General features: G+C 39.6%; 1 protein-coding gene and 1 long non-coding RNA gene across 13 annotated transcripts; both read left to right on the top strand.

Annotated features, from left to right (window-relative positions):
* Positions 1–54,129: 54,129 nt before the first annotated feature.
* GRAMD2B (GRAM domain containing 2B) lies at positions 54,130–183,920 on the top strand. Of its 12 annotated transcripts, none has more exons than XM_005557647.5 (15): positions 115,933–116,164; positions 154,680–154,799; positions 155,533–155,575; positions 158,925–159,036; positions 161,460–161,526; positions 162,468–162,571; positions 167,171–167,266; positions 169,959–170,030; positions 170,130–170,210; positions 173,241–173,352; positions 174,234–174,359; positions 175,520–175,607; positions 176,692–176,796; positions 178,613–178,706; positions 182,699–183,920. In XM_005557647.5, the coding sequence occupies exons 1-15, from the start codon at positions 116,101–116,103 to the stop codon at positions 182,738–182,740; spliced, it is 1,326 nt and encodes a 441-aa protein (XP_005557704.2). In that variant the 5' UTR covers positions 115,933–116,100; the 3' UTR covers positions 182,741–183,920. The 12 variants fall into 12 exon arrangements, with proteins under 12 accessions (XP_045250113.2, XP_045250114.2, XP_065402770.1 ...); XM_005557648.5 differs by having other exon boundaries at positions 174,237–174,359; XM_045394178.3 differs by lacking the exons at positions 115,933–116,164; positions 155,533–155,575 and adding an exon at positions 54,130–54,290.
* LOC141407055 (uncharacterized) lies at positions 140,432–141,554 on the top strand. The gene is made up of 2 exons (XR_012414042.1): positions 140,432–140,806; positions 141,118–141,554. It is a non-coding gene; the product is annotated as an uncharacterized lncRNA (long non-coding RNA).
* Positions 183,921–228,367: the final 44,447 nt, after the last annotated feature.

The raw sequence follows: 228,367 nt of genomic DNA on the forward strand, positions 1-228,367 counted from the left end.
GGCATCTTGTGATTTATGTATTTGTGATCAAAATAAAGACAGCCTGATGCATTTGCTATGGGAGAAATTTGCATTACATTTTATGTGCTATTCAAATGTTAGGTATACAACTGAGTTAGAGCAATAAAGAAAACAGTAATAGTAGGTCTTAGGACTAGAATGTACCTGGTTTTGTAGGATCTAAAAAGTGAGTCATTTGGCTGGCCACACAGTTCTATTGGGATCCACTTGATAATTTCTATCTTAGCAGTTTTTCCACTCCAACCCAGTCTCCCAGTAGACTGGGTTACTTGAGGGCAGGAAATAGTCCTTTTAGGCATTATTTTCCATCTTCAGTGCATGATGTGCTCCTGGGCCCATTGTTGGAATACAATAACTACAATTCGAATGATTGACTGATACCTCCTAAGCTGATAGCAATTTTAGAAGAGAGAGCCCTTCCTGGAATTACTAAAGAGATAAGGATAGAGTATCCTTGATTCCCAGTATTTATAAGCACACATTTATTAAGACAGCCTCTTAAGGGCATTTCTTTCCTCTTTGAAGAACACTTGGAACCACCATGATCAAATCAGCTCCATCCCTAGGATGCAAGTCTGGTTCAACAAACACAAATCAATAAACATAACTCATCACATAAAAAGAGCTAATGACAAAAACCACATGATTACTTCAATAGATGCGGGAAAGGCCTTCAATAAAATTCAACATCCCTTCATGTTAAAACCTCTCCATAAACTAGGTATTGAAGTAACATATCTCAAAATAAAAGCCATTTATGACAAACCCACAGACAATATCACACTGAATGGGAAAAAGCTGGAAGCATTCCCCTTGAAAATCAGCACAAGACAAGGATGCCCTCTCTCACCACTCCTATTCAACATAGTATTGAAAGTTCTGGCCAGGGAAATCGAGCAAGAGAAAGAAATAAAGGGTATTTGAATAGGAAGAGAGGAAGTCAAATTGTCCTTGTTTGTAGATAAAATGATCCTATATCTAGAAAACCCTATCATCTCAGCCTGGAAGCTTCTTAAGCTGATAAGCAACTTCAGCAAAGTCTCAGGATACAAAAATCAATGCAAAAATCACAAGCATTCCTGTACACCAACAACAGACAAGCACAGAGCCAAATCATGAACTCCCATTTGCAATTGTCACAAAGAGAATAAAATACCTAGGAATACAGCTAACAAGGAAAGTGAAGGAACTTTTCGAGAACTACAAACTACCACTCAAGGAAATAAGAGAGGATACAAACAAATAGAAAAACATTCCTTGCTCATGGATAGGAAAAATCAATATTGTGAAAATGGCCATACTGCCCAAAGTAATTTATAGATTCAATGCTATTCCCATTAAACTACCACTGACATTCTTCACAGAATTAGAAAAAAAACTATTCTAAAATTCATGTGGAACCAAAATACAGTCCATATAGCCAAGACAACCCTAAGCAAAAACAAAGCTGGAGGCATCACACTACTTGACTTCAAACTATACTGCAAGGCTACAATAACCAAAACAGCATGGTACTGGTACAAAAACAGGCACATAGACCAATGCAACAGAATGGAGAACTCATAAACAAGACCACACACCTACAACCATCTGATCTTTAACAAACTTGACAAAACAACCAATGGGGAAAGGATTCCCTATTTAATAAATGGTGCTGGGAGAACTATCTAGCCATATGCAGAAATTGAAACTGGACCCCTTCCTTATACCTTATACAAAAATTAACTCATGATGGATTAAACACTGAAATGTAAAACCCAAAACTATAAAAATCATAGAAGAAAATCTAGGCAATACTATTCATGACATAGGCACAGGCAAAGATTTCATGACAAAAACATCAAAACCAATTGCAATATTAGCAAAAATTGACAAATAAGATCTAATTAAACTAAGAGCTTCTGCACAGCAAAAGAAACTATCAGAGTGAACAACCACCTACAACAGAACGGGAAAAAATTTTTGTAATCTATCCATCTGGCAAAGGTCTAACATCCAGAGTACAAGAAAAGAAAAAAAAGTTAAAAAGTAGGTGGAGGACATGAACAGACACTTCTCCAAAGACGACTTACATGTGGCCAACGAACACGAAGAAAAGCTCAATAACACTGATCATTACAGAAATACAAATCAAAACCACAATGAGACGCCATCTCATGCCACTCAGAATGGCTGTTACTAAAAAGTCAAAAACCAACAGATGCTGATGAGGCTGTGGAGAAATAGGAATGCTTTTGCACAGTTGGTAAGAATGTAAATTAGTTCAACCATTATAGAAGTCAAGTGTGGCAATTCCTCAAAGACCTAGAACCAGGAATACCATTCAACCAAGCAATCCCATTACTGGGTACATACCCAAGGGAATATAAATCATTCTATTATAAAGATATATGCATACATATGTTCATTACAGCACTATTCACAATAGCAAAGACATGGAATCAACCCAAATGTCCATCGATGATAGACCAGATTTTAAAAATGTAGTACATGGATACCATGGAATATTATGCAGCCATATAAAGGAACAAGATCATGTCCTTTGCAGACACATGGATGGAGCTAGAAGCCATTATCCTAAGCTAACTAACACAGGAACAGAAAACCAAACCCCGCATGTTCTCACTCATAAGTGGGAGCTAAACAATGAGAACACATGGACACAGGGAGGGAAACAACACATGCTGGGGCCTGTTGTGGGGTTGAGGAGGGAGAGCACCAGGATAAACAGCTAATGCATGCTGGGCTTAACACCTAGGTGATCGATTGATCTGTGCAGCAAACCACCATGGCACCTGTTTACCTATGTAACAAACCGGCACATCCTTAACAAAAAATCTGCACAGAACTTAACAAAAAAGAAAATTTCTTGGTAAGTGTTTGAAAACTCACTTGGCACCTGTTACAATTAGTATTTACTTGAAGGAATGCTTTTAAATTCTTTCAGACTTATTTCATGTTCTATTTTTTCTGCTTATTGTGTTCTCTTACTTCTAAAAAAATTTTTAAAACACTCACACTTCAACATTTCTAAACTGTACTAAATTAACCAGCCCTTCACCTTGACTTTAAAGTCTCCCATTTTACCCTTTTTATCTGTTTCTACAATTATTTGTTCCAGCCAAATCACCCGAGTTCTGTAATCCCTACACACAATTAATGTTTCCTTACCTCTATTTTGTCTTGCTGTTCCCTATACCTGGAACATCTCCCTACATCCTTTGCTTGTCATGATTCTACTCATCTTTGAGGACGCTCCCAAATGTTTCAACATCTATGATCTTCATATGAGCTCTTCTACCTTAAACTTCTGATGTTTAGCAAGGCTTTCTAGGTTTCTTATCTGACTTACTATATGAAATGTTGAGGTATTCTTTAAATAGTTTCAGCTGCCTGCTGTATTGAAAAAGCACACACCAAACCAGAAATCAAAACAAGAGGAATTTTGGAAATTATCTAAGCACAAGGAAATTAAGTAATATGTTTCTAAATGAGCAGTGGGTCAATGAAGAAATTAAGAAATTGAAAATTTTCTTAAAACAAATAATGGAAACACATTATATCAAAACCTATGGGATACAAGGAAAGCAGTACTAAGAGGGAAACTTATAGCTCTAAGTGCTATATCAAGAAGAAGAAAAGCCTCAAATATATAACCTAATGATGCATCTTGAAGAACTAGAAAAGCAAGAGAAAACCAAAACTAGAAGAAAGGAAATAAAGATCAGAGCAGAAATAAATGCAATAGAAAAGAAAACAGTGCAAAAGTTCAACTAAACAAAAAATTGGTTTTTTGAAAACAGAATTAACATTTAGCCAGACTAAGAAAAAAAAGGGGAAAACTCAAAATCAGAGATGGAAACAGCGATGTTACAATTGATACCATAGAAATGTAAAGGGTCATTAGTGGCTACTATGAGCAACTATATGCCAATGCATTGGAAAGTATGGAAAGTATAGAAGAAATGAACAAATTCCTAGACACATACAATCTACCAAGATTGAACCACGAAGAAATCCAAAACCTGAACCGACTAGTAACAACTAACGAGATCAAAGCTGTAATAAGAAGTCTACCAGTAAAGAAAACCTGGAACCCAACGGTTTCACTACTAAATTCTACCAAACATTTAAAGAGCTGGTATCAATCCTACTCAAACTATTCTGAAAGATAGAAGGGGAAGGGGGGCCCAGACCCTCAGCCAGACTGACAGGCAAGATATCTGTCAGTGTACATTATTCATCAGTCGTTAGGTCAGGGTCTGCAGGACAGCCCCCACAGGGTGTGAGCTGGATAAAGCCTCCCCTACATCTAGCCCTATTCTCAGCCTCTAACTGGAGGCATCTTCTCCCTGAACTTAGGTTGTCATCTCTCAGAAGCCTAACAGCCAAGTTTTGAGAACTTTGATGGGAAAGTGAGTACCAGCTAGATATCTCTATTCTCACGTCCCACAGGCAAAGCAGAACATTATCTAGGTCTTTACAGGGTTGTGAGAAGCTGGAGAGATACATCTTACCCAATACCCTGATTGACCAGGTCACCCAACCCCTTCAGACACATCAAGGGAAAGTCTGACTTCTCCAGAAACCCTGACTACTCCAGACAAACTCATAGACCCAATGCCAAAAATTCTATACATCCAGACAAGTCCAAACATCAGCCATTTGGTATTCTAGAGAAACAGATTATCCCCCAAAAGCATGCTGGATACACACCTCATGCAGAAGCAAGTTGACAAGGAGCCTCTAGTCTAATGAGACTGTTTCCTCAAGTTCAGTGGGTGGGATTATAATGCAATTACTGAGGCTCCGTAGTTCTCAACACTCTGATATTAGAATCACCGGTGAAGATTTTAAACCTGCAGCTGACCTGACCCTGCCCCACACCAATTAAACCAGAGTGTCCAAAGTAAGGCCCAGGTGAATCTAATGTTCAACCAGGACTAAAAATTGTTCTAACACAGTGAGCCTCAAGGTACTGCTCCTGGAGCAGCATCACTGGCAGTTTGTTTTTATGCTAACAGAAAAAATTATGTTAGTGGATAAAATTAACTGTTTCCCTTGATTTCCACAGTAACAACAGAAGTGTCTCATAGACATTTTCTATAATAAATGGTGCTGAGAAAACCAGAAGAATGAAACTAGACCATTATCTTTTGTCATATATAAAAGTCAAATCAAAATGGGTTAAAGACTTGAATCTATGATCCTAACCTATGAAACTACTGCAAGAAAACATCAAGGAAACTCTCCAGGACATTGGAGAGTTTCCCAGCCTCCCAGAAGTGGGATTTGGGAAAGAAAAATTTAACATAGTATGTATATGGAGCATGCTTAATTAAAATAGACGTATGACTGTGTGATACTTGTGCCACAGGACCATCTCTACCTATCTCCATGGTTCTGCATTGGACATAGCTTGATCTTCCTTGGCTTGCTAGCATTTTCTCTAAATTTGGGAGTCTTTTGAATGCACACTCTCAGGTCTCAAATTTAGCTTTGCACTTTCATATGGAGAGCTGCCTCTGAGCTGTACTGCATGTCAACACCCAGTCCTTAAATGTTTTTATCTCGCAGACAAGTGAGAGTCTGCAGATTGTACATATCTGCTGGCCATCCCAGAACCATCTGGGTCTTTAGTTAAGCATCAGCCTTCTGCTTACATAACTTGGACCCAGAAAGCTGCTGTAAATTTCAGGATATTGCTTAGCTAATTCCAAATAATTTATAGAAAAAAAATATTATTGAAACGAGATACTGTGAAAATGTTGTGGTCTGAGTTTTCTAACATTTACTTTTAAAAATTTTCTTGATCACAGTAATTATTTTTCTAACATTACATTAAAAGTGACAGCTGAAAATGTTAGACAGGAAGGAGATGTAATTTAATGAAAAGGCATCTTTCTCCACATTGACACGGATGTTAAATCTTTTTTTCTTAAGGTTCTAATGTGGTCTAATTACTTTAATTTAAAATTCTGGATATGCATGTTTTATTCATGATTTTCTACATGATTGAGAAAGTTTTTGCAGTTCCTTTGAAGCTCTAACTTTGGAAATATAACAAATAATGAAGCCATCATGTTTTCAAAATGCTCAGATAGAGGAGACTTTTGAAAGACAGTATAATTATGAATCAAAGCTTAATCAGCTGCTGTGAAATGAGTTTTTAATTATTACATTGCCCCTGATATGCTAGAGTTCGCCAAGGTTAAGAGAGTGACCTCACATTCCTTCTGAAAGGGTAGAATTTTCTTTCCTTTGCAGCATATCACCTTGAATATTCAGAAACTAAGTTGTTCTGCTTCCCATGAAACCACTCCTCAGAAGCCATTTTTCACACTGACTCTTGGTTAATCTCACATGAGAAATAGAAAGTGTCACTCATTTTTCTCCTACTAAAATGCATTTCTGCAGCAGGAATAATGGCTTCTGAATCAGTACTCACCTATTCCCACTGAAAAATTCACATTTTTCAAGGTAGTTTGCAAGTTTATTAAAAAGATGTTCAAAGTATCAACCTTTAGATTTTAGAAATCTAGGTCAAAATAACCAGTTTTATTTCAAGTGGCCAAAGATGATACAGAGTTTCCAAACTCAGGAAGAGTGTGTTTGCACAAAGAGGCTTTCTAGGCAGACAATACCGGATTTCTTTTGTTGTAAAGTTCAACTCATATTTCCTTTAGTAAATAGTAATTTGCTCCAGTTGAGAGCAGAAGAGACATGGTGTGAGTAACTCAACTTTCTGCTTCAAATGTAGACATACCCATGTATACACTAGTTTCTGGTATCTAAATAAAACTGGCAGGTTAAAACTTAAATATTTTGAAGCTCACTAAAAACCTAAGAAAAATATTTCATGACTATATGTCCAAAACAAAATCAAAATACTTTTGGTTTAAACTATCACAATATTTTTCCTCTAATACAAAATTTCACCAAATGAAATTCCGGGTCTAGCTTAGAAATTGGCACTAACATCTTGACCTCATCTAAATTGCTCTTTACAAATAAGTTTGAACTGTTATTTCAATGTCATTTAAGGAGGAGCACTTAATTCATTTATTTACAACTCAAAATCTCTCTGGTTCTTTAACATATGTGTGTGTGTGTATATTGTGAACCCACAAGTATCTGAGACAAGTCTCAATTTAGAAAGTTTGTCAAGGTTAAGGATGTGCACGTGACAAAGCCTCAGGAGGTCTTGATGATATGTGCCCAAGGTGGTCAGTGTATAGCTTGCTTGTATATATTTTAGGGAGACATAATACATCAGTGAAGGTGAGATTTACGTTGGTTCCAACTGGAAGGGTGGATGGGACAACTTGAAGTGGGGACTTCCAAATTATAGGTAGATTTAAAATTTTTCTGATTGGCAATTGGTTGAAAGTTATTGTCAACAGAAAGAAATGTCTGGGTTATGAGAAGGGGTCGTGGAGACCAAGGTTTTACCCTGCAGATGAAGCCTCCAGGTAGCATGCTTCAGAGAGAATAGATTATGTTTCCTAACAGACTGACGGTTTGTGTTGATGTTAGTGCTGGTCAGCTTTCCTGAATTCCAAAAGGGAGGAGAGTATAATGAAGTATGTCCAACCCCTGCCTTCCCGTCATGGCCTGAACTGCTTTTTCAGGTTAACTTTGGAATGCCCTTGGCTGAGAAGACAGGGGCCATTCCAGTGGTTGGAGGGTCTTAGAATTTTATTTTTGGCTTAGAAGATATTTATGTATTTGCTATTCAAATGTAAATCACAGAAAGATGTATAGATATATGAAACCTGACTTGGAGTTCCTATTAACAGGTTTTTTTTAGGGATAGCAATAAAACTTGGGTTCATTTAATGAGCATAAGTTGGATACTGAAATAAATGTTACTTGTAGGAGAGTTGTCATTAAAATGCTGCTCCAGGAATTTGATTTGCATAAGATCTGATTACATTTAGTAGCTCTTCACATGTCTATGCTGAATCAATGTCATTTCATCAACATACAGGTTATCTTTTCTGCTCACATTAGAATGGGCTCAACTTCTAGTTGAGAAATACAGTATTGCACACCCAGCCTATCCCTCTGTCACATGCTTTGTTCCCTCCAGTTCTCAGCTGAAAAGAGTGATCAGTCAAGTCTTATGCAGCATTTCTAAGGCTGAGCCAACCTTATGAACTTATCTCTTGAAAATGTTATCTACAAGAGTATTTGACATCTCTACCATTGGAGATAAATGGCATAAGAGCCAGTAGGCTTACCAGAAGTAAATAATAATAGCTAACATTTATTGAGCAATTATGAACTGCTATATCCTAAACTAAGTGCTGCTCAAGCATTTTAATCTATCCTTTAACCTTCAGGCAGCCTGATGAGGCAGCTACCATTATTAATTACTCTCATGTTTGTAAGTGAGGAAGCCAAGCCTTACTGAGGTTATTTAACTTGCCCAGTATCAGAGGCTCCTCATTGGTGGAAACGAGACTTAAACTTTGAAGTGCATGTTCTTAGACATTCATTTCCCAGAATCTGAATAATCAACATTCTAAAATTATGCAGATCCAAACAAAGTACAATCAAAACCCTGCACTTAGTGACACTGTTGAAATGGAAACCTCAGAAGCAAGTCCAACTCATTGGGACAAAAGTCATTCAGAGGTGTCATCAGAATGCACTGAGCTCTCATGACTCTAAGCTCAGAATAGTACCTGAGTGCCTCCCCCAACAACTACATGCTGGTTGTTTACATTCCAGGCACTACCTTTAGGAATTAACCTCTAATCAGAAGGAAGGAAAATGGACAAAGTCTAAGTGATGCTTTTTGTAATGTATCAAGCTCATTTTGTGCTCAGAATTTCTATTGTGGACACTGAAATTATGGTTAGGAATTGATGGTAATACTGTAAGCTAGTAATGATGAAACTAGAGACATCCCCAAATTATTAAACCATATTGACTACCTGTGCAATTATACAGGTAGTGCTAAACACATCTTACCATACATATAGATATAGTTGTGTATATTATCACTAAGCTAATAAAGAGCTTCACAATTAGAAATCAACCAATGTGCACATAGAGGGCTTCTGCTGAATGTGGCTACGGTCCCAGTTCTACCCGCCCTCTTTTGGAATATAAGCAAGGCATTTGTGTACATTATCCTTCTCTAAGAAGGATTTTAAACTCAAAACACTGTCAGCTCCAGCCCTTGTCAGAATGATGAGACTTCCTCTGCCACAAATACTGAATATGGTAGTAATTTAAATTGCTAAATGCTGTGCCCTGCTGAAGCACACCTGTTAAAATAACAAAAAATACAGATTAAAACAAGAGATCATTATGCAATTAAGAGATTTGTGTAGCTGAATAAGAAACATGTCAGTTCACAAATAATGTATTCTACGCTGAACACTATTGCTTCTGGATATACTTATCAAGCGTCACCAATTCAATCAATAAATATTTATTGAGCACCTACTATTAGCAAAGTACAAGGATAGACACTAAGATATACAAAATGATTAAGACTTCTCCCCTATTCTGAGGGAAGTTACTATCTAGAAGACATCTCATGTAGAAAATATTACTGGACTTGCTCTTAAACCTCAGCTGAACTATTCACTAATCCATCTAAATCCCTGAGAGAAATAATTTGGAATTAAGATTTCCAGATTTTTCTGTCTCATGTATTTTTCACTAAATTGCCAAAATTCATAGAAAAGTTCTGTTTTAAAAAAATGTAGTTTTCTTATATTGTGACCTGAAATAGCTGAACTCCAAATTAGTTCCTCAGACATTTGAAGCATGTTTGTCTTTTCTGTGTAGCTCTGTTAACACTCCTGCCTGAAGAGAAGTCACTAATACATTTTATTCTTGCATTGGGGACCAACATTTGATTTGCTTTGGCCTGAAGAAGGGAAGCATTTGAGTAATGTTCAGATCACTTTCAGGCACTGATTAAAGAACAGAATGTTTCCATGACTGTCAGAATAAGAGCTTAATGAGTGTAGACTGGGTGGGATTGGAGAGACTTCTTACCTCTGTGCTACACCTGGTGTTAAGTAAGCTTCTCCTTTGCCTCAGCAACTCATTCTTTCATGCCCCAAAATATGAAACACATCCCTTTTTTCTCTCAGCAATATTTGAGATGGATTTGAGGCAGATGTAGCTAACTGTCCTTCATTCCCAAAGTCTAAACACACCTTGTTTCTGCTTGTGTCAGTTATTTTATATACACCTTTAACCTGGTGCCTAGTCCCTGGCCTTTGCCGCTGAAAGTTGCCCTCCATCACCACCAGATTAAGCTTCTCCCCAAAATAATTTCAGCCTCCAATTACTCACCACTGCTGGCAGAGTGAAATATACAAAACTTTAATATGGCGTGCAAGACCCTCCACTTCCAGGCCCTGAGGATCTCAATGCCAATAATAACCCCCTTCTGGATCAGTGACAACTGAAGGCATGCTTCCATATTTCCAAAAACGCTTAGGGAGACTGTGTCCCCAGGCAGACACAGACAAGCCCTAATGTCACTCTGTAGCAATGCACATGAGCAGATCTGTTGTGGTCAAAGGCTGGGTCTCTTCTGACCCAGTTTATGCTTTTCGAGGTGCATCGCACCTAATGAAGGCAATGAGACTCATTCTCAGTCAAAAACATTTTCCCAAGACACATAAATTAACAGGAAAACACGTTAGCCTTAAAAAAACTGAAAAATGTTCAGAATAACACAGGTTTCCCTAAATTGCAAAAAGTTATACAGAAGAGAATTCTCATGGAAAACAGGCATTATCGGTCCCATTTCTCCCAAAGCCAACCTAGGAATCATCATTCTGTAAAAATATCAATAGAACAAACCCTGACTCTACCTTCCCCAGACTAAGTTGGATGAGTATTTCTTCCTATTCTGTTTATATATTTTGTATCTTATTTGTTTCCCAGATTTTGCTGAAGTTTGAGAATATTTTGGATTTGGTGTTTTTGAAAACATTTTCTGGAAAACAATGGGATACGATGTGCCAAACTTGGAACACCTTGAGAGTAAGGGCTGTTTTCATTTGTAGCTTTGTTGTGTAGCCTGTTATCTGGGATTAAGGTAAGAACAGAAAGCATGCTGTAGAAGACCGAGATTCTAGCACCTATCATCTGTCACCGACAGACAATATGGCGTGGAGCAAAACCCTTAACCTATCTCAGTCTGAGTTTTCTCAACTGTAACTACAGATAATAATACAACCTACTTCACAGGACTTAAAAAGATAGAGGTCATAGAAGTCAGAATGGTGATTACATTTTGGGGAATGTAATAACTAGGCAAAGCAATGACTCACCTGATCATCCTCTGTAAAGTTGACCACAGCATTTAGCATAGGGAGGAAGCAGGTGGAACTATAGAGAAGTACCCCCACCTGACTCTACCTCCTCATCACACCATGGAGGCCACTGGCAAATTTCCAAGAGCATCAGCTCAATCTACAGCCTCCCCAGTTGGGAAGACAAAAGCAAGAAAAATCAACTGTCCAATAGCTGCTGGACAGTTCAGATAAAAACCTTTAGAAATCTTCTGATTCCTACAACTTTTGTATTTAAACAGTAGGGGAAAAAATAAACAATCTAAACCAAATAGAGTATTTTTAATGTCAACTAAAAGAATCTGTCCACCCCAGCTCCACCTTCATATTCAGAAAAGTGAATGAAATTGCCTGATACACATAAAAGTATTGATTTTGGAACAATAATTAAAATCTAATGGAGTTAATCAGTTTCATACAAAACTATAAATTTCATCCAAAGACATGATAAACTGTTGCATATCTGACTGCTCATCTACTCAACATTTTAAAATTCAGATTTCAGGTCCTGACAATGTTATTCACTTTAACTGAGAAACAGTCACACTATCTAAAGTCCTGGACATTTTATTCTAAGAAGGGGAGGGAAAAGAGAATCATTTTGGTTCTTTATGGGGGTCAAATTATACATCAAACAAAGTATGCAGTTCCTTCGCCAGATACATTTCATAAAGTTAAATGGCTCTTTCAGGATTATGCTGACAATAGAATCTTCAGTCTTTGTTATAATATAGTCTACGACCTCACTAATAAGGATAATAATGTATCATCAAAAAATGCTGTTAATTGAAAACTGTAAGTCTAATTAACCAGGGATGTGACCATGCATAACATATTATTAATAGAATGAAAAGATTGCATTACACCAACTGATACCAGAAAAAAAACTACAAGGACAGTCCAACAGTTCAAAGACTCTTCACATCCATTTTGGCAAAAGTTACTGATGATATTTTCCTTTCATTAAACTGTAGACTTCATAGCAAAATGACTTAAAACCAGAAGAAGAAAGTACAGCCAGATTTAAAAGATGGGTCAAAGGGCAGCTGCTAGAGATATAATCTATAAAGGGCCCTTAAACACGGCTGGAAGACATCAGAAATATGGTGCCAATTAACTCATGTTTCCACATGAAACTCTTTACGTAATGGGTAAAATGTAAATCGGTCCCACTCCCAGCGAATTAGACAGTTCTAATGAAAAATATAAATACTTTGTCCTAGTGCTCACCTCTTTCCATTGAATACTTTGTGATGTACATATGCACGGTCAGGAAGCTTGGGGGCCACTACAAGTCCTTGCACCAAACCTGAAAACAGCCAGCCGATTGTCACCTGAAGTTAGCAGTTATGGCCAATCAAAATTTCAACACTAAAAGAACATATGGTGCACAACTGTCTATAGAAAAATTGAAATTATCTACATTTAAAATTCTATGCCTCTTAAGAAGTTGATTATAAAAGTGGGGGAAAGCCTTTTTAAAAATCTAACAAGTAAACTGCATTACCGGAAAGTAGAATGCATTTTACCAGCATTGAGACTATCCAGGTCAAGATGGCATATTGAGAGCATGTGAAAACCTCCCCTTTCCAGCAGCTGGCACTTAAAATGATAGATTAAATACAATGGATATAGTTATAGATGTAGAATGTATGTATAGGTATAGATGTATAAACATACATGTGTAGTTGAAGACAAGAAAAAATCTCCATGGATTAGAAATAGAAAGGAACTCAGTAATATGAATACTTAAGTCTCATGGCTCAAAGGAATTTGGGTCTAGCTATGGGATGTTGAGACCAGGGCCTTAATCATCTGATGGGATTGCTATCAAACCTACCTGACACAAGTCACATGGCTCAAAATCAGGCTCTGCAATTAAAGCTAGGAGCCAGATATGAGCTGCTTATCCAAAAATAATTCTGCCTGTCTGTAGTTATAGCTGGGGAAGAAGCAGAATTTCCTGCAGGACACAGAGCTCAGGTCTATCCCCTGTAAAGTTCACACCAGCAGCACAAAGCAAGATCCCACAATAAGCAACCAACAGAAGAGCCATCCCATGTGACTGGGATGAAAGGGGTTTAGGGCACTTACATCCAAGGTGGTTCTGTCCATTGAGCTAGAACTAATTGATTTTTTTAAACAAACAATTTTAAGAAGTTGAAGAATGAGACAAAGTTTCAGAACATGAGGAAACCAAAAGATTCATGTAAAAGTAATTTGGTTGTCCTTTATTCTTTTTTTAACTTTTAAGTTTGGGAGTAAATGTGAAGGTTTGTTACATAAACATACTCTAGTCACAAGAGTTTGTTGTACAGATTATTTCATCACAAGTATTAAGCCAAGTACCCAATAGTTACTTCTTCTGCTCCTCTCCCTCATCCAACATCAAATAGACTCAAGTGTCTGTTATTCCCTTCTTTGTGTTCATGAGTTCATCCCACTTATAGGTGAGAACATGTGGTATTTGGTTTTCTGTTCCTGCATTAGTTTGCTGAGGATAATGGCCTCCAGCTCCATCCATGGTCCCGCAAAAGACATGATCTCATTCTTTATGGTTGCATAGTATTCAATGGTGTGTATGTGCCACATTTTCTTTATCCAGTCTGTCACTGATGGACATTTAGGTTGATTCCATGTCTTTGCTATTGTTAATAGTGCTGCAATGAATATTCACATGCATGTGTCTTTTTGGTAGAATGATTTCTATTCCTCCTGGTATATATCCAATAATGGGATGGCTGGGTTGAATGGCAGCTCTGCAATTAGCTCTTTGAGGAATCGCCACACTGCTTTCCACAATAGCTGAACTAATTTGCACTCCCAACAACAATGTGTAAGTGTTCCCTTTTCTCCGTAACCTTGCCAGCATCTGTTATTTTTTGACTTTTTAATAGTCATTCTGACTGGTGTGAGATGGTATCTCATGGTTTTGACTTGCATTTCTCTAATGATCAGTGATACTGAGTTTTCATATGCTTGTTGGACGCATGTATGTCTTTTTTGGAGAAGTGTCTGTGTCCTTTACCCACTTTTTAATGGAGTTCTCTTGTAAATTTATGTTCCTTATAGATGCTCAATATTAGATCTTTGTCAGATGCATAGTCTGCAAATATTTTCTCCCATTCTGTAGGTTGTCTCCTTACTCTGTCAACAGTTTTTGGTGTGTAGAAGCTCTTAAGTTTAACTAGATCTCATTTGTCAATTTTTGCTTTTGTTGTGATTGCTTTTAGTGTCTTTGTCGTGAAGTCTTTGCCCACTCCTATGTCCAAGATGGTATTGCCTAGGTTATCTTCCAGGGTTTTTATAGTTTTGGGTTTTACGTTTAAGTTTTTTATCCATCTTGAGTTGATTTTTGTAGGTGGTATAAGGAGGGGAAACAGCTTCAATCTTCTGCATATGGCTAGCCAGTTATTCCAGCACCATTTATGGAATGGGACTCTTTTCCCCACTGCTTGCTTTTGTCAGCTTTGATGAAGATCAGTTGATCCTAGATATGTGACCTTGTTTCTGGGCCTCTATTCTATTCCATTGGTCGATGTGCCTATTTTTGTCAAAGTACCATGCTGTTTTGGTTGCTGTAGCCATGTAGTATAGTTTGAAGTTGGGTAACATGATGGCTCCAGCTTTGTTCTTTCTGCTTAGGATTGCCTTGGCTATTCAGGCTCTTTTTTGGTTCCATGTGAATTTTAAAATATTTTTTTCTAGTTCTGTGAAGAATGTTGTCGGTGGTTTGATAGAACAGCATTCAATCTGTAAATTGTTTTTGGAAGTATGGCCATTTTAATGATATTGATTCTTCAACATGGGATGCTTTTCCCATTTGTTTGTGTCATCTGATTTCTTTGAGCAGTGTTTTGTAATTCTCATTGTAGAGATCTTTCACCTACCTGGTTAGCAGTATTCCTAGGAATTTTATCATTTGTGGCAATTGTGAATGGGGTTGCCTTCCTCATTTGGCGCTCAGCTTGGCTGTTGGTGTATAGGAATGGTAGTGGTTTTTGTACATTTGAGGACCTTGAACACACTTAAAGTTATTTTCAGTACATCACCAACTACTATCTCTATTTTACCTTAATAGGAGGGAATGTTTTGCCTCAAATAAATCTCTCCCATTGGCTGAGCAAAATAACACATTAAGAAGTAGATTATTTCAGAAGCTCTTTGATCAAACTGTTAAAGGATTGAAGCCTCCCAACTCTTCCCATACATTTTCCTTGTGGGAAGAAAATAGATGTAACACTATGCTACTCAGTTATGTGTAATTTCAGTCATGATTGAAAGGCGGTTCTAAAATGAGTTAAAATATTATATTTAGTCCACATACTACCAAATCTCTTATTTTCAATATATGGAAATTATACAACTTTTAATAAAATGCAATTTGTTGATATTCATAATGAAGAATACTAGGGTACCCTGGGCACCAGATATATCCCTGGCTAACAATTTTATTCTTCTTGTTTTGATCCACTTATCTCTGCTAAGATGCAGAAGAAAAACACAATTCTTCTCTTTAAATTGTCCATTGAAATTGTTTTGTTTAGTATCATGAATTGAGACTGATTTTGGGTAAAATCCCCTTTATAAAATGCGTAATAAATTTGCATATTAGATTGCAGCCACAGAAAACAAAAATCGTACCTGATGAAGTTCAAACTTCCTCAATTAGCAATGCCAAGATTTTGTCAAGATTATTATTGTCCTACTACTTAAAATGTAAAACCACTGTTGCTTAATCTGTCTTCACCACTGTTCTCAAATCCTATCCCTCTTAATTACTAAAATTGTTAATTTCCAGGTCAGAGTACCTGAAGATGAACTGCATTAAAGTATAACTACTATTTCCACATGTGAACTGTCATATGTAAGAAGAACTGAACACTGTTTCAAGTCATGAATATTATCATTCTTTGTGAAAAATTCTTCCCTGGGATGAATTTTTCTACTCCACAAAACAGATTCGGATACAAAGAATAAAATTAATTTCCTCTAATTGTACCATGAGGTAGCAGTGAAACAAATACATATAAAAACTGAAATCTTTTGCACAATAATTGTCTTGGTAAGTTAGACACTATTAGTACAGAGATTTTAATGTCCTATAGAATACAGAGGACATATTTTAAACTAAACAAAAAAATCCAAAAAATGAAGAGGCTTTCCAATTTCTTATGTAAAACAACATCAGTGGAAGAGCCCAGCAAAAAACAGTTTTCTGTATCATGAAGAAAAAGGTTGTAATTACATTTTTACTTTTGAATAAGCTCTTCTGCCTGTGTTGTGTCTGTGCTTCAGTCTAATCGAAAATGAAAAATCTCCAACGTGAAGAAACACAGTGACATCCAGAGCCTAAGGCTTGATTCACAAAGTAACTCCACCAGTAATATTTTTGTGGTTTCAGAAAGTGGAAAAACATTTTGGCTTGCAGTATTAAATTTAATTCATGAAGTTCAGTAGCAATACTTCTGAGGACAGAGAAAAGCCAGTTTTCAATATAACTAGTCCAGAAAAAAAAAATACATTGTCAAAATTTCAAAATATGGGTTTTAGGGTTCTGAAACAGAGGAAGATATAAATGGTTTATTATATATCACAGATTGCAAAAAGATCATAAAGGTTTCCTAGGGTTGATACAGCTATCCAAAAAACAAGGAACAAAACAACAGAACAAAATACCAAAGGTGTTTTCCATTTTTGTTCTCTTGACTTTTATAATAGGATTCTAGTTTTCTAGTTGTCCAACAGTATGACATACATTTAAAAACTTAGAAATTAGGCTGTTTTCCACAGAATTTTTTGTTTTTGTTTGCTTGTTTGTTTGTTTGTTTTTGAGACAGAGTCTTGCTCTATCACCCAGGCTACAGTCCAGTGGCACAATCTGGGCTCACTGCAACCTCTGCCTCCCAGGTTCAAGTGATTCTCCTGCCTCAGCCTCCCGAGTAGCTGGGATTACAGGCGCCCACCACCGCGCCCAGATAATTTTTGTATTTTTAGTAGAGATGGGGTTTCACCATCTTGGCCAGGCTGGTCTCAAACTCCTGACCTCATGATCCACCCACCTTGGCCTCCCAAAGTGCCGGGATTACAGGCGTGAGCTACCGCACCCAGACAGAAATGACATTTTTAAGACAATGAAAGAGAAGGAAAAGTCTTGGTTTGTGAGTATATACTTATATATGATTTGGGCGAGGGGGGTGGACATCAGGTATAACACAAACCACTTACAAAGATCAAGCCACATTTTTCACTGGTATCTGGCCATGTGTCAGAGTACTGGCCTATTTGAGACTCTTATGCCCATTGAGTATAGACACAAAGTTCCCAAAAAGAAAATATTAAATGCACCATGTTTCTTTTAGCATTGTATTCATAGTAGAAGAAAAAACATTAGAAACGTTAGAAAGTTGAATATTCAAGTGAGGACTTCAAAGAATTTGTAGAGTTTGCATTACAAAATCTAATACTTGTAATAAAATAATATGCTTTAATTGTATGTTTAAGAACATAATCATAATTTAAATAAAATTCTCCAGTTATTTTTAAAATAGTATAATTTCCCCCTTTGAATATCTGATTCCAAAACCTAGCTTACCTTAGTTATAAATCAAGAAAGGCTATCCCTTTTTATCTTGTTGAATATAAACATTGTTCTACATTCTCAAAAGCACAGAAAACATTTCCATTTATTAATTCTTTCTAATTTTCAATCAATGGAAATAGCACCTGTCAGAAAGCTCTCTTGCTGCCACTATCATACCCAAATTCCTTATTTTTTCTGGTTCCCTCAATAAACTGCAAGATTTGCTATACAGCAGTTACTGGCAATTTAATTCTATTACATAATCAATGTTAAAAATATGATGTTTCATCACATAAGTTTGCAATGGCAGAAACCTTATTAAAGCATATATTTTATTACACAAATAGACAGAAATTTAAACACTGGAAAACTGGAAGAAGTTTTAAAAGAGATAGCCAACCATAGTTTGTTTCATGTTAAATTTTTTCAAACCTTTAAAATTTTAATCTATTTATACATTTCCAGGTCAAAAGAAAACTCAAATGAACATAAGAATGATATAAAACTTAATACAGCATAAAAATAAACTATAATTGTTTTATGACTTTATATGCACCGAGGCTAAATATTAGCATATAGACCCAAGGAGTTTTACTAAAAGAATATTATGCCATGACCAAATAAGTTTCTTATCAGGAATAAAAGGATATTGAATATTAGAAGACTATTAAAGGCAGTATTTGTTTGTAGAAGGTATGATTGTATATGTGAAAATGCAGATATTCTTTTCAAAAGCTGCATATTAAAATATGAAACTAAGCTGATTACAAAAATCACATAAAAAGCATGTTTTCTAGTAGAAAAAGTAAGATGTAATAGAAAAAGGACTTTAAGAAAGAAAAAACAGGTATAAGTGGGTAGGAACTGTATTTTTAAAAAAGGTTTGACTGGGAGTGAGGGCACATAAAAGAAGTCTTACATGGAAAGACTTATTTTTAGGAGGGATTAAGGGATTAGGAAATCTGAAATTAATCTAAGATTCAATGTAATATAACCAAAATCCTGGAGATGTTGTTTTCTTTTCTTCCTGCCTTTCTACTTTTTATTTCATTTTTCAACTTCATGAGAATATCATCCTCAAGTTTGCTTGAAAAACTAAAGATTTAAAAATGGCCAGGAAAAAAGACTAATGTATAATGTATGTATAATGTAAACTATGACTAATGACAAGGAATTAGCCTTGCCAAATATACATACATAAAACTACAGTAAATAAAATATGACATTCCACAAGAATAGAAAGATGGAGCCATGAAACAGAATTTGAAAAAGACCCCGGTATGACTGTTCCTTCATTATCTGATAAAAGATATGTTTCCTTTACAGAAGACTAGACCACAAATAGTGTTAAGATAACTTACTTGAAAGGGAAAAAAATTGTAAGCTAGACAGCTATCTCGCTATTTACTTTAAGATAATTCCAAATAGATCACACACTTGAGATGTTCTTAAAAAACAGAAATAGCAAGGTAGATGCCACAATACACTGTCTTATTTTCATGTCACACACTGACATTTCTGCCATATTCTAGAAGCAAATCACTAAGTCTAGCCCATACTCAAGGGAAAATAAATTCGGCTCCACCTTTTGAAAAAAATACGTCGAAGAATTTGCAGACATTTTTAAGTCACTACAGGAAAAGCTTAAGTATTTATTAACAAAGGACTGGTTAAAGTTTAGCAATTGTCTCTAAACATTTTTCATAGCATACCCTTCAGCTAAAAAAAAAAAATTAAACTGAAACATGGAAAATATAAACATTTTTAATTATATACCCATGCACTTGACTAATATAATGTTATAAAACATACAAATTTTTAAAGTTTTAAATGAGATAAAAAATAAACATAAGTAGAAGATCTATATTTTCTTCTCACACCCTAATGAATCATCTAAAGATCCCTGAGGTGAGTATACTCAGTTAAGAGATTACTGAAATATATGCAGACATTAAAAAAGCAAAATACTGAACAATATATGTAAGCATATCTCATCTCTGTAAATAAAATATACATATATGCTTTTACACGCCCATAAAATTTATATTCTACTATAAAAGAAATGCTTAGGCATAGTTATCTTAGGGAAAGGGTCAAGCTGGTGATGAGAAAAAGCAAAATTTTATATATCTTTTTATTCCCTTCTATAACTTGAATTTCATATGCATGTTTTCATTTTTATAATCACATATTTTCTTTTGTTCAAAGAAAAAAAAGCAACAATACAAAAATAAAAACAATCCAATAGAAAATGAGCAAAGAATATGGAAAGATAGTTCTCAGAAAAAGTGAGTAAAAATACTTCATAAACATTTAAAATATTCAACCTCACAAGAGTAATGTATATTAAAACTAGGTAGAGATACCATTTTTAATTTATCAAATTGGCAAATACCCTGAAGTTTGACAACACACTGTCTTTGCAGGAGGAAATGTCACTTTCCTTCACTGCTGTTAGGATGGCAAACGGATACAACCTTTGTGGAAGGCCATTTGGCAGTATCTACCAAATTAAAAATGTATGTGCTCTTTGACCCAGCAATTCCACTTCTAGAAATTTATCCTACAGATATATGCAAATAACATATGGTCAGGGTTATTTATGGCAGTATAGTAAATAATAGTGGAAATTGGTGTCAACCTAAATGTCCTTTAATAGGAGTCAAGTAAAATAAATTATGGTAAATCTGGTCCATTTAGTATGTTACAGCTATTAAAGTAAATAAGAGCCTCTTTACATGCATGTTTATGAGTTCAAAGACATATTATTAAACTTTAAAAAGCAAGGGCAGAACACCGCATAGTATGCTACCGCTGGATTAAAAAGGAGGAGGATATATTTATATTTGCTTGTGTGTACATAAAATTACTAAAAGGAGAGAGAAGAATATGACTGCTAGTGGAAGGCAAAACCGGATGTCTGGGACAGACTGGGTGGTGGACGTTTCACTATGTATACTTCTGTAACTTTTGACATTCGACCTATGTTAATGTATTACTTAAATTAGATAGTATAAAATAATGATACTGGCTAATACTTAAGAATAACTTGCCCTGTGCTAGACACTCTACTCCTTTACATATTATTTAATTCATACATTTTACAGATGAGGACACTGAGACCCAGGAAGGCTAAGAACCAGCTGAAGTCCTCCCAGAAGCAAGGGGTGGAACTGAAATATTACCCCAGGTGGTCCAGGTCAGACGCATTGCCACCTGGCAACTAAACATTAATAATGCCACTTGTTACGAGATGCAGTTGGGATTATTCACTGTTCATTGACAGTCAAAATAATTATAACAAAAGTAATTTTTCCAGTGATATTATCTTATAAGACTTTACAGATGACATTCAAATGGAACCACCAGAGATGTATTAGATCAGTAATCAGGAGATATGGATGTTAACCAGCTCTACGTTTTATTTTGAAATCCAAACCTATCACATAACTTAAGTTGCCTGGATTATCACAAGTCCTCCAGCATTTTGGGGTCACCCTTTTCTTTAAAACCAAGTCAAATTGTTTGCGTATCCACCTCAAATCACAACAGTGTCTCACTCACTTTTCCCCATTCCAAAGGCCATATTTCTAATGCATTTAGGACAGCAAGGGTTGTTTCCCATCTGCTCCTAAATCAGGCCACCAGAAAGCCACTTTTGGACTGTTGCCATACATCTACACATGCTGTGTTCTCAGCCTTCATCCCTTACTGATGGTCACTGCCATGAGCTTGGGAACCGGCCCCCTCTTCCCTTTTCCTACCCAAGCACCATGAACACTGTAACAGACCATTTCAGGTACTGTCAAGAATATATAAAACAAGACAGAAAGGACTTCAAGTCAACGAGGGTAGGCCTTATTTTCTATACAATATTTGAATTTTGCTTTGCCACATTGTGGGGGTGGGGGGCAATGCCTCTGTCTAACAAGAGGCATTGTTCCACCTTTTCCAAATCCACTGCTAACAATAAAACTCCCTTTGTGAAAGATAGAGAAATTTGTAGTTATAGGAGAGGTTTAAGCCATATTAGTTTTTGTTCAGTCTCAGAAGGTATTTCTCTATAGGCTCCAAATAGTTGAATATTCAAGAAGTTGACTATCTGGGAGAGTTCACGAACCTTCTTTTATTCAATCACCAATGCTAAAAGTCATAAGCTCAATAAAGAAGAAAACAGAAAACAGCTTCTGTTTTTCCTAATTGAAACATCTCTGTAATAGCTGAAAGCAAAGCCTTCAAGTTTCCATATGATTTCAAATTCTTTTATCAACAATGTGACAAGGAACAAGAAAATTTATACATCCCAGGGGCAAGACACTGAAAATATGTTTCAATACTGACCTGTACACACAGCTACAAATTGTTGGTGATTTTTAAGAACAGATTTAGAAATAAATCTGAAATTGGCCAAATCAGTTCGTAAATGTTAACAGGGCAGAGTGGATATCTTTTCCAGAATTAAAACTGTCTCAAGTCCTGTGTTAACAATGGTAGGAACACTTTTATTGTATCAGGACAATCTATAGTTTGTCTCTCAAAATCATTTTTAAAAACCACAGGGGAGGTTAAAGGGCAAAACAGTTGCCTACATGATCTTCCCTGATATTAGCAGTCCCTGGGATTACCTCCAGCACTCTCTACTCTTCCCCATTACCTCTCCAGATAACTCTAATGGCAAGTAATCTAAATGCTAGTACTGCACTGTTGGCATTTGTACCCACCATTCCTTGGAAGCTGGCATTCTCCATGACTTGAACAGATGAAAAGAGAGTTATGTCAAGAAAACTGCTGGCTCTGTTTTTCCTATTTCAGGGATTCAAAGTACCTATCTTTCCGGGCTCATCACCCCAGCTACCCTCCAAGTGGAAATGCTTAGTGATAGTTCTCAGAATCCATGGGGCTTTCCTGATGGCTTTCAGATGGTTTTAACCCAAACTTGGGTACAAAGTTCAGCATCCTAGCAAAGATGGGCAAGGGCAAGGTCACTTGGAGTCAAGTGTGGGTTAAGATAAAGCCATTGCTTCATCAGCAATAGGAGGCAGTCAGTAAGTTGTCGGTTAAGGGTCAGGATGCTGTGACTGAGAAGGCAGGGGCTGGCCTCTCTGGCCACAGAGTGCGTAACTGAGGCAATCAGAAAGGTTTTGGAAGAACAAAAGGTAGAACAGTGTCAGGGTTAGACACTAGACCAACAGACTGCTTCAGTTAGTTACCTGCCAGCTGTGCAGACTTTGTGCTCACCGTTTTCTCAATTAAAGGAGAAGAGTACCGAACTCATGAGTTCTTTTTGAGCACTAAATGAGTTCATACATTTAAGTACTTAGAAGAGTGCCTAACATAAAGCAACTACTCAATAAATGTGTTAAGTGTAATTAGCTATCATTACATTACTCTTGCTTCTTTAGATGTCCAGGGCCACACCACGGGACACATTTCCTGGCTCGCATTGACATTCTAAGGGACGAATGCCAGGAGGTCTCTAAGATGGTATGGTCCCTAGCTTGGGGATCTCATGAAAGAGGCAGCAGGTATATGGCTAGGCAGTCAAAGTAGCCAACCCAATAGGTCAGGTAAGATACAACATGGAATTTCCTCCTTAGTAACTTCTCTAATTCCATCCTAGATGGTTTTCTAAGAATGAGGAGATTCACCAGTTTTCTAACTGTGGTTGCCACTCTCTTCTCTTTGACCTCATTATCTAGATAAGCAGCTTGGATCGATGGGATAAAAACGGCATGCACTCTTCATTAAGTCAGCTCATGATGCAAGTAGCTTCCCTCCTTCAGTGAATTTCAGTGTTCATTTCCGAAGCCTGGCTGAGCAGCAGTGTCAACGCCCCTTCTTAATAGGTATTGGAGAGGCTGAGTCTGGTTATTCCTTGCCACTCTAGCTCATGGAGCACTCAGTGCCAACTGTCCTCAGGGTTTTTAGACCAAAATTATAAGACAATAGGAAATGTCCATTTAACATCCTTGCTTCCATTCATGTTTGTTTGGGCCTGGTGACTTCTTACCTGGGAATGCATTTGGAAACTTCAAGTTACCTGCAAAATGTCAGTAAAACTACACACAATGAAAGAAAGAACCTTGAAGAGTCCATTTTGGTGTCAGACAGCAAGGGAAATTGTATAGTATTGAGTCTTAACAATGGCCATTGATATAATTTAACCAAAGGCAAGTTGTCTTGACTCAGAACTTTCCAGAAAGAGAAATAAAATCGACTTAATTCATTTGGGTAGCAAACAGACTTTGGTTTATTTTCTTCATATCCTAAAGAATATTTTTTAAGCCAAAAAAAGATAGATGAAAGGAATAGGGCTAATACAAGTCAATTTTAAATAAATTCTGTTTTGTCCAAAAGCAGTGCCAAGTTCACATCAGGCACAAGAAAACCAGAGTAAACACCAGAGAGTTGAAAGTGTGATTGTCCCCTGCCCTTCAAGGCCACATGGTACTGAGTAGCAGCCGTAAGAGCTTTGTGAAAAGTGAATCCAGTCAGAATGCAGACACCCCCTCCTCTAATGGAGACAGACCAACGAGAGATGGAGGATTTGCTTTTGACTTGGGATAGAATTTTTATTCTACCACACACAAGGCAATAAGACAGTGATCAAGGCTGCCTCCTCCCTTAGGATTTTAAAATATACCCAAGCCCAAGAGGTGACAGGGGTTGGGGGAAAGCAAGGGAAGGAATGAGAAGATGTTTGTCAAAGGGTACAAAGTTTCAGACCCACAGGAGCAGTAATTTTGAGATTTGTTGCACTGCAGGATGACTATCGTCAAGTGGCAGTAAAGAACTTGCTCACACACATGAACTTTCAAGCTAGACATTGGGTTTTTTGGAACAATTTCTTTCCTTGCCAGGTCAATATCCTTATATAAGTTATTTAAACATCGCTAAGCCTCTATAAAAGGGGTTAATAATAATCCTCCTGCATAGAGTTGTGAGGATTAAATGTCTTCACGCATGGGAAACATTTAAAATGTCTATTTCAACAGAATAGATAGTAGACATTGGAGACTCCAATAGGTTGGGGAGTAGTCAGGGATGAAATACTATCTATTGTGTAGGGTCCAATGTACACTGTTCAGGTGATGGGTACACTCAAAGCCCAGACTTCACCACTATGCAATATGTCCATGTAACAACTGTGCTTGTACCCCAAGTCTACAAAAGTGAGAAATAAAATGTATATTTCCAGATAAGAATTTCAAATGTCTTACCATAAAAAATGATAAATTAGCAAGGTGATAGATATGTTAATTAGCTTGATTTAATCATTCTATACGTGTGTATATATGTATATGTGTGTATATATATGTATATATGTATATATATACACACGTGTGTGTGTGTGTGTGTGTATACTTTTTTTTTTTTTTTTTTTTTTGAGACAGAGTCTCATGCTGTTACCCTGGCTGGAGTGTAGTGGCACTATCTCAGCTTACTGCAACCTCCACCTCCCGGGCTCAAGCGATTCTCCTGCCTCGGCCTCCCGAGTAGGTGAAATTACAGGTGTGCACCACCACACCCAACTAATTTCTGTATTTTTAGTAGGGACAGGGTTTCACCATGTTAGTCAGGCTGGTCTCAAAACTGACTTCAAATGATCTGCCCATCTCAGCCTCCCAAAGTGCTGGGATTATAGGCGTGAGCCACCACACCAGCCTTAATCATTCTGTATTATATATATAACATCACACTGTACCCCATAATTGCATACAATTATGATTTGTCAATTAAAGATAATTTAAGAGAGATCAGAGTAAAACGTACACCCAAGCTCAATAAGAAGTTATCAACTATTAATCTAGAAAATGTCTTATATCTTGATTTGAAGTATATACATTTATTATTTCCCACACCAGATACACTGATAACTTTCAGTCCTATGGATAATTAAAAGGAATTATGATTGTCTTATATATATAGCATAATAATCACTTACTTTACAATACATAATTTGCCATCCACACATTACCATTTTATCTGGCCATTTAACTACAGGTAATGATCCTTTATGAATCAAGCCCACGACCTGGAGATTTTCTATCTCATGTTCCTTTGGACCATTGCAAAAACAATATAGAATGCCTGCAGTGGAAAATTAGGCCTAAACTTAATTATCTTGCAGCCTATTTCCTGAGTTTAATTAACTTTTCTGAGTGATTTCTACTGCAATGAGGACTAGGCCCATTTTGTATTATTTAGTGTCATAATTTCTCTTCTCCCTCAGTTCCAAGGACACCACAAGCTCCCTCTAGTCCTAATTGCCATGGCAAATGCAGAGAAGAGAACTGAAAAACAGCTATAACCAAAATTAAGAATGTGCGGCTGTGCATACTAACATAGGGTCGGAAATACTATGAGTATGCTATCTATAATTTCTGCTAACCTCTAAATGAACTGACTTTAAATATTTTATTATCTTGTTAAGTAAACTCATATTATAGATTCAAGTTCATGTCATTACCGATCAGGCTGTTTAAGGAATATGAATTCAGCCCAGCCAACAGCCTTTCATATGCTAGAATATGACACACAGTTTGTAGTTTAAAGTGTCTTCCTTCTCCATATTTATGCATAAAGCTACTCTAAGAAGACTAGATGCAGAAAGATAACCTGCCTCTAGAAAGCATCTGAACCTCTTCCCCATAGTAGTGGAATGAATGTGGCCTTTGGAGCCCAGCAGATTGAAATCAATCCAGGCTTCAGACAAAGGTAACTGCCCCATTGAGCAGTTGAGATAATTAAATAAGATAACCAATCACCTCCCTTGCCTTTCCCTTTCATGATATAAAATGTTTTAGGGAACAAAACAGTTATTTCCAGGGAAAGTATTGCTTGGCTTTCAACATGCCAGTGTGTTTTGTGAATGGCTAAAAGGGCATGTGAGGAGGAAAACAGACAAAGAATGAGGGGGCCGGGCACGGTGACTCACGCCTGTAATCCCAGCACTTTGGGAGGCCGAGGCAAGTGGATCACGAGGTCAGGAGTTCGAGACCAGCCTGAACAATATAGTGAAACCCCGTCTCTACTAAAAATACAAAAATTAGCCAGTCATGGTGGCATGCGCCTGTAATCCCAGCTACTCAGGAGATTGAGGCAGGAGAATCGCTTGAATCCAAGAAGTGGAGGTTGCAGTGAACCGAGATCACACCACTATACTCCAACCTGGAAGAGGGGACCTTCTGCTGAGACGGGTAAGAATGAAACAAAATAGAGAAAAGTTTGTGAAGAATGTTGTTTGTAAGAAAAAAATAGAAAAAGCCATGGAGAAAAGATGGAAGAGAAAGAATACAAAGTATTCAGGACATGTCGACGTAAAGCAAAAACGAGCCACAGCTTCTAGGAGAGTCTATGACAAGAAAACAAGAACTCCAAGAAAACAAAGTGCTCCCAGGTCACCTTCTAGCCTCCAGATCCTGCTTCCACTTTTATCCATGGCTTTGGTGCTATTCAAGCACAGAGCTTGGCTTCGCACCAGGTGGGCAGGGAGCTGATGAAGGTTGGTACTGAGAGGTGCTGTAAACATTCTGATCCCACCAGGTGCCTCATGCCTGTCTCGTCACTCATTCACACTGCTGGGCCAGTCATATGGTTGAGATTTTTCTTGCTTTAAAGCAAAATTATCATCCTTAGTTCTGCAATGGGGAAGGTAAGGGATGAGGGATGATCTCACCACCGAGGGACATTTTGACTGGCTCCATCCTGTCCCTCTTTGGTCCCCGCCCCGCTTAGCTAGCCATGGAGATTTTCCCTGCCATGCCAACATCTATCTTTGAGCTGTCCAGGATCCTATTTCTCACCCAGGTATAAAGGGAGGTAGAATGAGGAGTGCTTACGATGGTGCTGAGCCATGGAAAGGGGCATCTCCACTCCAGGAACATCAGTTGGGGGCACAGATTGATGCCAGTACTGGAGGGCAGGCTGCTGTCCACATGAAGTCCTCTCCCGAGAGCAAAGAGAATAACGCAGATCTTTGGCTCAGGTTATGTGTGATGCCACAGCTTTAGCTGACACCAGTGATAATGGCTGATACTTGCAGTGTTCTTTCCTAGGCTTACCAAGGTGGTTGTCCAGACTCAAACACAAGCAGCTCTGGAAATATTCTGTTCTGTTATTAAGTGTCCCATAGCTGAGGTGTCAGGATTGAACCACCCAATCCTTATGTAACTAGGGCAGTGACATGTGCTGAGGTCCTGACATTCTTGTTGCTACTGTGACCGCACTCACATCATCTCTAGACTTGGAAAAATTCCCCTCCACACATTCATCTTCTTGCTTTCATTCAGAATTCTCAAATCTACCTTGTTTAGAGAAATAATTCTCAAGAATTAGCCCAATATTTGATTCTATTTTTCAAAGACAAAAAATAGACTCCGGCATAATAGAGAACTTATTTCTCTCATATTTAGTCCATAGTCTTGGCCATCACAGGCTCTTACAATCCATGTACTGGTCCTTATTTTAAATTAAAATTTTTAAGACTTATCCCTGAGATTACACTGAGCCGTAATGGGCTTTGTACCTGAATATCTTCTGCCTAGGTCTCTCCCCAGCCGCCCACACACTCCACTGCACAGGCCTTAAATCATCCCTACACACCCTGCTCTTGTACCTGCCAACATCATCCACTGTCTAAATGCAGCTAGCAGCTGTTTATTTACAATTAGATCTGCCAGCTGGAAAGCAAACATTCTACGTTACCGAATCAATCAATGTTTCAGGGAGCAGGAAAAAAAAGTCAGGTACAGCATGAAATGGAAGACAGGAACATTACGTTATATTGCAGCTGTCCTTGTCCAATGCCATTAGACAGTCTCAGCAGTAAGAATTAATATAACTACAGCCTATGATCAGCTGTCTTCTAGTCACAGATTTGACATCTAAGAAATACAACCTACTAGAGGTAAGGATTTGGGTTATAGAAGGCCATAGCCTGATGACATGAACAATTCTGTCCTAAGGGATGGTTCTCTGTAATAGAATCAGGTTTTCTACTCAATACTATGTTTCTCATTTTTTTTTCTAAGTAGTGAATTCAAGTAGTGATTAGAGCTGAATCATACACATTGATATTCAAAATGATATATTACCATGTACATGTTACTTGGGAGTATTTTATATGTATTTGGGTGCACTCTCTCATTTCGGAAATATCAAATGATTAAATCCTCATAAAGTGGCCCTTGACAAGTAATCCTTCAGTTTTTATTGACTTACATATTTACTGGCGTTCTTGACCTTGATTTCACTGCTCATTCATATAGCACAAGTTAAAACATGTTTGCCTGATTTGTTCCTCAAATTAGTAAAGCAAAGGAGAGTAACAATTTAATAGGAATACAGCAGCAAAAGTCTAACGGTGTGGTTTGGGCTTAGAAATTAATGCTCAAATTGGTGAGGCTTTTAAATCAGATCTGTTTGAGTTTTCTTCTAATTTTTGTTTTTTTGGTGGTGATCAATGGGAGTTATAATGGAGAAAGGTGACTAGTTATAAAATTGAAGAGTCACTAACCATGAGATTTTAGTATACAACCTAATATTTTTGGCCCATGAAAATTCCATATGAATGCATTCATACTTGTCAATGTCCTCTAAAACTCCCTGCAGTTTAATTGAGTAGCCTTTCAAAGAAACTCTAGAAATGTCCTTCTCTAGCCCTGGTGTGCTATGAATTTGAAAGTCTCCACTGTGTGTGCTGGCTCCTAATAGGCAACAGTATTGTGCAAACGTAGAAACATCTGCTGCAGCCACTAACAGCTTATTGAAAATGTCTAGCCAATCCTGCAGCAGATCCCCTCTGCCCCCATTAGAAAATATGCTGGCAGTCAACAGAAACACAGCAAAACTTGGAGAGCTTCAGAAAGCAGGAAAAGACAGTGAAGGGCTTTGGGAGAATAAATAAAACCCTCTCAGCCAAGTTGTAGGATTGGCCATTTGTGGTTGCAGAGCCTTCATTAAGAGGTTTCCATTTTCTATAGCCAGTTGTTTCCCCTCCCCAACCTTACAGGTTCAGACTCCACCCTTTCACCACCAAACTACCTCAACCTCAAGAGGAGTGATCCACTTTCATACTACCTGTTCACCTCACTATTCAAAGTAGCCTTATAAATACTCAGTTTCCCAGAGTACATGGGAGAGGGTATGGTTTAAAATTACAAGCAAATGCTGGGAAATAGTTAAGTTGGTGCTGTGAGTAGGCAAACTTAGAGAAAGCTCAGACTGAAAGGCAGGCAATCAGACCATTCATTGCAGGACCTCCACAGGCACAAGGGGATAGTCTCAAGCTAAATAAAGGTCAATAAAAATTGAAAGAATGTTCCCAGGGGTGGGAGACTGTGTTGAAAACAGAGAGCTAAGTGTGGGGCAGTCATTTGCTTCCGGTTCCTTGGGAAAAACAAACATCATGGACCTTGCGATGATGCCTTTTCCTTTCTCACAACAGCTCACTGAGTACAAATCAATTGGATATGACCTACTCAAAGTCATTGTGTTATTAGAGCTTTTCATTCTTTTTGTTTTGCTCCTGGACGATCCCTCCTTTCTCCTTCACCTTATGTTCTCATTCCCATCCCTCATGGCATTCAAGTAACATCATATTGGTTTCGATTATTTGATTGAACGCAACATAAATGAGTTCTAACTTTAGCAAAAGAAAAAGAAAAAAGAAAAAAAAACCAGGCAGCTGGAAATGGAGAAATATATCAACTGGAAAGGTAACCTGAGTAGCCAGGTATAAGGAAAGAAGAAAACCAGGGTAACACTAGAGAAGTAATGGACAGCCTCTTCAGAATCACCAAAGGATGAGTCAGATCCAATCATTTGGAGTCTTATTGATGTTATTCAGGATTCAAATTCCTAGGTAGGGTTATGTGCCTACCCTTGGGCAGGCTAGGGCTGGGCCCCCAGATTGAGATTCCCATGGAGGCTGTGTGGAGTTGGCGAGGGGAAGGTCCACAGTGCTGGTGGCAAAAGGTAGGCTGGGTGCTGGGCAGGCACTGCCCTCAACCATCCCCCACAACCACATCCAGCATGTACATGAAGCAATGGGATGAAGCTCAGAGAAACTACATGTCAGGTTCAGCTCCTAAAATACAAGTTTATCCAACTGCTCTTCACTTTATTGCTAAATACATCCTCTTCTAACACTGCATTTGATACATTTCATTCCTTCCTTTAACACAGAAATTTCTCATTTCAGTATTTAGCTTTCACAGTGAACTGTCACCAGGCTTTAATTCCTGCCATGGTCTGAACATTTGTGTCTCTCCAAAGTTCATATGTTAAACAAATCCCCACTGTCATGGTATTCAGAGGTAGGGCCTTTGGGAAGTGATTAGATCGTCAGGGCAGAACCTTCCTGAATGAGATTAGTGCCCTTATAACAGAGGCCCCAGGGAACCACCATGTGAGGACACAATGACAAGTCAGCAGTCTGCAACGCACAAGAGGGCCCTCACCAGAACCCAACCATGCAGCGACCCTAATGTTAGACTTCCCAGTGTCCAGAACTGACAAATAGGTTTCTTTTGTTGATAAGTTCCCATTTATAGTACTTTATAGCCCAAATTAGTCTTCTAAGGCGAATCTCCACTCTTGCCCATTAAATAATTCCGATTAATTTTATCATAAAGACCAAGACATAGCTATAAAAAATATCTCCCAAAAAAAGTCATTTTCAATCACATTAGTGCTGTCCAGTAGAATTTCCTGCAATAGTAGAAATGTTCTATGTCTGGGCCATCCAATGTGGTAGTCACTAGCCATGTGTGGCTAGTGCAACTGAGGAAATGAATTTATTTAACTTCAGCTAATCTACATACAAGTTCAAATAGCCAAACGTCAGCAGTAGCTACCATCTTGGACAGTGCAGAAGAGATATAATATCCTAGAAATTCTCTTGGGGAATCTGTATGGCTTCTACATACTACTACACTCATGTATTCCATCAATGCGGAGTGTTAAAAGCTAAACTAATATTTTTCTGAGAATGTTATTAGCACTCTGTACCAATTGTACAAATGTGGCTAATGAGAAACCTTGTAGATAGTTGACTTGCATTAGGTCACCCAAAATCTAAACCATGCCAGAGCAAATACACAAAGCTCCAGGAAGTCCCAAGCTTTAGCTCTGCTTTCCACAGGTGTGTGACCTTTGGCAAATCCAGTTTTCTACTACTTGAAAAGGAGGAGGCTAGGCTGCATGCCCTGGGGTTCTCTCTTCCAACTCTAACTGCTACAATTTTAATTTTTCTCCCATTAAAATCTAGAAGCTATGAGACAGGGGTTGCAAATATAAATGGCTACAGTGTCCAGTCTGGCAAATGAAACTTGCCAGGTGAGGACAGGAACAAAATGGAAAATGCATGCCCTAGGCAATTATACAGCTGGGAACATCAGTTCATTTCATATTCTCATTTTCAAAGAGACCTCAGAAATTTTTAATTGAGATTTGAAGCAATTTGTAAGGAAACTTGTGAGCTAACCAAAACTCACCCAGGGTATGACATGGATTGCTTCAGATAGATTATAGCTCTGTCCTCCAAGTGGTCTCCCTCCCAACCACCACCACCATCACATTCAGAATTGTCTGATTTCTCCCACACTCCCGTATTGTCCTCAGTTGAAATTATTATTTCTAAAGTTTCCTTCTTGGGCTCCAAACATGATTTATATTAAAATGTTGTCTGTTAGATCAACCCACAACACCTCGATTGGGAAGGTGGCTTTGTTTCTAATTAAGAGACAAAAATTATCAGAATGTAGCCAACATCGACAGATGCCCCAATCTCTCCCTTATTATTCGTGATGATACGAAGGAAATGTGAGCATAAAGGGAATCCAAGCCTTCTATGATTCATTGAAGTTTGTGTTTTGAACAAGTTACATTCAACTTAGTTTCAGATAAAATTGCAAATAGCTGCTGCCCAGAAAATTCTAACTTTTCACTGAAGCATTACTTGTCAACTACACAATCTTACTGCAGTAAAAGGACATAACCACCAGGTGGCAGCATTATATCATTGAAGAAGCTCAGACCTTGAACTTGAGGTGTATTTATAAAAATTGTCTTGGCATAGTCTAGTCAATCTACATGTCTTCTAGATTTCTTTCTTATTTTCTATCAGTTATTAATATTATTTGAAATTATTGTGGCTTAAGCCATTCACCCTGAAATCAGCTTTAAATTCTTAAAATGTTCAGAGTTACCAATACCTTGCTGATGATTAACCTGTTTGTCTTATATGCTCCTGGGACTAACGGATGTTGCATTTTTTAAGAGAAACCCTAAATGGTAAGATTTGTGTTCTGGAATCTCAGGAGTACTGTATATGTATACTAGCTCAGGAGGCAACCTAGATAATAAGCAGAGAATCTTTTGGAATGCAGGAAGTGCACTTCTGTGTACTCTGCAAATGAAACCTAAATTCAGATCTCAACTATAATGAGTAACAACTGGTCCCCAGCCAACTAAGAATCAGTTTCTTCTCTCATCCTCACTTTCACCCACTCACACATCAACTTTGTCTTTAGTCAGCCATGGGTAACTGCCATCTCCTCGCAATTCAAGGCAAAGCAAAATGTATTTTACCACTGAATATACATGTATACACACAAACACACACACACACACACATCCATAATATCATTTTCTACCTAAAAAGAAATAACTTTAGTATCACCATATATTCAGAAAGGGTTCTAATTTTCCATTGTCTCAAACGTTGTCTTAGTCCAAGCCTATCGCTATAAACAAATTTGTTCTTTATAAATTACCCACCGTAGCCAGGCGCAGTGGCTCACGCCTGCCATCCCAGCACTTTGGGAGGCCAAGGAAGGTGGATCACCTGAGGTCGGGAGTTCGAGACCAGCCTGACCAACATGTAGAAATCCCGTCTCTACTTAAAAAAAAAAAAAAAATTAGCCAGGCGTGGTGGCACATGCCTGTAATCCCAGCTACTTGGGAGGCTGAGGCAGGAGAATCGCTTGAACCTGGGAGGCAGAGGTTGCAGTGAGCCAAGATTGCGCCATTGCACTCCAGCCTGGGCAACAACAGCGGAACTCTATTTCAAAAAATAATAATAATTAAAAATAAAATAAATTACCCAGCCTAACAAAATACCTTAGGCTGGGTAATTTATAAAGAACAAATTTGTGTCTCATTTCTAGAGGCTGAAGTCCAAGATAAAGGCACTGGCAGGTCTGGTGAATACCACCCTCCACTTCCAAGACGGCACCTCTTAGTGCATCCTCGCATGGATGAAGTGCAAACAGCGTCCTCACACCTCTTATATAAGGATGCTAGAACCATTCACAACGGGCCCAACCTCATGACTTAATAACTTCCTAACATTAATACTATCACATTGGTGATTAAGTTTCAACATATGAATTTTGACAGGACACACTGACCACAGCAAATGTCCTCATTTAAGGAAACAGAAGTTTCCATACCTTTTACTCTTCCTGGCCCCTCCCTGCTTATACAATTAATTTGGCAGAAGTTCACATTTGGACTTGGAAATCCATCACTGGTAGAGGGTAGAGCAGCGCTGAAGCCTGGGGGCTGGGGATTTTGACCTCACTGACCCTTACGGCTCATCCTCACAGTAACCCCTCCCAAAATGGAGGGCAAATCTGCCCCATCTCCATTCTCAGAGGTGGCACGGAAGCAAATTTCTGGCAATATCAGAATAGCCATTTTTATCTGATTCCAGCAAACACGAGCTCAGAAATAAAGCCAGTTCTCAGAGAATCTAATATAAGCTTAGTAATATTAATTGTTTAAAAAAAAGTTATTTTTTTAATTTAATGAGACAAGAAGCAGATTCAGTGGATCATTCAGGTTCTTAGGGATGCCTATCTGCCCTACCCACCCTTAGAAAATCTAAAAGAGGTTATGGACACTCTCTGCACCTAAAAGAAAAAAGTCACCTGCACTGTCAAAGAGTACACGTTTTCAGAGGACTTGGGAACTGGGGACCCACACTTAGCTTCAAAGAGGAGAACCTTTGGCACCGTCAACCTGTTTCCTGTGAGGGCTGTGCTGTGCACATAGGACAGTGTAACAGCACATGAAGTCAAGCAGAATGTGACCTACAATCACTCTCTTCAACCTAAGTATCTACTTCCTAGCAAGTTGTTCATTTGTCGGTTTTGTATTATTTTGTTTTCTCCAGACCAGAGCATCTGAGAGATGAGCGAAAAACTATCTCCCGAAAAGCCAAGGGAAGGTGCCAGGCTCACAGGTTTTGGTGGTTGGTGAAAAGGGAGCAGACATTCTGCGGGCAGTTTGGTCATCTACCTGGAGGCTTCAAGTTCTGCATATGCCTTGACCGACCTTGGCAATCTTCCTTCTAGAAATGTATTCTAAAGAAATCATTGTGACTGCACCAGTGACGTAGCAAAGGACATTCACTACAGTGTTGTTTAAAATACTGACAGATTAGAAATAAGGTGTCTAACAATGCTGGCAATGTTAAATCAACTATGGTACATCCATTAAGGAAAATAATATGCAGCCTTTTATAACGGCTTGGTAAAGGTTATTGTACTGAAGTGTGTTTGATATATTACATGGAAAAAGTAGATTCTAGAATAGTATGTGCTGCACACAGACCATTATTTTGATTATATATCCTGGAATAATATCTATTTTGATTATATATCCTGGAATGATACATACCAAATGGCTAAGAGTGACACCTCTAGGTTATAGAATTAGGTTTAATTTTATATGTTCTCCCTTTCTTCTTTTGATTCTTTTTCACATGTATCTTTTTCTATAATAAGCGTACATTTATGTGTAATAAAAAAAAGTTAATGTCACCTCGAGGCATAAGTGCATTCTGAGAATCCTTGCTCACTAAGGTCGAGGCCAGAAGCAGCAGGAAATTTGGAAAGCCAGAGAGGTCAAAACTGAGCATCAACAACAAAATCAAGACATCAAGACAACATCTATTATGGCAAAGACTTTCGAGGAAAAGACCAATTCCAGGAAGGAGGAATCAGAGCCTTCAGTGGGGTGACGAGGCCATGACAGGGACTAGAAAAGCTGCTGATAGACAGGGGAGGTGGTGACTGATATTACACCTGCTCAGTCCCACATTTTCTCCTACTAAAGGGATTCTTTATATAAGAAACTTTTATATAAAGCTGATAATGAAATAAATCCAAGTCTCTATAGCTTCATAGAGTGGCTCCAAAAGTCTAGCCTATGGGTAAGATTTTATTTTCAAATGCATATCCCTGCCATAGTCCAGAAAAAAACTGCCATGTGTGGAAGAGAAAACTCAGCCCTTTCCTAGAAAAGATTAATAGCAGGTGCCAGCTTTCCTGTCAATTGTGCTTTCTACAAAGGGACTTTGTTTCATGTAAGAATATCTGAACTTCCTTTGTAAGTCTGAGCACATTTAACTCAGACACAAGTTTAAAATCAGAATAGCTTTCTTGGATTTGCAGTCTCCATTGATTTTTCTTCTATAAGCTGTGTTTCCAGGCTGTCTGCCTTTCCACAATAAGCTAAAGGGATCCAAGACTCGCAAAGCAGAACTCTGCAGGGATGACCCGCAAACCCCATCAATGAAACTCTTTTTAAAAATTTAATAATCCCCATTTGCATGACTTAAAGTCTATCCCTTATAACAACAGCTGTGGCCAACAACTTGGTGGGTCAAAGATAGGGCTACAGTAATCTGACTTATTTTTTGAGCTCCCATTTTACTAACGTACTTTATTTTAGTAGATTTGGATTTCCTTCTTTTTCATTGGTTACATCTAAGTTTGGGGGGGTTATATAAAGCCAAGACCTTATGAGGGAGTCCCCCTGGTTCTTGTGTCAGCGTTCATACAGGTGTCCCCCAGGCTGTACGCAGTTGCCCCAGGGCTAAGAGGATCCCACACTTCCATGTGTTGAGGCATGCCAAGAGAACCCTAATAAAATGAGTCAAATCTGGGAAGCTGAAACTTCAACTTTAGGCCAAACATTTTCTCCAAACCAAACATTAAGTGTTCTATCCAAGTCTAATAAATTCAGTAAGTGAAAGTCTCTGCCTAAGAAGGGAAAAATTATTTCATACATTCTGTAACTAGTTATTATTTCCCTTACCCAAGTGTTTTTCCCAGATCTTTGTGTACCTTTTAGCTCACTTTTATTCAACTGATAATGTTTTCTTTTACTTTTCAGTGATTCTAAATTATTCTGGAGTGTAATTAATGTATACTTAGCACGTATTTATCTTTAAGTCGCACTGGTATGTATGCCATTTTCCCACATGCATTATATCCCAGGGCTAACACTATGCTCTTTATAGGACATTTTTGTACCCCTTTTCTCCTTCCAACCACACTGTAACAGATGAATGATAAATACAGCCTTTCTATCTTTTCCTTGTGATGGTAGCAGCGCCAGAAAATGCCATCAGGGATGTGGGCCCTGCACTCTGGGGGCTGGGTTTGAATATCAGCTCAGCTACTAATGGGGTGACCCTTCCACAAATTATTTGTGTTCTCCATGCCTTAGTTTCCTCATCTGCAGGAAGGGATCATAGTAATACCTATCACACAAGGGTTGTTTAAAGGATTAAATGACAATGTATATTAAGCACATGGAGAAGTGTATGACACAAATATAGGCCACTTGTTGGAAACCCATGAACTCAAGTCATAAAGCAGACCATTCTAAAGTGAGTCATGTTTCCTCATACTCCTCTATAAGAATATCATATACTTATATAGTTATGTGCATAACTACATAAGTGTTTTGGGTTTGACCAGGGACTGATATCAAATCACTCATGGCTAGAATAGCAAAGTGCTATAGGAACAAAAGCAGGGCAGATGTAAACCTTTGTAATTAATCAAAATAGTAATATGCCTCAAATTCTATGTAACTACCCCAGGCAAACCCATTTCTGTAGGTAAGTAAGACTTCATTTAAGGAGATTTAACATCAATACACAACCTCTTTAGATGACAATGCCCATATATGCTTTCCCCTAAGAGTGTCTAAATCTAAAGACTCATGTAGAGGAAAAATCAAGTAATTCTGCATGCCTTCACTTGCATATATCCAAAGGGCAAGCCACATATTTTATAAAGAGTTTGTCAGGGTCGGGTGTGGTGGCTCATGCCTGTAATCCCAGCACTTTGGGAGGCCGAGGTGGGTGGATCATCTGAGGTCAGGAGTTCCAGATCAGCCCCACCAGTATGGTGAAACCCCATCTACTAAAAATACCGAAAAATTAGCCAGGCATGGTGGTACATGCCTATAGTCCCAGCTACTCAGGAGGCTGAGGTAGGAGAATCACTTGAACCCACAAGGTAGAGGCTGTGGTAAGCTGAGATCATGCCACTGCACTCCAGCCTGGTCAACAGAGCAAGACTCTGTCTCAAGAAGAAGAAAAAAAAGGCTGTCAGGCATATCAGGAGAGCTTACCCTTTTGACAAAGACCCTAAACAAGTATAATTTGCAAGATATAATCCTTTGGTATTCTGGATATTGACTCAGGTTTACAAGATAAAATGTTAAGTTTTCGTGGATTTGTTGTTTTGGTTTTGGTTTGTGAAACCTCCTATGAAAAAGTCAACAATCAGAGCTAACCAAGTGATCACAGCCTGGTAACTATGTGTGAATGATTTAAAATCCTTCAAAAGATAACTCCCTGTTGTAAAGAGGTCTTCTTAGCCGTGGGCATTTCATTCATCATCTTTAGCGTTTGCTGAAAAAACAGTTAACTGTTCACCTCTCTCTAAAGATTGAATCCACTGTGTTCAAAACAAACTGCTTTCCTCGGAGCTTTTAAAAAAATTGTTTACTTCTAAGTCCTAATGAAGATATATTAGTTCAAAAGCCATAGAATAGAGGTCCCAGATACAGCTTTTGAGTGAATCCTGAGAAAGGTCAGTAAGGTTGTAGATAAGAGCTTTCTGCTGCCTTGAATCAATCTTTTAGCGTGTTCCTCCAAGCTCTCTGCAGTCGGTGCTAACCAGCCTTGCTGGGTCGAGGAAGGGTTATCCATTGGAAATGACTTGCATCTGAGACAGCAACAGAACAGTCAAATAATTTTTCTTCCCTTAAAAGATGAGATTGTTCTACGCTCCTTTCATACAGTGTTTAGATGGGAAGACCAAAATGGCTGCAGGAAATACTTTCAACAGAAGATGTAACAACAACTGTCATTTACTCAAGCCCTTGGATGGCAAGTGGCTAAGAGTATTCTGCTGGACAAGAGATACTCAGAAACATCAAGGTCCAGAAGAGCTCAAACCTCTGCTAAATTAAGTACAAAGGAAGATACTGCTTTGGAGGACAGACACTAGTTCCCTCTTTTCTCAGAGTCTCAAAGTGGTGTACATCTCAGTCAGAGGTCTTCATTGCAGCTTTATGGAACAGTGAGGAGGAAATGATGCTTGGCACTCCTGAGAGATTTTCAGAAGACCATTCAACAAGACAGTGGCAAATGAGGAAAAAAAGTTTTCCCATTTATGATAGCTACATTTCATTTTCTCCATCACGGGAACTGATCCTGGGTGCCACTACCAGATGACAGAGCAACATAAATTTTTTTTTTTTAAGAAAACAATGTGAGAAAGCAAAATATCTTCACAACGGTCTTCATTGTCCTCAGGATACTCCAGGCCACACTAATCTCTTGGCTCTTGGAAGCAGATTCAAGTTGAGTAGTTTTCAAGCCTAGCTCCAGGGAACCCCTGTAGGGAATGAGAAGAGCCAGAAGGAACCCTGCTGTTCTACCCCAACTTCCCCAGAAGAGCTCTAAATGTATCTGCTTAAAGGGGCCCATGATTTTAATACACAGACATTTTTAAATGACCTAGGCTAATCCTAACCCTTTAAAAATGAAGAAACTGAAGGAAAGAGAAGTAACTGAAGAAGAGTACAGGTGAAACAATGCGGGTGGAAATCAACATATAAAGCAGGCAGCCAGAGGCCCAGGGTCTAAAGAGGAGGAGAAGTTTACCTAGGACCCAAAAGGATGGGTGCTTACAAGAGGTGGTTCCTCAAAAGCACATAATACAAACCTCTCAAGATGGACTTTAATATTGATTACCTCTTTGAAATGAACCTCATTTTCTCATGATAAGCAGTACAACTATTGATCTTTCATCATAAATACATTTATCTTCCTACGAATTAACTTTAGTCTTTCTTTTTCTTCTCTATCAATTCCAAACTCTTTTCCTTGGCTATCTCTTCAACCCTCAACCCTTCTATAGGATTTTATTCTGAATTGGTAGTCAGTTTGGTTCCACACAATTACATGTAAATTCCATTATCCAACAGTATCAGTTCAATCTTACATCTGTGGCCAGTGTTGTTTTATGAAACTGGAATGAAATACTTTATATATTAATATTTAAATATATATTTTAAGGAAAAAGTACTTGAAATACTACAAGAGATAAGACTTGGTTCCCTTCATATGCTGATTCAACGAAACCAGATGATCAAAGGAATAGTATCGTTGGGAGGGTCCTTTATAGGTCATGTAAGCCTCTACCACCTTCGTGGAGCAACGTTCTTAGACTCTGACAATGGGATCAACTTGAAAGGCATTCAGAGATAAGTTTTAAAACACCCTTAAAATTGTTCCCCAGCCATCTCTTCTCAGTTCAATAATTCAATTTCTACATTATCATACTTTTATTTTCCATTTATCTTTTGATTCTTTTCTATACTCCTTTTGATTCTGCATATCCCACTTACCTGAAGTGCCAGACTATTTACTAGGTTTTAAAAAGGGCCTGGATACAAAATACTTTTTCTAAGCCCTTACGTACTACTTTGAGACAGTCTACTCTGTTGCCCAGGCTGGAGTGCAGTGGCATGATCTCAGCTCACCGCAACCTCCGCCTCCCAGGCTCGAGCAATTCTCAGGCCTCAGCCTCACGAGTAGCTGGGACTACAGTTATGTGCCACCACACCTGGCTAATCTTTGCATTTTTAGTAGAGATGGGGTTTTGCCACATTGGCCAGGGTGGTCTCAAACTCTTGGCCTCAAGTGATCTGCCTGCCTCAGATTCCCAGAGTGCTGGGATTACAGGCGTGAGCCACCGCACCCAGCCCTATATTCTTAACAGGACATGTGAGTTGTTTTTCTCCAAAAATTACCCAAAAGTCTATTAGCAAATAAATATTACTATTAACATTTTAGTATACTACATATATTCTCAGTTTTTTCTGTGTAGATACAGATTTAGAATATTATTGCTCATGTTTTTGTAAACGTATTCAACAACATATTCTGGAAATCTTTCTGCATCATTAAAATGGGTCAACATTGTTTTCATGCTTTTATACTAACCCATTATATGCCTGCATTTAAATCCAAGATAGATTCTTCCTTCCAAGTTGTCCATCTTTAGCCTCATTCGGGGTGTTCTTGATTGTTCCAGTCATTCCCTAACCGATCTCCTTGTTTGCTTTTCCCTCTATAAGTCATTATCCAAATGGTTGCTGATCTTACCTTTCTAAAACACAGGGAGGATCCCACTTCTCCCTTTTCACAATTCTTCCACTGCTCTTTAGGTTAAGATCCAAATTCCTTTCCAGGGCATTCAACATCCTCCAAAATCTAACTCTAGCTTGGATTACAATAAGGTCTCACTCTGTCACTCAGGTTGAAAGTGCAGCGCCACAATCTCAGCTCACTGAGGCCTCAACTTCCCAGGCTCAAGCGATCTTCCCACCTCAGCCTCCCAAGTAGCTGGGACTACAAGTACATGCCACCATGCCCAACTAATTTTTTTATTTTTAGTAGAGATGGGGTTTCGCCATGTTGCCCAGACTGGTCTTGAACTCCTGGCCTTAAGCCATTTGCCTGCCTCAGCCTCCCAAATTGCTAGGATTAAAGGCATGAGCCACCACCGCTCCTGACCCAGCCTCCCCATCTTCTCTACATCCTAACATCCCAGAGTCCTCACCACTCTCTGGCCCCTCCATGGAAATCCACACTTCATGCCTCCCCTCTTGCTTTTCATACTTCCTGTAATGTCCTTTCCCCACATTGTCTGAAATTCTCACTCAGCTTTTAAGATTTTCTTCTCTGTAGGCTTCCCCGCCACCAGTAGGGTTGCTTTCTCTGTGTGTAACGCCATTTCTGTATTTTTATGCAATGACATTTACCATTGATTATAACTTTGTGTGCATTATTTGTCCCTCCCACAATTCTGGGAGACCCACACCTTTTCATCCCTAGTGTTTTGCATGGTGAATGGCACTCAATAAACGCTGAAGAGAATTCAATCTCTCAGCCCATGGACCAGATTAACAGCAAAATGAGATAAGGTATTTACGTCAGCTTAAATTTTGTGTCCCAAAGATGAACTCCATTTTCACCCATCACAATTGTGTGTCTGATAAGTCAGCAGAAATTGAAAATGCTAATCTTTCCTCCTCTAACTTCCAGATTGAGGGTAACATCCCAAATATGCAGGGAGTAGCCTAAGGATAGCATCAGTGACACTATTTCAACCCTTTCTACCGATAGAAGAGAATGATGATTTCAGGTATCATGTCCTACCTTCTATTACAGTCTACAAACCTCCTGCAGAGACACCAACTGTGAGAGCAGTCAGCGCTGCATGGAAGATAATAAGTCTATCCAAGGCAGCATCCTGGGCAGAGACAAATCCACTGGCTGTTTCAAGGCCACAAACATATAACATTTAAATGTGAATTTTGGCAAATATGAAATATTAATTTTTTTACCAGTCTATATGACTTCCATTTTCCCACTCCTTTTTTTTTTTTTTTTTTTTTTTTTTGAGACAGAGTCTCGCTCTGTCGCCCAGGCTGGAGTGCAGTGGTGCTATCTCGGCTCACTGCAAGCTCCGCCTCCCAGGGTCACGCCATTCTCCTGCCTCAGCCTCCCGAGTAGCTGGGACTACAGGCGCCCACTACCACGCCCGGCTAATTTTTTGTATTTTCAGTAGAGACAGGGTTTCACCGTGTTAGCCAGGATGGTCTCAATCTCCTGACCTCGTGATCTGCCCACCTCAGCCTCCCAAAGTGCTGGGATTACAGGCATGAGCCACCACGCCCGGCCTTTCCCACTCCCTTCTAAGAAATATGCAATTTTTCTGCTGAAAACTTTTCTCCAAGTGATACCTCGTGACATAATCCTAGATGGTATTTCCGGGGGAAAATAAAGAACATGTCTAGATAACATTGGCTTCAGTGATATCAATGTTTAGCTTTCACTTTCCTCTTAAGTTTTCTTGGAAACAACGCCTTATTACTGGCAGCTTTTTCTGGCTTAGTGGAGCATGATGATTCTTTCCTCAATCAAATGCAGTCCTATAGCACTGAAATGTTGATGGTATTTTGCTTTGCTGTTTGTTGTTTTTGTTCTGTTGCTGATTGCCACTGATCTGTTGGATGTTTGACCCCTTATTGGTTTATACGGAGACTGAAACCCAATAAAATCCAAATCAATGCTGCAATACAGTGGATGTGGGAGGAAAAAAAAAGTTGCCAGCCTAACAATTCTTTCCTTAACAAACCACTAGAGATAACCAGTCTCATATTTCACTTGAAAGTCAATGAGAAGAACCATTGACTGTATTGTCCTACTCCTTAACGAGCTGTAACAAAGTAGAGAAGTGCTCAAATCAGCGTACAGCTCAATAAACTTTCACAAAGCAGGCCTACCAAAGCAACCAGTGCTCAGACCATAGTCAGCACACAAAAGCCCCATTTGTGCTCGCTCCCCAACATACCCCCCACCCAAAACAACCTCTATCCTGCTTTAACTAGATATTAGTTTTGCCTGTTTTGAGCTTTACATAAATGGACTCATTCAGTGTATACTTTGATGTCTGATTTCTTTTCTGTACATTATATGTGTGAGATCCGTCTTTGTTTTTGCATGTGTCAATGATTTGTGCATTGTCATGGCTATATAGAATTTTTGTTGCAAGAGCATCTAAGCAAACAAGTGTTCTGAGGAAAACGCTTTGAGATACATGGATCCCAGTGTTAGAATATAAAAGCTTTAATCAAAGGAGCAGAAAGTAAATAAGACCACCTCTCGAAACAGCCAGAAGTTAATTGTTAAGCAGCAGCTGTTTCAGGAGAGTCGAATGGTAAAAAGCTCTATGGATATGTTAATTCGCCTGATTTGATCATTCTACAATGAATAAGCATATCAAAACATCACATTGTCCCCCATAAATATGTACAATTATTATTTATCAAAAATAAAACTAAAGAGAGCTCTCAGATAAATCAGAAAGGCCATCTTAGAAATACCCAGAACTGGCCAGGCACGGAAGCTCATGCCTGTAATCCCAGCACTTTGGAAGGCCGAGGCGGGCAGATCATGAGGTCAGGAGATGATCCACACCATCCTGGCTAACACGGTGAAACCCCATCTCTACTAAAAATACAAAAAATTAGCCGGGCGCGGTGGCGGCCGGGCGCGGTGGGACCTGTAGTCCCAGCTACTCGGGAGGCTGAGGCAGGAGAATGGCGTGAATCTGGGAGGCGGAGCTTGCAGTGAACCAAGATCATGCCACTGCACTCCAGCCTGGGTAACAAAGCGAGACTCCATCTCATTAAAAAAAAAAAAAAAAAAAACACATGATTTCTTCTATTAATATTATCAAAAGCCCTCCAGATTAAGGGTACCATCCCAAATATGCAGGGAATATCTTAAGGATAATATTGTAAGTTTGATACTTCAGTGCTGCCACTTTATGAAACTTTCTAAGTTACTATTGTTACTAACTAACTGATATTTAAGGCACTAACATTTTTACCAATATTTCATAATACTAGCACTTAAGACAAGTTTTTATCCTGTTATGAAGATGTTAATTAGAGCAATTATCAAAATGGTCCCATAAACATTGAAGCCATATTCTGAAAATATTACCCTTTATTCTCTTTTTTCTTCCTTGAAGAAAAAAAAGCCCAAATTTACAAAAAAACTTTAGTTTCGTAAAACTCATTTGAAGTACATTCAGTAGTTTTTTAAAAGTTATTAGTTTCAGTGGCTCTGGAAAATATTCCAAGAATCTAAGCTTTTTCCTACATTCTTCTACTTACATGAGATTAAGTCTATGATAGAGTTCAAGTGTCCTGGCTTCAAATATTTAACAGGAACAAGAGTAGGGGTGTTGGAATATTTACCAGGGTATTAGTAAGAGGAAGGAGTGGTTTGTCAGCACATGGTTATTTGAATTCTAGCTATGAATCCAAACCCAGATAAGAGGACACCAAAAGTTCGTCAGCTACCAAGATACACTGAAATAAATTTAAAGTGGTCATAAATTGTATTAGCTCCTCCCATCAAGAGATAGAGTGTTTCCCACCATGTGAATCTAAGTTGGATGACTCACGACTGCTTGGACTGACAGAATAAGTCAGAAGTGATGTGTGACTTTTGAGCTTGGGCTTCAAGAAGCTTGCAACTTTGCTCTTGCCTTCTGGACCTGAGGCCTCTGTGTGAGAAAAGTGAGCAAGGCCACCTCAGGGAGAGACCAGGCAGAACACACTCTGAAGGCCCCAACCAACCTGTCTTAGTCCATTTGTGCTGCTATCACAGAATACCCAGACTGAGTATGAAGAAGTGTCTCCGTTCTGGAGGCTGGGAAGACCAAGATCAAGGGGCCAGCAACTGATGAGGGCTGCTCACTGCTTCCAAGATGGTGCTTTGGATAATGCATCCCCAGAGAGGAGAAATGTTGTGTCCTCCCTTAGCAGAAGGACAAAGAGCCAATCTACTCCCACAAGCTCTTCCTATAACTGCGTTAATTCATCAGTGCTCTGACAAACACATCCCAAAAGCCCCACCTCCCAGCACTGTTGCACTGGGGGTTAAGTTTCTAACACATGAATTTTCGGGGACACATTCAGACCATAGCACAACCTCCTGATAACAGTTATTATTTGATTATACCCCCAGAAAGAGCAGCGACATTATTGTCTGAGCCCTGCCCAATTTTGTGAACAAATTGTCGATTTAAGCCACTACATTTGGGAGAGGTTTGTTATATAGCAAGAGATAACTGAGACAGAGCCCATTTCATTGGCTACCAAACACACCAACTCAGTAAGGGAAATGTACTAGTATAGTTGGGGTTTTACTATCAGGTCTCCACCTTCAAATTTCTACAGAACTGCTCTGCCTAGTTTGGTCCCAATTTATTTCCAGTCAAGACAACTGTAGTTAACTCCTGGTTATCTGTTCCTGCCCCTATTTACTTCCCACATCAATCTAACTTCCACGTTATTCAAGTGGCTAGATCCTAATTAACATTCTCCCTGCCGTCACTCTTCCGCTCAAGCACACTTCTGTACATGGGATAAAATCCTGGGCCCAGTATTCACGACCTTCATAATGAGGCTCTGCCTGACTTAGAGGTAGAGGAGTATTTAACCATTGGCCCCCATACCCCGCAGATCAAGGGTTGTTCCCTCCACCTTTGGGCATGCGCCATGGCCTAGAAAGTTCCTTACAGCACCAAAAATCTAATTTCTTTATATTTTCTTTAGATTAATAAATTAATCTAATACCTGAGGTATTAGATGAAGCACTTGAAGTGAGACAATGTCAGCTAGAAATAAGTGGAAGCCTGCAGAGAATTGTCCAGTATAGTCACAGCTGAAATCAGAGGGCCAGTCAAGCATTTGTGAATCCATGTGCCAGCTGTACCTGCTGCCCCCTGTCTGAGGTCATACATCAAGATTCATTTCCTTAGGAAGCCACAGAAAGTCTGATGTAAAAGGTCTCCTAGAAAGTACACGGATATCTCCTGGAGCTCCTAAGCTGTTTATGCAAACCCTGGATCTCCAAAAATCATCTTTTCAGACAATGTTATCTCAAATTTATCTGTGGACTGTGTCTTCCCAGGAAAAACTTACCACAAGACAATCAGAAACATCTCCTTAGAACCACCTGATATAGGATTATTTTGTAAGAGAACAACCCAAGGAGCCTCTATAACCCCAAGTGATCAAAATTTAAATCAATAAGAAATTGACATCACGTGCTTCTTGATCTGCTGCACTGAGAAGAACACAAAGACTATCCTTGTGGCAATCTTACCAAAGATACAAAAACTGAATTTAATCAGGAAGAAACATCAGAAAACCCAAATTGAGGAACATTCTAAAAAAAACTGTCCAATACTCCTCAAATTGACAGGAAAAAAAAAAAGACCAAGGAACCGTTTGATTGGAGAGACCAAGGAAACATGCTTATAAAATACAACATGGCCCCTGGGTTGGATTGCAGCCTAGAAAGACAGTTGAAAATTTTGAATAAGGTCTACGTATGAAGTAGTAGCATTGTGCCAGTTTTCTAATTTTGATAATTGTACTATAGTTGGATCTGGATGAAATGATGAAGTAACTCTTACAATATTTCAAAATGAGAAGTTAAAAAGCTTAAGTTGTTAAAATCAGTGGATAGCAGATAATGAGCAATTGGAAAATGATGCCTGAAATTAGGCAGATTACAAATGACGTTTGTCATATTTAGTTGGATATAGGTTGATTTGAGCACCGATTTGCAGCATGAGTTTGGGGCTATCCCACTACACCCCCAGTTCACATTCACCTATTTTTATTTGAATATGTCACTTAATTCTTAGAGAAACTTCAAAATAGTGTTGCTCACAGTTCTGATTTTACATGTAAAATATACTGTATAAATATTTTTACAGGGGAAAAAAAGAGGCTAACTTCCTACAAAGTTAGCCTACAAACAAAAGGCTAACTTCCAAAGAGACAGTTGAGTTTCACAATCAGTTAAAGCAGAATGACCTGGGAAGCTTGTTAAAAAAAAAAAAAAAAGAAAGAAAGAAAAACACTCTGATGCCCAAGTCTCACACCAAACCTATAAAATCAGAATGTATAGGTGTGGGGTATTTGTACAAGTTCTGTGCGATTGTGAGGCATACTAAGAAAGTTTGAGAACGACCATTTAATAAAATGACGGGTCTCTAAATTAGGATTCATTATCCACTAGATGGTGCCAAGAATTCAAAGATGGAACTTGGTGGTACAATATCTATTTTCCTTTAAGTATACAGTGTGTTCATTTTCCTTCTTACCCACTTTCTCTTCCACCTCTCCCCACCTTCTAGAAAAGGGTTACATCACACCAAAATAGATATTTTGTTCGGTATCAGTTTAGCAGCTTCTCCTTGGATTTTGGTTATAACAGACAGGCTCGTTCTGAAGGATCTTGAGAGGAGGTTGTGTCAGTACTCTTCCCTTAGCCTTTTACTTTCTCAGTGCAGATATTTAGAAGAGGAAAATCCACCGTAAGAGGTGGCCTCATTGGCAATGAGTGATTGGATAAGAAAGAATGGTCTGACCAGTTCCTAAAAGCCGTATTTAACCATTTGTGGTTTTGATCCCTGTCCTTTCCCGGAAACAGTGACTTTAAGAATGTACCAGAACTATTTGGTACATTATATCAGTTAAATAATAAATCATATTATTAAATAATATCAGATTACTCTTAAGCTACCACTGCCTCAATGGGAAAGCATTTGACAGTTTAACTGTTTTATCCTTTCTTTATCCTCAGGATTTTTGCACATTAAAAAATCCTGTGCAGATGATAATCTCATTTCAGTTTTTCTGAAGAGTTTATGTGTTTGGAATCTGCTCCAAGGCATTGTGTTTATCCTCATGAATGTTCATTTTTAGATGTGTATTGAATAGAAATGGCTAGAAAGCCAAGCAAGACATATAACATTTTATTAATCCTTGTCTTAGTCTCTTTGTGCTATTATAACGAATTACCTGAGGCTGGGTAATTCATGCAAAAAAACAAAAAATTTATTTTCTTACCACTCTGGAGGCTGAGAAAGATCAGGGTTCCGGCTTCTGATGTGGGTTTTTTGGCCACATCCTCACAAGGAAGGAAGAAGAGGGGCAAGCTAACTATGGTTCATGAAGCCTCTTTTATAAGGACCTTAATCCCACTAACAAGGAAGAAGCCCTCATGGCCTAATCACCTCTTAAAGGCTTCACCTGTTATCACACTGGCACTCTTTGAATTTTGGAAGGAACACATTCAAACCATAGCAATCCTACAAATATCTATTGAGCAACTACATGTACCAGGCACTGTGATACCCATTGGTGTAGGGATACAGGGTTGAACAAAGCAAAAAAATATATAGCTCTCATGAATTTGCATTCTACTGTGAGAAATGTACAGAGAAAAAAATAGCAAGATAATGATAGAGTGACAACTCTTTTACATAATAAAGCAGAGAGGTGTAAGAGTTTCTGCACACGTTGGGATTATTTTTGACATGGTAGTCACGGGAGGCTCCCTGAGAAGGTGACATTTGAGTTGAAGTTGAATGATGACAAGAAGAGCCAGAAAGCAAGCTATACAGTCAGTGGGCAGAGCAGGTGCAAACATCCAGGGGCAGAAACAAGCGTGGTATATTGCAGATTAGGAAGAAAGTCAACGCAAGGAAGCATGAGCTAAATGAGGGTGGAGATGTGGGCAAAGACCTGAGCAGGGCCAGAGGTTGCAATTTAGTGAAATAGAAAATTAGGAGGTTTTAAAGGGAAGAGTAACATGGTTTTTCTTTTTCTTATTTTTAAATTTTAAAATCATCCTGGATCCTAATTATAGAGGTGACACAAGTGGAAAGAGAGCATTTGGAATACTGCTGCAATAGTCTAGATAACAGACGGCAGATTGGACTAGTAATAAGAACACCAATGGAGAGGAGCAGTGAAATTCTGGGTATGTTCTGAAGGCAAAGCTGATAAGATTTGTTGATGAACTGCATGTGGGGAACAAGGGCACGAGAGAAATTAACAACACCTAAATTTCTGTTTGATCAACCAGGTGGATGAGGAAGACTTTTACTGGTCTGTCCTTACACTGTTGTTAAAGACATACCCGAGGCTGAGTATTTATAAAGGAAAGAGTTTTAATTGACTCACAGTTCCACATGACTGGGGATGCCTCACAATCACGGTGGAAGGCGAACGAGGAACAAAACGAAGTCTTACATGGTGGCAGGCAAGACAGCGTGTGCACGGGAACTCCCATTTATAAAGCCATCGGATCTCGCGAGACTTTTTCACTACCACGAGAACAGCATGAGTGAAATCGCCCCCAAGATTCACTTATCTCCACCTGGCCCTACCCTTTACATGTGGGGATTATTACAATTCAATGTGAGATTTGAGTGGAGACACAGGGAAACCATATCAGAATGGTAAAATGGTACAAGAAAAATTCTGGTGGAGAGCTGTGAATAAAAATTCTATTTTGGTCACAGTAAGTTTGAGATGTTTGTTTAATAGGGAGAAGTAAGAGGGGAATTAGAAGACTTGTGTATCATCAGCATATAAATAGCATTTAAAGTTGTAGGATGAATAATATCACTGAGAGAATGTGTCAATAGCGAAGAGTATCTAGGACTGATTCCACTGACTCTACACTGATGTTGTATTGTTACTCTCTCAATAAGCCTTCAGTGATTTTCCTTATTTCTTTCTTTCTTTGAGAAAGGGCTCACCCTATTGCCCAGCCTAGAGTACAATGGTGTAATCATAGCTCACTGCAGCCTTGAACTCCTGGGCTCAAGCAATCCTCCCACCTCAGCCTCCCAAGTAGCTGGGTCAGTGGTTATTTTTGTTTAAGTAATGTGGTTAAAATCAACATTGGTAAGGTGAGAATAATAATACTGCATACAGTTATTGCAATGAATAAATAAGGAATGTGTAAAATATCTAAGACATTGCCTGACGGAGTAGGAAATCAATAAAATATGACCTTTTTTCCCCTATTTCCTTCCTTGGTGAAAGTGGGCTCTGCAGTAAATTGCAGTAGAACTAAAATCTCTCTATTGGCTCAGATGTCTTTACAGCCAGAGAAAGTCTTAAGAATCATTGGCCTCTGCATTTCCAAAAGGAGATTCTTCCTATAGGATATTAACAGTTTTCCATTTCTATTTGATTGAGCCCGAGTTAATAAAGTCGAATAGATTTATTAAATGCAGACCTTCATATAGACCTCTAAGGGACAAAAATTGTGTGCCGTATTTGCCAACTTCCACACAGGCTAGAGAAATTGTCCACAGACCACAATTTAGGAAAGCATGGATTTACCCCAAGCCCCCATTTTACATATGGGAAAACTGAGGCCAAGGGAGATAAGGTAACTTGAGTAAAGTTCCACCACTAGTAAAGTATTCTGACACCAACCTTGGAGCTCTTTTTTTTCTAGAATATTCCATCACTATGATGTCACTTATTATTACTAACATTACCCCAACTTTCCCAACAGTCTTTCCCTCTGAGTAGCCTACTTCAGCTCTTCTCCTAAAAGCTGAGTTTATGAGGTGTCTATAGGGGGCTTTCGGGTAGATAAGATGCCTAGAGAAGGCAGTCAAGTGCCTCTGTTTTTCTGAAATAGAACCCCTGTGGTTTATGAAGAGTTGCCTACGTAAGAATGACTTTGTTACGTATTCATAATATGGAGTAAGAGGTAGAGTTTTTCCTTTTTTAAAAGAAAAAAAGCACAAACTGAGTAATCAAACTGTTACTGTATTTATTGCCTCATCTCCAATAATATGTGTGACGTTGGATCCATTCACCTGATGTAAAATCTCTGAACTTTCATTTGTCTGGCTGTTATTAAGAAAGGCAGTAAAATGGAAGTTAATATTTGCTAAACCTTTGACCTATAATGTAGTTTCTAAATCAGCAGAAAGTATCCTTGTAGAGTTAAGCAGGAAAGAGAAAAAACAGAGCTTTGTCAAGTGCCTTTTCTCATCACCATTTCACAGAGGAGAAAACTGGACTACACAGGCAGTAAACCCTTAGCATGTCCAAGGGCCCTTAACATGTTAGGCAAAAGGCAAGATTGGAAGCCAGGTTTGTCTCACATTAAAGGTATATTACCCCTTCAATGAAAAAACGTGAGTGCAGTTATTAGAAGGGTGAGAAGAAGGGCTTCCCATATACCTGAGAAGAGTTGGGTGGTGAGCACTACCCTAAACTTTGCCTGGTGACCACGGAGGGAAGTGGAAGTATGGAAGGGGAAGTGGGAGGTGAAGTGGGATTGTAGTGGCAACAGTTTGTAGGACTAACAAATACAATTTTCAGATCTTTAATAGATGTAATCTACCCTACCCTAAAGCTACCTTTCCTATTTCTCATGATAGCAGACCTCTAAATCATATCAGGCTTTGATTCCAGGAAGATCCATTGTATTGCCTAAGTTCCTCCTGCTGACCTACTGAACCTGAAGACCCTCTCAAAATTACCCTCATTTAGCTCAAGTGGTTGGCAACAGTTAAAATGTAATTGCCCCTGGAGCTATTATCACCTTACTGTATTAGTTATATGAATATACGATCTGAAGCAGTTAGCTATTGCTATGTAGAAATCCATCTCAAAACCTCAGTTTGAAACAATTTTTTATTGTTTTTTATGAATCTACAGGTGGTCAGGTAGTTCTGCTGATCTAGATCAGTTAGATTTTGGCTGGGCTCACTCCTGTGTCTGTGGGGACTTGGCAGGTCACTGGGGAGCTGGGTGGTCTATGACAGACGGAATGACTCAGCTCTGTGGTCTCATGTGGAGATGCCTCTAATTCAGTCGTGTAGTCATAGTGACCACAGGGAAGGAGTAGAAACCCACAAGGCTTCTTGAGGTCTAGACTCAAAACTGTCACAGTATCACTTCTGCCACATTTTATTAGCCAAAGCAAGTAACAAGACCAGCCCAAGTAAGAGTGGGCAGAAATTACAAAGCTATAAGGCAAAGGCTATGGATATATAGAGGCCATTGATGTAGCTGGGATTATCAATGCATTCAATCTACCACAACTTGAGGGCAAATTTTAATTGAAAGGATAGGAAAAGGGCTGGGTGCAGTGGTTCACACCTGTAATCCCCGCACTTTGGGAGGCTGAGGTGGGCCGATTGCTTGAGTTCAGGAGTTCGAGACCAGCCTAGCCAACATGGCAAAACCCCATCTCTACTAAAAATACAAAACTTTGCCAGGTGTGGTGGTCCATGCTGTAATTTCAACTACTCAGGAGGCTGAGGCAGAGGTTAAAGTGAGCCAAGATTGTGCCACTACACTCCAGCTAGGTGACAGAACAGGACTCGGTCTCAAAAAAAAAAAAAAAAAAAAAGGAAGGAAAGGAAAGGATAGAGAATATAAGTTGTTTGCATTCTAAATAATCTCTTGCATGGATATCTCTTGTTCTATTACCTAGTTTTGAACTCAAGCAAATTGTACTCTTCTTTCTCATTTGTAAATCTTTACCTTAGTATTTCCTATGCAAGTAAATCATCTCCAAATGTACACTTTGTTTTGCAATGGTCTTAGATTAAAGTGAATTAAGTACCTAAAACTATTTAATTATTTGAGTTCAGCCAATCAGATTTTTGTTTGAAACAGAGTAAATAAAAGAAAAACCTGAATGCCATTTCATTATTCTTCTAATTAATGAGCAACTTTGCTGTCTGCATTAGTGACATGGTAGAACAGCCAAAAAGAAGCAAGTTTGAGAAAGTTCAGCTTCTCTGTGAATTTGCTTTCCAGCACGACAGATTTATCATCAGTAAATATTCATTGAGTCCCCACAGTGAGAAAACAATCATGATGAATATAACACAAAACATACTCTAAAGAGAAATATATATTCTGATTACAGAATGCACATATGAGACACAGGTGATAAGACATTGATCATGCCATTCAATAGTGAATATCAAAGTTGCATTAGGTTTGTTTAATTTATGTAATGAATAGTCATGAACTTGTAGGACAACTGAGGACCATTTAGTGTGAATTGTGGTGGAGCCTTTGAGGTAACACACAATCACTGTCTTCTAAAGTGAAGAAAGGCATCAGGATTGGGGAAAGACATACGTCATCATGAGTAAAGGGTCAGTGATGTGACTCCAAGTCAACATCGAGATAAGATGAAGCTCTTAAGGCAAAGACTTAACATTATCTTAAAAGTCACATTGAATGTTTCCGTGGTCATTTGATGTCTCACACATGTGGGTTTCAAGTGCGGCTGGTCCCATCCCTCTGAGCAGACTCCGAAAGAGAAACCTTCCAAGATAGCACTTGCAAGCAAAGAGCAGGCCGACTGGCTCAAAGAGCTGTGGTTGGACAGATCTGGTGTAAATACAAAGTTCTTTCCTGATACTCCCCAGAGTTTCTTGAAGATCACCTGGCCTCTAGAAGATGACAAGGAGACAGCAAGTCCTACAAGCAAAAAGGAACATTCAGCAAACTTTCCAAGCACAGCTCATGCCCTGGAAGAGTGTGTTCCATGGGAGAGAAGTGAAGCCAGTGGGTCCAGACCTGGAACTGTAAGTGACAGGTCTCAGACCTGGAAAAACCATTTGGGAGTAGAGTGTGGCTTCTGCAGTGTAAAAGGCCTTTTTGGTATCTTAAGGACAGAGTGTCTCCACATGGAGAATGTCTTTGATTGCCCACTGGGGGAATGTTCCTTGTTTATCATCAGGATCTTGAACAAAAGCAAGAATGATTCCACATACTGCAATGTCCTCAGAAACCTCTGATACCAGTACATTTTGCTTATAGCTGTATTGCATAAAACTGGAAGTTTGAGATTTGTTATGTCACTCCAGCTGAAAAGGGGAATTCAAGTGGAGACCGCAATGAGCATTGCTAGGAGTGGCTTGAAAATACAGTTGCAATCTAAGACTCAGTGTGTTCGGGAGAACTTAGTATTTGCCATTTCAGCTCAGGAAAACTAGGATTGTACGATATTTGCATTAAGTCACACTTGCCCTGTCAACTGTCTACATTTTGGTTTTAGGTTCATTTTAATTTAGAAAGGTAGGTTTGGGTTTGGGTTAGGTTTTATGAGTTCCTTATAAGCAGGCGCTGTGGGTTAGATTTTTGATTTTCGGGGTTTTGCTTTGTTTTTTACTTTAAATTTTGTACAACTGCTAGCAGAGTAACAAGTACATGTAGAGATATTTAATTTGTTTTAAAATTCCTCTATTATTCTGACTATAATTGCTATAAAATCCCTCAAATAATCCTATCTCCAAAGAATAAATAATTGTATTGGAGGGTCGTTAGGCTTAGCCCAGAGCTGGGGCAATAAATAGAATGTCTTCAGAAGGACATGTGAAGGGTACACACAAACACTGTGAAGACAAACACTGTCGATGAGTCATGGTGGGAAGTGAAAACCCAACATAAAATATAAATGGGTGAGAAGATTAAGATCTCTAGTTTCCTTTCAGACTGGGCTTTGGATTCTACAAACCTGCATTTGAATCCCAGCTCTGCTGCCATTTAACTGAATGTGTCGACTAGGAAAAGAAACAGTTTCTCTTGAGTTTCAGTTTTCTTATTTCCAAAATGGTAAACAACAAACAAAAAAATCTGTTTCCTAGCGTTACTAAGAGGATTGAATAAGTTTCTATATGTAAAATGCCAGGCATATAAAAATTACACAATGAATAAATTCCCTCTGCTCCTCATCTTCCATTTCTGAAAATCTAACAAGAAACACGGAAATGTGGTATCTCATATAAACTGCCCAGGGCTCTGCAGTTCCCATGATGGCCCAGCCCAGTCACCAAACCCTACCTCACTCTATAGCGTTTTCACAGGTGCTTTGGGCAGAGGTCCCATTCTAACTCTAATTAACCAAAAATCTCAAAATGACGTCTTTCCTGTCTGGGTTAATTGCTCACTGTAGCTGTGGAGGAGTTGGTAAGCTTCTATATCTGTGTTTGAGTGTCACAAACTGTGGGACACAAGATCAGTTCAATAGGCACTCTGAGCCTCAGTTCTTCCTCTGCAAAATGAGTGTAATATCTACCTCCCAGAAGCATTCCCAGCATTGCACACAAGCATGTTAAGCCTATCACCATCACCCCAAATGTGGTGACATTTCAAAAACTCCTTGCCAGTTTGTTACCCAATTGGGTCTCCTCCTTTGTTTTTTAGTACTAGTAGAGGATATTTTTTCATTTGTTATTAGCCACATGCATTTCTTCAGCTATAAACTGCATGTTTATCACCTGACTTACATGTTAAAAGATTTTGTGAGCTCAGCTATTTTTTGATCGGGCAGCACCATTTCAGTCACCTCTTCTGAATTTGGCCTGGTCTTGCTACACTTCACTGTTTCAAAAAATAGCAGGATGAATGCTAAATTGAAGAAATATATATAATCAACAGCAACATAGATACAATCTATTATATAATAGTATATGAGCCTTTCACTTTACCTGTCTTTAAGTTCATGCTTTCTAAATGCCTTAACATTTTGTTGACAATCATCATTATCAGTGTTCTTTGTTATTGCCATTATTACAAACAGGTGAAGTAAACAACTACCTAGAAAATGATGATTTCAGGATTATCAGAAAGAATTAAGGAAAAGTACCAAAAGTCTTGGCCTTGGACTTATGCAGACCTACATAAAAAAGGATAAAAACACAAGATCTTCAAAAGGAACAGAGATAATCAAATTCATTAATTCTGAATACGTTTCTATGTATATTGTTTAAAATAGTTACCAAGAAATAAACACTAACTTTTTTTAATTTTTTTTTCTTTTTTATTATACTTTAAGTTCTAGGATACATGTGCATAACGTGCAGGTTTGTTACATATGTATACATGTGCCATGTTGGTGTGCTGCACCCATTAACTCGTCATTTACATTAGGTATATCTCCTAATGCTATCCCTCCCCCCTGTCCCCACCCCACGACAGGCCCTGGTGTGTGATGTTCCCCTTCCTGAGTCCAAGTGTTCTCATTGTGCAATTTCCACCTATGAGTGAGAGCATCCATGTTTGGTTTTCTGTTCTTACGATAGTTTGCTGAGAATGATGGCTTCCAGCTGCATCCATGTCCCTACAAAGGACATGAACTCATCCTTTTTTATGGCTGCATAGTATTCCATGGTGTATATGTGCCACATTTTCTTAATCCAATCTGTCACTGATGGACATTTGGGTTGGTTCCAAGTCTTTGCTATTGTGAATAGTGCCACAATAAGAATACATGTGCATGTAAACACTAACATTTATGGTTAATTAATTTTCGACAAAATGGGCAAGATAATCCCATGGGAAAATAATACCCTTTTCAACAATAGTGCCAGGACAATATTCTAAAGAATGAAGTTGGACCCCTACTAAGTAGATCAAAGACCTTATATAAGAGCTAAAACTATAAAAATCTTAATAAACATATGAGTAAATAATCATTGGGTTGGGCAATTATTTCTTAGGCCCAACACCAAAATCGCAAGTGATAAAAGAGAAGATTGATAAATTGGACTCTACCAAAATGGAAAACTTTCTTTGGTACTTCAAAGGATACCATGAAGAAAGTACAGAGACATCCTATGAAATGATAGAAAATACTTGCAAGTCACATTTTTTAAGGAACTTGTAGCCGCAATATATAAAGCATACAAGTCAATAATAAAAAGACAACCCAATTTTAAAATAGGGCAAAGGATTTGAATGGATTTTTCTCCAACAAGAATATACAAATGGCCAATAAGAACATGCAAAGAAATGCAAATCAAGACCACAATGCAATACCACTTCACACCCACTAGAATGGCCATATCAAAAAGAAAAACAAAAAGCAGTGTTGGCAAGCATGTGGAGAAACTGGAACTCTCATCCACTGCTGGTCAGAAATGTAAAATGTTACAACCATTTTGGAAAACAGTTTGTCAGTTCCTCAAAAAGTTAAATATAGCAATTTCACTCCTAGATATATAATCAAGGGAATTGAAAACATGTGTTTGCATAAAAACGTGTACACAAATATCCATAATAGCATTATTTTTAATAGCCAAAAAGTAGAAACAATCCAAATCTCCATCAACTAAATAATGGATACATACAATTGGTATATCCATACAATAGAATCTTTTTGGTCACAAAATGAGATGAACTTTGAAAACATCGTAGGTGAAAGAAGACAGTCACAAAAGATCACAGATAGTATGATTCCATCTATATATGAAATGTCCATAATAGGTACTTCTTCTATATGTATAGATGAGATATGAAATGTCTCATCTCTAAAGAGAGAAAGTAAATTAGTAGGTTAGTGGTTGCCTAGGGCAGAGTGGAAGAGGAAAATACGGAGGATGGGGAGGGACTGCTCTTGGGTACAAGGTTTCTTTTGAGTGATGAAAACATTCTAAAATTAGATGACGGTGATGGTTGCACAATTCTGTAAATGTACTAAAGCCACTGAATTATACACTTCGAACAAGTGAACTTTGTATTATGTAAATTATATCTTAATAAGTCTTTTTAAAAAACTCCAAAACGATAGTTACTTTGAATAAGACCTTATGATTTTATTATAAATATTGGTCAAAATAAATATAAAATTTGCTAAATCCTTATTATGTTCCAGGCAATATTTAAAATATTTACAAATATTAGCTAATGTACCTTCTTAACAAACCTATTCGGTAGGTACTATTATTCCCATTTTACAGATTAGGAAACTAAAATATAGAGATTTTCAAATCCTCCAGCTATTAAGTAGCACGGTAAGAATACAAACAGAGAGTCTGCATTTTTTAAAACAAAGTTATGTACTGAGTCTGGATCTAATTGCAAACTATGGGGAGGAAATTCCTGAAATTCAGAAAATTGTGGACATTTTGAAATATTATAATTAATGATGGAACCTAACACAGCTAATGCCTCAGAGTAAATATCTATGTAATTACTTCACACAATAGCAGTGCAAAAATGGAAGTGTAGGTTGTGGGATCACTTCCCTCTCTTGTCCTGTACAAAGACAATATTTAACACAGATGAGCTATTGCTGGTATGTTTTCATTCTCTCAAGAGTCACAACAGGGAGGAATTCTACAAAGCAGCATGGTGTAAGGAAGACCTACATTATCAGGTCAGGAGTGGAACATGAATCAGGAGGCAGCCCTAGCTCTGCCACCAGCTATTCTAGTGACCTATTCCCACTAGTGATAGATCTATAACAGGAAGTATTTTAAGTGCATGCATTCTAAAGTTCCTATTGGCTCTAAAACCTCATCCTCTATATCCTCTATCATCTAGTTTCTAGACTAATCTCAAAAACATCTTGGCCAGTGGTGTGTTTATTCCCAAACAATCTTTCTGAGATCTGTTTCATAGAATTCTCCAAACAGTCTTTGATTCTGTTTCCGCTACTCTGGCACCTGGTGCTCCAGTTGTGGGAGGGAACAGAGAACATGTGTCTGTTTCTCACTTTGAAGGGTAAGACCTCTTGAAAAGAAAGACTGTATTTAGTGAATATTGGATATACTTTCAGAATTACCAAATGATTTTCATAATCCTTTAGAGCAAAACATAAATTTTGATGATGATCAAGTGTTCATTGTGATTATCTCTGGTGGCTGAGGATTACAGATGATTTTTTTTCTTCTTTATATTTTGTTTATTTTCAAAATGTTTGTAATGAGTATACATTTTGTTTTGTAAACCAAAAAAAAAACCAGTATATTTTAAAAACCTTAGTGGTACAGAGTTGTGAATGTAGTTCATGCCACTGAACTATACACTTTAAAATGGTTAAAATAGGAAATTTATGTTATGTATCCCTTAGGCCAATAAAATTAATACAAAAAATAACCTTATAGGGGACACTAAGAATCATACTATCTTCAGAAGTATTCTCTGAAAATAATTATCAATTTGCATAAAATCAAACAAAGGCAGAATATACAATAACCACTATGCAATTTGACAGATGATAATGCTATTGAAATCAAGAATGCTGCTTTTTAAAATCTGAGTCAAATGTAAATATATACGTTTTATCAACCAACCAGATGTGAATGTTTAAATGTTTACAGCGGTGTAAGGGAGTCAGCTCATGCTTGCTCAACTGTCAGCTCATTACAGGCACAATTCCCAAAGTCACGTTCCATGTGTCATATCAGCAGCTTGAAGTCAGCTGTGGTGGGAGTATTGTGGAAATTGGCCAATGCTACAAATAAGAGCTTTTTTTTTTCCTGGAAAACTGGTTTACCAATACACCACTGTTTACATAATAAACATATCAATCAACAGAAATTTCTACAAACAAAATTTTTAAAATCAACTATCTCAATTCATTTTATAAATTTAAGCAAATACAGTTAAAAGCACTAAAAAGACTTACCCAAGCTGGTGGATAAACTAGAATAGGAACTTGGGTTTTCAAATTTCTTACCTTTATATCTTAAAACCTCAAATGCACACAAAAAAAGAAAGATTATCTTAAGTCCAATCTTGCCATGTTTACTTACTTGTTTACTGAAGCTGCAAGATCAATTTTCTAATCTTCTGGAGGCAAAACTCCCTCTAACGTCATGACCTACAACAAATAGTAATAGTTTTCTGACAAGGGGATAACATATGTCCTTTCTCTGCATCCTCTCAAAGGGTTCACAACTTGGGAGATAAATCAACCCCCTCCCTTCTTTATCATAAAAACATTAGAATAAAGAAGTTTGAAGGAGAAAGGAAGGGACTTAAGATATGCTTTAGCCCATGAATTAGACTGGAATATTCCAGGCTGCTTGGCAGGCCCATTATCACCAATGTCAACACTCCACGGGCCCAGACTGTGAACGCTTTCCCTCCCTCTAGGATTAGGTCTTCCACAAACCACGTACAAACACATAGCTGTTGTCCTATTGAGAAAAGCAAATCATATCTTTCACTTATATCATATGACTCCACTCAACATGAGTGAAGTATGACCAGCTCAAAGATCATAATCTTCACTGTTATTACCCTCAGTAATATTTTCTGAATGCTTACTATGTACAGGCTTCATACTTGAAGTTTACACATACTATATCAAGTCCTCCAAACAATTTTTTGAAATAGATATTATTATTATTCGCATTCTTACAAAAGCTCAGAGTAGTTAAGTCCATTTCTAAAGTAACACAGCAATGAAATAATCAAGCCACCCTTTTCCAGGCAACCTGATCCCTAAACTCACACTCTAAACCATTAAATCAAAAATCAAACAGCCAAACCCAGGAAAGTGGATATATTTACTTTACACCCACACACCGGTTTTCCATACATGGTTATTCCATGGTGATATCTGAAATTCAAGGTGATTTTACTAGACCAAATCTTTTTTTTTTTTTTTTTTTTTTTTTTTGACAGAGTCTTGCTCTGTCACCCAGGCTAGAGTGCAGTGGTGCTATCTCGGCTTACTGCAACCTCTGCCTTCCGGGTCCAGTCGATTCTCATGCCTCAGCCTCCAGAGTAGCTGGGATTACAGGCCATGCACCGCCACGCCCGGCTAATTTTTGTATTTTTAGTAGAGATGGGGTTTCACCATGTTGACCAGGCTGGTCTCGAACTCCTGACACCTCAGATGATCCACCTGCCTCGGCCTCGCAAAGTGCTGGGATTACAGGCATAAGCCACAGCACCTGGCCCAGACCAAGGCTTTTTTATCCAAATCACAGAACTATGTGTTTAGAGTATACAAGCTAATTGTATTAATAATGGCCTAAACACAGCATAATTTATCAAATAAATCTTAAGGCACAACTATTTCTAACTTTGCTTATTTGTAGAGAAAATCTCATTTATTTCTAAGTGTAAGTGAATATTCCATGGCTTTGGAAAACTCCATTTTGAAGCTCTGTTTAGCTGGTTGTTTTGGTTTGATCTTATGTCTCAATATCCAAATCCTACATCTGTAAAAACTGGAGGAGGAGGAGGAAGTAGAGGAAAAGGATTGAGAGGAGGAAAAGGGGAATATACAGGCATGAATTCCCCACCTTCCATCCATCAAGCCTAGCATCAGTAGGCATATTAGTTTCTTGTTTATGGAATCCAGAATGCTTGGATATAATAACCAAAGATTATTATCATCATTGCACAAGACTATATTCTTTGAATTATGGACCTTGTTTCATTGAAGAAAGAAAAAATTCTTATGGCCAAACTTTAATTTGTAGGGTTTAAGCAAAGAAAACTAGAGCTTGAGAAGACTTTCTTTTTCTTTCTTTCTTTCTTTTTTTTTTTTTTTTTTGAGACAGAGTCTGGCTCTGTCACCCAGGCTGGAGTGCAGTGGCCCGATCTCAGCTCACTGCGAGCTCCGCCTCCGGCGTTCGCGCCATTCTCCTGCCTCAGCCTCTCTAGTAGCTGGGACTACAGGCGCCCGCCACCACGCCCGGCTAATTGTATTTTTAGTAGAGACAGGGTTTCACCGTGTTAGCCAGGATGGTGTCAATCTCCTGACCTTGTGATCTGCCCGCGTCGGCCTCCCAAAGTGCTGGGATTACAGGCATGAGCCCCCGGCCCCGGCCAAGTAGACTTTCAACATTATTTCTCAATTCCCATGGAAGGACATAAAAGAGTCTCTGTGATTTTTATTTCAGTTGTATTTTATTTATTATCATATATTACGCATTTTGGCCACTGTGCATGTTCCTTTTGTAGTTATATTTACATAAACGTCCTATTCCACTTGTTTATCTTTGACCACCTGGTCTTTGTTTTAATTTGCACACACACAAATGAAAGCTGTGGCACAGGCTAGGAGTGCTTGGGCAGTTCCCATGTCTCAACAGTCAAAGGGCTCAGGCAGTGGCTGTGGATGGCTGCACAGCAGTCAACTGCCATTAATCCTGAAAATAAAGCTGTCAGAATTCACATTTTCTTTCAATGATCATGTACTATCAAAACCTTATTCCTATTTAAAAATAAAGTCCAGCTATAACTACTTGCACATTTTGTCAGATTTATCACAGGCAACTCATATCAAGAAGTGAAATTCACCCGGGGAAGCCCCAGCTGACTCCAGCCCTCAGACAGGTTTAGGATGCCTCCTCTCACCAGAACCTGTTGTGTTTAAAACTTGAATGCCCTGAGGGAGGCATAAGCATTCCTGTGTTTACCACTCTCTGCTGGGTTCTGTCCCTACCCCCAGAAACTTACCTTTCTGGTTCCTAAAGGCCCTTGAGTTTGTGACCCCTGCTCTAGACTTTCAGAAAATCTCACCTTTGACACCATTTCTTAAAATAAGGATTAACTCAACATCTTACATAAGAGTTCAGCCAATATTGTTTTAGCTACTTCAGTATGCTTCCCATAGGCTAGTAAATTGTTCCCTAACTGAAATAACCGTATCACCCGGCAGACTGCAATAAAGGGACCAGCTCATCTCATTCTGCTTCCAAAGCATCGTGCACATGGCCATCGAGCTCACCTTTCATCATTTTATTTCCATTACTTACAGGATAAGGTTTGAACTAACCACACTAGCATTCAGTATCCTTCATAATTCAGCCTCCAGATAAATGTTCACTATTCCTCTATTTCACTAACACACTCTCCACTCTCACACACATACCTGGTCCATACCCATTTATTTGTTCACGAGCACTACTTCTTTCCCTTTCTGCCTTTCCCATGTCACCACATTGAAACTCAAACCCCACATTTTCCATTAGACTTTTTCAAGTCATGCCAGTCTCAATTGATTTGCCTCCTTTTAACTGTAAATGCTCAATAAATACTTGTTGAATGAATGAATGAATGAACGAACGAATGAATTCCAGCATGACCACATGCTTACTATTTAATTATGGCCAAGTGGCTTAACCTTTTAAAGATACCGTTTTTTTAATCTATAAAAATGTAATTTGGGCAGCGATTAAATGAGATGTTACATATGAAATTATCTAGTAGAGATGTTATATTTACTCAAAAGATATTAGCTAGTACACACTCAATAAATATTAGCCTAATTCACTGCCTTTCTATCGCTTTTATTTTTAGTTAACTTTTCAGTTATGTGGATTGTTTTATCCTAGCTCCATTGTTGAAGCAAGAACCCATTTTCTTAAAACTTTTTATATCACTCACTGCAGCTAGCAAAGAGCTTTACTAATAAATATGTATTCGTTGATTGAGTATTGAATGAGTATGAGGAAAGCTTACCTATTGAAAAATAAGTTCAAAGACTGTTCACTGACACTGGAATTTCCTCCTTTAGAGACATTTTGTTCTAAGCTAAGAATTACCCCTGTGTCATCCAAACCTGCATGAGACAGAGAATAACAGACTATATTTCATTGACTATTAACATCTGTGCCAGCAAGAGTTGTTTTTTGTTTACAAGGAGCAGAAACTCTCAGGCAGGTTGTTGCTATTGTATGAGGAATGGTGACTGGTTTAATTCAGCGATTTAATATAACAGCTTATTTAATGTCTCCAATATGATTTCAACACACAATTTCAGCACAGAGATAAGAGAGGAAAAAGAAATATAGACCATGCTCTGTCGAGGAAGGACAGGGAGGAAAGCTGGGGGTGGTGCATCATCAGAACTGTAGCACGAGGGCACTCAGCAGTACTAGGGTGACCACCGGCCCCAGTTTGCCCAGCACTAAAGAGTTCCTGGAATTTAGGGCATTCAGGGCTAAAACCAAGAAAACCCAGCAGGAAAATATTGTCCAAAACAATGTAATATCACTGAAAGACTCACTTCAAAACTGTTCCTAGGGTCAGTACAGCACGTAGAGCAGCACAGACCTGTCCCTGCCAGGTTAGCAGTTGGTTAGAGCAAAATGCTAATGAGGCCAAGGCTAAAGGTTTGCTTTGATTTCCCAGGAAACTTTGCTCTCTTCCACAATCAGAAACTATGTACTTCTCTTAAGCCAGCCATTCTGCAATGTCACTGACTAATCACAAGTGGAACAAGGGGAGAGAACATAGCTACTGTGGAACAAATCCTTCCCTGGTGCTAGTAACGAAGGTGGAGGGACACTGATGTTTTCCTCGTGCATGAACATTTGTCGCATGAAGAAAGTCATTTTCTGAACTTATTTGTTAGCAAAATGCATATCTAGGTAACAATAATGACACATAATTGCAAATCTCTATTGCATACTCTCCTATGTATTTCATTCGAATCGTGTGAAATCAGCATAACAGATATCAAACAGAGCAGAGTTGGGATCACCTGTGGTTGCCCAGCCAGCAAGGAACAGAGACAAATTTGAACTCTCGCCTCCTACTGTTAGTTTGTATTTGTTGTTGTTGTTTGAGTACAAGTCACAGCCTCCTGTAACCCAGCAAAATATGTAACCTGAATGTTGAGACTCCCTTGACTTTGTGTATATCACTTCCATAAGAACTCCAGAACTCTTCGAGTCCCAAGGACCAAGGAATGCAGCCTTGACACTGCTGTGCATCTGCCAAACACTGGCTGCAACACACAGTGTGCTGGTTATTTCCTGTGTGAGTACAGGCATAAAGCACATCCACATTGCTCACCCTGTCGGTCAGGCTCAGGCGGTTAGAAAAAGCATCCTGCTTTTCATGTTTAGATGCTGCCAGTCTCTGCACCTCATTGTTTTGTTTAGGTGTTTGCTTTTCCATGCTTTTCTGACTAAATTCAGATTTAGTGGTGTTCATCTTAGTGAACTAAAAGTTGAATTTCCCAAACACATTTATTTCTTTAGAGCAAATATAGGTAGGATGAAAACCGCCCTGTGTCACACTGAGATGTTACTCATTAACTGACTGTAAAAAAAATAGCCTCAGCTACATTAAGAGTCACATGAAGAAAGAGCTTCCTGCAATGCAAGGACTGTGCAAAGCGGAAACACAGAGATTTTCATACTATTTGGGAGACTCAGAAATGAGCTTTTAAGGTTGTTCCTTGACTTGGGGATCCATAAGCGCACAATGGTGAAGAAAAGGCAGCCTTCTAGTGACACGATGTTCCAGTTTGAGACTCCGGGCAGCCCAAGGAAGGCCAACGTGGAGGCCCCACGCAGCTCCACAGACAGCCCCAGCTCGGTGTTCCTCAGGTGGGTACAGCCTGGGCCCGGCCATCCACATCTGTCCACCTGGTGGCCTCAGCTACCCAACTGGTGACCCTTGGAGAGCTCCCTTTTCATTCCCGGAGGTAGCGATCAGCCATGGGAAGAGAAGGTACAGCCTAGGCATCCTGACCAGTGGATTCGAAGGGGGTATATAATAAGGGATGTGCTCTTCTGAGCAAATAGAACTATTACTACTATTAAGGAAAAATAATTTTTAGTGCCTTCTGTAGTACTTTCTTAGTACTGGATAACTGGCCACTATGCAATTCCTCAATTCTTAACTTACTTTCAGGTTCATAGGAAGTGAAAACAAATCGTTTAACCCCAAATTGACTTTGGTATCAAAATTACCTGAACTATTATTAAAATAATAATTATTAAAATATTAAGATAATTGCCTTCTTTTTGCCTTTCCAATTTAAATTTAAAATAGTACCAACTGTGCTCTAGTTCAAGTATTTACTGAATAGTGATTTACAGCAGTTTTGGCCAATTTCAGAACATATTCATTTTAGCTATAAACCTCAATATCCAAATCAACACATTAATATCCACATCAACACCACTCTAATAATTACATATTTTTCATGAAAATTTATTTTTCAATGCTTTATTCATTTTATCTCATTATAATTATCTAGCAATTTATGGAATGTATAAACTAAGTATAAGTCAAAATCACATATTCAAAAGAAAGTTTTTTCATCCAACTTCCATGTAAACTTTAACATAATATTCATGTAAACTTCTCAGAATAACCCCCACACCCAAACTTTACTTTTTGACAGTACCATATCCAGAAATTCAAGAGTTAAGTATGATCCTTGTTTTCTTTTTAAAATTGTTTTAAATCATTTACACAAAAAGTACTTTAAATTATAGCTTTCAAAAATTTAATAGAAAACAAAGAAATTCCATTGTATTTAATTGCATTCACATATCAGAATGCCAGGTTATGAAAATAAATTAAATACTTTTAAAAAGAAGTTTTAGAGACTAAAAAAGTGAATGTGTGCAAATTGTTTCATAATATATCTATTTCCAAGTTACTTAATTTTTCTATCCATTATTAAAATGAATCTATCTTGCTTGCATTAGCAGTTGAGCAAGGGTATAATTCTGTGATTTAAAATGTAAAACTTAGGCGAACAAAGAACAAAGGGAATACATAAAAATAAAATAAAATGTAAAACTCATGCATTATTTCTATATTTCGCTGAGCTTCAAGTGCCTCTGGAATTGCTTTGTCTGTGGAATCCATCTCTTAAGTAGACTGTCATGCAAATTCTTCTTTGGAGCTCAAGCTCTAACCAGGAGAAATTAAATCAAATCAAATCAAATCAAAATGTATCAACGAACAAATAAATATTAAAACAAATATAAAATACATAAAGCATAATTGAAATAAAATAAATATGATTTTCATAATTATAGATAAATAGAATAAAAATAAAATAAAACCTTCATCCACCTAAATTCAAGCCTCTTGTAAAAAAAGCTCCAGCCTATGTCACCTGCATATTTGAGTGTTCAATATCAAATTTCTATGTTAGCATCTATAAGTGGATTTTTAAAATGTGTATTAGAATCAACCTAAAAAATTTTAATATATCTCTAAATAGGCATTGAAGGACTTTTAGTCTAGTTGAAAGATCTATTTAATGTATTGTGTAGAAAATCATTGAAAATACTTTATGGAAGCATTCAGGCACAAATTGGTTAAATCTTTGAGATAAAAAATAAGACCAGGTAAACACTTTCCTTTACCTTCTAAATAAGTATTGAGAATTTATGTGACTGTTTTAGTATCACATTATCCTTTCAATGAACTAGAGCTAATAAAATGTATTTGCAGATCAACAAGCCACTTCAAATAGGCACAGATACAATTTACACAGTGTTTTTATTCAATCACTCAATACAATAAACGTTTATTGAGTAACTATTATATGCCAGGCTATGTAGAAGGCACAGAGGTTACAATCATAAGTGAGATAGACTTAGTCCCTGCTCTCATGGAGATTATTAGTTTAATGTTTAAGACAGGCCAAAAAATGAATGAATGCATATGTGCATACATAAATACATAATTCAAAAATTAATATGTTTTATAGGAAACAAAGCTGAGGCAGAGAGTAAGATAGAGAAAACTAATTTAGATGGGGTGGTAACTAAAGGACTCTCCAAGGAAGTGATATTCAGGCTGACTTAGAACCAGTCATCAAAAGACTGAGAAGGAGCGTGATTGCCCTGCAGTAGGGAAGATAGGGAAGAAGTCTAGAGGAACCCGCGGAGAGTGACACCCATGAAATCAGAGAGATAAACAGATGATGAGGGGGGTTGGAGTTCTATTCTAATTGTGACAGGAAGCCACTGAGGGTTTAGAAGAGTGTCATAATGTGACGTTCACTTTAAAAGAGCACTCTGGCCCACTTGTGGGTTATTTCCAGTTGTCTGAGCATTCAAGCAATGCTACATCTTGCCTGTTTCCCCTGGTACACTGTGGAAGGGTGTCTTTAAGGCACCTACCTAGAGGAAATGCTCATCATAGATTATGAACATGATTAACTTTCTTTGCTAATGTCATTCTGTTTTCCAAAGTTCTGTGTCATTTACGCTGCCATCAGCAGTTATGCTGCTGCCTCAGCAACATTGGAATTGTCTGATTTTTTCCTTTTTTCAATCTGGAAGGTGTGAAATGGTAACTTAATGTGGGTTTAATATATGTTAAACTAAGAGGAGGGACATCTTTTCAACATGTTTAGTGGTCTTTTTTGTTTTCTCTTCTCTAAAATGCCTGCTTATGAATTGATATCCCTTTTGGGGGGAAGAGGTCACTATCTTTTTCTTCTTTTGAGATAGTTTTTAAAATACTCCAGACACTGATCTTTTGATATATGTGTTGCAAGTATTTTATTCCAACATATGACTTGTCTGTTTGCACTCTCTATTATGTCTGAGTTATTTTAATTTGTCAATTTATTAATTATTTTCTTTATGAATTGTTTATGACTTAAGAAATCCTTCCATACCCTGAGGTCATAAGAACATATGTATTTTCTGCTAGGAGTATGTTTTTCTTTCAATCTAGGGTTCGTACTGTGTTTGGAACGCATTTTCTTTTCTGGTATGAATTAGGGCATCATTCTAAGTTATTGCAGAGATAATAAATTGTCCCATATTATTTATTGAATAGACTGTCCTTTCATCACTAATCTGTAGTGTCAGCTCTGTCATACATCACTGTCTTAATTACTATCACTTTATAAAAAAAAAAAAAACCTGCTAAGACAAGACTCCTCACCCAGTTCAGAAGTGTTTCGTTACATTGACCCTTTGTTCTTCCAGTTAAATGTTAGAATTAGCTTATCAAGTAAAACTGTTTTTAATGAAATTACATTGAGCCTATTGTTCATTGTTGAGAAAATTCAACGTCTTTACAATGTTAAATCTACCAATTCATAAACATGGTATATCTTTCCAATTATTTAGGTTTCCTTTAATGTCCTTCAATACAGTTTTAGAATATTCTGCATAAAGATCTTACACATCATGTTACGTTTATTCCTAGATATTTTATACCTTTGTTGTTATTGTAAATATATTTTACATTGTATTTTCTTTTGTCAATGTACAGAAATATAATTAGATTTCTAAATTGATCTTATGTTCAACATCCTTGCTAAACTTTTAATAATAAATCTGTAGACTCTAAGAGATTTTCTTTGTAGACAATAATATTTGAAATAATAAAAATTTTATTTTTACCTTTCCAAAATTTCCTCCTTTAAATTTTTTTTGCTTTATTACACAAGCAAGGACACTAGTATAATGTTGAGTAGATGCAATAATTCTAGACATCCTTGTATTCCTAATTTTAAAGGGAATGCTTTTAATATTTCAGGATTTATCAGTTGTTTTCAGATTAAAAGTTTCCTTCTAGTTAAAGTTTTCCAAGACGTTATTAAAGTTATTCAGTGCTTTGCCAGCCTCCATTGAGTTAATCCCCATTTGAAAATCTTTGACATTCATAATGTGCACAGTACCTCAAAATTCAAAATTTGCAGAAATCATCATTTCTCAAAATATACAGAACATTAAGCTGACTTGGAAAAATATGAATTGCTGTAACCTCTATAGGTAGTTGACTGGGAAAGGCTTTGGAATTAAGAGTTCCATAAATTAGTCACTCAGGAAATTTAAAAACTCGAAAACCTCTATTGGATCAAGAAGCTTTTGGAGATTTATTATGCAAATTAGCCATTAGGCAAAAGTGAAAGTTGCCAGTGTGGTTAGTATGTAGAATAGGACACCGTGGCCTTTGGGAGTACAAACAAGGCCCAAGATGGGAACTGAAGAGGACAAAAATGAGGCAGAACTAATCGGAAATGTTAGGAGGGTGCTCAAAGTCCTTCTGTGTTCTGGGATGGGGACCACCCTAGGCTGCAGTCAACGAGAACCTTGGTGTCCAAGGCAGTCCCACAGTCACACTCATTATGCTTCCACTTAGTGGCTCCAATGCGTCTGTGTCTTCTCTATTCTAGCTGCCACCAGTGGGTAGGAGAGAAAATGTCTGCCCTTCTTTCCTTCTGCCCTCCTCTCTCAAGAGCTTTGTCTTTTCTTAGCCAACCCCACTTCTCCTGCTGTTACAAAAAGGACAGGAGCACTCTATGGTACCAGATGAACAGGAACACAGCAGACTCTGTGCCATGACCCATTTTCACTAGTCAACCCCATAGGCTCAGCCCCTGTTCACAAGAGTGGTATGTAGAGGCTGGAGTGGGGCCAAATCCTGGGAAATGAAGTTTCTTCTCCAAGAGCAGGGATGAGATGGAAGCATTCACAGGAAGCAGCACTGTTTTAAGGGGATATTTAATGGCATTAGTCTTCTGAGTGTGGAGCAGATATTTCAGCAAATGGGCGAGGTCGGGGCAGCAGGACCTGTGAACCCTGCAGAGCTTCACAGAGGAGAGTGAGGGGCAGGCTAAGACAGGAGGCAGAGAAAGAATAAATTGCACCAGGATGTAGTGAGACATGGCTATGGAAGTTAAAAATGAGGAGGTTAAGTCAGACGACTAGGCTTTCTTAGGAGAGTTAGAATTTTCCCAGCAGGAAAGAATAAAATTCCCCAGCAACTGTCACTGCAAGGAGCGAAAGAACTTCTTGTCTCTTTCCCAAACTTCACCAGATACTTCCCCACATTCAATATTTTCTCAATGCACATGTTCTATCTAGTTGCGAGGCTATTGAACATGCTGCAAGTCCTCTTTGATGGCCTCAAAAATTCCTATGCCCTTTCAAGATGCACATCCTGGAAGGTCTAGTTTAAGCTCCAGGTAACTTCCCTGTGCTGCCCACACCCCCACTCTCGTCCCTCAGAACTAGCAACCTTTTCTTAATTGTTGGCACTATATCCTGTATTAACCACTTATCAGAATGTATTGCTGTCAGGATGTATTTATTACAAAGCCAATGCAACTTAAGCTTCTACCCTCACTTATAAGACAGCTTCTACTGTCCAAGGACTTGGAGGGCCACTAGTAAGGTGCGCAGATAGTCCTACATTCTTGAAAAATTCGCAGATAGTATTTCAACTGCAATTACAATTTCTGTCTCTTTCCACTCCTATTTTTCCTCTTTCAAACTTTTCCTCCGGTCAGATATGTAGCCAAAGGCATTTTTGGCATTCTGAACTAAGGGGAAGTTGTTCAGAGATACATTTAGTTTGGTATTTGTGGAATCTATTCATGTGATTTGCCTTCATTTCTATGTGCACATAAGTTATCACTGGCTGTATGGTATTGGAATGGCTTCCAGGAATACTCCTACCACCCTCTAAGCCAATATACCCTGCTCTGGGGCATGGTGCAGAGCCAAAGATGGGATCATGATATGAACATGGTGCCATGCATCAGAAGTGTGTGGGTAGTGGAAAAGAAAATGAGTTTGAAATGTACAGAACCAGAAACTAGTTTCTGACAAATTTTTCCAATCATCAGATATATAAATCATCAGATATATAAATCAGCAGATATATAAATCATCAGATATATAAATATATAAAGTGGTAGATTCTATTCTTTTTATTGCCTAATCAACACAGTTCTCTCCTATTAGGACTATATAGTCTATAATGCAGCTGATATAATTATACCAACCTTATTCTTTTTCTTTCTTTTTTTGGTGGTAATTGTGCATAATAGACTTTATCAGAATTCTTGTGTTTATAAGGCACAAACCCAAAATAATACTAAAAACACCCACTGCATTTGTGTTTGTGTCACATAGTAGATTATCATGACATTATCAAAACTGGGTTTGAATTTGAAATAAATCTTTAACCTATCAATATAAAGGTAAGTATTTTTTCTAGAGAAAAAAACTAAACCACGTTCTTTTCTCTTTACTGAAAATATTACGAAGTTGGTGCCATATGAAGAGATCGATGAGTATCAGCTATAAATTACAAGAAAATATCACAGAGTATGTCAGACAGTTAATTCATAAGAGCACTATATTACTTTTCTGGATTTGGAGATGTTTATGGAATCTGTAAACTCCAATTCATAATTTGATGTTTTCCTCATTTAAATGTATAATCACTTTCATGCCTAATTTCTTGTTCATACTTTTCTTAAAGAAGACTCTAAAATTGTATAAGCTTCAGGCCCATAAAACCTGGATCTGCCCTCTGATTATAACTCCTTCTAAGCCCGTGGTCTCCAACAGATCTGTTTTTTCTATTTGTAGAACTTGATACACACTGTGTACTTTGCAGCACTGAGTGAAGGAATGGATGTGGTTCTCCCAGCTAGGGGAATGAACTCCCAAGGGGAAAGGATGTCGGCTTGTGACTGCCTGTTATCAGCCCCTCATTTTTGGACATTTTGAAAATATTGTAGGAAAACTAATTTTACACAAATGATTTTGAGTAGTTTTTACTTTGCCAATGTTTTCAGACCACCAAAAATTGTTATTTTAAAAAATACACACTATTCAATTACCTATTCTATAATATTTGACTCACTTTTTTTTTTTTTCCAATAGATTTTTGGGAAATGGGTAGTGTTTGGTTACAACGATAAGTTCCTTAGAGGTGATTTCTGAGATTTTGGTGCACCCATTACCCCAGCAGTGTGCACTGTACCCAATGTGTAGTCCTTTATCCCTCACCCCCGTCCCACCCTTTCCCCCAAGTCCCCAGAGTCCAACGTATCATTCTTAAGCCTTTCTGTCCTCATATCTTAGCTCCCACTTATAAGTCAGAACATACGATATTTGATTTTCCACTCCGAGTTATTTCACTTAGAATAATAGTCTCCAATTCCATCCAGGTTGCTGCAAACACCATTATTTCATTCCTTTTTGTGGCTGAGTAGTATCCCAAGGTAGATATATACTATATTTTCTGTATCCACTCATTGATTGATGGGCATTTGGGTTGGTTCCATATTTTTGCGATTGTGAATTGTGTTGCTATAAACATGTATGTGCAAGTATGTTTTTCATATAGTGACTTCCTAGTTCTTTAAGGAATCTCCACACTGTTTGCCATAGTGGTGGTACTAGTTTACATTCCCACCAACAGTGTAAAACTGTTCCCTTTTCACCACATCCACACCGACATCTATTATTTTTTGATTTTTTTGATTATGGCCATTCTTGCAGGAGTAAGATAGTATCACATTGTGGTTTTGATTCACATTTCCCTGATCGTTAGTAATGCTGAGCATTTTTCGTATGTTTGTTAACCATTTGTATATCTTCTTTTGAGACGTGTCTATTCATGTCCTTAGCCCACTTTTTGATGGGATTGTTTGGTTTTTTTCTTGCTTATTTGACTGATTTCCTTATACATTCTGGATATTATCCTTGGTCAGATGTATAGATTTTGAAGATTTTCTCCCACTGTGGGGTTGTCTGTTTACTCTGCTGATTATTTATTTTGCTTTTCAGAAGCTTTTTAGTTTACTTAAGTCCCACCTATTTATCTTTGTTTTTGTTGCATTGGCTTTTGGGTTCTTAGTCATGAAGCCTTTGCCTAAGCCAATGTCTGGAAGGGTTTTTCTGATGTTATATTCTAGAATGTTTATGGTGTCAGGTCTTAGAGTAAAGCCTTTGATCTATCTTGAGTAGATTTTTATATAAGGTGGGAGATGAGGATCCAATTTCATTCTTCTGCATGTGGCTTACCAATTATCCCAGCACCATTTGTTGAGTAGGGTGTCCTTTCCCTACTTTTTGTTTGCTTTGTCAAAGATCAGTTGGTTGTGAGCATTTGGCTTTATTTCCGCATTTTTTATTCTGTTCCATTGGTCTATGTGCCTGTTTTTATACCAGTACCATGGTATTTTAGTGACTATGGCCTTATAGTATAATTTGAAGTCAGGTTATGTGATGCCTCCAGAATTGTTCTTTTTGCTTAGTCTTGCTTTGGCTATGTGGGCTGGTTCCATATGAATTTTAGGGGGTTTTTTTCTAGTTCTGTGAAGAATGATAGTGATATTTTGATAGAAATTACATTGAATTTGTAAATTGCTTTTGGCAGTATGGTCATTTTCACAATATTGATTCTACCTATCCATGAGCATGGGATATATTTCCATTTGTTTGTGTTGTCTATGATTTTTTTCAGCAATGTTTTGTAGTTTTCCTTGTAGAGGTCTTTCACCTCCTTGGTTAGTTATATTCCTAAGTATTTTTTTTTTTTTTTTTGCAGCTATTGTAAAAGGGGTTGAGTTATTGATTTGATTCTCAGCTGGGTCACTGTTGGTGTATAGCAAAGCTACTGATTTGTGTACATTAATTTTGTATCTGGAAACTCTGCTGAATTCATTTATCTGTGTTAGGAGCTTTTTGGATGAGTTTTTAGGATTTTCTAGGCCTATGATCATATCACAGGCAAACAGTGACAGTTTGACTTCCTCTTTACCAATTGGGATGCTCTTTATTTCTTTCTATTTTCTGATTGCTCTGGCTGGGACTTTTAGCACTATGTTGAATAGAAGTAGTGAGAGTGGACATCCTTGTGCTGTCCCAGTTCTCAGGGAAATGCTTTCAACTTTTCACCATTCAGGATAATGTTGGCTAGGGTTTGTCATAGATGGCTTTTATTATCTTAAACTATGTCCCTTGTATGCCAATTTTGCTGAGAGTTTTAATCATAAAGGGATGCTAGATTTTGTCAAATACTTTTTCTTCATCTATAGAGATGATCATGTGATTTTTGTTTTTAATTCTGTTTATGTGGTATATCATATTTATTGACTTGTGGATGTTAAACCATCCTTGCATCCCTGGTATAAACCCACTTGATCATAGTAAATTATCTTTTTGATATACTGTTGGATTCAGTCAGCTAGTAATTTGTTGAGGATTTTCTCATCTATGTTCATCAGGGATATTGGTCTGTAGTTTTCTTTTTTGATATGTCCTTTCCTGGTTTTAGTATTGGGGTGGTATTTTCCTGTTCGACTACTCCTTTTATCATTGTGTAATGTCCGTCTTTGTCTCTTTTAACAGCTGTTGCTTTAAAGTTAGCTTTGTCTGATATAAGAATAGCTACTCCTGCTCACTTTTGGTGTCCATTTGCATGGAATATCTTTTTCCACCCCTTTACCTTGGGTTTATGTGAGTCCTTATGTGTTAGGTGAGTCTCTTAAAGACAGCGGATACTTGGTTGGTGACATCTTATCCATTCTGCCAATCTGTATATTTTAACTGGAGCATTTAGGCCATTTACATTCAACATTAGTATTGCGATGTGAGGTACTATTCTATTCGTTGTGCTATTCGTGGCCTGAATACCTTGGGCCATTGTGTTATTGTTTTATAGGTCCTGTGAGATTTATGTTTTAAAGAGGTTCTATTTTGGCATATTTTGAGGATTTGTTTCACTATTTAGAGCTCCTTTAGCTGCTCTTGTAGTGTTGGCTTGGTACTGGTGAATTCTCTCAGCATTTGTCTGAAAAAAGTATTTTTCCTTCATTTATGAATCTTAGTTTTGCTGGGTACAAAATTTTTGGCTGATAATTGTCTTGTTTAAGGATGCTAAAGATAAGACTCCCTTCTAGCTTGTAGGTTTTATGCTGAGAAATCTGCTGTTAATCTGAAAGATTTTCTTTTATTAGGTTACCTGATGCTTTTGACTCACAGCTCTTAAGATTCTTTCCTTCATCTTGAATTTAGATAATCTGATGACTATGTGCCTAATCAATTATATTTTTGTGATGAATTTCCCACATGTTCTTTGAGCTTCCTGTATTTGGGTGTCTAGACCTCTAGCAAGGCCAGGGAAGTTTTCCTCAGTTATTCCCTCAAATATATTTTCCAAACTTTTAGATTTCTCTTCTTCCTTGGGAACACAAATTATTGTTAGCTTTGGTTGTTTAACATAATCCCAAACTTCTGGGAGGCTTTGTTCACTTTTTAAATTCTTTTTTCTTTGTCTTTGTTGGATTGGGTTAATTCAAAAACTTGTCTTCAAGCTCTGAAGCTCTTTCTTCTACTTGTTTGATTCTATTGTTGAGACATTCCCGTGTATTTTGCGTTTCTCTAAGTGTGTCCTTCATTTCCAGAAGTTGTGATTGTTTTTTATTTAAGCTATCTGTTTCTCTGGAGATTTTTCTGACCATATCCTGTAACATTTCTTAAAGTTCTTTAAGTTGGTATTTACCTTTCTCTGGAGGCTCCTTGATTAGCTTAATAATCAACCTTCTGAATTCTTTTTCTGGCAATTCAGAGATTTCTTCTGGTTTGGATCCACTGCTAGTGAACCAGTATGATCTTTTGGGGGTGTTAAAAAATCTTGTTTTGTCATATTACCAGAATCGTTTTTCTGGTTCCTTCTCATTTGGGTAGACAATGTCAGAGGGAAGATCTGGGGCTCAAGGGCTGCTGTTCAGATTCTTTTGTCCCACCAGGTGATTCCTTCATGTGGTGCTCTCCCCCTTCCCCTAGGGATGGGGCTTCCTGAGAGTCAAACGGCAGTGACTATTATTTCTCTTCTGGGTGTAGCCACTCAGCAGAGCTACCAGGCTCTGGGCCGGTACTGAGGAATGTCTGCAAAGTGTCCTGTGTTGTGATCCGTCTTCAGGTCTCTCAGCCATGGATACCAGCACCTACTCTGGTGGCAGGGGAGCAAAGTAAACTCTGTGACTTACTTTTTAAATGAAGTTTTAAATTTCATGGAAATTTAATTTGGATGAATTCAGCTTAAAGTCCTCACTTTCATTAAAAGCTTTTGATTTTTTGAACAGATAAAAAGTTCAATCAGGTTCATTTATATGCTTTCACCTCTAAAGATATTTAGGCTTCATGTTTTATAAAAACAAAACCAGGCAAATGTAATTGAATTGAAGTTTCTAGTAGTTGCATCCTTGTGTAAATAGCACGGAGCCACATGGGGCAAATTGGGAAGCCCTGCCAAGAACCACGTAAGTGATGAATGAGTGCTGATATATAGCCCAGCAGTAACAACAATCATCTCTTCTATTTGCACAGTGCCTTACTCATGGGAACTTTTTATAGGCATTACTTTATAAACCTTGCTGGCCTTTGCTGTGATAGATGGATTACAGTTATTCTCTGCATTACTTAGATGAAGTAAGCAGGTAACAGAAAAAAAAAAAAAGTTTTCTGTTGTTGCTGTATGGCAAAACTATGCAAACAAATTAGTCCAGGTAGTACATATACAGCCAGATACATGACCAAAATAGCATTATCCAAGTTCATGGACCAATTTACTCACCCAGCTCGGCTTCAAATTATTTGGGCTATTTTCAAAAATCAAACCCACAGTCGAGGGTCATTTAATTCCATTTCTTTATCTCACTCAGGGTGACTTCTAGAGCGCCAGAGCGTACAAAGATTTCAGAAGTAGACCCGCTAACTCTTTGAAAGAGAAGGTCAGGGAGAACTACGTGAGATTCCTAATTCTACACTGACTCATTATATGCTTCTGTGGGCTTAAATGTTCTAATGCTAGTTGTGACTGTTACAGGACAACAAGGGAGATCCACAGAAAAAAAAATGGTATATTACTCATCACCCAGAGCTCCTAGAAGCTAGCAAATACATTCTTTCCTCTCTAGCCCTAATACCTAGCACATACAAAAAAACTACTTTACTAAAGCAGAATCTTGAGTGTATTCTTCAATAGATCTTAAATCTATTCTTCAAGAAGAATAGCTTCTTCTTGAGTAAATAAGGCTCAGATCCTGCTTCCAGGAGCTGAAATCTCTGTTGGTGACTGACACAGACCCAGGATACTATACAAGGCAGACAATGTATACACACTTTGAAAATTAAATTATGAGCCTAGCTCTCCAAACTATCACTTTCCACAACATGTTTCTTGCTCATCCTCATATTGCCATATTTAGATCTAGAAATAAACTGCACATTTCCAATGCTTAGTGCAACAAAATAAACATTACCTAATGTAAAAAACTAACAGCTGCCAGTATGATCCCAGAGAAAGGAAAGTTTCTATTTATTCCTTCAAATAGCCCCATAAGGGAAGGGTAATATTCCATGAGCAGGTCTCACTTCAAACATACTCCTGTGTGGAGGGAAAAGAAATCTGGAAGCAGGAATGGGGAAGTAGAACAGGTATCTTCAGTGATCTCACAGAGTTGTCCTTTGACCTCTTAAGGAGAATTATCTGTGACCCAGTCAGCTTCCCCAGTCATATCTGTTGCCCTTCCTTGTACTAAAGAAGTCCACACTCTATGCACGCAGTCTGGTTCAGGGCCTTTGCACCTTCTTTGCCTACAATACTCTGGCGGGGTAAATTCGGAGCTGTCCTTCAAACCTGGGCCAGGTATCACTGCCTTCAGAAAGCCTGCCCTGGCACCAATCTCCCTTTCTCTGTGCTCACATTGTGCCTTTTATTTATCTTCGGTGTAACATTCATTATACATTAAATTATACTTGTTATATTTGTCCTTCTTCCTCACTGTGCTGCCTTTTGTTTCTAACCAATCACTGAGCACAGTTCTTGGCATAAAGTAGACAACGATAAATATTAGACGGATGAATAAATTTCAGGTAGGTCATGGATGAATGAAGACCTCCCCTGGTTGACAAGCGAGGCTGACCCTTGCTGGGAGTGCTGCTGACTTCACTCCAGGAGGGCTGAAGCTCAGCAGAACATTCAGGGCACACAAGTCACTAATATGCTCAATATAGGGAGAACACAGCAAGTGGCAAATCAAATGATACCGCACACCTTCTGATTCATAGTCCAGGAACTTTCCACTACTCCACAGGGATTTATTAATCAATCTGAATTGGGATTTGACTCTCAGCAATCCCAAATATTTTATTCTTGCAACTGGGAAAAGAGAGGGGAAAATTACACAACATAAAGGACACCATGAGCAATATAGGCTGAAATTTTTACCTCCATAAATGTAAATGTAAATTAATTTGAGCTTAATTTCACATCGAATTCATTTAAGTTTAAAAATTAATTACAGTGAAGTTGAATTAAGTTACATATGAAAGAGATAAGCATTTACTTAAAGAAAACATCCATTTTTAATTTAATGTTCCCTTTCACATGCCGCACACTTTCATATCTTCATGCTTCTGCTCTTATTTTCTCTGCACCGGAAATAACATTTTCCTCAAACAATACTTAGTCAAAAAGTATTTATTGTGTAATTAGGTACTAGAGATCCGTTGGTTTTGTGTAAAACCAGTGTGGTAAGTTCTTATGTTGCTTGTAGTCAGAGGAAGACAGGCATTAAAGAGGATTCTGAGTGTCTTGCATACTGAGAAGGCAGAGTAGAAGGCAGAGTAGAAGGCAGAGTAGAAGGCAGAGTAGAAGGCAGAGTAGAAGGCAGAGTAGAAGGCAGAGGGAGCAATGTGGGGGCAACCCAGTCCATGGAGTCAAAAAGCAGCAGTCTCTGAGGAAATGAAACAGAACATGAGACTGGAACAGAGGAAGAGGGAGAGGTAGAGTCCCATTTGCAGAAATAGCATTTGCTATTCTCTGTGGAGGAGAAAATACATTTCAAGTTACTGAAAGAACACTGGGTCTCTGGAGCAGAGAGAGGGAGAGAGGGTTGGAGGAAATGAGGTAAATCGCAGACACACTTTCCTCAAAGAGTAAACATGAAACTCCAAAGAGTAATTATCCCAACTTGTAAACAAAATAAAACTCTCCAGGATTAATATCATCCTATTTGTTTTTCTTTTAGAGATTGTATTCAGTTGACATAGATGCTGAGTTAGTAGTGACTCTTGTAATACGTCATCTTTTGGGGAAAAAAAAAGATATTCATTTCTCTTGTGTACCTGTACATCACGATCACCACCCAGGATCTGTCTGCTGATCCTTGCGTGATTCCATGCTCTCCAATGTTCAAAGGCAAATCCAAATTCCAAATCGGTCATTGATATGAACATGAAATCCCCAAGGAGTGCTTCCCAAGCTGAGTAAGAATGATAAGGGTTAGATGAGTTGTCAATTGCTTCACAGTATATTATGCCAAATCTTAGTGTCTTAAACAATGAGTATGTGTTATCTTACACAGTATCTGTGGGTTCTGAATCTGGAAGTAAATTGGCTAGGTAACTCTGGCTCAGGGACTCTCATGAGGTGGACATTCCAAAGCTGAGAATACCAAGAAGGGCAATCACTGGGGACCATCTTGGAGGCTGGCCACCACAAAACTCTGAATATTTCTAATCTGAAAGGCAGTATTTGGTGAAAGGATATTAGTCTTGGAGTTACTTGGATCTGTATTTGAATCACAACTCTGCCACTTACTGCGCCACCTTAGCCCCGTTAACTAATCTTTCTAAATTCCAGCTTTCTCATTTGTCAGATGGGGCTAATAGCATCTAGCTTGTTGCACTATTGTGAGGATTAGGTATGGATAATTATGGAGGCTGGCAAGTTGGAGGCACTGAAGAATTGTTGTCATTATAGCTACAGCATAGGTGAATTGTTACTATAGAAACACAGTTGGAAGTCATTATCCACACAACCCTATGTCAAATTCTAAGGTTTTGTTTTACCTATTTGTTTTATCACCACCATACGTTCTTTTATAACCTAGTGAGAGACAAATAAAGGGAAAGAAAAGGTACATGAAGCTTTAAAAACGTATTTACTTTTGTGTATTTGAATACATGTAAAAACCATAAGAACTTTAAGGGTCAAACTTGAAGAGTCAAAAAACTGTCAAGCTATTTCAGTTCTCCCATATGACTGAAGTCCATATTTTGATGACCTTAAGTAAACATGGACATAAATAAATAATAATAAAGAAAATAGAAAGGGAAAGAAAAACCACCAATACTGAGCTAAGTGGGTTTCTCAAAATTTTAACTCTTCTGAAAAAAAAATGGACTATCTCTTTTTATAAAAAGACAAGTTCTGTCTCAAGTCAAAATAAAACTTTTTTCCCCAGCATTGCTACTGGTTTACAAGGCTAAACAAATGTTCTGTACTCAGGAATTTGAGAACTGTGCTTTGGCTTGGTTTTAAATATCTCTGGGCTTTGTTTGTTTTCTGGAAATATAAGAATAAAGACACTAAGAGAAGATGGTTCTCCATCTTCTCTTATATATATGGAGAAATTATATATATATAATATATAAAATATATATTATATATTATATATATATAATTTTGCCAAATTCATATGCTGAAAGTATAAGTGGAAAGGGCCCAGACCTGGCCCTGGCAGGCTTTTGTTTCCTATGGCAAAGCACTAAGTCTCTCTTTTTTCTCATCTCACAAATGGAGAACAAATTGTAAATAGAATTTTGCCAGACAATGGAGAAATAGAAAGAGAGAAAAAAATCAATGGAGATTATATACACACATAAATTTATAAGCTCCTTCTGGGGAAAAATGAAGAATTGTCTTCAGGGACTATTTCATTCTTTTGGCATTTAAAAAAAAAATTTATATAGTCACTATCTGAAGTGCTACATTTACCATGAAGCTAACGAAGCTGAAATTTCAGAGTTTGTCACTTGAATGAACTTCTAATTCAATATTCATTGTTTGCACCTAATTTTGTGGGGTTTTTTATTAAAGAAACCCCACATACTATATTAGCTTCAGGCCCTACAAAACTGAATCTGTCCCAGTTGCTGCCACTGTTAACTTAAAGATGCAATTTTCAGGCCGGGCACAGTGGCTCACGCCTATACTCTCAGCATTTTAGGAGGCCAAGGCGGGTGTATCACTTGAGCCCAGGAGTTTGAGACCAGCCTGACCAACATGGTAAAACCCCATCTCTACAAAAAATACAAAAATCAGCCGGGCGCGGTGGCTCAAGCCTGTAATCCCAGCACTTTGGGAGGCCGAGACGGGCGGATCACGAGGTCAGGAGATTGAGACCATCCTGGCTAATACGGTGAAACCCCGTCTCTACTAAAAATACAAAAAACTAGCCGGGCCAGGTGGCGGCCGCCTGTGGTCCCAGCTACTCAGGAGGCTGAGGCAGGAGAATGGCGGGAACCTGGGAGGCGGAGCTTGCAGTGAGCTGAGGTCCGGCCACTGCACTCCAGCCCGGGCGACAGAGCGAGACTCCGTCTCAAAAAAAAAAAAAAAAAAAAAAAAAAAAAATATATATATATATACAAAAATTCGCCAGGTGTGGTAGCTCCTGCCTGTGGTCCCAGCTGCTTAGGGAGTTAAGGCAGGAGTATCTCTTGAGCCCAGGAGATTGAGGCTGCAGTGGGCCATATTCATGCCACTGCACTCCAGCCTGGGTGACAAAGCGAGCTCTTATCTCAAAAAATAAACAAATAAATTAATTAAATAAAGATGATGTTTTCAACCAAGACAAATTTTCTAAATATTACAATGAAGATTTCATGCCAGTAAGTGAGGTTATTTACTAACATGTCATTTAACAAACCTATGCAAGAAGCTATCATGCTATGAAAGGTTTATACCATTTATTATTCCTGGAAAATATGAACATGAAATTTATTCCCTACACAAACATAACTGTTTTGGGAATATTCATCTTAATATAATGTAAGATGATCACATTGTATAAGCCATGTAATTCAGCACACTAGATTATACAACATATTTTTAATGTAGAATTTTATTTTCCAGTAAATTATGGATAAATGTGTATTTTCCTTGTTAAGAGAGAAAAAAAACCTATTGAATCCTTTATTTATCTATATTATTATATCCCACATTTGGGGGGTTTTGAAGAACTAAAGCTTCCAAAAATCCAAAAGTTACCCTAGAGGGTGGGGTTGGGGTGAGAATTGAAAAATTATCTATTAGGTACAATATTTACTATAAGGCTGATGGGCGTGCCAGAAGTCCAGACATCTCCACTTGGCAATATATGCATGTAAGAAACCTGACTGGTACCTCCTAAATAGATAAAAATTTAAAAATACAAAACAACCCGAAGTGACTTTACAATAATTCTTATTTGCATGGAGAAGTAGCATAGGATAGTAGCGAAGAGCCCCAACTTCTTAGCCAGACTGCCTGCGTTCTAATGTCATCTATGTTACTTATCATGTCGCACTTTAGTTTGTTCTCCTGTTAAAGGAAGGCTGAAAGCTTCCCCCTCACAGGGTTATTGTAAGGATTAAATGAATCACCTCATCTGTGAAGTGCTTAGAAAACTACCTAGCACATATGAGCACTATAAGTGTCACTTGGAATACCTTTGGCTGGTTTCTAACTTGGGCTGTCATCTCATATATTGCTTTATTAACCTGGATAATGATTTCGATCTTCTCTCCCACTGTCATTCTTCCATGAGCAGGGACACCTTGCTCCTAGTTCACCTCCTGAATTGCCACACTTGTACTGGAAGAAATTATATTGCTCATCCTTGTATCCTCCTAAAGTATTGCTTTTATAGTCTTCTATTCTTAGTAAGAGTCCCTAAATGTTTTTTTTTTAATTGCAAGTTAACACAGGAAAAACTAAAATAGAAAACTGTGTGCTTAAAATAAATGTTTCACAGCATAATATTATTATGTGTTTTTTCAAAAGATGTTTTAATATTTGTTAAATTGCGCTGGGTGCAGTGGCTCACACCTGTAATCCCAGCACTTTGGGAGGCTGAGGTGGGTGGATCACCTGAAGTCAGGAGTTCAAGACCAGACTGGCCAACATAGTAAAACCTCCTTCCTACTAAAAATACAAAAATTAGCTGGGTGTGGTGGTGCGCGCCTGTACTCCCAGCTACTTGGGAGGCTGAGGCAAGAGAATTGCTTGAACCTGGGAGGTGGAGGTTGCAGTAAGCCAAGATCATGCCACTGCACTCCAACCTGGGCAACAGAGTGAGACTCCATCTCAAAAAAAAAAAAAAGAAAGAAAGAAAATTGTTAAATTGTCCACATTGGGAAATATAACTGTGCCAATTGCTAACAAAGGGTTTTACTTTTGATGATGAATAAAGTAGTAAAATTTTAGGTTGAGTTGTTTATATAAAAATTACTGAAAGATGTCTTTAGAGTACATATAAATAAGCATATCTCTACTGGAAGGTGCCTCCTCATTTATTAGTCTACATGACACACAGGAATAGGCTGAACTGAGATGACTTGACTTTGAACTTTCACTGATATCTAGGTTTATAATAATAAAACAGAATGTGTTTATTGTGGCCCTAACCTGCTTCTGTACCCATTGACACCAAATGATTGAGACATGTATATAGAAGTTCTGAAGTCATGCTGTAAAGCAAGGTAAATATTTAACTAAAATATCAAGTGACTTTTCCTAAGGTCTTATATCCAACTGACGGGAAAGGAGTTTTGTTTGTTATTTTCTACATAGTTATATAAATGGCCATTAATTAATGATAAACAATAATAAGCGTCCAGCATGATGAAATGTACAGTTAGGCTGACACTACAGTTTTTTGGCCTAGGACTCTTCTTTAGACCCCAAAGAGGAATATCATTGTTGATTGCTGAAACCAGAAGAAATAAAATCATTCTGCTGTATATCTGTCAGGACTTTTTATGCTGCCAGAAAGTTATATAACCATAAGTAAAGTAATTTCAGCAGCCTTTCATAAATGCAGTTGGAAGAGTGATAACTTTAATTCTGCTAGGCAATTCTTGAGTTGGTCCAACTAGCTCCATAATCTCTTGATAAAATGATAACAACCTAACATTTACTCTCAGATGTCTTCTGTGTGCCAGACATCTCCTCCTAAACCCTTTTCACAAATTGGCTAATTTAAACTTCACAATAACCTTGTGAAATAGGAACTATTATTACTCCATTTTCCGTGTAAGAAACTGAGGCTTAAAAATATTCTGCCTAATTCCCATATTAAAAGAGTTGAACTCTATATGAAAATTCTAAATTCCATACTCTAGCCACTTTACTGTACTCCAACTCCTCTCACCTTTAATTTCCATCCATCATATAGTAGCAGATTGCACTTAAAGATGTAGACCTCCTAATGTTAGTGGGATGATTTAAAATCTGGTATAGGAGTTAGATGGGGCACCAAAAGCATGAGTGAAAAAAAAATGAATCAGTTGAGGTCAGGAGTTTGAGACCAGCCTGGCCAACATGGTAAAACCCCATTTCTACTAAAAATACAAAAATTAGCCAGGTGTAATGGCACACACCTGTAGTCCCAGCTACTCAGGAGGCTGAGGCAGGAGAATCACTTGAACACAGGAGGATCACATCACTGCACTCCAGCCTGGGCAAAAGTGGGAGACTCCATCTCAAAAAAAAACAAAAACAAAAACAAAAAAAAAAACCCTGTACATGGTTATTTGCCAGTTATAGCTCAACAAAGCTGAAATAAAACCTGTCCAAATAACAATAACACTTGTACATGGATGTTCATAGCAGTATTATTCATAATAGCCAAAAAATGGAAACAATTCAAATGTCATCTACTGATGAATAGATAAAATAAAATGTGGTAGGTCCATGCAATGGAATATTATTTGGCAATAAAAAGGAATGAAGTACTATTATATGCCACAACACAAATGAAAGAAGCTAGTCATAAAAGGCCACATGATTCCATTTATATGAAGAATAGGCAAATCCATAGAGATGGCAGGTCAATTAGTTCCCAGGGACTGCAGGGAAGGAATGATGGGGATTGATTACTAATGGGTACAGGGTTTTTCGGGGAGGGTGTTGAAAATGTTCTAAAATTGGTGGGGAAAGTTACACAATTCTGTTTGTGGTATAAAATCACCAAATTTTACCCTTCAAAAGGGTGAATTTTGTAGTATAGTGAATTATATCTCAATAAAACTATTATTTTTTAAAAGGTAAGAAAGATCCTTAAAAACCATTTCTTTCTTGGAAGTTCATATTCTGTAAGTACAAAGTAAGTAAATAATTTTTCCATGACTAAATTGGCTTGATGATTTTCAAAAAGATTGACACGCCTTTGCTAAACTATATCTTCTGGATCCATATTTTATTTGACATTTAACTTTTCAAAAACACTTCCCTTTTCTCTTTTCACTAAAATTGTGTAACACTACAAAAGGAATGTATCAGGATGAGTACTGCAAGAAAAGGGGCTGTGCTCCCCAAGACCACCCACACTCAGAGATTCACTAGAAGGACTCATAGAACCCAGTATCACTGGACTCATGGCTAAGATTTCTTACAGTGACATAGTAAGGTGGATCACAGGGGAAAGATACAAGTGGAGTCTGCAGGAATCCATGTACAGGCTTCCTTAGGCTCTTTCCCTCCCGTGATGGGGCACATTTTTGCACCAGCAACAAAAATGTAGCAATATGTGTGCAATATTTCTGCCTATTAGCAACTCAGAACCGAATGTTTTTATTGGAGGCTGGTCACACAGGCACTCTCTGTCCAATACATACCTCGAATTTGAACTCCCAGAATGAAAGCAGGGGTTCAACATAAATCCTATTATTTGCATAGTTTAGACAAGTGATCCTCAACCTTTTTGGCACCTGGGATTGGTTTTGGGGAAGACAATTTTTCTTCCACGAAATTAAAGTTCTTTTTCTTTTTTAAAATTATTTTTCTTTCACGGGAGGGTGAGGTGGGGGTGGGGGGTGCGGGATGGGAAACGATTTCAGGATAAAACTGTTCCACCTCAGATCATCAGGCATTAGTTAGATTCTCATAAGGAGCACTCACTCTAGATCTCTCACATGTGCAGTTCGCAATAGGGTTTGTGCTCCTATGAGAATCTAATGCCGCCACTGATCTGACGGGAAGCCACGCTCGGGCAGTAATGCTCGCTCACCCGCCACTCACCTCCTGCTGTGCCGCCGGGTCCTTACAGGACACAGACAGATACCCGTCTGTGACCTGAAGGTTGAGGACCCCTGAATTAGAATCTATTTGAAAAATAAAATGGAAAGTCATCTTTCTTCCCAGAACAATAAGTTTCTGTTTCATAGGAATTATTTAACTTCTGAACAGTTTGTTACAAAATACATAATTGCACCACAGGACTCAAAGTTCATGCAAGAAAATAGTTTAAGGACTGAGTAGCTACTTGGAATTTCTTAGACAACCTACCTTCACTACTTTTTCCCTTTTTTCTCACCTTCCTCTCTTTCCCTTCCCTGCTTTCACCCATCAGCTGCACCCTTTTCAGTTTCCCTTTTTCCATCATGACCATCTCCCCAATTACAAACTGACTGTAATTTCAAAACATTCAAATCAATGTAAAAATTATTTCCTTCTACAATTTTATTTCACAGGTTTTCCAGGTGTAAAATATTATCTCACTAATAGATGAATTCTCATGTTTACATGTTTGCATATACATGTATCTGCATCTTCCAAATTAATAGCTTGATTTAAAAATTATCTTCAGAAAATATCAAAGTTCATGGAAATAAATAAAATTTTTTTGCCAAATTGCAATTTCAGCCCTTCAAAAAAATATACAGTAAATTCTTATTTAGCAGCAGCATTTAAATACTACAACATTGCAAAATCTTCAGAGTTCCACCTTACCCATAAGGCATGCGGAAACCCAACTTCCCCAGAACCAGACTTGGTGGTCAATTATCTGGAATCTCCAAATAAGTCAACTTGGAAGCAAGACACAACATATGGAACCATTTGCAGACTATACCAGCCTCCAATAATGGGAGATAATTATCTCCCATTTCAATTGCCTTGCATTGAGGCAGGGTTCTATTAAGAGTAAAATGACCGAGACGGGCGGATCACGAGGTCAGGAGATCGAGACCATCCTGGCTAACACAGTGAAACCCCGTCTCTACTAAAAATACAAAAACTTAGCCGGGCGAGGTGGCAGGCGCCTGTAGTCCCAGCTACTCGGGAGGCTGAGGCAGGAGAATGGCGTGAACCCGGGAGGCGGAGCTTGCAGTGAGCTGAGATCCGGCCACTGCACTCCAGCCTGGGTGACAGAGCGAGACTCCGTCTCAAAAAAAAAAAAAAAAAAAAAAAGAGTAAAATGATTCTCCCTAAAGCACTGGAAAAAACAATGTTTCCTCAAAAAAACATGAAAAAGTTAATTTGATAGCAAAGAGCATGAACAGACTCTAGAAAGCATAAGATCATAATCCCATGCGGGCCAGGCCTTCCCTGAACCATCCTGAGTACCATGCAAAGGTGGCAATCTGTAATGTGCTCAGAAGGGAGCGTCTGAGAGTACCACAAGACACTCATACCTATGTCAGTTGTTAAAAAACTAGGGCTATTAGGCCGGGCGCGGTGGCTAACGCCTGTTATCCCAGCACTTTTGGAGGCCAAGGGGGCGGATCACAAGGTCGGGAGATCGAGACCATCCTGGCCAACACGGTGAAAGCCTGTCTCTACTAAAACTGCAAAAAAAAATTAGCCAGATGTGGTGGCAGGTGCCTGTAGTCCCAGCTACTTCGGAGGCTGAGGCAGGAGAATGGCGTGAATCCGGGAGGCGGAGTTTGTAGTGAGCCGAGATGGCACCACCGCACTCCAGCCTGGGCGACAGAGTAAGACTCCGTCTGAAAAAAAAAAAAGAAAAAAGAAAAACTAGGGATATTAGTCTGCAGAGGCAAAGCTCAGAGGTCAGGTAGAGAAAGTAGGGCATGAGTATCAGTTCAGGTATTTAAAGGTTTGTTATGTGGTAGAGCAAGTCTACATGGCCTGACGAGCTAAAACTGGAAGAAACAAGTGCGAAAAGATGACAGTCCAATCATTATAAAAAAGAACTCTCAGCAACCAGAACTGCCCAAGGATGGCCTGGCTGCTTTGAGCCATAATGAGCTGCCTGTAGCTAGAAGTGTTAAAGTTTTTGATTGATTCATTCAGTATTCTGCATTCCATTTCAATATTCTGCATTCCGTGCAATCTTTACTCTGGAGACTGGACATTGGCTCTACACACGTGAGTGAAATAGTCATGGTTCCTGCTCTCAACTAAGATTCTGATGGTGTGATTTCAGATCTTTAGAGGAAATTTAAATATACATACAGATAGGACCTGTGAAATGTTTTGTAACTCAAGAAACTGTAAATCTATGAAATAAAAGCCATGGGTTTTTCTACATTTGGAGTACCACAAATAGGTTTTTTTTATTTCCAAGAGTGAGCCAGCCAAACTAATAACACTTAGCTATGAAATACCCTTCAGCTAGCTCAGAGATTATTTGGGATACTATTGAAATTTGGGCATTAAAGTTGTAACTGTGGGTCTCCAAAGTATATTAATGAAGAAGACTCAAAACCATTCTCATAAAGTGAGCCAGTTATTGTCAGCCTTTTGTTTTTGGTTGCAGTTCTTATAAGTTAGAGTTACACATGTTTTTTGATTAGAAGATACTTTTCCTTCAGAAAAAAATAGAATAATAATGTTTTATAATTAGGAAAGAAACATAAGACTGGTTAAAAACACACGAAAAGGGATTTTTTAAATATGGTTAACATTTAGTCTCAGAATTAAATTAATACACAAAACTGCTTAAGTATAATCTATTCTTGCCTGTTAGTTATAATCAGTGAAGTTCATTTTTTAATCATCTCTTAATCAGCATATTTCAAGATGTGATCACTTTAATTTGAATTAAACAACTATGGTCTGAGGCTGAGCTCCCAGGCTGGTTTGGAATTCTGCTATCTTGCGGATGAAAGCCCTCATAGTTTGTCTGGTCTGACACAAGGCTGGGGAGAGAAGCAATGGGGAAATTCCAGAGGTGACTCTCACTGAACCTTCCAGCATGGCTCCAGGCAACACAGAATTCACAAACATGTCTTCATGAGAAATTGACTTGCACTAACAAACACTCACTTTATTTTTTATGCTTTTGGAAATTGCTAAGACTAATCCAAAAAAATCTATTAGTAAACTATGTATTATCAATTTTAGAATGCCAGAAGTTTAAAAGAGAAAAAGAACAAATGTTGGGGACTGAAAAGTCAAAAGCAGCAAGAGAGAGCCTGCTACTCAGTTTCCAGAACAAGAGGGAGGGAGTGTGTGTGTGTGTGTGTGTGTGTGTGTGTGTGTGTGTGTTTCAGCCTTATTGAGGTATAGTTGACAAATTAAATCGTATATGTATGTGTGTGTGTGTGTGTATATGGTGTACGATGTGATCTTTTGATATACACATACTTTGTGAAATGATTACCACGATTGAGCTAATTAACATATCCATTACCTCACATAGTTACCTTTGATTTGTGTGTGTGTGATAAGAACATTTAAGTCCACTGTCTTAGCAAATTTGAAGTATACAATATACCAACAGTGTACAAGGGTTCTCTTTTCTCCACATCCTCACCAACACTTACATTTTGACATTTTTATAAAAGCCATCCTAATAGGTGTTAGGTAATATCTCATCATGGTTGTATTTGCATTTCTTTGATGATTAGTGTTGTTGAGCAAACTTTCTTTCTTTTTTTAAATTTAACTTTTATTTTAAGTTCAGGGGTACGTGTGCAGGCTTGTTACCTAGGTAAACTTATGTCACGGGGGTTTGTTGTACGATTATGTTGTCACCCAAATATTAAGCCTAGTACTCATTAGTTATTTTTCCTGATCCTCTCCCTACTCCCACCTTCCACCCACCAATAAGCCCCAGTGTGTGTTGTTCCCCTCTATGTGTCCATGTGTTCTCATCACTTAGCTCCCACTTATAAGTAAGAAAATGGAGTATTTAGTTTTCTGTTCCTGTGTTAGTTTGCTAAGGATAATGGCCTCCAGTTCCATCCATGTTCCTGCAAAGGACATGATCTCATTCTTTTTTATTACTGCATAGTATTCCATGGTGCATATGTAGCACATTTTCTTTATGCAGTCTATCATTGAGGGGCATTTATGTTGATTCCATGTCTTTGCTATTGTGAAAAGTGCTGCAATGAACATGCATGTGCATGTATCTTTATAATAGAGTAATTTATATTCCTTTATATACCCAGTAATGGATTGGTAGGTCGAATGGTATTTCTGTCTTTAGGTCTTTGAGGAACTGCCACACCATCTTCCACAATAGTTGAACTAATTTACACTACCACCAACAATATAGAAGCATTCTTTTTTCTCAGCAAACTCACCAGCATCTGTTGTTTTTTGACTTTTTATAATAGCCATTGTGACTGGTATGAGATGGTATCTCATTGTGGTTTTGATTTGCATTTCTCTAATGATCAGTGATGCTGACCTTTTTTTCACATGATTCTTGGCTGTATGTCTTCTTTTGAAAAGTGTCAGTTCATGTCCTCTGCCCACTTTTTAATGGGGTTGTTTGTTCCTTGTAAATTTAAGTTCCTTGTAGGTGCTGGATATCAGACCTTCGTCAGATGCGTAGTTTGCAAAAATTTTCTCCCATTCTGTAGGTTGTCTGTTCATTCTGTTGATAGTTTCTTAAAGGGAAAGCTTCCAGTTTTTCCCCATTGTTTAGGATGTTAGCTGTGTGGTTTTCATATTGACCTTTATTTTATTTATTTATTTATTTTTGAGACAGAGTCTGGCTCTGTCATCCAGTCTGAAGCACAGTGGTGTAATCTTGGCTCACTGCAACCTTCACCTTCCAGGCTCAAGCCATGCTCCCATCTCAGCCTCTTGAGTAGCTGGGGCTACAGGCATGCACTACCATGCCTGGCTAACTTTTGTATTTTTTGTTGAAATGGAGTTTTTCCATGTTGCCCAGGCTGGTCTTCAACTCCTGAGCTCAATTAATCCACTCACCTCAGCCTCCCAAATTGCTGGGATTATAGGTGTGAGCCACACACCTGGCTTTGATCTTTATTTTCTTAAGTTCCTTCTGTATGTATTTTATTGACAGTTTTAATCATGAAAGGATGTTGAACTGTGTCAAATACTTTTTCTGTGCCTATTGAGATGATCATGTGGTTTTCTTCTTTCATTTTGTTAATATGTTGTATCACATTTATTGATGTGCATATGTTGAATTAACCTTGCATCCCAGGGATAAATCCCACTTAATCATGATATATGATCCTTTTAATGTACTATAAAATTTTGTTTGCTAGTTGAAAATTTTTGTATCTGTGTTCATCAAGAATGTTGGCCTGTAGGATTATTTTCATATAGTGTCATTATCTGGGTTTGGTATCAAGATGATGATGACCTCATAGAAAAAATTTGGAAGTGTTCCCTCTTCTATTTTTTTGGAGGAATTTAAGATGGACTGCTATTAAGTTTTCATTGAATATTCAGTAGAATTACCTATGAAGTCATTGGTCCTTGAATTTTTTTTCGTTGTTGGGAGTTTTTGTTTGTTTGTTTGTTTTGAGATGGGGTCTTGCTCTGTCACCCAGGATGGAGTGCGGTGGTATGATCATGGTTCACTGCAGCCTCAACCTTCCAGGCTCAAGTGATCTTCTCACCTCAGCCTTCCAAGTATCAGGGACCACAGGCATGCACCACCATGCCCAACTAATTTTTTTATTATTGTAGAGACAGGTCTCTCTATGTTGCCCAGGCTGGTCCTGAACTCCTGAGCTCAAGCAATCCTCCCATCTCAGCGGAAAATTTCTTAATACTGATTCAATCTCCTTATTTGTTAGTGGTATGCTCAGGTTTTCTCTATCTTCATGATTCAGTTATGGTAGATTGTATATTTCTAGGAATTTCTTCTAATTTACCCAGTTTTTTGGCATATAATTGTTCATAATAATCTTATATGGTCCCTATTATTTCTTAGGTATTTGTTGTAATGTCTGCTCTCCCAATTCTGATTTTCATTATTTGAGTCTTCTGTCTTTTTTTCTTGGTTACTCAACTTTGTCAATTTTGTTTAACTTTTTAAAAACCAACTCTTAGTTTCATTGATTTTCTTTCTTCTTTTAATTCTCTATTTGACTTAAATCAACTCAAATGTTTATGATTTCCTACCTTCTGCTAACTTTGGGCTTAATTAGTTGGGTTTTTTTTCTAGTTTCTTAAGGTATAAAGTTAGGTTGTTTATGCAAAATCTTTCTTCTTTAATGTAGGCATTCATCACTATAAACTTTCCTTTTAGAACTGTTTTTTCTGTATCTCATAGGTTTTGGTATGTTGTGTTTCATTTTCCTTTGTCTGGAGATACTTTTTAAGTTATCTTTTGAGTTTCTTTTACACTCAATGATTATTTAGGACTGTATAATTTAATTTCCACATATTTGTGAATTTTACAGTTTTCTTGCTGTTTCTTGCTCTAGTTTCATTCCATTGTAGTTGGAAAAGATTCTTGGAATGATTTTGACTTTATTGAATTTGTTAAGACTTACTTTGTGACCCAATATGTGATCTATCCTGGAGAATGTTCCATGTACACTTGTGAAAAATGAGTATTCTGGTGCTATTGAGTGGAAAATTCTATATAAGTCTGTTAGGTACATTTGGTCTACAGTATTTTTCAAGTCAGATGTTTCATTATGAATTTTCTGTTTGGGTGTTCTATCCATTAGTGTAAGTTGGGTATTGAAGTATCCTACTATTGCAATATTGCTGTTAATTTCTGTCTTTAGATCTGTCAATATTTGCTTTATATAATATATTTAGGTCCTCTGATGTTTTGTATATATGATATGGTTTGCCTCTGTGTCTCCATCCAAATCTCATCTCAAATTGTAATCCCCACATGTCAAGGGAGGCATCTAATGGGAGGTAATTGGATCATGGAGGCAGTTTCCTCCATGCTGCTCTTATAATAGTGTGTGAGTACTCACAAGTTTAAAAGTGTTTGGCAGTTCCTTTTGCTCACTCCTCCCACCATGTAAGACACACCTTCCTTCCCCTTCACCTTCCACCATGATTGTAAGTTGCCTGAGGCCTCCTCAGCCATAAAGAACTGTGAGTTAATTAAACCTCTTTTGTTTGTAAATTACCTAGTCTCAGGCAGTTCTTTATAGCAGTGTGAAAATGGACTAATACAATATATTTATAGTTGCTATATCTTTCTGTTGAATTGACCCTTTTAACATTATACAGTGGTCTTTCACTCTAGAGACAGTTTTAAATTTAAAATGTATTTTTTCTTCTATTGTCATTCCTGCTTGCTTTTGGTTACCATTTGCATGAAATATCTTTTTTTAGCCATTCACTTTCATGTGTGTCTTTAAATCTAAAGTGAGTCTCTTGTAAACAGAATATTACTGGATCCCATTTTCTTAATCCATTCAGTCACTCTATGTCTTTTTATTGATGAGTTTAATCCATTTACATTCATGGTAATTATCTATAATACAGGACTTATTATTGTCATTTTGTTAATTATTTTCTGTTTTATGGTTCCTTTGTTCCTTTCTTTGTAATTTGATTTTTTTTTTTTTTTGATAGTGGTATGCTTTGATTTCTCTCTCTTTATCTTGCATATGTCTACTACAGGTTTTTCTTAGATTTAAAGACACACATGAAAGTGAAAAGATAAAAAAAGATACTTCATGCAAATGATAACCAAAAGAAAGCAGGAGTGACTGTAGAAGAAAAAATAGATTTTAAATCTAAACTTCATTGTAGTCACAAGGAACATCTTATAATTATGTTACAACAGTTAGCTTATTTTAAGCTGATAATAACTTCAATTTCATACAAAAACTCTACACTTTTATTTCTAACATGTACAGTTTATGTTATTAATGTCAAATTATATCTATTAATATCATGTATCTATTAACAAATTATTATAGCTTTAGTTATTTTTAATACTTTTGTCTATTACCTTTTTATGCTAGAGTTAGAAGTGATGTGCACACTGCCAATTACAGGATTAGAGTATTCTGAATTTTACTATATACTTATCTTTACCAGTAAGTTACACATTTTTATATGTTTTCATGTTACTAATTAGCATCTTTCATTTCAACATGAAGAATGAATGCCCTTTACTTTTCTTATAAAGCAGGTCTAATGGTGATGAACTCCCACTTTTGTTTGTCTAGGAAAGTCTGTCTCTCCTTTATTTCTGAAGGACAGCTTTGTCAGATATGGTATTCTTGGTTGGCAGTTTTTTCTTTCAGCACTTTGAAAATATCATCCTACTATCTCCTGGCGTGCTAGTTTCTGCTGATAAATCTTCTGATAGTCTTATGTATATTCCCTTGTATGTGACAGGTAACTTTTCTCTTGCTGTATTCAAAACACTCTGTCATTGACTTCTGATCATAATGTGTCTCCATATAATCTTCTTCAGGTTGATCCTGTTTGCAAACTTCTCAGCTTCATGAACCTGATGTCTATATCCCTCCCCAAGATTTGGGAAGTTTTCAGCCAATTTTTTAAAAATAAGATTTCTTTCCATTTCTCTTTTCTTTCAGAGGCTCTCATAATGCATATAGGTTTGGTTGATGGTGTTTTATAAATCTCTTAGGCTTTCTTTATTTTTAAAATTCTTTTTTCTTTCTTTTTTCAATCTCCTTGGTTTGAAAAATAACATATGATGTGTCTTTGAGTTCACAGATTCTTTCTCATGCTTGATCAAGTTTGTTGCTTAAACTCTGTATTGAATTTTTCAGTCCAGTAATTGTGTTCAGCTCCAGAATTTGGTTCTTTTTTATTATTTCTATCTTGTTGTTAAACTTCTGATTTTGTTCATGTATTATTTTCCTGAGTCAGTAAGTTGTCTATCTGTGCTGGTTTATAGCTCACTGAGCTTTCCTAAAATAATTATTTTTAATTATTTGTCAGAAAGTTCATAGATCTCCATTTCTTTGGGTTCAGTTACTGGAATATTATTGTGTTCCTTTGGTGGAATCATGTTTCCTTGATTTTTTTTCATGTTCTTTGAAGTCTTTCATTGCTATCTTCACATTTGAAGAATCATTTAGCTCCTCCAGTCTTTACTGACTGGCTTCAAGAGAGAAAGATCTTTACCAATCATCCAAGCTAGAAATTTGCAGGGCCTCTTAAATCTTTTCTGTGGATGCACCTGCTCCACTTCTCTTGTTCCAACAAGGTGTGTTTTATGGAAACATCTGAAAATAGATCTGCTTTACCTAGCACTTAGAAAAGTTTACTACATATAGAAAAATGATAGCTTACATTATTATACAGTGTTTTGGGTAGACATTAAATACTGTATCTTGAGTAGACCATATCTACTCAGCTTAGTCAAGATATCATTACTGCTAATTGACTCAGACAATTAAATATTGAGGTAACCCTGTCATCCCAGGTCATATACAGGGGTCACTCTAATCCCAGCAAGTGACACAGCAAATTGGAAAGTGTCTGGTTCACTGGTAGGCTTTCAAGTTCTAACAAAACAAACTTACTGGTCATATATAGCTGAGAGTCTATTTTGTGACTGCTGAATTAGCCACAGGGAAAATCAAAAACCTAGGTAGGGAGGCCCAGCTGAATTGGTTTTCAGCCTCTGTCCTGTTCTAGTATCAGCACTCCCATCCAGTGCCTTCAATAGCATCCTTTCTTTTTATGTATTTGCAGGGCTTCTACCAGCATCCTCGCTGGGACTCCAGGCCATCACTGTGGTTTCCTGTCACCCCACCCTAAGTGGAAAAAGGAAAATTGAAAGAGTTTTCTCTCCAAGTGTAACCATTCTTTTAGCCAATGCAGAAAGCCTGGCTTACTAAGAAATAAGCCCACTAATAATAACACTTAGGGCTAATGAGCCCCAAGGGTTGGCTAACCTAGGAGGCAAATACTACCTTGGTAAATACCACCTTGAATTATAAACTGAGCCTTCATTCCAGGTACAGCACCAACCTCTTCAAAGAATGTAATTCTGCTCTATCTCTGAATAGGGTCCCTGCAGCTCAGAACTCAGTCTGAAGACTGGAACCACCTTTATAATTTTCTTCTTTGATACATTATCTCTTTGACAGGTCCACAATCCCTTACCCACAATTCTGAGATAGAAGGGATACTGAGCACCAAACAACTTTTATAATTTTACAAGCAGAACCTGAATTTATGTGATGTAAGGCTATAAACAGTATCTATTTATCTCACTTTGTGGAAATAGTCTTACATTTAGCCAAAGAAATATTATTGTGTTGAATTACAGGCCAAGGATATTATGTAATATACAGCATATGTGTCATATTACCTTTCTAAGATCCAAAAATATCTCTGAACTCCAAAACACATCTGTCCCCATGAGTTTTGGATAAAGGCCTAGGAATCTGTAGTAAATTCAGAATTTGTTCTAGAGTATTCCTTCTATTTTCCATAGGGGCTGAGGTAATTATGTAGGATATGTGGCTAAAAGGAGAAGGTCACATAAGGAATTAGAAATCTTCATAATGTAATGGGGAATTTAGTGGGAGGCAAGTATTTTTATAGAGCCAGGAGTTAGGATTAAGTCTTTCCAAAGCAATGAAGAAGACACCATTTCCTCCTTGGCAGCCAGTTCTCCATCTCTCTGAATACCATTGACTGATATTCACCAAGAAAGAAATCTATTTCTTAATTCAGTGTAGAGGTCACCTTGGGATAAGAAGTACCTTCTCCACATAAGCAAGTTTTTAAAAAATGATTTGATTCCCAGGCTAACCCAGAAAAGTTTGCTACTGGAGTAATTAAAACAGTAGAATTTGCAATATGTGATAAATTCATTGTATGAGCAAATCTAGGAATCTGAGTTCTTTTCACATTACTCTTTACGTAGGAAAATATATTTGGCATCCTAATAATGAATTACAAAATGCCATGTGGAACACAATGCACTTCTGCATTGGCTGTTGCCTGTGCTATCCAGAGTGTTTTTCTGATTAATTAAATCATCACTTATTACTCAGAAATATTTATTGAGCACTTGTAATAGATACTAGGAATAAAGGGCTCAACAGAAAAGAAAATGAAGCATGCTGTATGAAGTTTATGCTCTAGGGAAAAAAAGAACAGGGAAAAAAATTTAAACAGTTTAAAATAAACTCATCTTAATGTAAAATTAAGTATTTAATGAAGTTACATATTTTGTTGTAATTTTATTCAAAACCTTCCTATACTGAGTTTCCTCTTACTTAAGGCAACTTGTATCTCCACACACTGAAAGACTTACATAGAGGAACATAAAAGTCTCTAAACTTTCACAAAGGTCAGAAAGATTTTCTAAATACATATAATTATCCCCCAAGTTCTGCTAATAAGGAAGAGGCTATCTAGAATAAAACAACTTATGAAGTTCACGGGAATAATAGCATCATTTTTTCAAGCATTAGATGTTGAGCAGTATTTAAATCTTAAAATAATATAGATGAAATTTGTTGTTTTTAAAAAAATCTACCACTTTGCCAAAAGAGGATGGAATGCTAAAGTCTGATAACTATTGTCCACATTTTTAGAAAGTTTGTCACAAAATGCTACATACCATACTTTTGAAAACAATTGTGCTGCTATTGAAATGCTAATGTTAAATTCTCTGAGTGGAAATCAAAAGACAATAGCTACCTCCCCTGAAATCAGGAAATCCCAGGATTGTACAGTCTCAACCCTAGGAAATGAAACCTTTTTGTGATTCTAATATCTGGTAGAGAGGGAAAATGTCAAGGAAAGCAAAAAAAGTTAAGCCCCTTAGTTTTCTTTCTGGTAGCTAGTAGAGGGAGTTAAAAGTACCAAGATCAACAGAATGGGAAGCTGTGGGTAAAAAGCACATATTAGGATCACTTGTTACCTTAGACGAGTTTGCATCAAGAACATGATGCCAAGAATGGAAAGTCAGTCCATGCTTGATATTAACACCCTAAAGGAACAACAAAGAAATAACCAATTCCTAAGTGAAATCATGGGCATATGCAACTACTCCTATATTTTCAGATTCCTAAAAGAAATGAGGAATATAGGCAGAAAATGCCAGCCTGGAAATCAACATCAGGATCCTCAAGAGTGGCAGATTATGACAGGGGAGTCTTGGATTCCATACTTGATAGAGTTGTTAACTGGAAAAATTTGGAAAGTCATTAACTGGGAAAACCAAATTTATCCAATAGGACTTTGTTCCACGTCTAGAATGATTATGCATTGATCTTGGCACTAAGAGGAGGAGAGGAACAGGAGTGCATTACAAAGGTGTATAAGACACCATATCCGTGTCAACAGCTAGACAACACTGTACATATGTAACAATAAATCACAGAAGAAGAATTATACAACATAACAACAAAAAATAAATCATGAATACTCATAGGACACTTTCTACAGGTCATATCCCATTCTAAAGACTCTCTATGTTTTAATTATCACAACCACTCTTTCATTTTCTACACTGAGGAAACCAAAGCTCAGAGAGGTTAAGTTGCTTACTCAAGGTCACACAACTTATAAGTGGTAGATCATGGATTTAAACCCAGGTTCCAGAGGCTGCTTACTCTTAACCACCCAAAATGAGACACGCAAAAGATTTTAATCCTGACTGTGATTGGGGATGCAGAATAAGGTGAGGAGGTAGGAAGAGGAATAGAGGAAGCTTCTGGGAAGAACTGGTAGTTGAGTTCTATGTTGCCCATTTGGACCCAATATAACTTCCCTGGACCTGTCTATCTCCAAACAAATGGGATAGATGACATTATCTCTAAAACTCCAAACAAATGGGATAGATGACATTATCTCTAAAATCCCTTTGGCTCTTTTAATTACTTCTTAATTCATCTGTGACATCACCAGAGATAGTACATTGTGGGAAAGGAGCAACCTTTGAAAACCAACACAACTAAATTATTAGTTGTGTGATTTGGGTGAGTTATTTGCCATTCCTGAACCTAAACTTCCTCAATGGTACACTAAGACAATCCTCATAGAGTTGTAAAGATTAAATAATCTGTGCCAGACACAGTGCCTGGCACAGAGGAAGCACTCAATTGATTTCCCCACTCCCTTTCTTTTTCTTTAATTGCATATAATCTCAGTCCTTGAATTTACCTAAGTCTAGTGAACCAGATCATTATATGATTAGCTGCACATTATTAGAATACCCTTTGTCAGTAGATAGCAAAAGATAGTCTCCTTGAGGATACCCTTTTTTTTTTTTCAATCTAGAAAGTTCTAAGTTGCCATCCTGCTGTTTTATATTAAAACACCATTTGCTTTCCTTGGTTCTTTTGATTATACAACTCAACAAATTTAGTAAACAGTCACACAATAAGCTAGGAACCAAGTAGTAAAGATGCATACCATTCATAAACCATGACTGATATGGCCTAGGAGGTTTTCAATAGATATTACATAGATTACACAAAGCCAAAGAAAAGTATAGTTAAGAGTTTAAAATGTTCTAGTGTTACATACTGAAATAAATATTTGAATAAAAGTAGGCAGAAAAAGTCCTGCCTAAAATCTCATTTGTCATAATTTGAAGCTTTATTGTCAAAGACTAAGTAAAGGCAGAGAAAAGGAGGCATTTATCCACAGAAAAAAAGTAAATATAGAGACAAAGATCATATTTGTGTCTAAAAGAAAAAGGATATGTATGTTGTTGTTTAGACCTTCATTCTATTATTTTACTAATTCAGAATACATTTTTTACCAGCTCTGGCTAAAGAAGTTTGAGGCTTTTCTTTTCTTTTTACTTTTTAAAATTGAGATTTAACTTATATATATTAAAATGCACAAATCTCAAGCATACACTCAATTTTTATATATGCATATACCCATGTAACTAACCACCACCTAGATCAATATGTAGAACATTTCCAGTGCCCCTAAAAGTCCTCTACCCCCTTCTCAGTCTACAGCCCCAAGGCAATCACTATCTAAACTTTTAAACAGAGAAGATAACAAAAGTAGAAAATGAAAAAGAAATCCTAAATTTGATTTCATTATATTTTCTGTTGTGTACTATTTACAGAGCTTACTTATTGGAGGTTTAGTAACCCCTGGATACCCAAGGCTTTAAGGAATTAGTTCACTGGGTGATAAACTGAAAAATCATAGCCGGGGGCTTAAGAGAAGCAGCCTTTAGGTTTTTACTGTGGAAGAGTCAGATTACTGATGATTTCTTTCTTCTAGAGAAAAATAGGTAAAGAAAGCATCTGGAGAAATAAGCCAGATAGCTTACCACCTCACTGTCAACAGAAGTATGATTTTCAATGAAGTTTGAACACAAATTCTGTTTTGTGGTTCTAAAAGCCAAGATAAGTAATAACAATAACAAATTCTTTATTGGGTCATAAAGCTATCTGCTCTGTGCATAAAGAAATGCTTCTGATTTGACATCAGTGGAGCATGAGCTTGAGTGTTTTTCAAGTAATTGTGATCATTTTACATTCTTGCCACATTTGCTTTCACCCCACCTTTCTGATAAATTTCAAGCCATTTAATAGAAGTACAAAGTACAGTGAGTGACAGAGGTAAGTAGCCTACTTGGACAGCAAGGCAATCAGATCCAAGATTTTGGTTCATTAGGTGCATAGTCTCAACAACTGAGCTAATATGATATTTTAGTTAGGTCCCTACTATAGATTGGCTGTCAACAAATGTTACAGACAGGGATACCTGTTAAGATTGAAAAGAGTCTCTATTATAAACATGCCAGAACAGCAGAACTAAATCAACACTGTCCTAAGTAAACCAGGACATACAGTCACCCTAGCTATCATAAGCCTCTATTCCATTAGAGTTCATATTGGTTAACTCTTCATTCCAATGACTCTTTTACTACTTCAGGGTGGCAAAAGCATCTTCCTTTCCTTCCTCTCACAAGAGGAAGAAAAAACAAATAGACAAGAGAGATTATGGCTGAATATAGCAAGTTAAACATAAAAATGACTCTGATCTAAATATACAGTCTTAACTTCTGACAAGGATTCAGCATAAATAGGGTTGAGGATTCAAATGGGGACAGAGGTCACATCTCGTACATCTTTAGTAACTTCCTCTAGCACATGGCATAATACTTCACACACTGTGGATTGCCATTAAGAGGACTGGTGAACGGCCGGGCGCGGTGGCTCAAGCCTGTAATCCCAGCACTTTGGGAGGCCGAGACGGGCGGATCACAAGGTCAGGAGATCGAGACCATCCTGGCTAACACGGCGAAACCCCGTCTCTACTAAAAACACAAAAAATTAGCCGGGCGAGGTGGCGGCGCCTGTGGTCCCAGCTACTCGGGAGGCTGAGGCAGGAGAATGGCGGGAACCCGGGAGGCAGAGCTTGCAGTGAGCTGAGATCTGGCCACTGCACTCCAGCCTGGGCGACAGAGCGAGACTCCGTCTCAAAAAAAAAAAAAAAAAAAAAAAAAAAAAAAAAAAAAAAAGAGGACTGGTGAACTAAGGGAGGGCAATATTCTCAATTTGTAAAACTATTACTCTGGTTAATAATGACGTGATGGTGGTGATAATCAATAATGGATATGAATTGAGTGCTATGTGCCTAGTATAGTGTGCTAAGTCCTTTGTATATATTGTCTCTTTATATTCTTTAATGATGCTATATTATTTTTGGGTTTTTTAATGATTATCTTTCTATTTTTTTATAATTTCAACTTTTATTTTAGACTTGAGGTACATGTGCAGGCTTGTTACCTGCATATTGCCTGATGCAGAGGTTTGGGGTACGATTGATCTCATCACCCAGGTCCTGAGCATAGTACCCAGAGGTTTTTCAACCCTTGCTCCCCTCCTTCCCTGCTCTATTACTTCCCAGTGTCCACTGTTGCCATCTTTATGTCCATAAGTAACTGATGTTAAGCTCCCACGTATATGTGAAAACATGTGATATTTGGTTTTCTGTTCCTGTGTTAATTCACTTAGGATAACGACTTCAAGCTGCATTTGTGTTGCTGCAAAGGACATAATTTCATACTTTTTATGGCTGCATAGTATTCTATGGTATCTATGTGCCACATTTTCTTTATCTAGTCCACCATTGATGGGCATCTAGGTTGATTCCACGTCTTTGCTATTGTGAATAGTGCTGCAAGGAACATACAAGTGCATGTGTCTTTTTGGTAGAATGATTAATTTTCTGTTGGATATATACTCAGTAATGGGATTGCTGGGTCGATATGGTAGTTCCGTTTTAAGTTCTTTAAGAAATCTCCAAACTTCTTTCCACAGTGGCTGAACTAATTTACATTCCCACTAACAGTATAACAACTGTTGTTATTATACACAACATTCCCATTTCTCCACAGCCTCACCAGCATCTGTTGTTTTTTGACTTTTTCATAATAACCATTCCAACTGGTATATGGTATCTCCTTGTGGTTTTGATTTGCATTTCTCTGATGTCAGTGATGTGGAACGTTTTTCCCTGTGTATGTCTTCTTTTGAGAAGTATCTGGTCACATCTTTTGCTCATTTTTAAATAGGGTTATTTGCTTTTTGCCTGTTCAATTATGTAAGTTCCTTCTAGATTCTGCATATTAGATCTTTGTCAGATGCATAGTTTGTGAGCATTTTCTCCCATTCTGTAAGTTGTCTGTGTACTCTTGTTAATAGTTTGTATTGCTGTGCAGAGCTCTTTAATTAGGTCCCATTTGTCAGTTTTTGTTTGTGTTGCAGTTGCTTTTGAGGATAATCATAAATTCTTTCCCAAGGCCAATGTCCAAAATGGTGTTTCCTAGATTTTCTTCTAGATTCTTACAGTTTGAGGTCTTACATTAAAATATTTTATCCATCTTGAGTTAATTTGTGTATATGGTGAAAGACAGGGGTCCAGTTTCATTCTTCTACATATGGCTAGCCAGCTATCCTAGCACCATTTATTGAAAAGGGAGTCCTTTCCCCATTGCTTATTTTTGACAATTTTGTCAAAGATCAGATGATTGTAGGTGTGTGGCTTGATTTATGGGCTCTCTATTCTGTTCTACTGGTCTATGTGTCTGTTTCTGTACCAGTTCCATGCTGTTTCAGTTACTGTAGCATTATAGTACAGTTTGAAATTAGGTGATTTGATGTCTCCAGCTTTGTTCTTTTTGCTTACAATTTCCTTGGCTATTTAGGCTCTTTTTTGGTTCCATGTGAATTTTGGAGTATTTTTTTCTTATTCTGTTAAAAATGATGTTGATAGCTTGATAGGAATAGCATTGAATCTGTATATTCCTTTGGGTAGTATGACCATTTTAACAACATTGATTCTTCTAATCCATGAACATGGAGTGTTTTTCCATTTGTTTGTGTCATTTATGATTTCTTGCTGCAGTGTTTTATAGTTCTCCTTGTAGAGATCTTTCACCTCATTGGTTAGATGTATTTCTGGGGTGTGTGTGTGTGTGTGTGTGTGTGTGTGTCTATTTTAAATGGGATTGCATTCTTGATTTGGCTGTCAACTTGAACATTATCTGTGTATAGAAATGCTACTGATTTTTGTACATTGATTTTGTATGCTGAAACTTTACTAAGTCATTTATAAGTTCCAGGAGCCTTTAGGCAAAATCTTTAGGGTTTTCTAAGTATAGAATTATTTCATCAGCAAAGAGAGATAATTTGACTTCATCTTTTCCTATTTGGATGCCTTTTATATCTTTCTCTTGCCTGATTGCTCTGACGAGGACTTCCAGTACTATGTTGAATAGGAGTAGTGACACTCGGAATCCTTGTTTGTTCCAGTTCTCAAGGAAAATGCTTCCAGTTTTTGCCTGTTCAATCTGATGTTGGCTATGGCTTTGTCATAGATGGCTCTTATTATTTTGAGGTATGTTCCTTTGATGCCTAGTTTCTTAAGAGTTTTTATCATGAAAGAATGTTGGATTTTATCAAAAGCTTTTGCTGCATCTGTTAAGATAATCATATGGTTTTTGTTTTAAATTCTGTTTATGTGATGAACCACATTTATTGATTTGCATATAATGAAGGAAACTTGCATCCCAGGAATGAAGCCTATTTGTTTATGAAGAATTAACTTTTGGATATGCTGCTGGATTCAGTTTGCTAGTATTGTCTTAAAAATTTTTGCATCTATGTTCATCAGGGATATTGACCTATAGTTTTCTGTTTTTGTTATGTCTTTGCCAGGTTTTGGTATCAGGGTGATGCTGGCTTCATAGAACGAGTTAGGGAAGAGTCCTTTCTCCTTGATTTTTTGGAATAGTTTCAGTAGGATTGGTACCAGTTCTTCTTTGTACCTCTGGTAGAATTTGGCTATAACTCCATCTGATCCAGGGCTTTTTCTGGTTGGCAGGTTTTTTTATTGCTGATTTCAATTTCAGAACTTGATATTGGTCTATTCAGGGTTTCAATTTCTTCCTGATTCAATCTTGGGGACTATGTGTTTCCAGGAATTTAGCCATATCCTCTAGAGTTTTTTAGTTTATATGCATGGAGGTGTTTATCATAGTCTCTGAGGATCTTCCGCATTTCTGTGGGATAGACTGTAATGTCACCTTTGTCATTTCTGATTGTGCTTATTTAGATCTTCTCTCTTTTTTCTTTGTTAATCTAGCTAGCAGTTTGTTGATCTTGCTTATCCTTTCAAAAAGCCAACTTTTGGTTTCATTGATTCTTTGAATGGAATTCAGTCTCCATTTTGTTCAGTTCTTGTCTGATTTTAGTTATTTATTTTCTTCTACTAACTTAGGGGTTTGTTCTTGTTTTTCTAGTTTCCCTAGAGGTGATATTAGATCATGAATTTGAGCTCTAACTTTTTGAGATGGGCATTTAGCACTATAAACTTTCCTCTTAACATTGCTTTTGCTGCATCCCAGAGATTTGGTATGTTGTGTCTCTGTTTTCATTTCTTTCAAATAATTTTTTGATTTCTGCCTTAATTTTGTTGTTTATCCAAAAGTAATTCAGAAGCAAGTTTTTTAATTTCCATGTAATTGTGTAGTTTTGAGAGATTTTCTTGGAATTGATTTTCATTTTTATTCTACTGCATTCTGAGTATGGCGGGTATGGTTTCAATTTTTTTTAATTTATTGAGACTGAGCATGAGGTTGAGCATGGGATCAATCCTGGAGTATGTTCCATGTGCAGATGAGAATATATATTCTGTGGTAGATGGGTGGGGTGTTCTGTAGATGTCTTTTAGGTCCAATTAGTCAGGTGTTGAATTTAAGTCCAGAAATGTCTTTGTTAGTTTTCTGCCTTGATGATCTGTCTAAGGCTGTTAGTGGGATGTTGAAGTGCTCAACTACTGTCTACGTCTTTTTGTAGACCTGGAAGTACTTGTTTTATGAATCTGGTGGTGCTCCAATGCTGTGTGGGCATATATTTAGGATAGTTAAGATTTCTCATTGAATTGAACCTTTTATCCCTAATGATTCTATAAAACAGTTGCTACTACTATTCCAGTTTTTCCCCATAGATAAGAAAAATTGTGGCTTAGAGAAAGCAAGTCACTTGCCCAAGGTAGTAAAGTACATATTAGGATTCTCAGATTAATCCGACTCAACCATTCCCTTATTCTACCCCCCAGTCAGGACTCTCTTATCTCCAGGACAACTCCCTCAACTAGCTCAAACAAGGAGAGTTGTTTACTAAAAAAATACCAACACCAATCCCTTAGACATCCAGTGCAGAAAAGTAAATACTGTAGGACCACCTGGGAAATACAGCTAAGAAGCCAGAAATCAAGACTCTTCCCACCAGTTCTCATCACCTGATTCTTTGTAGTGTCTACTGCAAATTTATACAATATTTTTTCAAATTCTGGGGGCTTCAGATTCTATAAGACCAATGTCTGTCTATTTCCAGTGTCTGAATCACCCTCTGATAGGTGTCTTATTAGACAGCTTATTATATATGTAATATAGATATTATATATGTAATAAAGATAACTTTTTAATTTGATTTCCTCAACTACTAAAAATAAAAACTAAATTCTGATTTTAATTTGTCTGGGATCCTAACACACAGGGAAATGTTCTGTTTTCATCTGGTATTCTTGCATGTTGTTGTTGAGACAGGGTCTCACTCATCACCCAGGTTGCAGTGCAATGGCTCAGTCAGTCATGGCTCACTCCACCTTCGATCTTCTGGACTCAAGTGATCCTCCTGTCTCAGCCTCCCAAATAGCTGGGACTGTAGGCACATGCCACCATGCCTGGCTAATTGTTTTAATTTCTTTTTTTCTAGAGACAGTATCTCACTATGCTGCCCAGGCTGAGCTCAAACTCCGGGGCTCAAGCAATCTTCCTACCTCAGCCTCTCAAAGTGCTGGGATTAGAGGCATGAGCCACCATGCCCCACCTGGTATGCGTTTAAATGTAGAAGCTAATGCAAATGACAGAGCCCTATAGGAAGATGGTAAATGCACTTATCTTCTCAGGTGAATAGACTTCAATAACTACCCTCTCCTCATGAAAATGTTTTTAAGGTTTTGAAATTGGTTTATACAACATTTCTATGTAAAAAGTCTCCCCTACCCCATGCCTGTAGTTTGTCTATATAAAGACAGAAAGAAGAGATTCTGCTATAACTATGCAATCTAGGGCCCTTTCCTTTGGGCCAGTAGTTCTGTTACTTCAGCGCTGTATTCCATTAATAGAATCACATTCCAGTACAAAGCACAGAGCTTGGACTAGAGCCCAGTTCTCCTGACTTCCAGCCTAGAGCCTGTTCTAAAAGTTGTTCAGATGCATGGGGGATGCAGGGGGTGGACAACTAGGAACGAGTGGTTTGTGTGTGACCCAAAACAAAAGAACACAAAGCATCAAATGAGCAGCCCTTTTCCCGTCTCTCCATTTAACACCATGATGTTACACTAAGAGTCGGGTTGCAATATGGTTTCTGAGTAAGGTTCTGTGTGTGTATGTATGCTTTGTAAATATCTGTTTATTGATACATTTCTCCTACTGGACTGCAAACTCACTTATAGCAATAATGGTGCTTATTTATTTTTATATCTCTGTCACCCAGAATATGGGTTGACACGTACAAGGCATGCAAAATGTTTGTTGGAAGGAAGGAAGGGTGGGAGGGAGGGAAAGAAGGAGGGCTACACAATTTGCCTCAAATGAAGGTTCTATTTAAAAGATTCAACCAAAAAGTGAAAGTAAAGAAAATCTGTGGCTACTTGAGAAAAGTAGAAAAACTTCCTTATGTGCCTGAGGAGTAGAAGTCTTCTGCATTCCCTTCTGTCTTGTTCCCCCTTTCCTTCCTTGTTTCAAGTTATTTGTTTCGAATGATTTTTAAAAATGAATAGTGCTACATAGAGAAGAGACTGAAGAAAAGATAACAAAATGCTATAATTACAGAAATTGTCAAAAAAGAAAAAGAAAATATATTTTAAAAGACAAAAGTCAGAAGAAGCAATAAAAAGTATATAAGTGATAGAAAGAAAATGTGTAATGTATAGAACACTAACCATGATTAAATATTAACTACTTCAAAATGATCTGTCAGTTGCAATGCATGGATTGCATTGTTAAAACATTTCACACGGAGAAAAAGAACATGCCAACAGGAGGAAAGAGAAAGGCCAGGACTAATACTGATGGTGTGATCATCAGTTCCCAAAACAAGGCAAGGAAGTAGCTGTATGAATGTTTCTCTGAGAAAATATGAGAGATTCCATAACTCTAAATTGTTGCCTGTGGATTATAAACAGTGATTCTTGGACTTGCTCTGGGTCTAAACCATCTGAGAGTCATGGGACCTTTCTAATCTGGTAGAGGCACTTGCACTCCACTAGGAGTCATCTAGTAAGCAGTATGAACCAAATATTTTCCTTTTTGTTATGGGGAGGAAATTGTTATCATAGTTCTTTTTCACTTCTTTTCTTCCTGCAAAGTGAAAAAAGAGTAATTATTCAACATTAGAACATCTCAGGTCGGTAAGAGTTCCACAGGAGTATGGTTGAAATACAGTGGTTAGAAAAAAACCACTCAATGATTCATTCACTCAACAAATATTTATTGAGCATCTAACATGAACTAGGTACTGTGAACACAGGGGTAAACATGACCAACAAGGTTCTTGTCTTTGAGAAGATTCCATTCTTGTGGGAGAGGACAGATAATAAACCAAAGGACAGAAAACATATTTTCTGTGAGATGCCATCCTTCTCCCACCAACCTTCTCCTCCTCCTTTATACTCCAGGCACAGTGGAGAACACTGGCCTTCTTTCCATTCTTAAAATATGCCAAGCCCAGTCCTGGCTCAGGGTCTGTACCTTCACTCTTCCCTCTGGCTGGCAAGCTCTGCAACCAGACCTTCACGTTGCTTCCTCCTCACTGAAGGCTCAGCCAAGATGTCATCTCTCAAAGAAGCCTCCCTGATCATCCTGTAAAACAGGACTCCCTCAAGTTCTATCCTTTTCTATTTTATTTTCTTTATATCTCTTACCCATTGAAACTGTGTTATTTATGTACTGACTTGTTAAATTTTCAGTCTCTCCCACTAGAATGTAAGATCCACAACAGCATGGGTTTTGCCTATTTTGTTCACTTCTATATATCATGCATTTACAACAGTACTGTTAGAAATGTCCATTTACCCACATGCCTAATGACAAAGTATCTATAGTCAGAGGGTCTAATCTATTATCTGCACTGTGATATCTGGTCTCCCTAGATGGCCCCCAGTGAGCTGGTATTCACATCTTGTATAGTTCTCTCACCTTGAATCTGGGCTAGCCCTATGGCTCACCTTTGACTAAGAGAATGCAGCATAGGAAAAGCTGTATGACCTCCAACTGTCTCATAGGAAGCCTTGTAGATTCTACCTTGGTGTTATAGGACACATGGTCTGGAGGATGCCAGAGAACAAGTCAAAAAATCCAACTGTACTGAGATGGCCATGCTGTAAGGCAGCCAAAGCTAGTCACGTGGAGTGCTGCACAGACACTGAAATTCTCAGCTGGCCCTCAGCCCTTCCAGCCATCCCAGCTGAAGCACCAGACCTGGGAATGAAAATTCCATCTTGCACATCCAGCTTAGCTGAGTCTTCAAATGACTTTAAACCAGGCCTTTATCTGAGTGCAAATGCATGAGTGACCACAAGTGACAACCATTCAGCTGAGCCCAGTCAATCCACAGAACCACGAGAGGTAATAATAAATTATTGTTTTAAGCTACCAGGTTTTGAGGTGGTTAGTTATCCAGCAACAGATAACTGCAAAATGCAGCCACCAGAGAAAGCTCTAGATTCAAACATTTCTTTCCCCACAAACATTGTATTCACACCTGAAGGTCCTTGGGTTTTCTCTCCAACACACTCTCCTACAAGATGTGTGTCTTCACTACCAACAAAATTTGTTTTACACTGTTCACTCTCTTACAACCCTAAAAGCACGCCCCTGCAAGTCAGGAAAACTGGATCTTTGTTCTCATGAGACCACTGTAATTTTTCTCCAAGTCACTGAACTCTCTGAAAGCTTGGGCTTTGCTCTGAAAAATCATGGTGGAATTTTATTTTGAAATTGTGTTCAGTGTGCGGCAGGCCAAATAGAAAGTAAGAAAGAACACAAATATATTAAACAGATACAAGTAGAAGAGTCCTAATTGAAGCAGGAGAGACTGCATTGAAATAGTAGCAGGAAATAGGCCCAGGAGTCAGAATACCTAAGTTCAAGTGCTGGGTCCTCCCCTCACTAGACCAAAGAGCCCTGGCCTCTTGCAGAACCCAGCATGAAAACCACCGTGCCGGATGATGGCAGGGGCCCTCCCAATTCACACATGGTGATCTGTAATATTTGCCATATACAAAATGGGCATGTATTTTAAAACTTTGAGATAGATATTACTGTGTTGTTTCTGTGGCATCATTTATTTTAATTCTTAAAAAATAACATGAACTGGAAGAGTTTTTTACTGCTTCTGCTTTCTCAATGAACCAGATTTAAATTAGTGTTTCAAAACTACCCTCTGGTCCCTGGACCAGTAATCCCTTGCCATCTTGCCTATTCCTCTGAACATGAGTGCTAAGCATAGTGGTTGCTTCATCTGTAGGAAGAGAAATAGAAGATTTCAAATATCCCAATCTGCAGTATCACTTGGCTTTGGAAATATTGGCTTAAAACTACACTACTAAATTTTTTAATCTTATTTTCAAAGCCCTCCAGCATAGAAGATTCCATAATCTACTACAGAGTTCCATTCCAGTGTCTCATGGTTATATTCATTGGGGACCTTTTCTTCTATTGACATAAATCATTCAACAAAGGCACCCATTCAGATAATGCTTCTCAACTTTCATTCTTACAATTTTTTTGAAAGTCTTAGAATTAAGTTCTTCATTGTCACTGTGTGTTTCTCTTCTGAACTCTCTCCATTTTCCCCCCATTTTCTTCTTTAGATACTGGCTTTAATTGAAAACAGGAATGGTCTGAGAAGTGTTCCTGGAATCCTTTTACTTATAAAATATCATGCATAGTTAAGTTATTACAGAGCTTCCAGGTTTCATCTTGATAAGGTCACCAACATCTTCTAAAACCTATCATCAGACAATATGCAAAAAAGTGATGATACTTACCTATACTTATATTGGTTAATAAATACTCACCTCACCACATGTTTTAAGTTAGGTAACTATAATATTTGACCACGCATTGTGTATTAGTCCATTCTCACACTGCTATAAGGAATTACCTGAGATTGGGCAATTTATAAAGAAAAGAGGTTTAATCAACTCACCGTTCTGTGGACTGTGCAGACTTCTGCTTCTGGGAAGGCCTCAGGAAACTTACAATCATGGTGGAAGGCAAAGGGGAAGCAAGGCACCATCCTCACATAGTGAAGCGAGGAGCGGGGAGAGAGAGAGAGAGAGAGAGAGAGCAAAGGGGGAGGTGCTACACACTTTCAAACAACCAGATCTCATGAGAACTCTATCACAAGATAGCACTAGGAGGGTGGTGCTAAACCATTAGAAACCACCACCGTGATCCAATCACTTCCCACATCCAACACTCAGGATCCCAATTCAACATGAAATTTGGGTGGGGACACAGAGCCAAACCATATCAGCTTGCAACCAAATCTCCACTCAAGTCTCTAAACACATTATTTGTACTTTTTCCCCGAGACTATGAACAGATGCGCAGTGTATGTGCTCAATGTTAAGGAAGGCCAATATCTGACCAATATCAAACATCAAAGCTATTTGCATAGAAGCTCCCACCCACCAAAGGTGTTATGTCTGGCATCTTCTACCAAAGTGGTTTCAAAACTAGAAAAAGTATCAGCTAGAAATCTTCTTTGCTTTTGCCACGTGCGGTGACTCACGCCTGTAATCCCAGCACTTTGGGAGGCCAAGGTGGGTGGATCACCAGGTCAGGAATTTGAGACCAGCCTGGCCAATATGGTGAAACCTCGTCTCTACTATAAATACAAAAATTAGCCGGGCGTGGTGGTGTGTGCCTGTAGTACCAGCTACTAGAGAAGCTGAGGCAGGAGAATTGCTTGAACCTGGGAGGCGGAGGTTGCAGTGAGCTGAGATTGTGCCACTGCACTCCAGCCTGGGCAAAAGAGCAAGACTCTTTCTCAAAAACAAAAAAAAAAAGAAAGAAAGAAAAGAAAAGAAATCTGCTTTGCTTTTGAAAACAAGAATTTAGATTCCCAGAGACTTACGGGAAGAAAAATAATGTCTCTTATTGGTGCAATGTCAAAGGGCATCCTAAAACATATTTTAGGCATAATCTTTTTTTCTTGTCTCCTCTCTCACATGTCATAGGCATAATCTTATATCTCTATTTTGTCACATGGCAATGACATTTCCTTTATTGTTTATCTGCTGTGCCTCTTGAATACTATATTCCATATATTACTGTATAACAGCCCCAAGAATAAACAAATTAGGTAGTTGTTTAACAATGCCTTTTAAATGTAAGCAAACATCAGTATGTAAAATAATGTAGCTTACTTGCTCCTTTCTAAGTGTTCCACTCTAGGAAAAGACTGATATTTTCCCTACCTGCCCTGTCTTCCACTTCAACCTCAGCTGCTCCTTCTCCCTTAAAACCACACCATTGGAAGACCTCATACCATGTACTAAAGAACTTCCAACTATTTCAGGGTAACTGAGCGCTCTTTAACTGAGCCATAACCCACGCTAAGACTGCTTTGAATACTTGCCCTTACTCGTGCATTAAAAGAGGCCTGACCATGATTTCTCAAAAGGGTAAACATAGACTACCATATGACCCAGCAAGCTTACTCCTAGGTATATATCCAAAAGAAATGAAATCAGGGACTCAAACATTTGCACAGCCATGTTCATAGCAGCATCATTCACAATCAACAAAAGCTGGAAACAACCCAAGTATCCATCAACAGATAAATGGGCAACCCAAATGTGGTATATACATGCAATGGAATATCATTCCGCCACAAAAAAAACAAAATTCGGATATATGCTGTGACACGGATTGACCTTGAAAATATTACACTGAGTGAAATAAGTCAGACACAAAAGGAAAAATATTGTATGATTCCCCTTATATGAGGTAGCTAAAACAGACAAATTTATAGAGACAGAGAGTAAAATAGAGGCTACCAGAGGCTGGGAGGAGGTGGGAAAGACACAGTTATTGTTTAATGGGTTTAATGGGAGTTTATGCTACGGATGATAAAAAAAAGTTTTGGGTACAGATAAGTGGTGATAGTTAAATAACATTGTGAAAGTGTTGAATGCCACTGAATTATACACTTATTAAAATGATAAATAGTAATGTTATGTATATTTTACCACAATAAAAAAATTACGTAGGGGGGAAAAGTCAGTCTGATCTGAGCTCTGTAATGAGAACTTGGAGGGCACCTGAGATTTTAGAGTCCTCATCCAGAGTTTGGGAAATTGACAACCTCATCTCTATTCCAAACCTATCCCTATTCTGAGGAGGGTGGGGATCTCAAGCAAAGACCTAGAGGTGAAGGCATCAGGAATGTCCCCAGGAAGAGACAACTATGGGCACCAAGGAGACAGCCTTCAAGCTTTCAGGTCACCCAGAGCTTTCTCAGTCCCATCTAGCACAGCTCCTGCAGTCAGTGGTCAGGAAGAAAAAAGAGAGAGAGGCCTGACTAAGCCAACTCTTCTGGAATTTATGTAAGCTTTTTTCTTTTACTTATTTTTCAAATGTCACAAGAATCAATTTTGGAGCAAGCAGGCTATAAAAAGATGTTTTTGTTCTCTCAGCCTAATGATACATATGTAGAAAGAGAAGGAATAAGAAAACTTTGGACAGAACTTGCACCTCTAAAATGTTTGAAGTTATTTAGGTTAGGTGTTTTACAAACACACGTACACCCTACATACATACATACATACATGTACATACTATGGTTGCATAGTCTTTGTAATATTCTTAAATCTAAACTTTATTTTAAAAGAAAAATGAAGGACTTGCAGCCCCAGAACATAGTTAGTAGTTTTTTCCCAGGCATGTCATGCTCTACTGTTGCCACTTGTAATTGTTTTAAAGTCAAGTCAGGCTTCCAATAATAACGTTTTATATTAATTATTCTAATTATCAACTACTCCATAGCAAATTAGAAAACCACCAGCAAAAATGTTATTTGCTATAACAAATCAATGTTTATACAAGCTTGCCCAACCTGCAGCCCAGGACAGCTCTGAATACAGCCCAATACAAATTCATAAACTGTCTTACAACATTGTGACATGCATGCACGGATGTTTTTGTTTTTGTTTTTGTTTTTGTTTTTGTTTTTGAGATAGGGTCTCACTCTGTTGCCCACACTGGAGTGCAGTGGTGCATCCTGGCCCACCGCAACCTCCACCTCCCAGGCTCAAGCGATTCTCCTGCCTCAGCCTCCCAAACTGTTGGGATTACAGGCGCCTGTGCCATCTCACCCAGCTAATTTTTGTATTTTTAGTAGAGACGGGGTTTCACTATGTTGGCCATGCTGGTCTCGAACTCCTGACCTCAAATGATCCACCAGCCTCGACCTCCCAAACTGCTGGGATTTCAGGCATAAGCCACCGTGCCCGGCCCCTGCACGGACCTTTTTTAAAGCTCATCATCTATCCTTAGTGTTAGTGTATTTTATGTGTGGCCCAAGACACTTCATCTTCTTCCGGTGTGGCCCAGGGAAGCCAAAAGATTGGACACCCCTGGTTGAGAACAATGCCTGGAACTTGTTTGCTCTCAAAAGTTCGTTCAATGAATGAATGAACAGATGCTTCCAATGCAAAACCTTAGAACCAGCAAGTCAAAATGTCACCAAAAGGAGGGAGGAAGAGGCATTCACGGTACTGGTTGAGTGCATAGTAAATAAGGTACTTGCACAACTGTGGGCAACAAAGAGACGGCTTGGGAATTATCAAACACCAATTTTGATTTTGATGAGAACAGTCATAACCCAATATTTGAAGATTTTGATGGTTGCTTCTTCTTTTCCCCTCAAAGCCCCCCAGAGAACGATGAAGGGTTAACCAAAACACCACCAAAGGCAACCACTTATTACCTTTGTTATTCCCACATAAAAAATTGAGCAGAGCTATTGTTTAAGCAGAAGAGGCAGTCCCTCAATGAAGCAATATCCTGTTTGAATAATTTAGGATGGGGCATAGGCCAGCCCACACAGTGCATTTGTGTGACAGGGCGTCCCACTCAGACATCTCCATTTCCGGTATCTAGAGTCGGCTGCCCTCTTTAAAAATCCCCTTGTTACAGTCAGGATAGAAAACAAAAAGCCTAATTTACCAGGAGGCTACACAGATTGTGCTTTCTTAGGCAAATGTTCCACCTGCTTGGCCAATTAGCTTCCTCTCCCGAAAGACTCGTTCAACAGGTTTCTTTTTTCTCTTCTCTGCCTCCTGGGTTGGGGAATGAGGCTGTCACTTCGCTTCGACCCTCCCCTTCCCTCCCTCTGGGCTCTTCCACTCTGGGTCGGACCAATCGCGCCCGCTCCGACGTGTCCAGGTCCGCGGCCCCGAGAGCTTGGCGCGGCCCGGCCTGGATGCGCGGGGCAGAGGGTGCAGGGGAGGGCACGGCGCCGCTTGCTTGGCCTGCGCCCCGGGACCTAGAAGCCGGGACGAGCCGGGGAAGAGCCAGGCGCGCGGAAGTCTGAAGGTGCCCTCCAGACACGGCCCCGATGACTGAACTACAGCAAGATGTGGAAGACACAAAGCCTGCGAAAGTGCTCGGGAAAAGGGAGAGCAAAGTTGGCTCAGCCCAGTGAGTATTCTCAGCTGGGACCCATCCAGGGAGGTGGGAGGAGCGCAACCCAAACTTCTCTGCCCCGGGACGCGTTTTGGGTGGATGCGGATTTCTGGAGTTTCTACATGGACAATCTTGTGGCGCTCTCACTCGCTCGCGCTCTCTCTCTCTCTCTCTCTGTCTAGATACTCAGTTAAGGAGACGGTTTAGATTGATTGAAAAGTCTACTGTAGGTTTTAAACAAATTTTCTTAATTCAAAACTCACTGGATGTTGGGAAAATAATTTTGTAGAAAATAAGCCTAACCACATTGAAGCTCAAAGTCCCAACAGAGCCCTTCGTTTAGAATGACCGTTTTCACAAATTCATTTCAGTTCAGATAATTGAGTGTCTACTTGTTCGATAACGATGGGCAACACAAGGATAAATGTTATTTTGGATCTGCCCTTCTGGAACTTCAACAGCAGAGTGGGGATGGGGGAGGCACAAATGAATATTACTGTACTTCAAGGGACTTTGATGACCATTGCCACATTAAACACACAGACAAGGTATGATAAAGAGTTTAGCCTATAACTGAGTCTTCTTACTGTTAAAATATTTATCTATTTTGCAGGCTTTGGTAAAATTGGTTTGGGAGGAGGAGTTGTTTGTTTTTTCCTACAAAGTGGTATTTTCTAAGCCTACTGAAGTCACTTCTAATTCAGTCTATGATTTTAGACACTAACCCTTCTGAGCTCTAAAACTCTTGTTTTGGTATCAGGATAAGAGTAATTTAGGAAGGAGGACTATATATTATCATAAGGATATACTGATGTGATAATTCCACTTTGAAATCATTTTAAGTTGCCAAATTTTTGTGCTTAGAAACCCAGTCTAACTTCTGTTTTGAACTTCATAACTTAGATTGATTATCACTAAGCTCAAAGTCTTGTTGAAGTCTGGGTGTCCCAATGGATATTTCTTCTAAGAGGATTAGAATGACTTGCTCCTCGCAATTTCCCTGCGTCTGTAACTGCATACATGTAGGCCTCGTCACCTAGAGCCTTAGCCTCCTAAGTAATAGTAGCTGGCACTTACTGAGAATGCTTACTATGTGACAGGGAGTGTGCTCAACACTTTAAATGCATTCTCACAAAGAATGAGGCAGGTGCTATTATTTCCATGTTGCAGATAAAAGCACTGAAGCTCTGAGACTAGGCAGAGTCACACGGTTAATAAAAGAGCATCCAGGATTCAAGCCCAGGTCTCCTAACTTTACAGCATGAACTTACAACCACTATGCTGTGCACTGGTTCCTCTGTTCCAGAATCTATGATGGCCTTCCATGGCCTACTATTAAAAATGGGATCCTCTGCCAAGATTTTAAGATCCTTCATGATCTGGACCCACACAGACCATTGCAACCTCACTTCCTAATACTAGTCAGCATGCACATCTTTTATAGCCAAACAATCATACTAGCAGCCCTATACTTAAAGGGGTGATATGCAGCACTCCCGTGTTCATTGCAGATTACTCATAATAGCCAAGATATGAAATCAGCCTAAGTGTCCATCAACAGATGAATGGATAAGAAAATGTGCTATGTGTACACAAGATGCAAAATCAATCTAAGTTGTCTATCAATGGATAAATGGATAAGAAAATGTGGCATATATACACACTATTATTCAGCCCTTAAAAAGAAAGATCCTGTCATTTGTGACATGGATGAACCTAGAGGACATATGTTAGGCACAATAAGCCAGGAATAGAAAAACAAACACTGCATGATCTCACTTGTGTGTGACATCTAAAAAAGGTTGACTCAGGCCTGGGACTGTGGCTCATGCCCATAATCCCAACACTTTGGGAGGCCATGGCTGGAGGATCACTTGAGCCCAGGAATTTAAGACCAGCCTGGGCAACAAAGTGAGACCCTATCTCTACAAAAAAAAAAAGTTAAGCATGATGGCGCACACCTGTGGTCCCAGTTACTCGGGAGGCTGAGGTGGGAGAATCGCTTGAGCCCAGGTAGTTGAGGCTGCTGTGAGCCATGTTCATGCCACTGCACTCCAGCCTGGACGCAGAGTGAGACCCTGTCTCAAAACTATAATTTAATTTAAAAATAAATTTAAAAGTTGGATTCATAGAAACAGTAGAATGGTGGTTGCCAGGTGCTGGAAGGTGGAAAAGGTGGGGAAGGAGGGAATAGGGAGTTGATCAGAGGGTACAAAGTTTCAATCAGAAGGAGTAAGTTTTGAGATCTATTGCACAGCAAGGTGATTAGTGAATAACAATGTATTGTATATTTCAAAATAACTAAGAGTAAATTTCAAATGTCTCACCATAAAAATGATAGGTAAGCAAGACCATAGGTATGTTGCTTGATTTAATCATGCTACATTATATACATATACCAAAACATTATCTTGTACCCCATAAACATAAGCAATTATGATTTGTCAATTAAAAATAATATTAATTGTAAAATAATTTAAAAATATATTTCCTATAAAACTCAAAAAAAGAAGTGATATGCAGAAGGAATAAGGAACTGGTATGTCAAACATAGGACCCAATGAATCCCCTTCTGTCTTCACTTTTCCTTACCGCTGTTCCTTTCCCCTCTCTACTCTCTCTTCATTTACTTCTAGAAATCAACTCAAGTTTTCCTTCATGTGAAGCCTTCATTCATTACTGGCCATACTCATCTCTTCTTTACTAGTATTCACCTTGTACACATGTAGCTTCCGTCTCATAGAATTTAGCTGCTATTATGATGATTAATTAACAATTAATGTTTATTGACAGTTTAGTTTGTACAAAGTACTGTTTCAAGTTGTTAACATATATTAATTCACCCACTAATCCAGTTGTATTAGTTATCTTTCCTCTGAATAGGTTGCAGACTCGGATTACATTTTTCCTTATTGAATTTCTCAGAGGCCCAAGCAACAGTCACTTTCGATAACCATCTGTTGGCGAGCTGGGGAAGCTAAGACCCCAGACCCACTAATTAAGATATATACTGTAATATGCTTGTAGCTGACAATCAGCTTGACTATGTCGGGGAAATTCTATGTTTAAAATTTTTCTTAATCACATTTCCTATCAGTAGCAGTTAGAATTTCTAGGTACATTTACTTGCCCAAGAGCTATGGCTAATTTGTTCATCTTTCTGCTAGAAGAAGGTGAAGCTGCTGGTACACTCATCACCAAAGTGCATATTTGATGAAAAAATACAATGAACCCCTTTCTGACCAAGAATAAGTACTTTAGCTGTATATTTCCTTTTGAGATCCTAACTTTCTCTGCTTTTATTACCTTTTCTATTCTGAATTTTATGTTCCCAGTACTTGAAGAGTCGTAGCATAGCCTGACTTTTTTTGACACACATTTTTTTTTCCTTCAAGAGGCCAGAATACCCTTGCTCTAACTTTTGTTTGTTTGTGTGTTATTTAAGTTCTGGGGTACCTGTGCACAACGTGCAGGTTTGTTACACAGGTATACATGTGCCATGTTGGTTTGCTGCACCCAGCAACTCGTCATTTACATTAGGTATTTCTCCTAATGCTATCCCTCCCCCAAACCCCCACCGTTTTTACACATTTTATGAAACACACCTTTATTTCTTAAACTTCTTCTGGATCTCATTTAGTAATGTCCAGGTTACTTTTAATGAATTTCAACAAGTACCCAAAATGAATGCTGATATATTGATTCATGTTTCAAATAATGAATTAAATTACATGTAATAACATTCAAATTGCAATTTGAATTTTTAACATTTGAACTTTAATAACTTGAGGTGTAAGAATTTTAGAAATTTGTCCAACTCCATATGTAGGTAGGAAAAGGATAGATGTGGGCAACAAGAACATTTACCTTAAAAGGAAGCTCTCTGGTATTATCAATAAAGGTTGGTTATTTTTAGTATATATTTTTACTTAAAATAGTGAATTCAAGTAAAAATAAATGACCTGCAGTGGCAACATCTCTCATCTAAACGATCTGTCTTTGTGCATGGCATGTTGGAGTTCTTGACAAACAGAACACAGGTTGAAGTTAGGAACTGGTCTTGAATTAGAAACAAGAGAAATAAAGGCAAATATTTGTTGGGCCTAACTCAGTTTCTTAGTGCTTACTTAATTCCAAACTTTGAAAGCTCCCATTTAGCAAAAGAAGATTATCTCTCTATCTGTGTATGTGTGTGCATATAATTTTTTTTTTTTTTTTTTTTTCCAGGTCATCAGATCTGACAGGCTGGGTGTGGTAGCTCACTATAATCCCAGCATTTTGGGAGGCCGAGGCAGGTGGATCACTTGAGGCCAAGAGTTTGAGACCAGCCTGGCCAACATAGTGAAACCCCGTCTCTACTATAAATACAAAAATTAACCAGGCGTGATGGCTTATGCCTCTAATCCCAACTACTAGGGAGGCTGAGGCGAGAGGCCTGGGAGGCAGAGGTTGCAGTGAGCCAACATCGTGGATTGTGCTACTGCACTCCAGCCTGGGCAACATAGCAAGATCCAGTTCACTTTTCATTACAAACTTTGGTGTAGGAAAGAATAATGTATAACATGTTTTAACATATATTAATTCACCCACTAATCCATTAAATATGGGCCTTCAGTGTATGGAAACTCATATTTTAAAATGTCATACATAGCATATTATATTTATAAATTATATTAAACAAATTATATTAAAGTATAACACCCAATGGAGGAGTTTTAAAAAATGGAGAAAAATAAACAGTGTGCTCTGGTTTGAAAGGTTTTGAAAAATATATATAGTGAACCAAATCAGCTCTATGACTGGAGGTTAATATCACAGAAAATTGCTGATTTATCTGGGCAGTACATGAAGCAGTTAAGAATGCAGGCTATAGGAAACTAGTATTTGAATTCTGGCTTTCCGGCCTCCTACAGGTGTGACTCTGGCAAGTTACTCAGCACCTCTAAGTCTCTGTTTCATTATCTATAATGGGGAATACTTAAGTCAGCTGTTTGATACAGGCTTGCTTTGAAGTTTACATGGGAAACATAAGAACAGACACTTTTCAAAAGAAGACATATATACAGCCAACAATCATGAAAAAAGGCTCAACATCACTCATCGTTACAGAAATGCAAATCAAAACTACAATGAAATTCCATCTCACACCAGTCAGGATGGCAATTATTAAAAAGTCAAAAAATAACAGATGCTGGTGAGGTTGCAGAGAAAAAGGAATGCTTATACACTGTTGGTGGGGGTGTAAATTAGTTTGACCATTGTGGAAGGCAGTGTGGCAATTCCTCAAATACCCAAGGACAGAAATACCATTCAACTCAGCAATCCCTTTACTGGGTATATACCCAGAGAAATATAAATTGTTCTTTTATAAAGACACATGCATGTGTATGTTCATTGCTGCACTATTCACAATAGCAAAGACATGGAATCAACCTAAATGCCCATCAATGATAGACTGCATAAAGAAAATGTGGTACATATACACCATAGAATACTATCCAGCCATAAAAACCAGATCACGTCCTTTGCGTAAACATGAATGGAGCTGCAGGCCATTATCTTTAGCACACTAATGCAGGAACAGAAAACCAAATACCACATATTCTCACTTGTAAGTGGGAGCTAAATGATGAGAACACATGGACACATAGAGGGGAACAACACACACTGGGATCTATTGGAGGGTGGAGAGTGGGAGGAGGGAGAAAATCAGGAAAAATAACTAATGGGTACTAGGTTTAATACCTGAGTGACAAAATAATCTGTATAACAAACCCCCATGATACAAGTTTGCCTGTATGACACACCTGCATATGTACCCCTGAACTTAAAATCAATGTTAAAGAAAAAAGTAAAATAATAAAGAAATGTACTTCACCTAGTGCCTACATATTATCAGCTCTCCATAAACTATAGCTGTATTAGTCCTCATTTTTTAACATCTGGGATATGTTGTGGGGTGGGAGTGGGAGGATGACATAAAGTGTAATTAAACTAAATGGTCAAACTTCAAAGAGGTCAAATGCTTACAGTAGCCTGCAGTAATGTTCCGTAAAGTGACCCTGAGGACTCTTGTGACAGCACCTGAGCATTTCTTTGAATCTAACCAGGTGTGTTGGTTTTTACTTTATGCTAAAAGGATCTCATGCCATGAGTATTTTGTGACCTTCCAGCTAATTTAAATATTGCTTACTGATTTGGTGTTATACATTTGTTGTCCAATACTTCTATCCATCAACCACTGATTCCACATTCTGCTTCCTGGACCCTCAGCTTTAAACTGCATTTTTGTTTCCATTTGCTAAACTTCAACAGAACTGTCCTTTAACACCTTTCTAATTTCTAAAATGCTCAGCTTTAGCCACTTTGCACATTTTCAAATGTAATAGAGCAAAGATCCTTGAGAGGGATTCCTCCTCAGCCACCTTAATGACTGCTTCTTTATCCTTAAAGAGGAGTGTTTTATCCGAAGTTTGATTCGTCACCTTGAGAAGAGAAGCAGAACCAACTTAAACTACATTTCCTAAAGTAGAATAATTTACATTCCCTAAGATGGATATATGTAGCCGTCATTGGTCACTCCATGTGTGTCAAAGGTTTCTGTATTTATAATGGACATGATGTCCCAAGGTGCATAGTATTTGTAACAACTTTATTGAGATTTTACCTCATAAAATTTACCCATTTCCAGGTATAATTCCGTGACTCTTAGTAACATTACCAAGTGATGCACCATCACCATGACCCAGTTTAAGAACATTTTCATCCCTCCAATGAGGTCCCTCAGGTACATTAATTCTTAATCCTTATTTCAACTCCCAACCCCAGCTCTAGGCAATCACTATCTACTCCCTATCTCTATAAATCTGCCTTTTCTGGGCATTTCATAGAAATCTTTGTTCCATAGGCTTGATTTAAAGACAATTAGATTAAATCTTTTACTAAGCCTTTTACTTTATAAATATATGTCTTTTCACAAAAAAAAAAAAGGAAAGAAAGGGCTTTCATGTAGCAAGAGCAACAAGATGGGTCATAAAGACAGGTCAGTTCTTTATACTTTGTAACAATAAACATCCGTTGAATGTTGACTAAGTGACATTCATACTTAAGATTTTGAAAACTTCCCAAACCACAACATCAAAGATAACTCAGGCTGCGATATTTGGGTACTTTTTTTTAACGACCTCTTAAAATTTTGCATCTAATATTTATTACTGGTTTTTTTAAGTGACACCTGGAACATAATCTTCCCATATGTGTTGATGTTTTTTAAAGCAATACATGTAAAAAGTCAGAAAGCAAAACAATATAGATAGATACAAAATGAAAAATGGAGACCTTCATCCTGTCTCCTACCTTACAGTTCCTTGTCTCAAAGGTAACACTTTCCAACGTTTTGGTCTTTTTTCTTATGCTATTGTCATTTTAAGGCCAGAATCAAGTTTTTTGTTGATTAGTTTCCTTTTTTTTTAGACTATCCAACTTCCGGTATACCTATAAATGTGTTGAACTTGGCGACATGAAGCATCTCGTGAGATTGTTATGATTAAGTGTGATCACACAGTATCTGCACACCATAGGAGAGCTCAATAAGTGGCAGGCATTACTCTCAAATACTGTTTTTTCCAGGCTTCTGTGCAGAATAGTTATCCACCCATAAAATGAATTCATAGTTTGAACAGTAGTCAACAAACCCGTTAGAATACAATCTGATGGTGATGACCTTAGTAAGGTAGACCCCCAGTGTTAAACAGAGGAATTGTGACTGAGCCATCCTGCCAATTCATTTTCTTGATCTCTTCTGTTCCTCTCTTCTAGTCTGGATGATCCTACACAGACCCCCTAATTAGATGAGGTAGTGATATCTGGGCCACCCTCTGAACTATTAAATATGGGGCACAATGGTGATGAGACCTGTTTTAAAAAGGAAGAGACCAAGGTGAGAGAAATGGAAATGTGAAGTTGGAGAAAGTGAGTAAAGAGATGAGAAAATAGAAGAGAGTTGGGAGAAGAGAGGGGGAAATAATACTGAGTTATATTGAAAAGAGAAAGAAAAAATTGGCTAATTTACCATTAACCTACATAATCTTCCTGTTCTGCCCTGGAAGATATTCCTTCTCTTCTCTCTGTATTCTATTCTGTGTCTTGTCTCAGGCAATAAAATGGGGTATTGACAAGCCTCTTCTTCCCTAATGGAGATTTTTGTTTTGTTTTGTTTTTTGAGACAGGGTCTCATTCTGTCACCCAGGCTGGAGTCCAGTGACGTGATCACAGTTCACTGCAGTCTCAGCCTCTCGGCTCAGGTGGTCCTCCCACCTCAGCCTCTGGAGTAGCTGGGACTACAGGCATGCACCACCAGGCCTGGCTATTTTTCTTATTTTTTTGTTGAGACAGGGTTTCACCATGTTACCCAGACTGGTCTTGAACTCCTGGATTCAAGAGATTTGCCCACCTCAGCCTCCCAAGTGCTGGGATTATAGGCATGAGCCACCGTACCCAGCCCTAGTGGAGATGTTGATCTGTGTATACATGTTGGTGTTTTCTTAAAGTCCATATATATCAGGTGTGTGATTATATACATATTTGTTGTCTTTCACATTATGCCCAGCTTGTGCAGTGAGTTAAAAACTAGGAAAAACCTTGGAAAAACAGTATGCTAATTTTTGTGTCCTTTATAATAATTAATAATTAAGGATTATTTTCTGAAACAGTTGTGTTCCTACAAATGATTCTGAAACCTTTAGTGTGTATTGCTGTAAAATGTGTATTGTGAGTTGAATTGCTATATATCGATAGTGATGAAAAACTATCAATTCATCAGAACAACTTTTATTATCACTACATTTCTTTCTGTAATTCATTAAAAAATAACACCTCATTTGATCTATTTAATCCTTAAATATTATGCAGGATGCTCTGCGTACTATACGGTGTGGTCCCCAAAAAGCCTATGTTTATTGTTAAGAATATATTTCTTTTCCTCTGGCTCTCCCTTCTTTCCTTAATAACAAAGTTGCATAGTATATAAAGTTGGACCTGTCTTGATATGAAGTTGGTAGATTTCTTAGGTGTGTTCTTGATTTAATCAGGATCTTTTCTGAAAATTTTACAAAGAATCACAGCACCTTTTCTCAAATTCTAAAATCACAAAATATCAGACCTTGCATCAGAATAATAAAAAGCATATGAGCTAAGAGAAAAGCAGTATTTGACAGTTGATGATGACCAGAGAGACTTGATTGAGTACTCAACTGACATTTACTAAGTACTCCTGTGCCATAGGTACCATGCTAAGTGTCTTAAATATCACCAGGATGAAACATGTAAAGCCTTTGCCATAAGGAAAATGGAATAGAGAGGAAAGGAATATTTTGTTTTGAGATTCGATCTTCTTTCAAAGAAGAAACTAAGTAGCTCCAGAAAATATGTCAAAGCTTAGACAAGATGAAGTAATATCATTGCTATTCATTAGACACTATTCAAAGTGCTTTTACAGATATACATATAATAAGGTAGGTACTATTTTCATCACATTTTATATGTAGGAGAGACACAGTGACTTGCCCAAGTCATAACAACTGTTAAAGTGTTGAAGTCAAAATAGAAAGGCAGGCAGTCTAAACTGAACCAGCCTCCTAAAATCATTCATTATACAATCGCACTAGATTTAGGAAGGGCAAAGATGCAGAAGACAAAGTATCTCCTGTTAAAGTCTGTGCAACCCTGCCTAGCTCTCTTAACTTTTGTATGTGTGTTTTCTAATCTTTATAAAACAAACACTCATTTCCATTCTACAATTCTAACATTGAAAGAATTTATAATGCTCTGTAGAAGACAAGATTAGCTGTCAATTGAGCACTTGTGCTTTCTCTGTATTGTCAAACAGAGGTACCTCTTTGGATACTTGCATATTCATCTGTGCTCCAACCTAGCAGTAGAGAAGTTCATTTTTTCGGTTGAAGCTCTACATCGTAATTGGCACAGCAGTCCTTCATGGATTCCAATTTTTAAAAACCATAAAGGGGTTCTTCTTTGCACAAGTACAGAGTGTTTCTATAAAGTGATGTGACTGATGTGTTTTAAAAGCATGTGAATGTTGTATCTTTAAAAGTAGTCACCAAAGAAACCCAAGAACTTTTCCAACAATGCTGCAATTGCACAAAATCTTCTTGAAATTCTTCTTGTAGTGTTACTTTCAAAGCCTGGAGCCAATTCTTGCAATAGTCATAAGGTTGGCAAATCTTTCGAGAGGGAATTCAGGTTTTGAAAAACAACCTGGAGTTATTTGAAGCCAAATTTGGTGAATAAGAATAGTTTAAACATCTTTAAATCACTCTGTGGGCCGGGCGCGGTGGCTCAAGCCTGTAATCCCAGCACTTTGGGAGGCCGAGACGGGTGGATCACGAGGTCAGGAGATCGAGACCATCCTGGCTAATACGGTGAAACCCCGTCTCTACTAAAAAATACAAAAAACTAGCCGGGCGAGGTGGCGGGCGCCTGTAGTCCCAGCTACTCGGGAGGCTGAGGCAGGAGAATGGCGGGAACCCGGGAGGCGGAGCTTGCAGTGAGCTGAGATCCGGCCACTGCACTCCAGCCGGGGTGACAGAGCGAGACTCCGTCTCAAAAAAAAAAAAAAAAAAAAAAAATCACTCTGTGGATAAGATCATTTTTTATCAAAAACAAGATGTGACTATAAAATAAGACTAAATCCTTAACAAACTAATTTCTATACATCCAATTCAACATCTATTACTTTGTAACCATATTATGAAAATAGTAAAATTTTATAGTGATTATTCTTTTTCAGTGTTTATAATATACTCAGGTAGGTGTTGGTGTGTCATAAGTATTAAAAATTATTTTTAAATTAAAAATTATTTTTTAAAAATGTCCATGAGCTTAGGCAGTGAAAGTTCAGCTATCACAATCTTCTTGTACTAGCTTCTACTCTATTGCACATTATGGTAATTTGTGTAGAAATCACACTTTCTCAAACCCCCTGCCCATATTCCAAATGGCCTTTCTTTCACTGTCTATAAGACACTACCCCTGACTTTCCCACATGATAATTATCAATTTTTAGCATTAAGCTTTCCATTTTTGTCTGGCACCTGATAGTTAACCTCTGTTAGCTGACTGGTTTACTCCCTGAGACGTTCCTGAGCATACCGACGGACAAGCATATTCTCCTGTTCTTGACTTTGGGTCAGAATGGACTCATTAGCACAGCAGTGTTACACAACACTTTTGATCTAAGATCTAATTTTAACACTGTACTGTTCAGTAACTTTTAGGTGCTATGTCTTCACTCTTCTCTAATCCAAAATAAGTAATTCAGCAAGCAGTCACCTAGTGCTTACTCTGTGCAGGGAATACAAGGCTAAATGAGGTGTGTGTGATGCCCTTTAAGAGTGTCCAGTCTGGGGAAAGGGGAACGGGACGCATTCCCACATAACTAATACCACGTGATAAGAATTCCACAGTAATTAAATGTTGTGAGGACAGAGATGCAGGCAATTTGTGTTTCGTGGGGTGAGATAAGAGGTGCTGTTTGAAGTGAGGTTGAGGGACAAGGAAGAATGTGCCTTTAACTGGAGGGAGAAAATTATTTCAGGCAGAGGGAGGAACAAGGAAAGGATACTTGAAAGTTCGAATGCATGTTCTTGATGGGCACTTACGGGTCTCCTGTGGCGTGACTGGCTGGGGCTGGGAGGACTCGCAGTGAGAGCAGAAGAGGGAAGGACTCGGAGCCCCCGGTTAGGTGCCCCCTCTTGCTTTGCTCTTTCCTCCTTTTACAGCTTTGGCTCTACTACTGACTCTTTGAAACTTTAGGGAAGTCGTTCTCCTCTTTGGTCTTCAGTTTCCTTCTCTGTAAAGAGAGAGGGCTGAATGACCTGATTTGTTAGATCCCTTCCAACCTGAAGAGTCTTTAAAGAAACTGCCCTACTTCTCTGCGCACTTCTGTAGTTTTTGTATAAAGAATTCTATCGGACTGAACAAACGAAGGAAAGCCTTTTTAATATGAGTCCTTGCTTTCTTATGTGGTTTGTCCCCTTTATTTTTTTTATTTCCTTTTATTTCTTTCCCTAGGTAAACATATACCTGTTTAAGGCAGGACTGCCACTGGAACATACCTAAACTATCCTCTTACATGTTTATAGAGACATATCAGCATTCACATTGCATCAGACAACCCCACTTTCCCACAATGCCTTCTGGATTGGTTCATAACAGAGATGCCTAATGGGGTAACATAATTTAAACCTGTAACACAAATGGAGACCAAATTCATTATTGGCAGAGTTGCAAGCTTCTCTGATATACTTAATGTCTGAAAATAATCAAAGGTTGTACTTAAATAGAGAATACAATTTTAGGTTAAAAAGCCCTTTTCCTCAGAAATGAAATTGGGGAATACCTAAGAGATACCAGTTTCCCACTTGAACTTAATAATTATATTAGCATTTTAATTTACTTTATATTCATTTAAGTACTGATATTTCCACAATAATTGAATTTAATGCACACTTTTTGAGGACCTACTATTTTTAGACATTATACTGTGTTATAGATTATTAGGATGTATTAGGCATGAACTGTGTCCCCTAGAACATTAGGCCCAGTGCAGTGACTCACACCTATAATCCCAGCACTTTGGGAGGCCGAGATGGGAGGATCACTTGAGGCCAGGAGTTTGAGGTCAGCCTGGGCAACATAACAAGACCCTGCCTCTACCACAAATAATATAGAAATTAGACGGGTGCGGCGGTACAAGCCTATCGTTCCAGCTGCTTGGAAGGCTGAGGTGGGAGGATCGCTTGAGCCCAGGAGTTCAAAGCTGCAGTGAGCTCTTATCATGCCACTGCACTTCAGCCTGAGGACCCTGTCTCTTAATTAAAAAAAAAAAAAAAATCAGTTGGTCAGGTTCACTATAATTTGAGCAACATCTTGCTATTACATTAACTATGAATTTCAATCTACTGTGCTATGTACAGGCATTTTTAAGAGAATAGTGAGGAAGAAACTAGCCCAGCATGGGAATTCAATGAAGGCCTCCTGGAAGAAATGATGATATCTGAGAGAAGTTTTGAAGGAGGAATAGGAGTCAGTTGCCTACTCTGCCAAAAAGAGACAGAAATCATTCTAACTGGAAAAAGTAGCCTAAATTAAGACATAGTGATGTGAAACAGCCAGGTGACTATTAAGAATTAATATTACTAGAAGATAAAATGTATAAACTTGAAGGGCAGCACATCAGGCAGAAGCAGTAGGATGGAAGAAGGTCCCAGAGGACATGTTTTTGTGATGAGAAGGAGGTTTGGTTTATCTATAAGGCACAGGGGCCACTGACAGGGTTTACCCAGGGATGTGATATAGCCAGGTTTGAGTTTTTTCGAGATAATGCTAGTGACAGTTGAAGATAGATTTGTTGGAGAACAAAGCAGGAAGCAGGAATTAGCTGGCTATAAAACAATCCAGGTAAGATTATTCTGGTAGGGGAGGGGGAGAATGAGTTTGAGAAATTTTGAGGAAAAATTGGAAGGACCAGGTGATGGAATGGATTGATAGAGCAAGGAAGCCAGAATGACTTAGTTTTTCTCTTCAGAAAGGCTGTGTGGATTATGATGCCATTGCATTATGCCATGGAAGGAGATTTGGGGTATTAAAAAATGAATTCCCTTTTTTAATAGTTGTAGGATAGAGTTTAGAGCTAGCAGATAGATGTGGCAATTGTTGGCCTATAGGTGAGAGTTAAAATAATGAGAGTGGCTCCAATTTCCCAATAAGAAGAGTAGGAAACCAAAGACAGAACCTGGGAATGATTCTGTGTTAGGATGAAGGTCAAAAAAGGCCACAAAGGTGATGGGGAATAAACAGCACAGCAGAGAATAAAACAAAACAAAAACAACCAAACAAAACAAAACAGAGGAACAGAATCATGAAAAAACAAACAAGGAAAGGAGAATCCCAAAAGATAGTCACCAGTGGCAAGTACAACCAAGAGCAGCTACTAAACTGCCCTTGGCATTTGGAAATAGAGAAATCACCAGAGAATCTTTCCAAATAAATTTTAGTGGCACGATGGTCATGAGGGCCAGACTCTGTGGGTAGATGGGAAATGAGGAAGCCAACATAGCCTGTGTAGACTTTACTGCCATTTCACATAATCCCTCACTGTCAATGCCTGGCTTACGTCACGGCTCAGATTGGTGCATACTGGAATCTTCTTCGTCAATATGGCGTCTCTCGTGTCCCTGTATGTCTGCCTGTAATCTTCTATCCTTCCAGTTCTCATCCCTTGCCATTCTCACGACCTGTGCTTTTCAGCCTCAGAGAGAAACATAAGCTCTTGATGTTTCCATGTTCTCCTAGCCTATCAGCCCCTTCTGGACTTATTTCCTAGGTGGCTCAGGAAGCTATGTAGGCTTTAAGAAGTTTGTCTGAGAAGTGAAGAAAAGAGAGAAAGGTAACTGGAGGAGCAAAGTCAATGAAAGGTTTTGTTTTTTAGGTGAGAGAGAGCCTTGTGAGCCTGTACATAACCTCGGAGAAACAGCCTGCAGAGAGGGAGAATATGAAGGGGCACACCCGATAAGTGCTAGAACAAGCCCAGAGGTGTCAGAAATGGGCTTGAACATGAGTAAGAGGCCTTGCCTTCTCAAAGTGGAGGAATGAATAGATGCAGTCGATGCAGATATAAGTAGAGGTCTGGGGAAGAAATGTGGGTGCTCTCGTATAATGACTTCAAGTTTCAGTTTTCTTAGTGAAGTCATGACAAGGCCCCTTTCACCAAGAAGGATGAGATGTGTTTCCTCAGGGGCTTGAGGAACATGGAGAGTGTTTAAAATACGAGCTGATGAAATAAAACAGGATGTCCAGGCACCGTTGAGGGCCCAGCAAAGGGACTGATCTACAATAAAGATAAATAAAGATTTTTTCCCTACAATGTGCTCAGAATCTTAGTATTAGAAGTTTAAAAGGGTGATCTGGGGATTTTATCTGAGTGGCATGGCAGAACGATTAGCATGATTGGAAATTAAGGGTGAACAATCACATATATGGTCACATATATGGTCTGAGCTGCCTCAGGAAATAAGTCCAGAAGTGGTTGATTGATTGACAATGAGACTATGGAAACATCAATAGCCGATGCTTTTCTCTGAGGCTGAAACACACAGGTGGTGAGAATGGCAAGGGATGAGAATTGGAAGGATAGGAGATTACAGGTAGATATGGGGACATTAGAGATGACATATTGACAAAGAACATTCCTGTACACAGCAGTCTGAGCCATGATGCAAGCCCAGTGTTTGACCACAAGGGATTATGTGAAATGTCAGTAAAGGTTGTTGGTGATAAGGCCATTATTACTGGATGCCATCCACATGGACATTTAAGAGTCCATGTGCCAAAGTCCTCAAGAAAGAAGTATGTCAGAGGATGAATGCAATAGGAACACTAAAGACAGTGTATCAAAAGTAACCTGCAAGACGTTGGACTCTCCGTATGTTGAAATATATAGATATTTCATATATGTCTACTTGTTGAATACAGATAAAATTGATTGTTTCTTTGTTTTTGTTTTTGGTTTTGCTTTTTTTTTTTTTTTTATTTTTTTAGACAGAATCACTCTGTTGCCCAGGCTGAAGTGCAGTGGCACGATCTTGGCTCACTGCAACCTCCACCTCCTGGACTCAAGTGATTCTCGTGCATCAGCCACCCGAGTAGCTGGGATTACAGGCACATGCCACCATGCCCAGCTAATTTTTATATTTTTGTAGAGATAGGGTTTCACCCTGTTCACCGGGCTGATCTTGAACTCCTGACCTCAAGTGATCATCCTGCCTCAGTTCCCAAAGTGCTGGGATTACAGACACCACGCCTGGACAAAATTGATTGTATTTTTGAAACTCAAGTGAACAAACACAAAAGCAATTCGAAATAATAGTACTTAGTAAGCTGACTGATTATCAGAAAAATTATAAAAGTCAATGATATGGTTTGGCTGAGTCCCCACCCAAATCTCATCTTGACTGTAGCTCCCATAATCCCCACATGTCATGGGAGGGAGTCAGTGGGAGGTAGTTGAATCATGGGAGCAGGTTTTTCCCATACTATTTTCATGGTAGTGAATAAGGCTCATCAGAACTGATGGTTTTATAAAGGGCAGTTCCCCCTGCACACGCTTTCTGGTCTGCCACCATGTAAGATGTGCCTTTGCTCCTCCTTCACGTTCCACCGTGATTGTGAGGCCTCCCCAGTCATGTGGAACAGTGACTCCATTAAAACTCTTTTTTTTTTGTATAAATTACCCTGTCTTGGATGTTTCTTCATAGCAGTATGAAAATGGACTAATATAGTCAATTACCTTTCTTAACTACAATAAAAAGTTAATAAAATAAATTGGAGAAAGAGTTATAGACTAGCATCCAAAAATATAAAATACCCAGAAATCTATTTAATAAGACTTCAAGTAAAACAACACACCTACTAAAGGAGAAAACTTGAATAAATGGAGTTTACCTTCCTCAAAAGGAAAACTTATAAAGCATTTCTTAAATGTATAAGTTCACTGCAACTCCAAACAAAATCTCAGTGACTCTCTTGAGAAAACATTTCAGAATGATTCTAAAATTATTCCGAAAGACTGAAGCATTCAGAAATATCCAGGTCAAGTCTGAATAATAAAAAGATAGACCCACAGCTTATCATGATGAAGCTATCCTAATGAAGGTTCAGAAGGAAATCCAAATATATCTGGAGGTATTTTCAAATCCATGGGGAAAAGATGGAACAACTGGTTAGCCATTTGGGAAAAACTAGAGCTGGAAATCTTCTCCATTCCATAATTAAAATAAGCCCCTGATCTATCAAGTATTTAGACACAGAAAAAAAGAAACCACAAAAGTACTAGAAGAAAACAAGAACTACTATATAATATGGAAATAGGAAGTCTTACAATGCATGGAATTAAATTCAGAAGTTATAAAGGGGAAGATTGATAAATTTAACCAAAATGAAAAAATTATGTGAGATAATAAAATAAGGCATTACAAAGGACCATCAATTCTGTATTAGATTAATGAACTACACATTAACACAATGGTATATTTTGTAGCATTCATGAAAGTTGGCATTTATCTCTAATCATGGGGGTAGAATAGTCTCAGGACTATCTTCGACTTTTTTTTAATTGCATAAAACATGTATAAAATGATCCTATTATACAAAATTCTATATTGACATTTCTATTTATTGAAATAGGCCTGGAAAAATGTTCCCCAAAATGTTAAAAATGATGATATTCTCTAAATTATGTTTTCTTATTTTTTTTTTTCGTGGTGTTGGTAAGGTTTGAATTTTCTAGAATGAGTATGTATTATGGCAGAGGAAAAAATATTTAAAACATAATTATGTATATTTTTTTTCTTACAGTTAAGATCCCCTACTTTGCAGATGAGATAGATACCTTTTAGACATTAAAATACTGTTAGCTGGGCTTATCTGAAATGTAACAGCATGAAGACAGCTTTGTAATGTTGTAATCATTGTCCCTGAAATTAAGTCTAACTTCATACTGTGAAATTAGGTACACAGCCTACATAGGCTCTGGGCTATGGATTGCTCCAAACTACAGACTGGGCCCTCACTGGTGCTGCAGAGGAAAGCAGGCTGTTTGCAACCACTTTCAGGATTGACTCAGGGCCCCCCTCCTCTACTTTGTCACCTTCACACTGTTTCAATGTTTATCTTCCTAGCCTTTTATAGCCTGAAAACTATGCAGGTGCTCAAAGGACAATCAGTAGGCTCCCAGCCTTTCTCCTCTTCTTCCCATACTCGTTCTCTTTATTTAGGCCATTTGATCATGCCATACAAGGGAGAACTATAAATAATAATGCTAGCACACAGCAACATTTCACAATTACCATTGCAATGACTAGTCCTGATATAAGATTTTTTTTTTTTTTGCTAAAACAGATAATATGGTTTTAATTCTAATGAGCAGAGCTCCTCCAGTGAGGATTTTTTTTTTGGAATATAGGAACCAGCTCATTAGAAGTTCTTGATAAAATATACTTCTGAATTGCAGGCATTTCAGTGGTAAACAGGAGACAGAACCTACCTGATAGTTGTGACAGTCTTAGATGGTCACAGGATTATATCTGCTGAAATCTGTTTCCTCACACTAAACATTTTCAAATCAAATCAAAACACTTTTTTTCTGGCTAAAATAAATTTTTAAGCCTTGTTTTAGTGTATTTGTGCATACCTTTTTATGTAAAAAATCTATGAATGTTACTAAAGTCTCACAACATCCTAAGAAGGAATTATTATTCCTAATATGCCTATGAAGATAACTTCAACAAGAGGGCTAACTATCCCACTGAATACCAGACACAACAAAAGTAAAAACAGATAGGATTTGAATTCAGCACATTAACCCACTAACTCCTAATCTCATCTTCACGTTCTTCACCTGAATATTTACATCAGTCATGATTTTGAAGCAAACTCATTCAAACCCCTCCCTAAAATCCTAAAATGCTTTTTTTTTTTTTTTTTTTTTTTTTTTTTTTTTTTTTTTTTGAGATGGAGTCTCGCTCTGCCACCCAGGCTGGAGTATAATGGTGTGATCTCGGCTCACTGCAACCTCCGCCTCTCGGGTTCAAGCAATTCTCCTGCCTGAGCCTCCCTAGTAGCTGGGATTTCTGGCGCCCACCACCATGCCCAGCTAATTTTTGTATTTTTAGTAGAGCTGGGGTTTCACCATGTTGGCCAGGCTGGTCTCAAACTCCTGACCGCAAATGATCCACCCGCCTTGGCCTCCCAAAGTGCTGGGATTACAGGCATGAGCCTCTGCACCCGGCCTAAAATGCTTTTTCTAATGTGTATTGACATGTATGCATTATAAAACTTCTAGATTTTTCTGTGAGCTTCCTGCTTAAAATCCCTCTCTAAATATTTCCTTGAAATCTGGTCTAGTTTAAGATACCATGTACAATTGGTGTCTCAAAATTAAATATGGTCTCTATTACTTCCCTTCTTTAAAGATTTTTTTTTTAATCAAAATCTATGATTCTACAAAGCTCATTGTAGAAACCTTGACAAACACAGATCATAGCAAAAAATAAGATTAAAAAACACCAGTAATTGTATTTCCCAAAGAAAACTCAGATGTGGCTCATATTTTGATTTTGGATAATATATCTAACTAATCATCCAAAATCCAAAATTACTAAGTATTTGGAAACTTCTTTCCTGAAGTAGCATTACAGATTGATGGTTAATGGGGATTGTTTTTCCAGTAGTACTGAAAAACTTACCAGTCTCTCCCAGCCCTCCTTAGAAGATTGCTGGATGAAAGTAACAATAGTAATTGACTCGTTTCCCACTTAGCCCAGTAATCTTGGCTTGGTTGACACTCAGCTCAGTAGTTCCAAGATTTTGGTGGGTATAAGACTTAAGTTTTTAAAAGGTCTGAAGTAGACCTAAGAAGTGCGTTTTTACAAGGCCCGTACCTAAATGGTTCTGACATAGAAAGTTCTTAGGCCACAGTTTGAGAACCTCTCGTTGATGGAGTTCACAGACTGATCTTTCAGAAACTGTATGGCTCAGGCGTACCTGAAATGACTTTTAATGGAAGAGAGGAAAATTCGTCAGCTTTATTTATATTCTCACTCCTAGTTTTAGTAAGTGTTGTTTCAGTCTGTGTGTTTCTCTGCACAGCCAGGGTCCTATTAATTAGCTAAAATAAAACAGGGCCCCTGCAGGCAAAACCCTGAGGCTTCAGAGTCCTCTCACATCCTCTTTCACTATCTCCCTTCCCTTGTGTCTTCAAAGACATCTTTGCCCAGTCGCCGTCTGCTCTCCCCACAGAGATGCTGACATTGAACTTTCCTGCACAATAGTTTTCTGTCTTTTCTCAGTAAAACTGGCTTTCTCTCAGCTGTGATGGAAAGACTCCATCAGTGATTTCATGCGTGCATGTTGTTATATCCATAACAGGAAACAGTGAGCTGTAAAAGATAGAGAGGCCGGCCAGGCGCTGTAGCTCATGCCTGTAATCCCAACACTTTGGGAGGCTGAGGCAGGTGGATCACCTGAGGTCAGGAGTTCAAGACCAGCCTGGCCAACATAGTGAAATGCCGTCTCTACTAAAAATACAAAAAATTAGCTGGGCGTGGTGGCGGGCACCTGTAATCCGAGCTACTAGGGAGGCTGAGGCAGGAGAATCCCTTGAACCCAGGAGGCAGAGGTTGCAGTGAGCCAAGATTGCACCATCGCACTCTAGCCTGGGCAAAAAGAGCAAAACTCCATCTCAAAAAAAAAAAAAAAAAAAAAAGAGGACTTCCAGCACTCCACCACCACCAATCCTGGCCTACCTTTTCCAAAGAAGATTATTCCAAGAGAAAAATAGGTGGAGCACACTGGGGTAGGGGGCCAGGGTGGTGGTAAGGGAATTTATGGAATTTAAGGACAGGAGCCCTTCCCATTATCCCCCACTATTCTGTGCAGATGTCTGTCTGCCTTAAGAACAAGCTGGCCTTCTAGCTTAGAAAAGACATTTCTTCACTGCCCTCTCTAAGGTAACTTGCCTATTTGGTATCTGAAGCCATTCAAGGAGATGGTACGAATTATTGTTTTGTAAAAGCCGTTTTTTTATGAACCAAATTCTGTAGACTTTTTGTTCTAAGAGTTGGCAAGAACCTTTTGTAAGGATAAGGGGACAGGTGCCCTTTGAAGTATATGTTTATGATTGATCAATTCAGAGAATCTAATACTTTTGAGAGAGCTGATTTTTGCACCTAGAATTCCATTTTTTGTTTCAAACATACTGTTCATCTTTTAGATCTATACAGAATTGTTACAGACCTTGTAAATTATCCAAGATAAATGAGCATATTCACATGAAAACCCGGACAATCTTTTTTTCTTCTCCTCCTTCAACTTTTATTTTTAGTTCAAGGGTACATGTGCAGGATGTGCATGTTTGTTACATAGGTAGACCGGTGCCCTAGTGGCTTGCTGCACCGATCAACCCATCGCCTAGGTATTAAGCCCAGCATCCATTAGCTATTCTTCCTGGTGCTCTCCCTCCCACCTCTCCTGACAGGGCTTAGTGTGTGATGTTCTTCTCCCTGTGTCCATGTGTTCTCATCTTTCAGCCCCCACTTATGAGTGAGAACATGCAGTGTTTAATTTTCTTTTCCTGCATTAGTTGGCTGAGAATTGTGGCTTCCAGCTCCATCCATGTCCGTGCAAAGGACATGATCTCAGTCTTTTTTATGGCTGCATAGTATTCCATGGTGTATAATGTACCACATTTTCTTTATCCAGTCTATCATTGATGGGCATTTGGGTTGATTCCATGACTTTGCTATTGTAAATAGCGCTGCAGTGAACATACTTGTGCCTGTATCTTTATAATAGAATGATTTCTATTCCTTTGGGTACATACTCAGTAATGGGGTTACTGGATCAAATGGTGTTTCTGCTTCTAAGTCTTTGAGGAATCGCCATACTGTCTTCCACAATGATTGGACTAATTTACACTCCCACCAGCAGTGTAAAAGCATTCTTTTTTCTCTGCAGCCTTGCCAGCATCTGTTTTTTCTTCACTTTTTAATAATCGCCATTCTGACTGGTGTGAGATGGTATCTCGTTGTGGTTTTGATTTGTATTTCTCTAATGATCAGTGATGTTGAGCTTTTTTTCATATGAAAAACCCAGATAATCTTGAGGGCCAGCACAGCCTGAGGACTTGCTGACACAAAGTATTGATGGGCCAGAGGAAGTGGGCAGCCTGGCTGTCACATCACCCCCTGTGTCTGCTGCTGCTCACGTTTCTCTCACTGTCTCTTGGGTATGTGGTGGGGGGGTTGGGGGGGTGAGGAGGGGGTGGGAGGGCAGATTAAAGAGGAGCAGCTGCAGCCTGAGGCACAGACAGGATGCAGAGTGGCTCCATCATCCCACCTAGAGTCATGGACACATACCCACTTCGATACATTCTGTTCACAGCCATAATTCCTTTCATGCTGATTCGTGTCATTGGAAATCTCTCTTCTTCAGCTTCAAGCTGAATCCGACTTGGGTGTTGAGACTGGGGAATGGCATTTCCATTTTTTCCTCTCTTCAGGACAGCCAGAGCAGGAAGGGCAAGAAAAAAGGGATGCTGGTACCTGGTGATGTCAAAGTAGGTAGCTCCTAGTGCTGTGCTAGCAAGAGCCATGTGGGCTAGTGTGAGAACAGGAACTCTCCCAAGTCCCCCACTGGGTAACCAGATACCCAACAGTGTGCCTAGAGATGCTTTAGTCCACTCTAATCCTAAATACTACTATGTCGTGCTAATAGTTTCCCTGAAAAACAGCCATATTTCACTCATTTTTAAAAAATCAATTACAATTTTGTCTTAAGGTTTGATGTTGGTATTGTGTTTATTTTTTCAAAGTATCTTTATCTTCTAGAGTTATACACTGCAATAATTACAGATGAAAAGATAATACGGTCTGGGATTTGTCTCAAAACCAGTAGGAGGTAGGAGTGGTGGGCTACAGGTATAAAGATGAAACAAGATCGCCTTGTTTATACTATTCTGTCTACTTTGTACATGTTTTATGTGTTATAAAATGTTCATAGTAAGTGGTTTAAAACTTTAAAAATCATTTATGAAAATAAGTAGGTACCCTTATTCACTCAGCTGTGCTGTAAATTTCATATTAACCCCCCAAAACTAGACCAGTCTGAGTGTTTCTAATAAAATCCAGCAATAACCATGACTGATTTTAAAACATTCACTGCTTCTCTTATCAACAATGCCTAGCTTCATTGGTCATGTAGAAAATGCATACATTCCCCAAGCTTTTAAAAATTTAACAACAACAACAACAACAAAAAAAACTCTTGTGTGTTCTCAATTTGACTAAGGTGTGACAGAGAGCAGCTCTGTGACGCAGGCTGTGAGAGGAGGATCTGGTGTGGAGGCGAGGAAACCAGGGCCCTTACTAAGACACTGAAATATGATAAACATCCTTATGAAGATGCCACTCCCAGAAACTGGGACGTGAGCTACTCTTAGGAAGCCACAGACCATGGAGTACAGATTATTCTCCTGGAACCTTCTCCATTTTCAAGAAGGCATAAAACGAAGGAAAGCAATCCTGTTTTCTTTCCATTTCTTGGAATCTAATATCTAAGCATTGCCCTTTCAACTCTAGCAAAGTAAAGCAAACTCAGGCATGGTGGCCCCTCCCAGCAGTAATTATGAGATCATTTGGCCTCAGTAACCAGGCAGACTCCACTACCTTTCACCTAGTTTTGTGGGAAGAAATGATAAAGCTCCCTCGATGGAAATGTTCCTTCTTTAGCCATAACCTTCACAGGATCCATCTGTCTAATGTTTGTCTGAAGGTATTGGAAGGGCAGGCTGTTGCCTCACCAAAAGCATCCTCAGTAGTTTAGTCTACTGAACTATGGGGGGTTGTTCCAGAACAGGATCCAAACCCCAGCAGAAAACTCCTGGCCTTTCCCATGCCAGTTTTCCCAAACCCAGGAATTCCAAGTGAAGTACATCCATTCCTATTGCTATCTATACTGTCTGGTGTAGCCAAAATGGGCTCTGGGCTAGAAATCAGAAAGCCTGGCCTTTGGAGCTGGTTTAAGGAACATGAAGTCCTTAAGGTAAACGAATTGAACCCCTTTGTGGGGATACAGAGATGTGACAAGACCAGGATCCTGCCCTCCAGAGGCATATGGTCAAAGCAGGGCAAAGACAAGTAAACAGTAGCCCATTTATAATTTTTTTTTTTTTTTTTTTTTTTTTGAGACAGAGTCTCACTCTGTTGCCCAGGTTGGAATACAGTGTGGCATGATCTTGACTTACTGCAACCTCCGCCTCCCAGGTTCAAGCAATTCTTTGGGCTCAGCCTCTTGAGTAGTTGGGATTACAGGCATGCACCACCACACCCAGCTAATGTTTGTATTTTTAGTAGAGAGAGGGTTTCACTGACCAGGCTGGTCTCAAACTCCTAACCTCAAGTAACCCACCCGCCTCAGCCTTCCAAAGTGCTGGGATTACAGGTGTGAGCCACAGCACCTGACCCCATTTGTAATTTTTAAACAAACCATATACTAAAGTGATACAGTTTCCATGACAGTCACAGGGTACTGGAAAGGAGCACAAAGAAGAAGAGGTCAGTCCTTAGGACCCAGAGGGGGTTGGGGAAGTCGCCAGGTATGAGGTAACCCCAGCAAGAGCTATATCTTGAAAGATAAGCAGTGCGTGCAAGGGACCACAGAGAAGGCACGGCAGCTCAAGAGGAGGGTGCTTGGGGGCAGCATGACAAGAGGTTCAAAGCCAGAAAGGGAGGCTTCACATTGCAGAGGACCTGTTTGCTGTACTCATCTTCAGCTTTATCCTGTAGGCAACAGAGAGCCAAAGGGGTTTTAAAGGAAGAGAAGGAATGATGTGATCATATTTGGGCTTTGCAAAGATCACAGAGCAAAGTGATCTTCCATACAGATGGAAGGAGAAGAGGTCACATATAACTCAAATGAGGTAGGGAGGTATAGTGGTCCAGGCAGGAGGCATTGAGGACCCTAGCTAAGTCAACTAAATGAGGGAAAGAAAAAGAGGGGACTTAACTGGAAAATATTAAGAAGGTGCCGGGCGCGGTGGCTCAAGCCTGTAATCCCAGCACTTTGGGAGGCCGAGACGGGCGGATCACGAGGTCAGGAGATCGAGACCATCCTGGCTAACACATTGAAACCCCGTCTCTACTAAAAAATACAAAAAACTAGCCGGGCGAAGTGGCGGGCGCCTGTAGTCCCAGCTACTCGGGAGGCTGAGGCAGGAAAATGGCGTGAACCGGGGAGGCGGAGCTTGCAGTGAGCTGAGATCCGGCCACTGCACTCCAGCCTGGGCAAGAGAGCCAGACTCCGCCTCAAAAAAAAAAAAAAAAAATATTAAGAAGGTAAATCTACAGGTCTTGGTGTCTGGCCGGGCTTGGAAAGAGAAGGCTGGTCATAGTATGCGAGTAATAGAGGCTTCAGTCACCAAGACTGGAGTTGTGTGGGCCCTCAATGAACTCATTTTTGTTTCCCTATTTGTGAAATGTGGATAACACCTATCTTACATGCCTGCCTCAAACATCTGTCTAACATGCCTGCTTACATGCCCGCGTGAGGGTTAGTGTGGTATCGTGCTGTCATGGGTATGAATGCTCCTTGAATGGCAAAGCACCATGTAAATATAAAGTCATTCAGGAAATCCAGTAGAAAGGAGTGGCAAGGAAGAGGGAAGAGTCAGAGATGTGTTTTCCAAAGCAACACGTTTAAAGTGCAGATAGAGAAAATGCATATTTATGGTGGGAGAAATTAAGGACAGTAAATAAAGATGTCAAATATAAAATTAAAATCTTTTAGATCCACTGCTTATTTCCTTGAAAGAGGTACTAACTGTCATGTACAAATTAGATTCAATCTAATTATTCTATCCCATAAAAGTTAGCTATATTTAAGATATTGGGGTAAACATTTTAACAGCAGTGAAGAGTTATCACTAGTTCCACAATTATTTCCTATGTTGATACTTGTAATAATTAAAATCATGTATAATATATTTTTACATAACAATATGGAATAATTCTATATTGTTGACACTAACATGACAAACCACATGGATACATTCTAGGGAAAGCCAAATACAGATATGAGACATTTGCATTCTTGGTAGGTTAACACCTTTGAAACCTCGCAATCTGAAATAACTAAAACTACACTCTCTTTTATTTTTTGCCATGGGATATCGTGAACTTCTTTTTCCTTACGTGTGTCTCATTTGAGGGTGTTTGGGTTAAACCAAAGCCTTTTACATAAAACTGCTTTCACCAATATATAGATATATTCCACCTTTTTAAAGTGACAATGTCTTTCTTCTCTAGAAGTTGAGTCCCATTAATTTTTTATTAGAAAAAGAATCCTTCGCTTTCATAATACTTGGCATTTAAGCAAAGAGAATTTTCACATGTGCTGCTGACGCCCGTGTTGATTCACTTGGTGGGATATGGCCTGAGACCTGAACCTGGCCTCTGGGAAAGTCCTGTATGTCACATCCTGTGAACACCCTAGTCTGTCCTCATATGTGTGCGGCTCTGCACTGTAAGATCAGAACACAGGAGACTGAGGAAGTAGCAATGCGGAGTTTGAGTGAGGGAGAAACAAAGGCACAGGTTCTGGAACTATTTTGGACCCCCGTAGTAACTTTTAACTCTGCTACAACGCCCATGTACTTGGTCTTTTAAGCTCTCTCTGGCTTTTGATACCTTTTTTTTTTCCTCCTACATGAAACAGAAGACAGAGTTACAGGAAATGAAGGGTATAAGAGGAAAGAAAGAGCTATAGTCATCACAAATGCCAGGGTGGCAAGAGGCAGCTCTTCTTTCAGGGGCTTAGCTGAGGGCCAGAGGAGCACAGCTCGTCTCCACGGGGGTGGAGAGGGGTGTCTCAAAACAAAAGCAAACATTTCTCTCTTCTAAGTCGGCTTCTAATGGCCCTGGTTTTTGTCTGTTTTAACCTAAAATGTTATTGCACTATTAATAGGTAAAAAATTCTCTTCTGACCACATACATGTATTTCTAGCATAATATATTCTCTCTCTCTCTCTCTCTCTCTCTCTTTCTCTTTCTCTCTGGATAAAATTTATTAGCATATTAGCATAAATATAATTTTTGTAAGGTCAGACAAGAGATTTGAAGTGTAATTCAAGGGGAATTTGTATTAACATAACGAAACATTCTGCTGTGAAGTTGACTAGCAATGCCTCTCTGGGTTATCATTTCTGACTCATCCCATTTCCTTTCTCACCTATCACCTGGTCCTCATTCATTCTGTGTCCTAGAAGAGAACCTCTAAAACTAGTGTCAGTCCATTCAGCCTGCTGCAAAAAAAAAAAAAAAAAAAAAAAAATGTTGCTCCCTGTGTCCCGGCCAGTCTGGCTCTAGCCTCAGCTCAAAGGGACCCAGGTACAGCTCTGGCTACCACTCCATAGGGTGCAAGCTATAAGCCTTCACGGCTTCCATGTGGTGCTAATCCTGCAGGCACACAGAATGCAAGAGTGAAGAAGGCTTGACGACTTCCACCTAGATTTCAGAGGATATATCAGAAGGCCTACATGCCCAGGCAGAAGCCTATCATGCAGCGTAGCCAACACAAAAACTCTACAAGGGCAGTGCTGAGGGGAAATGTGGGGTTGTGCCCCCACACAGAGTGCCCACTGGGGCACTGCCTAGTGGAACTGTAGGAAGGGAGCCACTGTCCTCCAGACCCCGGAATGGTAGAGCCTCTGGCAGCTTGCACCCTATATCTGGTAAACCCACAGGCGCTCAACTCCAACCTGTGAGAGCAGCCAGAGAGGCTGCACCCTGCAAAGCTGCAGAGACAGAACTGCCCAAGGCCTTGGGAGCTCACTCCTTGCACCAGTGAGCTCCGTGACTTGGTCTTGAACTTCCAGCCTCCAAAACCATGAGAAAGAAATTTCTGTTGTTTACAAGTATGTTAGTCCATTTGCATTGCTATGAAAGAGTACCTGACACTGGGTAATTTATAAAGAAAAGAGCTTTAATTGGTTCATAGTTCTGCAGGCTATACAGGAAGCATAGTGTAAGCAATCTCAAAAGAGATCGTTTTGGAGCTTTAAGACTTAATGACTGCCTTGCTGGGTTTCAGACTTGTGTAGGGCCTACTTCCCCTTTCTTTTGGCTGACTTCTCCTTTCTGGAATGGGAATGTTTATCCAGTGCCTGTATCACCATTGTATCTTGGAAGTACATAACTTTTTTTATTTTACAGGCTCATCAGTGGTAGGAGATGAGTCTCATATGAGACTTAGGACTTTAGACTTGATGCTGGAACAAGTTAAGACTTTTGGGGACTTTGGGGAAAGTACGATTGTATTTTGCAATGTGAGGATGAGATGTGAGGGGCCAGGGGCAGAACGATATGGTTTGGATGTTTGTCCCCTCCAAATCTCATGTTCCAATGTGATTCCCAGTGTCAGAGGTGGGACCTGGTGGAAGATGATTGGATCACGGCAGTGGTTCCCTCACAAATGGGTTCACACCATCCCCTTGGTGATGAGTGAGTTCTCACTCAGTTCATATAAGATCTAGTTTTTTTGAAAGAGTCTTGGACTTCCCCTTCTCTCTGTTGCTCCCACTCTCACCATGGGATGTGCCTTCGCCTTCCACCACGATTGTAAGCTCCCTGAGGTCCTGACCAGAAGGAGATGCTGGCACTATGCTTCCTAGATAGCCTGCAGAACTGTGAACCAATTAAACCTCTTTTCTTTATAAATTACCCAGTCTTAGGTATTCCTCTATAGCAATGCAAATGGATTGACATTCTTGTAAACAACAGAAATTTATTTCTCATGGTTTTGGAGGCTGGAAGTTCAAGATGAAGTCATCAGCAAATTCAGTATCTGGTGAGGACATATTTGCTGTTTCAGGGATGGCTATATTTTGTTGGATCCTCATGTGGTGGAAGGGACTAATGAGCTCCTTACAAGGGCATTAATCCCATTCATGAGGGCTCTACCCTCATAATCTAATCACCTCCCCAAAGCCCCACATCCTAATGCCTTCACCTTAGGGGTTAGAATTTCAACATATCAATATTTGGTGGACACAAACATTCAGACCATAGCACCCGGTTTCCCTGACATTACTCTCTTGCAATACCCGTCTATCAAAAGATAGACAATAATTTTCTCATAAGTATCAGCTTCATAAACTGTCACATCTCAGGAAACCATGGCAGGGCCTGTTATTCCATCCTAAATTCAGAAGCACCATTATCCGTCCATCAGTAAGTCTAGCCCCTCAGCCACTCTATTCCTTATCATTCTACTCTCCTGGCAGTTCTCATGCTACAGATACCACTTCTCCTTGGCATTCCTGATATATAAGTCAGTTCTTTCCTTTCTCCTCCTTTGTATACTAGTAATAGAACCTTTTATGACTCTTGCTTGAAGTTCTCATCCTCATAGTTTTGTTCTCTTTGATCTTCTGTTCCTTTAAAGTGAGGTTCCAAATTGGTCTCCTTTATGATAGACCTCACTGAGTAATGAAAATTTTCATTTTCCCTAAATATGTTTTTCTGGACTTTAAAACTAATTTAAAACTAATTCTTTCCTAAACACAGTCTTCAGGACAAAAACCTTAATCAAATAGATGTCCTCTAATATATCTTAGGTATATTAAAGTGGTTCATTGTGACATCCAACTGCTACTGGAGAAGAGCTTCAAAAAGGAATGAAGATATGAGGCCAAGGTGGGCAGATCACCTGAGGTCAGGAGTTTGAGACCAGCCTGGCCAACATGGTGAAATTCTGTCTCTATTAAAAATACAAAAATTAACTGAGCATTGTGGCACACGCCTGTAATCCCAGCTATTGAGGAGGCTGAGACAGGAGAATTGTTTGAATCCAGGAGGTGGAGGTTGCAGTGAGCCAAGATCACACTACTGCACTCTAGCCTGGGCAACAGAGCAAGACTCCATCTTAAAAAAAAAAAAAAAAAAGGAATGAAGACAGAAATTCAAAAAAAAATGCTTAAAGTCTCTGCCCCTAAAAAGGTTATAGTCTAGTTTGGAGGAGATATATTCAGTATATGTTTTTAGAAAGTTCGGTAGTATTATGCAATGCAAAATAGCATTCATGTACTCAGGCTGTAAATAGCAAAAGAGAATTCACTATCAGCAGCATCAATCTTCCTTGGCTGGAAACTAGGAAAGTCCATTGCTACCTCCTTGCTGCATTTTATAATTTACTTTGTTATTTTCCAACTGTGCTTGGCCTCAAAATGCTACTGCTGTGAAGTCAGTTTGATGAAGACAGTCTTTTCAAGTTTCCATATGGTTTCAAATTATTGCTCATCTAACTAATAATCAGTTTGAAAAAAATAAGTTTGCACACAATGCCAATTCAGCAGTGGGGAAAATGAAAAGACTGACCTTTTTCTCTTGCTCCCACCTGCTCTTCCAAAACTTGTCAACCACACTTGGGAAGGAGTTCATGAGATAGGTTTTGAGATAAAATTTAAGCCCAAGCCCTTTTTAAAATGCTAATTGTTTTCCTGTATTGCAAATAGATGTCTAGGCAATAAGTATTAATTGCAGAATTTCTTATATTATTGATAATAAAGAGATGGAGGTCAGTATCAAAGTGGGGATGTAATTGGATTTGTTCAGAGTCTGGTATGATTGGTTCCTGTGTGTAGAGAGGAGGGAGCAGAGGACTGAGAATCAATGCATAGAGGAAGGACAGAACATGATATAAGTACAGCCAAGGTAAGAAGACCAACATGGCTGGAACAGAGAATTCCTTTTGAAAAGCAGAGGGAGATTGCAAAACTGGAGGGTCTTGGCTTGTGTCCAGATACCTCGATCTGGTGCTCAATAGAAAGCCATTGTTGACTCTGGAGCATGACATAATGGAGGCAGTGTCTCAGGAGGATGAATTGCACATTGATGTCCCAGAAGTCTTGGAGAGGAAGATCCTAGAGATCATTGCTGTGCATTCCAAGGGTGGAAGGGAAATCACTGCAGCTGCACCCACTCTCTACTGTTGACTTCATCTTAAAGCAGTGACAAAAACCCTTGGGGGCTGTTTGGTTACTTTTTTAAAAAAACATAAGCTAGTTTGAGTTGGGTTTCTGTCTCTCCAGAATCAGAATCTTAACAATTAATTGCTTTTTGGAGTTAAATGAGTTGCCTTAGGCTTTCAAAGAGACATAATGTTTTAGGAAAACAGAATTAGGAATAGACACAGAGGCAGGAATGAATCACACGATTGTTCATGGGACAATGACTTGTCCACTTTCATGAGAACAGAGGGGTCTTCTTTGAGACCATATTAAAGAGGGTACTGGAGCCAGATGGTGGCCTCTGCTAAACCATTTCTCTAGCACTGCTATTGCTGCTGGTGTTTAGGTATTCATTTTTGCTACAGCAGTGTGCTTGAGACTCAATGGAATTAGTTTCCAAATTGGCAGAACCCCTTCTCTGCAAAATCGGATATTCTTTTTATTGTTGACATATTTGGGGCTCTTTTGGTTTTTTTAGATACAGTTTTCTACCTGCTATCAATATAACATCTATTATGTCTAAAACTAAATTTACAAAATCCTTCCCACCAAACTACAATTTCTCTTGGGTTCTCTGTAACTGTTAGTGGCAATGCCATCCTCTCCATCCCCCAGATAATCTTGGTGTTCTCAGATGTTCCTCTCCATTGCATGCTCTCCCTAATCATTCCAATGTTATCTCTGGATTGTCCCTCCAATGCAGTGTCTGCTTCTTGCCTTCAGATTCACCTCCCTACCTGCCTTTCTGTTTTCTCTCGTCTCCAGCTTCCACCCTCCCTTGTTCTTGTACAAATAGGAATATAGTCCTCCAGAAGCCCATAGCTCATCAGGTCCATGATGTATAAAAGGTGGGCATTTAATATCTTGTCATTTCATTCCTTCTGTTTAAAAATCTTCAATTAATACCTGCCACCAGTCAAATGAAGTCTAAAAGTAGCCTTCTCTCGTTAGGAGTCAAACTTCACCACTTAATTTCTGCTTCTTCCTGCTGCCTGTACTTCAGGGAAAAAAAAAAAAAAAAACCTACTGGATTTCCTTGTGAGAGTGACTTTTCCTTGTCTGCATATTTTGCTTCTGCCTTTCCTTGTGTTTCTCGTGACCTTATGGCATCTCTATGAGTCCAAATTGTATGTATCCAGCTCAAATCTCAATCCTTCCACAATAATCATTGTATACCTACAGCATTTCTTCGGGCAGAGAGGTGGCACCGACGGCTGTGATGCAGTAATGAAAGTTTTGATGTCTCCAATCCAAAGGGCTGTTTTATTTTTACTGTTTTATACAACAAATAGAAATATAATTTACATTTCTCGTACTGAAATATATTTCTGACAGCTATAATATTTTTCTACTTAACTAGAAAAGACATGGTGCCCTCCCCACACACAAGGGTGTCATGCTTATTTCTTCCACACAACTTCTCTGAGTCTCCTCTTTACAATTAGAAGAGGTTTCTGAATTCCTTAGACACCTTCTTTATGACACAATATCCTTTACGACATGTTTTGTTCTTTTTTTATGTACTAAACTTAAGTTCCCAGTAAAGCCTAAGTCCTTTGAGAACATAAAATCTGCTATGAGGTTTTACACATAGTAAGAGTTCAAACATTTGAAGATAGTAAATCCACTGATTTTTATTATCCACTCTGTACCTTACATCTTTGCTACAAGGATATGAATAAAACTTTTAAAATTGTTTAAATGCTTACCAAAATACCATAACTCATTAAAACTGTATAATGATCTCAATCCCACCTCTCCCATCCCCTATCTGCCTCCTCAGTAGCTGCCATTTTTTGTTGTTGAGACAGGGTCTCACTCTGTCACCCAGGGTAAAGTGCGGTGGCACAATCACAAACCCCTGAGCTGTAATCCCAGCTACCCAGGAGGCTGAGACAGGAAAATCACTTGAACCTGGGAGGCAGAGGTTGCAGTGAGCTGAGATTGTGCTACTGTACTGCACTCCAGCCTGAGTGACAGCAAACCATTAGATAAATTGGCAAAATGTACATACAAACAACTAATTCACAAAACAAGAAAAATTTTAATAAGCGCTTAGATATATGGAAACACACTCAGCTTTACTCTTAAGAAGAAAATGCAAATGAAAACTGTAGTGGAATATTTTTTAGCCTTTTACATTTGCAAAGATCAAAAAGTTTAGCACTTGTCATGATTAAAATGATTATTGTTATTTTGTGTGCCAGCTATTAGGTACTTCAAAATATGTATATTTTTAAGGCTAACACTTTATTAGTGAGAAGACATAAACACTGTTGTATATTTGGGTGTGAATCACAAAATGTCTACTGAGGGCAATTTGGCAATAGCTGTAACGTTTTTTCTATCATATACCTTTTGATGCAGCAGTTCCATTTCCAGAAAATTATTCACACGTTATAAACATATAAGGACATTTGTGCAATGTTGTTAGTATTTGCAAAAGACTGGAATCCACCTACATGCCCCGTCAATAAGGAACTGGTAAAATAACGGTTCATCCTCACAATGGAACTTTATGCAGTCATTTAAAAAGTATGAGGAAGATCTATAGGTACTGACAGGGAAAGAGCACCAAGATACAATAAGTAAAAAAAAAAAAAAAAAAAGCAAGGCGTAGAATAGCATGCTATCTATCCTTTGTACTTCAAAAATGCACATGCTGATATGTGCACAGACTCTCCCAGGAAGGACACACAAGTTGCTGGGAAGAGCAGGTGCCTTTGTGGAGAGAAACTGAGTCACCATGAAACAGGGGTAAAAAGAAATTTGTTTTTCTATTTGTAACTTTTAAATTTTATACTTATGCTTATAGTGCCTATTCAGAAATAAATATGTAGATAGATAAATGAAATGTATGGTTGTCCAAACAAAAATATATGTATCAGAATTGTAAATGGAAGGTCATTCTTCTTGACTTATAAAAATCTAATTTGGGAGATTCCGAGTTTATGAAATTGGAGAAGCTAAAGGGTTTCCCAGCCATCCTGTCTCCATTGCTCACTCTTGTACTTCCACACTCCATTCTATTTCCCTCTTTTGGTCCCTGTGAGGCCTCTCTTTATTTGTACTATGGCTGCTGTCCAGCCCTCTTCCATCTCTATAGCCCAGCTCTTTGCTTTCCAAAGAGTGTCTGCCAGCCACGGAGCCACTGAGCAGGCAGCCCTCTGAAAACAAACGCCTATGAGGCCCCAGATCTTGGTGAATCCAGATGCCAACCTGGTTTTCACTACAGGGTTTCAGCAACACTCTACTTTCAGAGACCCACCCATGACCACAACAATCCCATTTCCAGGAATTTATTCTATGAAGACCCTCTGATGAAACATATCCTATCTTCAAGACTCTTCTAAACCTTTGTTGGTCAAGACTGTGGCTTTAAAATGATCAGAGACTTCTTAAAAAATAATGGTAGATATAAAACTACCTCTACTTCTGCTACCATAAGGAAGCTTAGTGACATCTTTTTATGCCTTTAGCTTAGATTAACATGTAAGTAGACTCAAACACAGGGACTCACCACTGTAAGTAGAAGGGAACATACCTTCTTGGACTGAACCACAGTGTAACACTTGTTTTCCTTCACCTGAGACACAGCTTAATCATAACTTCTGCCCTCAGCCACTTATTTACTTGGACTTGCATGTGATGGTGCCTGAATACAATACATTCCCAGCAGGAGGGGCAAAGGGCCAGTGATGTGACAAGAGAAAGGCATATTGAGTTTACCTGAAACTCACAGATACTATCTCCAGGAGGAATGATGGTTGCCTCCACATTAGAGTTCTAATTCTGAAAAATTGTGAAATCCAAATTTAAGTCGTCATCAAACTAATGAGGTCTGGGAAGTGACAAATATTAGATGATTGATAGGGATTGTACAACCTGTTTTTGTATTTATAAATTGTGTAACAGTGTGTGGCAGTGTTTTATTGAAACAAGGTTTTCCTAGCCAGTAATAAAAATGCTTTCCCTGGCCGGGCATGGTGGCTTATGCTTTGTAATCCCAGCACTTTGGGAGGCCGAAGCGGGCAAATCACTTGAGACCAGGAGTTCAAGACCAGCCTGGCCAACATGGTGAAACCCCATCTCTACTGCAAATACAAAAATTAGCCAGGCATGGTGGCAGGCACCTGTAATCCCAGCTACTCAGGAGGCTGAGGCAGGAGAATCACTTGAACCCAGGAGGTGGAGGTTGCAGTGAGCAGAGATCACGCCATTGCACTCCAGCCTGGATGACAAGAGTGAAATTCCATCTCAAAAAAATAAATAAATAAAAATAAAAATGCTGTCCCCTAATAGGTGAAGTCAGGTTTCGTTATTATAAGCATGACTATCTCACTGCTTTGAAATTTCTACTAAAAACTTTTCAGGCAGGGACCATAACTGATGCTCAAAGTGGGTTGGAGATGGGAGGAGAAATAACCTGCCAAGGTCAAGTGAAGGTTGGTCCTGTGTCTCCAGCATCTTCTACTCCTTCTATGGGTACTTAACAACTGCCAGCTCACTTACCTGTCTTACCTACAAAGCTCTGAGCACCCTGACAGCAGGGACCAGTCCAGTAAATATTTGTTGAAATAGGTGGATTGGTTTTTTTGGTTTGTTTTTTCAGTTGACTCTTTTAGTCAAAGTCCGTAACAGGGCTTTGTCTTCTGGTTAAAAAATAAATAAAACCTGATTTCCTTATTTTCATGATTTAAATGAAACCTGTTCAGCTTCATTGACCGTAACTTTACAGTTGCTGAGAGGCCTGATTCAGCTTCATGGACTTCAAAGTTTCCAAAAGGCCTTGAGGAAGCATTCCATTTCCCCTCCCACACTGCTCACTCAAACACACGCTAGCCTCTGCTGCTTGAATTCTACATAGTTTCAGTCTGCTGCTGACGAGACCTCCAAGGCAAGGGACGCTTGCAGGAATAATCTTGCCTGTGTGAGGAATTAACTTGCTTGAGCCTGTAGCATCTTTAAGTAAGCAAAAACCTAAGATCGAATTGACCCGTAGGTGAATTTCGCTTCCTCTTCGAGATACTACATAATTAATCCATATCATTCAACCTATAAATGACCACTGTGAGCAAATGCTGAGCTGAGTGCCGTGGAAAAAAAAAACAGACATTCCCTGCCTTTGAGGAACTGAGTCTAGTGCTGGATAACTAAGATTTTTGGGAGAAAAGGTACCAGTACAAGGTATGAATTAATTCGATGCCTAGTGAGTTATAAAATCAGCAGGCAGCATAGAGACTTTTAGGCAATGTGGAGGATGTGCCCCCTGGCTAGAACCTTCCAGGAGAGAACCAGTGCTGAAGACAAAACACAAGCTGAAGGAGAAATAAAGTGGAGAGTATGTAGAAAAAAGCTACTTTGAGTACAACTGTATGTTCCATCCTTGAAAGACATTGTTTGAGTAGGACAATCTAGAGGCATGCACTGTAATCTTTTCAGTGCTGAGCTGAGTCCCAAAACAGGACCACCTCATGTGGTTAAGCACTTAGTCACCTGCACTGCACACAAAAGCCTGACCAAGATGGGTCAGGGGCAAAGAGGGACTGAAATCCAGCCTCAGTTTTGCTGCCTTCTGACGTTGGTGCTGGGTCGTTTCTGCCCAGAGCAAGGAGCACCTTATCTCTGCCAGGAGCACCTTTTGTGGAGTGGCTCTCTGTACACAAAGATGCTGTACAGGACAGCTCTGGCTCTCCCTCTAAGTCTTCATCTGATCCTGCATAAAATCCAGTAAATATCTGAATAAATGTTGCGATGGATTATTGAAGTTCTATACCCAGTCTCTACTTAAAGAGGGCTTCTCAAGTAGATTTCTGCCTGAATCTGTTGAAGAAGAGAGATAATGTGTGTGTGTTTTGGGGGAAGAGAAAAAAGCCAGAGATGTGCTTTAAGGCCTCTTAACTATTCTAAAATTCTTTGAGTCCACAAATTAAACATGGTGTTGAGTTTAATAAAGTCCAATTATTATGTAAACCAAAACAGGGTTTTCCTAATAATATTTCAAGACCTTGGCCTTCCATGTACCTTTGTCACATAATGCAATTCTGTTATGGACTAAGCCCTTTTAATGTATGTAACTGTTTTAAGTACTTTGAGAAGAATTGAAGAAATAGAAGGTTGGGCCTCTGTCCTCAGATATGTATCTACTAGGAAAAAAGAAATGCTTACCACAGAATTAAGAGCATCAACCATATGGCCAGGCGCAGTGGCTCACGCCTGTAATCCCAGCACTTTGGGAGACCAAGGTGGGTGGATCACCTGAGGTCAGGAGTTCGAGACCAGCCTGGCCAACATGGCAAAACCCCGTCTCTACTAAAAATACAAATATTAGCCAGGCCTGGTGGCGTGCACCTGTAATCCCAGCTACTCAGGCAGGAGAATCACTTGAACCCGGGAGGCAGTGGTTGCAGTGAGTTGAGATGGTGCCACTGCACTCCAGCCTGGGCAACAAGAGTGAAACTCCATCTCAAAAAAAAAAAGTATCAACCATTTGTGGGGGTTATTAGTTAGATACCCTTGTCAGATATACTGGCCTTGATTCTGACACTACAATAGGACTCCTTGCCTAGGCTACAATTTTCATATGCTGTGAAAAGTGGTCAGCAAAGCAACCAGGCAGCTTAAACTATCCAGTGGCATTTCCTGCCTGCACAGTCATATCCAGGTGAGAATACCAAATAGGTGGTAAATGAAAATGAAGATTAGCTAATCTCTCATAGCAATGCAATCTTAACGTGTCTTTCTTTACGCTCAGTCTCCGTGGAGTCCTCACATCCTCAGAAGTATCGTTTGTGTTTTACTGAGCTGACGCACCAAAGAAGTTCTGATCCATAAAAAACATTTTGTATTTTTCCTTCAACATCCCTTCCTTTCCCACTTTCCCATTGGAAATGGTTTCTCCTGCTTCCCAAGAGATCTTCACCGGCCGACTGAGGGAGCCCACTTCTGCATCCCCCATGCTAGTTGTCCTCTGTTTGTTGGTTCTATGCACAAACCCTCTTGACTCACCTTCCCCTCTACTCCCCTCCACCTTCTCTTTTACCAAGGTCAGACCTAGTTTTTCCAAAGCCTATTGATCATGACTGTAGGTCAACACTATCCTAGACCCCGTGGTTAGGACAAAGATGAGTAAGATTCCCACCCCACCCTGGAGCTCTCACACTGAAGAGTTAGTTATGGGGATAAATGGATGAGTAGGTGGTTGGAGGGATGGATGGAGAGAGAGAACACAAAGGCTTTGCAGACAGACATACTGAGTTTGAATCTCAAGTAAGACAGATGCTAGCTCTCTGAACTTAGGCAAGATAGCAAGAGCCTCAGATTCCTCATCTATAAAATGGGGGTAGTAATTCCTACCTAGTCTAGGTGGTTGTAAAGATCAGAGACTGTAAATTGCTTAGGGAACTGCTTGGTTAAACAACATGTAAGTGACATAAGAGAAGTGCAAACAAAAGGGGTGGGGGTTCCCAGAGGGAAGGCTCACACCTGCAGGAGGCCACACATGAGCGTGTGTGCGTGTGTGTGTGCACATGTGCAGGGCCCTCCCAGCCTCCAGGTGATCTGACTTCCCCAGCACAGCCTATGCAGAGCAGCAGAGCTGGGCAGCACAGACTATGCAGAACAGAGCTGGGCAACGCAGACCTGGGAGCCAGCAAGTCCACACAGTCTGGCATTTACAAGTGAAACAGGTATGACCTGCAGCTACTGCCATTGGGGCACCAGGCAAGGGGTTAGAATGGAGATTGGGAAAGGGCCTAGCTGTCAAAGTTAACTAGCCTATCAGTGGGGAATGAAAATCATTCCACTCTCTAGAAAACCAGGTTACTTCATCATTTTCCTTCCAGCTACCTCTCTCTGAATGTCTAAGGTGAAGCATTTTCCTTTCTTCTTCAGCTCAGAGGCTGAGAATGGTGTGGAGGAGAAAAAGAAAGCCTGCAGGTCGCCAACAGCCCAATCCCCTACCCCATCTGTGGAGGCCGACTCCCCAGACCAGAAGAAAATCATTAGCCTACGGTGAGTCCTCCGTTGACTCTCTTTGTTCTCTTTCGTCTTTTGCGGAGAGGGTATTATGGGAGGAGCTGGGGTTTTTTGTTAGAGTAAGGATGTATTGATACTATAGACAAATAATACTCCTGAGAAAGAATGAGCATTTTTCCCCGATACCCAGGCAGCATCTTTTTCTCCCTCCTGCCCCAACCTTCAGCAGAGCATCTGCACCTTTCTGAAAGCGCTGATTTTGCTAAGTGATGAGGCCAGGGTGGCCCACTCTCAGGCATATGTTTAGAAAGCACCTGGGAAGGCTGGCCAGGTTGGAGTGTCTGCCCAGCCTCGGGTGTGCCCCAGCTGGTGTCTCATTTTCCTGGGGGCCATGAAAAAGCCAAGGAAAAGAATCGCCATCCCGGGGACCCCTCAGGCCACCAGTTTCCTGTGACAGACTAAAAGGGAGGGGCGGTTTGGTTGTGGGGCTGCAGGGGAGAGGTGGTTTTGAGATGTGTAGCTGTAGCTTCATCATTCTGAGAGGCACCAACTACCGTTTGGTAGAGACTAAAGTTGCTTTGGGGCACTCAAAAGATAGCAGTTAAACCAAGAGTGTGTGATGGGTGAGTGCAGTTTATCTAAACTGAGTAGAGAAATGATTGTTGTCCTTCACCATTATTAGAACTTTTAGAACTGCTACCTTCTACTTCTTTTGGTCTCTGCTGAAAGATTATTAACTCCACTTTTTGCTTCCTTCCTGGCTTATCAGCCCATGTCTTCTCTCCAAATCTATGCTTCATTCAGGACCAAGAGTAAGTCTTAACTCTTCCCCAAATTTTCCTCTTCTGACTCTAATTCCCAATTATCTCTCCGTCTTTCCTGCATGCTGTTTTGTGGCATCTCACTTTTTTTTTTTTTTCAGTCGGAGTCTCGCTCTGTCACCCAGGCTGGAGTGCAATGGCACATTAGCTCACAGCAACCTCCGCCTCCCAGGTTCAAGCGATTCTCCTCCCTCAGCCACCCCAGTAGCTGGGACCATAGGCGTGCACCACCATGCCCACCTAATTTTTGTGCTTTTAATAGAGACAGGGTTTCACCATGTTGACCAGGCTGGTCTTGAACTCCTGACTTCAGGTGATCTACTGGCCTCGGCCTCCCAAAGTCCTGGGATTACAGGCGTGAGCCACTGCACCTGGCCAGCATCTCAGTTTAACCATTTTTTTTCCTCTAGTTGTTTCCCCTCAAAGCCTCACCTAATGCTTCTCTTCACGAAGGCACAAGGCACGTTATTTCTCATGTCTTTCACCACTGTTGGCTGACTACAGCAGGCACCTTAAAAACACTGTTGGTTTTACTCCAACTTCCCCAGGCTTCAGTAATAATAATACACTCTCACAGGGCATGCTTGCTAAACTTCATGAGCATGTGGTCTGTGCAACTGGAAAGGGCCCACACTTGGTTTAATGCTCCCCTCTTGCTATCCAGAAATGCTTAATAATTTTTATGTAAGGGGGCCAGGCCTGGTGGCTCACACCTGTAATCCCAGCACTTCGAGAGGCTGAGGCAGGTGGATAACCTGAGGTCAGGAATTCAAGACCAGCCTGGCTATCATGGTGAAACCCCGTCTCTACTAAAAATACAAAAATTAGCCAGGTGTGGTGGTGCATGCACTCGGGAGGCTGAGGCAGGAGAATTGCTTGAACCCAGGAAGTGGAAGCTGCAGTAAGCCGAGATTGTGCCACTCCAGCCTCAGCAACAGTGTGAGACTTTGTCTCAAAAGATTAATTAATTAATTTTTATATAAGGGACCCCACATTTTCATTTTGCACTGGGCTTCTTGTCACCTGTAGGAAGTGAGAATAACAGGGTTGAAAAGACCCAAAGAAATCAATATTATATACATACATACCCTGTCCACAGGGGTCAGTGTCATGCAGATGAACCCCCTTATTGCTTCTGCCTTTTGAAATTATCAAGGGTAGAGCCACCCTACTTGTCATATTTGCTTGCAGGCCATGGATCTTCAAACAGTCTGATCATTTCCTTGCCCATTCCATTAACATTTATTAATTTGAATCAGTAGAGATGATGAATTCAAATCTGTGAATAGTATAAATAAAAGGTAAGTTGACATTTGTACAGATAGTTTTATTTTCAAATAGAGAACAAATGTTTTTCATAGCTTCCAAAAAAAAGTAATCCCTAGAATTCCCAGGGAATTTACATCTGTGAATAGCTTAAATGGCCTGTGTCTGAAATTAAATTCATTTGCCTTGAACAGCTGAGGGGTATTTGACCTGTGATTTGAGCACTGTGGAATCATACACTGTAGTGGCTAGAAGAAGCCTAGGACTTCATATAGTCCATCTTTTCACAGCTGAGAAAACCAGAGCATAATTCTCTAACTTCAGTCCTTTCTGTTTATCTGTGACACCCAGGTACCACCTGAATTACTTCAGATTGTTCTTAAATCCACTTTGAACCAATTTTTTTTTAACTGAACCTCATTTTAAGGAATAATATCGTGAAATCATGGATTTTATGTGCCATTTCCTCCCAGAAACATTAAAGCAACTTCACGATCGTAAAACTTATTCATATATATAACTCCAAAAATCATCCATGCATGCTACTTTGAAGCGACTGCTTTTAGCCGTAGGGTTGAAGCCACGTACAAATGCACACATCTACTAAAATGGAAAACCAGGACTAGAATCGCCTTAGAAAGAAACTCTGGAGCTCTGACCTCTGTCCTTAACAGGAAAAAGGAAGATTTGGCTTCACACATGTTTTTTGGTTTCATTTTTGTTTTATTCTGATTTCACTTGTATTGTATTTCCACTCCGGGATGTGTTGTGTCTTTTCCTCATACCCGATTCTTGCGTATCCTGTTAGGCCCAGCATTTCAAGCCCACATTATTCTCTTGTTTTCCTCTTCTCTTTATTTACTTTTTTAAATTTAACTTTTTTATCTTTTTGAGACAGAATCTTGCTCTCTCCCCGAGGCTAGAGTGCAGTGGCGCAATATCAGCTCACCGCAACCTCTGCCTCCCGGGTTCAAGCGATTCTCCCGCCTCAGCCTCCCGAGTAGCTGGGACTACCGGCGCGCACCACCATGCCCAGATAATTTTTGTACTTTTGGTAGAGATGGGATTTCACTATGTTGGCCAGGCTGGTCTCAAATGCCTGACCTCAGGTGGTCTGCTCACCTTGGCCTTCCAAAGTGCTGTGATTACAGGCATGAGCCACTGTGCCCAGCCTGTTTTCCTCTTCTCTCACCTCCTGTTAGACTTATTGGCTCCATACCTTCTCCTAACTGCTGTAATATTTTGTTTTTGTTTTTGTTTTTGTTTTGGTGCTAAATCATGTACTGCCTTTTTTAAAAAGTGTTTGATGCATGCGTACACAGGCGCCTTAAGGACAAAGACTGTGTTATGGGCCCCAAGACATTTAACACAATGCCCCACTCAATTAATACTTGTTAAATATTAGTGGAATTCTGAAACAAAAATATTCTTTGATTGAACTATAGCCACAATACTATTTAGTAGTTTGCCTCAAGTACTCCTTTTTACATACTGATTAAAATACTTTTAAAATGACATAATTATTTTCACAACTTGATCGTTATTTCACCCTCTATAAGTTACTATTTCTACAGTTTTTGATTACAGCCTGCTGAAATCCTTCCAGTGTCCTAAAGCATGTGCTGTGTAAATGCTCTCAGAGTATCATGAATGATTTTTGATATCCAGAAAAGAAAAACAAATGTCAGGTTTTCTTAGACGATAGTATAATAATCAAGATTTATTACAATAAATTAATGAAAAATGTATCTCATAGGCCAGGTGTGGTGACTCATGCCTATAATCCCAGCACTTTGGGAGGCCGAGGCGGGTAGATCACTTAAGTCCAGGAGTTCAAGACCAGCCTGGGCAACATGGTGAAACCCCATCTCTACAAAAAAATGAGCTGGGCATGGTGGCATGCACCTGTAGTCCCAGCTACTCGGGAGGCTGAGGTGGGAGGATCGCTTGAGTCCTGGACGGGGAGGTTGCAGTGAGCCGTGATCATGCTGCTACACTTCAGCCTGGGCAACAGAGCAAAACTGTCTCAAAAAAAAAAATTATCTTATAGACACCCTGGACTTTCTTTCTTTAGGTCAAAATCCAGTTTTGATGGTGCCTCTTTAGCAAGTGATAAGAACGACTGTAAAACAGAAAGCAAAAATGACCCTAAGACTGAAAGAAAAAAGTCTTCATCTTCCGGCCAGGTAATTTGAGAATGGAATTTGTGTTGTCTTAGGGGGTGACAAGACTATTGAAGCCAGTGACAAGAAGGAACTCAAGCATGCACCTTCCTGCTGGTCAAGACTAATATAGGCATAGAGTTTAGACAATTTAGAAGAACAAACAGTCCATTTTTTAATCACAACTCACTTTTCAGCACATTGCGTGGTGATGAGTTCCATGCTGTGGCCTCGAACTCTGACAAATACCCAGAGATCAGGGACCAACACAGAGTCATGTGCTTATCCAATAATTAGCAAGACAAGGGGAGTTGTGACATCCTTGTACTGAAATTGAAGAGTCTGATAAGGCATCTGCCTGAATAGTAGTAGGCCAGCCAACTGCACACAGAGGAGTAAGACCTTTGAACAGGGTCAGGATTATTCTCCAAACTGATTTTGGTTCTGCTCTAAAATACACCCAGATAGGAAACAAAACCCAGTTCTATGTCATCAGAGAGTGTGATGCATGTACTGGGGCCAGGAGTTTGGGTTTTTTTTTAATTCTTCACCCCTCTAAATACTTGAATGTGTGCCTCCTAAGAGCTAAACCAAAAACCATCGGCACACCCAAGAAATTTAAATATGAAATGTATTAAAATATTATTAATATAAAATCTACTTTTGAATTTCCATGGTAGTCCCGGTAATAAATATCCTTTATAAAGGTGTTTTTTTCCTCTCCAGGATCCAATCAAGAGTCACATACTGCATGTAGTTGCTATGTCTTTTCTTTTTTTTTTTTTTTTTCGAGACAGAGTCTTGCTCTGTTGCCCAGGCTGGAGTGCAATGCCATGATCTCGGCTCACTGCAACCTCCACCTCCCGGATTCAAATGATTCTCATGACTCAACCATCTGAGTAGCTGAGATTACAGATGTGCACCACCACACCCAGCTAATTTTTGTATTTTTAGTACAGACAGGGTGTTGCCGTGTTAGCCAGGCTCGACTCAAACTCCTGGCCTCAGGCGATCCACCCACCTCTGCATCCCGAAGTGCTGGGATTAGGAGCATGAGCCACTGCACTCAGCCTGCTATGTCCCTTTTAATTGAAATCAGCCCCACTACCTCTTTTGCCAATTTTTACGTTGACATTTTTGAAGAGTTTATGGCCTAGCATATTTTAAATCAAGCGTGCAACCATTGCTCACTGTAGCCATTGAAAACAAAAGCTCAGTGAAGCCATACAACACCCAGCTTTAATCAAGGTATCTTTCTACAAGGTGTTTATCTATAAAATAGCTGACTTGCAGGGACCATCTATCGTCTTGATGACCTGGTCTGTAGTTCTTTATGGTAAAACAGGGCCAGTTTTGCCATTGAGACCACTCTTGGTTTGGATAATAAGCCATCCAGGGCCTCCTACCCATTTTCTTTATAAGAATTTTTCTTCAGAAGTATCCTATGAGGCAGATTGATGCTGTGGAGAGAGGATCCAGTTATACCCCATAGCTCACTGCAGGCTTGAACTCCTGGGCTCAAGAGATCCTCCTGCCTCAGCCTCCCAAGTAGCTAGGACTACAGACACATGCCACCACATCCAGCTAACAGTTCTACCTCTTAATAGCTGTATGATGCAGATGAAAGTGTTTTACAGTCTGTAAATTGCTGGCTATCCATTGTTATTGTCACAGTTGTAAAAACAGATCCCTTGAAGATGAAGTGATTTGCAGCTTTCATAGTCTTGGGCTTTCTGCTGCCCTGGAGAGTGAAGTCTTTGAATGAAATCCTACTTGTCTTGACAGTAGCCTACTGCATCCTACTCCTGTCACTGGCTAAGGAAATGCCTTCACAATAATACAGTAGGAAGAGTGGCCATATGTTGCCTTAGACTATAGGTCCTTTATGTGTATTATCCCATTTAAGCCTTATGACATACCTTGAGGCAGGTACTGTTTTTGCCCTCTGGTACAGAAAAGGAAACCAAGGCCCAGGGAGATAAAGGGACTAAGCCATGGTCACATACCAAGAGCTAGAGCCACTACAGCCAAGACTTCAACTCAGGTTTACCTGACTACAAAGCTTTGAACCACTGTACTCTTCTGAGAGTACTCACTGGTACGTTTAGTACCTGGGATCCAGTACCCTCCCTAATGAGATTCCTTAAAATTTCATCCCCTTTCTGATTAGGGACATCCTTGTCTAGCCCTGTTTCCTCAGCAGTAGGCTGACGAGCAGCTGCATCATTATATCCAACCAGCAAAGCATTAAACTTGTTAGAAAATGAAACTTGTGTGCCCTGACTTTCACTGTGTTTTACTGAAGGCTTGTGTCAGAGACGTAAGATCAGTGAGAAGGAATTCCTAAAGATACTATTAAGGGAGGGAAAATTTGTTGTTGAAGTTGAATTTGTGATGTTTCACAAGAAAGTGAGAGTGGTAATGCTTGTATTTTGTTCTCATTGTAGTACAAGGCCAATATGCACTTTCACAAGTTGTTTCTTAGTGTTCCAACGGAGGAACCACTGAAGCAAAGTAAGTTCTGACCTGTTTGACTTTTTAAGCTACATATTTGAAAAGTTGATCATTAGTTTTGGGGAAGAAAGAGGGCCTAGTCTATGGACTGAGTCACCAAGGGGATCAGGTTTCTGAAAGTCATAACATAACAATAACACCAGCTTCAATCAGCTTTCACCAGGCAGCGTGAAAAGATCACAGAGGAGAAAAAGAAACAGTTCTCCATGGGGTATGGAGTCACCCAAGATGGTTCCATGATACCCTTCCCTTCTTTATTTATTGCTGAAATGCACATGGTTACATTGCTTTAAGATTTAGGATAACAAGCCTGGGGCAAGAGAGGCCACTAGAAGAAGACTAAAAGAAAACTTACATCCTTAGACATGGACAGACACGTGCTGATGCCACTATGAAGGGTGTGATGGTCACCTAAATATCTTGCCCAGCATGCTAGTTAAGCACGCCTACTGGGCTCTGCAGTGATTCATCAAGGGGCCCAAAGTTCCATTCTAGCCTCTCTTGATGTGCAAAAGTTGAGGCAAGATGCTGGGTTCCTGCCATGACCTTCAGACAGAAAGTGTGGGCTATGTGCTCTTCCTCTAGTGAGGCCATCTATTTCGAAAACAGTCATTAGTGAAAATACTGGGGAAAAGGGGAACAGGTGTACTAATACCAGCACATGATAGAGGAGACTTGTAAAACGCCATTCTTGGTCTCTCAGGTACAATAGTAGATTTGCCTTTTCATTCTGATATTTATACTGAAGTTGGTAAGACTTTGAATTTAAAAACAAACTGGTCGCCACAGCTTGCTTTCCATAAAGATGACAGAAGAAGAGGCAATAAAACTTTTGAGTATGAATGAATTCTCTGCCCATCCTTGAGTCACCAAAATATATACATGGTTTTTATTTTAAATGGAAATTCTAAATGATGCTGTACCTGTGTGTATTCTCCCAGGCTTTACCTGTGCTCTACAGAAAGAAATACTATACCAAGGAAAGCTCTTTGTATCAGAAAACTGGATTTGTTTTCATTCCAAGGTCTTTGGAAAAGACACAAAGGTTGGTATAATTAAAAAATAAATTTAAAAAAGCTAACCCCATACTTTATTGTATATGGCAAATATTAATCGTCTTAAATTTAGCTATATTTATAGATACTTATATTATGGTTAATCTTTTATGCCAAGTTTCCTTTGTTGTAATGCCAAATACTATAGGTTCTAAATGCCTCCAGATGACACTAACTTCCCTTTTTCCCTAAGCATTATTTTCTCACTCATTTCTTTACATACATATACCTCACATATACACATGTACCTCACCCATAGCCATACCCTAAATCCTTTTTACTCAGATGTCACCAGCGAACACTCAAAGTTGTTTATATGGAGGGTGTGCCATGATTTTCAAACACATACATTTAAACCAAAATCATTTCTTTTAAGAAACATCAATTTTTATACCATATTTATACCAGTTATCAGTGATGTCTAGGACAGCAGGCCAATAAATAAGGTACTTATTAGCACTCCCTTTGTACCCTCACCAGCACAAAATGAGCAGGAAGTGGAGCAGTTAAGGCCTAGCCTGGGGAAGTCAGACACCCTCGATCCCAAGTGTACTCTGATACTACATCTTTTCATTATTATTAAATACAGATTTGGGGGAGTAGAGACACATGACATCCTGAGACATTAAGCAGAACAGCCTAAAGGAATTGGCACTGCCCTCTAAACTGGGGACCGTGGGACCGTGGCCTATCAAGGAAAAGATAATTCTATCCCACTGACTTTTTTTTACCTTTGAGCTACAATGTCACATCACAGTTCATTCAGGCCTCCAGAATAACACCAGAGAAACACTTCTTGGGTTTGCATGACCTCAGTGAGTTTTCAATCATTCTGATTCATGAGTGTGAAGAAGCAACTCTCATAGTCATGAAGTAGCTGATGAAAACTTCTTTTTGTTTTGAGTGGTAGATGTGCCTTATTTAAATATTCTTTCCAAAACCACTGGCAATTGCATAAAGACCACTTAACAAATCTAATAGGAATATTTTCTTTTGTCAGTGTTGGAGCTGAAGACTAGCATACTATTCTTTAGGTAAAACATGTTCTTTTTATATTGATTTTTTATCATATAGAGCTATGTTTAGATAAGCATTATTTGATTGACAGTATTATCTGAATCAGTATAATACAAATCAATATGAAGCAGTATTTCATCTATTTCTACATTTCTGGATTAAAGGTCTTGTTCATGGAATGGGGAAGGGGATTGGGTAGTACTGATCAATGTGATATAGTTCTCAGGAATTCATATAGAGCCAACATGTCTGAGCAGAGCAGCAGGGACTGAAGACACTAATGAACAAAGCATTAGTCTTTGTTAAGCGACTGGGGGATCCACAAAGGCAGTCAGTGCACTTTCAAGCTGATATGATTCTAGCAATGATTTTAAAGTTCTACTTCTACCTAAGAACTGATAAAAAGAAGTTAGAAGAAGTGACCCTGGTTTTTTGAAGACATGGATATACTAAGATTGCTTTTGCAGTGTGTAACCTACAGAGGCAGGAGACTGAAAATTAGCAGGGCGTGGGAATAAGAACCATGATAGTGACTTCTATGTTCCATCCCTTCTAAGGATGGTGTCAAAGGAGATTTGGGCTTCAGAGATGTTGCAGAATTTCCTCACTGCCAATGGACCTCAGTCCAGCGTGATCCAGTATGAGCTGAAGGCACCCAAACAATTGCTCTACCGTGGGAACTTTCTAATCAAGTTCCCCTTCTAAAGCAGTTTACCCTGGAAAAATGTTACCATTACCCTGGAAAAATATTATCATTTACCCTGGAGAAATATTAATAAAGTGTAGCCTTAATTTAATCAGGACCTTTTTAGTCAGCCTGTTGGTATTTTCAGATGCTAGTAAAATTAGCATGCATGTATCACATTCTGTCTAGGCTCAAACTGAAAAGTGATTTAAGCTTTATTTTACAAATGTTATCTGGTTGTAATTTTATACTCATGAAGCAATTGATTGAAAACTTTCTTAAGGGTGTTCCATGCCTTAGATTATGAAAAATCTAAATTTATAGCCCTTTGCCACTGTGTGTTTGTATTGCTGCTCAGAAACAAAATTAGACTCATTTTTTTTAAATTATGATCTAAGTAGATCTCAAATTCTTTTTTTCCAAATTTATCCCAACTTGTAAGTTCTGAATTGCCTCCTGCCTTTGAAAAATATTGTGAGTGGAGTTCTTTGGCAAACAGTTTTTAGAAAATGTCTCAATTGGATTATCCCTTGTTCTTCCATAGTCTTCCTGCCTAGATCATTGAGGGCAATAAATAAGCCCATCTCATAAACCCAGATGTAAATGCAAATATTCAAAATTAAAAGCTCATTTTGTGGTCAGGCACGGTGGCTCACACCTGTGATCCCAGCACTTTGGGAGGCTGATGCGGGTGGATCGCCTGAGGTTGGGAGTTCAAGACCAGCCTGGCCAACATGGAGAAATCCCGTCTCTACTAAAAATACAAAATTAGCTGGGTGTGGCTGGGCGTGGTGGTTCACACCTGTAATCTCAGCACATTGGGAGGCTGAGGTGGGCAGATCACCTGAGGTCAGTAGTTTGAGACCAGCCTGACCAACATAGAGAAACCCCGTCTCTACTAAAAATACAAAATTAGCCAGGCATGGTGGCACATGCCTGTTATCCTAGCTACTCAGGAGGCTGAGGCAGGAGAATCCTTTGAACCTGGGAGGTTGAGGTTGCGGTGAGCCGCGATCGCACCACTGCGCTCCAGCCTGGGCAACAAGAACAAAACTCCCTCTCAAAAAAAAAAATTAGCCGGGCGTGGTGGCACATGCCTGTAATCCCAGCTTCTCAGGAGGCTGAGGCAGGAGAATCACTTGAACCTGGGAGAAGGAGGTTGCCGTGAGCTGAGATCGCACCACTGCACTCTAGCCTGGGCAACAAGAGCAAAACTCCATCTTAAAAAAAAAAAAAAAAAAAAAAGCTCATTGTGCTTGCTTCCTTCAAGCTGGCAGTACTTACATAAAGCCCATCTCTTCTCCACTTTTGAGAATATGTGAGGCATTTTCAAGAAGTAGATGTTCTGTTTTCAGGGATTAAAGTAATGGCGATCCATTTTCCTTTGAGATCAAATTTGGTTGGAGAGGTATAACATAAATTATCATGAACTTCTGTTCTTTGTGCCATTTGATACATTCTTATAGCACATTGTATTGAAAAGAACCCACATTTTGAATCAGACTGGCTTGAGTTCCATCTTTGTAACTTCTTATGTATGATATGCACCTCTCTAAATAAATTTCTTTATTTCTTAAAATATTGACTATGTAGGATCATCATAATTAAATTCTATCTGGTAAATAGGTATCAATAATCGTAGCTTCTATAGTTACTGTTGTTGTTATTCTTTGTTGAACCAGAAAAGTATTTAGTATTAAAAAATATTTTATTTCACCCATCCTGATTTCATAAACAAGTGAGGAGGTAAATGAAATTTTTATTCATCTCTGGGCATTTTGCATATATTATCTTACTTAATCCACAGAAAATCCTGAGAAGTAGATGAGACTATCTCCAATTTATAAATCAAGAAACTGAGGCCTAGAACAGATGGCTTACACGGGGGAGTAGGTCATGTAGATACAGGATGAGTATCCCCTATCCAAAATGCTTGGGACCAGAAGTGTTTTGGATTTCAGATTTTGCAATGTCTGCCAATATATAACTGGCTGAGCATTCCTAATCCAAAAATCCAAAATCTGAAATGCTCCAGTGAGCATTTCCTTTGACCATCAATATCAGCATTCAAAAACTTTTGGATTTTGGAATAGTTTAGATTTCTGATTTTCAGATTAAGGATGCTCAACCTGTAGTAACAGAACTAAGCCAAGTTGGGAGGCCGAGGTGGGCAGATCACAAGATCAGGAGTTCCAGACCATCCTGCCTAACACGGTGAAACCCCGTCTCTACAGAAAATATTTAAAAATTAGCCGGAGCATGGTGGTGGGCACCTATAGTCCCAGCTACTCGAGAGGCTGAGGCAGGAGAATGGCGTGAACCTGGGAGATGGAGCTTGCAGGTAGCTGAGATCGTGTCACTGAACTCCAGCCTGGGCGACAGAGCGAGACTCTGTCTCAAAAAAAAAAAAAAGAACTGAGCCAAGAATTCAGGTCCCAAGTTTTCTCTCCAGTGATGGTCCTATTATACCAGTGCTTTTTAACATTTTCCCCCCAACGTGCACCTAAAGACAGAGGAGAGTGGGGCATGTGGAAGTTAGCCCAAAGTGGATGACCAGAAGCTTGAAATTTCTTTAGAGCCTTGGGCTTATCTTTAAAATGAATATACATTTTGCATTCTATTTTCATGTCTGAAGATAAAGGTTTCCCACCAAGATCTTCAGTCCAATCGATGATTCAGATTTATCCTCCGGCTCAGTAAGCACCATTTTGAGGAGCTCAGTGACACATCCCTGCCACTCTGTAAGATTGACTTTTCTTCATGGAGGCTGGGGAGCTTGCTGCTGGTTTTGATTTCTGTTTACTTTTTTTTTTTCCCTTTAATGTGAAGATTCGAAGTGCTGTTCTGTCAAGTCTGAACTGGCATTAACTTGCTGATTCTGTTTCAGATCTCTATTCCAGCTTTCTCAGTAACCCTAATAAAGAAAACCAAAACTGCTCTTCTAGTGCCAAACGCCCTCATCATAGCGACGGTCACAGACAGGGTGAGTATGCAGCGGAGCGAGGGCACCTTCGCTCTGTCCTCCTGCTCTGGGCTCTGCTGCCTGAGGGCCCTCTTGCCAAGGACCAAGACTCCAAACCATAAATATCATCATCTCCTTTGGTGAATCAGGAAAATTCTATAAGACTAATTTTAAAAATTATAGCCTATAGACATTCATGTAGTGCTGTTTCCCTTCACAAGGTGATTTATTCTCATAGAAGTGTTGCCAATTTTGAATTTCCTGCTGACTTAATTATACTTGCCTGACCAAGGTCAAAAAAATAAAATGCTGTCTCAACTTCAGCTAGGTCAGGCTAACATCTGCTAGATCAGGCTAAACTGGTATATTCAGTTCCTTTAATAGTCTTAAAGAAGAAAAAAACTTAAAAAAAAAAAAAAAAAAAAAAAGGGAGGCCAGGCCTTTAATCCTAGCACTTTGGGAGGCTAAGGGCTGAGGTGAGAGAATTGCTTGAGCCCAGGAGTTGGGGACCAGCCTGGGCAACATGGTGAAACCCCATCTCTACAAAAAATATAAAAATTAGCCAGGTGTGGTGGTGTGTGCCTGTGATCCCAGCTACTTGGGAGGCTGAGGTAGGAGGATCACTTGAGCCCAAGAGGTAAAGGCTGCAGTGAGCCATGATTGTGCCACTGCCCTCCAGCCTGGGCAACAGAGCGAGACCCTGTCTCCAAGAAAAAGAACAAGAACAAGACCAGGCATAGTGGCTCACACCTGTAATCCCAGCACTTTGGGAGGCCCAAACAGGTGGATCGCTTGAGTCCAGGAGTTCAAGACCAGCCTGGGCAACATGGCGAAACCCTCTGTCTTCAAAAAAATACAAAAATTAGCTGGGTGTGGTGGCACACACCTGTGATCTCAGCTACTGGGGAGGCTGAGGTGGGAGGATTGTTTGAGACTAGGAGACAAAGGTTGCACTGAGCTGAGATCGAGCACCACTCACTCCAGCCTGGGTGACAGAGCGAGCCTGTCTCAAAACAGTAATAAATATATATAAAGAACAACAACAAAACACCACCTTACTGACAGGGTGAGGCAAGCAGGTTGATAGTGAGGAGTTCCTGGTGTGGGGGTGGCCAGCCTCCCCATAACCTCAGTCAATACCTCCCTAGAGCCATTCCAGATAAATAAAACTTGCACCTGCTCTGCAACTGCAGGTGCAGGATCAGTTTTTAGACCTGCTTTACTAACAGGTTGCCTGAACTACCTTCTACATAGAAATTCCAGAGCTGAATTGACTATTGTGCTACCCCAGACATGTGCGATCAGAAACATTTACATTAAAGTGGTGTTTATTTCAGCTTGGCAAGAAAGAGGGAGTGGAGTGGTTACTTTTCACATGAAATTTTTTTAATCTGTTACCTATTATTTCTATGAAAGCATAAAATCTACATTCTATAGATTTCATTTCTCCTTTTTCCTTTCTTCTTTTTTCTTTTTTTTTAATAGAGATGGGGTCTTGCTATGTTGCCAAGGGCTAGTCTCAAATTCCTGGGCTCAAGTGATCCCCGGCCTCAGCCTCCCAGAGTGTTGGGATTACAGGCATGAACCAACGTGACTGGCTATAGATTTCCTTTCTAACCATACTAGAAAACTTGTAGAGAGAAGAAGAAAGAAGGAAAGATAAAAGAGACCATTCTGATAAGCTAGAAGATATGTTAATATCTATTTGGGGATCTTTTAAAAATACTAATAGCCAACACTCATCAGTATTTCCTCCTTGTCAGGCCATACACTAATGCTTTTCTTATATTTTCTTGCTACCACCCTGTAATGGATAACTGTTATTAAGAAAACTGAAAGTTAGAGGGGTTAAGCAGTTTTCCCAATGTCACCCACTTAGTAAGTGTCAGAGCCAGAATTTGCAACTGGATCTGCCTGATGCCAGAACCCACAATATTAATTACTTTGGAATATAGTACTTGCTTGGAAATAATTCAAGTTCCCTCATTGGTAAATGAGAAGGATAATCGCAAACTCATGGAAAGGAGGTCTGAAAACATTCTATGACATAAATAGATGGGAAAAAAAGTAGATTTTTATATTTTCTGAACATATTGTTTATGGTAAAATCATTTTTCCTCATGTCATTTGTCTTCACATGATTCGTCTAGCTTCTATTTTACTTCTTTCCCATGGCTCACTTATAAGTCTCCACTCGAAAATCTCCATATTTGTACAAGGAAGAATCTGGAAGTGGCATGAAAGAGAGCTAGCCTATTAGAGCCACTGGGAAGTTTTCAGTGGAAATCTAGGTCAGAGCAGAGAAGGCGGACCCTCGGGAATTGTTAAATACCCTTAACAACAAAAACAGAGGGAGAGAGATTTTAAAGGGGATCTAGTGAATGTCACTAGCCTTTTTTTAATGTCCAGGCCTTTTCTTCTCTGGGCTTGTTTGTGGCACCAATGACAGGCTTTTGGAGCCTTCATTTTGCCCTACATGTATTGATTACTCTTAAATTGGGTTTGAAAATTTTGTTGTTTTTATGGGAGAATGTTTGCTTTATTCCAGAAATGGAATAAAAATGGAATATTTGGGTGAGAGGAGAATGTAGATCAAAGAGCGGTCCATGTTGTTTGAAAGTGAAAAAGCTGTATACAGATACTTTTCTGAACTCTCAACTCTCACTTCTCATCAGGTAATATCTATTCATAATTATCCTGTTTTGTTTTTCAGTACATGTTTGTCTCCTTACTCTCCAGAGATTCAACTTACAAACTACTAAAATCTGTGTGTGGACACTTAGAAGTGAGTATGATGTCCCTGAGCCTCAATTACTATCTCTCTTCTGTATTTCTTATGGTTTCATTGTTAATCTGGTTTTTCGCTTTGTTCCAATAATTTCAGAATACAAGTGTTGGTAACAGTCCCAATCCATCTTCTGCTGAAAACAGTTTCCGAGCAGACCGCCCGTCATCTCTGCCTCTGGTAAGTTGCCTACATAACTATCTAAATGCAAAAGAAAGGGAATATGTCCCACAGTTACACTTGTGCTTACACCATGACCAGGGTGTGGGAAGAGCTTAGGACCAAAATATTTGAGGTACAGTTGAAGAAACAGGGCATATCTGTCTTGAAGAAGAGGAAACCATAGTAGCCATAAACTTTTTCCAAGTAATTGAAGAGTTGTCCTGCAAAAAGAAGGAAACACCTAGTAGACTGTCTTGGTGAGTTACTGGTCAGTGAAGGCATTCATAAAGTCTTGCTCTGTTTGCCTGTCAATATTGGTTTAGAGGGATTCACACATCTATTTGAGGTAGGACTGAGTCATCCCACAAATCCTTAAATGTCTTCTGTGTTCAAGGCACCATGCTAGTGCACGCTGTAGGATACCAGGAAAAATTAAAACTAATTCATGCCTTCAGAGACTTCACAACTTAGAAGAGAAGACAAACATGCTCAGAATTAACTGTTAAAAAAAAAAAAAAAAGGCCGGGCGCGGTGGCTCAAGCCTGTAATCCCAGCACTTTGGGAGGCCGAGACAGGCGGATCACGAGGTCAGGAGATCGAGACCATCCTGGCTAACACGGTGAAACCCCATCTCTACTAAAAAATACAAAAAAACTAGCCGGGCGAAGTGGCGGGCGCCTGTGGTCCCAGCTACTCGGGAGGCTGAGGCAGGAGAATGGCGTAAACCCGGGAGGCGGAGCTTGCAGTGAGCTGAGATCTGGCCACTGCACTCCAGCCTGGGCGACAGAGCCAGACTCAGTCTAAAAAAAAAAAAAAAAAAAAAAAAAGAAAGAAAAGAAAAGAAAGCTATAAAGCCCAAGTGACAGGTAAAGATTGATTCATTCCCTTAGACTTTGTAAACTGTAGAGTAAATCTCCAGTGGGAAGTAGCTCCCTCTGTTTGTGTAAGATTTGTACCCATAATGGTTATAATGTTTTCCCAAGAGAGTTCCAGCCATATCATTCAAATGATTATAAATATTCAACATTAATGAAGCAATATGAGCCCATGGTTTCAACATCTCCCACAAATCTTTTTTTGAGAACAGTTTAAAAGTAATGGGACTGAAAGCGTATTCACACAAACACTTGTACAAGAATGTTAATAGCGTTATTCGTAATAGCCAAAAGGTGGGGAAAAGCCTAATGTCCATCAACTGATTAATAAATTTTTTAAATACCCATACAATGGGATATTATTCAACCATAAAAAGGAAATTAAGGGCTGGGCGTGGTGGCTCACGCCTGTAATCCCAGCACTTTGGGAGGCTGAGGTGGGCAGATCGTGAGGTCAGGAGTTCGAGACCAGCCTGGCCAACATAGTGAAACCCTGTCTCTACTAAAAAATACAAAAAATTAGCTGGGCCTAGTGGCGGGTGCCCATAATCCCAGCTACTCAGGAGACTGAGGCAGGAGAATTGCTTGAACCTGGAAGGCAGAGGTTGCAGTGGGCTGAGATCGCCCCATTGCACTCCAGCCTGGAGGATGGTGCAATGAGACTCCATCTAAAAAAAAAAGAGGGAAATGAAGTACTGATACCAGCAACAATATAGCAACATGGATGGACCTTGAAAGCAGCATGCTAAGTGAAAGAAGCCAGACTCAAAAAGGCCACATACTCTATGATTACCTTTATATGAAATATCTTGAACAGGCAAATCCATAGGGACAGAAAGTAAACTAGTGGTTGCCAGAGAATGGGGTGAGGGAGAAATTGAAAGTGACTGCTAATGGGTATGGGCTTTCTTTGGGGGGTGATGGAAATATTTCAGAACAAGATTGTAGCCATGGTTGTACAACATTGTGAATATTCTAAACACCACTAAATTGTATACTTTTAAATGGTGGATTTTATGTTACCTGAATTTTATCTCAATTTCTTAAAAATCTACCTTGAAAAACAGTAGTGGGAAGCAGCACAAAATATAATGTAACACATATGATTTGGAATCCAAGAAACCTGGTTTTAAATCTGGGCTCCACCCAGCTATGTTATATCATCAGGCAAGCTCTGTAACTGCTTTGACTCAGTTTCTTCATCCATTAAAATGCCAGCTTCATGATATGGCTGTGAAGATTAAATGCAATCATGTATGTAAGGAGCTTTGCATACTGCCTGATACAAGATAGGCATTCAAGAAATCATTAAATTGAAGAAATTTTCAATCTTCCTTCTCCTATAAATCCTTGTATGAAATCGAAATGAGTGTTGAGATGAACAAAAGACAGCTAGTTCAAGGTGAAAGGTTGGTAATTTGCTTACAAGATGAGTCTCTTCTTCATCTGGCAGCTGACTAAATTGTTAAAAGCTCAGCCTAATTGTACCTTTGCCAGGACATTTTAATGACACCATTTGTCTCTTCCGGTCTTAAGCACTTTGGGGAACCAATAGAATACAAAGTAGAACGCCTGTGCTTTTTCCCTTACTCCTCCATCATCTTTCTAAAATGTAAATGTACTAGCACTAACCCTGTTTTGATTTAGTTGAGGGAATAAAAAAAGCTTAAACTTTATTTTCAGGGCCTAATTTGCTAAAGCCATTTTTCCTTTTCTGTTTCCAATACTTTTTTAAAATAAAAAAAAAAAAAACTATAATCTAGTAGTATCTTTCTCTCTGTCTACATATTTGAACTTGGATTTAAAGCTTTCTATTTTTGCTCTTATATATGTGTATAGTAATCAGGTTTTCTCATTTCAAAGTGCTAATGAAACCTCTTCAGCTTCACACTGGATGCTTCTCAATTATTGGCATTCTGGGTGTTTTTCCAGACATTTGTTGTTTTAAACAAGTTGGCCACTGTTTGTTGACAGAATTTTAACTGCCTGAAAAATCTGTTTCAGTAACCAGACACTCGGTGATCTGTTGGGAAAATCCCAATCATATGGGGTAATCCTTCCTTCTGTTCTGTGTTTTATAGGTCAGGCCTAGGTGAAAGGGCTGGGAGGTACAAAGGCCTGCCTGTTTACTAAGGGAAAATCAGCCTGTCTTCATTTCACTGTTTCCTTTCAGGATTTCAATGATGAATTCTCAGATCTGGATGGAGTGTTTCAACAAAGAAGGCAAGACATGGAAGGATACAGCAGTTCTGGTTCTCAAACTCCTGAATCTGAGAACTCTCGAGGTTTGGGAAATTGTTGTATTTTGACTAAAATTTAATTCCCCGCAAAACATCCTCACCCAACCCCCTTAAAAAAAAAAAAGAATGAAAGAAAGAAAAGAAAAGAAAGAAAAAAAAAGCCACATTGTCTTCCTAGCTAAAAATCAGGAATGGAATCTGGAGAAAGGATGCCTTGAGAGTTTGAGGGAAAAGAATTGCCTATGTGGTAAAAATTCATTTCCTTTTATGCATATTTAACAGAGGTCTCTTAAATAGACCTAATATTGGGGTAGTTGAGAGAGAAAAACATAATATTTTCTTCCCTCTTTTTTTTGTTTTTGATTGTTTGTTTGAGACGGAGTCTTTCTCTGTTGCCCAGGCCTAAGTGCAATGGCACGATCTTGGCTCCTGCAACCTCCACCTCCCGGGTTCAACCGATTCTTCTGTCTCAGCCTCCCGAGTAGCTGGGATTACAGACATGTGCCACCAAGCCCGGCTAATTTTTGTATGTTTATAGTAGAGATGGGGTTTCACCATGTTCATCAGGCTGGTCTCGAACTCCTGACCTCGTGGTCCACCCACCTTGGCCTCCCAAAGTGCTGGGATTACAAGTGTGAGCCACCGCGCCTGGCCTATTTTCTTCCCTCTTATTTCAATAATATTTTTAATTGTTATAGCCAAATTATCTATGTGAGTTAGTTGGAAAATGAAAGACTATCCTTATATCACTTTATTACTTATTTGCTTAAGCATTCAGTTTCAGCCCCCAGCCACCACAACTAACTTGTGAGATGATCCATTCATGTTCTTGACCATCATGCATGTTGAGGGATTGATTTACTTGGTGATTAATCCTGTTTTAAATACATTGGAGAGAAAACTTACCCAGCTCCGTTTTGGCTTAGTAGATTTCCATGTGACAGAATCCCAAACAGTTCTGAATGTCTCCAAGGGAGAAGCAAAGCCAACTCGGGCAGATGCCCATGTGAACAGAGTACCTGAAGGAAAAGCCAAGAGTCTCCCTGCACAGGGTAAGGAATGGAGGTCTTGTGAGGGGGTTTTTTAGAAGGGTTGGAGACGTCTGGTTGTAACTTTTTTTCTTTTTTAGACAGCGTCTTGCTCTGTCACCGAGGCTGCTGTAGTGCAATGACACAATCTCGGCTCACTGCAACCTCTGACTCTTGGGTTCAAGTGATTCTCATGCCTCAGCCTCCTGAGCCGGCTAATGCCCCGCTAATTTTTGTATTTTTAGTAGAGACAGGGTTTCACCATGTTGGTCAGGCTAGTCTCGAACTCCTGACCTTGTGATCCACCCTCCTTGGCCTCCCAAAATGCTGGGATTACAGGCGTGAGCCACCACACCTGGCCTATTTGTAACTTTTAAAGGGTCCCCATGTTTCACCTTATGACTGCTCTTCATGTTCCCTTTCCTCCCTTTGTATTATAGGTCTTTGCATATTAATTCACTTATTCATTTAGCAACCAGTACCCAGTTCCATGATTACAGTGGGGGATACGAAAGTGAATAGCCTTCATGGAGGTCACTTCATGATTCTGAATACATGAGATTATGTTTCAAAAATTTCTGTTACTGTAACCCCAGCACTTTGGGAGGCTGAGGTGGGAGGATTGCTTGGGTCCAAGGAGTTCAAGACCAGCTTGGGCAACATAGTGAGACCCTATCTCTACAAAAAATTTAAAAATCAGTTGGGTGTGATACATGTTTGTAGTTCTAGCTACTTGGGAGGCTGAGGCAGGAGGATTGCTTGAGGCCAGGAGGTCAAGGCTGTAATGAGCTGTGATCACGCCACTGTCACCTGGGCAACAGAGTGAGACTGTCTCAAAAAACAAAAAATTTTCCAGTAAAACTTAAATTTCTTATTTACTTTTTATTCTAATAACTAGCTATACTGGTAAGAGAGCAAGGATATTGTTATATTGTTCACCATTGATTCCAGCACAATGCTTGACACAAAGAAGGCTGTGGATAGGTGTGTAAATCAATGAATTGTGTTGGAAGGAATTGTAACTACTGGTTAAAATGACAACTGGGAGGCTTCAGTGGATATTTTCTCTGATTTCTTTTACCTGGGAATAATTGCCTCTCTCAAGTACCCTATATAGGGATATTGCTGGATAAAAGAAGTGTGTTATGGTTTTAAACAGTTGTTTTTTGTTTTCCACCCAACAGGTCTGTCAGAAACTGTTGGAATCTTACATAAAGTCAAGTCTCAGAAATGTCCCATGCTTCACCATATTCTTATATTCTATGCAATTGTGTAAGTACATGAATTTACTGTGACTAAGAAAATGATTTCATTCGCTAAAGGAGTAATCTCTTCACATTGCCGAGACTGACTGTAAATCTCAATTGTCTGAAATGTGACCTACATCTTTACTTTGACAATTTCTGTCTCCTACTTCAGCTTTTTTTCCTTAGGCTTAGGTCACATTTTCGTGGTTGTGCCAAACCCTGCAGAGGACTAAGTTCTGAGTGGGTACCATTAGTTGGGAAATTGCTCTGTAAATTATGAAATATATTTACCCTTGTTATTGTTTTTATTTGACATATAATCATTGTACATATTTATGGAGTACATAGTGATGTTTTGATACATATAATGTATACTCATCAGATCCAGGTAATTAGCATATCCATCACCCTTATCATCTCTTTGTGTTGAGAACATTCAATATCCTCTTTTAGCTATTTGAAACTCTATCATTGTTAACTTTAGTCATTCTACAGTGGTATTCAACACTAGAACCTATTCCTTCTATCTAGCTGTAATTTTGTTTTGCCATCTGTCCCATGTCCCCTGAACAGGGGCCAACACAACTTGAAAATGTTATCCTCATCCCCTTTACCAAAAATGTAGGCATCGACTTTTTTAACTTCCAGTGTGTAACCGATTGTTCTTCTGAAAATAGCCTGACCCAGTTCTAGGCTGTTCCTCCCAACCAAGGAAAATATGCCCAGTCTAGTTTCCAGATAAAGGAGGGAGTCACCAGAGAACACGACTGGGACTGTCTGCCCAGGCTCTTCTAGCAGAGGACGGTAGTACCGCAGGGAGGAGGAACGCTGGCTCGCTACTCCAACTTGGGTCTGGCTCTGACCAATGCTATTAGAAGGGCCATTATTTGCAAATTGAGGGACTTGGGCTAGAGGATTTTAAGTCTCTTCTAGCTGTAAGTTTTATAACAAGCATCAGCCTGTTTAGAAAGGATGTTTTTAAAATCTCTTTACCAAGTTATTTTGGAAAATGCCTTGCCTCAAGTATATCACATTGGCACTGAGTTGTTTTATGAACATCAGATCCTGGCCATTAACCTAATGAAAGTTTCTCTTTCATCCCTTTCCAGTGTCTGTGCACTAATCATCTCGACCTTCTATATGAGATACAGAATTAATACTCTGGAGGAGCAGCTGGGGTTACTAACCTCCATTGTGGACACCCATAATACTGAGTAAGCTAATTGCCTCTAGTGCTGTCATCTGCTTGCCTTTCTGCTTAATGTAATAATTGACCAGAACTTAGCATCCTTCTTAGTAAACATTAATTGGAGATACATTCTGTATGAGATATTTTGTTAAGTGTATATGTGGAAAGTAAAAAGGTAGGAGGGTCTAGAAATGGATGACCTAACCCTGTACTATTTTAGAGTTGTTGTAATGTTGCTAGTAAGAAGGCAAGAAACAAGCCTCATTTTATATTATCTTGCTCTAATATGCTAAGATGCAGTTGTGACCTTGCCCCATTTCTTAAACTATGCAAGTTTACCTTAGTAAAATGGCAGTTAACCAAGACACTCAGAGAAAGAAGCAATTCAAGAAACTCGGCACATTTGATCATGTATAACTTTTTATATTAACTCACTTATTTACAAAACTCTTGACCACTGTCAAGATCAATGTGACTAGTAATTAGTTGAATGTGTCTGTGAAGATTTTCCATCAGTCTTTTTTTTAACATGCCTGGCCTAATTAAACCTTTTCAGACATAGAGCTCTTTTCTTTAAACCTATTTACATGAAGATTTTGACACGTTGCCTAAAAAGTGAAATAATTTATGCTATGTTAGAAAGTGTACATTTAGCCCAAGTTTTTGAAGTAGAGATATTTCCTGACAGAGTATCCACCACATGCTAAAGACTCTATTAGAATGAATACATACACATACAAATACAAATGATTTTTCCTCATTACATTTTCATCACAACTTTAGAATAGAGCTGTTATTCCCATTTTACAGATGAAGAAACTGAGACTCAGAGTAATAATTAGTTTAATGTCTTACAGTTTGCAGAATCAGCTGCAGGTGTATATAACTACAAAAACCATGGGCTCCTCAGTCTACCAGTGGCTCTCAAACTTTAATTTGCATCAGAATTATCTAGAATCGTTTAAACAGATTTCAGGGCTCATCTCCAGAGTGCCTGATATAGTAGGTCTGGCATGAGGCCTGAGAATTTGCATTTGCAGCAAGTTCCCAGGTCGTGCTGATGGCAATGGTCCGAGCTCTGTACTTTGAGAAATACTGTGTTATACCATTCTAGGACCTTTCTTTACTCTGTAGGAATTACCTTTATGTGGCTTACATGTATGCAGGTATACAGGTTATTTTTGAACCATAAATATACACTTGAACTAATAAAATACAAAAGCCTAATAAACAGTTTGGTATGGATTCATACTCTGCCCTTACTTTCTCCCATCTTGTTCAAAAAGTTAATGTACATAAAGACAAGAAGTGACTCCAGGCCAGGCACAGTGGCTCATGCCTGATTATAAGACAAGGACAATTATAGCTGTATGATAAATCTCAAAGAAGGAACTACAAAAGTCTCACATTTCAAGGGACATTTGATTAACTAAAGACATTCCTAAACTTTTAAAGTTCTAGTATAAATAGCTGAAAAGTGCAATCATTCTTGTAAGTTTATGCTCTGGTAGAGACAGAGAGGATATTAGGGGTTAATAAAAGGGTTCTAAGAAACCACATGCTTGAAAATAATTGCCTGATTTTTGTTTGGAAGCCGAAACACACCATATCCACTTAAAAATAGCTTAAGAGATTTCCAGCTGAGCCTTTAGGAATTAGTTCCCTAAACATCTAGCCTGGAGTTGCGGATTACTGCAGGGCTTTGTCTAATATTAACAAATGAAATGTTCACTCTCTTCTATTATAAACCAATTTTCTGTTCGAATCAATTTTAAATGTGTTCATTCCACTTCTTTCCTTGTCATCCCTGCCCTTAATAATTTTTCTCTTTTTTCTTACAGACAGGCAGCACCATCTGGCCTGGGATCACAAGTACAATTCAATGTGGAAGTTCTCTGTCAAGAGCTTACAGCTAACATAGTGAAATTAGAAAAGGTGACCTATTTCTTTCCTGTGTATGGGGGCAGTCACAGTAGTGCCTATTGATTGTCCTAGGTCAGGTCAGGGATTACACACTCAGACACCGTTAGTGTGCCGCAATAAACCTACATGATCAACCCGGGCAGGGGGCTTTTCATAGTAAATGTGAAAAATATTTTTTATTTCCACAAAAAAACAAGTTTTAATCTCATTTTCCCTGAAATACATAGTCTTGCGGGTCTTTTGTTTTTCCTCCTTGATTAGACATATTACTTAATAGCACAGGGCCCAATAGTAAGTGACCTCTGACATCAGAGCTCAGTGTAGGGACGTAGTAGGGAGTGAACTGGAGACCAACCACTGGCTTGGCCAGAAAGTACAGCCCCAACTCCACCCAGGCTGATCGCTCCCATACATAAAATATTGCATGTAAGCCCTATTAGAACCATGGAAGATAGGCGTCATTGTTCCCTATCTGATAGGAGAAGAATCAGAGTATCAAATTAGCTTGCTGAAAGTAACACACCTAGAAAGGCAGCAGACTTGAGTCTGCTGAGAGAACATTAGAAGAAAAATATGTAAATAAAGTCAGCAGATCTAGAACCTGAACCAGGCCTGTCTGACTGCAAAGTTGTGCTTAGAAGCTCTCTGCTTTACTGTTCCTCAGAATTCAGCTTTAGGCTTTGTTGATAAGGCCACAGATGTACCTTTATCTCAAAGTGTCTACAGTCCAAACAACGCTAGGGCAAATCTGTCCTTAGCTTGTGGCATTCTTAGAAGGCAGCAGGAGAGTGAGCTGGAGAAGAAGATAGGCATGCCAGAAATATCCCAGAAATAAACCTGATTTACATGTCTTATTTTCTTCTCCTTTATCTGATAACTACTTTGTTTTTACTCTAATCCTTCAGGAAAGGCTTAGAGAGAAGAATCCAGTGTTCAGTTAGAACTGCTGTCACAAATGCCCAGTATTTGGTAGCTTTACATCATAGTACAGTTATGCTTACTTGGGAAGATGTATTTCTTCATATTAAATACGAATTAGTAAAATTTCATATTAAATACAAATGAGTAAAATTATCTTTTTTTTTCTACACTCAATGTTAGTATTTAATAGCTAAAGTATTAAAAGCAAAGGAATTTCCAAACTTACGTTCTAAACCAAGTCAGGTCAGATAATTCATATTAAATCATTGTATTTATGGGCAAATGTGGAAAGTTCTTACATCGAGAATCAACCTAGAGAAGGTATGGGTTAGCTTTTTTTCCTTTTTAAACCATTAATTTCTGAGAATTGAAGAAAAATGATTTTTTTTAATGAAATGCTTACAAATGTTTGGCTTTCATGCAACCCAGAGAATGGAGTAGTATTCATTTTCAATTTTGTTCACTCTGACATACCAGTGATATTCTTTGGATTAGAAACACATGGGATCCTGCTGCCTTCTTTTGTGTTTCTTCCCACTCTCCCACCGGGCCCGGCCAGGACACCACGTTCTGTAATCAGGGAACTGAAAACAGAAGGGCTTGTTCACAGCAGGCCAGCAGCCTCGGGGCTTGTGCGGGGTTCAGACAGCCTAACAGGGAGGCCGGGGAGGTTTACAGGAGCACCGGTGGAGACCACCTTTGTCTCAAAGCAGAAACTGATTCAGTAAAAAGTGGATTTGGGGCCAAAATGCATGTGTTGATGTTCTAAAAAGTTAGAAGTTGCACACATTGCTCAAAAGAACCTAAGTATTAAAAAAGAGGTACCAGGCCACACCCGTGCTCTTTTTGACTCATCTGCACCTTTCCTCAGAGGCAGCTGGACGCTAGTGCAGCACAGCCTGCCGGTGAAATAGCAGCTCCACACCGTGGAGGTCTTATACTCCATACCAGCAATTCCTTCTTCTCGCCTTCGGGGGCCAGTGATGTCTAAGCCTCATGATCTTTCTGTGCTTATAACTTCCCTATTTCTGTTCATGGCATCACTGCTTTTCCAGTCATCCTCATTGGCGATCTAAGCATAATTTTTAACTCCCTCTTTTCACCTGCCACTGATTGACTAGTTGGCAAATCCCGTGAAGTCTGTCTTCAAATGTCTCCTCAAAGTTTCTTCCCGAAGTACCATCCTAGTCCATTCAGCCTTCCCACTACCAGTCAGATAGGGTGAAGCTGGATCTCATTGTGGTTTTCAATTGTATTTTCGTAATTATTACTGAGGCTGAACATCTCATATATTTATTGGCCATTTGGGTTTTCCTATGTAAATTGCTTATTTCCCTCCTTTGTTTTACTTTTGGGTTTTGTGTGTGTGTCATCATAGGTGTGTTTTGTGGATTTGGGATATCAGTTGTTTGTTTTATCCCTTTTTCTACCTCCCACTCCTGTTTTTCCATTTATCTTTCGTCCTGAGGGATACATGAGGAAGAAACAAAGCAGGAAAGTGGGGGGGAAAGGCAATGTCTTTTATGGGAACTGAAGTAAACACTTGTTTTCTTAGTTCTGGAAGTGGAATTAATGGTGGAACAGTATAGTAGAAAGAGCATAAATATTGGAGTCAGGCCTTTGTTCTTATCCCTGCTCCACCGCTTACTACCCACATAACTCATCCTGCTAGTTCGGCTCCCTGGCCCATGGTTTCATGTGTAAAGCCTGTCTTTGTGTGGTGTTGTGTGACTCAGGAGCAGGCATGCCTTTGCTGGCACTTACATATCAGGTCCCCTTCCTCCTCACTCACCTGAGAACACCCATAGGACATCACAGACTGTTCCTCTAATAAACAATATGTTCTTTCTTTTGATCTGCAAGGTTTCTACTCCCATCACAGGGCTGGTTGTTGAGAATTCCTTGCTCTGAATTCTTTTTTTTTTCCCCGCAAGACAGAGTCTTGCTCTTTCACCCAGCCTGGAGTGCAGTGCCACAATCTTGGCTCACTGCCAGCTCCACCTCCCAGGTTCAAGCAATTCTCCTGCCTCAGCCTCCTGGGAAGCTGGGATTACAGACGCCCGCCACCACACCCAGCTAATTTGTATATTTTTAGTAGAGACAGAGTTTCACCATGTTGGCCAGGCTGGTCTCGAACCCCTGACCTCGTGATCTACCCACCTTGGCCTCCCAAAGTGCTAGGATTACAGGCGTGAGCCACAGCACCCAGCCACTCTGAATTCTTACAAGTTTCTTTATTCAACAGTCATTTACTGAGAACATTTTTGATGTCCAGCATTGGACCTGTCTTAAGATCCAAACATCTGATGTGGTTGGTCTCTGTCCCTGTGAAATCCACAACCTTCTTGGAAATGTTAAATAATAATAGCTAATTGGAGTAACAGGAGTGTTAAACATTATTACGTGGCATTTGTCTGATTAAAACCATCAAATGGGTTGTGTAAAGACCAATTTCCTATTGTCTTCTAATGCATTTGGGTCACACTGGTGTTGCCAGTTCCTTGTTCTTTTTTTTCGTCTCATTTATCTCAGTCTCTACTGATATTTTCGTCTTTCTGCCATTCTCTCTTTTTTTTAAAAGCACTATATTCTCTCATTTTAAAGTAGATTGTAAGCTGGACATGGTAGCTCACACCTGTAATTTCAATACTTTGGGAGGCTGGGGCAGGAGGATCACTTGAGCCCAGGAGTTCTAGATCAGCCTGAGAAACATGATGAAACTCCGTCTATACAAAAAGTGCAAAAATTGGCCAGGCATGATGGTGCACACCTGAAGTCCCAGCTACTTGGGAGGCTGAGGTGGGAGGATCAGTTGAGCCTAGGAAGTCAGGGCTGTAGTGAACCATGATCACATCACTGCACTCCAGCCTGGGTGACAGAGTGAGACCATGCCCCAAAGAAAAAGTGGATTGCCAGAGTTCTAGTTTATGAAAAAGCATCTATTTGCCTCATCTAAATTTAACCCTTTTGTAGCTTTTTATTCAAAGTGGAATAATCTAGAACGCTATATAGACTATAGCAAATATGCCCTTAATATATTCCATTCTATTTAATAATAGGAGCTTCTTTTCTTTTATTTCAAGATACAAAATAACTTACAGAAGCTGCTTGAGAATGGTGACTGATCGACCAGATTGATTGGACCTTCGGAATACCTCATGTTTCCCTTTGAAGAAGGTGCTTCCCGGGGCGTTTTGTTTGAGTGCGCCCTGCTGGTCAGAGGCGCAAACAGATGAGAATCCAGACATTGCATGTGGCGGTCTCCAGCTCAGGAAAGTGGGGAGGGAAATAATTTTGGTTCTTGTGCAATAAAAGTTGACCTTGACTCTCTGAGGAAGATTTTGCCGCTGCTGCCTGAAAAAACAGACCCATCTCTGGAGGTCTCAGGAAGGGCCCAGCGGACACACTCTCTTGGATAATTACCATAATGGCATCAGCAAACACTCCACCCTGTGCCTTGTTCATCCTTCCCACCCTCCTGCCTCTCCCTTACACCCTTCTTAACGACTTTCAAACTAAAGGATACATCATATACCGACGAACTCAATGTGGTCCTTTCAAGAATTAGCCACAAGTCTGAAAAAGGCAATAAATGGCTCTAAGTGGACAGGTTTGCTTCAAACAAGTAACATCTACATTTTGTCTTTTTTTTTTTTTTTTTTTTAGTCCTCCTGTTATGTTCTGGTTTAAATCACCTGTGTATCTTAATTTCTCAATTCCTTTTTGGCAAGAATATCAAGCAAGGTGGATTTAACATTCTGTTTATGTTTTGTTTTGTTGCTGTAACTAATAGTTAATTGAACTGGTCAAGAATCTGTGAGGCATGTGACTGAAGTACTAAATTAAACTTATGTTGAAACCAAACCTAATTTTTAAGCCAAAAGGTATATAGTGATTTAATACAGGATGAAAAACACTGAATTTTTAAGACTGTTGGTGGACCATGATAGTAGTTTTGAAACAGGATGTCTGTATTCAGCATTCAATAATGCTAAAATCCATTTCAGCATGAAATTTGTATGTTTTTATCTTTTGCTGACTAAAATAAAATAACTGGTAGTATGCTATTTACCATATGGGTTGGCTGGTTTTTATTAATAATTGTTTAGGGTATCATAAGATCTGTAAGTATAAAGGATATTCTGTTTCTATCCGCAATGCATTTGATAATCATTTCTATGAAATGTATTTTATTTAATCAGATAAGCTAATAAGTGAATTGGTTACATCGTTTGTATCTGTTAGCCTAGTGGACAGCTGTGCCTGGTGCACCTCTGGCTTTTAATAAATACTCATTGGTTGAAACTCCCTGCTAACACTGTGTTTTGTCAGTTGGTAAATTCTTTTAACCAAGACTTACTATGCTTTCTAACTCGTTTTCCACCTGCCATCTACTGCTTCCAACTCACTTATACTTCCTTCCTCCCAAGTATTCATTTCAAAACTGATCAAGGAATTTAAGTTCTTGGGTTACAATGGTTTAAAGGAAAGAAAATGAACTTTGAAGTCAAAAAAAGGAAAAAAAAAAGACAGTGCTTGATTCCTCAGTCCACATTTCATGAGTTATGTGACCTTTAGCAAAATATTTGGCCATATCCCCCCATTTTATTGATGAGGTTGAAAGTACCAGTAAAAAGTTTCAGCGTGAGGATTAAATGTGATAATGTCAGCCAGGTGCAGTGGCTCATGCCTATAATCCCAGCATTCTGGGAGGCCAAGGCAGGAGGATTGCTTGAGCTCAGGAGTTTGAGATCGGCCTGGACAATGTAGCAAGATCCCATTTCTACTAAAAATAAAAATAAATTAGCCGGGTGTGGTGATGCATGCCTGTAGTCCCAGCTACTCAGGAGAATTGCTGAAGTCTGGGAGACTGAAGCTGCAGTGAGCCATGATCACACCATTGCACTCTAACCTGGGTGACAGAGCAAGACCTTGTCTCAGTCAATCAGTCAATGTGATGATGTCTCTAAAGCACATAGCCATGTCAGGCAAGTAGTATGCTTTCATAACAGCTACAATAGTCATTATTTTAAAAAATATTTTTATGCAACAGTAGTCCCAGCTACTTGGGAGGCTGAGGCAGGAGAATCACTTGAACCCAGGAGGTGGAGGTTTCAGTGAGCCTAGATCTTGCCACTGCCACTCCAGCCTGGGCAACAAAGCGAGACTCTGTCTCAAAAAAAAAAAAATCATGTCTGACATTACAGTTTTATTAAAGTTCAGTGTCAATGCTTTCTATTCAAAACCCATTAGTGATTCAAGAGTGGGTCAGCCACCTCTGGAGAACAACTTTATAACCATATCAAGAGCCTCAAAAAGGCTCAGATTTCACTGAGTTTTAGTAATCTGCCATCTAGGAATTTATCCTAAAGCAACAATTAGAGGTATAGTAGAGTTTATATGCAAGAATATTCTTTGAAAACTCTGACAGCAAAATATTAGAGAGTTGAAATATTCAGCAGAAGACAGTTAAATGATGTAGTTATTTAAAATTGCATTGTCAAAGAAAGGCATACAAAACATCAAAAATTGCATTAAAAGACATAAAACTATAGGGTATGATCCCAATTTTAGGAAGAAAACCCTAAATGTGTGTGTGTGTGTATATATATATATATATATATACACACATACATACATACACAGAAACCCATACACATTTTCTGTATCCTACAGATTTTGTATAATGAACAGTCATTACCTTTTTTTAATCAGATAAGTTAATTTAAAAGATTGGGTGACTCTCTGCAGGGAATCAGAACTCACAACTGCCACCCCCACAGCATGGCTGCTAGTTCTTTACCTGAAACTTTATTTCCCAACAACCACTACAGTTGACTCATCCAAAGCGAAAGAGAGCGCTGCCATTCCTAGGTTTAGTTATTGTTTCTGCTTTGCGGATTCTATTGTTTGTTTTGTTTCCCTTTACTAGCTTCCAAGTGAAAATCTGGTGCAGCTAGATCCGAATGGTGAAATCCAGGTTAAGCCTGCATACTAACGAGCATACCAAGCGAGGGAAAGCAAGCATCTGGGATTTTTACGCCTCTACCAACTAGGTTTTAAACATAGGGAATTCTAACATAGGGGTTTCAGATGCTGAATGGCCAAATAGCAAATGTCCACCATATGTTTTGCCCTTCAAAACTTGTGTAATCTTAAAAAGATTATCACTTGTAATACTATTTCTATGCACTCTAATATTTTAATCTATAATATAATTAAATACATACTATTTTGGTGAATAGAAATTACCAATCTTCCATAAGCTGGAAATGCTATTATTATTATTGTTGCCCTCTCAAGCTAAACATTTAAGATACCTTCCTATATATACTCCACAATACTCCAAAGCATTTCCCAGGTATTCATTTATGCAATTCCTTGAAACCAACCAAGAGACTTTTTTTTTTTTTCCCAGACAGGGTCTCACTCTATCATCACCCAGGCTGGGTGGCACAATCTTGGCTCACTGCAACCTCTACTTCCCAACCCATCCTCTCACCTCAGCCTCCCAAGTAGCTGGGACTACAGGTGCACACCACCACACCCAGCTAACTTTTTGTATTTTTAGTAGAGACAGGTTTTCGCCATGTTGCCCAGGCTGGTCTCGAACTCCTGGGCTCAAACAATCCACCTACAAATGTCAGCCACCTCGCCCAGCCCAGAGACATTTCTTAAATGCTTTTTCCTTGTCTTACACAAGTTCATAAATTCATGGAGTCAGGCCAAAAAAGAAAAAAAAATTCTGACTTAAATATGAGTTGTCTTATATGCTATTTTGATTTGTGTATCCTAACAATAGTAAAATGCAGGTGATGCTTTCTTACTTTTTTGTTTCTGGTGATCTAAAGGATATGGACACTAATATGTTATGGATAGCTCAGGTGATTTTACTCTCAAGCATTTTTTAAGTCAAAATGCTACACATCGGTAATAGTTATACTGCCATTTGAGGTCATAACCTGACCTACTGACAAGGGAGCCCAGTGATATAATATTATTTTAATATGCTTCTTTTACACCTCTCCCTGCTAATTACTATCAAGCTACCAGATTCTTGCCTAAAAAAAAAGTCATTACATGAAGCATCTTTGATCACTGAATTTCCAGCACTTCTTTGTTGTGTCTAGACGCTGAGTCCTTTTCTAATTTGAAAAAAAAAAAAAAAAAAAAAAAAAAAACCAGAGACCTGATTCTGTTTCTCTCTTGTAGTTTCTCTTATCTCTGTTTCTAGCCACTCTATGTAGTGCCTCTCTTTTTTTTTTTCTGTACACACACAAGGAGCATCCACAATACCAATAATCTCAGTAGTGGTAATGAAAAGTGGAAGGGGAAAATGGCCCTTGCTTCTCACAGACAAACTCACTAATGGATCATTTTTGTTGTTTTGTTTTGTTTTGTTTTGTTTCGTTTTGTTTTGTTTTGTTTTGTTTTTGAGACAGAGTCTCACTCTACTGCGCAGGCTGGAGTGCAGTGGTGCAACCTTAGCTCACTACAACCTCCACTGCCCGGGTTCAAGTGATTCTCCTGCCTCAGTCTCCTGAGCAGCCGGTTTATGGGCGCCTGCCACCATGCCTTGCTAATTTTGGGGGTTTTTTTTAGTACAGATGGGGCTTCACCATGTTGGCCAGGCTGGTCTCGAACTCCTGACCTCAAGTGATCTGCCCGCCTCAGCCTCCCAAAGTGCTGAAATTACAGGCATGAGCCACAGCGCCCTGCCTCAACGGATCTTGATGAGCTACACAACCCATTATTTTTATGTCTTTATGAATGCCACTAGAAAGTTTCATTTTGTTCTTTCTGAAAACAACTATGATTATAAAACCTCTTCTGATACACGGCAGTAAGAGAACATGTTATACAGAGAAGCCTGCGTCCCTCTGCCCTGCCACCACGGCACCTATGCTAAGCATATCATAGACAGAAGGACGTCCATCTGCCTATGTAAACTCTTGTCCGTTTATTCTCGGGCTCTGTCCAGTTAGTGACCCTATCACTCCTTTGCTCCTTCTTCATTTGAGGACTATGGCTGTGAACTCTATTTCTTCCTCTCTGCACATATATAGGCTACAGGAGGAAGTAACAAAAATCTTCCCCCACACCCAGAGCTAAATATTTTTTGCCCCAAGCTGAAAGTTCTCTAGTGAAAATGCAGTTCAAGGCCATGGATGCAGGAGAGAAGTAGATTTGTTGGCTGCTAAAAGGAACACCTGTACAGTTTTGTCTCACAGCACCATCCTAACAGCATTCTGATTTGTTTTATTCTCCATTTTTAACACCTTTGTTGATGTATAATTTACATACAGTAAACCACATACTTAATGTATACAATCTTATGTTTTTATGTACACGTGTACTCGAGAAACCATCACCACAATCAAGATAATAAACATCCATCACCCCTCAGAGAAACCACGTTACAATCCTTCTCTCGTGCCCCTACCTACATTCTCCATTCTAAGCAACTGCTGATCTGCTTTCTGTCTCTGTAGATTAGTTTGCATTTTCTAGAATTTCATATAAGTGGAGCCATATAACATGTACTCTTTTTTTGGTCTGGATTCTTTCTGTCAACATAATTATTTTGAGATTTATCCATTTTTTGCATGTTTCAATAGTTTATGCCTTTTTATTGCTCAACAGTATTCCATTGTATGTGTATAACACAGACTGTTTATCCATTTGCCTGTAGACGGATATTTGGGTTGTTTCTAGTTTTTTGTTGTTGTTCTTAATACCAATAAAGCTGCTGTGAACATCTGGCACCAGTCTTTGTAAGGATATGCACTTTCATTTCTCTTGGGAGTGGAGTTGCTGGGTCATATGATACGTGTATGTTTAACTTCAATGGTGGGCTCAGTGGCTTACATCTGTAATCCCAGGACTCTGGGCGGGCAGATTGCTTGAGGTCAGGAGTTTGAAACCAGCCTGGCCAACATGGCGAAACCCCATTTCTACTAAAAATATAAAAATTAGCAGGGCACGGTGGCACGCACCTGTACTCCCAGCCAGTTGGTAGGCTGAGGCACGAGAATCACTTGAACCTGGTTGCCAGAGGTTGCAGTGAGCCAAGAAATCATGCCACTGCACTCCAGCCTGGGCAACAGAGGGAGACTCAGTCTCAAAAACAGAAAAAGAAAAAAAAAAAAAAAAAAAAAAATATATATATATATATGTGTTTAACTTCAGAAAAAACTGCCAAATTGCTTCTTCAAAGTATAGCATTTAACATTTCCACAAGCAGGGTGAGAGCACCAGTTCCTCAAAACCCTCACCAACACGTGATATCAATCTTTTAAATTTTAGACATAATGATATAGGTGTGTTCTGGTATCTCATTGTAGTTTTAATTTGCATTTTTCTAAAGACTGTCGATGTTGAGCACTTCTTCATGGACTTATTTGCTATCTGTATATTTTCTTTAGTAAAGGTTCTGTTTAAATCTTTTGCCCATTTTTTACTGGATTGTTTTCTAATTATTGAGCTTTGAAAGTTCTTTATATATTTCGGACTAAAGTCCTTTATCAGATATTCAATTTGCAAATATTTTCTCCCAGACCTTGGCTTGTATCTTTATTCTCTTTATGTCTTTCGAAGAGAAGCTCTTTCTGATGCTCTATTATGCAAACTCCACCACCTGGCCAACTCCCAGCTCCATTTCTGGAGCTCAAGGAGATCCCTGGGCTCTGCCTGGGTTCCCCTCCCTACACTGCAGCCTGAAAACCCTCAATGCAGTAAGCCGGGCAATCAGAGGCTCATCTCCACTATTTCCCTTCTCTCAGACATCACTGTCCGTCACTAGTTAATTTCCAGTGTCCTGAACACCATTCGTTTCATATATTTTGTCTGGGTTTTTTGGTTGTTTCAGGTAAGTCAAATCTAGCACCTGTTACTCCATCTTGAGTGGCGATGGAAGTCCCACATCACAGAAAACTCAACATTCAGAATTGTGAACCAAGTAGAAAAAATTGTTAACTTGGTAACAGAAAAGGGAAACAGAACACTAAGAAAGCATGGAAGTGGCAAATCTAGGTTTGGGAGAACAAAAGAGAAGTGGCTGAAACTATGTTTGGAATTGGTGGTTCTTGGTCTCACTGACTTCAAGAATAAAGTCGCGGACCCTCACGGTGAGTGTTACAGTTCTTAAAGATGGTGTGTCCCGAGTTTGTTCCTTCTGGTGGGTTCATGATCTTGGTGACTTCAGGAGTGAAGCTACAGATCTTTGCGGTGAGTGTTACAGCTCATACACACAGCGCGGACCCAAAAAGTGAGCAGCAGCAAAATTTATTCTGAAGAGTGAAAAAGCCAAGCTTCCACAAGATGGAATGGGACCCAAGTAGGTTGCCACTGCTGGTTGGGGCAGCCTGCTTTTATTCCCTTATCTGACCCCACCCCCACCCCCACCCCCACCCACATCCTGCTGATTGGTCTATTTTACAGAGAGCTGATTGGCCCATTTTACAGAGAGCAGATTGCTCCATTTTGACAGGGTGCTGATTGGTGCATTTATAAACCTTGAGCTAGACACAGAGTGCTGATTGGTGCATTTACAATCCTTTAGCTACACACAAAAGGTCTCCAAGTCCCCACTAGATTAGCTAGACACAGAGCACTGATTGGTGGGTTTACAGATCTTGAGCTAGACACAGAGTGCTGATTGGTGCATTTACAAACCTTGAGCTAGACACAAAGTGCTGCTTGATGCATTTGCAATCCTCCAGCTAGATATAAAAGTTCTCCAAGTCCCCACGGGACTCAGGAGCCCAGCTGGCTTTGCCTAGTGGATCCCGTGCTGGGGCCGTGGGTGGAGCTGCCCGCCAATTCCCCGCTGCATGCCCGCACTCCTCAGCTCTTGGGCAGTCAGTGAGACCTGGCGCCACGTAGCATGGGGTGGCGCCCCTCAGGGAGGCTCAGGCTGCACGGGAGCCCACGGGGGTGGGGGTGGGGGGGTGGGGGCAGGGGGCTCAGCTCCGGCATGGCAGGCTGCAGGTCCTGAACCCTGCCCCATGGGGAGGCGGCTGAGGCGCAGGGAGAATTCAAGCACGGCACAGGCAGGCCGGCAGTGCTTAGGGGACCCTGCGCACCCTGCACAGCTGCTGGCCCGGGTGCTAAGCTCCTCACTGCCCAGGGCCAGCAGTGCCGGCTGGTCACTCTGAGTATGGGGCCTGCCCGCCCACGCTGGCCCGCGGGCACCCGGCACAGCCCCACTTCCCACGGACGCCCCTCCCTCCACACCTCCCCGCAAGCAGAGGGAGCCAGCTCCGGCCTCGGCCAGCCCAGAGAGGGGTTCCCACAGTGCAACGGAGGGCTGAAGGGCTCCTCAAGCACGGCCAGAGTGGACGCCGAGGCCGAGGAGGTGACGAGAGCGAACGAGGGCTGCTAGCACGTTGTCACCTCTCAAAACTACAACAGTTTAGAAGCTCAGCAGAGGGGCTTCCTGCAGCTGAAGCTCAAACCTCTGAAGAAGGGGCACAGCCAGGTAGTGTTAAAGTCGCAGAGGAGGCATAATGAGGCTGGTTCTGCTAATGTTGGGGAGACTGCAAACTGGATTCAGCTTACAGAAATAAGCTGCCTTTGTCAGGGTGACAAACTCACCAGAACGGGAAGAAGTCAAAAAGTTCTTAGGGAGAGAACAAAAAAGAGCAACCCCTTCTTGCCCTCCAGCCTCACAGGTGCCAGCCATCTCTCTCTCTCTAGTGCGCCCTATTGGCAGAATCTAACAGAGCTACTAGCAAAATGAAAATACAGTTTCAAGATTCAGCGTTAGCATCACAAAGCAGAATGTAAGAAAGCCGGGCTTCAAACAGAGATAATAACAGCTTAGTTAACTGGCTATTACTCACCCCTTTGGCTATTCAGCATCCACACACACACACTCTTCTACAAATATTTGAACTCTCATGCAACAAGAAACACAACTCTGGCCCAGTGGCTGACGCGTGTAATCCCAACACTTTGGGAGGCTGAGGTGGGCAAGTCATCTGAAGTCAGGAGTTTGAGACCAGCCTGGCCAACATGGTAAAAAACCTGTCTCTACTAAAAATCAAAAAGAAAAAAAATAGCTGGGTGTGGTGGTGGGAACCTGTAATCCCAGCTACTCAGGAGGCCGAGGCAGGAGAATCACTTGAACCCAGGAGGCGGAGGTTGCAGTAAACCAAGATCGCGCCACTGCACTGCAGCCTGGGCAGCAGAGCAAGAGAAAGATAAGAGAAGGAGGAAGACTCTATATTTCTTACAAGATGTAATTATCCTTCATACAAAGGAAGACATTCTCACATTTTCCTCAAGAAGAGATACAAATTCCCAACATTCATTGTATGCATCTCTGGAAGGCAGTCACATCATTCATCTGTCAGCTATATTAGTTGTTCTTCAAATTTGGTATAATGCCATCTGAATATTCTGTAGTCTAATGACTAGATTGTAAAGTTAGCCATCGACAAAACTTGTATAAAACACTAAAGGGAAGGAAAAGAGAAAAGAAGAAAATAGCTAACATACATTCATTGAGAATCTATATACCGTACATACACATGCTTGTGCACACATGTGCGCGCGCACACACACACACACACACAAAGGAAGAGAAGAAAATATGCATAGCTGCTATAATTCTCCTTTCCGTAACTCATCACAAAATATGTTTCTTCTTCCATCTTTATTCTCCCATTACTCATTTCATCTTTTCTTTGCCCTCAGACAGAAACTCAGCTTGTCACAATACTTTACCTGTTAAGGATGACCCAAATCTTTATTCCTGAAGGGTATGGATTCTCAGTGGTCATGTCTTTTTCTTTCCTTCTCTATTTTTTCTTCCTTCTCCTTCCTTCTTCTCCTTCCTTCCTTCTCCTCCTTCTCCTCCTTCTCCTCCTTCTCCTTCTCCTTCTCCTTCTTCTTTTTCTTATTTTGGTTCAAGAGCATAAGTAGACCAAAATGGATATTTGGAAGTCTCAGCTTCCAATTCAGTGGAAACATTTATGTCCCCTCATGGAAGCATTCTTCCCTTGGAAATGAAAACCTCCAAACCAGCAGAACTCAGAACTGTACAGATGGGAAGCCAGAATTCTGCAAATGGGTTTTTAGTTGTAATAGTGAAACAGGGAATCTTCCCTGACTCTTTTGCAGGCCTCACGACAGGAGTGACAGGAGTGCCTCGCTTACTCCGCCCACAGTTCTCAACCGCTCGTGGGAGAGGAAGCATACAGGTGAATGGGTGCAGGAGCCAGAGCGAGTGCTTCTGGGTGTTGATGGGAGCAAAACTCCATGGGGGCCCAAGGCAATGACTAGTGGGGGAGTATCTGCAACCCCCAAAGCCCCAGAGGGCATGCATTACAGTGGGTCATTCAGCTTTGCTGTCTGCAGATGACCTAGGTGTTAAACAGCTCAGTGGGCCCTCTGCCTTTTCATGAGGTGGTTGCTCTCCACCTGCGAGGACAGAGGGTCCGTGTGACAGCCTTTAGCGTCTGCACTTGTGGCACCCGAGCTCTTGTTCAGTGTCCAGGAAAAATCAGGTCACACAAATTGAAGGGAGGTGAATGCAGAGGATTTTAGTGCTGATGGAAGTGGCTCTCAGCTGGAAACGGGATGGGGAGGGAAGGTATTCCTCCCCTGAAGTCCAGCAACCTCCAGACGACTCTTCTGCAAAGTCCTACCCTGCCATCAAGCCGTCCCTCTGAAGTCAAGCTGCTTCTATCTGACACTCAGCTGTTTTTTCTCTTCTCCCCTTCTCTACTCTCTCCCAGTGGAGCCTGGGGTCTTTTTTTTTTTTTTTTAGACGGAGTCTCGCTCTGCCACCCAGGCTGGAGTGCAGTGGCCGGATCTCAGCTCACTGCAAGCTCCGCCTCCCGGGTTCACGCCATTCTCCTGCCTCAGCCTCCCAAGTAGCTGGGACTACAGGCGCCTGCCACCTCGCCCGGCTAGTTTTTTGTATTTTTTAGTAGAGACGGGGTTTCACCGTGTCAGCCAGGATGGTCTCGATCTCCTGACCTCGTGATCCGCCCGTCTCGGCCTCCCAAAGTGCTGGGATTACAGGCTTGAGCCACCGCACCCGGCCTGCCTGGGGTCTTTATGGGTATAGGATGGGGGACGGGGAAGGCCAGGGATGGTTTTGGAAAAGGCAACATTTGAGCAGGAAAACAAGGATGTAAAGTTCTCACCTTGGACCACGGTTCCAGGCTTGAGGGTGGGGCCCTTGCTAGGTACCCCACCCTTTTCTGCCTCGAATTTCTCTGCCTCCTGTCCCTATCCATAGTGAGAGAAGCATTCCTACCTCTAAACTTGACTCCTGGGTCCATACATTCCTGCTAGATAAAGGGCACACAAATATTAGTTTCTGCTTCATAGCACCTACTGCATCCTCTAAGATGCAGTGTATCCTGATGGCCTAACAGAGGCTTCAGGAGGTCATGCTATCACCCTAAGTCAGCAGCTTCTTGGTAATGAAGAATATGGTAAAAACAGTGGATTCAAGTAGGCACAAGCCCACTGCTACACTTCTTTTGCTATGAAATGACTTTCTTGATTAGAAGCAATATAATGTGGAATATGAAGTCACTATTGATAGCGAGTTAAGCAGAAACATTACAGTCAAGGAAGGCAGATCAATACCAAAAACGTAGGTCTATCCCAAAGAAGACAAATTTATTTCCCCAATGGGGAAAGGTCCAATGTAATCATCCTGCTACCACGTGGCTTATTGATTTGCAGGGAAGTAGCAACATATCCGGGCTCAGTGACAATGTCTGCTGTTGCCACGTTAGGCACTCAGTCGAGTCAGCCTTCCTTAGGGGAAGTCTGTGTGGGTGAATCCAGAACAAAACTTGGTAATAATCATATTTATTCTCTATTTAAAGATTAATATTTGGGCTGAGCTCAGTGACTCACACCTGTAATCTCAGCACTTTGGGAGGGCAAGGCAGGAGGATCACTTGAGCCCAGAAGTTAGAGGTCAGCTTGGACAAAGAAAAAACCCATCTCTACAGAAAACACAAGCATTAGCCAGGCATGGTGACAACCACCTGTTGTTCCAGCTACTCAGGAGGCTGAGGGATTGCTTGAGCCAAAGAGGTTGAGGCTGCAGTGAGCCATGATCATGCCACTACACTCCAGCCTGGGCAACAGAGTAAGACCCTATCTCAAAAAAAAAAACAAAAACCAAAAAACAAAAAAAAACCAGGTGCAGTGTCTCATGCCTATAATCCCAGCACTTTGGGAGGCCAAGGTGGGCAGGTCACCTAAGGTCAGGGGTTCGAGACCAGCCTGGCCAATATGGTGAAACCTCATCTCTACTAAAAATACAAAAATTAGCATATGTGGTAGTGCACACCTGTAGTCAAGCTACTAAGGAGACTCAGATGGGAGGATCACGTGAACCTGGGAGACAGAGATTGTAATGAGCCAAGATCACCATTGCACTCCAGCCCGGGTGGCAGAGTGAGACTCCATCAAAAAAAAAAAAAAAAAAAAAAAAAGCAGAAAATTAACATTTGAGTTATTTCAGATTGCAGACAAACCAAAGACTCTATCTCTTATAGCCACATTTACAAAAAAAAAATTGAGATATTCACAGTCTGCCTCTCTGTCAACACTGGCCTTGTTTAAAAGTTATTTATTTAGGCTCCCAAGATGGCTGAATAGGAACAGCTCCAGCCTCCAGCTCCCAGCGTGAGCAACACAGAAGATGGGTGATTTCTGCATTTCCAACTGAGGTGCAGACTGACACCTCACACCTCACATGAAGGGGTACACCCCTGAGACAAAGCTTCCAGAGCAAGAATCAGACAGCAACATTTGCTGTTCAACAATATTCTATCTTCTGCAGCCTCTGCTGCTGATACCCAGGCAAACAAGGTCTGTAGTGGACCTCAAGCAAACTCCAACAGACCTGCACCTGAGAATCCTGACTGTTAGAAGGAAAACTAACAAACAAAAAGGACATCCACACCAAAACCCCATTAGTACGTCACCAGCATCAAAGACCAAAGGCAGATAAAACCACAAAGATGGGGAAAAAACAGTGCAGAAAAGCTGGAAATTCAAAAACTCAGAGCATATCTGCCCCTCCAAAGGCACACAGCTCATTGCCAGCAACAGAACAAAGCTGGACAGAGAATGACTTTGACAAGTTGAGAGAAGAAGGCTTCAGTTGATCAAACTTCTCAGAGCTAAAGGAGGAACTACGTAACCAGCGCAAAGAAACTAAAAATCTTGAAAAAAGAATGGATGAATGGATAACTAGAATAATCAATGCAGAGAAGACCTTAAAAGAACTGATAGAGATGAAAACCATAACACGAGAACTACGTGACAAATGCACAAGCTTCAGTAACCAACTCGATCAACTGGAAGAAAGAGTATCAGCGATTGAAAATCAAATGAATGAAATGAAGCAAGAAGAAAAGTGTAGAGAAAAAAGAGTAAAAAGAAAAGAACAAAGCCTCCAAGATATATGGGATTATGTGAAAAGACCAAATCTATGTCTGATTGGTGTGCCTGAAAGTTATGGGGAAAATGGAACCAAGTTGGAAAACGCTCTGCAGGATATCATCTAGGAGAAATTCCCCAACCTAGTAAGGCAGGACAACATTCAAATTCAGGAAATACAGAGAACGCCACAAAGATACTCCTTGAGAAGAGCAACTCCAAGACACATAATGGTCAGATTCACCAAAGTTGAAATGAAGGAAAAAATGTTAAGGGCAGCCAGAGAGAAAGGTGGGGTTACCCACAAAGGGAAGCCCATCAGACTAACAGCAGATCTCTTAGCAAAAACTCTCCAAGCCAGAAGAGAGTGGGGGCCATATTCAACATTCTTAGAGAAAAGAATTTTCAACCCAGAATTTCATATCCAGCCAAACTAGGTTTCATAAGTGAAGGAGAAGGAGAAATAAAATCCTATACAGACAAGCAAATGCTTAGAGATTTTGTCACCACCAGGCCTGCCTTACAAGAGATCCTGAAGGAAGCACTAAACATGGAAAGGAACAACAGGTACCAGCCATTGCAAAAACATGTCAAAATGTAAAGTCTATCAATGCTAGGAAGAAACTGCATCAACTAGAGAGCAAAATAACCAGCTAATATCATAATGACAGGATCAAGTTCACACCTAACAATATTAACCTTAAATGTAAATGGACTACATGATCCAATTAAAAGACACAGACTGGCAAACTGGATAAAGAGTCAAGACCCATCAGTCTGCCGGGCGCGGTGGCTCACGCCTGTAATCCCAGCACTTTGGGAGGCCGAGGCGGGCAGATCACAAGGTCAGGAGATCGAGACCACGGTGAAACCCCGTCTCTACTAAAAATACAAAAAATTAGCCGGGCGCAGTTGTGGGCGCCTGTAGTCCCAGCTACTCGGGAGGCTGAGGCAGGAGAATGGTGTGAACCCGGGAGGCGGAGCTTGCAGTGAGCTGAGATCCGGCCACTGCACTCCAGCCTGGGCAACAGAGCGAGACTCCGTCTCAAAAAAAAAAAAAAGACCCATCAGTTTGCTGTATTCAGGAGACCCATCTCACATGCAGAGATACACATCGGCTCAAAATACAGGGATGGAGGAAGATCTACAAAGCAAATGGAAAACAAAAAAAAAGCAGGAGTTGCAATCCTAGTCTCTGATAAAACAGATTTTAAACCATCAAAGATCAAAAGACACAAAGAAGGCCATTACATAATAGTAAAGGATCAATTCATCAGGAAGAGCTAACTATCCTAAATATATATGCACCCAATACAGGAGCACCCAGATTCACAAAGCAAGCCCTTAGAGACTTACAAAGAGACTTGTACTCCCATACAATAATAATGGGAGACTTTAACACCCCACTGTCAACACTAGAGAGATCAACGAGACAGAAAGTTAACAAAGATATCCAGGAATTGAACTCAACTGTGCACCAAGTGGACCTAATAGACATCTACAGAACTCTCCATCCCAAATCAACAGAATATACATTATTCTCAGCACCAAATCACACTTATTCCAAAATTGACCACATAGTTGGAAGTAAAGCACTCCTCAGCAAATGTACAAGAACAGAAATTATAACAAACAGTCTCTCAGATCACAGTGCAATCAAACTAGAACTCAGGACTAAGAAACTCAATCAAAACTGCTCAACTACATGCAAACTGAACAACCTGCTCCTGAATGACTACTGGGTACATAACGATATGAAGGCAGAAATAAAGATGTTCTTTGAAACCAATGAGAACAAAGATACAACATACCAGAATCTCTGGGACACATGTAAAGCAGTGTGTAGAGGGAAATTTATAGCACTAAATGACCACAAGAGAAAGCAGGAAAGATCCAAAATTGACACCCAAACATCACAATTAAAAGAACTAGAGAAGCAAGAGCAAACACATTCAAAAGCTAGCAGAAGGCAAGAAATAACTAAGATCAGAGCAGAACTGAAGGAGATAGAGACATTAAAAAAACCCTCCAAAACATCAATGAATCCAGGAGCTGGTTTTTTGAAAAGATCAACCAAATTGATAGACTGCTAGCAAGACTAATAAAGAAGAAAAGAGAGAAGAACAAAATAGACACAATAAAAAATGATAAAGGGGATATCACCACCGACCCCACAGAAATACAAACTACCATCAGAGAATACTATAAACACCTCTACACAAATAAACTAGAAAACCTAGAAGAAATGGATCATTTCCTGGACACTTACACTCTCCCAAGACTAAACCAGGAAGAAGTTGAATCCCTGAATAGACCAATAGCAGGCTCTGAAATTGAGGCAATAATTAATAGCCTACCAACCAAAAATGTCCAGGACCAGACAGATTCACAGCCGAATTCTGCCAGAGGTACAAGGAGGAGTTGGTACTATTCCTTTTCAAACTATTCCAATCAATAGAAAAAGAGGGAATCCTTGCTAACTCATTTTATGAGGCCAACATCATCCTGATACCAAAGCCTGACAGAGATACAACAAAAAAAGAGAATTTTAGACCAATATCCCTGATGAACATCAATGCAAAAATCCTCAATAAAATACTGGCAAACTGAATCCAGCAGCACATCAAAAAGCTTATCCACCATGATCAAGTGGGCTTCATCCCTGGGATGCAAGGCTGGTTCAACATACACAAATCAATAAACGTAATCCAGCATATAAACAGAACCAAGACAAAAACCACACGATTATCTCAATAGATGCAGAAAAGGCATTTGACAAAATTCAACAGCCCTTCATGCTAAAAACTCTCAATAAACTAGGTATTGATGGAACGTATCTCAAAATCATAAGAGCTATTTATGACAAACCCACAGCCAATATCATACTGAATGGGCAAAAACTGGAAGCATTCCCTTTGAAAACTGGCACAAGACAGGGATGCCCTCTCTCACCACTCCTATTCAACACAGTGTTGGAAGTTCTGGCCAGGGCAATCAGGCAAGAGAAAGAAATCAAGGGTACTCAGTTAGGAAAAGAAGAAGTCAAATTGTCCCTGTTTGCAGGTGACATGATTGTATATTTAGAAAACCCCATTGTCTCAACCCAAAATCTCCTTAAGCTGATAAGTAACTTCAGCAAAGTCTCAGGATACAAAATCAATGTGCAAAAATCACAAGCATTCTTATACACCAGTAACAGACAAACAGAGAGCCAAATCATGAATGAACTCCCATTCACAATTGCTTCAAAGAGAATAAAATACCTAGGAATCCAACTTACAAGGGATGTAAAGGACCTCTTCAAGGAGAACTACAAACCACTGCTCAGTGAAATAAAAGAGGACACAAACAAATGGAAGAACATACCATGCTCATGGATAGGAAGAATCAATATTGTGAAAATGGCCATACTGCCCAAGGTAATTTATAGATTCAATGCCATCCCCATTAAGCTACCAATGACTTTCTTCACAGAATTGGAAAAAACCACTTTAAAGTTCATATGGAACCAAAAAAGACCCTGCATTGCCAAGACAATCCTAAGCCAAAAGAACGAAACTGGAGGCATCATGTTACCTGACTTCAAACTATACTACAAGCCTATAGTAACCAAAACAGCATGGTACTGGTACCAAAACAGAGATATAGACCAATGGAACAGAACAGAGTCCTCAGAAATAATACCACACATCTACAGCCATCTGATCTTTGACAAACCTGAGAAAAACAAGAAATGGGAAAAGGATTCCCTATTTAATAAATGGTGCCGGGAAAATTGGCTAGCCATAAGTAGAAAGCTGAAACTGGATCCTTTCCTTATTCCTTATATGGAAATTAATTCAAGATGGATTAGAGACTTAAATGTTAGAGCTAAAACCATAAAAACCCTAGAAAAAAACCTAGGTAATACCATTCAGGACCTAGGCATGGGCAAGGACTTCATGTCTAAAACACCAAAAGCAATGGCAACAAAAGCCAAAATTAACAAATGGGATCTAATTAAACTAAAGAGCTTCTGCACAGCAAAAGAAACTACCATCAGAGTGAACAGACAACCTACAGAATGGGAGAAAATTTTTGCAATTTACTCATCTGACAAAGGGCTAATATCCAGAACCTACAAAGAACCCAAACAAATTTACAAGAAAAAAACAACCCCATCAAAAAGTGGGCAAAGGATATGAACAGACACTTCTCAAAAGAAGACATTCATACAGCCAACAGACACATGAAAAAATGCTCATCATCACTCGCCATCAGAGAAATGCAATCAAAACCACAATGAGATGCCATCTCACACCAGTTACAATGGCAATCATTAAAAAATCAGGAAACAACAGGTGCTGGAGAGGATATGGAGAAATAGGAACACTTTTACCTGTTGGTGGGACTGTAAACTAGTTCAACAATTGTAGAAAACAATGTGCCAATTCCTCAAGGATCTAGAACTAGAAATACCATTTGACCCAGCCATCTCATTACTGGGTATATACCCAAAGGATTATAAGTCATGCTGCTATAAAGACACATGCACACGTATGTTTATTGTGGCACTATTCACAATAGCAAAGACTTGGAATCAACCCAAATGTCCATCAGTGACAGACTGGATTAAGAAAATGTGGCATATATACACCATGGAATACTATGCAGCCATAAAAAAGGATGAGTTCGTGTCCTTTGTAGGGACATGGATGCAGCTGGAAACCACCATTCTCAGCAAACTATTGCAAGAACAGAAAACCAAATACTGCATGTTCTCACTCATAGGTGGGAATTGAACAATGAGAACACTTGGACACAGGAAGGGGATCATCACACACAGGGTACTATTGTGGGGAGAGGGGGGTGGGAGGGATAGCATTAGGAGATATACCTAATGTAAATGACGGGTTAATGGGTGCAGCACACCAACATGGCACGTGCATACATATGTAACAAACCTGCACGTTGTGCACATGTACCCTAGAACTTAAAGTATAATAAAAAAAAAGAAGAAGAAAAGAAAAGAAATCAAAAAATATATATATTTTTTAAAAAGTTATTTATTTAGTGACTGCTCAGTTAGGAAGTCATCAGAGCTAGTCAGCAGTCTAGAGAGTGTGAAAATATTTCCTGGATTGTTTGGTGTTAAATGGTTATGCTGACTACTTCAGGAAAGGACAGTGGTGAATGAGAAATCTGCATTTCCTCCACTGCACATTCTTTCATTTTTAAGACTGACAAATTCCCATTCAAGGGTTAAGCTCATCTATAGAAAATTAAGTCATTTCTTGCTAAACTGAGAAGAACAACAGTCACGTGATAATGCCAGGGCTCTGACACAGTTGATCAGGGTAACGTTGCATGGAAGATGTGATGTGCTGTCAGCTTTACAGACAAACATATTGTGACCCAATTTGTTTGCCAGGCAGTTGTTCCAGAGAAGTAGTTTACTGACAGAAGAAAATTGAAGGCAGAGTACTGATTGCACAATCAAAGCCAAGTGGCTGCTGAACAAAATAAAATGTTATATAAATGCTAAAGTCACCCTAGAGAAAAAAAATAACAGGGAGGAAAAGGGATTCATTCAGCAGTGAAACACAAGATGATTCCTACCTTCCAACCTGCCTCTCCTGGTCCACCAGTGACCTAGAGCGCCAAACCCAATAAATCAGTCTCCATCCTGGCTCAAATGACTCCCCGGGAACAGAATCCTTTTGGCAGTCTTGGTAAAAGAAGTGGATAAGCTTTGGGTCGGCATACATATCCTTTTGCTGTCATTGTTTTTTAACTCCTGGGAAACCTTAAAAGATATTATCAATTGTGTTTTATACCCTTTTGTATAATCAGTGTGTAGTGTAGGATATTGATGCTTTCTCCTAACACTATTTTCTCTAACACTGCAACAAATTAAGCCCAAGGCAGGTCTGTCTTGTAGGCTTGTGACTGCATTGATCCTACTGCCCAAAGAGATTTTTGAATTAAGTTTTATAAGAAAATGACTATATATGGACCTTTGGATGGGCTTGAACTCCCTCACGTTACTTATCTTTTTCCTTGTATTTTCAATGTCTAGAATAATCTTACTTTCAAAGAACAAATGACATGAAAGCAGGTCTCCAAAATGAGATGAATTTGGTGGTCATTTGGAGCAATTATAAAGCCTTGAACAATTGGGTCATTTCTCCTTTTGAGGGGCAAAATATTAAATTAGGTGGGAATTCAAACTCTACATCAAGTTGCAGTCTCAAAAAAAAGGATCTTGGAAATATATTATCCCATGATGTAGCCAGGGAAGGAAAGAAAATGGCTGGATTCACTCAGAACTAGAATCTTCCTTTTTTTTTTTTTAAGATGGAGTTTCACTCTTGTTGCCTAGGCTGGAGTGCAATGATGTGATCTCTGCTCACTGCAACGTCTGCCTCCCGGGTTCAAGCAATTCCCCTGCCTCAGCATCCTAAGTAGCTGGGTCTACAGGAATGCCACTATACCTGGCTAATTTTTTAGTTTTAGTAGAGATGGAGTTTCACCATGTTGGCCAAGCTGGTCTTGAGCTGCTGACCTCAAGTAATCCTCCCGCCTTGGCTTCCCAAAGTGCTGGGATTACAGGTGTGAGCCACAACGCCCGGCCTCATTATTTTTTTGTTAATTATTCATTTATTTGAGACAGAGTCTCACTCTGTCACCCAGGCCAGAGTGCAGTGGCTCAGTTTTGGCTCACTGCAGACTCCCCCTCCCAGGCCCAAGAGATCCTCCCACCTCAGCCTCTTGAATAGCTGGGACTACAAGTCCGTTCTACCATGCCCAGCAAATTTTGGGTTTTGGTTTTGGTTTTGGTTTTGTTTGGTAGAGACAGGATCTCACTATTTCACCCAGGCTATTCTTGAACTCTTGGGCTCAAGCAATCCTCCTGCCTCAGCCTCCCAAAGTGTTGGGATTACAGGCGTGAGCCACCGTACCTGGCCTCCGTTTTTATATGAAACCTTAATAAAAATTAAAGTTTGCTAAATTTTGTCTGAGGAAGTAGTGATGAATATGAAAAGAGGACAACCATAAAACACTTAAAGCATAAAACCATATTCTGATGATGGCACCTAGAACGCTGGAGCTGCATTTTCTCCAATATAAGTAAGTACAATGGCTTAGGTAGATTTGTGTGAAAAGTGTCAACTTTCTACTTGGTTCTCCTCCAGGTAAATATTTCCACATGACCACACCTGCTACTCAAGTGAATGTGTAGAACAAGGCCCATGGTCTTCCTGGAAACATGGGAAGTTCGACCATTTCTAAATCAATATTTTTATAGCCTTTTGTTTCAATACCTTCACGCTTTGTACATTTAAAAGACATCCTGTCATTTGGGTAAATTTTAATAAATCAGCTCATGAAGTTTATAAAGGACACTCCCATCCCCTGCTTCCAACTTCACAAACAGTACCTGAGACAGCAAGATTAAGTAATTTTCCAGAGACCAAGCAGCCAGGATAGAACAATGGGGACTGACTTTAGGCCATTCTGCTTCCTTTCAATCTGGAAGCGTGTCACGTGTCCTATATACACATGCTATTTAGACTATGGTTTGAGGAAATGAAAAAGCATGGGACTTAGTTTTTTCTCCCCATGAATTTGGTTTTTACTAAATATTTAGAATCACATAAACATTTTTATATCATGTTTATTATTTATTTCTTCGTATTTGGCACCAATAATGAATACATCACCCAACAATACCTGGACACTGTAATAATCCAAAGAGATCCTAATTTAAGCAGCCATCATACAACCTTTCCCAAAGATGAAACACTTGGAGGTAAAAGTGCTCATTTTCCTAGGTATGCAAGTTTCACCTGCCTTTCCGGCTGTCACAGGTGCACTGCTCACCTGACTTGCTCTGGCCGTGGAGAAAACACAGGCCTGCTGCAACAGATCTGCCCCTCACTCTGAATCTCACAAATCCGAGACCGTGGACTCAGCCTGAGGAGGATCCCAGCTTGGGCTCTTCCAGTCGGTACCCTGTGCTTCCCCAGCTGTTTCATAGGACGTGGCCTTCCCGCCACAACAGTGTGGTTCAAGAAACGCCCACCACAGAATCCAAGGGAAGTGGATGTTTGTTGAAACCGATCCTTAGACCCCCGCTATCAGATTTCCTGAATTAAAATCTCTAGTGGTGGGTTTGGGATTGTAGTGCCACCCATTTAGGAGAGTGTACATCAGAAAAAAAGTAAAATGGTTGAATTCAAACTGGTTCACTAGCCCCTGGTTATAAACTGTCAGGCCCTTTAAAAGGGTAAGGGAAACTTATGAGCGAAATTCAAGTCTAGGTGCTGTATTAGTCCATTTTTTGTGTTGCTATAAATGAATACCTGAGACTGGGTAATTTATAAAGAAAAGAGGTTTAATGGATTCACAGTTCTGCAGGCTGTACAGGAAGTGTGATGCCAGCATCTGCTTCTGGTGAGGGCCTCAGGGAGCTTACAATCATGACTGAAGGCGAAGGGGGAAGCAGTGCATGGCGAGACAGGGAGCAAGGGGAGGTGGGGGAGGTGCCACACACTTTTAAACAACCACATCTCACACGAACCCAGAGTGAGAACTCACTCATTACCAAGAGGATTGCACCAAGCCATTGATGAGGATCCACCTCCATGACCAAACACCTCCCAGGAGGCCCCGCTTCCAGCACCTGGGATCACACTTCAACATGAGATTTGGAGGGGACACACACCCAGACCATATCAAGGTGTTATGAGAAAATTACCGAAAGGTCTTTCCTAGGAGGAGAGTTGGTGGCTTTTAGGTACCGTGCTTCATAGCACTAATTTCCAGAGTTCAAAGATGTTTTCCAGTAACCTCCAGTTTCTAACCATGTTTCTAAACATTCCAGACTGCTATAAGTCTACCCTCTAGCAAAGTAGTGTATCAACATATATACCCTAAAACGTCATACATGTTCCATCTTTTTTTTAATTTTTTTATTTTTTGAGATGGAGTCTTGCTCTGTCTCCCAAGCTAGAGTGCAGTGGGCGATCTCGGCTCACTGCAACCTCCACCTCCCGGGTTCAAGCAATTCTCCTGCCTCAGCCTCCCAAGTAGCTGAGATGACAGACATACACCACCATGCCTGGCTAATTTTTGTATTTTTAGTAGAGATGGGGTTTCATCGTGTTGGCCAGGCTGGTCTAGAACTCCTAGTCTCATGTGACCTGCCTGCCTCGGCCTCCCAAAGTGCTGGGATTACAGGCATGAGCCACCGATCCCGGCCTCCACGCATCTTGCCCATAGGTTGTCCTTTACCCTGCAGGAACCTTAAAGAACAAAAACCATACAGCAGACATGCTGTGAATTTTGTGAGACCCAAGCAGAAAAGGAAATAGGAAGAAGCAACTCACATTATTTTCTGCTCGTTTTGCCACCCTTTATGTGCCATTCCTTTATGCCACCCCAGATTTCTTTTTGGCCCTGGGGACATAACCTAGGACTGTCCTTATGGTTGTAAAATATGCTGGTTATGCCTATTCCAGATTTATTTATTTATTTACTTGCTTACTTACTTATGTATGTTTTGAGACGGAGTCTTGCTCTGCCACCCAGGCTGGAGTGCAGGTGTGTGATCTTGGCTCACTGCAACCTCTGCCTCCCGGGTTCAAGCAATCCTCCTGCCTTAGCCTTCTGAGTAGCTGGGACTACAGGCGCCTGCCACCATACCCAGCTAATTGTTGTATTTTTAGCAGAGACAGGGTTTCACCACGTTGGCCAGGCTGGTCTGAAACTCCTGACCTCAAGTAATCCGCTTAGCTCGGCCTCCCAAAATGTTGGGATTACAGGCGTGAGCCACAGCACCTGGCCCCTATTTCAGATTTATTAATGGCAAAAACAGTTTTAAACCATCATTGCTACTGAGCATGAAGAAAAATGTTCATTGATGGATACCAGAGCACATTTCAAACAAGAATGTCCTTTGATATAAACTTAGTAGTGCATGTCTAAAGCAGATCATAAACTGGGAGCATTTCTAGAGATTAGGAAATATTTGTGATCCCAAACCAGAGGCAGAGGTCCTTGAAACCACCACGCTGTTGGCTCTCGAAACAGGGAGGCACCCAGGTGACCCAAATCCAGCTCTCAGGCACTAGATGATGATCAATTTGCTCCTCTTTCTATTGCTTCTAGTTCTTCTGCACCTGTGATGAAATTTAAACTGGCTACATCCATATCAAAGAAAATAAATTTCTTAATACAATTTAAATGTTACGTGTCCTGAAATGTGTTTTCTTCTGGGTGAGAAATGAGAATGTACTGAAACAGGAAGTCAGCTTCACAGCAGGAAGCAGACCTCAAAGAAATGTGACTCACAAACTCTTTTGAATGTACTCCACTTGGGGACACAACGTCCCCCACAGCTTGCCATCTCATCCATTCTAACTTTCCTATGGGACAAAAAGCATGATAACAATGAATTAGAGGAGAGGAACAAATCAATCAAAATGGTAGTAATGCAGTAATTATACAAGAACCAAACAATGACCAAAAGAATACTGTGATGATAATTTACAAATATATTATTTAATGCAAAAATATCAACCCTTTAAGATCATGGCCAACTTGCGTTAAAACTGATAATTAGGGTGATGACATAATGTATCACTCATACCAGGACACTTGTGAAAGTAAAAGTGGTGCCCTTAATAATTTTGTCAGGACAGCCAACGTGAACTGGAACTGTCGCAGGCAATCTAGCACATATGGTCACCCAAGCAATAATTCACAAACAACACATCCTTCAAGAAAAGTGTGAGAATTCCAAGCATCTAGATATGCACTTGCTCAATAAGAACTTTGCAACATTATTGGCAGTAACATTCTGACAGCGTAGCCTCAGGATTATCTAGCAACCCATTAATTCTAGTGCACAGACACTCCTGACAGCTGTGGCCTTTCTGTATCTCAGAGATTTAGGTCAACCTGACTTCAGTCCATTAGGGTCCACATCTGGGACTACCTCACCTCCAATTCACTTCAAACTATTTTAAAATTTTTTATGACTTATTTTTAATTCCAAGATTTCTTTTGTTGTTGTTGTTTTGAGACCGAGTCTCATTCTGTTGCCCAGGCTGGAGTGCAGTGGTGCAATCATGGCTGACTGCAGCCTCAACCTCCCAAACTCAATGGATCCTCCACCTCAGCCTCCCAAGTAGCTGGGACTACAGGTATGCACCACCACACCTGGCTAATTTTTATGTTTGGGGGCTTTCTTGTTTTTTCTAGAGATGAGGTTTCTCCATGTAATCCAGGCTGGTCTCAAACTCCTAGGCTCAAGCAATCCACCCACCTCAGTCTCCCAAAGTGCTGGGATTACAGGCGTGAGCCACTACACTCTGCCCAAAATTTCTTTAGTAACGTTATTTGATTTCCAACATATAAGATGTTTAAGCTATTCTTCTGTTATTGATTTCCTTCATTCTTTATTTTTTAATTGACAACTACAAATATATATTTAGGGTATACAACATTATGTTTTGAAATATGTATACATTGTGGAACAGCTAAATCAAGCAAATTAGCAGATGCATCACCTCAGTGACTTATTTCTTTGTGAGAACACTTCAAATCTACTCTCTTAGTGATTTTCAAATATATAATATATTGTTAATAACTATAGTCACCATGAGGTACAACAGATCTCTTGAATTTACTGCTCTTGTGTAATTGAAATTTTGTGCCTTTTGGCCAACGTCTCCTATATTAATCCATTCTCACATTGCTATAAGGAACTACTTGAGCCTGCGTAATTTTTGAGAAAGGAGGTTTAATTTACTCACACTTCCACAGGCTGTACAGGAAGCATAGCTGGGGAAGTCTCAGGAAACTTACAGTCAGGTCAGAAGGGTGAAGGGGAAGCAGGCACATCTTCACATGGTGGAACGGGAGAGAAAGAGAGAAAGGGGAAGTGCTACACACTTTTGAACAATCAGATCTCAGGAGAACTCACTCACTATCATGAGAATAGCAAGGGGGATATCCACCCCCATGATTTAATCACCTCCCGCCAGGCCCCTCTTCCAACACTAGGGATTACAATTCAACATGAGATTTGGGTGAGGACGAAGAGCCAAATCATATCATCTGCCCAATCCCCACCATCCCCAGCCTCTGGTCACAACCATTCTATTCTATTTCCATGAGTTTGACTTTTTTTTGGCTGCATATATAAGTGAGATAATGTGGTATTTGTCTTTCTGTGTCTGACTTATTTCACTTAACATAAAATCCTCCAAGTTCATTCATGTTGTTCCAAATGACAGAATTTCCTTCTTTTTGAAGGCTGAATAATACTCCATTATGTATATGTACTACATTTTCTTTATCCATTCATCCATTGATGGACACAGGTTGGTCCCATATCTTGGCCATTGTGAATAGTGCTGCAATAAACCTGAGGGCACATATGCCTTTTTAACATACTGATTTTATTTCTTTTGAATATATACCCAGAAGTGGGATTCATAGATAATATGGTAGTTCTATTTTTAATTTGTTGAGGGACCTTCATACTCCATACATAATGACTGTTTTCTGTTATTGATTTCTAATTTTATTGACAATTATGGTTAGAGAACATAGTCTAGATGATATAATGATATTGTTCCTTTTGGAATTTATTGAGGAATTCTATGTGGCCGTGTGTGTCTGTGTGTGTGTGTGTGTGTGTGTGTGTGTACACATATATGTATATATCTGTATATTTTAGATATATATATTAGTATTTAGTTTTTGCTCAGTAAGAAAGCATCAGCTGGACACAGTGGTTCACACCTATTATCTCAGCATTTTGGGAGGCCAAGGCGAGCAGATCACTTGAGGCCAGAAGTTCGAGACCAGCCTGGCCAACATGGTGAAAACCCATCTCTACCAAAAATACAAAAATTAGCTGGGCATGGTGGTGCATGTCTGTAATCCCAGCTACTTGGGAGGCTGAGGCAGGAGAATTGCTTGAACCAGGGAGGCGGAGTTCGCAAGGAGCCAAGATCATACCACTGCACTCCAGGCTGGGTGACAGAGTAAGATCCTGTCTCAAAAAAAAAAAGAAAGAAAGAAAGAAAACATTTACCGCCCCCACTTTTTACATCCTCCTGGTGCCCATGTTGCCACTTCTGTGTCTGTAGGTGCTGGTGACCTGAATACCACCACCTTCATCAGTTTTCAAAAGATGTGGTGCAGGTTCCTGAATGTATAAATTGACTAGTGATATGAGGGTTCCTGGGGAGAGCACTCACCATGCTCCACCTAGCCTTGGGCTATCACACCTATCACATTGCTCTTCCTCCTCCTCGCCCTGATCTCTCAGAGTCTGCCCTTTGCCAAGGTCCTTACCCACACCATTTGAGCTTTCCTGAGCATGCACCACAAGTAGCAGCCCCTACAGCCAGTCAGCGCCCCCTAGCTTGGAGGCCACCTTCATCCCTGACAGGGTTTGTCCATGCATAGCCTCCCCAAAAGAAGCAGCTCTCCCTGCAAGGAATTTGCTTACCAGCTGCAAAGGGAGTAAGATTGTCTTCATAGATTGCATCAAATGATAGTAACTAAATATCACACTTACTAGGTAACTTGTAGGTAGTTCTCAAATGTGCTGAAGGGGATTGGTAGAGATATATAGAGAAAAAGCAAAGTGCAAAAACCAAGCTGTATTGCCCTATTCTCAGTTACTCAACACAACACTTCTGACATCAGAGTCTCCAGCAGACACCAGCTTGATGTCCTCTTATTCAATTCAATTCAATTCCAACTCTTGCCTACCTGGAGATAGCATTAGATCCCACAAGTTGAGGTCTCAGTTCCACAAGACTGCCCACCACTTCAGATGCCAATGACAAATCCCAGGTTGTGATGTGTGCTTCTGACTGACCAGCTATAAATCAGGGTTTCCATTCTTCCCTCATCAGGTTTGATTACTTTGTTAGAGCAGCGCACAGAACTCAGGAAAACAGTTTGCTTACATTTACCCATTCATTACAAAGCATATTGAACAGCCAGATGAAGAGATACATAGGATGAGGTCTGGAAATATCCCAAGGGCCAGAGCTTCTGTCTCCATGAGTTGGGGCATGCCACCCTCCAAGCATGTGGATATATTCTTGTTCACCAACTTGCAAGTTTCTCAAACCTGGTCCTTCCAGATTTTCATGCAGGCTTCATTGTGTAGGTATGACTGATTGAATCATTGGCCATTGGTGATCTTCTCAATCTTCAGCCCCTCTCTCTTTCTCAGAGATGGGGTTGGGGTTGTGAGTTGGAACCCTCTAATCATACGGTTGGTTCCCCTGGCAACTGGCTCCCATCCTGTGGTTAGGAACTTTCCCAAATCTCCTTATTAACCATAAACTCAGATGTAGTTGAAAGGAGCTTTGTGATATTATGAAATATATATTTGGTCTTCATCCCTTTTTCCTGGCCTATAACTCCTAAAGTCTTTGGAATCTCCAAAGTGCTGTCTTTTTGTATGCTAATGTTGACTGACAGCTTCAGGATGGGGCTGGTCAGTGGAAAGACCCCATCCCCAACCTCCACACGGGGAAGAGAGGAGTTGAAGGCCATGCTTGTCACCAATGGCCAATGTTTTAACCAATCATGCCTATGCAATGAAGCCTCCATAAAAACCCAAGAGGACAGGGTTCAGAGAGCTTCTGAATAGCTGAACACATGGAGGCTCCTGGATGGGGGCAGGGGCACACCCAGGGCGAGCATGAAAACTCCACACCCCCTCCCCTATACCTCACCCTATGAATCTCTTCACCGTATTCTTTGTAATATTCTTTATAATAAACCAGTAAGCATAAGTGTTTCCCTGAGTTCTGCGAGCCACTCCAGCAAATTAATCGAACACAAAGAAGGGCCTAGGGAACTCCAATTTGAAGCCAGTTGGTCAGAAGTTCCAGAGGCTCAGACTTGGGACTGGTGTCTGAGGGGGAAACAGTCTGAAGCTATCTCCAAGTAGACAGTGTTGGAACTGAATTGAAGGACACCCAGCTGGTGTCCGCTGCCGAATTGATTGTTTACTTGCTGGTGCAGAGAAATCCCCACATATTTTTAGGGTCACAGAAGTCTTTTGTGTTGATGATGTTGTTGTGTGAGAGAGAGCAGAAGAAAACACTGTTGAAGCTTTTTCCAAAACAGCCTTGCTATGAATAACATGTCTGTTTTTGTTACTAGAAAGGGGTCCTGATCCCGACCCCAAGAGAGGGTTCTTGGACTTCACACAAGAAGGAATTCGGGGCAGGTCCATAAAGTGAAAGCAAGTTTATTAAGAAAGTAGAGGAATAAAAGAATGGCTACTCCATAGGCAGAGCAGTAAAATGGGCTGCCTAAGTATACATATATTTATTTCTTGGTTATATGCTAAACAAGGGGTGAATTATTCATGAGTTTTCAGGAAAAGGGGTGGGCAATTCTTGGAATTGAGAGTTCCTCCCCTTGTAGACCATATAGGGTAACTTCGTATCGTTGCCTTGGCATTTTTAAAATGTCATGGCACTGGTGGGATTGTCTTTTAGCACGCTAATGCATTATTTTTTTAGCATATAATGAGCAGTGAGGACAACCAAAGGTCACCTTCCTCATCATCTTGGTTTTGGTGGGTTTTGGCCAGCCTCTTTATCACAACCGGTTTTATCAGCAAGGTGTTTGTGACCTGTGCCTTGTGCTGACCTCCTATCTCACCCTGTGACTAAGAATGCCTAACTTTCTGGGGATGCAGCCCAGCAGGTCTCAGCCTTTTTTTACCCAGCTCCTATTCAAGGTGGAGTTGCTCTTGTTCAGACATCTCTGACATTTTCAGTGAAAGTCTTTGAGTTTCTCCATCAACTTAGCTACTAGTTACCATCCCCAGCCCTGATCAAAGAGTATCATCAATGAATCCACCTGTATGGATGGCCTTCAAGGGTTGGATTATGGGCTTCAATGACATAATCACAATGTGAAAGTCTAAGAGATTTTAGTACTTACAGACCCAGATAGGAACATACCACTCCTGGAGGCCACACGGAAGAAAGCCTTAGGGAGCATAGACAGGAAGAGAGAAGAGAAAACAAAGTGGTGGCAACCAGTAATGTATATAAGGGCATAGGGTGTGGGTCACTTTAACTTGACAGACACATGTCTGAATGGTCCCTTTAAAGGAAGAGGAGAGATCATGGGGAGCCCAGTCTGCTAGGCAGGAGAGACGCCTCTACGTTCTTATCTCTGGCCACCAGCTTGAGGCATTTGGACATGATATATCACTGGAAACTGCATCACAGGTGACTGAGCCCTGCCTTGGGCACAAGAAAGCCAAACTGCATTCAAAATGGATGCGGAGGCAACATAGACTTATAAGCATTCACTACAACATCTTTGACCCTTATCACTCTGGAGGTGTTCTGGAGCTGTTTCAAGAACCAAGAACAAAAGGCCAAATATTTTAATTAAAGATACTCCTATTTCTCTAATCATTTAAGAAATTACAAGGATTCTGGGTGCTGGGAGCCAGGTACCACGGACAAAACCTATACATATATTTCATAGCTCAGGGATCATGATATACCATCCCAAAATATACTACTTTGGCATAAAAACTGTTTTGAGCTAAAAGCATTTGAGCTGCTGAAATCCCTGATCTCCCTAAAAGCATCTCAAAAGAACTCAATCTCAAATCTCCTTCCCTGGGAGCAATTTTAACCTTTCCTGAGATAGGAAGTCCAGACAGAGGCATGATTAGAGGGTTGGAACATTGTCACAAGACTATTGTATCTCCCATCTATTCTCCCAAGGGCCCACTTATCTTTCCAAAAAGTCATTTGTTTTTCCCCAAATGCCCTTTCTCCCCTTCCCTTTTCTCTACTAAGATAGGTATATATAAGCCCCCACATCTAACCACTTATTTGAGCTTTTTACTTTTTTCTATAAAGCCCTCTGTGCACGTAAAATTAACATCAATAAAATCGATATACATTTTCTCCTGCTAATCTGTCTTTTGTCAGTTTAACTCACAGGCCCCAGCCACTAAACTTAAGAGAATAGAGAAATAGTTTCTTCTGTTTTATAATACTAGGTAGAGTTCATGGAAATATGAAATATTTGTGCCATTCACCTTTTAGAACAACAAGAAGAATTTTTCATTTTCTTTGACTCATACTATGAAAATTTCAAAAAAAAAATAAGAAATAAAAAAGAATTTTGCATTTTTAGGTCAGATCTGGCCAAGCCAAAGGACCCTGATTATCTTGATATTTCCAGGAGTCCTGAAAGAAGAAATATACCAGTGAAGATGATGCTCCCAAACCCAGTGACTTTTGTAAGCTGGAAGGCAAATTTTTCAAGTTTGAGAGCACAGATTCTGGAGCCCAAGTCTCTGGATTCAATTTTTTTTTCTGTGACTTACTAATGGTGAGGTTTGACAAAGTTTCCTACGTTTTTAAGCATTAGTCACATCACCTGCAATGAGAATAATGACTCACAAGGCTTGTTGGGAGCATTGAATGAGAGAATGAACTCAGTGATGCAGTAACAGTGTGGTAATGTGCCCAGGGCAGCTGCTGCTGGTAGCATCACTGGAAGAGAGCCAGAACTTCACTTACAAGGAATATGATAAACATACACATTCCCTCTTTAGGGGGATTTCTTACTTGGTTAAGGATCACTTGTGTTGGAGATGAGCACCTCACGATTGAATGGAATTAACAATAAACATGCAGTTTCTTCCAATGCTTGACAAATTATATGAACATTATGTTATTCATACAAATGGTAACAAGAACTTGTTACAAAACCTTGTTGATACAACCCCACCTTCAAAGCACAGAAAAATCTGGTCAAAAAAAAAGTTCAGGCACAAATTTGTATTAACATTTGACAGATGAAGAAGCTAAACTCCAAAAAGCTAAATGACTTTCCCAAAGGACTAAATTGTAGAGGAACGCACTTGAATCAAGGTGTTCTGATTCAAAATCCCGGCACCTTCCTATTATATAACTCATGAATGTCCTAAATACAGTGTAATGCTTTGAGGAACCTTATAACTAGTAGAAGAAAATATTAATTCCAAAGACTCCCCAAATTAAAATAATTGTAGATTACATGTTATATTTCATTAACCAGCAAACATCACAAACAAGCTATTACATAGACATCATTGGCACAACAATTCTTTAAATAACTCAGTTTGCTTTTTTTGTTATCAAGTATATCATAGCTCAAGAATTTAAATTTTGCCTTAGGTTATGCAAACCGTGCTCTGGGAACTTTGAAATAAGATTGATTTTTATCTTGTTTGGAATGACTTGCCTTTGCGTAAGGGCAAAGCTTTGGACCCAATAGCCTTTCAAAATTAGTTTTTATTCTATGATTCTATGACTTTTAATGACACCTAAAATTGAAATTAGTTGTAAGACCAGCATTTGTGATTACAATTTTGCCGCTAAAAACACATCAGTATAAAGAAGTTTAATCAACATGTTCTAAAACAAAAATAAAATTCTGAGACCCCCAACCAACTGAATGGGCTCGTCCTCTCAGTTAAGAGAATTCTTTTTTTTTTTTTTTTTTTTGAGATGGAATCTTGCTCTGTCACCCAGGCTGGAGTGCAGTGGTACAACCTCAGCTCACTGCAACCTCTGCCTCCCGGGTTCAAGCAATTCTCTGCATCAGCTTCCCAAGTAGCTTGGATTACAGGCACCCGCCATGACGCCCGGCTAATTTTGTGTTTTTAGTAGACACGGGGTTTCCCCATCTTGGCCAGGCTGGTCTTGAACTCCCGACCTTGTGATCCACCCGCCTCGGCCTCCCAAAGTGCTGGGATTACAGGCGTGAGCCACTGTGCCCAGCCTGCCAAGGGCATTCTAAAGTAAACCCGGGCCCGGCACGGTGGCTCCTGCTTGTAATACCAACACTTTGGGAGGACAAGGCAGGTGGATCACCTGAGGTCAGGAGTTCGAGACTAGCCTGGCCAACATGATGAAACCCTGTCTCTACTAAAAATACAAAAAGTGGTTGGGTATTGTGGTGGGCACCTGTAATCTCAGCTACTCAGGAGGCTGAGGCAGGAGAATCACTTGAACCCAGGAGGCGGAGGTTGCAGTGAGCTGAGATTGCGTCACTGCACTCCAGCCTGGGCAACAAGAGTAAAACTCCATCTCAAAAATAAAAATAAAAAGTAAACTCAAAACATAGTTCATGCCATGATGCAAGTGAGTTGTCTGACATGGCTCATTATGCCCTCCTCCCATTGGAATTCAGGCATGACTGACCAGTATTAACATTAAAATAGACCTTAACATGACAAAACACTCTTTGTAGCAATAAGATATCAACATGATGGATAGGCTCTGAAAGAAATCAAAGTATTTTACCCCAAAATATATTTATTTGACATATTTTGAAATGATCCTGCAAAGCTGTCTCTTGTGGGGAAAATCCACTTTCTGAAGAGAATCCTTTTCCCTTTCCAGGTCTTTTTCCTAATCCAGAACAAAATTAACTAAGAGTCTGGTACCTTTTCAAGCCTGAAAAGAAACAACTACAATCTATTCTCTCTGAAGCCTGCTACCTGGAAGCTTCATCTACATAATAAGAACCTTGGTCTTCACAGTCCCTTATCTCAACCCAGACACTACCTTCTATTGATTCCAGGTTTTTAATCAGAAGATCTTTAAATCCACCTATGGCCTAGAAGCCCCCACTTCAAGTTGTCCCACCTCTCCAGACTGAACCAATGTACATCCTACGTGCATTGATTGATGTCTTATGTCTCCCTAAAATGTATAAAACCAAGCTGTAGGCCAGGCATGGTGGCTCATGCCTATAATCCCAGCACTTTGGGAGGCCGAGGCAGGTGGATCACCTGAGGTCAGGAGTTCAAGACCAGCCTGGCCAACATGGCAGAACCCCATCTCTACTAAAAATACAAAAATTAGCCAGGCATGGTGGTGAGCACCTATAATCTCAGCTGCTTGGAAGGCTGAGGCAATAGAATCATTTAAACCTGGGAGGTGGAGTTTGCGTTAAGCCGAGATCTTGCCACTACACTCCAGCTTGGGTGGTAGAGTGAGACTCCATCTCAAAAAACAAAAAAAAAAACAAGCTGCAGCCCAACCACCTTAGGCACATGTTCTCAGAGTCTCTTGGGACTGTGTTGCAGGCTGTTGGTCACTCATATTTGGCTCAGAATAGATCTTTTAAAATATTTTGCAGTGTTCAACTCTTTGTTGACAAGCTAAGGCTGCTATTAAGGGGGAACACTGCAAAGTTAACTTATAAAAATTAATAGATGTCCACATGGTATTTTGAAATAACTGTTTTTCTGGATTTTAGGAAAATGTAAATCAATAATGTATTACTGCTATTGAATTTCTCATATGCCTCTGGTCCTAACACATAAGAGTCAAACTTCCAGAATCTATTTCAAACACCCAAGGCATTTTGTTTTGAGCTTTAACTTTTTTTTTTTTTTTTTTTTTTTTTTGAGACAGAGGTTCACTCTTGTTGCCCAGGCTGGAGTGCAGTGGCACAGTCTCAGCTCACCGCAACCTCCACCTCCCGGGTTCAAGCAATTCTCCTGCCTCAGCCTCCTGAGTAGATGGGATTACAGGCATGCATCACCATGCCTGGCGAATTTTGTATTTTTAGTAGAGACAGGGTTTCTCCATGTTGGTCACGCTGGTCTCAAACTCCTGACCCTAGGTGATCTGTCCACCTGGGCCTCCCAAAGTTCTGGGATTATAGGTGTGAGCCACCATGCCCGGCTGAACTTTAACATTTTTAATTCTCCCAGATAGCCATGAAATTCCTCTATTGTTCCATTAGTGTCCACCCACTTCTATACAATTTATTCACATCACCTCAAATATCAGGATTTCAACCCTCCAGAATTCTCAAGCAACCAGACTCCTGCAGAACCTGATAGTCAAGGGAAAAAGAAGAAAATATCATTGGTGATAAAGGAACTTGTAAGGCAAAAGTAAATCAAACAACTAAAAAGAGAAGTGCCAGAAAGACTAGAAACACAACTTTTGGAGGTTTGCCAAAAAAAAGCATTCTGGTTTTCTGATGACTAAGCCTGATTCTTTGTATGAAGGCTACTAACGCAAAGCAGAAACAAGATCATAAGAGAAAAAGAACAGAAGAGGTAAGAAACAGCTGCTGCCATGCAGAGGGAAAACAGTGACAGGCAGGGAGCCCAGCAGCGTTCATTCAGACAGCAGAAAAGAGAACAGAGGTGCTTTCCTGAGGCGTCACTCTTACTTCTACCCACCCTGCAAGCACCAACACACGACCACTCCGTGTGGGAGCTGCCCTGCAGCTGGCACAAGGCCTGGAGACCAACTAGTCCCACTAACACTTTTGGGAATGATCAGGATCAGAATATGCCACCCCAAAATACGCCACTTTGGCAAAGGATTGTGTTGAGCTGAAGGCAATTGAGAAATAGCAGACTGCTAAAAAGCTGTCTACCTTCCCCCAGCTGCCTAAGAGCAGGGCATTAATTTCTCTTTGTGATGGCACTTTTCTCTCCTCTCTCATACCAGGAAAAAGAAACAATTCTTATCACTGGAGATGCACTGGCTTGAATCTGCATAAACAAACCTTGCTGAAATAACCCTTATCTTTCATTACCCATATATTTACCTTCCCACAAGGTATGGTGCCTAGGAGCTCCAAACCCTTTTCCGCTTCTCCACAAATTTATCATCCTTTGTTAAAATGTTATATAAATCTTTGGTCACCTCTTTGGGGTTTTCATTTAATTTCTGTGAGGCCCCATTATGCATATTAAATACATCTTTTTCTCCTATTAATCTGTCTTTTGTTGGTTCAACTTGCAAGACCCCAGACACTAAATCTAGGAGAGTAGAAGACAGAGATTTTTTTCCTTCCCCTCTAGGGGAAAGGCACAACAACTCAAGGAGAGCCCATTCAGTACTGATCACATCATCTGTCTTTGATAGGAACTAAAATTTGTTGAGCACTTTTTAAGTGCCAAGTCCAGCCCTAATTACTTTATATCTTTTACTCATTTAATTCTACGTATGGGGAAGGTACAATTATTAGCACGCACTATTAGATCAGTTCCTCCAGGAAGCAAATGCCCAGATGAGAATAAAGGTGTCTGAATTTTTTTCCAGATGGAAAATAAGTAAAATAAAAGTATAAATAAATTTATAATAAAAAATTATTTGTTGTTTGTCTGAAATTCAAATTTCACTGGACATCCTGATGCTTGTCTGTTTCTAAACTGGCAACTCTGCCTTGGAGAAATCCCTGAGTGAGAGAAAATAGGGAAAGAGTTGGCTAGGCTGGGAGAGCCCTCAGGCCATGATGCAAGTCTGATCCCAGTGAGGAGACACGGAGAGAAGGTAGGGTGGAGACAAGATAAAGGTTTTGTTAGGAAAGCCATCAAGGAGTCCACAAGGCAAAGTGGCAATTAAAGGAGCTCTGTGTGGCCCAGGATTGGGTGTGCCTTAGTATCCCTGATGCACTCAGTTGGCCAGAAGCAGCCAGGCAGGCTCTTCAACACAGTGATAGATTTAGAGCACAGCAGCTGGGGCCCTAAGTCAATTACACTCCCTGTAGTCGAAGGTTTGCAAAGCACATCCTAATGACCACCACACACTCCCATTTTGTAGGTGGTGGAACTGAGTCGCAAAGAAATAAAGCAACTTATCAAAAGTGAGGGCTAGTCAATAGAGAACCAGGATTTGGTCCTTTGGTTCCAGAAGCCTTGCTTCAGACCACTATGCTAAGCTGTGTCCTGTTAAACCCACATCTTCTGCACCTTCAGAAACTGAAGTTCATAGAAGTGTCCTTAACAAAGTGCTACACTTGGTATATCGTGTGTAAGAAAAGGAAGTCTGTAATGTGTTTACAGATGACCAAAATGAGATCAATTTCCAAGTCTAGTAACTACAAAGCACTCTGGAAAAATTACATATCTAGACTGACTTCTATTTATTTATTTATTTAAAGAGACGGAGTCTTTCTTTGTCACTCAGACAGGAATGCAGTGGCTCAATCCTAGCTCACTGCACCCTTGAACTTCTCAGCTCAAGCAAAATCCTCCCACCTCAGCTTCTCAAGAGAAATCTTTCTACCTTAGCCTCTCAAGTAGTGGGGTCTACAGGTGCATGCCACCAGGCCTGGCTAATTTTTTTTTTTTTTTTCAATTTTTTGTAGAGAAAGGAGTTTCCCTATGTTGCCCAAGCTGGTCTTGAACTCTTGGCCTCAAGTGATCCTCCCACTCCAGCCTCCTAAAGTACTGGGATTACAGCCATGAGCCACCACACCCAGCCCAGACTAACTTCTGAGCTCAGAATGTGGGATAATGAAAATTATTCTTTTCTTTTTAATAGCACAACATCAGTAAACTCTACTATTTCATCAGGTCCCTCAAATCTTATAATACCTGAAATGTATTTTCACCATCTAGAACCAAGGGAGGCCAAAATCAAAATGAGAAACCAGGTAAATAATACTGGGGGCATTTCTTATTAGGCTGGGAAACATGTCCCAATACCATGAATTTGCTTCCTAAAGATAAATATCCACAGAAAAAGTTTCCTTTTCAGAGAAGGGAACAGAAAAATTGAAATTCCTAGGAACAAAAGCTCTGCACAAGGCTGCCCAGGACCTTTCAATAGGCCTCAGAGGCTGGACCAGGTCCTTCTACCACTTGCCTCAGGCCCCAGCCCTTGAGGACACCATAGGCACTGTTAGCTCCAGTAGCCCAGTGACCTTCATCTAAATCTCTCAAGCCGGGACCTACCCAACTAGCACCCATTGCCTTGGATCCAAAGATATCAGGGACCATTTCAAATCAGTTATCATTTGAACCTTGCACAAAGCAGTTTTAGGGGTCCAAACTTTCAATTGCTTAATAATCTCCTGAGAGTAAATGTATTAAAGTGTTTAAGATTCCAAAGGCCAGTAAAAACTCCAAGCATTTTTTTTTGACTGAATTTCACTCTCGTTGCCCAGGCTAGAGTGCAACGGCGTGATCTCAGCCCACCGCAACCTCCACCTCCCAGGTTCAAGCGATACTCCTGCCTCAGCCTCCCAAGTATCTGGGATTACAGGCATGCACCACCACGCCCCACTAATTTTGTATTTTTATTTTTATTTTTTTATTTTTTTTTTATTTTTTATTTTTTTTGAGGTGGAGTCTCGCTCTGTCGCCCAGGCTGGAGTGCAGTGGCCGGATCTCAGCTCACTGCAAGCTCCGCCTCCCGGGTTTACGCCATTCTCCCGCCTCAGCCTCCGGAGTAGCTGGGACTACAGGCGCCCGCCACCTCGCCCGGCTAGTTTTTTGTATTTCTTAATAGAGACGGGGTTTCACAGTGTTAGCCAGGATGGTCTCCATCTCCTGACCTCGTGATCCGCCCGTCTCGGCCTCCCAAAGTTCTGGGATTACAGGCTTGAGCCACCGCGCCCGGCCTAATTTTGTATTTTTAATAGAGACGGGGTTTTTTCCATGTTGGTCAGGCTAGTCTCGAACTCCCGACCTCAGGTGATCCGCCCGCCTCGACCTCCCAAAGTGCTTGGGATCACAGGCATGAGCCACCACGTCTGGCCCCAAGGATTTTTTTTGATGAGAACTTTACTCTTGTGCCAGTGAGTATTGTTTAAAAGTTAGTGTAATTAAATAAAATCTCCCATGCTTTTGGAAGCCATCCTATGGAGAAAATCTAAGCCCTGACTTCCATCCATTCATTCAAATGCTGCACCCAAGAACACCTGTTTTTACTTGCAGCCTCCAAAGGTCCTGATTCACATATGGCAGTTTTTCCATCCTCTCTCTGTGCGTCAGACTTGCGTAAGTAAAATATATTTCACGTGTCGTTCTCCCTCTACATGTGACAACTATGTTTATTTAAAGAAAATCTATTAAAAGTAATATCTATTTGTATTTTTTTTTTCCTCATTCTGCCACTCAGGCTGGAGGGCTGGAAGACAGTGTGGAGTCATCTTGGCTCACTACAACCTCTGCCTCCTGGGATCAAGCAATTCTCCTGCCTCAGCTTCCTGAGTAGCAGGGATTACAGGTATGCACCACCGGATAATTTTTGTATTTTTCGTATAGATAAGGTTTCACCATGTTGGCCAGGCTGGTCTCAAACTCCTAACCTCAGGTGATCCACCCACCTCGGCCTCTCAAAGTGCTGGGATTACAGGCATGAGCTGCTGCGCCCGGCCTATTTGCATTCCATTGAATCCTTGTTTTATATTTCAGAAAACCAACTGCCCAGTGTAACAGTCCCAGATCTTCTAAATGTCAGACTGGCCTAATTTTGCAGTGGATAGAAGGCCACCACCACCGCCAACAACAACACACACACACACCACGATCATAGAATGTTCTGGGCTTATGGGACTGCAGCTACAGCCGGCTGTCACATCCCAGATTTTAGGTTTTATGGCGAAATGCATCAAGCAGGGAATTCAAGCTGGTTGAGGATTGAGGTGGTTTTTCCCTCAGATTGGGTGTGTGAAAATCTGGAGGTGTCTGCTCATGCTTAATTGAGCGAAGCTTTTCAGTACGCAAATCTGAAAAGAATTTCTCTGAGACCTCTATAAGCCATGGAAAATTACCCATCATGTCTAAAGTGGTCCCTGGCTTGTTCTGTTTGTTTGCTCTGTCTTGGGTAAGCCTGTCATCAAGCACCACTGAAAATATGCCAAAGCATTCCTGCTGTACTTGACTCTCAAAACATTAATTTTTCACTTGAGCCTATGAAGTTTGACTTGGCAGGACTTTGTGATTCTCAGTGTTAAATTGGTAAATGTTAAAATGTTAAATGTTAAATTCTCAATGTTAAAACTCTAAAAGCAACTCATGTCTCAGCACTGGGATGTGCTACACTCCCTGTGGCCATTCAGAAACTGTCAACTGAAAACAGTGATAGTGACCAAAAGGAGCATATAGTGAGGCAGAAAACAAAGTGTCTCCCCAAATCCCCCTCATCCAGCAGCTGCAGAGCAGACAGGCACATTAACATCAGTGCTTGGAGAAACCAGGGTATCATTCTGGCTAAATACTGAGCTAGGTTATGTCAGATTCTGAAGAAAATAAGAGATAGGTACATAATGTGATTCTTAAGGTGTCATAGTTTATTTAATTAATGACATTAACATTGTGTACAAATTAGATTTTATCCTCTGCCAGGGCTTCAGAAAGAACAGCAGACAAGCCAGTAACAAGAAAGAATCTTTTCCTGCCACAGAAATGCCCATTTCTGGCATTTTCTTAGTCCCAGGGGAACTGCTTTTAAAGATGCATATATAGAGAAGTGGCAGTTTTTCTGTTTCGAATTTACATCATGTAGTAAGAATAGAAAGTCTAGTTCTGTCCTATAAAGGCAGTAAGAGAATAGTTAGCAATAAACAGTTATTGCTGGACCAGGTGCGGTGACTCAAGCCTGTAATCCCAGCACTTTGGGAGGCCAAGGCGGGCAGATAACCTGAGGTCAGGAGTTCGAGACCAGCTTGGCCAACATGGTGAAACCTGGCCTCTACTAAAAATACAAAAAAAAAGAATTAGCCAGGTGTGGTGGTGCACGCCTGTAACCCCAGCTACTCAGGAGGTTGAGGCAGGAGAATCATTTGAAATCAGTAGGCAGAAGTTGCAGTGAGCAGCGATTGCTCCATTGCACACCAGCCTGGGCAACAGAGGGAGACTCTCTCAAAAAAAAAAGCAAAACAAAACCCAGTTATTGTTTATTTAACAGTCTTATTTATAATAGGGTCAGCTGGTAAGGACACTTGACCTATCAAAAAGATTAAGTACCCAATATATATGTATCAGCAATTAAGAAAAGTTACAAATCACCATGTACCTAGAATTATTCCATTTAAAAATTTGTTTTCTTTAAAATAATAGTAGAGACAAGGTCTCACTATGTTTCCCAGGCTGTTCTTGAACTCCTGAGCTCAAGTGATCCTCCCATCTCAGCCTCCCAAAGTGCTAGGATTATAGGCATGAGCCATCATGCCTGTCCTCCATTTTTTTTAATTACATAAACAATTAATGTCCTCATAAGACAGAATTTCAACTGTCTTCCAAAATCTACAAAAGTGTGTGGCAGTGAGACAGCCAAGTAAAAGGGCCCCCGGCAGAACCTTCAACCAGCCTGCACACTGGGAGGAAAGGGTGGAGCCTCAGGAAGTTCATGCCATTTGCAGGTGGGAGGAACCTGGCCTCTCCTGTTCCAGGGTGGAACCTGGGATTCAATCTGTGAGGCAGGAAGCCAGCTAGCAGGACTTTTGCTTTGCTGAGAGTCCCTGTTTCCTGTTTTTTCCCTTTTTGCCCAATAAATTCCATTTTTCTCAAACCTTCAAAGTGTTTGCAAGCCTAATCTCTCATGGTTGTGTGACAAGAACCCCGCTGTTAGCTGAACTAAGGAGAAAGTCCTACAACAGCAAGGATCCTGCACACACTCACATCCCCTGTTTCACTCCAAGTCAGCCCCACTGGCTTCCTCCTCTTTTTCCTCTTCCTGGAAAGAATATCAAATATGCCAACCTCCTTCCTGCTCTAGAAGAGGAAAGACTTTTCCTCTACCCCCTTAGGTTCTGAGTCTAGAGATGATAGCTTGAACTGACAAAAAACAGACTAATAGGAGGAAAAGTATACACATTTTATTTGATATTAATTAATATTTTTATATAACATGGGAGGCTTCATAGAAAAAAGTGAAAATCCAAAGGACCGTTAGACCTAGGGGCTCATATACCATTTTAACAAAGGGCAATAAATTGTAGAGATGTGGCAAGATAAAGGAAAAAAAGGCTTGGGCTAGGGGTAGTGAATTGTGAGAAAGTGACTAGAAAATATATAAAGAAACGAATGGAAGATAAAAGTTATTTTAGTAAGACATGTTTTTATAGATTCATCTCAGTGTCAACTCTCCATCTCCAATGATAAGAATGTTCTCCTCTTCTTCCTGGTACAGGGAGGGTACTTTTCTTATGGGAAATTTATACTCTGCTTTTAGGTAGAAGGAGGGAGGGCAGAGAGCCCTTCCTGAATATGCTGTTTCTCAACTGCCTTCATCTGAAAATAATCAATACGCCAAAGCAGCATATTTTGAGACGGTACATTCTAATCCTTTACACTGCCCTGACTGACCCTTGCCTGGACACTCAGCTCCTTGTATCACTCCTTCCATTCTCATCTCAGCTGAAATGTCAGCTCCTCAACAAGGACTTTGCTGACCTCCCTAAGTTAGGATATTCCCCCACATCTCCCTGACCCCATTATTCTATATTCTAAAAGCCTTCTCTCTTTTCAATGGCATTTTGTTTCAAATATCTCAACTTGTGGTCAATATGTTTGCTGATTTACTTGTTTATTGACTTTCCCCTTCTCTAGACTAAGGGCAAAAGATAATATCTGTTTATTCTCCAAATTTCTTTTCTTTTGCCTACCTATATTTTCCAAGTTTTTTTCAAAAGCCCTGTTTCATAATAAGAAAATAAGATTTTCCAGCCCTTTGGGTGACCAAGGCAGGAGGCTCACTTGAGCCCAGGAGTTTGAGATCAGCCCGGGCAACATAGTGAGATCTCATCTCTACAAAAAATAAAAACACATTAGCTAGGTGTGTTGGCACAGGCCTGTAGTTGTCTCAGCTACTCTGGAGGCTGAGGCAGGAGAATCACTTGAGCCTGAGAGGTCGAGGCTGCAGTGAGCCATGATCACACAACTGCACTCCAGCCTGGGTTTCAGGTTCAGCCAGATTCAGGTTCTCATTATGACCCTTCCAGCTCCCAGCTGTGTGCATGTGGGCAAACAGTCTAAACTCTCCAAGCCTTAGTGTTCTTCGATATAAATTATTTTAAAATATCAATTTTCAACTATTGCTCTATATTTAACATTTTGTTACTGGTAATATTCATGCTAGTTATTTTAAGAAGTTAACTCTTCCAAAAATCATGAAAATTGAAAACTCACCTATACCTTGAACCAAATAAAACTGGCAATATTTGATTATTTTTAAACTTTTTTTAAAATGACAATTTGATATGGTACAACATAATTTATGGTGTTTTTGACTTGGGGGTTCAGTGGGAAGCATAGAAATTTAGACTCTGCAAATAGCTGATGGATAGCTGAACCTCCATTGTCCAACTCAATGGAGGTTCCCCAAATAGCACAACTCAATGGAAACCTCTGCTTTTTGCTTCCTACAAGTTCAAGGTCCAGGGGCATTGAGGAGAAAGCATTATTTTAATGTCCTATGGTTCCAACTAGATTGATAAGTTCCCAACTTCATGACTGTGTGCTTCATGAGAAGTCCTATAAGAAGAAAAGAAAAAGTATGACTCACTTAAAATTGAAGAAAAATAATTTTCCCATAAAGCCAAGGTTCACAAATCTGTTTATCTTAGCTCATAGATCACCACCTCCCCACTGTCTGCTCACATTGCCACAGCCACCCACAGTTTTCACCCCTTTTAAAAAGAATTTCCTTATTCCTTTATTGCTAAGAAGGTAAGTAAAGCATAGTTTAGACAATGAGTATATATGGGAAACCACCAGTTATAGAAATAAAGGAACACTTCAATGTTTTTCCTTCCAAATAAGGAAGCTCGTATTTATATGAGCTAAGTTAAATGAGGCAATAATAAAAATCTGGCCGAGTGCAATGGCTCACACCTGTAATCCCAGGCCGAGGCAGGCAGATCACTTGAGGTAAGGAATTCAAGACCAGCCTGGCCAACAGAGTGAAACCCTGTCTCTACTAAAAATACAAAAATTAGCTGGGAATGGTGACTAGCGCCTGTAATCCCAGCTACTGGGGAGACTGAGACAGGAGAATTGCTTGAATCCAGGAGGTGGAGGTTGCAGTGAGCCCAGATCATGCCACTGCACTCTAGCCTAGGTGACAGAATGAGACATCATCTAAAAATAATAATAATAAAATTATTTAAGACATAATAGAAATTGAATTCTGTGACATAAAAATAATAGGAGAAAAACTTTTTTAAAAATCACAATTGGTTGCCTTCCCCTTATGTCTGAGAGTGAAAAAAATACCAAGGTGGGCGTATCAAACTTCCTGCTTTGTTGCCAGTTGCACTTACATAGATATTTTGAGCCTAGCATGATGTATTCAAATATATCAACATTTTAATGTGCTAATAATATTATTACTATTCCCAAACCAGTGAGTAAGAAGATAAAAAGGGGAAATGCCCCACATTTGTAAGTGAATAGATATGAAATAAATTAACAAAGAATATAAGCTTAGTTAATTCTAAACACCTCTAAACTGGCATGGTTTTCTATGGTCATCCTACCTAGATCTAGATTTTTATTTTCATTTTATCTATTTTTATTTATGTTGATTGATTGATTGAGACAGGGTCTCTATCTGTCACTCAGGGTGGAGTACAGTTGACATGACTATGGCTCACTGCAGCCCAGGCCACCTGAGCCCAAGCGATCCTCCTGCCTCCACCTCCCAAGTAGCTGGGACTACAGACACACACCACCATGCCCAGCTAAATTTTTTTTTCATTTTTCATAGAAATGGGATCTCACTATGTTACCCAGGCTGCTCTTGAACTCCTGGGCTCAAGCTATCCTCCCACCTCGGCCTCCCAAAATGCTGTGATTACAGGCATGGACCATTGTATCCAGGCTTGGATTTAGATTTTTTATCCCAATCTCTCCCTGGTCTTCACAGACACAAATGTTAAACCAACATACCTGTTATGACTAGATTTGGCTGCCAGTGATTAAAAAAAAAAATGAACAAGATAAAGGTTAAGAGCCTACAGGTAGGCAATTTGGAGCTGGTCTGGTGGTGCCTAGAAGTCCTCAGGAACCCTGTCTACTTTTTCACCTGGCCATACCTCCAGTCAGGAGGCAGAAGAGGCTGACTTTATTCCAAGCAGCTATGTGCCCACTCTAGAACAGAGGGGATGAATGTGGGGTAGGAAATAGCAGTCTCTGCCATAATCAAATTCTACCAAACACGTAAAAAGAAGCCAATACCTCCACAAATTCATCCATTTATTTGCATATTCACAAATGTGAACTACTTTCACACTATATGCCAGGCATCTTGCTCAATGAACACAGGAAAGCAAGAGAGCATGAACAAACTAGACAAGGTCCTGCCCTCACAGAGCACCCACTGAGTGAGTGAAACAGACATGAAAAAATCAGGGTGCATCGCATCTGTTGGGGACAAAAAGAGGGAGAAGTTAATTTGACTCTGGGATGAGGATGGTCATAAAAAGCTTTCTGTAACCTTCCTTACTGTTAATAAGCAATACACACAAGAAAAAAGAAATACATGTTATAACAAACCAGAAATAACCCTGAAGTGAATTTTCTGTAGTGACTATGTAACCATAAGCCACAGTGCAGCTTGCACTATGCTGCTTAATATGGTAAACAAAGTTCAGCCAAGGATCTTTTGCTGGAGGGAATAGCTTGTCCAATTAGAAAGCTCCTTTTGTTTCTGAAAGCTACTAAAAACTCAAGCCCTTCAAGTCATTTTAGCAACTCTGAGGGAACAATTACACTTTTGTGCACAGACTTTAAAGAAAGCATTTTACAGAGAAAAATCTTGGTGGTGGACAGAATGGATGGCACATTGCCCAGGTTTTTTATAAAGATGCAGGACTGAGCGGATGTGATAACTCCAGCCATTTAGTCACAGAGGCACACAGGTTATAAAATGTCAACAGTAGGGCAGCCTTCTTGTGTAGATTAGAAGTTCTGGGAGGCCACAGTGGAGAGAGCCCTGGGAAGGCTAAACTAGCCACAGCTGGGGTAGTTCTGTGCTTCCGGTGAGCAAGAATAAAATGAAATCCCTCGAGAAGGAAAGGAGGCAATGTGTTTACCAGAAAAGTCATAGTTAAATGTAGAGGTCAAAAAATAAAAGGAAGGGAATGAGGCCAGGGGTGCTAAGCTTACCTGCATTCACAGAAACTACTACATGATTTGTGATTTACTTTACTTGGCAGCTGGGGCTGATGGCAGAGAAAGTCAAGGGCAAGCAAACCCCTTCTCTTGGTCTGCTCTTTGCACAGGGCAAACATGAGAATAAAAACTCATTGAGTTATTGCTGCAGGTTCTATGGTCTAGAAGCTATACAAAACTGTCTGATGCTTTTCATTTACCTTTTTTTTTTTCTTTGAGATGGAGTCTCACTTTGTCTCCCAGGCTGGAGTGCAGTGTGTGATCTCGGCTCACTGCCATGTCCCGGGTTCCAGTAATTCTCGGGCCTCAGCCCTCCTGAGTAGAAGGGACTACAGATGTGTACCACCATACCCGGCTAATTTTTGTTTTGTGTTTTTAGTAGAGACGGGCTTTC

The sequence above is a fragment of the Macaca fascicularis genome, chromosome 6, assembly GCF_037993035.2.
Source record: "Macaca fascicularis isolate 582-1 chromosome 6, T2T-MFA8v1.1".
NCBI classification, from domain to species: domain Eukaryota; kingdom Metazoa; phylum Chordata; class Mammalia; order Primates; family Cercopithecidae; genus Macaca; species Macaca fascicularis.

What these genes read in the sequence shown, in the direction of transcription:
- GRAMD2B (XM_045394178.3), top strand. Translation starts at nt 54,163, where the DNA reads ATGACAAGGAGACAGCAAGTCCTACAAGCAAAAAGGAACATTCAGCAA. An exon ending in GGAGGAACCACTGAAGCAAA is followed by an intron (nt 161,527 to 162,467) that starts GTAAGTTCTGAC and finishes GTATTCTCCCAG; the next exon opens with GCTTTACCTGTGCTCTACAG. An exon ending in ACATAGTGAAATTAGAAAAG is followed by an intron (nt 178,707 to 182,698) that starts GTGACCTATTTC and finishes TTTTATTTCAAG; the next exon opens with ATACAAAATAACTTACAGAA.